The sequence below is a fragment of the Tinamus guttatus genome, unplaced genomic scaffold (genome assembly GCF_059628265.1).
Source record: "Tinamus guttatus ecotype Peru unplaced genomic scaffold, ASM5962826v1 Tinamus_guttatus_pri_ptg000038l, whole genome shotgun sequence".
NCBI lineage: Eukaryota > Metazoa > Chordata > Aves > Tinamiformes > Tinamidae > Tinamus > Tinamus guttatus.
Genome location: NW_028288572.1, coordinates 4,486,487 through 4,732,682, shown reverse-complemented (window position 1 = coordinate 4,732,682; position 246,196 = coordinate 4,486,487). Strand labels below are relative to the sequence as shown.

Here is a 246,196-nt window from a genome sequence, read left to right as displayed (position 1 = left end):
TCATTTCCTACTAGCAAATAAGCTAGGAGAAGGTAAGTAAACCATACTGTTGAGGTCCACCTCCCTAGTTTAAGATGTCATACAATGTTTTTGTTGCTTCCATTTCAAGGAGTTGTATGGCTAATATTTCTGAAGATCTGCATATAGGTTAGTGTTATCCAAACATTATGTCATCAGATAGGGCTGAGTATTGGTTTCTTGCCCCATTTTTTGATATGCACCACTATTTAAATGTTTTTAAAGTACAATCCTAACAAAAGAGGATTTTTTTTTCTGTTTTGAGAAAGATGGGACCTTCCATAGCTCAAATTGTGGCCTACTATACAGACGTTTATATCTTTTTTTTCTCTCTTGTCCCTCTATTCCAATTTTTTCTAGTTATTAAGAATGTGTATTTTTGGGTAGGGCCATCTTTCTCAATGACTTCTCTTGAATCTGAGAACCAGCTATCATAATGCATGGTCATCAACCTGTTTTGTTGTTTAGGTTGGTCAGAGTAACATTTTGGTGACTGACTCCCAGAATTGTCCAGGGAGAGAAAAGTAACCACACTTGGGAGTTGTGTGTATTTGGGTGTTTTGGGGTGTGTTTTTTTTTTTTTTTTTTTTTTTTTGTTCTCTTTTGTTTAAGAACATCCTTAAAGAAAAGGTAGAGGTAAATAAGAGATTGTGCCATTCTGCAGTATCAGATCAAATAAAGAGGGAGGAAATTCTAAGTAAGAGTAAACTTTTTGGAGTAGGAAGGCCAAACAGAGGTGACTGGGGACATTGAGTGAATGTCTGGCTCCCGAGGACCAGAGATTTCCTGCCTTAGTGTTAGCTTTATTTGAAAGTGATCATCTCAGTCACTGCTGCTGTTTTAGTGATTCCGTTGTAATCTAGATGACCAGGATGAAAGGCTTTTTTTCCAGAGTTCGTGACTTTCTATATCCTGTGACACTGTTGACATTGATTTCCCAGTTCTTTAACCCTTTATCAAATTACAGGCAGAAAATAATTGGTTAAATAGAATAAATAAGCATCTACTCAAGTGCTGAATTGTTTTAAGTGCACAATTAACTGTTTGCTGTAGGGACACAACTGTGCTTTAGGCAGCTGTGCCCCCCTATTGAAAGATAGGATGTGAGGCTACTGCAAAAATGGGGAAAGGAGGAGAAGGAAAAAAAAAAAAAAAGAAAAGAAAAATCTTGATATACTTCTCCTTCACCTGCTTCTGTGTTCCTCATGTAATTTGTTATTTTAGAGCTGATCTCAGATTGAAAAATACAGCTGATAATCAGACAGTGGCTAGATTATTATTTAAAGTTTCATTTATTATTTGTGTTGGAAATTACTTTGGCATTACTTTATTCAGAATAACTTCAATGCTAAATGCTTTCTGAAATAAGAGAAAATGGGGGGGAGGAGCACAAATGAAGTAGCTATGGCATAACTTGTACAGCAGGTTAGGGACAGCATATGGATAATGTAATCTCTCCATCTTGATAGATCATTTGAATCAAACCAATTTTAAAAAAAAAAGTAGATACTTTGACATCTGAATGAATATGGTTTTGATATTTCTGTAACCCTGAATGTCATACTATTTTTTAATAATTAGCAGAAATGGACTTTTGTCTCTTAAGCATGTGTTTCAAGTGCTGACTACAGAGAAGCACCAATATCATCAGTCAGAGAAGGGAGCTTGTGCTATTATGCACTTGTTTAAAGGCCAAATTTTTATGCTTCAACTAATTAGGTAGCTGACCTTTTTGTTATGATTTTTATTTATAAATGCTGTGAAATGCAAAACAGTTTTCCACCAGCATGATAAGACTGATAAATTTTGGGAGGTCCCATTTTAAAATGACTGAACATATCAGCATAATGCTAAATTCATCTTCAACAGTAGACAACTAACTGGTGTCCAACACTGGACTAATCCACCTCACTGTCCACTCATCTATCCCACACTTCCGGAGCTTGCCCAGGAGGATGTTGTGAGGGACGGTGTCAAAAGCCTTGGTGAAGTCGAGATAGACGACATCCACCGCTCTCCCCTCATCTATCCAGCCGGTCATTCCATCATAGAAGGCTATCAGGTTAGTCAAGCAAGATTTCCCCTTGGTGAATCCATGCTGACTACTCTTGAGCACCTTCTTGTCCTCCATGTGCCTGGAGACAACAGCCAGTATGAGCCATTTCATCACTTTTCCAGGGACAGAGGTGAGGCTGACTGGCCTGTAGTTGCCTGGGTCCTCCTTCCTGCCTTTTTTGAAGACCGGCACGACATTGGCCTTCTTCCAGTCTTCCGGCACCTCCCCTGTTCTCCAGGATCTTTCAAAGATGATGGAGAGCGGCTTAGCTATGGCATCTGCCAGCTCCCGCAGCACTCTGGGGTGCATCCCATCAGGGCCCATGGATTTGTGGGTATCCAGTTTCCTTAGGTGCTCTCTGACCCAATCTTCCTCTACCCAGGGTGAGTCTTCCTCTCCTCAGGCTTCTTCTCTTGTCCCTAGGGCCTGGGGCTCTAAAGGGCTGCCCTTGGTAAACACCGAAGCAAAGAAGGCATTGAGCAACTCTGCTTTTTCTGTGTTATTTGTAACCAGGGTGCCCATCCCGTGCGCCAGCAGACCCACGTTTTCCCTCATTTTCCTTTTGCTGTTAATATATTTGAAGAAGTTTTTCTTGTTATTTTTAACATCTCTTGCCAGATTGCGTTCCAGACGTGCCTTAGCTTTCCTTGTCGCATCTCTGCATTCCCTGACTACGTTCCTGTATTTCTCCCAGCGGACCTGTCCTTTTTTCCACATTCTGTATACCGCTACCTTCTGCTTGAGCATTGCCACAAGCTCCCTGCTCATCCATGCAGGTCTCCTGCCCCCTCTGCCTGACTTCTTACACACAAGCGATGCACTGTTCCTGGACGTGGAGGAAGTGCCGCTTGAAAACTAACCAGCTCTCTTGGGCCCCCCTTCCTTCTAGAGCACTAGCCCATGGGACTCTACCGAGGAGGTCTCTGAAGAGGTTAAAGTTGGCCCTTCTGAAGTCCATTGTTGCAAGGCTACTTACAGCCCTGCCACCTTCTCGTTGGATCCTGAACTCTACCAACTCATGGTCACTGCAGCCAAGGCTGCCCCCTACCTTCACATCTCTTACAAGTCCCTCCCTATTTGATAGCATAAGGTCCAGTAGCTCACCCCTCCTCATTGGCTCCTTCAAAACCTGCGTCAAAAAGTTATCATCGACACTCTGCAGGAACCTCCAGGACTGTTTGTGCCTGGCTGTGTTGTACTTCCAGTTGAAGTCAGGGTAGCTGAAGTCCCCCATGAGAACCAGGGCCTGTGACCGTGAGGCAACATCCAGCTGACTACGGAAGACCTCATCAACTTCCTCGTCCTGGTCACATGGCCTGTAGCAGACACCTGCCACAGTGTCTCCCACATTAGCCTGCCCTTTAACCCTTACACTTACATTAAATGTAAGCAAATTTTCTAAAGTAAACTAAAATGACCACTTTTTATAGAGCATACAGCATGAAAGAAAAGTCAGAATTAGGTAAAGTCTTATCTGCAAGTAGAATTCCTTCCTATCACATAGCCATCCTTCCTGCCTTTCACTGAAGGAAATGCTTTTATGTTTTATCACAGGTTCTAGTTTTGTGTTCGATGATAGTGCTAATGGTGTAGATGCTGTAGGATATGAGGTTACATGTTGTTGAATAACATTTGGATTTTTTAATGCACTACTCTAAATCTTTATAGATTTAAGGCAGGAAAAAATATCAAATGCTACTAAACAAACAGCTTTATGTATGTTATGTAACCTGCTCATTCAGGAACATTCAGTTTACTAACAATGTCAGCTTGCAAAAAGAGACCAGGCAATATGGTGCAAATTTACTATATCACTGGGAAGAATATGGACAGTTTTTCCTGTATTCAGAGTTATGGTAGTCATTGATCTGTAATAAATACTAAGAATTTAGTCCCTTTAAGACAGGATTATAAAGAAGAAATCTGGAGCGTTCAGAACAGTTAAAGCGCTAGATGGCTTGTAGCAATAATTATTTGTTTTAAGAAATTCTACCAGAAATACGTTGTTCTTAGCGAATGTCAAAATTGGGAAGATATGGCAACCTTTTGGCCTAATAAAAATATTTTGTGAATTGGTTAATTTCTATTTTACTCCTCTTTCATATCCTTACAGTTAATAGGTTTTGTTTTGTTTTGCTTTTGTTTTTAAAGTCTTAATCCTTTTTAGCTCCAGAAACAAAGTGCTGGGGCAGCTGTTGGTGAGATATTACTGCTTCCTGTGGAGGGAAAGATAGTAGAGACCAAGCATGCAGGTGAACAGAAGAAGAGGAAGGAGCACTAATCATATTCAAATGAAAAAAAAGTGTGAAACACTAATCTTTACCATAGTAAAGGTTGCCTCATCTCATGAGTGATGCATACAGAGCATACAGTCAGTTATGGCAGGTCAGTACTTGAAAGGCTAATCAAGTTCAGATAATGATTGCTTTTGATCAGGAACTCCAGTGTTCGATGCTTACAGAGGAGATATCCTATTGCCGTGGTTTGGATTTTGTTAATGCATGTTCAGAGAGTATGGAAATGTAAGTAATCCCATTGAAAAAAATGTTATGAGCTACTTTGGGCAGGTCATTCCCTCTGAGTTTAAGCTATGCATTTGCTCTCTTTTGTGCTATACTGTTGAAATCTGATGAGGAAAGCATATGAAGCTTTGTACTGTTGTGCACCTCTTTTTTATTCAAGTAACGAGCTTGCTAGTGACCTTGAGTGGAATTTTTTAAGCTTATTTTAATAGGCAAGTTTAGTTCATCCCTCATGTGATACTTACTTATGATCAAAGGAGCCTAAATTAACACCTTATTAAGTTTAAAGATATACATAACTCTTATACTGCTGTTGCCCAATAATTGGTGAATCTAATGCGTGGTGAATGTGAAAAGATTTCTGTGAAAAAGAATTAAGTCTTGGCTTAGCAGAAAGCAGGATTCTAGCTTTGCAGAATATGCCTCAGAATTCATTGGTTGTAAATGTTGTCAGGAAGTAGAGCCTTTAAATTTATTCCCCAGGCAGTCTGAAATTTCTCAAAACTGGAGATAATTGTGCATAATAGACAACTCCAGGGCAAGTGATATGCCTTTTTAGCAGATGTTCATCTTTTACTGCCATGACTTGAGTGATCAGCTGTAAAAAAAAAAAAAAAAAAAAAAAAAAAAAAAAAAAAAGGAAGAAGGGACACATTTTCATGTAATTGCCTTTGTTTTTCTTACGGATATATCCTGCTTTGCTCAGTAAAGGAACAACTCTTGCGAACGGAGTGTGCGTGGTTGTAGGTTGATTTAGTTAAGAACTCCAGATACTTAGCCAATATTAGCAAGGTCCAGTTTCAACCAAGTAGTTAGCATATTGTCGTTGATTAGAATTGTTTTTAACTAAGAATGGGATAATCATTTTGAGAACATCATTAATTTTATTTAAGATCAGATACCGTCTAAGTAGATGGTCCGTAGCGCAGACTTAACTATGGTAAGGAGTTATACAGCCTAACGTTTTATACAACCTAGTCTATGATTATGATGCTTCTTTGCTGGAAAATGTAGGATAGTGTAGAGTTGACAGAATAGAATAAGACTGAAATTTCCCGTGCTGTTTCTCAAAGAAATGGTCGTGGCTGTTTATCTGCCTTCATGTTGAAGAATTCTTATGCTTCCAAATGGACGGTGTGTCTCTCTTTACTCGTAGTGGACCTTCCTCTTCACTGCTTTCCTCAGAGCTAGAAATGCCAGCACCTAACTCTGTGCCACTTAAAGGCCGTTCGTATGCTCCACTTCGACACGAGACCTTTTCCTCCTGGCATCTTTCCCTATGGGCAAACTGAAGGCTCGCGTTGAAGAAGGCAGAAGCCATGCACTCGGCTGCTGTCTTGTCACAAGCACACAGGAGTTTCTCGCACAAGCTCCATCCAATACCTTAAAAAAGATGTTTTAAAAATAATATCAGAAAGCAGATACAGTCAATTTTTAGAGTAACACACAGTCAATGTGTTATTTGTTATGGATAGATGGGCTTTTACTCCCATTTTCAAATGTGCCTTGAATTTTTGACTCCCAATTCACATCTAGTCATCTAAATACAAGCCTGATGTGGAGGTGCTGGGCAGCTCGAGATCCAGCTGGCCTTTGCATATGGGAATTTTGGGACATCCAGAACTGACTTGTCTCCCCAGTCATGAAATATCTGAATATATAATACTTAGTTACTTTCCCATCAGAACATGTTAAATTACCTCTAAACTTACATTTTGGCTTGTGATCCAGACAGACAACTTCAGATCTTGAAATTCTTTCTGTGTGACATCCAAGTTTCTTAACTTGTTCCACACAACAGTGATGAGAGAAACAGCACCTGAAACAAACAACAGATGGAACTGGAAATTACTAAAACTGCATCAGAGAGTAACTGCAATTATTTACATTTCAATGGACATTAAAACTGAGATACAGAAGTTTTCAGGTCATGAGAAAAAACTTCTCCATTAAGAAAAAGGAAAGAAAAAATAGTGTTGTTCCTGCTATCACAGCCTTCTTCCTAATTCTTTTGGTATTCTTTCTTTAAAGGTGGTATGGCTTTTTCTGCTTGTTTATTTGGATATGTAATTACAACTGCAGGTGTGTGTCTAATGCACTATTGAATACTTGAAATAACTTCTAAATATTGTTTTCTGAGAATTTCTCAATGACAGCCAGAGCCTTGATTAGTCTTGATCTAGTCTACTTTATCATGCATAGGCTGTATACCCCACCTAAAGCCACACTGTTAGCAGTGCCAAATCTCTGCATTGCGGTTCAGGTAGTATTTCAGTCAAGCTGTTTATTCCCTTGTGAAAGGCAGCACAGATGTGTTCAACTCTGCAGTTCATAAATCACACTCCAAACCATGCCTTTGCCACGTGTCATTGCAACCCTCATCTTCATCTCATTTGATAGACTCTTCCTGTGCTTTATTGACCTTCTGTGATTGTTCCTTATTTCAATCTAGTTGATACGTCATCTCCAAAACACTGATGTTTACCCACAACACAACACAAATATTATCCACATTTCCATATTTCTGGAATAGCCACATTTCAGTGTCTCACCTTATATATTTAATGTGGTGGTGGTTGTTATTTTGTTTAAGCATGGCCTGACTACTGATCTTTCCCTCTACAAGGCCCAACAGAAAGGTATCCTGATCTTGGCCTATCTCTAGATCCTCCCATAACACCCGTAGCTAATGGCAGACTGTAGAAGAGCTCCTACCTGTCCAGCCCATCAGTGGGATAACCTCTTCCTTCTTGGCCACAGTAGCAACCATAAGATTCAAATTCCTGTGGGCATCGCTCAGTTAGGCAGAACAGCATTTCTCCTAGTTGAGGCAGCTCCCTCTTTGCTCTCCCATTTCCTCGCTCTTGCAGAAAGGTTAATCGTTCACATACTAGAAAGAGAAAAGTGTTGTTTCACACATGTTTTCAACAGTAGGGAACGTCGTGAGTTAGATAGAAGGATTTCCTGAGCCATAAAAACTTTTTAAGATAAGATTTTAGTATTTCTAAATCAGGTTTTTAGTCCGTGACCTATATCTCTTAGAATTTATTGAACAGGTCAGTAGGAGAAGTGAGAGAAAAATATAACTTAATGAAGAGAGATCCCTTAAATTTGCATTACAAAAGAGTCATTCGGATTTATATAATCCTTCCTAATATAATAAGATATTTCTTCTAGAATATCCGTATCTATCTGAGATGAAAATGAGAATTCAGTATATTCTAACTTAACCGATTGAGAAAATAGGCCTCATGTTCTTGAGTGATAACTAATGACTGCATTATACTGGAATTAACATTTGTTTGTTTGTTTGTTTGAACACTTAGCAGTAGTGATGCTCTTGGATTAAGCTATGCATGATTCCTTCATGTTCTGCTTACACATTTGTCCTAATAAGCCTTAGATACCATGACAAAAAAATCAAAAGTGATGTTTTTCGAAAAAGAAAATTAATAGTTAGGATTCTGAAATGACGCTTCAGAGATAATTGTTTCCTGATTTTCACAAACTAAAAAAGTAGTCATGAATTATCATGTTGATGCTTCTTAACTACTCATCTACTGAAGCTATGATGCCCTTATCTCAAATAATAGTGGCCTGTCGTGAGGGCTTCTGTGCTGCTAAGGTCTTGGTCTCTCTGAACACGCGTGCTTCTGTGGCTTCCACAAAACTGAAATTCCTCTTATCATGGAATTATCCTTAAATATTGGGATGAGAGTGTGTTTTATATCAAGAAAGAAGTTGACAGAAGGGAATCTGCTTTGGCCTTTGCAAGGGAGAGGATGTGGATAGGACTGAATGTTTGGATTGTGGGAAAGAAAGAATTCCACCTTGTATCCTCCTTGCTCCCATGCATGATCCATGGACAATTTACCTCTGCTGATAGAGAATTCTGCCTGTGTGCCTCTGTGGCTCTTTGCTTCCTCATGTTAATTCCCTAGCAAGGAGCGCCAAGGTGATGCAATGCTATGCATTATCTAGAAAGTGTTTTTTTTTCCAATTGCCCTTTGACAGAAGACTGGATTCTTCCTATCTATCTATCATCTGCTGTGTTTCTGTGGTCCTTATTTCCAGCTCTGGGATCACTTTCTGGGGAAGCCTAACAAGACAGATGAGACAGAGTTTAGATTTACAGCAGTGACAGCAGGTCTGAAGCTTCCTAGGGATCTCTGACCTCTCGGCAAGAGCTGAAAAAGCATCTGAAATTGTGAGGAGGAGGGTGATGCTGCCAAGCCTTCTGCCCCAGTCGGAAGGTCAGAGGGAGACACAGACTAGTTCCTTTTTGTGCTTCTGCTGCTTGTAAAATGAAGTATCTCAAAGATGTCAGTACATTATTGTTTAAAAACAAAATCAAGGAGAAACTTTCACTGAACCATTTCTGTCTTGCATTGCACTTTAACCTAATTATAAATAGTTCTTAAAACGCCAGAGTAGTAGTAATTTCTAGATAACTGATGACCTCTCTGGAAGAAACTCAAATGTTAAAATCCTTTGCAGATGTCTGTCTCCTATGGTTCTTATAACTACCAATATATTTTCATGTCTGTAACTGGTTTAGATTATCTATAATATCTACCTAGTGCTCTTTCATAAATATGCAGCTAAATTTTTAAAAATATTTTTCAGTTAAATATAATAAACTTTACCTTTTCCTGCAGATTCGTCAGGTCCTCTGTTGGACAGTATTGGTTGGAGAGCTGCTCCAGAGTAAGCTGTGCTCTGGCCATCTCTTGTGGGCCTTGTCTCTGTAGGTTACATTATGCATGAATTAGATGGGTAAGGATTACAAAGGTATTCTACATGTCTGTGAGAAATGCTGAATATTCAGATAGTCATGAGCAGACACACAAGGTGTACTGTAAGATAGAATTAAAATAGATATGATTAAAATAGCTATGATTCAGTTTTTACTTGCCTTTTTCTTTTGTCCTCACAGGTGTTCCTACAGGAATATTCTCAGTGGGGGCAAGTTTGTCTTTTGTTGAATTGGTATCTTCTGGGGATGAAATTAGAGAGGTGGTTCTCTTTTGCACTGGGACTGCAGCTTCTGTAAATCCATCTTTTTCTAAATAAACAAAAAGAGAAAAGCAAAAGAAGATATGAAGCAATAAACAGTAAGATTTCTCTTTTAGATAACAGGTCAAAGTAATAGCGTAGAAAGACAGAATTTGTGTGAACAGAAGGCCACAGATAAACATGTTCAAGATAAAGAGTGTAAAAACAATTTCTTCACATGTCTTTCTTAGCAGATTAAAAAAATAGTTAATTTGGACCAGGGCAACTGCTATTTTTTGTTGTCTTCAATCTTAAGTGTTGCATAGTGGAGAAAAGAGTTGTGTGAATTGCTGAAAGTAACTTCTTATTTTCAACTGCTGACTAGTCAGCCTCACTGAGAGAAAAAAGTGCAAGTATGATCTCATTTTCTGAGTAAATTGCTTTTCTGGGATTCTGACATCAAGAACATATCAAGGGAAATATTAGTTAATGGTGAATGGAAACATAATTTAAAGAAAGTCCTTTTGAATCAAAATGAAACGCGTGTTTATTTTTAGATGATCTCAAAATTTGTCTCTGATCAGGATTTTTTTTCTGAGTTTGGGGATTATTGAATCTTTTCTTTCTTTTTTTTTTCTTTAACATTTTTGTAAGCTAACTTTTAAACGAAAATACTGTTTTCAGATAAGTTAGTTGGTATTATTTTTTATAAGCGCCCATTTGAAGAATATGGTCTTTCAAAAAAAAATTTCATTTTAGAAATGACTAAGTTTCCATGTTTTTATTCTTTACTTTTTAATGTTGTCTACTTATTAATTAGATTCAAATCAATTTCATTATATTTATCCCTCTGAAGTTCTATTGTTAATTTGTGTTTAAAATAACCTGATTTAGGGTAAAATAATACATTAAAAGAATGAAATAATTTAAAACGCAAGGGACCCTGTGAAAGAATATAGAAAGAGATCAAGATAACATACTACTGTTAACAGACCAGTGAGTTGCACGTTTTTTGCCAGTTTGATAGTGATGACTTAAAAAGAAAGTAGCTACTGGTATATGTAAATATTATAACTGGAGTTTAGGATATTCTGCTATCTTGGCATATTCTGCCTAAGAACATTTATTACACATTATTTTCCTGTAGCCAGGCAGACCTCCAATGTGAGTCATAGATTTTCTGATATATTCAAGTTATCAGAGATCATAGCTTACTACAGCAGTACCATATTCTGTATTAGAGTAGAGGGCATGCCTGCTATCCAAACAGCATAATCTGAGTTAAAAAAGGTTACTTTCTACTCTCCATATTCAGTGTTAGACATTTTCTACTGCGTTTCAATCTGATACTTTAATAAGAAAAGGATCAACTGAAAAGTTCCAAAGCAGCATAATGTTGGCATCCACTTACTTTTAGCTGTGGCTGATGGTGTGACTGTGCTCGTAGTGGTAATAGCTGCAAAACATGACATAGATTTTAGAGTTGCATGAAATTGTATGTAATGTAGGAGAAGGTAAAATCAAAATGAATGTATTGCAGAGGACCATTACATATGCAAAATCTTATGTGAATTTTTCACATAACAACTTGCATAACGACTGCAAATGAGCAGCTGGGGATGAAAGACAATAAGTACTTCTTAGTCTGTTTTTGTTTTATGCGTAGCTGCTGTCTGATTCGAAATTAACTGTGAAGTCAACTTTGTTCTGAGTAGGGGGTAGACCTGATGGCTTCTAGCAGTCCCTTCTAACTGAGATTATCCTGAGATAGTGCCAGGAGTTTTAACTGTGATGCTTTCAGGTGATATGTTGCTAAGTCAGTCAAAGGAAAAGAAAAGTTAAGGGTTACTGGCCTTTTAATAAGGAGCCTGGGTGGGCTGTACTGCTGTGGTCTCTCACAATAACTGGAAAGAAAGAAAACAGAATCATGATGGTACTGAGACATGTATTTCTGTAATGTATTTCTGGAGAGATTTCTATTCTAAAGCTTAACTAACCATCTATGTTAGCCTTATTTTATATAGAAAGCAATTCAAAGGGAGAAACAATGGTTTGCTCAAGGGTGGGCTACATCCATAGAAGAACTAGATGTATTATGTAGAAATCCCGATCAGGAGATATTTATCTGTGTTATCACAGACCATAACAAAACAAATCCATTTCCCTCCTCAGTCAGAAATCCTTGTTTTTCTTTTTTGTTTGTTTGTTTGTTTTTCCATCAAAAGTGTCATCACAGACTCCTACCTCCTTCTTTGGAAGTTCCCAGGACCATCTCACTGGGCTCAGAAGAAATCACTGTTGAAAACAGAAAATATAAATTCAGAAAACAACTTGCCAGTATAGATTCTTATGAGAAGTCAAATTGCCCAGAAGCGCTTTTGCAGCGAAAGAGAAAAACACAAATATCTGAGGCAGTGTATTTCTACAGATATACAAATACACGTGCACACACTGCCTCAGGAGGTCTCAGTTTTATATTCTCAAAATCCCTAGTAGCAGCTAGAAAAACACGAACCCGAGCTGGAATTGTTGTCAGATGAAAAAGGCAAACAGCAACAAATATCCGATAAAAAACTTATTTGAAAAATGCAGGAAAGGTAGGTCAGCCCTTAGCAAAAAACGGTTTTCAGGTAGGTGTCATTGCGCCTGTCCAAAGTAGCTTTCAAGTCATAGGACCTAATTAAAGTCTAAAACATTATTCCTTAAAATAAATAAATAAATAAATATGTTGCAGCAAGTTGCAAGTTGCAGCGGTAGGAGAGTACAGCAAACACCATGGCCTTTTTCATTTTCAAGGGAAAAGGGCAGTACTGTGATAGCGTTAGCACAGCTCCACCACAGTGCAGGTCTGAGAAAAGAGGGAGCTAATAGTTCTGCCTTTTGTCCCACAGGCTTACCCAAGGAACACAGTACAGCTCAAAACCTGTTTTTCCTTTGAATGTAAAACATTCCTTCGCTCACCACTCCCATAAAATTACTTCTGAGTTTCTCTAAGGCGAGCAGTGGTTTTGGTCACACCAGTTCAGTATTTGCGGTTCCTGTAGGTATGGTCCCTGGTGCTCAGGCCATGGCCTGTCCAAGACTGGATTCCTGCTGTAGTGAAATAGTTTCCTTCCTAACCCACAATGAATCAAGCAACTGTAGTTGATGCTAAATTACATGATGCATATGCACATAGGAAACCTGCACCTTGTGGTCCAGGCTTGAACTGGATCACCAAAACACTCTATCTACTTTTCTATCAGTCCTTTTAGAAGGGCCTAAAGAAAACAATCAGCTTATTTCCTCTATTTTGTGATTTCAGCTGCTGGGAGCTGACAACAGTGCTTCTTCACTATGAAGCTGCAAACCTTCCACGGATGCAGTTGCTTGCTGTAATTCATCAGTCCCACGGTGAAGGATTTCTGCAAAAATAAAAGCATTCTTATTCCAGAAATCATGGCTTACAATGTTCATTAAATAGGAGGTTTCTCTAACATTCTTAGAATTATCAGAAGGGAACTTATTTCTTAATGTTTTTACTATTTTGTTTAGTATAAAATTCCTATTTTTATATGATATAAATATAGTAAATGTTACAACAATTGCCAGTAATAAGATTAACAATATTGTAATATTGCATCAGTTGCATTTATTGATTGCAAATACTGAACACAGTGATGTACAGTATAGTAAACTTAGTTTTTTTACAAAAATCTTTCAGTCTAAACAAGATAAATTGATCAACAATAATTATTCTTTAAATAATTATTTTTAAAATTTGAGCTGGTACTTAAATATATAGTCTATAGTAAAGATAAAAGGATAGGATTAGTACCACTTAGATGTTTAAACCTAGGCACTGGCCTGAGAGCATTGCTGAGGAAGGACCTTAAATGGGAATGCAAACAGAAAAGGACCCATTTGAGAAAGATTATACTAAATTTTTTTTTATGTTTCCTCTTTAATTATTTTGGAATGAGATTCTAGGTCCTTTTCTCAATTTCTTCTCTGAAAAAAAAAGAATGTTTTGTCTGAAAATTTCAAAAGCATGCATGTAAAGCTTGAGTCATAAGAATTCAGCTCTGGCTTACTAGGCTTTTTTCTATTCCTTTCATATTTTAATATCTTGCTAAAAATGTCTTGCTTCTTTGAAAGGAATTCATAGCTTCCAAAATGCTCATGATACTTTTTCAGAGTATAAATCAATCTTGATTTAATACATTCCAGTCAAATAATTAGAGATAAGGACATACCCTCCATGTGAAGTGTTGTCACCTCTTTCATGATAGTTGTTTCTGAAAAGGAGAAAGCTCTCTCATAAACTAAGATATAAGAATGTAACCATTTAATCTGAATATTACAGCAAACAAAGTGTTACTGGATTTATTCCCAGTTATTCCCATTGAAGCAAACGTTAAAACAAATTTTGGCATTCTATCATTCTATGATCATTTTCCTATGAATTGTCAGATAAAATTTTATATTTTCAAAGTCTGAAATGGACAGAACAGCTACTCAGAAATATAATAGCAACAAAATAAAAATATATCCTTCGAAGGATTTTATTCAAGTAAGAAATATAATCAGGAGGCTAAATTAGTAGAGGTATTCAATGAGCTAAAATTGAACCTGTCTTTACCAGCAGTGTTAAAAGCAGCATAATTTCCTTGTTAATGGCTAACAATTTCCTCTCTTTTTTTTTTGTACAGAGCTACTGCTAACATATTTTATATTAGAGACATCTGATTCCAGTGAGAGAATACTGGCTTATAAAAAACAATTTTCTGGAATTAATGAAAAATTTCCTGTGGCATTTGCTTTTCTCTTGATTGTTTGTGAGGAGATGCACAGTTCAGAGCTGTGTACATGAATATCTGGCCTTGACACTGAGATCTGGCAGTATTACCTCAGAAGAATTAGCATTGCTTTTTCATGCCTATATCAACTTGGAAGTTTGAAAACCTTCCCTCTGCCATGCTGATTGCTCCTTATGCAATAATTTTTTAATCCAATCCTGTTCCCACAGGGTGTATTCACACTAAATTTGTAATTTCAGCTACAGAGAACAGATCAATGTATGAAAATGGAGATAAATATCCCCTTGCACCTCCAAGAAGGGCCTAACTACATCATCTCTGTAAGCTGAAGATAGCAATAGGATCTCCCTAGAATCTTCTCCTCTTACACTGTGTTCTTCAGTCCCTTAACCTTCTTGGTAACTCCCTCTGGGCTTGCTCCAGTAAGTCAATTAATATACATTCTCCTTCTCTTTCAGCTCTTTTGAGTACCAGTAGTTGGAAAGGACACATGAAATGGAGACTAGGACAACTGCCAGATTCAGGACAGGAAGCCATCGTGCTGGTGCTTCATTCTCTTGGAATCTAATTTGATGCCAGAGGAAAAACTGACAGGAGAGAGCAATTGGTCAGATCCTGATTGTTACCTGTAACCAGAGATGGGCAAAAGGAGACATCCAGGCCATTCAGGGAAGAGTTAATATGTGCATTCAGAAAACATTCAATAGCATCTTTGTCGCAGTTGCAGAGGAGCTGTTCACAGGAATCTCCAGATTCTGGAAATAAAACACAAATCCAAACAAGGTGCCATTGAAATATCTTTTGCTCTCTGTTTTTCCTCCCTGTAAGGTTTCTGTCTATATTCATTAGTGCAGATAGGGAGGTTAAACACATTCAAGTTTTATAATCCCACATAGTTTATTTTTAAAACACTATTCAGTGTAAGCTGACACAGCCTAGCAATGGACTGCTAGAAGAGTAGCCTGTACTTGTTTTGTTCTCCAGAGTAACTAGCACTGCAGGGCAGTATGGCGCTGCCTCTAATTTTTCTGAGTGAAACCTAAGCCTGTTGATACTGAGTCTGACATTTCAGGGACCTCAAAAATATTTGCCCTAATCTCAAGAAGCCACAGTACACAAGTCAAGACTTTCACATAAGATGTTCCTTCATTAAATCTACAAAACACTTTCCCAGGAAATACTGTTTTCCTATACCAAAACCTTGTACCTTTCAGAGCTTCAAAACACATTTTCTTTTCAGGGCTACCTTTATACTCATGTTCACATTTTCAACATTTTAAAGTGTGAAAAATTTTAAGTATGGAAAGCATTAGAAAAATACTGTTCATGTTTAATTGCATTTGGATCTTTATTAAGATGACTAGCCTAAAAAGGAAAATAATTTTTGTTTTAAATAAGAAATCAAAATTTTCTCAGATGATTTTGACTTATGTGCCTACTGCTGGGGGAATTTTGTCACTACTTCTCTTTCCTGGTATTATTCAACCATTTTCTAGCATATGCTACTTTTTTTTTTTTCTGAGAGTTAGTAGTTTATGAAAAAATTAATTAAAATAGATAAGACAGTTAAGAGCTGCAGTCTACATATGCCAAGAGCTGTGCCAGTGTTGCACAGACTACCTCTTGTTCTAATCTCCTGGCCCCTCTGCCCTCACTCACTAGGGATTGCTGCTTGTTCTTTATTTTATGAATGCCTTCTGGCTGCTGTTGCTGCATTAGTGATGTTAAGCATGGAGGGTCCTACAAGGCCATATCACAGCTATTCAGGGTTTTGTCATCTTAGAAACCATGCCAGCATGAATTAAAATTACCTACTTGCCTTTTGGGCTGAGAATAGAAAATTATGGGTGGCAATTTTAATGAGATTAAAAAAAAAAAAAAAGGCAGTTGGGAGTAAAGTTATTTAGGAAAAAATGTTCATCCTGAAATTAGGGGCCTTAACATTCCACTGTTGTATCTCGGGTATGCACACAAACCCTCTGAAAAAGGAATTGAATATCTCAAAGTACATAAAAGTCACTCTCTATAGTTTCAAATGAACTGTTTTCAGATGATTATCTGTCATCATCTGCATTCCGGATCTACGGAGAAGATCCGAGCAAACCTCAATAATCCTGCAAATTGAACACTGCTAATTGAACACACTTGGGAACACCTCAGCCAAAGCCTGCCTGTAAGAGAGGGATGCTGGCAAGTTTCTAGTTACTGAACTTCTATTTTCGTGTTCAATTGGGCTTTGATTCCTCCATGTAGTCCAGTTCCAGATGCATCCAGAACTCAGCCTAACATTTACTTGCTCAAGAATGCAGATATGGCAGTGGTTTCAGATTAATTATGTCTTTTGTTAGATATATCAAAATGAATTTCACAGTCCTCAAAAGGCTCCAGTATTAGGCGGTTGCTGTCAATTCTTACCACAGATCAGCTTTTCAGTATGGCAGTTAACGTCCGTAGAAATCTTTGATGGGTCCCAGGTACACTCCATCTCCGCAGCTTCCTCGTAGCATTTGCGGTGTTGGAAACAGCAACTTAAAGAACAAAATGACACAAAGTTCAGACACATTAGTTTCTGTTGAGCGGAAGGTCGTATCGCTGTGTTCTGGCTGCCATTCCCATACAAGATTGCAAAAATGCCAAAGGAGAAGGGGTCCACATTGTGGGTGCCTTGCTATCCTCTGCTTCTTGTACCATTTAAATGCACCATTGAGCCCTGGGAAGGCTCTGAAATCCATTTCTCATCCCAGAATTAAAGCAGCTTTGTCCTACCACCAACCTGCAAGGGCTGTTACAGATCTTGTGTTTCCCTTACACTTGTGCTCCCATTAAAACCCCACATGCCCTCAAGGCCGTAGTTGCTGTGAACAGCAATGAAAAGTCAGATAAAAGAACAAACTCTGCATCAGTCCCCTCTTCAGCTACTTTTTTCCCCCACAAGCAAGCCAACTACTTCTATATTATGGCAACATCTGTGTGCACTGACATCAACTATAAATGAAATGCTAGTAGAACAGTCATAAATACCCAATATAAAACTCAATATAAAATTGTGGCATAAATCAAGCAAGAGCTTGCTGTTTGTTTTGGACTGAAATGCCCTCATTCAGTGAATGGGATTCAGAGGCTGGGCCAGGTCTAAAATTAGCAGTGGTCTTGTCCATGTCAAATACAAAGGAATAGCACCCCACCCCCAATAGCACCCACTATGAGGAATGATTAATTTGTAATAAACAATGTAAGGTGTTGACTAATTTAGCTCATGTGGTGATATTGATAAGTACTCAGTGAATATGTTATTAAATAGTTTACAGGACACAGGCAGTTAGCAACTTTACAGTAATAGGTTCAATTGAAGATGGTTTATTTTGTGTTTTTGTTTGATTGATTTGTTTTTCCTTTTTTGCTTTATACACAGAAAGCAAAAAAGGAAGCTGAGGAGGAAAGTGAATATTCTCATTAACATTCTGAATCTGGTTTCTTGGAACGCCAGCATTTCTGCTGTCTGTTAGACATCTTTTCCCCTGCTGTAATGTGATCTGGTGAAACTGTAGTAAGGTACCAAATGGATTTGAATAAAAATATCATCCATCAGAAAGGCCTTGATGGTTCTTCAGTGACCCAAACCCTTCTGAGGCTTGTTTTAGAGATCAGACATTGGAGATTAGCTTGTAAACTCCACCTGGAGCAGACTTGCAACCAAACAGCTCTGCTGAAATGTCACAGCTGCCACTCCACTCTGTGACTGGTATTTAGTGAGACTTAGGCATCTGGAAGCTTCTCTTACTGAATACTTATTCTAAAGTTACCTATAAGCTATATATCTTTAGATCATTGAAATTGCATCACACAGGGCTACATTTAATCAGACAATTCACATGCCCTTTTGCAGGAGATTCCAAGGTGCAAATTGTCCTCTGGACATATTTCTCATTCCCCATGGACTCTGAAGCTCCTGATTTAGATGTGTCAGTTAGCTACTCTTTTACATGGAATAAAGTCGTTTTTATCTTCAATAATCTCTAATGCCTTAAATGCCTACAGTGAGGTGCTCAACTTTTTTTTTTTTCCCCTGAAGTTTTGGCATTGCCATATCTGCAGAAGTTTAAAAAAAAAAAAAAAAAAAAAAAAAGTGAATAAAACCGTACCTGTGTGAACTGTCTCTCAAAGATATGTATTAGCTCCTTTTCTGTTTGGAAAATATTTAACCAAGGGCATATTGTTGTCAGTGACAAAACAATAACAAACAGTCTACACTCATTGCAAACTACAGTGGGTTTGCCTTGCTGCTAAGGAAACCTAACCGAGAGACTGCCAATCTCTGAATAGACAAAATGACTTTGTAGATATTTTCTCAGGACAAAACTGCTGATGGATTGCTCTGCTGCTGCTGTATTTATGCTGCTGTGCGTTAAATTGAAGCTGAATGAAGAGAAAGGCCAGGTGCTCAGCTCTTCAGGTACCAACTCATTGAACTGACTCAAGTTCCATTTCAGCATGTCATCATGTTTATTCAGAAAAAAAAAAGCCAGAAGAAGCCCCATGGCTTCCTTCCAGTAGCAGAGCTAAATCTGCATTTTCCCAGCCATCTCACAGTAGAAACCAGATGGATTCATTTTCACCCACTGGAGCCGTAAGGCCTTTCTAAGCCCTTGTTGCCCTCACTCAGGGATTCATTACTGAGCATTGCTGGAAAATGCTCAGTCTCAGTTTAGACAAGGATGGCTCTTGGTCCTCTTGATTTTTTTTTTTTTTTTCCCCCACCACCACACGGCATAAGTGAGCAGCCATTTGGTTTACTTTAGGCTTTACTAAAATTCTCCTAGGTGCCTATGTTTCCAGTAGAATCCATGAAGCGCTCACCTGTCTGCTGGTGAAACAATATTACACAGCTGCCAATATCAACAATCTAGCAAACCTGAAAACCTACTGAGATTAATATCCTTCTGCTTCTTTTATTAAGAAGGCTTCCGAGTTGTGGCATTGGAGTATGGTGTAAACATGAGACAAAGCACAGATAAATGATGAGGTTTTCTTCTTGAAGATATGTTCAGAGTTTTGAGACCTCTAGGTAATAGATGTCATAGAAATGGATGCAGTGCTTATTTTTTCTATTGCTTAATGCTTATTCTTTATAATCAGTTTAAATCAACTGTGCCACCAGGATTGCACTGGTGGATTTATATGCAGTTTTGTGAGCCACTACTTTTATTTCTAGGAAGGTAGTATTTCTCCATGTCTAACTATGAGAAAATAAAAGAGAAACCTTAAGCTATGCAAGGGAAAAGAGAAGAAAACAGATGGTCCTGTACTGTAGGTTATGACTGATGCTTGAGTTGTGGGGTCAAAAATATCTAGCATAAAATGAAATGTAAATGTCTGATTTGTGACATGGATATGGGAACCTTGACTTTATGTGATTCTACGACATGCTTTTCCAAGTCCATAACATGCTTTGCATGTCATACTTTTTTGAAAGAATGACATTCCATGGCAATGCTGGACTAACTGGAGCTGGAGTTATTTTGTAGGTCACATCAGACACTTCAGATTGTGAGTGAGTGATGACTAGATTAAACAGACCTGGGTGGTGTGCAAATTATCCTCTAAATAAAACTTCCTCTTTCTTAACTGTCCTTATATTGTTAGGGTGTGTTATGCTTCTGATCATCAGAGATGAAGGCATCGACAGCCAGCCAGGCCAAGAGAAGAATTCTTATGGAATGAGACTTACCTGTCTGCTTCATCCATGGGAAGCCCTTCCATCTCAAACCGGCAAGAACAACCATAGTCTTCAAAATCTCTGGGGCAAAGCCCAGTAATACACTTCATTTTGTTCACAAAATTGAGCAGGGCAGGGAAGTTGGTGAAGATGGACTGCAGCCAAGTGAAATGTGAACCCAGACAGTCTGAAAGGAGAAGTCATAAAGCCATGATCAAGAGAGGCGAGAGTGATGGGGGTGACATGGAGGCAGCTTCAATGCCTCCCTGCTAGTGTGAGAGCAGGGCCTTGAACAAGACTAAACAGGAGTGCTGAGCAGTAGCTCAGACTCACAGTAGTATTTAATATTAGAATAGTCTCTGGGGTAATATACAGCCTCAAAAGTCCCCTTTCCTTTTCAACATATATAGGTAGGCTCCCTAACATTTCTGTTCAGTGCACGAAAACAGCTGGAACACATACTTACCAAAAAACAGTGCAACACTTCCCACATTTTGAAAGGCTCCGTTGAAGAATGTGGCATTATCTAAATAAATAAATAAATAGAAGAACAAAATGCTTCTATGACAAGAGACTAGAACTGTCCCCCCCAGCTGCTCCCATCTTTCTTCCATTATAGAAGAATAAGAGGCATATAGTAGCTGCAAACTTTGCTGCAATGCAGCACTCAGTTTCTGGAGTATGAATGATTCCCCACTGCAATGCAAAAAGCTTATTCTAGGTAAAAGGAGGAATTTGGTTTGGAGACTTTCACTCATGATTCAGGGGACCCGGTTCTCCTGTGCTGGTATCCCTCAGTCATGTTGTGGCTGACTGAAACCACTGAAGTCAAGTGCAAGAGATGAATCAGGGATCAGAAGTTCCTTCTTTAATATTAACTTGTTTACCAATATCGAGCATAGGTTACTGTCCAAAACTGACAGTGACTGTTTCATGGTTTAGTAGCACACTGCCATCCTTTCATGGCCTACAATACCATAGAAAGCAAAGCTTAAATCATTCTTACTTAAGAGTCTTTCAGGTGTGTTAAGAAGTTCTGGTAGAAAAGCTGATGGCTCCAACTCATGGCCACCTACCTCTGCAAAAGATACGAATAAAGAAAGGTTTTAAATTTGGAAAAAAAAAAAAAAAGAAAATCATATGCTTCACTGCTACACATGAACTGCATATATTTTGAATACCTTCCTGCACTGGCAAGCTGATTTGACAAAGAAAAGAAACAGTTGCTTTGCTCCTCCTCCCCCAGGAAAGCCCAGAAAAGTACTGATAAATGACATTGGTTTTGAAGTTGAAGCCAGTCACCTGTTAAACAGTGGTATTACTGGGGAGGATGTGCTAATGCCCACATTTTTCTGTTCCACTGAACACTTGTGCTTACTGAGATTACTTATTACTGTATAAAATTGCTTTATTTGACCAGTTTCTTATATTGTCCCAAATACTCCTATTCTGTAAATCACTGTTTTTCAATTATGTGAAGTCAAAATGCTAGCACAAAAACTCTGCAACTGCTTGCTCTAACAGCAACATCCAACCTCATTTTGATAGTGAGATACCTTTAGTATTAAATCTATATTGTATTTCTTATTGTGAATTTTGCTTTGGTGTTTCACCAAGGTACATAAGGATTTACTGTCTAGGTATATGCATTTAAAATTTTTTCAAGCTTGCTGTTCACTTAAATAGTGAATGGTGTCCAAAAATCTACACAGATGAAATTATCGTGTTGTATGATACGCAATCTTAGAAAAGACATTTTGATCAAGAGCTGAAGTTCTCTGATTGGTTTCTTTGAGTTCTTATTGTCTATGCTCTCTTTCTACCTCTATTTCTTTCTCAAGATTTTTTTTCTTTTTTAAGATACTGCAATAGTTTTACTGTACTTCTATTTTTCCTATTTGCCATGTCCTGAATGAGAGTGAAAATCCAGTAGCTGGTCTCTCACTTTCAAGTTTTAACCTGTTCTTACCTTCTGCACAATTTTTGCGTATAGTGTTTTCCTTTGGATTTATTTACACTTGACATTTTATTGCAAAGAAAAAAGAAAAGAAAAAGTTGAAAACATTTAGTGGATCAAGGATCTAAAGCTCAAAGAAAAAATTAATGTTGAATTCATGGTGTAGTTTATCTCACAAAATAACTGGCTTTAGGAATACTGTCCATTTTGCCTATGAAAGAGACACATGAAAATACATTACTCAAATTCTAAGAAAGATCTGGTAGTTATTCTGCTAATCTGTTCCATATTCTTGCAATAAGTAGATGCATGAACAGAGAAGCAGTGTTTTTATTCTTGTTGCTTCTTTTAATATAAGGCTTAACTGGATGCTTAACAAAGGACCAGGGTGGGCTGGGCAGGGGAAACACCACTTTGAGTTGTAATATATGGAATTTCTAGGAATCTAGGAGTTTATTATAACTTCTGCAGAGTGAGGAGAATATTGCTGGTAAAGGTCAATACCAGCCAGCAGTTAATTTCTCAACTCTGTTGGCAAATTGAGAATGTGGATGGGGGAAGGTTCTCTGTAAGGCCTGGTCCCAAGGAGAAGCTTTTGTTTGGATAATAATCCATCAGAAATGTCCTTCATTGCAGTAGGTCCCTGTGGAACAGGCTGCTTTTCACAAAGCAGAAAAGAACTTCCTAAAAAGGAGCCTTTTCACAGAATTAGAACAACTCTGTTGAAAGTCTGACAGCCACAAGGAATTCCTATTCAATCAAAATAATTATATACCTAGCAAAGCAAATAGCATTAATGCTATATTTGCCATGCACGTATTAGATTATGCTTTAGAAAAGCAGTCTCTTATTTTCTGTTTTAAAGCCTGTCTTTCCCCTGTGAAAAGAAAAGCCTTTTCCCCAAGCCATATCCTGTCAATATTATCTAGAGAGATTTTTAAAATATCACACAGGCCAGCATAGCTCAACTCTATGTCTATTCAGCCATTGATCATTTAGTGCTCTGAGCAAAATTTGGGAAAAAAAAAGAAAATAATTGACTTGAAATGAAAGTGCACATGGAAGTAATTTCAAAAACTCTTGTCTTCACTCTTGAGACTGAAGATGAAAGAAAATACAAATGATAAAGACACATTATAAGGCTGCTGAAGAGACAAGGTTGTTCCAGCAGCCTTCATTTGCACTTACTTCTTCTCAGCAGTCTTCATTTGCAGTCACCCAATTAACATACAAATATCTGAAACTCCCTTGGAGCAAAATCTATTCTGCAGGGTCAGCTGTTTAGGAAGCCATTGGCACTTCTAATCCATTTATGGCTAAGAACAATATTTCTAATTGTCAGTGTGTCAAGATCAATGAACCAGTGTTTGTTAACAAGATTGCTTAATTTTGTTTAAATTGTGAGGGAAGGACAATGAGAAAATACTTTCTAGATAAATCATTCTCTCTCTTCTTCCCTTCTGCAGTTAAGTCTTTTGGGACTAATGTTCCTATTTTATACCCTCTCTAGCCAGTGAAATATTGCACTGCAAAAAAATAAATCCTTCAAATCTCAGTACACCCCTGCGAGATCAGCCTCTCTTGACTTTCCTTAAAAGTTGCTAAATGACTTAGCTCATGTCCTACAGAGACTTATATGATACACCAACTTGTAGGCTTCCCCATTATATATTTCTTTCATTACTATGCAGCCTGTACAAATCTCATCAAAAAGTCAGGGTACTTTCAGTTGTTTTCATAGTCATGGCCAATTAAATGTAATAATATAAGGTATGGATGGATGCAGCACTGTTTTTTGTCATTATAAACTTTGAAGAGCAGAAAACTTGATTGTCCTGAGGAAAATCAGGGGCCAGCAAACCAGACTTATTTCATTTATCCAAGCCAAATTAGATTAGCTTCCTGAAAAACTGCTGCTTGATGCACAGATATTTGCTTCAGTCTCGAAGTAAATATTAACAGAATGGATCCCACATTGATAAAAGTCAAGAATCTTCTCCAAATCCCTAACGCCAGTAGGGCAACATTTCAAATCTTTGGGCTTAAAGGGGGTCTCTAAAAGTGGGGCAAGAATCTATGGCATAGATTATTGAAGCTTTGGTGGTATATCCCTTTCAAATGCTCTAATGTCACAAAAAATTCTGAAAGCCCCTGTAGTAATCATTTTCAATATATAGTCCCCTTTACATCTGGGGACTAAATACATTACCTGACCCTTTTTTTCCCCCCCCACCCTGAATTTGAAGGAAGTAAATATTTCTGCATTTTCTTTCACTACAAATTGAAAATACTGTTATTCTTGCCAATCAGTAAACACTAATCTTGAGATCTTGATTTTGAGCTACCTAAACATAAACCTAAACAGGATTTTGTATATACCAAGTTGCCGAGCTTTCATTTCATTTCAGTAGCAATCCCCCAGAACAACCAGAAATGGGGTTTTAGACCTTTAAAGAAGCCCTCTTCACCTGCACACCATTTCTCATAATGACTTTCCTATGCAGTGCAAGGATTTCAGAAATTTCCCTCTTTGCTTATCCCTGTCACTGGGCCAGTTGGAAGCTTATTCTCCAATTGACAAAAAAACAAACAAACAAAAAAGCTAGATTTATAGGAAGAAATGCATATATTATTCAAAAAGTAAAACTTCAAGAAGGAGCTTTATATTATACATCACTTCTATTTCAGGATCTACTGAATGCTTTGGAGAATTTAGATAATACATGTTTATTTAATGCCTAGAATGTCTGCATGTGTCATTTGTGAGGATTTTATTTTTTCCACTTCAAAGGATTTATATTGTGATTGGATGCCAGCAGAAATCTCCAAATTTGTGTATATTTTAAGCCCACTTGATGTTTCTTGCTTCACTACAAGTCCTGAGAGAAATGTGTTTTATAACTGCCTGTGGGGACACTTAGTGAAGAACTTCTGGGTGTTGAACAAGCATGTCTGGAGAGGTGGAATGCTTGTTTAATGGTTTGTTTCCAAATGCACATACTTAAATAGCATTTAGGCATAAATGCCAAATAATCATAAAAATGCAGAGCCACTTACCATTGTACAACACCATTGTCATAGACATCAGCAGAATTATAATCATTTTTGGTTTAATCCAAAGGAAAGAAAAAGTCATGCAGCAAACTGGTGTGCCTGATGAGTTAAGTAAAATATTACACAAAATGTTATGTCTTAAATCTGAGAGCTGGAAGACATTAGTTCAGAAAGTCATTATTGTCCCCAGCCGTATTTCTGCTTATTTCAATGTCATTTTTACCCTTAGCGCACATATTACACCAAAGATGAACCTTATGTAAACATACACTTTTTTCAATACCCTCTATAAATACTGTTAGTTAGGTATTGATTTAGGTAAGTCAATAGGCTATTCCAAATTGCTGTAGACAGGGAAATTCTATTTAACTACTAATTTTCAGTGTACTTGAAGTTGCTTTTATTTTGCAGTCCTCATAGCTTGTATGATCTAACAGAACATTCAGTTAATTTTTTACACTCTTTATAATGCAGATATTGTGAAATCCTATAGCTTGCTTCACATCATTTAAAAATCTCTCCCATTTTCTAGCCAAGCATTCACTCCAATTTATGTAGAAATTATTCTAACATATAGTTTCCCAGTCATACACACAATATGGTTTGGGGATCTTCAAATTCTAGATACTTGTCCTTTCAGAAATGTGTATTGAGTACTCTTCTGAAGGCCAAAGATTTTCACTAATAATCATTAAATGATAAATAATAGATTTGTTTCAAACTACAGTCACTGTTTACCTGGAATTTAGAATTTTTTTTCTAAATCAAGCATTACATTTTTATAGACAAGCAAATGAGTATTTACTTATCAGTTTTCAAATATACATAGACTGTTGGTTATCTACTTCCCTAAGAATTAGATCTATTATTGCATTCATTTTTAGTAAGAAAACATTGTAATATTTCATCAGGAAGTGAGGCTATAAATATAACAGCTTTAACTATTTTATTTCACTCTGCTATCCCAAATCTCTTACCTGAACATTAGTCTACAGATTCACAATCTTAAATAACTTTATTCTAAATTTTTGCTTCCTGATTTCTGTATAATAGAGTTTCTTTCTTATAGAAAAGCTTACCTTGAGGAATATTATTCAAAGCAGTTGGATGGAAAACAAATGGATTTCAGCAAAGCCAGTACTAAGTGATTTATACCCACTTGGGTATATATCTCACCCATGTGATCACTTCCTTTACCAAACTCACTTCAACATTTATTAATTAATCCTTCCATGAGATTCCTAAGGCTCATTATGTCTACAGTGTATCTTAGTAATATAGCTCTAGCCATGTAAAGGATCTATACTGAGAGGTCTTTTCTGCAGGTGCTTTCACTTTATAGTAACTTTCCCTAATACTTTGCAGCTGTAATTAAGTAACAATCATTTCACTGTTACTAATCTCTCACAAAATCTCGAGGGCATGGCTTTAATAGCTTAGCAAGAGGTAGTGTTCAGTGATGACAGATGAGTGAAAAGCTATACAGCATTAAACATTGGCATTCCCCAGGGCTGAGAATTCTGCACTTGTCTATCCTCAGTGGCTCTCATCCAAAGCTGAAAGAAATCAAGGGCAGGTTGCTTCCATGAGCTTTGGGATAGGCCCTTCCTTGTCTGGAAGGAATTGCTTTCTCCCCATTCCAGACCCAGCTGCCCTTCAAAGACAGCATCAGCAAAGCTGCCTTGCTAGTTGCCTCAGAGAAGTGATCTTGGTGAAGGCCAGTTCATTCATCCTGAACTTCAGCAGGTGACAGAAGCTGATGACAAAACTCAGGTGCCAGTTGATGTGGATGGTGCTAGTGCGTCACTGCAGACGTCACATCGCATCATCGGTGGGCTGCACATCTTCTGCATGCTCCCCAGACCATCCCAAAGCCCTGTCAAAGACTCAGCCTACACAAAACAGTTCCAGACAGCCACAGAAGAAAGCAAGGTCAGTGGAGGTTCCCAAAAATGTCGGTGTGCATCATTTTGATCCACTCAGGGTACAACAGCCGTGGACCAAGTTACAGGGTAATATGGCCACATACTCTGCTGACTGAACTGCTAAGCTCACTTCATGGAGCTAAGACACTTCAGGCCAGCTGGGTTTTAGCATGGGAAAAGTGACAAAGGGAGTTTGTAAAAATACTTCCATGAGCAGAAGGATTGGCTCCACACAGCCCCTGTGAACTGCACTGTCTAAACTGCTTCGCAGGAAAAGGACAGCTGTTTTGGGGGGTCTAATTGTGCCAGTTCGGTGACCAACATTATTTGTGCTTCTCGGTGGAGTCTCCAGCTAGCTCAGCAGCTGCCAATATTTTTTTTTCTTTGCTGCCTTAATGTAATTATTCAGCCCAACAAATCAGCATGGGACACAGATTTGACCAGGAACAAGGGTAACCATGATTTCCCTGAGATGCTGATTAATTCATACATCCCATTCCTCATGGACTTCTGTTAAGGGTGTGCAGAGCCCTTGCAGGACTGAAGACCTCAGAATATGGAAAATACATGCTTTTGTGAAGGCAGCCAGTATGCTCATTTTATTCGGGGAGCATTTTGTATTCCTTCTCTCATCTGGTAGTTTTTTTTCCCATGGCAATAAGTCTTAGCTGAAATAAGAAGATTGTCATTCAGGTCACATAACATCAGTCAGGATCAGATTATTTCCCAAGATAGCCACAGCTATGTGACAACTTCCAGTTATCAGCCCATGAATACACCCAGATGGCAGTTCTCTACCGTTTCCAAGACCTCAGTATGGAGATAGACATGGTCTACCCCAGTGGCACCCAATACATGTGGTGAGTGCTCTGCCTCAGGGCTAATATTCCCAAGGGGAAAATACAGAAGCTGGGCATTTCTGAAAACCACAGAACTTTCCTTTAATATAGACACCAGTACTGTACTCAGTATATATAGTTTTTTTTTTTTTTTCCATTTTCTCCTCTCTTTATTTTCTTCTTATATCCTTCTTCACTTCCCAGAAAGCCAGTTTTTAAAAATGAATGTAATAAAGATAATATGGATTAAAGGAAAAGGAAGAAAAAAAAAGAAAAAAAGCCCACTTTTCAGGCTTTAAAATATTTCTGTGAGATTTAAAAGCAGCAGTTCCACCAAGGTGCTGGTCATTCATCTCTTCACAACAAAACTCAGCGTGGTGCGGGTGAGGAGAGGTGTCACAGGGTGAGATCTCTCCTAAGCACCACAGCTGCTTGGCCATGCTCTCCAAAATCGGACGCTCTCTAATTTATACCTTCACCATTTTAGGATTCTTACTCCTTTTACTGGCCTGACTTGCAATAACAACTGGAACTGATAGCACTCTAATTTATCTTACACTTTAACATGCTTAACATCGTTGCTTTCATGTCATGGAGCACAGTAGTATTTTGGAAGAAGATTGCTATGTCACATCCTTCCCTGGCAACAACACTTCTTACGGTGTCACCTTTCCTTTTGACTTTGTATTACTTTGAACACATATTTCTTCAATAAAACATCTGGATTCAGTGTGTACTAACGGTAGTGCAAATGCTCTTCTTTTATTGGTACTGTTAGTGGTTTGATGATATAACCGGTTTGATGAAGTTTGTATGTTGTATTATAAGGTAGCAAAATACAGGACTGTGCAATTTGTTGGGCTACTTCATCCTTTATTAGAGTTGGCTTTTAATTCATCAGAGGCACCTGTAAAAATGGACCTGAATTGTTTTTTGTTTCTTTGGTTGAGCTCTTACAAAGTGAGTGGCTAAACTCTTGACTTGGAATAATGAACAATCTACATGATTTAAGACCAGTAAAAACAAAATGAAAATAATAAAAAAACAGTGCTCAATATTTTAGGCTGCTTTTAAATTATTCTATATTTGCTCATTTTGGTTACTTTATTATAATTATAAATATATTTACATAAGACATGTAAATCATGAGGCATGAGAGAACCTCATAAATATCCTTTATTAAATACTATTTGAAAAATGCTTGCCATGCTTTTATTACAGTTATATTACTTGCATAAAATTTATCTGTTTTTACACATCATTTTTACAATGCCTTGGAGGAAAAAGCATTTCTAGGAAATATCTGTTTAATCACTTGTCATGTTACAAATATTTGCAAATAGCATATTGCCATTCGATTTTTTCTTACATTGAGAAATGAGGCTACTAAAACTGACACAAATCTTCTCATTTGCAGTAAAATTCCTCAGTGCTCTAGATAGATTTACAGATGTTTGCAAGACATTTTTGCTTTAATGCTGGAAGAATAAAAGAAAGCTGCACTCAGACAAGATTTTACAAGAAGAATATTAAAAACTGACAAGAAAGTGAAATAAGTTTCATTGTTTAACCCCTTAAAAATCACCATCAGATAAAATATCTATCAAATGAAACACAGCAGATACTCTGTGAATGTTTAAAACTTTGTGTTACACCTTCATAGGGGAGTATGTAGAAATATAAAGAAAAAATTATATACTCACTCTGGGAGTAAGCGACCCTTTTCACTTTTTCACAGACATAACTGGCATTTTTCAAGAACCAGGAATAGTATTCAACACAGTACCTAAAGATGTAGTTCAAGTTAGGGGATTAATATCTTGTCATCTTTCATAAACTTATCGATATCTATAGCATGCTGCCAACACTGTACATTGAAGACAGAAATTAAGAGCTGGATTATGACTTCACTTTAGGTATTTGGGGAAAAATAGGTAATATTTTGAAAAAAAATAACTGAGCTTTATTCATCCATAGCCTGAATAGCGGGAGTCAAATCAGATATTGTTCAGTGCACTGGGGACCCATTTAGGACTCAGCCAGTATCCTTAATCTCTCAGAAATAAGCAATGGTTGTCAAAAACTGTCATTTGAAAAGGCACTGTGGGGTATTTTAAGGTGGAGGAGAGTTAAACTAGTGCCAGATTTTACCTCATGGCTTCCTTCCTTGAATATCTTCTTCGACTCACACAGAGGCACAGCTGAAAAAATCTACACAGCTCCATGACACAAGGATTTATCTTTTGAGTTATAACAGTAACTGGCGGTGAAGTCCCCAGGGACTCTTTGAGGATTGCCTGTGGACACCCTAGAAAAAAATACAACTCTGAATTAGTTCTAATACTTGTCTCATAATATTTATTTCAGTGATTTTTCTGGGCTATGGGAAACATGCAGATTAATAAGCTAATGTAAATATCTTAAAGCAAAGCCTGAGTGAGGCAGATAATTGAAAAGAAAATAACACGCAGCCCGGGAGTTATATGAGAGAAAGCACACATATTTATCATCAGTTATTTAAATTCATGCTGCTTTTATTTAGCATAAATGTCAAAAACTCTTTAAAGATTTAATTTACTTATTGTTGCCTTTTTAGTTGCACACTTGAAAATCATTGGAATGTCCATTTTCCACAGTGCAATGCTGTGAGATGAACAACAGCACTGTACTCTTACTGTATTTGATATTGTGCATATATGCATGTGCCACTTTAATGCAAAATACATTTCCAGTCCCACCATTCTTCCCTACACCTACTCTCTAAATCTGAATTCTGGATTATATATGACAGGGCTAATAAAAAGACTCTTACCACTCTCTTCATTTCTTTTTCCTAGCCTCACTAACAAAAGAAACCTAATTTATGCAAAGGTTCAGGCTTTCTATTTGTCCATCTCACCATGTCCGTCTTTTCACTTTAGCGGCTTTTGAATAATCAGTTAATTTCAATCCAGTTTTTAGAGAATCATGAAGATAAGTGCATTCCTTGAGGTTTCATGAAAACTGTCAGGTAACCAGAGAAGAAAAGGTCAATTTTTGCCTGCCCTGCAAGGAAGGCAGGGATAATTTGTCCGTTTTCCTGTAAGTTTGATAACAGCCAGCTGGTCAATCAATACTTTTTTTCCTTCAAATGACCACAATTAAATTTCTCTAGACTAAGAAAAATGTAGAAAAATTGTGTCCCTGGGGGATGAAATCCATCTCCCCCCACTCTTTGGCAACTGAAAGGAAGTATCTAGTTTATGGTGTTCTTTGAACCTCCCTCTGTAGTCAGCATCCAGAGACCAACATCTGCACTTCAAATGCTTCATCCTACCCCAAAATGCAGCTGTGCCAGGCTGCAGATAGAGTAATACTACAGAATGGCTGATGGCAGGTTACAGCAAAATCCTGAACTCCCTTTTTGCCTCCTTTTCTGTCACAGAAAAGAGAAAAGAAGGCAAGGTGAAAATGGGGGGAAATGAGAAAGAATAAAGCAAAACCAGAGCAGTTTTCATTTTTGCTTTTTCTTTTCATCACGCCAACAGAAACCCTGGCATTAGTCCTGTCTTCTGCAGAGCCTGTCACACGTCATGCTGCTTCTTGTGCTTGCGCACTCAGGTAACAACTGCGTTATGCTACAGAAATGTCAGCAAAGAGTCAAAATACTTGCTGTGGGGAAAAAAAAAGAAAGATAAGATTAAAATTTAAGATGTGTTCACAGGATACTTGGGCATGGCTGAACGTATGTTGCCTTTTCACCTGTGCAGAGCAATGCTCCAAAGGGAGGTCTCACCTAGGCACTATTGCAGAAAGTGTCGGAAGTGGTAGGTAACACTGAAAAATGAGGGGCCTCCCTGCAAGTGCAGATTCAGAGGCTAAAAAAACATAATCAGGGACCATGCACCGAGAGGTCACATTTTCCCCCTCATCTGCCAGTCCCTCTCAGAGGCTGGAAGAGCAAACGCAGCAGCAACGTGCCAGCCTACTGGCTTCTCCATCCCTGTAACTAGCAACCGGATCCATCCCAGGACTCGACAAGCTGCCTCAGCTGCAGGATATAATCCCCTTAGACAGCATAATTGCATTTCCAGGTTCAGATGTCTCACACGCTTTACAGTTTTGGGCCATCTCATGTAACGTGATAGGAGAGGTTACGGAAGTTAAATTTGGACTAATGAAGTTCTGTTGAAATAAGGTTGAGTTACCTCCTGCTGACAAGAAGTTTAATATAAAATGGCATTTGTGGCCAGGAGGAAAATAAAGCCACTGCCAACTTGAAAGACATCTCTATGAAACTATTTCTTTTCTGCCAGGTATTTCCCCAGTATAGCAGAAATCATGGAGAAGCAAGGGATAGACACACACACATGCAGATGCACAGACACTGCTGAAAACTGGACACTGGTTGTGTCAAAGATACTGCAAAACTTTCAGGCTTACGTGGCGAGGGCCAGTGAGAGCCCCATTTCTCTTAATCTTAGCAACTTTGTGTGCATATCACTAATTTTTTTCCACTTAATTGCATTTAACATGCTTTGATTTTTTTCCATTTGATATCAATTAAAAATGACTGCTTTTTTTTTTTTTTGCTTTAATAAGCACTCTTCATATTAGTAACTGAACATCAGAGCATATTGGGGTTGAGGCTTTAATCCGTGAATGAAAAGGGATGTTAGACTTGCTGTGAAAATTAAGACTTACAGCACAAGCCTTAAAGCATCTCCAACTCTCCACCAAAGTGGGGGTGTTCATTCTGCTGCTTAACAGGTATTTACTAAGCTTTGTGTTTTATCAGCAGAAATCCAGCCTCATCTAAATGTAAATTTAATGACTGCAATTTCAGTTTTGATTCATTTATGTGGAAAGAGAAGTAAAATAAAGAAAGTTAAAACAAATTGCTTTGGTTTTTGTTTATGGCTATGATTTCATTTTAAATGAATGTTGTATTTAAATAATGCTGTATTTATGCAGTACTTAAATTCACTTTCAATTAATGTTGTATATAATTTTGTCTGGATTGGTATGTATGGTATAGTCACATCATATTGTGGAATTCAATTTGGACTAATGAAGTTCTGTTGAAATAAGATTGAGTTGCCTCCTGCTAACAAGAAGTCATGGTATTTTTTATTTCTGGTCTTTAACAAATTTCTACTGTGAAATTTCTTCTTCATATTCAATTCATGAATTCCTACACATCTGGATTGGAGCAAAAAAAAGAAAAGAAGTTTGAAAGCAGAAATTTAGTTCAGAATAGACTATTCTTTTTCATCTGAGTAAGTCAAAACAGGCAAGAGAACTCAGGAACTCAATTCCCTGTGCAGAGCTCCATTCTTGTCTATCTGAATTTACCACAGTACTGCTAAAGGCAGACAAGTGATTAGTTTCTGCTGCAGTAAAAAACCCTTTTCCATTAGTAACTGAATATCATGTTTTTCTGACACTGAGATTAAATTTTGCTGTTGGTGGAAAAGAACGCTAAAGATACTGTGAATAATTCAAACTTGCAGTATCGCTCCCCACATGGCATCATATGCACACTTGCATATTTTATCAGTTGCCATTGAAGAAAAGCCACTTTTGTGATTTAAGAAAGGACTTCCTGGATGTCACAAGGTATTGCCATGCCTAGACCCTCAGATGGGATCAGCAAACCAGATTTCCCATCAGTCTGGGCTGATAAAGACTGATATTTTTAACTCCAATAATACTATTGCCCTCTGAGAAGGGATACCCCACTGAGTCTTCTGTTCTCTCTTTTTTTTTTTTTCTGTTAGTATGATTTTATAAACTTCTAAAAGATAAATAACCTAACATCTGCTGATAGACTCAGCTGAACAGAACAGGAATGGTAGGTAAGAAAATTCTGATCAGAATCAGCAAAAGGTACAAAAAGTCAACAGCACGGAAGCCTCCCTCTAGTTTACTGCAATGGGCAATGACAACAACAACAGAACCAAAGAAAAAAGCAAACTCTACCAAGAAGTAAGTAAACTCTACCAAGAAGACTGTGAAGTGGCTTGAGGACTGACTGGATGGCAGAGCCCAGAGGGTGGTGATAAATGGGGCCAAGTCTGGTTGTGAGGCCTGTGGCCAATGGTGTCCCACAGGGGTCAGTACTGGGCCCGATGCTGTTCAACTTGTTCATCAATGACTTGGACTACAGCACCTCAGCAAGTTTGCAGGTGACACCAAACTGCGAGGAGTGGACAACACTCTCAAGGGCTGTGCTGCCATTCAGAGAGACCTGGACAGGCTGGAGAGTTGGGCAGACAGGAACCTTATGAGATTCAACAAGGCAAGGGCAGGGTCCTGCACTTGGGGAGGAATAACCCCAAACACCAGTACAGATCAGGTAGGTACAGCAGGTAGGACTGACCTGCTGGAAAGCAGCTCTGTAGAGACGGATTCAAGAGTCCTGGTTGACAACAGGTTAGCCATGAGTCAGGAATGTGCCCTCAGTAGCCAAGAAAGGCCAATGGAATCCTGGCTGCATCAGGAGGAGTGTTGCCAGCAGGTTGAGGAAGGTGATCCTGCCCCTCTACTCTACTCTGATGAGGCCACACCTGGAGCATTGGGTGCAGTTCTGGGCTCCCCAGTATAAGAAGCACGTTGAACTTCTAGAGAGGGTCCAGCAGAGGGCAACAAAGATGGTTAAGGGACTAGAGTGTTTGTCATATGAGGAAAGACTAAGTGAGCTTGGCCTGTTTAGTCTGGAGAAGAGAAGGCTGAGAGGAGATTTGATTAACATGTTCAAGTACCTGAGGGGTGATTGTAGGGAGGATGGGGCCAGGGTCTTGTCTGTGGTGGCCAGTGACAGGACGAGGGGTAATGGGTATAAGTTGAAACACAGCAAGTTCCACCTCCACATGAGGAAGAACTTCTTTACTATGAGGGTGACAGAGCCCTGGCACAGGCTGCCCAGAGAGGTTGTGGAGTCTCCTTCTCTGGAGATCTTCAAAACCCTCTTGGATGCAGTCCTGTGCCACATAACTCTAGGTGACCCTGCTGGAGCAGAGGGGTTGGACTAGATGATCTCTAGAGGTCCCTTCTAGCCTTAAGCATTCTGTGATTCTGTGAAAGTAGTGTTACTGCTCACTGACTCTGCAAGTATTCCCTGTAGAACAGTTCTAATGAGATGTTTATCTCTGAGACATACGTGCATATCTTCCCCCTAAAAAATCTTTAAGAACAGTGTGTTGAAACCCCTGTTCTACCACTGAGCAGGTAGAAGTTAGTATTAGTATAGAAAAGGTGACGTTAGCAAGGAATCTGGGTCAAAACTTGGGATTTAAGCATCAAAGTAATCCCAAAATGAAAATCTGAGGCTTGCCTGCATGGAGCTGGGAAGGACGTAGAGGGACCACAAGGCTGCAGTCTTGAACTTCATGGACAAAGCTGTTGATGACGCTCAGTTTTTCACATTACTTTTCCTATTTTGACAGCCTAATTATCAGGAGCAATTTTCTCTTAGATTTATTAGGAATCCATATCAAAGATTCATGGTATCCTTTGACAATATCAGAACAGTGCAGCTTTTTTTCTTCCACGTTTCTAAACAATCCATCAAAAAGCATATAATGAGTATTTCTCTTGCCATCCTAGCTTACCATCCTTCAGAATTTACAGGTCCTTGTTTCTTCATATTATTATATTTTTGTTCTGTTTCTTATATACACAAATGTATCATTTGAAAGTATCTTTGGCTGGCATTCTAGTTCTTTGAACAACTAGAGAGAAGCTCTCTTATTGTCTGCAATAACAAGACCAAATGATACTAAAAGACACCTGCAATTTAGCCAGATATATTGCAATTTAGCCAGATATATTGCCACTGTATTACCCAGCAGCTAGACTTTTTACATTACACAATTGCTGCACAACACAAACACCCAAGGGACAGATCTCCCCAAATTACCTTTGATAGACCTAACCACAAGCTAGAATTACTCTCTCACTTCTCTTTTTCCATTAACACTCACATTTCTCACTGCAGCAGCGTCAGCTCCAATGGTGGGACTGAGAACAGCCGCTTCTGACTGTATCGCATGAACTTGTAGCCAAAAGCACAGGCCTGAGCAGCCACACTGACAAATTTTGGATGAAGGGGCCTGAGAATATAATTTTTACACTAGGAAATACTGGAATTTAGTCACCCATTTATTCTAGAAAAGGTAAGGATCATTTCTTTTCTAGCCCTGCTTTCAAAGGACAAATATTGCCCTAACTTCTTGCCCTACAATGATTTTCAGATTGACCTCAACAATAGTCACTGTATTTCTCTTCCTAAAAAGTTCTGCTGTGGTGAGCACACATCTCCATGAAAACATTATCAGTTGTGTCCAACTATAAACTAAACTCCAGGCTGGAGTATAGGCACCTATACTTTGCCTGGATACAAATATGCTCAGTCTGGATTCTCTCCACAAATAGGGTAGGGAAAGTAACACAAAATCACAAAAATACTGAAGTGTTTATCCACACAAATAGCAAAAATGAAACATATACACCACACCTTTCCAAAGTTCATATTCATGGAGCTTATCGCCTTGTGATTTTCTACAAACTTCATGGCTCCACAGATACAAATGTGTTTTTTTTTCTTCCGCTTTCTTTTTTGACTGCCATGGACTTAACAAGAAGCATAACTTAATTAGGCATGACCACATACATGTAGCTTTCTTCAGCTTAGGCTCAGGTCTTTGCTTGCCGCACTGTGTTTGGTTTCCACATTGACCACCTACAGTGAGAACACCACTGCAGGTAGGTGGGCAGGGTGGACAGAAATGGAATTTATTCTGTGAACTAGAACTGAGCTAGCTAGCCCTGTTCAATCCCCAGGATAGCCAACAGCTGGTAGAGTCAGAGTTGTAAAAGTAATGACAGGTTTAATCTCAAATTAGACACCCACGTTTGGTCAGGAGTATCACGGAGCAGTTCTTGAGTAGACAAGAGCTCTGGAACCCTCAACTCTCTGCTGTGTGATTTATGATTCTGACTTGGGCTTGTTATCACAGTGTGCTAAGGCTGCAGGATGGCTGAGGATTCGCAGCTGAGATTTATTTTGATTATAATTCTGAACTTTCCGAGTGGGTATCTTGGCTTGACACACTCAAGTGCTTGGCATCTGAAATAAGGGGTGCACACTTTCTGAGTTCAGATGCTGTTTCTGGCATCTAATCAGGACCAGATTCTCAAAGCATATAACCTCTTGCTAAATATGTGAGTATTACCAAGTTTATTTCCAGCACACGAATAATAAGAGGACCCACAGAAAATCTAACTGATCTTTCTTTTTCTTTAGCTTAAGGGAAAGTTTGCATTTTTGAAATTCAGGACAATTCTGGAGATTTCATGTGGCAGGGATTGACATAATAATTTTATTCGTATCAGTAGGAAAATTTAAAGCATAATGTAATAAAGTGTAATGTATTTTAGGATTGAAATGTGGAATACATGTACTAATTCTATATTAATAGTATAATTTATCTGTTAAATGTGTGAATGTGCATGATACAAATATGAGCAACAGTTTAATATTTCAGGGTTTTCTTACATGCATATGGCATACTACATAAGGTACATTAAACATGTATGTTGTTTTATAATGGGAGAATATATGTTTTAGTGTACTTTCTTAAATAATGCTATTTTTGCATAATGAGGTGCAGATACTTACTGGTAGCAGAGTGAAGTTTCAGTACCACCCCAGGCCTGTAGAGTGGTGTAGAAAATACTGTGGAAGATAATTCTGAAAGAAGGAAAGGAATATAACTTGTCCTGACATCTTCTTAACAGGAACCAATGAACAAATAAAATGGCTCATTAAAAAGTAGCAGAAGAAAAAATGCCAAAGTCACAGAGCACTAGTAAATGCATATATCGACACTGATGCATCTGTGTCCTGTTTCTATGTGTGTACATATTATCTACAATGAGAGACAGTTTTATTATTTTCTATTTGAGAAGTGTGCCAACTGGCATGCTTTGTTATCACTCCTGATTTGTCTTACCTGGCTCTGTTTGCATCAATTTGGTTTTTTCTTGAGGAGGCGCTGACTGTGTCCAAACTGTAGAGACTTCAGCTGTGGGAACAGAAAGGCACACGCTTCAAGTAATTGAGGATATTTGTTATTTATCTGTCCATTGCCATGTCCCAACCCTCAACACAGTAGAGAGATTACCAGCCAAGGTTCCTCTCCCACTACTTCCAATGACATATAAAAATAGTAGGATGAAAAAGGAAGGATAAAACTGGTACTTTGTTAGATCTCAGAAAATCCATGGGCTCATGAAAGGCAATCAGGGATTTGAAGAGGATATGCTTAGTGGAGACCTAGAGAAGAAACTCTATATTGCTCTTTCTCAGGTCTGCTTGCTGGATTTGGAGTAAAATATGAGCAGAGACCTGGGTGGCTGAGTTGCATGTGTGGAAGAAGAGCTAGGCGATAGAGGCACCTTTCCATGAAGGAAAGAAAAATGACAGGAAAGCCATTATTTTATTTTAAGACTTTTGTAACAATGAAATCTCATCAGTTATGATGTGAGGTCCTTGAGGCACCCCTGAGGTACGTTTGGCTGATGGGGACACATTTGTGAAGATCTTGTTCCAGATTGGGTCTAGTGACTGATCCAACCCACATTTTGGGGCAGATTTGGAGGAATACCCCATCCTGGGGTGGGAAGTCCACGTCACCTGGTACAACACATCTCAGCTGTCTGCCAAGGGAGGCCTCCTTGTTGAGCAATGCCTGGTCCTTGTAGCACGTCCCTTGAACTGCCAATTACTAGGATTGGGTGGCAGATCATCATACAGGGATCCTTAGTACCCTGAGGGGCTCCCAGGCACCGCAGGTCAGAAATCACAGCAACAGGTTAACTTGTGGAAGAGGAACAAAGCCCTTTTCTGGATGATGGGACTTGGAATAAGAGGGTTTGTCAAGAAATCTCCTTCTCTATCTGCTGGGCCTTTGCAAGAAGAGGTCTTCTTGCAAAGGGGGGACCCAGTTTGACTGCACAAATTCAGGCACTTCTGTGGGTTGCTGAGTGGAGCGAAAAGCCCCTGACACTTCCAGGGTCTGTGAAGGACTGTGCAGGTGATAAACCATGTCTCCAACTGCACAACATGGCTTGGGGTGATCTCCTGCAGATGGTGGGAGCAATTAGAAGTGGAGAACTCTTCTCCCACTGCCCAGTAGCTTTGGAGCCCACTAATGTGTGGACAGCAGTGCAGAAATAATGCAGGAAGGGCTTGTCTGTGCAGTACTCACCGACTGGTACTGTGGCCGTGGCCTCCTTCACAGCTCCAGCCGTGCCCTGTGCTTTCCACACATCCCAGTTTTCCAGTGATTGAAACCCTGATCCTTTCACACCAGCTGTCTTGGGCCATGATGGGACTCTTGTAGGAGGGATTTCCTCCCCCTTAAGAGCAATTGGAATCCTCGTAGCTGTGGAGAAACAGAGGCACTGGCACTTGCAACATGCACTGAGTGCCAGTGTCCCATGGCTAAGTGGCAATGCATGGTCGCTCATGCTGTAGGACACAGAAATTCCTAAAATACACCCAGAGAATCCCCTCTGTTCCCTGGCTTTTTACAATAATTTTTCTAGCCTTCAATTATCCAGGGCATTAGCGGTCTCTTCTGCTCTTTTGGGCAAACTTTTATCTTAATCTCTGCTTGTAGCTCAACATTATAGTGTATGTGCAGTAAATCTAAGCGGTCACTTGTCACGTTGCCAGTCAAGGAGAATAAACATTTAGGTGTGAGAATACTTGCGCACTTTTAGGTCTCCACGTATGTTCTGCAGATGCATCCATGATTTTGTTTGGGTCTTCCTGTAATTTCATAGAACTTGAAAAAATTGAATCTAGATCTTTAAGATATGAGAAGATAAGGTTAGTATTCTCAGTATCCGTAGGATATTCAGTGTGATAAACCAGAAAGGAGTTGTATTTGGTAGCTGTTTCTTTTAAAAGTAACTAACTTGTCACCTTGGATTTGTTTTAAACAGGAGAGTAATGTTGAACATCTTTTGGCCTAGGTAAAATTGTTATTGATTTCACTGTTTTCCTGTTACAATCAAGCAATCAGAATGAGAAATATGGACCAGCTGCAATGAGATGTATTATTTGTAGCCTAGCTCAACCTGCCAAAGCAATTTAAGGTGGAAGAACCATGCAGCACACTGGATAACAATATTCAACCCCTTTCTGAATGTATCTTACATAAAAATAGGAAACTGTACCCACTGAGAGCTAAGGCATTTATTTTTTAAACGAAGAGCATTGTAACAGTCTCTCCTCCTCAGGTCTGAATTACATAAAAATTATGACCCCATTAGAGAAGATGTTGTGGTTTGAGGTTCATGATCCAAAGGAACAAAAGATGGCATCTTCAGCTTCCAATTTTTATGTAATTTGTGTATCATCTGTCTTATGTCTTAGTGGAGACATTGGAGGATTGGAGCTTCACTAGGGTACTAGCTGTTCATCCAGTCTGCCCTCTTATTTCCAGGGCTTTCTAAGAAAAAAGGTCAAAGTACTAAGACTGAATCACATTTTCTGAGATGCTAGATCACCAATATTTTCCAATAAAAGCAAAGGTTTCTGTCCATTTCCTCTAACATTTCCAACCCCCACATTTAATAACTCGAAGTTTGTGAACTTCACTTATTTTTCTGTGGTGAGTATGGAATAATACACGAAACACTGCATTAATTGAAAGTGTTGTCTGGACATGGTTTTCATTGTTGTTGCTATTTGCTTTTATTCATCAGGAGACACTTACCTATATCAGCAGATGTGTTGCTGGAAAATGTGTAATTAATAACAGGAAACTTGTCTAGCATCTCCCAAAAGTCAGACATATTTCTCCCTGTAAATACACATGCTTAAAAATATCACAGAGGTCTTTTATCTAATGTAAGGCATTAATGAGAACCATACGGCAATATTTTGGATGGATTTTTTTTACATTTACCTGTTTGGCCTGTCATCATGCAGATATAAATACAATCTGAATTGTTGCTCTGATTCGCTGTAAGGCAAACATATGTCAAACAGATGTTCGCTATCAGTTTTCATTATACAATATTATTTTAAGTAGAAGAAGACACAAACCCAAAATGATACAACTTCTACAACTGGCCAAAGACTTCCTTCAGGCATGATTTTGACGAAAACTTGATCCTTTGACAAAATTATGTCAAATAACTAACCAATGATACTTACAGAAATTTTAAATCTCTTGAACACAGAAATGTTTCTACATGTTTCTTCTGAACAGAAAAGATTGCATTGAGTAAAACCCACACTGTACTTTCTGAGAAACATTCTCATTTGTGAACAGGATGCCTGACCAGAGATTTCAAAATGCTGAAGGAAGGCTGCACTATTTCATGAGAAGTTGGCTAGAAACTAGAGCCTATGCAGAAGCAATACTTCATATAAGGTAGCATGAAGTCTGAATGCTAATATTTCAAAGGGAAATATTCCTATTTTATTAAAATTCTACAAATTCTACACCTGGACAGATTTGGCAGCTGGGCAGTGAGAAACCTTATGAAGTTCAACAAGAGCAAGTCCTGTACCTGGAGAGGAATAACCCCATGCATCAGTACAGGCTAGGGACTGATCTTCTGGGCTTCCCAGTTCAAGAGGGACATGGAACTACTGGAGAGAGTCCAGCACAGGTCTACGAGGTTGATCGGGGCTTGGAACATTTGCCCTATGAGGAGAGGCTAAGGGAGCTGGGCCTGTTCAGCCTGAAGAGAAGGCTGAGAGGGGATCTAATCAGTACCTCAAGGGAGGGAGTGAGGAGGATGGGGCCAGCCCCTTTTCAACAGTGGCCAGTTATAGGACAAGAGGAAATGGCCACAAACTAAAGCACCAAAAGTTCCATAGGAACTTTTAAGGAAAAAATACTTGACGTTGAGGGTGACAGAGCCCTGGCACAGGCTGTCCAGAGAGGTTGTGGAGTCTCCTTCTCTGGAGATCTTCAAAACCCGCTTGAACGCAGTCCTGTGCTACATATTCTAGGTGTCCCTGCTGGAGCAGGGGGGTTGGACTAGATGAACTCTAAAGGTCCCTTCCGACTTCAACCATTCTGTGATTCTATGAAATAATTTAGTAGGGAAAGGAAAAAAATATCAGAATTTATTGGCCAATATTAGTTTGGTGGCTTCATAATTTCAAAGAAGATCAGTATTCAAGAATAATTCATTAAACAAAACAAAGATGCTCATACAAACATGTATCCCTGACAAAAAAATATTCATTTTGTATAATATAAATGTTGATATATTCAGCTACGTATGTATGCATAATATGCATACTATATAGGTACTAATACATTGTATGTATGTATTCATGAATAGATTAGACAAACAAGATAAACGGCAAGGAGAAATACAAACCTGAGAGAATAGAAGTAGACCTGAAAATTTCTGTGAGATAACTGGTGGAGTTTCCAAGAATATCAACAAGTAAAGCTGTAAAGTCTAGAAAACAACAGAGAAAGTTTATGATCCAAAATACATATTCCACCATCTCTGCTAAGTCAAAAAATCGCTTTTTAATGAAATCATGTTTTGGATATATGTTTGTGCATGATATAGTGCAAAATATTTTAAAGTTAAGAATGTTTTTGCTGAACAGGAATGGACTTAGGAAGCTGCATGAACACTGAGGAAATATGAATGAAAGATAATATCCAAAAATTACTGATGTGCAATTTCCACTGATCTAATCACCAAGATATTCTGTATTTGTGTCAAAAAGATTAGGTTATCTCTATCATGCTCTTACTGGGTCATTTTGTAGTAGGGCTGATAAGATGACTGGTTCCAAGAGAAGCCACGAAAGTCACTGATGCTTTATGAGATGGTCATCACATGTAACTTAAAGAATATGGGGACTGTTCTCTAGCTGCTAAGCTGTTTATGATATCTTGCAAGAATCAATCATTAGTCTGAAGCACTCAGATTTATCCTGGCATTGCAAATACTATGAGATCAGAGTGTGAGTGGGTATTAGGTGAAGGATTTACCAGCACTGCATTAGACAGCTCTGTGTAGCTATTAATCTTTATTTTTCATTCCTGCTGGACTCACTGAAAATATTGGAGGCACTGGTGTAGAGAAACCTCTGTCTTTTTATGCTACCAGTAAGAATAAACTCTGCAGAACTGAGGCTACAGCTTTCAGCTCAACAGAAATAATTCAACTTAAGCACACGCAGTTGCCAACCTTTCTTTGGTACCCACCTGTCAAGTCATTTGTCATGTTGTTCAAGCAGTAGCACTGACGCATAGGGAACTTGCCAGGGTCAACATTTTTCAGGTTAGAAACTGTAGAAAGAGATGGAGGAAATGGGTATCTTGATGCATACTCTGTGCAGGAGAAAATGTTTCCATGCAGAGTAGAGTGATAAGGCACTCACTGTTATAAATGGTCACTGACACTTTGTGGAAGGCAAAAGAGCTGTAAGACGTAACACTCAGCAAAGAGAATAAATTTTTGGAACCTGCAGAAACACATGCTCACTGATATTAGTGATTAGAACAAATTATATGAAAAGAATGTTTTGACTCTGCTCATTTTATTTCTAAAAAAAAAAAAAAAAAAAAGCAGCTCTCCTGAGGGGCCCATATACAGCTGCTTGGGATTGTATTCTTTTTCATTTCCTCTGAGGGAAAGATCATTATAATTATTTTTTTAATTCCAGCAAGTTAACTTGTACTCATTACAAAGCACTTCTTAGAGACATCTCATAAATATTTATATTGTGTCTATATATAAACACACAATATTTTCGACAGTCTTTCAGGAAGAAAGCTTTCTGTATTGTAAGTGTGCAAGTGTAACTTGCACGGAGAGTTAATTTTCAAGGCTAACAGTGCTGTGTTTACAGCTTTTCCTGCAAACACCTTTAGTCCTTCAGCGAGGTCAGCTCACCCAGGGCTGCTTGGCTTTCCCATCATCAGCAACCTTACCCTTGAGAGTTGTGCCCAGCATGTTGTTCACCAGCTCGGTCAAGTTAAGAGCAGCCAGATCCACAGACTTCGCAGGCAGCTCTGGAAAAGAAGAGATGTCTCTGAGCAGCTGGCTGCGTGATGGGAGTGCTAGGAGAGAGCTATAAATCCTCCGCTTGTTTATGGCTTCAGGTGACAGAGGTGGATCTATCTGACAAAAAGCCTCCGGAATGGGAAAATGAAGTGATGAGGTTGTGTATCAGGTCGCACCAAAGGAAAAAACGTGGTGAGAAAATAAAATAGTCTGTGAATGCAGAGGGAAATCTGAAAAATAAGAAGTGGGCAGCATAAAGGTAGCCAACATTTAAGTACGGTCCTAAGTAGTCTGTCGCCTTTACCATGGCCAAGAGCAGGCTGCCAGAGAGCCTAATAAAGTCCTAACATTTGGTGCCCCCTCGTGCTGGACCATGTGTATTTACTTCAAAGAAAAGAATATTCAAGCTGTCTTTGAAGATCACAAGTAGATGTAGAGTCTGTCAATTCTCCTCCTACACCCAAGCTGTATAGAACTGGAGTTAAAATGGAGGTAATCCATGAAAATAATTTGCACCACCTTGATAGCCAGACTGCTACCAGAAAGAAGAATTAATCATAGTTGAATCACACTTTTATTTAAAAGATGCTTTCACAGCTTTCTTTTTATTACAGTTCCTTTTTGCTTTTCCCAAATCAAAATTTCCAAAGTTGCTCTTGCTTCCCTCCCACAAAGTAGTAAAAAAGTAGAGCACTGCGGTATTGGTGTGTGTAGGGAGGAAGGTCTGTATGTGCATGACACAGAGACACAGCACATTGCCACAAGGAAAGAAGCATAGAAAACCAAGATTGCAAAGAGCAAAGAGAGAGCTCCAAGAGAGCAAAATTGAATTGGGGGGAAAAATGCAGTTTTTCAGTGATGTCATTACTAATTTTAACCATTGATAAACAAAGCATGCTTTAAACTCCGTTCTGACAGGTAAAAAAGAAAATCATAGTCACCCTCATGAAGGTGCACAAAGCCAAGTACCCTGTAGCACATGCAGCCCTGCTCTCAGTGCTGCAGAAATCACCCAGGATTGGGAAGAATTTCTGGAAGGGGCCTGTACTTGTCACCAGCATGGAAAACAGGGAAGACAGGTAAAGGAAAACAGAAGGCCATGGAGAACTGGGAGGGAGTGCCAAGAAAGAGAGAAAACAACATTTTTGGTTTCCTGGGGGAATGGAGGTTATATTGAACAGGGATCTGGGCAATCCTGATGAGATGCCTATGTCTAGGTGAGGAACCACATGAAGAGGTGTCTGAGCTCACAGGCCCTGCTGGAGAAGATCCACCTCTGTGGCTGTCACAGCACCTCTTGTGAGCTCCCACAGACCTGGTAAAGGGGTTCCTGGCCTGCGGTTCTTACCTGCAGTCGCTAGCACTGCCGTGTGCTTTTCTTTCTTGTGTTCTCTTCCTATGCCTGAAGCTGTGAAGAAAAAGAAGATTGAGAAAGTTTCACCTGTTGAGCTAGCAAGTAATCCCATCTGAGCTACTTTGCTGGTGTCATTCATTAAAACATTATACTCATTATATTCATTGTCTCAGAAGCTGATGGACATCGTCACTGCAAAACAGACCACAGAGTATGTGAAACAGCAGCTGATCAAGTACCTAAGAATAAGGATGCCTCAAAGAACCTGGCAGCTAAGGGAAGAAAGCAGATTAAACATCAGGCCCTAACTCAATCAAGAATCAAAAAGAGAACGATGGTGGCAAGCTCTTAGAGATGTCTGAACTGGGCTTGCAAACACCACTGACCATAAGACACATACTATAAACAGGTTAAAGCTAAAGGAATCACCACCAGTTACATGTATATTTGTTGTTCAGGGCATGCTTTTGATATAGAGTTGCTTCCTAGAACTTTGTTCTTGGGATGGGACTGGAGAGGGATTCAGGGAATTGGACGCACTTCCTGGGATTCCCTCTTGTAAAGGCAAGATGTGGAGCAGCAGTTTGGACCTCACAGGATGAGCTGAAGTACAAGAGGCTCCCTGTCCTGTCAGTGGAACTGGAAGGCTCCAAAGAGTAATCCAAAAGGCCAGAAGGCTCCCTAAATGAGCCAGCTCTAGGAAATGCTAGAGTCCCATGCTTCTCTGATGCTTGAGCCTCTCAGTCCATCCATCCTGTCCTGAGAGCAGGAGGCAAGGAAGACTCACAGCCGTGGTGGCAATGCCATATCTATGTTATAATTTAATGGGCACTGTGGCTACGGAAGCAATTGCAAAATAAATGTTTCTGTTATTTCCAGAAGAGAACCAGACCCGAATATTCAGCCTTACCTATACTCCAAACCAGAGAGAGACACAAAAATCCCATGCATATCTTCACTGGCACATGCCAGCAGCACCACTGCATTATGGACTCTGACTTCCTGTGGATCGGCTGCTCTAGGAGAAAGAAATGTGGTCATGGGAGAAACGCTTACTCTCCGTGATGCCGAGATAAAACAGGTGATGTGAACACCAAAGAATAACATTTGCTTATGTTCAGTTTCAAGGGAATATCAACCCAGCTCCTTTATTTACAGAGCTGTTGCCAAGCCAGCCGTTTCTAGTCTTGTAATTATTCTCACTAAGTCATGTGCCTATTGCCTTACCTGGTTGCTTGGGAAATGTTAACAATGCTCTGCATTTCAGAGAAGGAGATGCTTTCCGTGTGCCAAAGATTTAATTGGAACAGGACAGAAAAAAAAAAGAGAAAAAAAAAAAAGTCCTTCCTATCTGAAGTGTTTCCTTCCATTTAGTTTGCAGTATCAGAAGATGCCAAATAGTTATGTAGCTGTCAGTTGAGGGAACAATATGAAAACTAGCAAAAGAGATCCACCTGTTTTCTACATGTCAATCATCTCCTCCCAGAATATATAATCATGTAAATGCACACAAAAAATATTATCTTGAAGATGATGCTGCTTTATTAATAAACTGTTATCTTCATACATAAAATCTTTCCTAAATTTAATTTAGTGGAGAATTAAGATATTCTGGACGTAGCTAATTTGTATTGAAGAGTTCCAAAGAGATTACTCTTTGAGATGACAAAATGATTCCAAGCATTTCTACATGGGAAATGTCTGTCTTTGTTCTGCCAATTCAGACACAGCTCTGAGAAGCTTTGTAAGTTCATCCTATCTACTCAGTACATCTGGCTACATCTGGCTAGGACTTTTAATAGCTTTTTCCATCAACCTGCATGCTCTCTAATTAGGGAGTGACTTTATGATGTTAAATGAGGCCTCCTAAGATACTAATATTATGGGAATAGGTATAAAAGTAATGCAGACTTCTGTGTTCATATAACTCTTTTCTTCTTTGGTTGAACTGTATGAAATGAGAGGGGCTAGTTAGAGACCCTCCCTAGCCATGCTAAATTTGAAGAATTGTCTTGGCTTTGCACAAGTGCCTATTGGCAGGGAGAGGGATCTCGTGTTTAGCTGGGAGTGTGGAACAGTGACTTGGGGAATAATATTAAGGATGAGTTTGCAACTGAGCAGGACGGTTACAGAGCAAGAGGCTGCAGGGCTTTGATGTATATAGTCAATGCAAGTGGGGAGCTGTTAGAATGTGGGACAGACTGGGGTCAACAGTGGGATGGCTTCCTCTATTTTTAATAGAGCTTCCTGAATTTTCTGAATTTTATTCTTGTACAATGAGAAGTGACTGTTGCCTTAGGTCTGCTAGATCTGCTTCAGAATCAGTTGTGCGTTGCAATGATCTTTCAACATTTCTGAGTGGCAGATCTCCTGAACATGGACTTATTCATCTGCACGCAGTGTGTATGACCAGGCTGCATTGCTGGCGCTGCATAAAGTAAACGACAGTCCCACAATAATGTTACTGCTGCAGAAGGTGGCCTTGGCTGGAGGTTCCCTGTTGCCCAGACTGGCAAAAGAGCCCATGTCTCTGCCCTCCATGAGAATTTAAGCTGTATTGTGAAAGACAGACACAGACCTAGAGAGTAAAGAGTAAACAGCTGAAGAAACAGCAGGAGAAGTGGAAGTCTTAAAAAAAGGTGACAGTAGAGAGATATTTGGAGGGAAGAGAATAAACCAGCAGGTGTGAGGAGTAAAAGTGGCTTGGAAGTGACTGCTGGGCTGGGAGATGGAAGATGCATGGGGAGCATGGGTGTCACTGGTTTCCTTTTGGAGGGGGAGAGTGTCTCTGTGAAGCAGCCACCAAAGGGAGACACTAGCACCACTGTCCTCAATATATTTGAGATAGTACTGTGGCAGCCTCTTGTTCTTTCTCTGCATCCTAGTGGGTGTCAGGAGAGACCTCACATTAAAACATGTTTGTTTAAAACAAATCAGTGGAGGAGCGGGAGTGGACCGGGACATTGAGGCTCCCCTGCCCACTTTCAGTCCACCTTTACAAACTAGTGCTCAGTTCATGTGAGAGAGTGAGGAGACCTGATTTCCAAGCCATGCTTCAAAGAGCACAAGCTCTCTGAGATCTCCAGCCCATCATGCTAGCCCCAACACAGAAATCCTTCACATTTGTAATAGGATTTCACAGACTGATAGGCAATTGCAGCTATTCAACAAATGTTCTCTCATAAAATAAATGATACACTCTAGATAGATAATTTCCTAACAAGGATTCTGTAGATAAATTCCTAACAAGGATTTAGCTTAATTGCTAACTTATTTAAGATGACACGGAGCTGCCCAAGGTTGTGGGACAGTGAAAATAGTCTGACAAAGGACTCAGTAAAGCATGTTGGAGTAGAGGGCAGAGAGAATGCATGTTCAAGAGATAAAATAGAGGTGATTGAGAGGAAGATTGAGCAACAGGAGAATTGTCTTTAAACACATTGAGAGAGAGAGAGAGAGAAATAGGGGAAAAAAAGGAGCTAACAAAATAACAATATAATTGAGAGGGGAGAAATACAAAGGTATGTTTGGAAGAATCCCATGGATGTGGAGAAGCATCTTCCTGCCCTCCTCAATTTGCACATTCCTGCCCTCCTGCACTGTCTGCTGACACACAGTTTTCATCCTCATTCCACATTGCTTTGAACATTTGCTTTTTAACACGCTTTGCTCTGAGTACCTGATTCATAGTACAGTCATTAATAGCATAGTCATAACATCCACTGTGGTCTGAGGAGTGATTAAACACTATGGAATCAATCAAGTGAAGCATCTAATGATTCTTACAACATGAAAACATAACCTGGTAAGATAAATCATAATAAGATAAATCCAATTGTATTTCCAGGAAAGAAATATTAGGTCATTTTGTATAGAATTAATGCAAGTTTCTACATTTATAGGAGCACATATTTTTCCTGAAACGCAAATTTAGCGCTGTTGCATCCTCTGGCCAATAAGAGATGCTTAAAAAGAAAGTATAGAGAAACTTTGATATTAATAGCACTGCTCTATCACATACTGCTCCTACCCTTCAAAGTTTAGCAACTGGCTTAAATTTGATGAATTGGCTTTTAGCTTCTTCTAAAATCTTTTTCTAGCTTTAACTTCTGGATGTTTCTGCAGTGCAGCTGAATTTTGAAGCTATCTGAAGATTATTCCTAGAGCCTGATATATCTTCTCTGTTAGAAATGTATGAGTACTAATTCCTACCATAAACACCAGGTTTGCTTCACACTGACCTAATTTCTATCTCTCAGGGACAAATCTTCATTACCTTGTAATTGTATCCTTTTTGTTTGCTAACACAAGTGACACTGTGCAAATATGAAACCCTCACTGTACTCAGACTTGAACTCATTAACAACTTCTATTTCAAAATATAAACAGATTCATAGATGCTAAAGGAACAGGTGCTGCACAACTGTGAACAGACAGGTAGATAAATCCTTCTTTTTTTTTTTTTTTTTTTTCAGTTTCAGCAAATATTTGCTTTCCAAACATTTTTCTAATACAGGTTACAGGTCAGACTTTTATTTACAAATACTGCTCATACATCTACTGGATATAGTAATCCCTCTCCTGTATTTATTTCAAAATGCTTGTTATTACTGATATTCATTTTACTTACAATTGTTGGACCAGAGGTCCCCTAAAGCATTGAACTGGAGGTTATCATCTAATTAGATAGCCTTTATATATTCACTAAGATTTTTTGTTAAATATCTATTTATTATTCTAGGTTAATAGTGATATTCAACCAACATGTTTATTAGCCCTGCTTCATTCCCACACATTTTAATGTGTTAGATAACCATGTAGATTTTTTTTCATTTCTGCAGTATAAAGGGAGTGCAATCAGACCCCATTCCTCCCTCCCTCCCCCCCCATCTTCATGCTATGTGAAGGAGAACACAGGTTAAGTGACTAAAGAAATTAAAAAAGGAAGTCCTTAAGCAGTGATTTCCTTATCTCTCTTCAGTTCCAAAATCTAAGAATCATCCCTCAGTCTTATGCACATCATAAAACACTAGGTATAAAGAAATATTCCAAGTAAGCATGAAAAGATGCCAGTGTTACTACTAGTCACTTGATTACTACTATCACTTTTAACTTTGTATTAATTTTCATGAGAATTTAAGCAATCATATATTAAAAATGTTGTTTGGCACATTCCCACCAAGCATTAATTGCACAGTCAAATGGTTTCCTTGAAGTACACTTGAATCTGCAAGATTTGCAATAGCAAGTAATCTGTTAATATGAATTTACCTGATTTCTGCTGATGGAGATTATTGTCTTCAGAGATGATATAAAAGTTGAGGCTATCACTGGGTCCTCATGATCACTTAGTGAAAGACTTTGAGAGGACAGGCTTGTTAATCTTGCTTTAAAAAGCTGGGGAAAACTGTTATCCTGATCCCAGAAGAAGCTAACTAAATGTAACACAATCATAAGCAAACAAAGTATCTGTTGAATCCCTAATAGAGTGGCTCTGTGGCTGCTCAGGTCAGAATAGGAAGCTACTTTTGGCAGTAATGACTTGATCTGACAAATAGAAAGCTCTTTTTTTTTTTTTTTTTCCCTTTTAAAGAGACAGCTTATTTTACTGTAATTATGCCAATGTCACCTTGGGTAGGAGAGATTAAGCCCCTTTGAAAACAATTTTCTCAGTCAGAGTTGAAACTTAAGTTTGAAACTTAAACATAGTTGAAAGAATGGATAAGAAACTTGACATATATCTTAGCTATAGAAAACTAGATGGAATGAAATAGCAGATATTATACAAAATTTCCTGGAACAGGGGTTAGGTGATAACAAAGCTGGAGAAAGCTGATGGTAACAATGACATAGGGCGATTTCAGTGATGCTGAGTGATGCTTGGCATTATATAAGAGATAATCGCTGTTTGAAGTAGTGGGCTAAATTCTGCCCCAGTATACGCTAGTGAGAGGCAAGTGATTCTTCTGAAATCAATGGATTTAGACCCAAGAAAATTTAAAGCAGATAATTATCTATTTGGTACTATAGCATAGGCCACCACAAACCTCCGAGTGAGTTAACGTGGTTGCTGTATTCAAACATTGTAGTGGACAGGGCAATATCTATTATTAAATTAAGCTTGCCCAGGACTCTTCTGTGATGTTCAGGCCCACTGTCATGCCATGAAGCCCTCCCACCATCCATCCCAGGATGGCTATTGGGGTCCTAGGTTTCTCCTGCAACAAGCTTGGGAGAGGTTGTGGAGAACATTTTTTGACCTGAATCAGGCAGATTTTTGTGAATTGTGAATAAATACTGCAGCTTGAGGGACACGGAAACACCTTTTCTTTGACAAACCTACCTTCCTTTCATCGATTTAATTACCACTTGCTTCAATGTCTCATCAACCAGAAGGGGATGAAAGTCTTCTCTGTAACAGCTGACAAAACCATGTTTAGACAGGAAAATGTGCATGCTGGGATCTTTTCCAACTGTTTGAAGTTTGGCTGTGAAGATAATGTGACTTTCAGCAGGTTCTACATCGTGCTGTGTTTCATCCTGGGACTCTGTAATTTTACCTTTGTCCTGCTGCGGAGTGATGCTCGGGTGGTCAGGGAAGGGATTTTGTTCAGCCCCAATGTTGAATCTTGGGGACAATGTGGTGTTCTCACTCAGAGCACCACTGAGCAAGCGGCTTTCTCAGGAGTATAGTCTTTAAGCACCTTCTTTTTCCCATGTGTCTTTGTTTGGACAGCAATGATATCGTTGCTATCATCACCACATCCATAACCTGAAAAAAACAACTTTTAGGATGTTCTCAGCAATATATTCATTAACGTCTGCAACATTAATCATATATATCAGCAAGTAAATGCATTCGTTTATTGAAGGTCTGCCACTAATGTACACACTCAGGCCAGACTCCTGTGAGCAGTAGGAGAGCAGAGGATGTGGTCTGAGGTTTGGCAAAGAAGGGAGAAAGAAAAATCTGAATGTCGGTGTTTTATTTTTCTGTGGACAGAGAATAAAAATGTGGGAGAAATGCACTATTTCTTATGCCTTTTTTTCTTATACAGCTTAAGCACAAGTTGCTATGGAGTAATTGCAATGTGTGTGTGACTGCCAGGGCTCCAGCAACATGTTCTGGTGACCCAGGCCAGGCGGGAAACCAGCATCCTCTTCCAGCCACCTCTGCTCCCACCCCATCCTCAGGGACATCTGCCACCACCTTCTGCGTCTATCCTTAAAGGGAACCTGTAACACACAGACTCCCCAATAATTTATTTAGAGAAATAGCAACATTGAAAATTAAACTTTTTTTCTAAGAAAGACGGATTATATTTGATTAATTCTCCTATGCATCTCTACCATTACAGCTTTTACAAGATATTTAGTTAACTCGCTTTCGAAATGCACTAGCACCTTTTTATTTGAAATTGCATTTCAAAGTTAGCATTACTTTTAAAATTCTAATTTATTTATATTTGCATAGTTTTCATTAATGACCGTTTCTCTAACTGAATTAATGTTTTTCCCTTATTTTAGAATAATAATAATAATAAAACTCATCTCTTAAAGGAATAATTAAGTATATATATATTAACATAACTTATTCATGTCCTTAAAACTCTTTCATATTTATTTAAAATTAAAAGTGTCCCTTTTTCTTTATAACAGTTTTTCACCAGTCTTCTTATTGAAGATTTTGTTAAGATTGGGGCTAACTGACAACAGAACACATGACATGGGAATGGGCCAAGAGTCATTTTTCCACATTCACGGATAGAAGCTCACTTCAGCTGGAAAACTAAAGAGAGGTTGCTTTTCAGAAGCACTTGTGGGTTTTTTTGTTTTTTTTTTTTCACTTTTATTTTTCATCTCCAAACTTCATCTTTTCAGGCCAAAGTTCCTGCACCAAGGGCACCAAAGAATTTAATCACCTCAAGACTGCTGCTGCTTGTCCCATGCATAAAACTCATTACAATCGAGTGCCTGGGTATTACTGCATTCCTCAACAATTTTGTTGGAATTTAGACAGATGGTCAGGTGGTGGGATGGGGTTGCTGGTGTCAAACATATCTGCTAAGATGTACTTACTGGCCAGTCCTGAAGGGAACAGAGCTGTTGCATTGACCTTTCTGCAGAGCCGTGTCACCATATTTTCACCTCTAGCACAAATGTTTCTCCAGAAAAGCAGTGAGTGTAATTCCTGTTTTGCAGATGACAGAGGTCCATTTTCCACAAAGCAAAGTGGGAAATGCAGAGAAAATACTGAGTCTCAAAACCCCTGATGTACTCCTGATGGTTGTGCTTTCTTCTCTGAGTGCTATATACACCCTGTGACATTTTTGCAGACCTATGCAATGCCTTGCATGGCTTCTTTGTAGCTTCCAAAGGCAATACTTAGTGACTGAGTAATCTGGATTTGTTAATCTAGGGAATACTAAAGTTTCAATTAGCTAGAAAGAGACTAAAAACAGCCTAGATTATAGTCAGAAAACATCGATCCAATGTTGTAATTTCCACAATATTAGTGTCAGACAGCCTGCCAAAGCAATGGTCTCTGTGAACTTGCCGCAACACTCACAGCATATCACTACAATTTCCTTCCTTCCTTCCTCCCTCCCTTCCTTTTCCTTCCTCCCTCCCTCCCCTGCTCTATGTTCTGCTGATCTTCTGCACCTGACATAAGGAATCAGGAGAGAAGGAATCAAGAGAGAGATGGCAGTGCTGTCTGGATCCCTGGGTCGCCAACCACCAGGGACATAGCCCTGAAGAAACTTCTTGGAGGATATCTTCTTTAATGGCAGCTCAGAGCTCACATTAGTCTGTGCCGTGGGGCTTGCTATTCCTGACTCCTTCCTTCTCCATGATTCAACGTGATGCTCAATGTTACTCAAGAGGTTGTTTTATTCAAGCCAATTTTCAAGACTCTGAAAAGAGTCTTGAGAAACAAAGTCCTGCTAAACACACCCAGAGAAGTAAGGGAAAGATACACTGAGAACCTCCACTTCTGATGCTGGTACTTGTGCAATACTGGAGGTATCAATATTTACTTTTTAAAAGTATCAATATTTACCCTTTTTAAACCACTGAGAAGTCTTGGCCTCATTCTGCTCAGGCAAGAACAATTTTATGCATGAGCATCAGGACTTCATACACGTAGGCAGAACCCGCAGGGGTGAAAATTCCCTGGATTCAAGCAGGGCTCTCCCTGAGGATGGTATCATATCTTGTTCTCAGTTCAGAACTTGTTTCTTAAAAGATCAAAAACAGTGACTTAATAAAGCTCAGTGATTTGGTATGCTTAGTCATTTGGGTGAAAGTCGAGGAAAAACTTTAATGCAATATATGATGAAATCAGATGAATAAATGATGAACGGTTTATCTATTGTGACTGTGAAATACCCATTGAAATGTCACTGCGGTGACTGCCTGCTTTTCTTTGTGACAGAAGTAGTTTCTTGCTCAGTTCAAACCGGAGCCTTCCCTAGTATGGTTGCTAAATAATGTTAATGCATGCTAATGTTGTATATAAAAGGATGTGTGTGTATTTAAAATTCCTTTGAACTTGCCTTGACAAATAAAGGGAATAAAGAAAATGCTAGTGCTGTACATAGTGTTTTGTGGAAAACAGAATCCAAGCTGTTCAAAATTCCATGCTCTGGTAGATTAATTTAAAAAATACATATTATTGATCTTTTTAAATTTTGCTGGAACTTGACTATCCTGCTTAAATTGCTTGGATGCTGTACTATTTCAGGATTTTGTTTTTTGAATCATTCCTGATTTGCAGTGACACAGAAATTGAATGAGAACATGGCCTCTAATCACTGCTGCATTTCACATTTTGAGCAGAACCGGTTTCTTGGTGGGAATCATGAAGCGGAAGTCATGGATATAATTTTCTGAAGAGTCACCGTACAAGTCACTGTACAGTTTTCTCACTGGATCCAACCATATCTTTGAAAATCGGTTGATCTTCTCTTTCTGTCTCTTGCAGGACAATTCACCATTCAGCCTCCTCTCTGAAATGATAGGATGTGACTCACCTCATCTCATTCAGCTTTCTGAAAGAGATGGGTTAGTCTGAGCCAGTCATCTTTAACGCCGTAGTTCAGAAAGGTGCTACGTAGAGACGGGCACTATCTGAAGAGCACTACTCTGAATGACTTGTAATAGGATGTGTTGAGCCTGTTGATCTTAGTGAGCCTGTTGATTTCCCTCCATTCATTATAGACAAAATATAACTAGAACAAAAACCGATATCTTACACATTATACTTTGAACTGTTATGTGACTGCTGCTATTGAGAGAATTCAAACCCTAATACATCTGATATTTCAGCCCTATATTGATGCATATGAAACTACAAATGGAACTGTTTCCAAGAGAGACGCTTGGGACATCAATAACACCCTCCCTTCCATGAAAGACATTTGAAAGAGCTATTCCAACCCCAAAGTCCTCCTCTGGGGTAGCATACTAAGCAGCTTTCCATAAGTTTTATAAATCAGGAGGAAGGAAACATGGGTGAAGGTGTGAGGCCAAGACCAAACAGAAATCTAGCAGCAGAACCAAGAGATGAATCCATGAAAACGAACGTCCCACCCAGCCCTTAAATTCCCTGCAAAACATATTCAGATCAGTTCTGCACTTGTTCTTTTTCTCAGCCAAAAGACAGTTATATTCTCTGTATATTTCACTTCCAATTTCTTCGTATTTTATCAGTTTAATGTTTCCTTTTTAAAAATGTATTTTCCTCCAGTTCCATTCTGCTACTTATGGTTGAAAAAAAACATAAGTTAAATGGCCACCAAGCAAACACAGTCACAAATAATGAGATTTACCATGCATTATATTATAATGTGACCAGCTTTAGGAGGAAGGAATGCAGAGTAACACATAGTATTCTCTTTGCCAGCAGGACATTTTCCCCATGTTCCTCAAATGTATCTGAACATATTGCGACTTAAATGAAAAGAAAATCCTCCACATCATAATTGAAATTTCTATTTATTAATAAGTGGTGCAGTTTTTAAAGACAGAACATAAAAAAATCAGTTAAGAAGAATTGTTTGCATAATATATTGAAATAAACATATTAAAGTTGTTCAAATATTGGACAGTGCCAGAATATAAATTACACATACAGTTTAAAAATTACAATAAATAATATTATAAAGAGCACTAAAGGCCACTTGTATAAAAGTTGTGTTCCCTTGTCAGCCAGAATCTGAAAAGCATCTTTGTAGCATGGAGAAAATTTCAGTGAGCAAGGCACAAATACTAGTAATAATAAGATGCCATAATTAGAAAACAAAATGCAGTTGTCTATGCAACCTTCAGGCTTACCATATTCTTGAGGATGGAAATAGGATCCCACTTCCACTGTTTTGCTTTGCTCAGCTTTAGCAAGAGGCTACTAAAAACGTATTTGGGAAAGCCTAAATAATCAGAAGCAATAGCGATATCCAAAGCCTTCATTTCTCAAGGTGCCCAACTAAAGACATTTGAAAATGACCCTTTTTTCTTCCTTGCCCCTGAAAATGGTGCAGAACACCCAAGTTCAGCTGGGCTTCAGAAAAAACAGAACCACTCCAAATTAACGTGGTGCTATGGAAAATTTCAGTATGTGGCTCTTGGGCTTCTAAAGCTTAGCAGAGAGGGTCGTGGTGTGTAGGGAATCAAGATCCAGCTCTTCCTCATGTGCTTGGCACTAAGTGGGGCAAATTCTGCTCTTGCATAAGCAGATGTGACACCCCTGCAACAGTTGAGCTCTCGGTGAGGCTGAATTTGCTCCTTAATCTGCATTTTCTGATTGATTTAGGCTCTGATGCTGTGAACTGATGAGACTACGTTACTCTCCTGAAGGCCACAAGTCAGCGGCCTCTCTATGCACAGGTTCAGGTGGGAACTAGTTTGTGATGTTGCTGGGCCACAATTTGAAGCACAAAGAATTGAAAATATTTCCACTCAGAACCTTAACAATGCAGCAAAGTTACAGATCAGAGCAGAGCAAATAATACACCCAAACTCCATTTAGGGACAGATTCCATCAACCTCTCCACATGCTCAAGTTCAGGAAAAAGCCAAGGCAAGGACAATAGTCATTATCTTTTCTGGTACACACACTCAAATTTGATTTCAGAGTAGATGTAGCAGTGTTAAAATCTCATATAGGGCGTTTTCATTCAATTTTCATATGAGGGTTAGATCTTGAGTTGCCACAGCCACGTATTCCTATATTATAGAAATTATATGTGCAATACAAAGCCCTGCTGCAGGTGCAATGCAGATATTTCCAAGAATCATTGACGACCAGATTTTTTTTTCCAACAGGCCAAATTATAATGAATTACATTTCTGACAGCTATTTTTGTTCTCTTTCCATTTTGACCTGAAGCTGCACCAAACCCAGACCGTCTTTCAGCTATTTTGTCAATTAAGTAATTACTGTCTTTGTACTTCATGTCATCATAGTCTCTGTTTCCGAACAGAACAGCCATATAGACTCAACCCAGTTTTCAAAGGGTGTAATTGACATGCCTTATTGACTCAAGGTACTGAAGCAATTTGTTCTTTCTCAAGATCTGTCACAGAAGATTGAATCATTACTTTAGGTAAAGAAGCAGCTGAAGTCTTATACTATGAATATCCTAAATTTTTAGATGGGTCTTTAAAATACAAATAAACAAAGAAGATGAAAGTAATGCCTGTGTCTGGAAAGGAATAGAAGCTCCCTGGAAGGAATAACTGCCATGAGATGTCAATGATGATTTAGAATCAACAGAAATAAAGTTTATTTTAGCGGGCAAAACCCCACTAGCCTCCCCGCTAGCAGCTGGATTTCATGGTTGCACCTTGGATGCATGGGTTGGGAATGGGAGCCCTCTCACTGACTGAGCATCTCCAACATGCCTATTTCTAAGAAAGTCACCCTCTGCTCCCTTTCTAGTCAGTAGCAATCTGGTCATTACAGGTAATGGAGTTAAAGGTGTGAATAGTCTCATCACAAAGCAGAAGCATGCTGTGGTTCAGCTGATTTGCACCCACTGCTCACCGACTGAGCTGACTAGTTTTCTGCCAGCTGTAATGAGTGCATAGCCACCTAGCTTAACATCACATAGACCCTTCGTGGACACCTAGACAGAGATCAGATGAATCCCACATATGGTATTTGTCAGGCTGGTTTCACTATATATAGAGATAACTCATTCCCAGTGCAATAGTGAGGTCTTAGCTCCATATTCCCCCCGTCCAGTGCGCTGGATTGCTTCCCTACATTCACTCAAAACAAAAGGCAATTCCAATGCAAGATGTTTGGCTGACACTTTGAGAGAATACTTATCCCTCTGTTGCTCAGGGACAGATTTTGTGAGCATGTAATTTATTTATTTGTACACTGATGTTAAATATGGCACTCATACATAGGTTTGGATCAGGCCATTTCCAAGTAGGCCAGACCCTGGCAGCATCCTGTGTTGTGTAACTACCAGTGAATAGAATCATAATACTTTGCACTGCTGAGGAGCTCAAAGTGTTTGGCAAATGTTAGTGAATTGAGCCTCATGACCTCCTTGTGAGGTAGGGAATTATAACTCCCAATTTACAGATTGGGAAACTGAGGCACGGTTAAATTATACAGCTCACTTAACACCACATGACTTAATAAAAGAGTTGGGAGTACAAACTTAGATTTCCCTTTCCCTAGACTTACCAATTTCATAACCGTTAGTGGAGCTTTTCAAAATAGTTTGGGGGATTTAGATTTAGATTTTGCAGTAGGGTAATACCCATGGCTAATTTCTGTGGGTAGCTTTGATCATTTTTAAATTATGCATGTGAGTCCACGTGAGAAACATTTAGCGTACAAAATCATTCCAGAATGGTCATTTATTTTGACTCAGCTTTTTCCTTGCTTAGAATGTAGGATGCGCTTGGCTAGTTTGGATAGAGGTTGATTTACTTACACTGGAATGTACACTCAGATTTATTTCCATAGAGGGATACGGCCCCTGAAACTATTTTGACTTTGCTGCTCTGTTTACAAAAAGTAGCAAGGGCCATCATATCTTGCCTGTTATCAATCCACCATTATTGTATTGAAGAGTATCAGATAGATATGTATCATAGAAGAATTCAGCTGTACCATTTATATAGGGTAAAGTCATGCAAACCATGCTCAAAACTAAGCTCCTTAGTTTTGGTAGCATGAAAAAAACTGCATCAGTAAATTGTATGAAATGGTGCAGAATGACTACCACTAATACCACATGCATCTTATGCAGCCATTGGTGTTTCGAACTAGTAAGCTTTGGGTGTACAGTAAGTGAGATATACAAAGTATGCTTACATTACATGGAGAAGTCATCCAGTGACTGCCCCACAAACACTTTTAAACTGGCTTATTTGACGGGGTCCATATTGAATCTGAAATCCCATCCCCTGTTGAAGACAAAGGCATGGAGCCACTTGGTGTAAAAGGATCAGTGTCTGTGTCCGTCTCACCCTCTGCTAGGTAACGTTTCTCTCTCATCCATGCGGATCCCCCGTTTGGGCCAAAAGGGAAGTCATCTCTGTCTTGGGAGATACTGAAGCCACTTGGGGAGCGCTCAAGTTCCTCGTGGTTGACAGAGAGAAGGGATAACGGAGTATCGCTGTCTCTTGTAAAGCTCCTCCTCTGCCTTGGAGACACCTTGTCTGAGTAAGGGCTCTGCAGGTCTCCTTGGGAGTGGTAGCTAACCTGGGAGTCCATTAACGTAAAAATAGGCAAAACTGTTGGCCTTTCTGCATATGAAGTTGAGGAAGGTGTGGCTTGCAGTTTGCCAGAGTTTTGCCCACCTATTGATAGAGGTTGTGAACGAGTCGTATGACCGTGTGCTGAGAAACCATAAGGACTGACTTTGTTGACTGGAACTTGCTGGAAATTATGAGGATTTTCGTGAGTACACTGCTCAGTGTATTTATATATTATTGTTTTTAATTCAGAGTATTTGTTTTCTTCTCTCTTCTCCTTTGCAGAAGAAACAGTATCTTTCAATGGACTTATCTCAGCAACTTGTATTTGCAGCTGTTCCATATGATGCATATGCATATCAACAAGAAAATCCAGTTTCTTCCCCATGTCATTAACCTGAAAAATACCAATGTTATGACTTGTCGTCAGTTACTCAATGAAAAAGTCAACACTTTAATAGGTGCACTGCCAGGAATCATGTGCTGCCACGGCTGTTGTTCATAAAGGCACCTGCAGGGTCATCCTGACTTTCTCTTGGAAGCTGGACCACAGTGGATGACAGTTTACACAGTCCAGGGATACTCCAAAGGGAGTCGAAAACATTATGGAGAGTTATCATAATATACTGCAGAAAGCTATTACCAAAGGATAACAGATAGAATTATCTTTGCACACTGACCTATACTCTTAACAGTCCCTGCATGTCAGGGCTGAACGTCAGGATTAATTTCCTTGTTCGTTGTGGTAGCTATTTGTGCCTGAATGCTTGCATTCATGAAAGAAACTGATGTCAATTAATGTCATTTGCTTCCATCTTATTTAATTATGTATTTAGAAGTAACAGTCACTTGATTAGTTGGATAACTGTTAGGATTGCATAAAGAGGGCTCAGAAATACCTGAGGATTGAACACTTCGGAGCGTTAGACCCTGCAAAAGGCACTGTCCTGCTCATTGTGAAACACCAGATGAGCATGAGTTTAAGGAAACTAAAAAAGGTCACACGTAGCATCATGTTTAGGGTCTTCCCACCATATGCAATATTACTTCAACAGATTTCAGTAAGCACACTTCCCAATTAAGTAGCACTCTCATGGCAAATTATTGACACAATTTTTTGTGATCATTAATTTAATGTCTCTGTGCCTCTTGATCACGTAGGAGTACCAATCTGACTGGGTCAAACAAAAAATCATACTGAATTTATGTCATCTCTAGCTTTTATACTGTTTTGGTTCTGGCTGATGGAGCCTTACTCTATCTGGTTCAACATAAAGATAGATGCATGGATAGACAATATTTGACTCAGTTTAAAACTGATAGTAGAAAGTCAATATTTGTTTTTCCAATCAAATTCAAGTGACTTTACACCAGAACAAAGCCTGATATGCAGTAACAGTATTTTGCATTTGGTGTAGGAATACAGAAAATCAGATGAATGCCTTAATTTCTTTATCAGGAAATGACATACCTGTCGTTCAACTTTAACAAACTTGCCCATCATACTTTGGTCTTCAGTATCTGCTGTAGATGCTTTGGCTACATATGGATCATTTCTATAAAGAATTAAAAACACTATTAGTGTTCTCATTTTCCTTTTATCATGACAAATAATATACATAAGAAACCAGAAGTAAAGGTTTGGAGCAATATTAGTATAGCACACAAGAGCCTCTTCTTAGACAAGATTGGACTTAATTATTTATGGCATGAATTGGATAAATAGCAAAACACTCTACATATTTCTAAAAAAAGTTACGAAAACTGCTGATTTTTAATTTAAAATTATTTTGTGTTTAAGACTAGCATAAAGCAACTAACACAAAGCAAGAGCAAACAAAAAGATCAAAATGAAAGTGAAATTAACCTTGGACTTCTTGGAATAATGCGAGGCTTATGAAAAAATTTGAGACAGCCCAAACCGTTAGACTACGGACAGATATGTATTTTAAAATCCAGTTCCTTTAAATTAGTCTTTCAAATTAGTGTTTTAATGCTATGTACAAAGGCTAGAAAACCTGTTTCTTAGCGCATGTTCCTAACAGGACATAGAACAAATACACCCCAAACCTTTTGTTTTGACAGCTCCAATTCATTCTCCTTCTGACAGAATGAAAATTCATAGCTGTGAATATATCTTACTAAAGCAGAAACTGTAACTGAAATCCTTCGCATTTTGTACACTGGGTTATCACTAACAGGGGTTTATGCAAATTTTGCAATCTGCTTCTTTTCCCCAATGATCATTGCCTCTTCCATATATATATAAAGCTCTGCTCTCATATTTACATGCTTTGAGATTTTTCACTGAGTAGGATGAACGAAAAAGAGCCCACATTTAATATATTTTCTGCAGGGTTAGAGCTGTTCTGAGCAACAGTAACAGCTTTGGCAACAGATTGCTGCTGGCTTTGTACCTGTGGTTCTTTAGAAGGTATTTATCGGCAGACTGATACTTGCAAGTAGGAGAAAAAATGCTATCTATTTTTGAAGTCTTGCTACTAACAATGCAGCAATAACATGCTGCCACTTTCACACCCAGAAACCTGTCGCCGTAGTTTATTTGCAGTAATTCTCATCAGTCATTGATTTAAAAACAATGTTATTAAAACTCAGTGCTTGCCATTTTGAGGAAGCTATAACGAAACTCTTTTATTTTTATTTTTTTTCCCTGTTCAGGAGTTAGTTCATGATTTAGATAGATTGAGTTTTTAATTTTTAGCAGCTGACTGTTCAAAAATTCAGCAAATCAGCAATCAAATATACATACTTCATATATAATCAGATTTGCAAATAGATGATTAAGACACCAATTACATTTAAATTTCCATCGTAGATTGTTCTTAGGGAAGGTAGTGTTATTCTGGTTCAACATTTACATCATTACTATAATATTGTACTGGCTGGTTGAATGAAAACTTATTTTGGGGTATGAAAGGACATTTTATTTTTGTTTCGGTCTGTGCAAAATACTAAGCAGAATAATTTCACCTGGGAGACTGTTGTGAAGGGTAAGAAAAAGCTCCTCCCTTTTGGGATTTCTTATGCTTGGGAGTAGATGGAGGTCCAGGTGTAAAAATCATATCTACTCTGAAAAAAAAAAAAAAAAAGAAAAGTGTAGAACGTGATGCAGGTGTTTAAGACCATCTCTAAATGCTAATACAGAACAGAGACTGTTACTTGTCTCTGCAGCAATCAATAGCAAAAATTGAAAATGCAAGCATGTTTAGGTTTTGGTAACATACTGAGGGTCACAACATGGTGGTTCTGGTCTAGCTCCACCACAAGTACATTGGATGATTATGGTCATCCAAGCAGCCTCCTGTTTTCTAACTTTGACTTTTAAAACACAAGACTTTATTTTCTGCAAAGGGACTTAAATTAGTGGGATGATCATTGATCCTAATGTGGTAGATCTCCAACAACAGTTACTCCTCACAATGTCAGGAGGGCCCCATCAGATTTTACGCTGGATAATGATGATCAGGATTTACCCCAAGGCTGCAAGTCCAGATACTATGTATCTCTATATATTATATCTAAACATAACAGCTACCCTTTTCTACGGCTAGCCCAAACCAACTATATATATTTCCCCCATTTTCTGGAGCACTCTTACCTTGTCTGAAGGTATTTTATTCTGGACAGCATATCAAGATGCCCTGCTGAGTATTGCTCTATCACATCCTTTACATCATAAGGCCTCAAAGTCTCCTTGAATTTTTTTTTATAGAGACGAAACTGTAGTATTCTGCATAATAAACAGAGTAATCGTTAACTCCTTGCATCAGTTCCACAGCAATTATTTGTGACTTTCTAGAACAACTGAAAAATATTCTGGCTTCTCGGAAATTGAATATGTTATCTCCATACAAAGTAATAAATTATAAGGAGTGAACCTCTAACATCAGTGAATCTGTAGCATCATACCATTTTTCTAAGCACTTTTTTTTTCCATAATTGATAGTCTATTTTTTTCTCAAAAATATAGGAATGTTACATCGCTTTCTCAGCTCTATCATCATAACCGGACATCATTCAAAGCTACAGTACAACACAATACAGCACAAATTACTGGCAGTGTTAAAGCAAAGCCACGATTTAGCCTTCTCTAATACTAATTTATAGCATATTTAATGCCAAAGTATTTCAGCCTCGTTTTCATTTTGAAGCTGGGGAAAGTTTTGAATAGTAAATGTTAATTACTTAGAAATGTGGATGTTAATAAATCAATCATTTAAGTTGCAGGGGCAAAGAAAAGTGTCCTTGAAAAAAAAAGCAAAATTGCATTATTAATTCATCCTAATAAATGATTATATAGTTCTCACAATAAAGTTCAGTGCATGGGAGAGCATTTGAAAACTGCTTTGTTTCTTGTTTTCATTCTTTTCTTTTTATATATTAGCTCACACTGTTATATGTTGGTGTATAAATAAATGCATCTAAAGAATGAAACATAAATATGTGTAAAGAATGAAAATTCTTTTATTTGTGTCTTAGGTTTGGGATTTGAGGATGTGCTTTATTTTCTTATGCTTTAATTGTGCAATTGTTGTGGACTGCTACATTTTGGCTTTTTTTATTCATAGTATATGTTGTTTTTTAAAAAAAAACTTTTAAAAATATATAGAAGCATTCATTTGACAAAGGCAATTCCCACGTTCTAACAGGTTTTCTGCTATTTAACTCTGTTGCTCATAAAACTTTTGGTATTCAAAATTTCAAAATGTAAGCTATGCCAATTCTTGACCAACTAGACAAAATAGGCCTATACTGAGAAAGGAAAAAAAAAAGAAAAAAAAAGAATGTGAATTCAAATGGCTCCTTGATCATGACCCTGAAAACTCATTAAGAGGTTTCATCTGAAAGAATTACTTTTTTTTTAGTGTCTGGGTTGACAAGAAAGAAAAATAGCTTAGCTCATGATTGAATTTACAGGGAAATTACATGAATCAATTTGATTTGCACAGGATGCGGGAGAGGATGTTTTGCAAGAGTGATAACAGTCTGCTTTGCTGAGGCGGGGCTGGAAAATGGGACAGATGTAAATTCTGTGTCAGAAACCAAGTGCGTATTGGGAAGAGAGGAAGCCAAGATTTATGTAGAGAGCCGGAAGGAAGAAAGCATTGGTGAGCAACAGGAGCAGAGCCCCTGGAACATTGTTTTCGGCATGCTTTAAAAGATTTATAATAACTGGTTCTCCTGAACGCAACTGGACAAAAAAACAGGAGAAAACCATTCCAAATTTTATTTTATTTACAAATGTCACTCAGGCAACTTAGTCTTGGATCGCTGATGAAAAGGATGAGATGAAGAGAAATAACATCACATTTATGCATTATATTATTATATATTATTCAGTGCCTTATTCAAACCACTCATCAGTTACGGGTCAATAAACTGCAAGCTCTGATGAGGGCAAAATGGTCTTAAAAATAACTGTATGCTTTGGAATAAAGACTATCTACACAGCATCTTCCTTTCTCAGCTATTGCCCAGTTAGTGCAAGGTAAGTTAATGCTGTAGGATAGAAGACCGACCTTTCCACATTTTCAGATTTAAACCACAAAGGAACTTTTTGGCATGATAGAGCAGCCATGAAAAAAATAAAGTTTAAAAGATATTTTCAAATCGCAAATTTCAAATTGTCTAGTTCAGACCTGGAAAAGTTATATTCTCTGGTAATACAAAACTTAATCTGTTATACCAGGAATTAAAAATGTTATAGATAGGAATAATGCACTCCTAAATGGGAAGGAGGGCAGTTTGCCTTTGCGGAGACGGCAAACATCATATGCAACCATAGCCAGGGATAATGGAGCATCGGTCCATATGTTTGTGGCTGATTTAAGGACATAGTTAAGTTAGCCAGGGTGCAGAATCAACTTCCCTGAGGCTCTTCCAAGACAAAGAAGAAAACTCTGTGAAGCCTGGTGCACTCCAGATTTGTGATCTTTTACTTGGAGACTGTAATTCCCTGGCAAAAACATAACAACTGCCAGATTTAATAACATTTGCGATGAAACAAGAACATTTTCTAGTGGGGGTAGTTTTGGGAAGAAGAGCGAAGAGAATTCTGAGTGGATGAATAAGTGTCAATAAACAAATTTCATGTGCTTGACATACTAAGTGCATTACTAAGCTTTATTAGGATTTTTTTAGCCGTAGGGAATATCCCTTGTGATACCAAACTAGAGGTGGCACATGTCACAGGCTGAAGACTGCCAAAATTAAGATCTCAGCATTTATTAAAATATGAAAGCTAAAAAATACATCACATATTCATACAGTTGTAAATAAAGGCTTGAGTCAGCTGAAAGTTTACTTCTAAGTGAAAATTCCTACCTTATATAAATGCTACAATCGGTAAGCTGGGCAAGATACTTTATTTACAGCATATTTTAATGATAAATTGTATACAATATTATTTCATATGAATATGTTTAGATATTTTCTTGTGCAAATTCATTACCACTGCTACGGAAAGACATCTTCCCTTCTGTATATTTTGTAATAGGACTTTAACCACATGTGATTCTCAACATATTTATAACAATCTAACCTCTTGTATTTAAAAGAAACATCAATAGTGACAAGAAATTGTGTAAAACTGTGTTAATGTGATTTCCTGAAACACCAGCTTTCAAAGACCAAGTGAGCAGAGAGGACATTTACCTGACAGCTCGGATGGCCGTCTTGAACGTGGGGATCATATCTTCCATGAGGAACTCATTGCTGTCACCTCTATCTTCTGCCATGGGTTCCCCCGTTCCCGCATCTGCAAAGCAGGCCAAAAAGAAGTGTGAACAACTGACCACAGGATCAGCAGAGGGAGATGTATTTTGCTAAAGTATTATGTAAACAAAATGTAATTTAGAAAGGGAGTATCTGTAGCAGTTTCCTCTTGCTCTAGTCAACTCTTGTATTCAAAATTCTGGGAGCATAGGTATAAGACACATTATCCAGGGGAATTCCTCTCGAATTCCAGGCGCTTTTGAAATACTGTGATCTTTCCTTCTTTTCAAATGTACTTAAAAGTTCCTGGTTTTAGGAGCTTTTACAAGTATTTACCAAAATGGTCTTATGAAAGGGAGAAAAAGTCAACTTGTTTTCCCACACTGCTTTGAGCTTTCTTAACTCCACGGGTGAAGACACCCACGGCCCCTGTGTGGACAGCCAGACCCTGTCCATGGTAGTACACCTAACACTCCTGAGGCTCTTCTCTGGCAGAGGCCAGCAGCACAATAAAGGAAAAATTGCTATTTAGATATTGTTGGACAAGAACAGGGAAATGGGTGTCCTGGGATGCTGAGAAGAAAAATGCCCTGCGACATTGCATGGACGCTCATGGGGCAGCTGCATCAGGGAGAGCAGGCGGGAAATCAGCCAGGGAAGCAAATAAGTTCAAATAAGTTGATTCCATCATAGGCTCTATATCATATTGATTGCTGTTTTTTGGAGGGCCACTGACTTATCTCAAGCCTTGTTTTGCCTGGAATCCAGTATTTGTTTTCTGGAACCTTCCCAATGTGCCACGTAAACCCAGGAACAATCCATTCTTGGCCAAGAAAGTTGCAAACTTTCAACAGAAGATGCAGAGGAATAAAGTACAATGAGGAGAAAAGGGAATGGATAGAAATAAATCAACACAGGGCTACCTTCTGAGCTTTGCCAAAAAGCATACGCTTTCATTCGGAATGCTGTGCGAAAACGCTCCTTATTATTCAAGCCAACATTCTTAGGCTCTTTTGAAGGACTTTCTTCAATGGCATCTACATTCAGAGGGGTAAATAGCTTTCCTTTAGTATTGGTACCACGAACCCGATCCAAGAGACCCAGCTTTTGGCTACAAAATAAGCAAAAGTAATCATTTTCCTCCTTTGTACAATTTTAACTTGTATTCATGAGTACACAAGTGGCTAAATAAATGTTTTGTGCATAAGGACACTGCTGGGGCTACCATAATACATCAATGTCTTTGTAAATACTAAGCTTCACAGATGATTAACTACTTTTTATGAGCATTTTTTATCAATGTTAAAAATGTTACCAGAGGGTCTTGCTATGTTCTCTACATAACACGTAAGTGCTTCTGCTCCTTTAGAATGTCAGAAGCATTACATTTATCATTAAGACAAGAAACAGCACTATTTAGGCACTTATATTGTCTAACGATAAGGATGCTTGGCCCTTTCAGTTCATTGCTTTATTTAACTATTGGGTTCATGGCAGGATATTAAATAAATAACTCATGTGCATAGCCAGGAGCAAAAAAAACTTAGATGTGCTATGGACCAAATAAATTACAAGCAAAACACTGGAAAGACATCACCAAGCAACTATTTGATACAAGATAGAACAGGTTGCTCAGTTCTTGCCACTCTTCAATTTCATACTTCTCTCACTATAGTAGCAATTGAGGTGAACCATGCAAATTGTGATATAGTGATGTACTTGTTCCTCTGATAATTCCTTGCACCGTCTTCTTACAGATTTAGTGATCAAAGACACTTGTCTTTCAGTGACAAAGCATATCTAAAATCGTATCTCCCTGCCTGTATCTACCTATCTCAGCAGCATCAGCAACTCTTCTTACAGCTTGATGACCACAACCATCTTAAAGGCAATTATGAATACCACTGAAAGCAGGAGCACAGAAGCTATTTGCTAGTGATTGAATCAGCTTAATTATGATCTGAAGACTTTGTAGGAGAAAGATGGTAGAAGTATTTGATTTACCTTCTCTTTTTATTACTTTAGTACTTGCTTACCGCACATTTGTTAAAAACTGTGGAGCTAAGGGATGGGAAAGAAGTCTGCCTTTTAAACCACTCCTAGATATTACAGTGTGGGACAGCCTTAGATAGAGATGAATTGAGTGCAAACAGCCTAGAGAAGCCTCTGAAGCAGAGAGAAGGACAAGCAGATTGTGGCCAGACAGAAGAAGCCAACACAGCTGGCAGATTTTTGAGCAGCACAGGAGACCTGCTGCAAAACTCGTTCCTGCTGCAAAAAGGAGGAAAATTCAGTGGTGACCAGAAGAAGGTTTTACCTGTATCTGAAAAATTATTTGCACAGTTTCTTCAGCTGAAGCCACTGAACTTGCTGTTGGGGAAAAGCAAAGTTGGAGCCCTTGCTAGTGAAGGGTCCAGCTCACAGAACTACCTGATCTCTATTTAAGGAGTTGTCTTGGTCAGGTGGATCATTTTTGTGTTTTAATGACATCTGTCTTTGGAAGCTTCCTATTACTGGTAAACTTCTTTGAAAGAAACAAGTATTTCCATCTCAGATCTCTGTCTGCTAGAGTACCCCACTGCAGTAGAAGTTTCTAAGATGTTCCTCTTATAATCATAGAATCATTAAGGTTTGAAGGGACCTCTAGAGGTCATCTAGTCCAACGCCCCTGCACACACACGGTCATCTAGAGCACGTGGCACAGGACCATGTCCAAGCAGGCTTCGAAGCAGGTCTCCCTCTAGAGAGGGAGACTCCACAACCTCTGTGGGCAGCCAGTTCCAGTGCTCCGTCGGCCTCACTGTGAAGAAATTTGTCCATAATGATAAACGTGAGATGGATTTAAAGACACATATGATGACTTTGCAACTTTCAAAGCAGGAGTGGTCCTAACAAGAATACCGCAATTTTACAGCATGCAAACTTCCCACTTGGCTTAAGAATTGCAGATCACAGCTGTTACAAGTCTTCTATATATAATTGCCAGGACTGAAGCTGGTGATCAAACTAATATGTGTATCAGTGAAGAATGATGCGTGAAGGGTCCCAACAAATAATTTTCTTTCTAACAAGATAGGGATGATCTTGTGACCTATTTTCAACATAACTATCACTTCCCTAAACTTTAAGAGATCTTGTTTCAGAGCAGTGGTGCTTTGTGAAGCAAAGAATTTGTTTTGACTCTATCTTACTTCTGAGAAATTAGTTTTTTTGTAAGATTCAGATACTATATGTAGGAAAAATACATGAAGAAGCTAAACTGTAAGCTTCCAAAGGGCATGAAATAATGGTGAAAACAACTAAAGTCATCTGAATGACTTATGCATGACTTTTTGTGCACAAAGCAGGGAAACCAAATGCTAATGCCTCACGAGTAATGAGAGCACACTTTGAAGAAGGAATTAATTTTGTTGAGGATTGCTGAGAAGCATATGACATCATGATAGGATTTTAATTTAAAGGAAGGCACAAAATATCTAGTTGAGTGACAACAGAGTCAGCCAAGCAATGTAAACTTCTGGGACCCCAAATGCCAGACAGAGTTAGCTTGTGAGGTTTTCAGTGTGAAAAAACAACAGAGCAATGAAGCATTCTTGCCAAGGGGGTAATCTCTGTAGACTGAAAGAGTCTGTAAAATAAGTTACAAAGTGGAATAAACTAAAATAATTTTAGGAAGAGAAAGTGTGTTCTGCTGTAATAAAATAAAACACATTTTCCTCCAGGTCTAAAACTTTGTATATGCAACAGGCTTGTTGCTTCAGCTTTTCCTAATGAGAGAATAAACCAGTCACTTGTGATAGGTGAATCTCAGATGTTTTTTTTTCAGAAGTGTATCTAATACCTCCTAGGTAAGGAGGATATATATTAGGATTTCAAGATCTTGATCCAAGAGTTTTCAGAAAGACTTTGGAGAATCAGAAGGAAGCTTCTATAAGGATGAAATCTAGCTTAAAACTTGAATTTCCTCAAATGTGGGACATGCTCACCCACAATCCATTGGTTTAGGATAATCCGTTAAATCTCACAAGATTTGGTTTAGTCACAGTATAGAAACGTGCTAATAGAAAGAATATGTTTAAGGCATAGAACCTGAAAGCTCAAGAAGTAGAAAAATAGTGACACAGAGGTTTCCTATTGCCTTTTTATAACTGTATATTACTATAATGGAAGGAGATAGTTGTCATTATACATGGCCTCTGACTCCAGCAACTTTCTGGAGCACATACCTTCAAATGAAATTAATGCACATTAGCCTGTGGAATTTTCTGTCAGTGGAGGCATAATGATTCTGGGGTGAGCTAACTAGCTGATGGAAGAAAACTGACTTAGGAAAATCCTGCAAGGAAAATAAGCTGGAATCAGAGGCTGTATCTGTTCAAATACGCCCCCTGAAATCCCTATAGGAAGTGCTTTCCTTACCAAAGGACAAGAAGGCAGTGCAAGGATCTATAAAGGCCAGACCAACAGCAAAAGTGATCTGTGGACAGCACAGAGAATCCAAAACATTCACCTCATCATTTATTTCAATGAAAGGCCAGGAATCTTTGCCACATAGCTATCTCAGAAAATGAATCATGAGATTTCATATGGTCCCAGATTTCATATGCTCTTTGAAAATCAAAATAGATTGAAATATTTCTCAGCATTCATCACAAAAGACCAGTTATCTGCTGTAGTGTTTCCTGTTGTATATATAGTCACAGCTTTTCTTGCTTTTTAAAAAATTTACTTACTTTTTTTTTAAGGTGATTAATATTAACCCCAAGCAAAACAAATTGTCTTTCAAGGGTAATTTTTTGCTTTGGTAAGTGTTAGTTCAGGAAAATAATTGGAACCAGTTGTTGCTCCAGCATTTTACGTTTAGAGGCTGGAATTTATACTGTCTTTCTTAAGCTGTCCAAAAAGTTAAATGTCATATCCAAGACTGTTCTCTAGATTTTTTTTTAAGTCAACGGGGAGTTGGCAACCTGCAGAGTGCATTTCAGACCTGTTTTTATTTGGGATGACTTGCCAGCTGGGAGAACTTGTCTCTCATTGTTGACTAGAAAGGGATCTAAATTTATAAAACAATAAAAAAGGCCTCTAACGAAGCTAAAATTACCTGAACTGAATCATATCTCATTAATTGAATGCTGATAATTAATCCCCAAAGTACCAGCTAGAGTCATAACAGTATGTTTATACAAGAAATATAGAAAATTTAGTTTGAATCCAGGCAGCCAGAGCAGTAGAATGATTAGGAAATCACTCATCAGCTTCATTTGAAAAATACAACAATGTACTGTATGCAAAACCAAAACCAAAAGTTTTTTTACAGACAAATGTCTAGCTTTCATCAGAGAAACAAAGGACTTTTTAGTTTCTCTTTGAAGGGATTAAGTCTGGGTCTGCTGGGGTTTTTGTTTTCTTCTCCCCCTTTTTTTTTCTTTTTCTTTTTTAAGAGTAAGGAAACATTTGTTTTCATGACACAGTCTCCTTCACTAAAACAGCATGCGCATGCCTCAGTCTCAGAGTATGAAGCATGCGCAGAGCACATCATCCTTCATGAAGAGTGGCTAGGACAGCGGTTCCCACCCATGGGCTCATGTGCTGCACTTGTCTTTCAGGATCCTCTTGTTAATATTAGTTATCCTCGCTCTCCTTGGGATGGTGATCCCTCTTCAGTCAGCTTTTTTTTTTTTTTTTTTACATTCAGAAAAGCCTAATTCCTGATTTCCAGTGCAACTCTAGAAACTGGAGGGAATTCATGTCTCCCCAAAATGCTGCTAAGAGTGTAGAGTTGTTTCTCTGGCCAATTTAGCTATATGATCACTGTTTGTCTCATGTTCCACTGCACCCTCTCTCTTGTGGTGGAACAAAATCTTCACCCAAACCTGTGTCTTTCAGGAGGAGTCCCTGGGGGATAACTCCGTAACTAAATAGGATGAACAGCCATAAAGGGAGGGAGGTGGATGCAGTGCAGACTCTGTGGCATGAAGCCTTGATGCTGAATTATTTGGGAATATCTGAGAGAAGAATTTGGTTGCTGGGTGTAGAATGAGTTGAGGAGATCCCTGGCATCTGCAGCAGACATTTTGCTCTTGCTCAGTATAAAGAGTGGGAACCACTGAACTAGAAAACTGGTCCAGAGACACTCATGCAAGGATATAATGCAGTTACATCCCATCATGCAAACCAGATACTCTCCTCTCTGTGCTTTGCCTACTGCTGAAGATTCATAAACATAGTACATGTATGAGAAGAAAAATAAAGAATTAATTCTAACAGAGAATCAAACACAGCTCCCTGCCACTTATTTAGCAGGTTTCACTCTCACAACCAGTAATAATAATCAGAAAATCCTTCAATGTTTTTATAATTGAGCTAACCATTAGATTTATTTCATTTTGGTCTTAAGTAACTGAAAGCAAAAGGCAGTCATGTTTACTTCAATATTTTACTATATTAGGAGCTACATTTATTTAAGTTAACTTAGTTTCAGGGAACAAACTTTTGAATGAGACTGTCAGAAATATTCTGCTTTGAATTGTTCGTCATGGAAATTAACACAAAACTGATGTTATGAGAGCAATGAGTCCTGCTGAATATTTAATCTGAAGTAAATACATCCATTCGATCTCAAACAGTCCATGTGTTTTCTTGATATAAGTCAGGGAGCATTTGGCTCTCCCAGAGTGCTTCCAGCCTTTTGCCAGTCCACCTTCCCTTGTAAGTAAATTAAATAACATTTAATTCTACAGGGGAACTCAGAAAATGTTTAACCTCAGAAAAATCGATTGCAACTTCTTGTCAAATAATGCCTTATTTCAAAGCTACTTTGCAGTCTGAATTTTGATGTCTCAGCTTGCAAGTTTCTAATGTCTGAGCTGAAGCAGTCCTATTTTAGCCAATAAAATTCCTTATTCTCTCGTGGTGCATGTTCTCATTGGTATGTAATCGTGGGCATAATTCTATGTCCAAACTCACCTACCATCCACATTATTTGCCCAGACATGGGAGGATCTTAAGCTGAACTTTGCTGCCCTCAGAAACAGAAAGCTCCGTCATCCACACTATATGCTTTTGTCAACCTCCCCCCCTACTTTTTTTTTTTTTTTTCAGATACACAGCCTAAAATGATTGGAAACAGGCAAGAACAAACAGTGTCACATCCAGTCCAACAGACTCAACAATCTCAGCTCATTTCTTTGTGAGTACAGCATAGATATTCTTTGCCAAATGAAGTAGCCAGTAATGTAAATAGAAAACATGTGGATTTTGACCTACTTTTGTCTTTTTTCGGTGAAAGTATATCTATATTAACCACTGGGAAGCAAAGCAATTGCAAAGTCAATGTCTCTCAACAATTTTGCATGTACCAGTCAGCCAGCAAAATATGGAACTTCTCCAGGTGCCCTTCAAAAGTTGAAGAGTTTTGCTAGAAAAGCTGAGCTGCCTGTAGATGATTTCATGCTGGAGGAATGAGGTAAGAATGAGAACAATGAGTTAAAGTTGAATGATATGAAGATGTTTGTATGGAATAAAATGAAATAAAATGCTTGACAATGTAGTCAGAGTATTAGTATTTCCAATTATGCGTCTTTCAGATTGCTCAAATGCTACTAATTATCTTCCTGAAGAGGAATGTAGAAATAAAGTTCCTGTCCCAGGTGATAATTCAGAAAGATATTTAAGCATGTTCCTAATATTAATATGATCAAAATTATCTGCTTGTTTTCCCTTTCTGACACACAGTCTTTAAATGAAATTGTAGGGGAGTTGCTCCACTGAACTCAAACACAAAATTACCTGTCTGTATTTCTATTGACAGGGTTGGGACTGTATAAAAAATGGTATTTAGATCTTATAGAATATTTTTCACCTATAGATTTTTAAATGCTTTGCAGAGTAGGTCAGTATCATTGCCATTGAACAGAAATAAAAGCACTTGTTTCTAAGAAGATCACTTGCAGAGCCAGACTAGACCCAGTGTTTTCTGAACAGCAGAACAATGAACTATCTGCAAGATCATGCAACTTCCTTTCTATGCTTAAGAAACTTCTCACTCTCATCTCGTTTTTTTTCTTGTGATTAGATGAAGTACTGTAGCAATAATAATAATAGTAATAATACAGGCAGAGAATGGCATGCAAGAAATATGAAAAGAGAAAAGCTCATTTGTTACTTGAACGTGTATACCTAAGTTTTCTTGTGAGGCTTGATCCAAAGAATGACTCCCTACTAAACATGACATTACTGTAAAGTGAAGAAAAGTTATTAAGATGAGGTATTAATGATTATTCATTAAAATCTCTATGAAAAAGAATGGGAACAGCCTTTCATTGTAGTTCATATAGTGTGTAAATCAGAGTGGCTTCCTGCTTTGGTCAGATGTATGAAGAAGAAATGCTCACAGTACCATTTTCCAGCTCTGCAAAACATGATTTTATATTAATTATGGTGCTATTACTGTTATCATACATAAATTCACTGCATTATATATATTATTTCACAAACATATAATAGAAGGACGAGTACGGGTTCTGCCTTTTAAAGATGCCAAAACATCTTTTTAAAGGCAGACAGATAATATTTATCTTGTGGGGATAGGACACAGGAATACATCCCTTTTCTACATTCATATAATAATAGATCTAGGACTGAACATGCTGTCCTGATATCTGTCTCTACAGCTAGACAATGCTCTGTGCAAAATTAAAAGTTTGATCAAGTGCAAGGCCCTAAGAGAAAGTTCAAAATCCCTGGCTAATTTGCCTGTACATGGAGATGGCTGAAAATTCATACACTAGTCAAAATTTAACACTAACAACAGTTACCTAAAAAATTAGGTCCACAATTCCTTCCTCAAATACAGATGTAAAAAGTTGAAAAAGTTGTTTCAAAATAAACAACATGTCCTTCAAGCAAAAACCCATCCTAAAGGAATCAGAAAATGCAAGTCAAGCAACAAATGTTTGCCAAATGTTGAAATCACTCCAATGAAAATTAATTTATCTTCTTCATAAATCTCATTTCTCGGGAGCTAACTTGATGAAAAGGCTTTGCAATGTTTGCAGATGAGCACTAGCACAAGGACCTTCAGATTAAGCGGAAAAAGGAAATCCTCCTTTCTCCCTGCAGGTGCAATTGCTATCGGCGGATTCAAATGCTGGAAGCATATGGCATTGATTAAGTAAGAAAAAGCTGGTGGCACCTCTGCCATGAAGTTGCTATATACCCCATCAGTGAGGAATGGAAAACACAGCCCCCTGGTCTGGGGACATGCACAGGTCATGTAGGTGTAGGGAAGACACCATCATGCGCACCACGTTTCTTCACTGTCTATATGATCCAGCCCACTGTCTGACACAAGATTAGTCTGATATGATCTTCATATCTCATGTCTTCACAGTTTTCATTTAAAGGAAAGGGAACTTCAGTAAAGGGTACTGTAAAGATTAAATCAACTTTCTACCACCGCTTTTTCCCATACAGCATTGTTTTTGGATATAGCTTCTTAAACAGTCTTTTCCAATCCATTGTCTCTCTTTCCTGTGTCTTCCCAAATAGTCTAAACACAAAGAGCTGAATCTGGCTGCTATTCTGTCCAATTTCTAGGTTTTGATTTCAAAGTTTGAAGGATCTATTGAGGTTTAATTCTAAAAAAATGGATATGCTATATAACTTTCTCACTACACTATTAAACCTTGATAACTGCCACTTAAAGCATTATCCATCCTCAAGTTTTCATACAGCCAGACTTAATTTTAATTTCTAGCTGACTATATTTCTCAGATCCTCTATGAGAGCTTTGGACCAATTCTTGACTCTCCTTATCAACCACTGTTCAGACAACACACTTTATTACTACAACTTTCCCATTAGGTACTTCATGGATTCGAAAGCCTGGACACTGAGGGTACTTATGTGCTGTTCTTTTCCATTAGGACAGCATTCCCTTATTGCTCATTTATTTCCATACACCCCTAAAGGAGAACTGCTGTGGAGTATGAGTAATGCTTTCCATATTAGACTACAGTAGGAAGAAGATTGATTTCTCTTTTCTTTCTTCTTCTTATTATTATTGTTATTGCGATTATCAGGTCTGTTTGTAAGAGCTTTATTGAAGATGGGAGGCAGGACAGTCAAAATAACCAGATTTTAAGGCTCAGTCCTGTGTCTACTGAAGTCAGTGGATGCTCCCACAAGTACCATAATTTGTCTGTTTACCTTGAGGGTTTCCAATCCTTTTACTGAATATTTATTATCATTTCCATAAACTCCTTTCTGCTGACAGGAAGACTCTAATGAAGGATTATGGATGATTTTGCTGAGGGTTATTACTTATGTGACAAAATAAAAGCAAAACACAGGCTGGTAGAATGAAAGGCTTTGGCATCATGTTTTCAAAGATTCTAGGCTCTGAGTCATATTTTTCAATTTTTAACATGATGCATCTGTGTAAAATGACTTCTTCAAGTTGGTTGAAAGTTACAGTAATTCAGAAGGTAGTCAATAAACTGTTCAGTCATTTCAGGTGTGGGATGACCTCTAGGAGAGCTGTAACATGGCAAATGGCAGTAACCATTCGATTGCCTGATTTTAATACATTGCCGTATCTGCAGCAGAATCCAATGACTCAAGTTATATACCCAAAGTATTTAAGTACTTCACTCTTACATGTCAAAGGCTAAAATTCAACTGCTACCAGCCCTGGAGATGCCTAAGATCTCCAGATCTCTACATGAATGCAGCTCATGACTGCTTAAGCCCAGGCCATGAATATGTAATGCTTAAGATTCATGAAGATCCACAAACCAAGTGGCTCCTATTCAGGTAGTTTCTGGAAAGGAAAAGGTTGATGATGATGACACAAGGAGGAGGAGTTGCCTTTTTCCCCAAAACTGCACTACAGCACTTGTCTGTATTGTGAGGAAACCAGCTACATTTTTTTATTTAAAAGACTTGAATCCACACAATTCATAGGAGAACATTTTACCCGTCAAACATGAGCCTTTTTTTCTTCCAGCTACCTTGTTGAAGCTCATGTCATATGTTGCATAAACTAGTTGAAAACAAATGAACAAAACCAACCTTTCTCCAGGCTAAGGAACAGAACCCAGGCCTGTCCCCTGAACAGCAGTTTTCTAAGCTATACTACAGTCTCTGCTCTCTTTTTGAGTCATAAATGCAGAAACAAATTGAAAAAGCTTCAGCAAGGGACTTTGTGGGTCTGTCTATGCTTTAGTCTCTTCTCTGGGTGATCCACTGACAGCAGTTTAGCTCTTCAGTGCTTCAGATTCTGGGCCTCAAGACCGAATTACTTTATGTGCTTTTGAATCTGTAACCTAGTTTAAGGTGAGTATGAATATATTCTAAATATACTTGAGATCTTTCAGGTTAAATGACAATGCCTGCTCTACTGTATTCTTCAGTGACTGATTAGTATTATTATCAGCGATTCCTTCACTCTCTGCTTGTAAATGCTCCATGGTTACTGGGAGCCTCCCTGCCTATTTCAGCAGTGTGAGACCATGGCTTTGACCTTTAAGTAACTTTTTTAGTACTGCCAGAGAGCTTAGCCACATGGACACAGACTTGATCCCTCACAGCACAACACTGCTCAGGGCAGGACTATTGAACAGCAGCATGGGATAGAATACTAAATCCACCCCGAAACAACCCGCCCGCTAAACTCTGTCTCTATCGCGTAGGCTAGGAGAAAGTTGTGTAGAGCATTATTAATCATAGCTAACAATAAGGATGTTTACAGACAATCAGCGAGCAACACCTTGCATTTGTACAATTAGCATTTTAGTTCTGTTGTTACATAGAGGAAAAGGCAAGCAATTAGGAAATGGATTGGTTAATCATTCTTAATGACTATCTTTGGTGTTAGTAGCATGTTTTGGTTAACAATTCATGACTTCACAATGAACCATTTAACCTGCATTCTTCAATAAGTGTGTTAGAAGAAGGCTGTAATGACAGTTACATACCTGGCAGTACCATCCAATTGCTCTTTCCTTTTATAGAAGAGAGGATGCATTGCAAGAAAGCAAGGAGAGAAGAATTACATAATAAATTCAAACAATTCTTTTAACTGAAATTGCTAATCCACTGCCTACAGTTCATATTTTTTCTGTTCTGTGACCATAACTGACAACAGAATAAAGTTTATGATCTTGCATTTTCAAATAGCCCTAAGGAAAAGAGGGTAGTAGAGGTTCCTGTAACCAAGCAATGCTATTTAGACCAGAAACCAGTCTTCAGTGAGAAGTTAACTTCCTTGCCCTCTCTCCTGGGACATTATTTGCAAAGCACCTACTAAATTTCAGTCTCATTTAAATCAGAGGTGACCCTACACACAATAAAAAAACTTGAATTCATAGTAATGCATCCAGACTCTGAGAAAGCCAAGAGTTATTCTCTGAATAAAGCCTGAGATAAAGAACACCTCTAGAAATTATTTTGAATGATAACATGGGAATAGATAGAGAATAAGGAAGGATGAAGAATAGGAGAGAAAAGGACTGAGCCTTAACTAAACATTTTTTGCATGGAAGATTTGCTTTGTGACCTAAGTGAGATTAGTCCTATAGAAATGTATTTGTGAATAAAAAAAATGAGTGATTTTGATCCATAATTTGCCCTTTGTTAAGGCAGGAGGCTGAAATGTATATAGTTCTTCAAAGTCTTTATAAGGAACAGCTGGAGCTGCATTATCAATACAGTGATCACAGCTCACACACGCTGAGCTCTCCTTCAGCTGAGTAGTCATTTGAGAGGAGTGTTTTCAGAATCAGGCATAACAGCAAAGGAAAAAAGGAACTTTAAAATATGTCCTTGGTTAACTAAAGCTCATTATTAGCATCTGAAATTCTATAGCTAAAAGCCTTGGCTTTCACAGGGTCTTTTTTTTCCAATGTAAAATCCTCAAGTTGAAGGTGTTTGAAGTGAGGCCTATTTGACAGGCAAAAACTGTGGGATCAGACTTATTTCCATAAACAAGCAACCATTAAGTCTCAGTGTCTTTACATTTTGAATGCTTTGTACTGAACTCAGGAGGATGCAAACTAAACAAGAGAAAAAAAAAAAAACACACGACCCTGACTCCCCAAAAAAGTTGTCTTGAGGAACTTCCGCTACTGTCTTCAGTGGGAGAAAGTTTTAAATATGATTTGACTGTTCTCCATTGAATTGCTCCTCTGTACAATTGGTATTGGTGTAAGGCTACCATTAATACAGTTACATTTCCTTAGGTTCTCATGCCATGGCCGCCTTTGTGACAAAGCAATTCTCATGTCAATCAAGCTGTAGAAGGTGAAGTAAGAATGCATCTTCTTTTAGGATAGCACAGATATCTTAAGATATAAAATAACATCATGAAGGGCATGAAAAATACAGGCACCTATGAAGTCCAGGGCTCAAAAATTCTTAGGGATAGATCATTCTTCTTCAAAGATTATTTTAAATAGATTTGAGACTTCAGGGGAATAATCTCCAATCTTAAAAAGGGAAGCTAACACTGAAAGAATCTGTTAACCTTCTCCTTTGTTCAAAGCAAAAATGACAGCCACCCTGTGCCCCAATACATCTCACCTAGGGGAAGGGAGAAGAAATAGAAACAAAAGCCAAAAGGATGTTTTTCACTTTCATCCTGGAAGAAGGGAGAAAAAGGAAGGAAAACTCATTCCACAGACAAATGAAAGAGGTGGGATGTGATACCAGAAAATACTTATCATGGGCTTGCAGGCAGACCCTTCACAAACCCTACCACATGAATTCACCTTACTATATCACATAACACGTTTTTATCTGAAGATGGATATTGGACTTGTGAGTCATTTTGGCCAACTGCCTTTGCTCTCAGTGCTCCTATCAGACCCTAAACAATATCTCTTCATTTTTTTGTTTCTTGTAGTTCTTTTTCTTCAAACTAGGCAGTCCATAACACTGGTTTGCATTTCTAGAGAAGAAGTCCTTTTAAAAAAGCATTTCTACATTGTTGCCAACAATGTTTTCTGCCAATTGCCCATAGCCTACAAAACCCTCATTCATATATGTGAGTTTCATATTTCCTGTCTTAATTTACACTTCATAGGAAATGATGAAGGAGAGATGGACAATGCACTTACCTGAAAAATGGAAATGATACAATTGACTCATAAAACCTCCAGGTAGCAACCAGATCAATCCTATTGGGGTTAGTAGCATAGTATCTCCAGGCAGCCTGAATCACAAAGAAGAGGGAATAATTAGTGCTAGATAAAGCAGGACTGAAAGAAGAGAGATTGTTTCAAAGAACGCAACCATGCCCATCTAGAAATGAGTTATTAATCAGTGTCACAACAGATGGTGAAATTGTTGACACTGAATTATAACCTAGGAGGGCTGCTAAAAGAGGTAGGTCATGACGCAGAACTACCAGCACTAACAGGAGGTTACATTTAACTAATCTGAGTTTATTTTCCTGTCTGTACATCTGAAAAAGCTTCAAAAACTACTTGACTTGTGTGATATTTTTGAAAGTGTTTGATCTAATTTACTGTGTAATGTGTCATCAGGGAAATTTTGCTGAACAATTTTATAGTTCCACATTTAGCTCCTCTCAGAATTTTCTAAGAACATAACTAATGACATTGTGGCAAATTAGCTACTTGTTAAGCAGAGATGCTTTAATTTAAAAGGTGGATTTCATTCACCACTCACTCCTGCAGCCCTTCTGATTGCCAGGGAGTACTTTCAATGAGCAGTGTAATGCGCTGCTTGACCTGTTGCACCAGGAGACTGGTTTGACCCTGAGCAGTGCCAAGCATCGGTGCTTCCATCTCAAGGCACAGAAAGTTTCTCTGTCCCCTGGGAAAACGCTGCCTTTGACTTAACTTCCCCACTCCATACCTACACAGAGTAAATCCTGTAAAGTTTAATAACCTCTCAGACTAGTGATTTTGTGCTTAATTCTCTAAATTAGTAACAAAGACCAGAACTAAAGTCCAAGTGAACTAATGACACTTCTGCTATTGCCTTCTATGAACTTCCAGTGAGCTTCTATGAACTTCCAATGAGATAACGGAAAATTCAGGGTTTCTTTCATTTTGACAGACCACATATATTTATGCATTATGCCTGGATTGAAACAGTCACTGTCTGCTGTGTTATTTCCATTGCTGTTTTCACATCACTAGCAACAGTTATTTGTTTGCATATAAAACACTTCCTCAAGCGAACTGGCAAAACCTGGATTTTGGAAAAAAGAATATGTTTCTGACAGCTTGTTTTCTGTGATTTTTGAGGCACTGATGCAGAATTTGGTTGATTTCCAGAAGCTAGTAAATGAATGGCTTTCTTCTAAAGTCATCTTTCTTCTAAAATATATTTTAGTAATGCAAAAATTCCTCAAAAAATGCAAGGACCTCTGGATTATCTAGCTTGACATGAACAAAACTGGCTCCTGTATAAGCACAGCTTCTCCCCTCCTGCAATGGAAATGTGAATTTGTGCAGGGAGGAGAGGTGATCCTTATTACATGATATAACAATTTAAATAGATGCTATAACAGTTTTAATAAATGGCACTTTTCAAAGAGTGGAGAAGTGGCTTCAAACCTGAATAAGTTCGGCTGCTGGCTTTCTTCTTTTCTCAAAATGTTTTTGGCGATGTTGCTCCTGGACCTTCAGTGCCAGCCCTGAACCCAAGATGCCCTGAAAGTGTAGAGAGATTCAAGATTTTAGGCGTATCTCACTTAGGAAAAGTAGAGAAATAAGGAGGAAGCTGTTCTGTAGAGGACACATGGAGATAGATATGGGATCTTTGTGCAATACCATCCATGCTCTTTCCAAATACACTGTCCTTTCCATCTAGCACTCTGCCAAACAACACACACAAGGTTCAGAGAACATCAGGGTGCCATATTATTCCCAATAGGCTCTATGCAAGGTTTGTCTGGGGAGAAGGGGGGCTGAAAGCAATATGCCATTTGCCTCCAGGGTACCGAATAAGGTTTATGTTTTTTCCTGGTATGGACAAACTGAATCTGAATTCCTTCTTAAAATGGTGATCCTATTGGGAGTTTCACCACTTCAATTTTTTTTTGAAAAAAATAATTCACGCACATCCACAAAATACTTGTAAAAGAACCTACAAGAATTCTCTCTTACCTTTGGTAGGCCTGAGTTAGCTCTTGGTAAAGGAAAGAGAAGGAAGATACTTACAGCAGGAAGGGCAAAGAACGACACTCCAATGAGTGAGAAAGTAGCTGCAATCAGCCGTCCCTCCCATGTCTTGGGAGTCTTGTCACCGTACCCAATCGTAGCCAGGGTGATCTGTAAACAAAATGATCAGGATTTCCCATAAGGAAAACAGAGCAAACAGATCCACTTTAAACATCACCATCACATTTGCATAACCCACTTAGATGTATGGTTGCTCATGCAGAACTCGTTAAAAAGTGATCTTGACAACAGGCCAGCTGCTTTTGTTTGTTTGTTTTGTTGTTGTTGTTTTAATATATATATATTTTAATAGCAACATGATCCACAGGTATCACACCCAGTAGAATGAACTTAGACTTAAATCACCTGCTTACTTAAGATGCATTTGTTGAAAAGGGACTGATGTGGCACATGGAGTACTTGTCCTGCCCACAGTCAATGCAGAGCTAGAAATGGGACCTGCCAATTAACTGCACAGCTTGAACCACCAGTCAGGCTACTTCTCCCAGAGGCTTAAGCAGCGATGGCTTTGTGAAAACTGTCTTTCTACAAAATGACTGACCCTTTCCTTAACCCTTTTTTTACTCCAGTGAGACTCCACATGACTTTCTTCCTATTCAACTCTTCTAGAAAAGAGTATAAACATATCTAATTCCTCTGTGCAGCACTCGGGCCTTTTAATTAATAATGGAAAAAGAAAACTTTACATTAATGAATGAACTGCACGACAAGAAAAGGCACTGCTGAACTGCAGCCACCTCACAATATAGACAATTTCCATAACTATTTGTTGTAAAGAACTTAGCGTAGCAATTGCCTGGAGTCTTTTATGATCGAGTGAACAGTGACACAACCAATACTCCTCTGTTCATCAGAAAAGACAAAAACAGATGTATCCAAGGTCCCTTTTTCTCAGTATCCTACCACCAAGGACAATTTCTGAAGGAATTTTTGTAATTCATGTCAGACCTAAGAAATCTGTGGGGTATGCTTCCCAAAAAACATCCTTCTACCTTCCTCATATGAATCCAGAGACCTCCTCAGTTTAAGAAGGGTCTTGCTACCTCCTTGTGCACCTTGTGAGCCAATCTATACTGGCAAAATCCTTGTTAGGCTCTCCGAGGCAGAAGACTCATGTGCCGAGAGCTAGGTCTGCACTAGCTCTGCCTGTGCAGTTATAATCACAGAGACACTCCTCTACAGGAGATGATACCCAGAAGTGAGGAGCCACAGTCTGGTTTCTGAAAGAAATGTAAGCACCTAAGAGTGAGTGAAAGTTAACGGGAACAGAAATTCTCAAAACTCAGTGTGGGAGCATCCCTGTTATTGACAACGTTAAACTAATAATATCCTCCTCACCCAAACTTATTAGCTCACTTATACTTCATTTCCTAACATTGATACTTTATGTGTTATTAGACATAACTTTTTCAAGAGGAGGATAGGACATTTCTGGAGTTACGTACCAGACCCCACCACAGTGCATCTGCATAGGTTTCAAACTCTTCTTTCATCTCCACCCCATTAGCATCCTTTTCAGGCACATCTTTTTCAACCAGATAAACAAGAAATGAGGAGAGGATGAGGGTCAGGAACCCAATGTACCAAGCAGTGATGAGTTCCTGGACAAGAAGCAGAAGGACAATGGATGGGTTGAAAACCACCTCATTAGCCACTGTGACAGAGTAAATCTCAAGAGCAGAGAAAAATGCTGAGGATAACAGCAGAGCTATCACTGCTGGCATGGTCACAGTCTATGAGCAGACCAACTCAGCACTTACTGAGAAATAATGCAGAGATACACAAGAGGAATCTAAAATTGTGGTTCTGCATAAAGCTGGGTTGAGGGATTAGCTGCACCATCACAGTGTCCTGCAGCACTTTGTTGCTGACCATGATTCTCCTGGTTGCTTCTAACAGTTGTTCTATCTGCCGCCAAACTGGGACAATCTTTGTAGGTGAATTAACAACTCTTCATACCCCTACCTCCAGAGATCCAAGGCTGTGGGATAGAGTTATTTCTCATTAGCCATATCAGATCAGCTTTTGAAGTAAGTTTTCACTATGCACTGATGAAATAAGACCTTGAAAAATAGCAGTATTAAAAAAAAAAATCTGAGCTCAAAACCTGATCTTCCTTGCTCGGAAGTGAGTGACTGCAGTAGAGCATATGGCTAATCCCATTGACATGGGAGATGTTTCGACCCATCTTAAAATCCCCACAGTGTTTCAATCGGAATAGAGATATTTTTGATGAAAGTAGGTTGTGAGACAATATTCCACTTCCTTTTTTTTTTTTTTTTTCTTCTCTGAGAAATACATTTGCTAGGTTGTAGTTGAGAATTTTATCATTGAACTTTGAGACAAGTCAATTTTCTTAGCTAATTTCTGGTATGCAGCCACCAAATGAAATTTCTTTGTTCTCTTTGTTATCAGAATTGTCTCCTTAGTGTTTCCCGGTGTAACAAGGTTCTAACAATACCTTCATATCTTTCTCAGCCAGCTGGGGTCCAAAATGTCATGGTGGGGAATCAAAGGAGGAAGATTTTAAAAAAAATCCAGGCTATGAAGTTTTAAACACTTTCTTACCAATTTCTTTGGCACATGTACTTCTTTCATGATCTCAGTTTCCTAAAGCATATTTTTGACATAAGTGTTTATGTGCCACCCGCCTTGTAGCAAGTCTGTATGGGGTAGGAGCAGAAGTTGGTATAAAATGAAGCAGAATGGGTATCCCTATCAGACACTACAAAGAAGCGAAGTCTAACTATACTGTGCCAGCTGGCATTTTAATTTATTTTTTAAAAAACAAATGTCAGGAATGTCATTCACGGATCAGAAAAAGCACTATGTAACACAGACTATATGTGATTTTCATACTTCCAGTGAAGATGAGAAATCTCATCTAGAATCTTTTTATGCACATAGCTTTTAACGTGTAATAATGTTTGGTGAAAATGCAAGAGCACAACATATCTGTCTGGTGTGAGACAAGATAGACCGAACAATTTTTGAAATTTTGTCTGTCTGGATCTCACACTGCATGCATCTTTGTATTGCCTGACCTATGCTTTCAAAGAGAAAATATTCTTGCAGCTCCCTCTGAAACAACACTTCTGCTCATCAGCCTCTTTCCATTCCTCCAGAGTCTTGCTCTATCAGTTGATCAGGACAGTTTGAGAAGCCACTACAAAAATGTTTCAATTATAGAGGTGTTCCTGTCAAAGGTTTAACGTACTTTACCTTTAGTAGCATGTTCTGTGGGAAGGTAATATTCCTGCTGAAATGAGTGTGGGGTTGAACATTGCTCTTTTCACTTCCCATTGAGCAGAGAGGTGTAAGCCAAGGGAGAGCATTGGCTGAGGGTATGGAAGAGACTCGAAAAGACTAAACTTTTCCTTGATCTCCAAATCTTAATACCAGTGGATTGCTGTACATTCCTTTTCTTCCCCTTCCACCTCTCCCCTTCCTGATCCCCAGCTCAGTCCCGCCACTTACTTTGCTATGTGCACAAATGGCAGATCCCAAAAGTTTCCACGTGCCGCCCCGCCTGTCCATTCGGAGCATCCGTAGGATCTGGAGGAAGCGGAGGCTTCTGAGAGACGTGGCCAGGACATTGCCTTGGTTCCCAACTGCTACCACTGGCACTGAAGCAATCAGCACAAAGATATCTGCAAGGCAAAAGGAAAAACAAAGCCTGACAGTAAAAGTGTCCTCATCACCTGCTTCTTAATTCCATCTGTTTGTGCTAAAAATTTCCCTAGGCAAATTTTAAAACTTCTTGAAAACGCCTTTGCTAGCCAATTAAACAGATATTGGCACCTGCAGCATGGTTGGAATCACGCACAGAATGCACCAGAGCCTGATGATCAATTTGCAGATCAATGCACTGGGCTTGAAACAGCAACTGAGCTAGCACAGGAATGCAAAGAAGCAATGCAGACAGAAAAACAACCCTAAATCCACATGTCCCACAGGCTGCCCACAGCACGCACAGCAGACAAGAAACTCCATGTTCAGTGAAGCATCTAGTATTTTCTCCTTTTGTCTGGCCTCTTGTCTGCTTCTTCTTGTTATTTACTTTCTCCCCTCTCTCTCCGGATTTTTTTTTCACCTCCCAACTCCCTTTTTATAAATACACATACAGTTAAAAGCAGCACCAAAAGGCTCCAAACATTCTCTCTCAGTCTTTAAGCTGTCTGTCTTTATATTGTGTTTCCAGCCAAAAAGGGTAGCACCAGATGGGTTTCAGATTTATTCAGTTTTCAATCACGCTCAAAATAAACTTGTGCCACTTACAAACCAAGACATAATGCTAATAAATCCAAAAGGGTCTTTTCCGTTCCTTATCCAGATATCAGAAAGACTTATTCTTAGAAGTGAGACGCTTTTAATGAAAAGGCAAGAGATAGTATAAGCCCCACTTGCTTACACATAGCTATACTGTCCTCACAATACCATTAGAAGTGTCAGAATACTTCTTTGACAGGATCCAAAGGACTTTACCAGCACAAAGGCACAAGGAAAATTTGTACCAGTTTAGTTTACCATCTATGCACATAAAGTGAATAAAAGGAGGAAGAGAGGGGAAGGTGCTGTGCATATCTGTAAGGGTTCCCATGGTGCTATACACTTTATAATGGACAAAATGTACTGTACTATAGCATGTACTATACACTGAACAAAAAAGCTAGTTGTTGGCCGTAGGAGCATTCGAACAAATGAGGAAGTCCTGGAAATATTGAATATATGCAGATGTGTGACAGGTACTCATGACCAACCAAGCTCCTAAATGTTGGCTAGTAGTTTTGGGGACATAAAGGGGAGCTTTAAGAGGTCATTCAAAGTTGTTTAATGGGTAGTTTGATGGATATATGCAGGCAGTGCTTTCCAAGGATAACATGGCAGAAATCATAAATTTATTGTTTGCAAATATACGCCAATATTACAGAAAGAAAACACATTTTAATATGAAAGAGGAAAGAAGTGAACCTAAGAAAAATGCAGAGGGTCTGAGGACAGCGAGACTGCCTGCTGGCTCAGAACAAAAAGGACATAAATTTGGAAAGCAGCAATGAAGAACGTGTGCCTACCCAACATGCACAATGGCTTCCTGGCAAACTTGAGTCTCCCCCTCCATCCTTTATAGCGACAGCAACAGCCAGCAGCCCAGATCCTTAAGGCAAACTCTGCTCCAAAGATGAAAATGGCAAAAGTTTCCTGCAGCAAAGACACAAACTAGATGGTTAGACATGTGCTGTGCTCACCCTGCCTTTATGGAAGGACAATTGCCCCACAAAAAGTCCTCCATTTCACACAAAATGAGAACATGCATCTGAGTGGCCTACATCACCTATTGGCAGCTTGTCTATGCTGCCATGTCTACAGAAACAGTGGAAGAAGACAGTGCATATTCATATGGTCATATTGAAGAGAATAATACACTTCAACGCTACCTCTCACTGTTTCTGGAGTAGGGAAGAGGATTTTCCACGGTGCTTAAGAGATTGTGATTTTTCAGCTCCCCCTAGTGTAGGGAGGATATGGGGTAGGGAGGGATTCTCAGAGGACATGGCCTGAGGGAAACATGGGACAGGCAGTTACTTTTCCTCTCTGTGCATGGTTGACCAGGAGAAAAGAGGTATTTCCCCTAATACTCATGCCAGCAGCTGCTCGGTGTTTGGGTGTTTCTGGGAAAAAAAAAGAAAAAAAAAAAAGAAAAAAAAAAAGAAAAACAAATATGTGAAAATAGGTATGGGAGAAGGAAAAAATAACCTTGGGCTTCCTCACATGGGTCTGTGCAGGGAAACTAGGACTGAAAGTCAGATTTGCATTCCCTAGAGATTGAATGTGTTTCCATACAGCTTCTTCCTGAGAGGGAACTTGCAAGGGGAAACCAACTTTCATGCCTCTTGGCATTTAATTCTTGCCTGGATCTGCATGTCCCTTGGGGTACAAGGAGTAATGGAAAGTGAGATCATAGAACTGCTGCTCCTGCAGTAATTTCCCTAGAGACGTTTTTTTTTTTCTACAAGGCCAGCTAAGTTAGAGGTAGTTCTCTCTACTGCATGATAGCTATGGGAGCAGAGGATGTACTTTATTAGGGCCACCTTCAAAAATTATTAATATGTTGATATTTAGTGATTTTTCCCCTGTTATTTTCCTTCTGTCATATGGGAGTCATACACAAATACAGTCTCAAGCACAGACATTCAGAAAATAAGCATGCTGGAAACATGGAGAAAGAAATATATTTTCTTCAAGCACTTTCAAAGGTGTTGGAGCCAGTGCCAGCAACAGTTACAAGCATTCTGCTATCAAACATGAGAGTAAGCCCCTGTGTCAACCCTTGTTATGTAATGAATTGTTGAGATACTCCCAAAAGTTCAGGCCTGGTCAGTGGCAGTTTTATTGATATTTCAACAGGAGAACCATAGGGAAAATGCTAAAAAGCAATTATGTAAAACTCTCCTGGTGTTTTTACCCTTTATTTTACTTCCTCTTTACTCAGTCTGTGCTGATAAAGACACAGGGAACTCACCAATATGTAAAGGTACTGTCATTGCCCCAGGACCAACAGAAGAAATCTTTCTACATGCAGACCTGGGAAAAAGTTTCCATCATTACAGGGATGGGACCAAGTAGGACTGATTTCAGTTTGAGGACCCTACCATGGTGGTAACAGCCTACTCACCAGCAAGAGGAGCCAGTCTCCTGAAACCGTTTCATACTCCTTGAAAGTTGTTAGGACAGCTAAGATCAAACACCCCAAGACAATCAGAAATCTGGAAAGAAACAAAAAGGACAAATCAGAGCATTGTCACCACTCGCTGTATTTGTGTTGGAGATACTGCCTAGGATAACAACCTTGGCAGAGGCCTTCAGGAGACAGCTGCTTACTGTAGGGATGAGATTCATCAAGATCAGGAGGGACTTTCAGGGTCACAAACAGATGTCAGGTGGTCAAGACTTGGAAGTCAAGAAATTGAGGCAAAACACCAACTCAGCATGGCCCCAGGACAGGCATTAAATAATTAACTTGATTGCACTCTTCAGGAAGGAAGCAGGTGATACTGCATTTTGGGAATGGATTATATGCTGTGGCAGAAGACTGCATTGCTCAGGAGGTCTCTGGCAGTCAGATGTTCTATGGTCCTGCAGTTACAGTGACATAACTCTGCTTGGCACATACCATAAACGCTTCAGTAAAACAGACAGTGCAGCACTGGGGCAAACCCTCCTTTGAAAATCACACTGCTTTTCTTTTTTCCTTCTTTTTGCTTCCTTTCTTTTGCAGCTGAAAAGATCAAAGGGTTTGAAAGAGAAGCAATAGGGAGGGCAAAGTTATGCTTTCCAGTAAACCCAGTCCTTGGTAAATCACTGCACCAGTACTATTGCTTCCGAGGCTCCAAAATACAGGAAATTGACAGAAAATTTAACTCTCACCCCTGGCAAATCAAAGTCAATCTAATCTAAAGTCATTCTGTCTGCCTTACAAATCTGCTCCCAGGTTCAAGCTATTCAAAATCCTTCCTACATAAAGATGAAAGAAAAATCAAAGGAGTCTTTTAAGTGATTACTGTGAAGCAGAATAGGAAAAACTCCTATTCTTGTACTTTTTATATCCACAAAATGGTCATTTTCTTGTGCTCTAGGACCAGCCCACAGGGCAGGTGGCTATGGAAATATTTCAGACCTTAGTAAATAAATTAGAAGGCTGACTCCATAAAAGCTCTCGATCTATGCTTTCATAGCTGGTATACATCAAAAAACTGATAGGCATTAGAAACTGAAATAATCTTAAATTGTTAAGAAAAGACCAAAAGTGTAGTTACTTTGTACTGCCTATTTTGAACTTCAATGTGATACCTACAGTATGGCTTCATAAATAAATCTTTAGGTTATTTCACTGGGGGAAGAAAGGAGGCCCGTGGACTCCAGCACAGAGGCAGCGAGAGCAAGGACTGTTGGAGAGGGAGGCTCAGCTCCAAGACAAGTGTCTTAAAACCCCTCTTGCAGACTTATTTCCTTCCTGCATGAGGAAATCTAGAGCTAAGTGGCTTGAGAACACACATTTTTGCAGCTGGGGTAAAAGGAAAAAGGAACATTCTGGATGTCTTGTACTGCCTTTTTTGGGGAGGTAGAGAAGGGAGAGGGTTCCTCCAAATGACTTTAGCCAGTGTTGTCTGTACAAGGAACAGATCACAGTGAAATAAGCTTGCAGCAAACCCTGAAGGATTATGTTGCTGGCCTTCCTAACATCAGTTGCTCAGATTGCCAGGAAAACCACCCGGAAAATTTCACCTCAGCCATTCTGAGGTGAATCAAAATCAAAACAAAAAGAAATGTTTCTTCGCATGCTAAGCAGTTCTAGCATTTCTTGGATGAGTATCACCTCTTCTCATGCACGAATCATGCTCTGGAATAAGGGTTGCATTGGAGCAAGGGTTACATAGCAGATAAGGGAAAGCCTTTGGGTCCAGAATTTGTCTTTTACCACTTCCCTGCAAATGGAGGGATTCTCCTGTGATGGAGACGTTCAGCAGGTAACCTAGCTGCTTGCAGCCCCTCTGCAATGTACCTCCAGCCACTCAAGTTTGCTCTGCCTCCCCATGCTTTACTGGCCCACCTTGTACCAGTGAAGCCAGTAGCTCACTGCTAAGCAACTCATAGTCTGTTTTGTGCCTATATTAGCAAATGGGTGAAAACTCCATGATATGATTCCTTCCATTAGCTATAAACCAGCCATGATCTCCTACATTACAGCCTGGGCTGGTCAAGTGATGCCATCTCTAAGTCCCCACATAAATGCTTGAGCTATTGCTACTTATGCCTTCCATTAGAGTCACTTCCTTACATCACCTGAAAATCTGGCCACCTGTCAGCTCACTAGTATCATTTAAATGACTTAATGAAAGATGAAACACACTGAAAACAGTCCAAGGAAATTATGTCATCAGCTACTTAAATGAAGGAGGTGAATTTAAAGTATCATTTAGCTGAACAGCACTGTCATGTAAAGGTGGTATGCAGATTTTTGTCCAAAAAGAAGACAGAATATAATTCAGTAGTGAAACTGTCATGTTTTGTCTAAAACCGACAATTTTTTTAACCACTAGAGGGTACCAGTGCTCCACAAACAAAGGGATCCTGCTCTCATTCGTGTTTTCCTTCCCCATCGAAAAAAAAAAAATCACTGCAGGTGCTGTTCAGGTGATCCCACCCATGCATCTGGTGTGCAAGAAAACGAGGACTACAGCAGTGAAAGGCCTTTCCCCGATCACTTACAGAACAAATGTCAGCACCAACACACAAGAGGTGCTGCCTTCTCAGGAGCTGTATGTGGCATAAGCTACACTGCAAAACTCACAGCTTGATGTGAGAGCCTGGCTGCAAAAAAAACAGATCGTGGAGGCCAAAACAGGAGAAAGAGGGTGGAAGGGAGAGAATGGAAATCACAAGTTACTGCAAATGATTTTGAGGGACAATCTAAGCCGAGGACATGGTCTGAGCCTCCTGTTGCAAGAAGGAACCTTGAGAGGTTCTAGCAAGCTGTTCTCCCGTGGTACCATCCCACAGGATAAGCAGCCACTGCATTATCACTGCATGTTTATCAAAGCCCATATCAGCACTCCTCCCTCAGTCTCTGAAATGACCACCACAGTCAGAGCACTTCAGGAATTCTTATCTTCCATCTGATCTACAAGTTTCACTGCAGCTCATTCTGTTTGGGAGCTCTGAGGTTAAGAATGCCAAAAGTCTTTTTGCCCCGTCCAACAGTGAGAGACTGCACAGATTTGTATTTGCTTTCACTATTTTAGTATCATTTCTTGCAACTGATTGGAATTTCTTCTGTCTCCAAATGCTTTTATAATCTGAGATTTTCTGCTTTGTTCCATTTGTTCCTTTCTTGTTTTTCCTTAAAACTTGAAATCTAAGTTCATTATGTTCTGCCACGTGGTAAATGCTAATAGATTTTTCTCAGATTATATTAGGAAATTCTGACAATGTTTTTTAGTACTTAGTCTGTGATTCCCAAAGCTATATGGTCCTAAAAGCCAGGTTCCCAAAACCTTTCCTGAATATCATGTTTGAACAACCTTCTCTTCTTCAAATATTAAAAACCTATTGACTGTGACCCATAAATATTAAAAATGCAATATTTTCACATTTCTTTGAGTCACATATGCATATATATATATATATATAAAAGAAATAGAAAAAGAAAAGAAAGGGAAGAAGGAAAAAAATAAGGAAAAAAAAAAGACAAGACATTACCAAACACTTGAGAATGATTATTTGGAGAGGAGAGAATGTATGGATGCCCAGAACCACAAAGCCCTGGTGCCTTCAGGGCAAGGGTGGAAATGCCACACTGCCAGCCTGCAAAGCTGCATCACACTCCTACTCCACAGCCTTGGCAGAGACAAGGCAAGATCCTCCACAGGATGCTTGAAGAAGCCCTGGGAAGTAAGAAGTGATCCCCACGTGATCCCTCTCTGCAGGCCAGCAGATCTGGTCCAGAACACTAGTCCATCTGGTGATGGAGGTATGGCCATTATTGCTCATACAATGGGAAATCAAGACAGAAAACACTAACTGCATTCTCATGTCTGGCCAGATTTTTGTGACTTTGGATTCTGCAGCAGCAGGAGTTTCTCTGAACTGGATTCACTGCTGTTTCCTTAAGTCTGGAAAGTTTTTAAAAAGCAAGATCTGAAAGAGGAAAGTTACACTGCAGTGCAAAAGCATTTAAGGTACATGAGCATAGTTTTTAAGCCAGGTATTTCTCCTCTCCACTGTATGCCAGTCAAGGTCCTGGTTAGCAAAGAGTCTTCCTCCTGCTTTTTCTTCAGGTCCACCCTTTAAAACTTTTTGCTTCAATGCAGCATGCAGTATCACGTAACGCAAAAAGCATTATCCAGGACTTTGTGCTCTAGGGGACCTTTCAGGAGAATGGCCTGATATATTTGCTTGGCTTGCTGAGATGTGAGTGCAAAACAGAAAGCACAGAGTGCTACAGTTCCCTAGCTCAGTCTTCTCCCCCAGAAGACACAGTTCTTCCAGGGACAGTCCATTCCCATTTTGTCCTTGAGGCAAGTTCTAAAAATGCTCTGAAAGTTCTAGCATAAATATAATACAAGGAGAGGCCTAGGTGACTTATCACATGGATGATTTGGGGGCAGATGGTGGAAATAAAGGGAAGACAAAGACAATGGTACCAAGGAGTTGCTTTGCTAATTTAAGTGCTTTTAAATTCTGTTTTTGTATTAAGTAAATGAGTGACATTGCACTGAAATATTGCCTGGGACATTTATCTGCCATGACTAGTATGCCTGTCCACGGGCTTATCTCCCTCTGGCAGCACGCAGCTAATTGACTTGAGACACATAAACTGTGAAAGACGGCGGACAACGGAGCACAGCAGAACAGGAACAGCACGTATCCACACAGCATCACCTGGCAGCCTCATCTGCTGTAGCAGCATATCAAAAAGCTGCAGAAAAGTTTCAGAAATATGACATTCTCCAAAGGACATTAACAAATTTGCGTTAAATTAAGGTAAGCTATTAAGAGTCATGTGTTAACTTCTGTTAAACTGTTTTGGTCAAGAAAAGTGTAGGACATTTGAAAATCAGCCCAGCCTTCAGCAAATCCTGCAATGAGAAGTGAATTTAGAGCACATAAAAAGTATAAGGTAGGAAAGTCCTTTCAAGTCCACAGTTAGAGGTCCTGAGAAGGAATTTCCAGGAAGGTTGCTTTCTAAATGTCACCAACAGTGCTGCAACGCTGTGAGTGACAAAATCTTCGGAACCAAGAATTAGGATCTCTCGTGCAAATGTGGTCTCCCCACAGACACTTCACATTCCTTTTTTAAAAATAAAGAGGAGAGGAATGCATTATGTATTCACAGTAATTTTATTTTAGAGAACTCCAAGCAATACAACAGAAGAAAAAGTTCTGAACCCAATGCCCTGTCTTTTGACTTAGCAGAACAGACTGTTTTTTTCTACCCTCCCACTTGAAATTACTGACTGAATCAGAAACCGAAGAAAGAAAAGAAGAAAAAAAGAACAGTCAACCAATCCACCCTTTCTTCCATCTGATCGAATTTCCTTTTCTCACAGACATTCATGTCAAAAATGTTAGGACCTTCCTGTCACTGAAAAGTAATATCGAACATCAGGAGTACAGCACAGATCAGAAATAGCATCTGTAGCCTGTGATGTAGGGTTTCTAGTTAGGAAAGTAATAACATTACTTTGATAGCTGTCTAGATCCTTACAGCTGCTCAACAACAGCATCTTTTTTAATTATTTTAATGCCTCAGCTGAAGACTGCAGTTATCACCATCATTTTTCCATCTTTCTCTGTCTGACAACACTGCATATGAGTGCAGTCTGCATTGCAGTGCAATGAACTGGTCTGAAGGCTATGACCCATTCACAGTTCTAGTGATATTGCACAAAAGAGCACATATCAATCAACTGGAAAAGGATATCTTACCATGCAGAATGCAAAGGGAGCTGCAATAAGCAGATGAACCATATTCACTTTATTCACAGGAATAGAAGAGAATGAGAAAGAAAGGAGAGGATGTGAGCAGGCTTTTTCATTTTCCTAGTTTCTGTGCTAAAAGATGTAAGGACTAGACTCACATTCCAACCACTGTTTAGCAAACTGTCAGTGGAATGCTTACTGGAGATATCTAAATAAATTCAGGTAAAATAAGAACCACAACGAAATTTCACTACTAATCAACCCAGATTTTGAGTCCAGCTTGAACTGACACTCTTTTTCTAAATTCTTCCTTCTTACTGCATCTTCTGTAGGTAATCAGGCTGTAGTTTTGCACTGATGGTCAGTCAGGCAGCAAGACTTCATCATTTGGCCCTTTGCCAGTACCCCATAAAATGTCATTCGCTGGAGGTCAGAGATCCAGCCAAAGGATGCTGAACACATCTTGAATACCTCATGCTATGAAGGGACTGGAGATGTCTCAGAGAACTTGGCTTATCTGAGATAATATGTGAAAATAGACATTTAGAAACATTTCTGTTTAGCTTTCTTTTCTCAAACAGAATCATATCCAAGATACGGGTTCTTATCATCTTTCAGTAGTCATGTTGGTGCATTTTCACTTTCAGATGCTGTTTCACTAGGGCACAGGTGCTCCATAGTTTGTCTTACATGTTTACCGGGCATATATGGACATCTAAGATGCCCTGTGGGGTCCCAAGTTGAAATAGGCATGTATGATTGCTCACTGTCCTTCTCTTCCTCACAGTCAGGAAATGAAATTACCCCCATCAATTTAGCTGGCAGTTGGCACACTAGTCCAATCCCTGCTGCAGGTTTTATGTTCTTTAATATCTGACATTTAAAAATACTTTGCTTGCATTTGAGGGCTTCTCTCCTAGTTCTGTAAGACAATGCAAAGATTTTTCAGCAATTTACTGGGAACAGTCATGCAATTCTAAAATAAGATTTAAAATGGAATTTAAGATTGCAATCCTTAAATTTGAGCTTCTGCGTGAATGGTTTAACATATGATAACGTACTGTGGTTTGGATAGAAATGTGAGGAGGATGTTGAGTTGCTTAGAGGCCTATCCCTTTATAATAGTGCTTTTTTTCCCAATGTGTGGTATTTAGATTAATGAGAATGTGTCAATAACTCTGAAGCAATTCAGTAAAGTTGCCTATAGAGGCCAAGTCACATGGAATTGCTACAGCATCTGGGCCTCTGCTGCAAGAAGCGTTAAAGGGTCTGCGAGTGTCAGTGGACTGAAAGCGCGTTGTGTTAACAGAGACACTAAGCCACACAAGAAGAGCTGAAGCATGTAGATTTGATAGGTTATATGTGTTCCATTTTCACTTCCAGATCACATTCATTAGTGAATTATGAGATGTGTTAGCATGGCAAATGAATAACATCCTCCTTGAAGGTGAACTTTGGATAAGCACTTCAGAGTTCAGTGTATCGTCAGAACTCTCATTTATACAACCGAACGATAGCACGTGGTATTGGTACCTATGTAAATTTGAGTGTGTTTTAAAGTATTTCTGCTGCTTTGTATTACCATAAGCAATTAATCACCATTCAGAATTCAGGAAGATCATCTGTGAGCATGTGATACTTTATTTGAAGTCTGAATGTGAAGTCTTTGGAGGAGGTTATCAGCCTTTTCCAGACCTGCCTGATTTTAGTCCTGAAATGTTTCACCTTTATCTGTAACAACATTGCTCAGTGTAATATATGGTGGTCCTTTTGCTCAACTGACTCATTAATATCTCAGATTACATTATCCTTGTCTAACCTGACAGTTTCAAATAAAGACAATTCTACCAAACCTTCAGGAAAAATTGGCCGTTTCAAGGAAGGTATTTTTATTTGTTCTTTCTTGAAGGAAGAGAGGTATTTAGTTAACAAGACATTTGATATAGTAGAGAATTCAGCATTGGTAAGTACATTTAGAAAAATAAAGCCCAATTTGCACTAATGAGAAGTTCTGCATTGGGAATATTATCTAGCAAAGCAGTTAAGTGTGTACTAAGCAGCACTACTGGGACTTGCATGTTTGTATCTCCAAAGAAAAGAGCTGTGGCTCAGTCCTATCTGGAATAGAAAGTTTTACTGAAGAAAGGTCCTCTGTAACAGAGGAGAACTGGGCACAATGGGACACTGACATGCCTTCTCCGTTCATGTTTAATATCCGTGGGAACAGGAATTCCTGTTCCTAATTCAGGCTTCCCCACCTTCTCCTGTGGCAGCATCAGAGCACAGAGAGGCTGGAATATGAATGGTATAAGGAATCCATAAGAGTGGGGAGTTAAATCTGCTTTTTAGGTATAGCAAGACTGAACTGACCTGCCAGTGCTTACTCAGGTGAGCTGAACTCCTCAACAAGCTCTGCTAACTGCACTGACCAGTGCTCCAATGTGTCTAAAGAGACCTTAGATACTCAGCTCACAAGTGCACAACACACACAGAGATACTTGGATGCCTGAATTTAATTTTTTAATCTTGAGCTGAATCTCATTTCATGGAGGTGAATAAGAGCAGAAAGGCTGGAGCAGAAAGTGACAGTGCTGATGCTGCTGTGATGCTCACAGCTTGCAGTGTCTCATCCATTCCTAAATGCTGTGGATGATGGGAATGGCTGGCATCAGACATATGGAGCTCTTCTCTTCGGCTTAGCCTGAGCAGCTGTTGGGGTAAAACTAAGCACTACAGATGCGTTTGTGTCAGATCTGGGCATTTTTGGTGACCTCCTAATGTCTGAGATTGTTGACATAGACATTAAAAGGCAAGTGAAGTCATTTTTTTCCTCCCTTCTCAATCCTATCAAAGCATCTCCAGGAGTGTGGTGGCAATTTATCACATGTCTGAGCAAAAATTAGCAAATGAGCCCTAGGCAGGGACTTTTCTCTCGGTGAGGGAAGTACTCAATGAGTCATTCAGTCTCTCTCTCAGTGCCTTCTTTATATGTGGATGTCTACAGTCCATGTGCATATCTAGCCTTGTCTGTTTACAGCAGTGTTCACACATTTATATTTGATATGACATAGCTTGAACTTGTTCTTAGCATGGATTAATTATTCAGATATAGGCTATAACTGCTCTGCTGATGTTGTATCGATTTATGAGTAGTCTTGGCTAAGATACCTGAAACTGATTGTACATTGATTGTCCATTTCTTACCAGCATTAATAGTACAAAAAGACCAGAAGTTTGATCTATACCCAAAGAAGTTCATATTTTGTTTAAATGGGAAATGAAGGCTTATGGGTGAGTGGAACAACACTGTTCCTCCACAACTTCCTCTTTTCTTTTTACAGAGCTAATTATTTTTTAGAGACTCATTCAAAGCACCTTTCAATTAATGAGAACATTTTCACTAGCTTCAATGAGTTTTGGAGCTCATCCTTAGCTTCTTGCCATTTAGGATTTCTGCCTGCATTTTGATAAAAATTAGGCCAAATGTCTGAGAAATGCAGGCTGGGATTCACCTCAAGTTATTTTAGCCCTTGCCAGTACAAGTGTCTGCATCTCAGCATCCCTGGATTCCTTTAAAGGCAGTGGAGAAAAAAATGGAGACTTTAAAAAGCATGATCCAACTGCTCCATTTTAGATATCCTCTTTAGGATGAGATGAACTGTGTATTAGAAGTACCTACTTCTCCACCTGGAGAAAAAAAAAAGGCTTCAGGTGATTACATCAGATGAATCCCACTCACAGTGTCAGATAACGAAACCTAGCAGTGTCTTGCATTGGTAAAAATGACCATAGAAAGGTAATAGGGAAGAATGATTTCTATTGGGTCCCTGGGTACAGACGTCTAAATAAAACCTTTAACATCAGGGAAGAAAGGGTGTTATTCTGATACTTTGTCTTGAGTAACTGCACATAACGTTTGACATTTAGACCTTTGTCAAGCTGAATATTGGAAAATCATTAGATCAAGCCAGAATTAATAATGAGATGTTCTTTAAAATACTTTAAAAATGTTACTATCTTTTTTTTTTTTTTTTTTTGTCCATTTGTTTTCTGCCTGTTGGGTACAAGCAGGGAACTATGGGAGCAATTCTTTATAAAGAATAAAATCAAAAGAAAAGGAGAAAAAAGAAGAAGCCACCAAATATGCAATCACCACCTTCCCAAGTAAAATTATAAAGCCTGGTAGCACTTAGTTTGTATGTCATTTGAATTCTGAGGTTGCTGTGGTGCATCTGGTGATAAACTTAATTACTCACAAGGACAAAACTTGAAAGATCTTAATGGTGACTACTTCACATTAAATCACTGGTACTGTTGAAGTTTTTGTGACATTTTGAAAATAAGCACATGTTTACGCTCAGATTTCCTGTAATGTTAGTAAGCATATCTCAAGGTGCCCACTTTAAGTGTACACTAAACAGCTGTAACGCAGATCTGGGTGTTGTTTATCTAAAAGCAAATGATTCAACATGCCCATAATAGAAAGCATGTAATTAAATCTGTATACACCATTATTTGAGTTATGGGGCATATTAAAAAACATCAGTCACTATATTCACTTGAGAGGACTTGTGTTTCTTTCTCCAGCATGAAACATTGTGTTCTTTCACTCATGGAAGGTTAGAAAAATGCAGAAGTGTGTGAAATCCTTCAAAAACATTTTTTCCCCATTAATTCTGAATCATGATCTTATAGAAAAGACAGCTCTTTCTCTGTCTTGTGCTGTACTATGCATAAAAGCAGTAACAACCCTTCCCTTGGACCTGGACAACTGAATGTGGCAATGTAGCAATCATTTTGTGCACTCAGATGGATCTTTCCACCTTTTTCCAGTGTTTAAACTCCCAACTTCAGCTTAATTTTCTCTGTCATTTTTTAATAAGTGAAAGTTTTTCATGCTGGAGGATACTATCATATATATATACTACTATATATATATAATGCTCAGTTCCTGAAAGTTTTTTTTCTGGAATTTCTGCTTCAGCTTTTATTAGTTTCCTAGTTTACAGAGCTGGGAGTACATTTTATATGCCCATCCATTCTCCTTTTATTACCGCCTTATCCTTTCCATTATCAGCTCAAAGGCAGGGTTTGCAGACAGCAGGTCCAGCAGTGTTTTCATAAGCTGATTAGTAACAACTCCTGTCAGTCAGCTGATGTCCCACAGACCCAAACTTCATGAGATAGATGATAAAAGAAGAAACAAGTGCAAGCTAAAACCAGATTGAATTCAAAATTTTTGGGTCCTGCCCAGCTGCTTTCCTGGTACAGCAATCGAAATACCTTGTGCTCACATTACTGTTCGCTTCAGCTACTGTTCCTAAATTATAAGGCTGAGAGGAGACCTGATCAGTGTCTATAAGTACCTCAAGGGAGGCAGTGAGGAGGATGGTGCTGGCCTGTTTTCAGTGGTGGCCACCAACAGAACTAGAGGTAATGGCCACAAACTGAAGCACCAAAAGTTCCACAGGAACTTAAGGAAAATTTTTTTAACAGTGAGGGTGACAGAGCTCACTGGAACAGGCTGCCCAGAGAGGTTGTGGAGTCTCCTTTTCTGGAGATCTTCCAAACCTGCTTGGACGCAGTCCTGTTCCACGTGCTCTAGGTGACCCTGTGTGTGGAGGGGGGTTGGACTAGATGACCTCTAGAGGTCCCTTCCAACCTTAAGCATTCTATGATTCTATGATAAGGTACCAGTGTTTCAGGTCAGACACCTTTTGCATGATGAATTTCTTCTACTCCAGATTGCCAGCTAGAAAGAATGCGTGGATGTATCCTACCTTGCATGATTGGTGTTGCCCCAGGTAAGCACTGATCCTCCTGGGAAAGTTTCAGCTGGCAAGAACAGAACCATCAAAGCCTTTAGAACGCATTCTCACTCGGAGGTGCCCAGTGCCAACTGAGAGGCCTGGAAATGTCAACCTGAATGTCTTGGACGTAGCCACATAACCTAAATTCTCTCCAATCCAATGCCCAGCTCCCATAGGCTGGCTCTTAGCCCTCTGGGAATAGAAAATAGAGGGACTTTGGTGGAATCCAGGTCATTTGAATCTGTTTCCTTGTCTTCACTAAGCACCATGAAGAGAGCAATTTCTAGTGCCATTTCACTAGAGGGTTTGTTTGTTTGCCCTGCAAAGGGATTTCAAACAATTTTTTAGGAAAATAAAAGACAAGATTATCTGCAGTCTTTGAGGACATATTTCCTTACAAACTTAACCTGACACTGGTTCTATGGTTTTCAAATAACAAACCACACTATTAGTGTTATGTGTTATTGTGCCTAACTTAACTGTACCTAACTTAACTGTTATAGGTTTTAAGGAGAAAACATTAGGATTAACCAAGCTATCTAGGGCATTAGAGAAAATGTAGCCAAAGTAGAATGGGTTAATTTTCATGATGAGAACAAATGAATTTATGCAAAGAATTAATTTGAGAAAGACACGTTCTGTCTCAGTTAATCTGCTTCCAACATCCATCCTAGTCTGCTTCAAGCTCACTCAGATATTTCTACATCCCACGGAAACTTGTCCTGTGTTTTTTTTTTTTTTTTGTATCTGTACGATGTTTAAGAATCAAAAAAAAAAAAGTCCACCATTTAAGAAAAACAATGACAACTTGAACAGAAGTGTCAGGAAATCCAGAAAATCACTGGTGCACAGAATTACACAGTCTATGTATCCTACTTGCACAGACTGGGTGTATCCAAGCACCCAATTTGGCATCTGGAAGGGCTATATCCCTACGTTACACTGTCAGTGGATGTTGGGTTAGGCCTGGGTATTTTCCTTTCCCTATCACACAACGCACTGCTCATTGCTTAGGCTTATCTGAGAATTATTCTGCTATAGCAGGAACTGATGACACCGATAAAGGCCTCACTCTTCCTGATGTATGTTATATTTGAGACTTCTGAGCTTTGGTATAGGTAAAAAGAAAATGCTGTAGGCTCATTATAGAGGTGGCTCTGCCATTGTACATTACAATGTAGCGTAGACAGATAATCTCTGATGTCGTTTCGATGAAGCACCTAATTTTCCGTGACTGCATGTGAGTGAACCTGTTAGTCCTCACAGCCTTTCCCAATGAATTGGAGGACCCATCGCCCTTGGCAGGAGCCCAGCATCTTGCACATATAGCTTCCAAGCTAATGCGCTGGACTGAGGACCCGCCAGTCTTTTTACCTTTTTTATGTCATTTACACATAAAAAACACATTGACCCAACTCTTTTCCGTGTTTCCCAGGATAATGGCAAGGAGCTGATGTGGGAACACACGGAGTCAAACTAAAAGTACTAAATAGAGGAAGCAGACATCAGTAGCATCACTTTTTTTTTTTCCCATCAGGATTAAAATATCTTTTGATGAATAGGGAGAACATCTCTTTATGTGAACCAAAAATATTACAGGAAATTGAGTAGGGCTGTGAAAAATGAGCATGTTAAATTGAGGAACTATATTCAGTCATTATAACTTCTTTTCAAGTGATTTTAATTCTGATTTAAGCTCAAAAGTAAGCTTAATTTTGGCACTCTTATAATATCTCTAGAGTCTATGTTGGTTGCTGTGTTTATGAACAGTTATGAGCAGAGGACTGCTCTTCCCTCTTTTTATGCAACCAGTCAGTAGATAGCATGCCAGAAGGTAGCACTCCAGAACACGCAGCTTGGTATACCAGCTGCATGGAGTCAAAGAGGTTTTATTTAGCAATTTTAACTGCTTGAGCTGTTCACAGAGCTTTGATGTGAGCAACTGGATATATATATTTTAACATGCATATCAATTATTTACAGGCAGGTATATACAGGTGAGTGTATGTGTCTAAATGTATAAATGTATTTTCTGGCAGCTAAACAGACTATAGGCAATGGTTTGCTACTCTGAGAGAGCTGTAGCATCTGAATTAACTTGATCATTGTCATTGATCACTTGATCATGGTCATTGTCACTTGATCATGCATTCCCAGAATACATGAAAGAATTGAGGGAATCCAATAAACCAAATTATTCACTGCTTTCACTGCTTTTCAGAAAGTGATTCTACATTTTAACCAAAAAAAAAAAGGGGGGGGGAGGAGGAGGAAAAAACATCTGTACATTGAGTAATGAGGCCCAGAAAGAAACGTTAGGGAAACTTAAGGAAGAGTATGAAAGGTAACTTAAATCTTGATTTTATGCTTACAGAATATAGTGGCAAAGCTCCCCTTGACTTGCATAGTGTAAGATCAGAGCTCAAAGCAGGAGCCCAGGAGGGGATGAAAAGAAGCAAGTCTGTGATGAAAAGAGAATAGGCACAGAGAAGCTTCAAGCTTCAATGACCTGCACACATCTGATACCTGATGAAATCCCTCTTCAGGGTAGATGTCCCCAAATGTAATATCACTATGCATCCAACTCCAGGCAGTCTAAGCTGATGATTATTTTTCTTCTCTCTTTCCTCTCTTTTCTTTTCCTCCTACTGCCAGCTCAAGACTTTTTTCCCCCACCAGTTCCTAATGCCCATGTCTCTGGTGAATGACAGAAGTCTTAAAAAGCAATTTAAAGTGAGATCTTACAATTGTAAGAAAACCTTTAAATTGTAATAGCTTGGAATACAGATGGCAAATTGAGATGCCCTTTAGCTAACACTTATTTTCCAGTGTCTTGCAACAGACACATACATACAGAATAGGAGAAACCTGCTACAGCAATAAAAGTCTTGGAAGCAGGCAAAATTTAGCTAAGGTTTTATTAGAAGATGGAATTAGTTATGAATTTTACCGTAGCAGTTGTGAAGCCCTGAGGCTTTAATCCTAGAAAGACTTCACCATGCAATCTGTGCTGGATATTATAGTTCCATACATCACTATTCACAACACAGTTCTTTTCTAATTGAGATTTTTGAGAATTGCTGAAAAAAAAAGACAGCTTATATTTCACCTCCCATTGATCATCTGAACCTCACTGGGCTGCAGAGCTTGTTAGGATATAATCCTTTGGGGAAGCAAACTTAAACAGACAGCTGAGTTATTTTTGGTTTGTCATGTGCAAACTGCCGGCAATCTCATTGGTACCCACTGGGGAGGCTGTGCTAGAACTGATGGTGAAAGGTTATTCTTAATTTTGATCTGGCAAGTGAGTTATCAGCCATCATGAATGACAAGGTTCCTTCTCCCACTCAGCTGCTATGAGCAGAGACTTTCAAACATACTGTCTTAAAATGGCCCAGTCACCAAACCATTTTATTCACAGTGCTAAAAACTCCAGAAGGTTCATTGCCTCTTGCTAGGAGAATGTTAAATCACATCCCTCTTCTTCCCCCCTGCCATTATTAACTGCTTGTGTTAAAAAAAAAATAAATCTGTAGTTGTTATAGGAAGCAATTGACAGCTATAGACTATGGAGAATGCTTTACCTCAAATTGGAGTGAGAATGTTGATAGGAAAACAGGTTTGTGGATGCTTTTGGCTAGGTCTAGGTCAAATTCTGCGTCAAATTGGCTGGCTACAGAATGAGGCTGGTTGCTGTGCCTTAAGAGTGAGCGAGCCCAGTGGCCTCTGAGAAAAGCTAGCTATAACTGAAAAAGGCTTTGGTTTGGTTTAGACTTTGGTAATGCAATAAATAAGAGAATTTGGGGTCATTTCATGCATCTGTGGGATGCCACTCCATGGAAAACTATGAAATAATGCTTTATATCAATATAATCATTGCTTCACAACAGTGACTGTTTCCAAAGATGAACCATTCTGAAGGGAAAAAAAAATATCTAATGATTTTCTAAGTAAACCCTTCCATTCTCCCTCAGGAAATGTTAGAGAGAAACATCTAAGAGGCTTGTTCGATCTAATTATACAATGTGAACAAATCTCTGCATAACAGCTGCAGCATGAAGAGGGCACCAATGTTAACTCTTCAGCAGGGCTATCAATGCCTGATGATTATCACTCGTTAAAAACACTTTGTTGCACATGTAAAACCCAGTTGCTAGGGGGACCTGAAAACTGTTTAATGCCAGAAAGTGGGAGGCATCTTTATGCCCGTTCTGTGCTACAGTGTCCTCTCAGTCGTCCCATTAACTTTAATGGGAAAATTTGTGGTGTGAGGTATCATCTGAGTAACAGCTCTACAGTATTGCACACACTAATAGAAGAAAGGAAGATACTATTGAGGAGACTGATGTTGGTTCAGCAGGCATATCTACATTCAGGGTAGTTCTTTCTATATAGCCTGATGCCAAAGAGAAGCAATCACATTCCTGCAGCATTTCCGAGCTCAAAGCAATTTGAACCCCATTGCTGATGAAGACCTACTAAATCCTGCATGGTGCAGGGCTTGCTGCTTTCCACTGGCAGGATAGAGGAGAACTAACTGGCCCAAGTTTATAGAGTTTGCCAACTGGTGACAAGAATATAGTTTATAGGAGGAACTCACATTTTAGGGAAGTATCATACGCACATACGCACATATTATAAACACAAGCCCCAAAGCCTTACAGCTAGACTTTGTCATCTGATGAATATGAGATACACATGACATAATTTAAGATAAGATCATTCAAATAATTTGTAACCCTGAGTTTTAATTTCATCCTCTGAGCTGTCTTTCTCTTCCTCTACAATTCCTAATCACTCGCTGTTTGTTTTCTCCAAAAGTCTCCTAACCTATTTCTGCTGGGCAGCTTTTCTAAATCCCTTCAGTGGGAGGGTTTGTCCAGAAGCTGCACAGCAGAAAATGTTACATCCAATTGCAACCATAACCCAGGACTGATGACAGCTCTAGAGAACATCTCAAGCTGTAAACTTATATCTAGTGTTCAGGGTTCATTTTATGTTATCTTTACACTGCAGACCCGGCAGTAATTTTAATACACGAGCAAACATGCAGATTTAACAGACCAAAAGAAAAAAACATTCTCCTGGGATATGTGCAAAAGGCAATTTAGTATTTTTTTTACCTCTCAGGCTTGCCAGTGCCAAAAGATTTTGAAATTCATCTTGTAACTGCCCACTGCCTTTTTCTTTAACCCATTTTGCCGCTTCCTCCATCTAACCTTGAGGACTGTGCTTTACACCACAGACATACAAGACTGCCTCAGGTAATAAATAAATGGTGTAAAAAGATAAAACCTAAGATGTCTCTCATAGCAACTATTTTTTCACCTTAGAGTGCTCTTTCTAAGGAAGAGGAAGAGTATTATCACTTTCAAAGCATCAAAATAAATCCTTCTTGGACTAATTTAAATAACTATCCATTTATCTTTCATTTTAAAAATACACCCAACTGGCTCTTAGATATTAAAAACTTGAAAAGATCAGTTCTACCCTCACGTACCAAGTATCTTGGGATGACTGCATTTCCGATCCTGCCAGGACAGATACACTATCAGCAGTTTCAAGCAGACTAAAATTCAGGCCATTTAACAGGCAACTCCTTTCCCTCCTTAGTTAACAGTGTTTTATTGACTCTCAGTCACTAGGCAAGTAGGTTGAATATCTATACGTCCCCTTCCAGGTGAAATCCAAGAATATATGATCCATAAAGACCAAATACATTAAGCAATAACAGCCATGTGGTAGAAGGTAAAAATCCAACACATTTGCTAAGTGCTTCCACAGTTACTTAGAGCACTGCCAGGGAGCCCAACATGAGCAGTTCAGAGACAAGGACCAAGGCACAGATTAGCCTTGACTAGTATTCCCTGATGAAGGAATTTCAGTCTTTTGTTAACAGCATTTTAGGGCTGAAACAGGTCATTTAAATTTTGATGCCCTGTGTTTCTTTCAGGGAAGTGCACAATTGTTTTAATGGTGAGACAGCAGGGGCCAAGTAAATGCTAAAGTGAAATCTTCTGCAGTTGTTGCTTATAGTGATGGATAGGCTCCAAGGGGTGATACAGCTGCATCTGACTTGGCTCCTACAGATAGTGCATGGTGATACAGGATCCTTGGCAAAATCCAGAGTCCCTGAAGCAGAGAAACCAAAATAGACTTGTGACTCACTTCTCACCTGAAATGCACTAACAATCCTTTCTAATCTAGCCCCCAAAATTGCAAAGGCCAAGAACCTTTAAACATAGACCTCATTTTCCTCATCTCACCTCTATTTTCTATTTCAGCCATCTGTTGCTCTCTTGGTTACCTTAGAGATGGTCTAGCTCTCCAGAGCTTCAGTTATCTACAGTGTGCCTCTCATACTTTCAGCTGTTGTATAACATCTAATGACAGAGATAGATAACACATTACATGTTGCTGAAGAGCTTTCGTTATGTTTTTTCTAAAAGCTTGGCCACCACAATGCAAATAACCAGGTTTTTCAAGTAGATGACGATCCTTATCCCCACTTTAGAGCTATCAGCACCCAAGTTATGAAATGAATGTATGAACGGTGACATATGAGCCAAACCAAACACACATACAGAGATCCTTAATTTCAGAGGCTAGAATCACTCTGGATAATTTCTAGGCACAATCTTGCACCAGTCAAAGAAGCAGGAAGGAAATAAATAACCCTTCAAGACTTTTCTGTTCATATTGGCTCCAATTTCAAATCCTAATTTTAAAATTTCAAGGCCAAAGAATGCACGGATGCTTGCAGTTACTGCTTTCACAAGGGTTTACTCTTGAAAACCTGAGGAATCCCTCATTGATGGCACCCATTGTCTTCAGCGGAATAAATGTCTGTGTACATATTTGGAATGTTTTCACTATTAATTATTTTTAACCATAATTGACCATTCCTAGCTTAACTATTAATTAAGAAGTTCGGTGTCCCTGCTTGAGCAGGGGGGTTGGACTACATGATCTCTAGAGGTCCCTTCCAAACTCAACTATTCTGTGATTCTGTGAAAACAAACAAATAATGATTATTGTGGTATCCATTCTAGATTTTTAGGATCTTGCTGAAGTTAATATAAATGATCTCTGCCTGCTTGATAGTCAAAAACCTGCCTGATCCTTGATGAACAATTAGTATTGTTCACTCTGCTGAACACTATAAATCAGACATGTTTTCATGCTCCCTGTCTTAAAAAATGCAAAAAAAAAAAAAAAAAAAAAAAAAGGATGATTTTATTTTATTTAGAGTTGTGGCTATAACCCAATCAAACCCCCATGTCAGAGGAGGACAAAAGCAAATGTGATTTTTGCTTCAAACCTGCCAGCATCACTCAGTGTTTCAGTGATTTAATTTCCCCTAAGTCAGCAATATTTAAATTTCTCTGTAAATTATTCCTGATACTTCATTCACATCTTAACAGCTGGGTTGTAGCACATTGTCCTACGCTGTATCTGTATAGGGCGAACAACGCAGACCCCAAGGGCCACAGAGATCACCTACTGATTTATGGCTGACTCAGGTAGTATTTATTTTGGGATGGCACTGAGCAGAAAATCCCTTCCTGTTGTCCATATGACAGCACAAGGAACACAATCACTGCCCAGTGGACATACAGGACATGCACAAACTCCTCTTAGAGTAAGAACAAAGGTAGCAGATGAAGGATACTTCAAAAGAGACAAAATTCAGGCCAGAGCAAGTCCTTATGCCAAAGCAAGCAGTGTATCATTGCATAATAGACCACTGACTATCAGCTGAGCATCGTACTGGACCATACATCCTTAGCCCACTATTACTATGAAATAAAGCAGATTAGCTTACAGCAGGAACTTTTGAACAGTACAACCACCAATGATCTTAGGCATGCCTTTGGCTTCAGTAATAGCTTTGGCTAGTTTGACAATTATGGCAATTCTGTTTATTGCACTGCTTTTTAGAAAATGACATTAGTTATGAAAACCCATTTATAGCTGCTTATAACCAGGAGAAGTGGCATCAGTGACTAGTGTTTCCTGAATGGATCTGTGAGGAACATTTCAACTTTTTATAACATACACTTATACAACTTCCCTGCAACCACGAAAGACAGGCTGTCCAGCACCAGTGGAGGATTTTCTGTTCTTAGTTCTGCAACACATGCACTTTCCTAGGCTCAGTTTATTCATCTGTGAAATGAGAAACTTATGATTTATCCACATTTCAGAGATTTTCCGGGTCAATGAAATGTTTGCAACTTAAGATAATATCAAGAAACATAAAAATATTATTGCTGATTCTACTGGTTTTGTTACCAGTGCAGGGTATCTCCAAAGAAATGCCATCGATATTGCAGTCTGGAAGGGCCACAGCAGCAGAGAATGTCTCCAAAGGGTCTGTTGGAAATGCAGAGAAGTCTAGTAGCTCTGTGATGGCTCCCTGTAGTCTTGAACTCACACACTAAAGCCTCTCTCTGCATTCATCAGACCAAAGCAATGCTCTCAACAGCTCTTACAAAAGCGCTCGGGTTGTTCCTGACACTTGAGCATATGGACTGAGCATGTGTTTGTGCTTCGTTTCCTGAGGGTGCAGTGCAGAGGGATAAGGGACCATCAAACTCGCCACCAGCTGTAGCGCACATCATTCAGCCAGGTCCCTGCTGTCTCTCTTTAGTCATATTTGTCAGAGGAAGAGGGAGCGTAACTCCTGGGTGCCACTTCCAGCACCCTTTCTGACAAGGGAGCTAACCTCCTTTTGCCATCAATGTTTGCCTCAATGTTAAAAAGGATGCAGCACTCATCCACCCTTCTGGGTGTTGTAAAGCTTTGGTAATTTATACTTGTCAACTGCTTTGGGATTTGTAGGTGAAAGGTGCTAAAGGATCATTATTAATATTTGTGAGAAAGTAAAATCTATAGTCCCATGCAAATTAGGCAGAGAGTTTTGCTGTGCTGGGCTTATTTCTCTTTTTTGAGATGAGCATGATTGCAGCATCATCCTTGAATGGCTGCATCACTTAACAAGGAGCACACTGAGTTGCATGTTTTATAGAAAGAACTAATGACCTTGATACCTGTGACAATCCAAACTGATCCACGCAACTGCTTGCAGAGGCACCTGGATATCTTGAACCTCAGTCCCTTCAGGGCCAGAAGAAAAGTGTCCACATATATAAAAAGCAGATCACACTATGGTGTGATAATTTAATAGGCTACATATGGTCAAACATTTTGGTCTTTATCTGCTCTATGACTCTCGTGCAAACCATCTTCGTCATATGGGGAATACTCCTTGTGTTACATAGCACCATTATATCTTCCACGCCATAAGGACACTCCAATCACTTGATTGCACTGTAGTTATGTGACAGAAGACAACTGGTCACCAGATTGACTCGTGGGTTAGATTCCAGTCATGTAGTCTGTCTGGCTCTTGAGAATCACAACATCAGAGAGCACCTTGTTAGGACAATTTGTATGGCCTGTGTTTTGCTCTCAGTACTCAGACCCTTGAAAATTGGGAAGGCAGGCAGGATCTGGATCACCCCTGCACCATGCAGTTCTTCAGCTTGTCTCTTATCCTTTGCAGTCAGTCACTTCTGCTTTGACCTGAAACACTGTTGTTCTATTTTACATCATGCTAAATGGAGTCCTGTTACCATACAATTTCATGCAGAAATCAGTTCTGCTTAACAGCTGGCTGCTTGGTCCCAACTCAGGTACCTACAGAGCTGAGTAACTGCTGTACATTTTGATTCCAACTTGTTTGATTCCAGCAAGTTATTATGTGGCTACAAGAAAACCATTTCACAGTGAGAGTCTGATTTGGTAGTTGGGACCAATGGAATAAGACGGGTGTTTTTTGTTGTTGTTGTTGTTTGTTTTTTTTTTTTTTCAGCCAATAAACAGATAGAGCTGTCAGTGAGAGCTGCTTGCCCAAGTCAGAAGGTAGAAATTCCTACTGACCCCTGGGAGCATCCAATACCTCAAAGAATTATTCTTCTGCCCTTGATACACAGGTTGCAGCACTAGGTATATGCCCTCTCTATAAACATCTAGCTATTTGCCTCTGTAGCTTTTCTTTATGCTTAGCCAACTTCCCTCAAGTATAGCAATAGCAATGAAGAAGGTGGACATTCAAAACAGGCTTTTCTAACTAGGAAAAAATAATAGATCAAAACAATAACAGCAAAAACTTGTGAATCCATTTGACTGAGAGACAGCTCCCTGTGTTTTTCACAGAGTCTGGTCACGTTCTTTAATTGCTCTGGTAATTTGTATTTAATCATGGCTATTCTCCTTTGCTGCCCATTCCCCTCCTCTGTCTGGCCCTGCGATGAAGTCACAGGCTAAATTTGTGATCATGACAATCACTGACACAGTCACATGAAGAGTTTTGGTAAAGTACAGATCTGTTTTTGTATTGCAGGGTCTCAGAGGAGAAAACAAGCAGGGTGGACAAGGAAAAAGCTGCATTATCTTTTAGGAAACTATCTACCTCCCAATGATATGACACCTGGAAACTACCTAAAATCAGGAAGGATTATTAGGAGGAGAGGTATTTCTCATAATCCCTTTAAGGGACTTGCAGAAACCTATAATCCATTCCCCTACTCCTTTTGGCACTCTCCACTAAGCTAATTAAGTATAAAGAAAATTGTATGCAACTTCAGGATGATGTAAGTGAGCAATGCACTGTCAAAGAGAAATGGCTGCAATGTCATGTATATTTGATGCAACATTTTCCACTATTAATTTGGTGGAACAATTTCCACTATTAATATTCACTCAGGCTTCCTAAAATTAACTGTAATTAGTGAGAGAAAGTGCCTAGCTATGACTGAGCACAACTCAAAACATCTGTTCAACGCTCAGCACTGGGCAAGGCCACAGTAATGAAGGTAGGCTACATTGGGAAAGTGCAAGGTAACAAAATATGAAAAGGGACAACTGAAAAAAAAAAGATGAAATAGTGAATTGCCTCTAAGTAAAATTCAGTTATAAATCATATTGATAACCTATGAGCCATGGAAGATCTCCAAGAAGTTCACCCAGAGCTATCTGCCTATGTAAATATAAGACTAGGAAAAAAAGTAAACCTTTATTTTATTATTATAGCTATTACTTTATTAAACTCAAATCTTCATTTTTCTTTCCCCAGAAAAGTTCACTGATATGGTAATAGGTGGGGAATGCATCTTCTGAACAAAGTGACATGCCTCTATACATCTGCAGCGTAAATCAGAGCCCTAAAAAGCAAACACTCGGCATGGAGGAGGAGAGTCAGGACCTGCAAGATGTCCTTTCAGTTATTACAAGTAGACAGACAGCAGAGCTTTTTTGATGAATTAACAGACTGAGGTCTCACAGAACCACTCACAGAAATGCTTGTTGTTTGTATCCTACAGGCTTGCAAAGTTCTCGTTGATTTTCATGAATGTTTCAGAATTTGATGTATTCATTTTTTTTTTAGCAAGTGGCTTCTGAAGAGGGTTCAAAATACGTATTTAACTAAGAAATACAATCGTATTTTTCTGTTACTGACACCATTATTTTCTTACCTTTAAATTCTTATCATGCATTGACCTGATGCAGGGATTAGTTTTTATATTACATTTGAACTATAGAATAGCTGTAGAGTCTTGATGCCTTCTGAGCAATTGGATGCTACAGCTATAAAAAGAAATGCAGGGAAGGAGGCTGGAAGGAGGCTGGAGCAATGTAGGCTACTATTTGTTTTCCTTCCTGCACCATCATTCCCTGGCCTGGGAGCCAGATATGATGGATCTGGCTGAATAGCTATTTTTTTTTTCAGGATTTTTGGAGGTATGAATGTGCAGTCGGCCTAGTAGGCTTGGGAGATCTCAGTTACACTGCATGTGACACCCACAAATATCCAAAGCATGGACTGGTATGGATTATTTATCTTTTCCTCTTTCTCTCCTGGTTATGAAATGGCCTCTCAGCAAAGTTTTGGGATATACATCTTACTGTAATCAACCATTTTGCTAAGGCATGAGACTCCTTATAGGCTGTGGTTAGTCAGTATCTGCAAAGAGCATTTTTACTTTTATTTTTTCATTATGACATTTTATCATGAATCTTATAATATTCAGCCTGCCTTAGCTAACTTCTGTCCTTCCAAACTGTGGTGCAGTACAGGGACAATTCATTCCTCACGCGCTTGCATTTTATGTGTCCATACGTAGGGTCTCTTCTGTTGAGAGCTCAGAACACATTTCCTCCTCTGTTTATCTCCCTCCTCTGTAAATCTAGTCCTGCAGTAAAACACAACTCATTATGTATGAATTTATCAGAATCTGGCCATACATTTTCAAAGCCATATGAAATCCTTCTCGATTTCACAATGACAGTAAGCCATTCTCACTTTATATACTAGCACCCAGCTAGCTGCATTGGTTGAACTGTACTCTCTCCTGGACCTCAAAGAAATGCAATGTTTTGCAGAGTTACAAATTTATCCTTTGAAGCCTGGTGTGAAACTTAAAAGGAATTTGTAAAGTCAAACACACATGGATCATTTTTATCCAGAAGCAGAGAAACATCTGCCTTAATCTTATTGGTAGTAGTCTCTGACAGGCAGTAGTTGAATCTGACAGGATATGGGATTAAGGACCTGGGATATGGGACACAGGACCAGTGTGCAGCTAGGCAGATCACACAAAGAGGAAACAACTGAGGAAAATCGGACCTCCTCCACTACCATAAGCAAAAACATCACATAATCCTGTGAAAAACATGTCAGGCTCCACTGTCGCTGCTGCGTTTGCTTCTCTCCCGGTGCTGCCAATACTAGTAACACAGATAGTAATAATGCTTCTTGCTTTCAGCCTAAAAGAATCCGAGAGAGCTATATTCACATTTGGTTTAGCCAACACTGTCCTGTATGCTTAATAATGTTTTGCCTCCCCAGTAATCATGCAATGATGTATTGACTGAAAGCATCTATCTTTGCTTTGCTTAAATTAAACAAGCTGATTCAGTTTGTCTCTCTCAATACTAATCTTTGTGGTTTCTTCACTTTCCTGTAGCCCATGCCTGCAACTGCCCTAGTGTGAACTTCACCGCTCTGAATGAGAACAGGGGAATCGTACATGGACATGGGGTTCTGCCTGCTCAGAAAGTTTTGAGTAGATTTGTAGGTCATTTCCAAGAAGCCTCTGGAAAACAAAGCTGCTTTTCTTGCTTGCCTCTGGTTTGACCCCTGTTAGTTGTCTACTGACCACAAATACAAACTGCAGATCTACAGTATTTTAGATGAGATCTTAACAACATGTTGCCTCAATATTTCTCTTCCTCTGTGGCAAAAAATTACTGCATCCTGCAAGTGCATCTGTTCCTTCACAGTCATATCACATTTTATATTTAATTATTTCTGCCGAAAGAAAAAAAATCTTTCAGCCCTGTATACTGCAGAGCAACCACTGCCAGGTGATATGAGCAAACATCACCCTCATTTCTTGAGTATAGGTAGCATGACAGCTATTGCTCGTGCACATAATATCACTGTGTTTTATAGATTTACTAAAAACACTCACAGGGCAATCAATGTGCTGTTTTGTTGATTATTCTGGGATGAAAACTGCGATGTTTTCCTACTCTAACAGCCTTGAGGTTTTTGTTTTCTCCATATTGATGTGATAAGTTTCTTTAATATTTATTTACTTCCACTTTTTTGACCATACCTAAATGCATTTTATTATTGACCTCATTTTCCCTGATGAAAGGAGTATTTTTGATCTTATCTCTTTTTAGCTTTACTGCTAGAGGATCATTTGTTTTTACTTTCCATCTCTATCATGAGGTTTAATTCAGTTGGTTTTGCAACTGGTATGCCATGTCTTCACTTCCTGACCTGTGAGATACTTACTCAGTTCCTTTTGTTTCTTAGTCTCAATAATGATTTCCAATGTGGCCAATTCAAATAGTTTTGAATATTTCTTTTTTGATTTTTCCTCACTTTCTTGTGGCCCAGGTTCTGCATAGATGTTTGTACTCTTGGCAAAAGAAACTTCACACCTATGCCACATTCAGCTCACTGAGGCCTCTTGACCCATGCCTGCTGTAAACAGATTCCTTCTTCAGGAATGCCCTTCTGACATCACACTCTGAAAGGTCTATTTTCATTTATTCTGAACTGAGTAATTGCAAGAACTGAATTTTTAATTTGCAAAAAGGTATTAAAAAAAAGCCTTTAATAATGCCCTCACTGCTTGCAAAATAAAAGCTGAAGTACTGACACATTTTTCCCATCACATCAGTAGTATCTTGTATGGTCATCCCTAACATGACTTTAGGCAAAGGCAGTTTTACCACTTATGTTTTTATGTTCAAAACAATAGGAGCTGCACTACAAAGAAGAATGTAAGGAATAGAACTCCCCAGGCAAGTGATTTTGTGAAACAGATGTCTATTTGCACCAGTTGAAGAATTATATTGAAGATTTCTTACTAGAAATAGACATGTAGCCAAATGGGATTAATCAGGGAACAGAGAGGTAAAGCGTTAATCAGAAGCATAAATCCGTTGCTTATAGAGTCATTACTGCATAAAAATACTCACTGCCTTTATTTCTATCTCTGTCTTCTGCGAACAGGTGATATTCAAAGTCAGTCACTATAGCAATTTCAGTATATTTTTATTCCTGTAATTGCTGATTTGCTGCTCTGGCATTCTTGGTGCCTACCTTCTACTGCCTAGATGATTTAATAGACAATCACCTCAGTGGCTTCTCACCATGTCTCGATTGGCTATCAATAAAACTTTTGCTTCATGAATTTATGTCCAAATTGAAATACCCATGAAATACCCATTTGCTTTCAGGCAAACAATCAAGCCTAAGCTATTACAACCTTCTTCAACAAGGTCCATACAATATATATCAGTGTTAGTAGTATTAGCTTTGTGCTCTGTACTGTGTGCTTTACCATCTTCTGGCAATTCATTTAACAAGTAACCAACTGCTAAGCTGCATCACTGATTTCTTTTCCAAATATCAGATATTTTCTTGGTTGCCATAGTCTGTAATTTGGTGTTCTTCAAAAATTCTTAACATAAAACTTCAAAGGCTATTCTGCCTCAGGTCTCTTTCTTTTTTTTTTTTTTTTAATTTACAGACATGTTTTTGAGCTTTGATCACCTTTAATTTTTAATAAGATTCAGTATGGATTAGCAGATTTTCTTTGGCAAATTCTGTTTTCTTTTTGAAGGATTGACTTTGGTTCTTCTGCTGAGTTCTGCACAGCAGATTAACATATCAATCCAATTTGGTCTGTCTGAAAAGTTTACTGTCTCCTGATCTTTCCCCACTACGCTAACTCAAATCTTCAGGCTTACAGAATTACGTTCTTCTATAGTTTCAGCTCTTTTTGTAAACTCTTCAAGACATACTTGCTCACATGCTTCATTTCCACCTACAGTGCAGATTTCTGTAACACCATTTCATATGTATCCCATTCCATAAGAGCACTAAGTGGAAACTAATTAAAATACCGATAGTTTCAGAGCTACATTTGTTCCTTTTTTTAACTTGTTCCCATGACTTTCAGAAGCTGTTTTTTAAAAACTTTTCAACTGTTAATCTGCATTTCCATGTGATTTCAGTTCTGGTATGTTTTTTAACTTATCCACTTGTACTTTCATCATGTTCCCTTATTTAATTACTCTCCTGGTAGAACTTCTTGTTCGGGATTAACTCAGGCCAAGCAGGTTTGCAGAGCTCTGAATCACTCTGTTGCCACTTTTAAAAAGAGTTAATACATTTGACTTAACTCTTCCAGATCCAAGCAAGAACTCTATCTAAAGGGCTTTGGAGTAAAATAATAATAATAATAATAATAAAATAATAAAAAAAAAAAAGAGAGAGATGTAGGGATAAGGAAACTTTCTGTGTTAAAGTAAAAGCAGGCCTGGTTTTATGTAAGAACCTATCTCCAGTCCAGCTGAGTTGCAAAGGCAAGTTGCATAAATGAGTTTCAAAGAAAAGACTATCTCTAGTCCATGGTTAAACAACCAATTCCCAAAACATGTCAGAAATCAGCCTTGTGATTTTTTTTATCTTGACTAAGTGATATGTTCTTCTACAGGGGGATGACCGGCTTTATTTTTGAGCACCTAACTTTCCTCATATATCCTTGTAGCTGACACCCAAGCTATGTGTGTAATCAGGCCAAACCTGGTGGATGCTGACAGGCTAAGCCTAAATTTCTTTGTTGCTGCCTCTCTGTGCCTACAAAATAGTTAAGTAAAAGCTAGATGAGGAATTCAGAATTTGGTCCAAAGGGATATTTTCAGAGAGATGGGACTAGAACCTCAGGGTGCCAGCCAATAACAATATTTGGAAAGAGAATTTGCTTGTAGCACCTCAAAGCTGGCAGATTATTTTGAGACTTGTTAGGAAACATAATTGTCATTTTGTCTCTGTTCCAAATTGGAACAGATCTCCAGTAACAATCCAGTGGCAAAGAGAGCCACAGGACTGTGGCCTTTAGAGTACATTAGAAATTAATTTTAATTTATGTCTTCCTAAGGGATGATTATAGTGCCCTAGGATTTAATATGAGGTTGAGAATAAGACTTGTGGATTCTTTTCCAATTTTTGATGGTGACTCAAGCATTATCCTCTGGCAAGTTACCAAGCCAAATTATCAATTAAGAAGCTAAATAAGTGATCTAAAGTTTTGAGATGGTGAACTCCATCTTGGTTATAAAGGATAGATGACTTTCTTTCCCACTTGTTGATTTTATACTGAGAGTAGTATGTTCGGTTTTCCTTTCAAAAATGTTGTAAAATTCAAAATCTGTGTCTTTATAAAAAGTGTCCTGGAGAAAGCAGAAGTAGTAGAACTATTTTTATGAATGGCAGAATGAAACTGTGGGACTTCCATCATATAGGGATTGATTATATTAGCTGGTCAGCAAGATCCTTTCTTTATCTAAAAACGGATTCACTCAAGTATGCATGAGTTTCCAACTGTAGACTAAACGACAAATTAAACATCCTATTTCTCTTTGGCATATTCAACAGCATTTTATGAAACCTCCTTCATTAAGGCCTAAACAGAACAAAATATGCTAAGCCTGAAACCTGTTTTTTACACACCTGCCCTAGCACATAAAGCAGGACCTCAGCTCTACTTCAGTTTAAGAATGAAATTACTGGCTGCTTAACCAAAGAGATTTTCCACTGATTCATATTTCTTAGACATGTGGTGTGGAAACTTTCCACATGCACATATATTTCATCAGGAAGTGCTTGAGATGTTCTGCCTCTCCTTTTTTTTTTTTTTTTTATAACATAGCTCTTCCCCCATCTCCTTTTTTTTTTTTTTTTTTAATGACAACAGTGTTCTGTGCTGATTTGGGGATTACGCCACAGGTCTGAACCTGTATTCTCAGTCACAGCCATGTTTATCCAGTTAATAAATACCTATTTCCCTCTTGGGGATGAAAGCTGAAAGGTGACAGATTGCCCAGGATAACTGGCACATCTTTTCTATTGCGGATCACTTCTTTGACAGAAGCAGGTTGGAAAATGTTCATGCCCCAACCTCTTCCACATGAGAGGATGGTGATTCCCAGGTCAAGGTGGGAGGTGAGAATTCAGCTGAGGTGAGTAAAAAGACAATATCCTCTTTTGCTGACATATTTTTTACAAGGTATGCTTGCCTATAATTTGAGAAGCTGAAACTTTCTCCCTTGACATTTTTCAGGTAAGCTGCATGGCCTACCTAATTATGTAGTAGTCCTGAAAAAAAATATTGAAGAATGTCCTACTGAGTCACACCAATGATCCATCTGATCATTCTGTTCCCAACAACAGCAGCAGGAAATGCTGGATAGGAACAGTACATGAGATGGGAATGCATTTTTCAGTCTACTTCCTGCACCCTCCCAATGTGCACAACTGCTGTATTACCGATGTTGGACCCCTCCACCGTGGTAGCATCCATTTAAAATTCAACTCTATTTTATCTTGCTGCTACCTGGCTCAGTCAAAAATTAATTTATTATATATATATTTAAAATGCAATCTGACCATGAAAACTGGAAGCCTGCTGAAACTGAAGAGTGAAAAGAAAATAGTGGCACAGCCACATGTTTGCTAAGAAGAGAATTTCACCAAGAAAAAGCCAGGGAGGATGAGGGTGATGTATTAAGGTCAGTGGAGCCCACAAGAGTCACCCTGCACTATTTACCTAGTTACTTTTCTGTTATCTCAGCTGTTATAAGAACCAAAAGTACCAAAACAAATGCTGTTTCTCTGAATTGATAACCGCAAATAAGGAGGGTGAGAGGAGGGTTATTTCTGAGATTAAGACTCTTAAATATATCTGTCTTGATATAGATATTATCGAAGGTGTTTACTCTACAGGTGATGTCTATGTCTAACATTCCCACTATCATTAGTGGAGATTTAGGGATTGATTTACACGTACAGACATGGGTGCCATCTGAGCTGCTATAAGGGATTCTCTTGAGGTCAGGTGTCCTATCTACCAGCCTGTGCCAATACCTTTGGGCACCTTAAATGGCATTATATGCCTCTATGTAGGCAATTGAACAGAGTCTAAAATGACAATGATCTTTTCCTCCCCTTCCCAAGCAAATGAAAGGAAAACAAAAAACTTAATTAACACATTCCTCATTCACAGATTGAAGATGGCATGTTGACATTTTACACCAATTTCTAATGTCAAGTTCAGCTAGACTAAGGTTTCTGGAAGGTGGTAAATACTGGGTGCAGTGCTGTTAACACAGGTCTACCTGCGAGTGATGCCCTGGCAGAAGAGATGCTCTCTTTCTGCCCAAGACCTGTCATCACATATGTGTGAATGTGTTGTTAACCAAGCTCTGGATCTGCATGTCCACTAGCCTTGTCTTCTCATCCAGGTTTTGACCTCTAATTGCTGATTGCAAAGGGTGTTCTAGACTCTGGTATTCTTTTCAAGAAAGCTTTTAAAATATCATCTCCCCAGAAGTGCCAGTCTTCTTTCTGTAAACAATAATTTAATTACATTATTTCTTGAGCTTGTCATAGCATGCCACTCTGCAAACCCTTCATGTTATTGTCCTGATATAAATACATCCTCAGCTCATTTGCTCAGAGCAGACTGTTGGCAAGCACAGCAGGAGCTGGGAATTAATGAATTTGATCATACGTTAAGGTAAAGAGGATATCTTAGCTTACAGAGAGACTTTCTAAGTACAGTGCTACCATTAACCCCCTAATGACATTCTTGAATGAACATTTTCAACCCCAAGCATAAATATAACAGCAGCACGCCTGTGCTTGCTGGAAATGGTCTTTCACATAGCTCAGTTAATGTCCCCCAGGCCTCGAGCCTGGGTGCTTTGCTCCGCTCACTGGCTTCCAAGACAGGCGAATGGAGGCATTAACTCCTCTGAGCCTGTGCCTAATTCAGTGAAACTTCTTAACTGGTTGGTACAGATCCCCTTTGGAGAAAAACAGATGCCTCCAGAGGAAAAGTCAGCAGATCTTAGATACCCTCTCGTGGCAAAATGATTTGCTGTATTGCAGCAATTTTAACTTGGAAATCTTGAATTAATTTAAACTTGCAACAGCCCCCTGGTGTGCAGCAAATGTTTCCTTTGAAAATAGAATAATAGAAAATAGAAAAAGGGAAGTTAACCTGCCTGTCTCAGGCATCTAGTGAATCAGCAGAAGCTGGCAGCTGAAGTGGCGAGTCCTGGCTGCACAATGCAGCCTCCAATCAGCTGATATGAGATCTCTTTGGAACTGAAATCCTGACCCTTCAGACACAAGGAAGGGCCTGTCAGGGAATTAAACAAGTATCTGGGGGCTTACAAAACTCCCCACTCTCACAGCAGTAACCTCTGCCCAAACGTCTGGTCGCCCCTGGGGAGCTGCATGGGGAGCTCTGCTGAGCCATGCAGAAAGGAACGGGGCTGCCAGTACATGAAGAACATGAAAACATGTTCTTGAAAACATGAAAACATGATTCTCTCTTGCTTGAAAGACACATCCTTCATCCATTGCTCTAGGTGACTGAAAGATAATTAAAAAGGAGCAGAAATGGTCCTGCATGATGTGCCTTGGCATGGAGTTCTGCAGCATTGGAGGTGGGGCTCCTATTTGCCACCCTGCAACTGCTCTTCCATTCCAAATTTAGGTCCTGGGTAACATACCGAGGGTACAGAAAACAGCCCAAGGTGTTGATCACTCTTTACACCTACTGAGAATCTGTTCCAGAAAGTGCAATGTTGGTTTTACTGCTCATGTGGGGAACCTAGCACATGGGAGGGGTAAAACTCAAATCGTGACTGGGGGGACTCCCTGTACGGCAATGAGCTGACTGCAAGAGAAAGGTTGTCTTTCCATAAAGGAGAAAAGGCAAAGAGAGAAAAATCCTGCTCTGCATTTCACCCCCAAAATACTCATGGAACAGTTCTTTTGTTGCTCAGTATAGGGAGAGGGATTTATTCTTTATGATCCTAGCAGAGCCCCCACCTAGATCTCATTGCTCAGAGAAGCAGTTGTCCTAACAAACTGCAACCATAAAATGTGTCAACAATTCTCATAATATTCAGCATTTTTTATTAAGCTCCATTTTCCTCAGTTATGTAACTGAAGAAATCTCTGGTTTTGGCAAAATAAAAGAAAAAAAAATCTGTTGATGTGACAGCTGCACAGAGAAGTTTGAGAATACCAGACATGAAAGCTGCAAATTCTGAAAGCTCATAACATTTGTTGTTTTTAAATTTGGGGATTTTAAACCCAAACTCAGAATTTTGGGGCCAGCCTTATTAACACCACTGGGATAATGTAGAAATAACAGCAGTAGTATAATCAGATGACAGCTGTTCACATTGCAGCATCCTTGAAAAATTGTCTCCTCTTATGCAGCAGCACTAACCAGGAGAAAAGCTATATATCAGGAATAAAGCAGAGCTCCATGCTGTATCCCAGAAAATGAAGACCAATCAATCTCTGTGCCACAAACTGCAATAGCGTAAAGAAAAGAACAAATCCAAAGGAGAGGAATCCACATTCACCTCTGTGACAGAGAGCACTGCACTAAGGCATGTCTTCAAGCCTGGAGCTCCTCCATGCTTCGCCTTTTGCTCATGAAAACAGTACACCTCAAAAGCCAAGGTCTATGCTATTGATACACAGTTAATGACTACTGCAGAAGGCATTAATAGGAATGCATTAAGGCAGATCATTCAGACAGTGTATTGGCACCAAAGAGCAGTCCCAGCTCATTCCTTCTGATGTCCCACAGAAAAGGGAATCCTCTGAAACAGGATTTAGACCCTGTATGTCTAGAGCTACCTAGCATTTAACTCCCTGCTGGAGGTCAGAGTAAGAAATGATTCTGCCATCACTTGATTTGGCCAAATGATAATCTTCTTTTTTTCCCTTTTTTAATAATCTTTTCTTTTTTTTTTTTTTTTTTGGCTTGGAAGAAATTAGTGGTCCCTCCAACCTATCTGTTCAAAGACCCTGAGAACTTTTCTCGAGAGCAGACACTGTTAATTGCAATGCCTTACACAAGTAACTCAGACATTTGTGGTCTGATCCAATAAGTTCTTGACACTGTTGCAAACACAAACATATAAGCATACTCTGGACTTGAACCTCTTTACATAATGCTTACGTGTTCAAATTTTAGTGTGTATCCTTGTAGCTTTATCTGATAAAGAATTCTTCACTCCAAAATCTGGCATAGTCACGACATTTTGTGGTGTTTTGTAAACAGATTTGTTTGTAAAGCTCTTCAGAAATTCATCATGGTTTTTTGCTAGGTTATTTATTGCTGTCCCAGATACAGTGGTAGGAAATGTGGCTTCTGAGGCCACATGCACCCTATCTCTAAACGGTTTTGAGATCCACTCCTATAAAAGCAAGGACATGGTGAGTTCAAGTTTAAAGCATTCTCCAGCTGGAATTTAAGCAATTTTTAAATGGTTATAGAAAAAATCTTGAAGAGGTTCAAAAGTTTAATTCCATTAACTGTCTACAGCTCAAGTATTCAGGTTCTTTGATGGGAATGCTGAACAGATTTCCTTCAGAGTATATTTCCCCAATATATTTACCCATTCCTAATCTTCAAAACCTCTTAATATTTTGAATTCTTGTTAAATTCCATCTTACTCCTTACCTTCAAAGTTCTGGATTTGTGGAGAATTCATGTATTTTTGTTCAGAAGGAGGAATTTGTCATACAGGGATGTAACATATAGATTTATTTTTCCTACTTACATTTATGGTCTTGGGAAGGGAAGGGAAGGGAAGGGAAGGGAAGGGAAGGGAAGGGAAGGGAAGGGAAGGGAAGGGAAGGGAAGGGAAGGGAAGGGAAGGGAAGGGAAGGGAAGGGAAGGGAAGGGAAGGGAAGGGAAGGGAAGGGGAGGGGAGGGAAGGGAAGGGAAGGGGAGGGGAGGGAAGGGGAGGGGAGGGAAGGGGAGGGGAGGGGAGGGGAGGGAGAGAGGGGGGAAGGAAGGGAGGAAGGGAGGAAGGGAGGAAGGGAAGGAAGGGAAGGAAGGGAAGGAAGGGAAGGAAGGGAAGGAAGGAAGGAAGGGAGGGAGGGAGGAAGGAAGGAAGGAAGGAAGGAAGGAAGGAAGGAAGGAAGGAAGGAAGGAAGGAAGGAAGGAAGGAAGGAAGGAAGGAAGGAAGGAAGGAAGGAAGGAAGGAAGGAAGGAAGGAAGGAAGGAAGGAAGGAAGGAAGGAAGGAAGGAAGGAAGGAAAAAGAAGAAAAAGGAAAGGAAAATCAAAGAGAATAATAGGGCTGCAGAAGAGGTCCTGTGAGGTACACATCTTTCATCAAAAAAAAAAAAATCATTTTTCCCTTTCTCTTGTCCAGCTGCTATTATCTTCTGGGAAACAAAGCTTTGCATATCTCGCATTTAATCAGGATTGCACCAAAAAAGTAGCTCACACTCTCCTCCAGCACAGCCCACAGGACTTGGAAAAGCGTCTGGACGTGTGGGCCAGAAAGAGGCAGCAACCTGTGAAGTTACTCTGAGTCTCTAGCACATTCGTAACATTTTCTTGCTGTGCCAGGCAATTAGGGTCTTTTGCAAATGAAAATTCACCCAGGCTACACAGATCTCCAGAGCAGTGGAGCAGCACTGCTTGTTTTCCTAACAGATTGTCTCATTTCATTAAGCATTATAATAAAATGAGTTGAGAAACATCTCTGGCCTTCAATCCCTATTATTAGAGAAACCCTCTTGGATGGTTTGACTGCATAACTAATGCCACAGTGACAACTTGTGTCATGTAGTGCAGGAGCAGCCTGTTTGGTGTTTGAATTTTACCTACCCAGTTTTCCACCCAGTTTTCCATCCAGGTCAAAAGGCTCTACCATTTAAAATTCTATAAGAATCCTTTATACAACATTTCATAAAGGACAATGACAGCAATGCTACATAGTAACATAAAACAAGAGACAAAGAATAACATTCTTTAGAAATGCAGGTTGATGATAGTTTGTCAAAGAATATATATGTTCAGTGAAAATTCTGAAAAAAAATGTATGTATCTTAGCTTGTTGGGGTATATTTATATATACGAATAAATCAGGAACACAGGGTTGGGTGAGACCATCTATTCAGTCTTTAAAGTGCAGGTACTACGGAGACACTTTGCATAGAAGTACCTACAAAATCTCTGCTTCATAGGTCATGTTTAGCCCCTCAACAACATAAATGAAGAAAGGATCACAAAGCACTAGAACTACACTGTATAGGAGAAGAGAACATGTGAGACAGAGAAGTTCCTTTTTTCTGCTGCAAAAAAATTCAGGGGAAAATTTTCCAGTGGGTTAGTGGACTAAATCCCATACAGAAAAAAGACATCCAAAATGGAGAGAATTCCCTCCAAAACATGCATCTTACGATTACTTTGATCTTAGTTGCATGAATAAAACTTTTCAATCAGGCATCTAGTAGTAGCTATATGGCCATCAGTGTATTATGGTCATTTTCCCATATCTTGTCATAGCCAAACTCTTGTTTCAAAAGAGGATAAGAATCACAGGTTTGGGAAAACAGGGGTCAAGGGAATCCTTACTACATCTTGCAAGCAAAGAGCTAGTGTAGAGGTTATACTACAGTGAATTAGAAATGATCAGAAAATGGTGAGTAAATGCCAAAACATAAATCCTTCTCCCATATATATATATATGTGTGTGTGTGTGTGTGTGTGTGTGTGTGTGTGTGTGTTTGTATTTATATGTATAGGACCTTCAACTGGTGAGGTGAATTGACCTTCATCATTATGATGATACAGGGTACGAGTGTGGCACACACCAACAATGTACCAGCTTCACTGAGCAATGTTAAGGGTGGAGGATGAAAAATCTCCTGTCCTCATTCCATGACTGTAATTTCCTATAAATTGTCAGGAAAGGGTACAGCTAGCAAGAACACAGTATAATCCAGGTTCTTATTCTGATATTATACAATACAACTCTGTTTTCACAAACAAATCTGTTTTGTTACAATTATTCTGATTTGATCTTGATGTGAGAGCTCTTCATTAGTAGGGAACTTGTTTATTACTGTAGATAAAGCCAACACTTCAGCTGAAGTGTTCTGCTGTATGAAAGAGAGGGAGCAAGAATACTGCCATGCTTCAGGACACAAGAGGATACTGAGCAGTTTTCACTGTTAACAATATGTGCTTTCTCCTGCAGAAACTGAGATACTCTGAGATGGAAAAAAGCCAATGCTACTGACCTCCACACACTTGAAAAGTGAACTCCAAAAGCCTGGGAAAAAGAGAGGAAACCATTCTCAGAGTGAAACTCAAGGCAGTCAAGTTCCACAAAATTCAGTGAAGAGAAACAGATCTCCAAAGATATTTCAAGTTTCTGCATTTCAAAATATCCTTTATCACAAAAATGAACAGTAATATGATGAGAACAATGTCCCCATATCAGACAGATGGAGAAAAATTACATCCACATAGTATAAGGGAAGAAGATGCTGAAGCTTACTTTTTCAGGAAAAGGTAGTTTTGTGATTATAGTATAAAGAAGAAATGTTGTTGCTGCTGTTCACTTGTTGGTTTTACCGGAGATACTGTGTGAACCTATTGACAAAATTAAATGCCCACTATGGAAGCACTTCCTTAATTTACCTGCTTTCAGACAAGTATAGGCTTTAACTTAAGTTAACTTCAAGTATATGCTTGGTATCGTACAAGAATTCAAGATCTGCTAATTAGGGATATACTGAGTTAAGTATTTTACTGCATCATTCTTAACATGCCCAAATCACCCTTCTGGAAAGCAGTTTTAGCAAAACTTTCCTTTCATGAGGAAAAGCCACACTTGATGTGTAAAGACTTGACATACAAGAGTAGTGGGGCATCCTGATAAGTGGTGTCCTGGTTTCATCATACCCAAGACTAAGTACCTCTCTCCTTAGTTTGCCTCAGAAATGACTAGTTTTCCTAAGTTCTTTGAACAGTGAATGAAGAAGGGTCTTGACAGGAATATTCTGATGACTTTTAGAGATACATGCCTACTTCCTATCCATTTTCATCAAAAAAGCCTGTGCCTCTTCTCTGACTGTACAAAGACCTTTAGCAACAGCTCCCAGTGTGCACACTTTGTATGCTGGATGAATTCTGGCAGAGCTGACAAGCTTAAAACCAAAGTTCATTACTAATTCACATTTTGTCCAATCTGATCTGCTTGTGTTCAGCAGATTTTCTATTCCTTCTTTTGTTTGACTACTCCTGTGAAATCAATAGTCAATTTAAATTCCTTGTTTCTCAATAGCACTTGATTATTCCCTAATTCTCATCCCTAAAAAAAAAAAAAGAAAAAAAAAACCTACTCTTCAGCCTTTGCAAAATTATGTATATTTTTGCCATACCTCTTCATTTACCTATAAATTCACCAGTCAGTGAGATAGGAACTCCTTTTCTGGCTAACTTCTGTGACATCTATATTCTCCAAAACACTTTGGATGTAAGTATTCTACTACAAAGGCCAAATAACCCCCCAAAATGGTGCATTATCAAAGTCTGTTTTTCTAAGTATGTGGATGGAACTCTGGAACTGAAATAGGTAACACCTGATTAAGAAAAGAAAACCTTTACTGTGTTTGTCTAAAGTGCCTATACTAGTTTTGGAGCACCTCATTTCACTTGCTTTCTCATAGGCACCCAGTCTGACAATCAACTTTTGTAGAAATAACCGAGAAAGGCAAAACTGCAAGCTCAAGGCTAGAGGCACAGAGGAAACATCTCCACTTTACTGCACTTTCAGTTTTCAGCAGAGATCATAACATGTCTCTAGGGAAATGAAAGCTTTTCTGAGACTTTTGAATGGGGAGGAATGATGAAACATTCAAAAGGACATCAAGTACATTAGGAACTGGAACAGAGGAAAGTCTGTAAAATAAGACTTATTTGAAAGCAAATATTTATTCCAGAATAAAATGGATAACTGAACACTTGCTCAGAAAATATCACTGTAGACAAACAAAACATGCACGCACACACACACTTGCAAATACAGGTCTCTGTGAATCACTGATCTCCTAACACTTGAATATTGCATAATCAGTAATTGATTTCAGCCTCTCTGGTAAAGTAGGTAAGAAGATATTAGCCATATTTTATTGGTGCAGAATGAAACTGGATTGAGTTACCCAAAAGTTACCATAAGAAATCTGCTACATGCTAGGCCCATTTGATGGATATCCCTCAAAAGAACTTGCAGCACTTGCACTGAGAATTAAGCTTGGATCCAATTTAACAGATTAAATTTTAGCAAAGTGTTACTGGGGCTTCAGGAGGGAGAGGTGCAGAAGTTCTATGCATTTCATTTATTACTGTATGAAGGAGGACTCAAGTTCAGTGCCATGCATTGGCAATGTAATATGGAGTACTGTCATCAGGAGTTGAACATGAGACCTGCCCAACTTGGTCCTGCTCTAAATTCTAGGCAGGAAACACTGTTAATCATTATAAGAATCCTAGCTACCATTTGTGGCACAGAAAGCTTTTTTCTTTTTTTTTTGCATAAAGGAAAGTTCTAATACCTTTGGACATGACCAGGAAAGCCAGGAAAACCGTCATCGGTATGTAATTAGCCTTAACACAAATGGAAACACAGGCAGAGCTGCCCTGTTACGTGATACTGGTGTTTCGGCCCTGATGCTGACCAAGTGTAACTTCCCAGGTTGGGAGCAATCCATCCCCAAATCCCTGGCTTTAATGGAAGAAAACAGCCAGATCATCTCCTGCCTTAGAACAAAAGCGGCCTTAGCAACTCCATAGCAACACTACTGCGGAGACAGGCAGGGAGATACCAGTTTGGGGAGAGGAACCCACAGGGATGAGCCAGGACACAGCAGTCCCTAACGCACATGCCAGGCTTCAGCCGTGTTTGTATCATCATGATTTGGGTTACTTTTTTCTGGTTATAGAAATGACTGGTGGGATGTGGAACGATCATCTCAAATTCCTTTGTGGAGCATCACACGTGTAAATCCAACCTTGCAGTTTATAACTTCTAGTTTATTTATTAACATTTATTAACATTGCTACAAAAGGAAAGTACAAATTGAGCAGAATACTGGTGCCCATTAGTGCTGCAGACTGGCTATTATACATTGTATTGTAATGCCTCTGATGTCACAGCCAAAATGGTTACAGGATGAATAGGATTATCAACTCTAGGGACAGCAATTTATATTTAAATGCAGCTCTACCTTTTAAAAAAAAAATCCTTTTGGGGACATTGAGCTTACAAACTCAAAGTTAGCACTTCTGAGTTGCAAAGCCATTTCTATGAAAGGCTGCTGAAAATAGAAGTAAACTGAGAAGACTAGGAAAAATGTTCACTTTGCGTGTCCACACAGTAGGTCTTTTCAGGTAACAGCAATTACTTGTAATAGTTTTGGAAAACTATATGCAATTATAAATAAACCAGTGAGATTATGACTAGCATTTCATCTTTTTTTAGCTAATATCTGCATTGGTATTTTAGTTACACAACTAATTTGGCAGGATGCCATTTCTGACAATGACTGCATTTAGATTGCAGATACAAGATTAAGATTTCACCTTAAATTTCCTACCTATTGAAATACATTTAGGAAATTGCATAGGAACTCCAGCATCCCTCTTTCTCTGCTTTTTTTCCTTCTGCATAATAAATATGCTTTAAAAAGAAAATGCTGTTCCTTCTAAATTTGCTGGAACTAATAGTATTTTTAAGCACAAATCACTCAGTCATCCTTCAAGTGGGAAACTCCAGAAACACTTACCAATAAAAAAGAATTGTAACATATCTTATAAAACTCTTCACATGAGAAGCTGTGATATCACTTTAAAAGACTGCTGTTTACACTAAGCCTCTGATTTCCATGTGGATCATTGTAGGTGCAAGGTCAATTTTTGTAGTTATTGCTGTGAAATTACATCTTGTATGTTCATTTGCACCCTACATCCCTCAAAAAGGCCATAAATGGCTAATTTAAATTGCACCTTTGCTTTAATTGCTCAGTGCTGGATATAAAATCAGTGGAAGTTACTCTGAGCACATCCTAGATATTTCTAGTTTTAGATGTACTCAAAATTGGTGATTCCTTACAGACATCTCTTGCAGAGGACTGAATATGATACAAGCCACCTTTCAACATAGCTCCAAGCACTGGAACGAACCAATTACACACCTCATTTTTAATCTAAGCTACATTATGTTTGAACTCAAGCTGTCAAGACCTGAAAGTGTTGTAACCTATTTAATAAACCTGAATACAAAACATTACAAATATTCTTCATATTTCATGGAAGACTTGGAATGGAGCACTGACATACATGATGTTTAGACCTACATTTCTCATCTCTCCAATACTGTGCAGATCTAACACTCATCACAGCTGATGCCACCAGGACTGCTCTGTAGTGCCAAGCTCTGTCAAGGTATCTTCGCTCAGAGAAAGGATGATGCAGGACCCAGAAATTCATTTACACTGTAACTCCTTGAGTGAGTGTACCTCAAAAAGAGCAAAGCAATGAAAAACTTAATACGACTGCAGGGAACAGATCTAGGATCCCCAAGCTTATCCTGACAACATCCTCCTTTTAAATACCAGTAGTATAGGTGCTTGCTATAAAATCAATTCTTGGACCGTTCTTCCTAAATGCTAAAATCCCAGTTGGTTTCTCCCAGAGTCTATTTTGGGTCAATAATGGGAATTAAACTAATCTTAGGCCATCTAAGGGGCATTAGAAATGCTGTGGATCCTGCTACATGTTCAAATAAGGAAGGAGCAAGGATGTTTACCTGAAAATCCTCCCAAAATGCTGAGGTCCCAGTCCGTCATTAATTGCTAAACGTAGTTGCTTATTTCTGAATCACAGTTAGCACCGTTAGATACACTACCATCAACGTCTAGACCAGAAGTTATAATAATTCTTGGCCCTATCAAGACTTTGCTATCTGTACAGGCTGCCTGTCCTTTTTCACTCCTCCTTGTGGGAAGAAGCAGGTGCATTATAGCACAGCTTAAGACCTGTAGATCCTCTCCTGATAGCCCTGCTCTAACAGTCCCCAGTCTTAATCCAAGGAAATGACTAAAGCTGTTGATAAGACTTATCGACATGATGACCCACAGCACTCTTTGCATGGAAACAGGACCAAGACTGGGCTGATTCCAGGGGTTCTTTTTGTTTGTTTGTTTGTTTTTGTTTTTTTTTTGCAGGGGGCAAGAGGGCCTATCTCAGTCATTTCACTGTGGATCAGCACAACTGAAAGAGGAAGAGGAGGATCACAGCTCACTTAGAAAGCACTTTCTTGGTCTCTTACCTCTGCTTGGGACAGTCAGTTGTGACAGAGGGTTAAATATCTGCAGAACAGATTGCCAGCTCTGCAGCAACCGGTCCTGCTCGTGGCTCTAGGTGCTAAAAGACAGTGTAAACCATGGCAGGATATAACTGCAAAACTGCAAAAATACCTCTGTATCTTTGTTGCATGTTAAAAGAAAGAGCACAGTGAGGGAATACCCACAGAACAGTACCTAGGAGATAACAAATACTTGATTAAAAATCAGGAAAAGGTCCAGAAACAAGATCTTCTGAGCTGTGAAGCAGTCTTGTGTCTAATCAGCCATGTTCAGAACAGACAAAGCTAGACTGGACTAGATAAAATACAACAAGGAATAAATTTGAAAAGGGCAAAGAAAAGGCTAAATGATATAGCATTTTGATTTCAACAAGCTTTTGATTTATGTCACAGGGAACTAGGAAAAACATGGCTACCAGATATACTGATTTCAAGTCTTGCTGCTTACAGAACTGCAGAGGGAACTAACGCCATCACAGTATTCTCAATGTATCACGGGAAGGAAATTGCTGCATTTTTTTAGGCCATCTGAGATGATTGTTGGTACACTATCTCTTAGAAACTCTCCGTTTTGGTAAATTGCTCTTAATAAAAGCAAAACAAATACCCGTCAAAACCGAACTTCTTCCTTTTTTTTTTTTTTCCTTTTTCTTTTATTTCCTTTCTTTATAATTAGGGCATCTTTTTTCAAGGCACAGAAGCTTACATGCTGACATGTAAATTTTACAGGTGAAACCAGAATCTCCCTGTTCTTCATTCAAACTCCAGAATCCGCATCAATAAATAGTATATTGTTACAATATTGTCTAAAGCTCCCACTAGGACTTCTGTACACATCTGTATCTTAATAATACATTATTTATCTTAATTTTAAAGACTTTTTCAATATTAATCTATTAAAAATTCATATTCTAACATTCAGGGGAAAAGTAATGTCACATACTGACACATAATTAGACATTATATAGTTTATATATTAGTATATAACTATATATTTTATATATAGTTATATTCATATAGCTATAACTATATTTTATATAGTTTATAAATGTATATATAAATACAGAATATATATAAATACAGAATATATATTAATACAGAAAAATAATTAAAACAAAAAGATGTTTAATAGTAAAAATACCAAAATCCATGTTAAATCTTTAAATAAGTATCTGCATAAAGGTTCGGGAGATCAGATTAGATATAGCTGTCCCAGTAACCTTCCAGTAGTAAAAAGAATGCACTCAGTCTACAGATAAGACATAACCTTACTCAGCTGCCATGTCTTTGGATCCATATGGGTGAGACTATAAATATAGGTGCAATTTCATGCAGGTTTATCTCATTAAGCTTATATCCACCTAGCTGACTTCTGCTAACTATAGAAAATTCTGTAGCTACCTACTTCCCATCTGCTTCACTTCAAAAGTAGAAATACCAGCCTCCCTGCTGCAAAATCATTCATGTAGATCCCTGCTGGAAAGAGTTTGAACTGGTATTTGGAAAAGCATATACTATTCATATTGGCCACTGAAGCTACTTTTAGTAAACTTGAGATGCTAAGTTCAGTACCTAAATATCAGTGTGAGTCAGCAACAGCAGAAGAGACTCAACTTTTTTAATCAGTGATAAGGAAGCATCAGTGTAGAGACAGCATTTCAAGTACTCCAGGCCCTTTTTTATCAATAAATCTCCATAAACTTGAATAGAGGTTAACAAAGGCAAAGGGATAATTTAGATCCAAAATGCACTCAGACTTCCATTTGTTCCAGGGAGTTTGGAATCTGACCCTACATCCATTTAAACATTGGCTTTTCTGCAGAACAATTCTAACATGCTGAGAGTTTGAGCCAACCACAGGTCTAGCTGGTGGCAAGGCACATTGCCAATACAAAGTGTTTGTCCTCATTTTCTGGCTAGAATAAAACAATACAGGAAAACCTTGCTGCTGCTGTGATTGCTAAAAAGGATTTCCCTGTACTCCGCTTGCTCTGCTGTGAGCTGTAAGGGCCACATCCTTATGCTTTTGTTCTCTTGGCTTCAGTTGTGTAAGTCTCATATGGTCTGACCCCACCAAGAGACTTAGTCAGAAATGAAGTAATGCCATGCTTTATTTCAGCCTCAGGCTAAAGTGCTGCCATGATTACTTGTTTGGAAAGCTGAAGCTATCCACAGAGATTAGCAATAAATCAAGGACTATGTTTTATTTCTAGATTTTCTGCAGTAGGCAGCAAGTAGCTGATCAAAACCAGGCATCCTGCAAATATAAGACATGGTTCAATTAAGGGAAGTAATATCCCCAGCAGAAAAAAAAAAAAAAAAAAGGAGAGCTATATTTGGCCTCTGGGGTCACTTCTGCCTTGACACTTCAAAATTCAACTCACTACCTTGTCAATGGGAATCCCCATCATGAGCAGACCTGTCCTTAATACCCAATCCACCCTCCAGCTCTGTAGTATTTTCTGCAGAATAGCCTGGCTCCTGCATCAGCACATGCAGCCCTCCAACTTCGCAGCTCCCTCTTCGCTAAAAGACCTTCACACAATTGCCAGGTCTCTCACTGCGCTTGCTAAACTGATCTTTAACACAGGAATATATTTCTCTTTCAGTGCTGAGAGCTCACGTCATTTCTCTTCTTCTGTGTTCAGCACTTAGACTTGGTCAATGGTTTCACTATTCCCTGTCATCCATGGGAATTCTCTAAAAGAATCAAACAAGTTTGGGTTTTGTGTGTGTTTGTTTTGCCTGTTCTCCTTCTGGTAAAGCTGTATTTGCTGCCTTTAATTACTCCATCTTACTCAATATAGTAGCAACACTGCAGTGTAGCCAGCAGTAGTTACTCATTTTTGGTGCTCCAGTTTCCTGGCATTTAAGTTAAAGCTTTTCTAGGTTGCCTCCAGATTCAAAGGAATGCAAATATGCCCACAAATAATGATATTTAGGGGAACAAAAAAAGACTAAAGGCAACGCTGATATAACAGTGTCCAGTGCTGTACACAATATGTGGTCTTGGTCAGCAGAAATGACATCAGGGATTGGGAAAGTTCAAAAGGAATTTCCTTTCCCACCTGGACTTGAAAGCGATAGGTAGAATGGGGCGTGAATGGCTTAGGAGATAAAGCATACCCATACGGGGTATTTAATGTAATGTAACGTTTCCCCTGCTGCCTTGCAAAGAAATGGAAATAAGAGAGGAAGAGTATACCATAAAGCTTATTTCGGACATTATTGTGAATAACCTCTGTGGAGCATCTACATAACACTACAGAAATAAAGGTTTCCTCTTCTGTTTTCCTGCCCAGCCTTGAAGTCTTGCAATAGACTTTTTTTTTTTCTTCTTCTCTAAATACGAAAAATGATTTAGGACTCTTAAAGAAGTATGTTCAGTTCTCTTTAAGAGAATAATTCTGACCATTTCAATGTCAAGACCTAGATTTTTTTACAGTGATTTGATCAGGAACATCCAGATGTTTATCTACTGTGTAAACACATTTCACTGAAAGAATAAGAAAGCTTTAAACAGACCTATAAATGAGAGTTCAGTCAAATTAAGTAGGTATTTCTCTCTGTGTATTTAAATAGTCCTTGCTCTTTCCTTGTCCCTTCTGTCCACCCACCATGGGGACAGAAAGCTTTCTGGCTGAAGGATGAATATCTTTGAGGAAAAATAGATCTGTGTAGTTTGGAATATCTTTGGGCACTGAATGTGAGGAGGCCTCAAAAAGGGCAAGTGAGGATGTATTTATAAAGACAAAGCTGACTGAAATGAACTCCACTGGCTTTTCTTCAAGCTCTTTGGGCAAATTTCTCATAGCATGGCTCTTCCAGGCCCTTAGAGAGCCCTGGAATTTGGCTCAGTATTGTTTTGCCACATGTCTATTTTGAGAACCTAAATGTTGGATCCAGACTAGTAGGATTGGTCCATTTGTCATTCACTATGGGATACTGTGGTGGTTCTCAGGTTTATAGATAGTAATGTAGCTACCCATACTTGTAAGGTACGCTCAGATAAATCAGCGTGTGTTCCCCCAGCCTTCTAGGAAGTAGAATGTAAATATCCCAGAGAGCTAATTTAAAGATATCTCAGGTATTTACAGTGTTATGTTATAGTCTTTTCTACCACTCACTGCAGATTTTCTCTCAAAGTTTGTGTATTTAACACAACCCATTCTCGTGATCATGAAATAACAAGCAACCTTGCATCTCTAGAGAACATGGCAGTATGAAAACTCATTTTTAATGCTCGAATTCCTAGAGAGTTTTTAAAGGCTTGAAGAAAGCTTCATTTTTAGGGATTCAGATTTTAAATCATTTCTGCTGCTATAAAAGTGATACATATTTAAGCTCCATACTGTTCATGCATTTTTAAATATTTCTATTTAATTATTTGCTTGCCTGCTTGAGCCAATTTCTCTTCTCTTAATAAGAGCAAAATGAAGTTAAAGTGTAGATATTATTAAATTTGATACAAAGTTACAATTGAATTATAAAGTAGTAGTCATTTTTTCTTATTTATTATGATGTACTGGTTTCTCTCATTTATTCAGAATGGCTTTGCTCTTTCTGTTTGGAAGATATGGGCAAGATAGTCTAATAAGCTATCTTTTACAGTTGAGATTTTCAGGGCATCTTCAGAGGCCTGGATGCCCTCATCCTATTTAATTTAATGAGAACTGAGAAACGAATCCCTTAAGCAACTACAAAATCTTCAAGAGGGAAGGAGGATGGTCCAGCAGTCAGAGCACTCCAAGCCTTTCCATGCCAAGACTCCCTGGTCGGTCAGGGACTCCCTTGATCTCGGACTTCACCTCACTTTCCCACCTGCAAAATGAGGATAATGCACTTTCTCACCTGGAATGGGCATCTGGAGCCTTGTGTGAGATGAAAGATGCTGAAGATGGTGAATATTTAGACTGCACAGAGACAGGAGTGTGTGCCTAATATGGAAGTACCCATCATTTTAGGACTATTTCCTTACAATGACACTGAAGACCTAGCATTTTATTCACCCTTTTCCTCCTTTAGGAAGCTGTAAGTATCAGCATGCCCAACCTTGTATTATCTGGCACAAGAAATCATCAAACCCCTAAACAAGAGAGATGAAAATCCTAACTCAGGTAAAAAATATTGAGAAGAGAAAGAAGTAGTTTAGTCTAAAGGAGCATTCTATCCCAAGGGAAAACAAACAAACAAACAAAAAAGAAACAACCAAACCGATAAAAAAATCAGGTAAATATTGACCAGTAAAGTCTAGGACATGGAATTTGAAATTGTCAGATGAAAGAGTCTTCCGACTCTTGACTTAATTAAATATTTTCTCTTGTCATCTCCAAGGAATACAGAGAGCATGAGTGATACTAGATTAGCGGAGGTAGCATTAATTGAATGGTGCCTCATGAGTTGAAAAGAAAAAAACAGAAAAGATTATGAGTGAACACTGTGAATTTGAAATGAAATTGTTTTTCTGCTGAACTTGAGAAAAATAACACAAGGCAAGAGAGCGGAAAGAAAGGGAGAGGAAAAGGTATTGTAGCTGTTACCTAATCCATAAGAACAAATAGAACAAGTAGAGGATGACACTGGGAACAAAATTAGCTTGTAAAATAGGCCAGACAGGACAGATTTCTGCTTTTACTAAGGTAAAAATGGCAAAGTTCAAACTTTGATAGTGCAGTCCACAGTGCTGGCTTGCTGTTTTGGAAAGCCCTGAGATCTGAATCATAAAGTTCTGCAGTATTCTGAATTTACCTGATATGCATAAATTATTCTTCCTGAAAGCCCTGAAAGTCTTTGCTCCTTCTCATAGAAAATTCATTGACTTCAGTGAGTACTCTCCTGGTCATAAAACTTTACTCTTCTGGATTTAATTGCAGGATTAAGGACTGTAAAATGATTTAGGAAATGTCTGGCTCAGATGTCAGCCATATAGATACTTTCCCATGTAGATCATTGGACTGGAACTGCTCCAGGTCAGTAGTGGCCAAAGGTAAACCTTATCTCATTATAAGCTTATAGTGGATCCCATTAAAAAATGAAAATGAACAATCACCTATTTTGCCTAATTTTTTATGGTAAGCCTTGCAAATGCCATGCCACAGAGGTTATCATTTTGAAGACAAACTTTCAATTATCCAGGATAACAGTGCATTCAGATGACTGGTTTAAGAGAAAAAAAAATCGTAATAGGGGCTATTGTTGAGGTTGTTGAGGGGATATTGTTGAGTATGTCCATCTGGCACTGTGTGTAGTCAACCTGGGTCCAGGTGGACTCACTAGCTCTCAACTCCAGTCCCGCAGGATTTAGGTAAGCTCCTCCAGAGCTAATAGGCACTCCTGCCTCCTCTCTTCCAATGCCACTAGTTTTCTAGGGAAAGCATTGGAAGAGCAGTGTAGTTTTGTATAGAGACAACCTATATGTAGGAAGACTGCTGCTGCTCAGTGCTTGCTAGGGCTTTCAGTTACAGACGCTCTGTAGAGAAATATCTGAACTGACTTTATACAGACAGAACTTGGCTCCAGCCCTGATTGTTGTCTTGCACTTCACCCCACACTCAGATGCCTCCCGTAGCCCTGCAAGTAGCATAGCTGTGTGACTACCAAACATAGCAAGCAGGTACTGGCATCTGCAGTGTGTTTAGCCAACGACCTGATCTTACCAAGGAATGGTGAGCTGGCTGTATCGTGGCAATGGAATAATATAGTTATTTATTTTAATTTAAAGCACATTTGCAAAAGGGAAACCACCACCCTCAGTGATAATTTTCTCCTCTTGGTTGGCCCATAGTAGGGGTAAGCATGACACAGAGACCTCCTCTTTTGCTAACAGTTGTTGAGCATCATATTAGTGAAAGCTGACAACCCTTCCAGCTTAAAAAAGGCAAAAGAGCAAGAGACTAGCAGCAAACTGTATATGGTTCAACACTCTCCTATTTTAATCCATAGCGTCTGACTACTGACAAGATCGACTATTACAGCTCCTCTAGGGCTCTTCTGTGTGCTTGTGCCAGTTCTTAATCTATGGATCATTGACATGATGGAACATAATGGCTGCTTCAGAGCCAATTATATTTTCAGTTGTCAGAGCGAACACAGGGAGACTTCATCAGCAGAAACTCTCTATAATGCTACATGCAGAAATGCTCATGAAACCATTAATCTTTTATATTACAAAGTTACAAAAACACCATTCCATATATGGTGGAATGTTAATTGCAAAGGCCAAATTACCAAGTATAATGAAGGAAATTGATTTCATTAGATTTTTTTCTCATTTCCAAGCTAAAACATTATAATTACAAGACCATCACATATTCAGAGCATTATTTCTCTTTCTTTGCCTGCTATTTGAATAGAAAATGTATTTTTAAAGGCTGCATAGAATTGCTATGCACCATTGCAACTTTCATGACAGATCTCATTCCCAAGATCATTACTATTTACAGCCAATGTGTTAAGAGCAGCAAAGTGAGATGCAGAAGCGCAACTTGATTGCATACTAATATGGAGCTTAAATGTGAAGTAGCCAAGCAGTAATTCATGAAACCATACCCACTTGCTTCCTAAAAGTTTTAGCAGTAAACTTCATATCATCTTTACATTGTCCTTCATATGAGTTACACTGGCATGGATAAAGGCCAGCAGCTCTACAATGAAATGAGTGGCTAGCACAGATGCAATTTATGAGCTAGCAGATAAAAAACAATAATAGAACAACCGAAAATATTAAATACAATTTTATTGTCAAAGGACCAATGGGGTTGATTTGTTTCTGATCAAATTAAAAAAAAATAATTTTTCCAACTCTCCCCAGTTTAAACAAGTTCAGAAGGGGGAGTTGCAATGGAGAACATGCACAGATGAGGATGAATATGCAAGCTCTGTGGAATGAAAAACTTTGATGGCAACATCTCAAGAGCCATTCAAAGGAAATTCCAAGCAGTGCTCAATTGGCTAAAAGTTCCCAGCTTGTAGAGAATTAGCAGCTGTATGACATCTGGCTCATCTAGCAGAATGATAGCTCTGTGAGCTTCTACAACTTCTCCTGCAGGCAAATATCGTACCCATTTGACCACAAAATTCATTAAGTGTCCACAGCAGCTGGGGCACAGCTAGTTCACTGCCTGGTTCTCCTCAGAGAAATCACAGCATTTCTCCAGGGATAAGCAGGCAGCACTGAATGCTACTGAGGTAAATGTCAGTGAGAAGTGCCAGACTGAGAGCTACCAGGGTACACAGGGAGCAATAGTAGTCACACCACAACTTTTTTCATTATAAACACAGTCCCTGTGTTAGAAATATCAGTGCTAATACAGAGCTTGATCAGGTTGCAAAGAGCTTTTCCAGATGTTCACTATGGCACAAGGCAACATTCAGATCCAAACACTCCAAACTTCACATCTGGAACTATGATTAAGACTTGTCTTTATCAACACCACCACCAGTTGTGCAGCATATTTAACCTTGGTATTTAGTATTTAGCCCCAGCTCAACATGCATCACTTAGGCCATTAGATGACAATAACCTTCAGCCATCACTGTCCTCAGGCTGGCTTGTGCTCCCAACTGGAGTTGACAGACACTCCTTGAGAGTCTTTCTTGGTGTTATTGGGAAAAACACCAGATACAGGAGATGTGTTTTGAAGTGATGCAAAATAGCCTGAATTTTTCAGGCCCCTACCTAATTTACCTTGGAAAATAGATTGTTTTGTTACTACTTAAAATTATTTATTCCCTCCCTCAAAGCTTCTGTTCAATATATACTTGTCTACTGATAATCCTTCCTCCATTCATGTACATTATGGTAATAAGTGTTTTAACAAGTTAACAGGCGATTGTATATTCATAAGTGAACAGATGACTCTTCTTACAAACAGAATGAAGAGAAGCAGTCTTAATGATCAAAGTACTAGATAGGCCTGGAAAACAAATCGCTACAAAAACCCACTCACTTGTTTAAGGCTGTATAAAACTCACAGCATAAAGTCTTGTTCCCTGTTCCTCTTCGTACGTTCTAATTAAGCCGCTTTTTACTTTTTGCTAATGTTCATCTGCAATATCTTACAAGCTCAAACAAGCCGTGAAGCAGAACACCTCCAAGCTCAGGAGGCCAAGCCTGCTGCATGTGCTAAATCTGACTCTCTGCCCAGTGGCCAGCCAAAGCAATGGGGGTCTGATTGCTGCCTCCAGCACAAACAAACTCATGATGACTGGATTTGCCTTACATGAAAAGCAAGCCCCAGATAGAGTCAACAACAAAACACAGCAGGTCCTTGTAAATACAGTTAAACCCAAGTCCCAGGCTTTGCTGAAGAGTATAAATGTAAGATAGGAGTAAGACAGATAATAGTAAGAGCTTTTTCTTGCACCTATTATGAAAATCAGAGGTACCAGGCAGGGTACCACGCAGACACAACGATGGGCAGCCAGCCCGAGTGACCCAGGTGCTCAGGCTGAAGAGGTGTCAGTGCTGCTCTGCATGGTCTGTCTGGCTCATGTCTACCGGGGTAAGGGATTGTGTTACAGTGATATTCAGCAGCAACAACACAGTCAGTTTGTGATGCAAAAATTGTCAATGCCCATGGCCCAGACACCCAGATCTGACATGACAGCACAGTTTATACCTCTGTCCTGTGATTCAAGGGTCAATCCAATGGTAGAGGAGCATTCTGAGTTAGAAAATGTCAGAGTAGAATAACAGCAAAGCTCCTCAGTTCTGCTGAATGAACTGTAATTACCATGTGGTCTAGAGAAGTGGCTTGATTAGCAGAGATGCATGCATGTGGATTTATTGTGGTAAAGAACACATTCATTTGAATGACTTTCTACAGGAATTTCAATGCAGAGAGGATTTTAAACATGTTAAATGCTGAATAAAGAGCACTGGAGATGTGGTATTGAATTTTGAAAATAGAGAACAATTTATATTACTCAAACATTTAGAAACAGTTCAGGCAGAAATACTAAGTGATTAATGATTCTATCAATAAATGGCTGGTCAGTGGTTTGATAGTGAAGAGTCTAATATGTCAACAAATTAGCCAATGTGGTGGGCTGGTAAACACATAGAAAATACTTTCTTATCCTCTTTGCAGTATGCTTTTGACAGCTTTTTGTTATTATTAATCCTTTTAAAAATATTATTTACTAACAACCAAACATTAATAGGAAAAAGAAGGAAGGGAGGGAGGGAGGGAGGAAGGGAGGGAGGGAGGGAGGGAGGGAGGGAGGGAGGAAGGAAGGAAGGAAGGAAGGAAGGAAGGAAGGAAGGAAGGAAGGAAGGAAGGAAGGAAGGAAGGAAGGAAGGAAGGAAGGAAGGAAGGAAGGAAGGAAGGAAGGAAGGAAGGAAGGAAGGAAGGAAGGAAGGAAGGAAGGAAGGAAGGAAGGAAGGAAGGAAGGAAGGAAGGAAGGAAGGGAAGGAAGGAAAAGAAAGAGGGAAAGAAAGAAAGAGGGAAAGAAAGAGGGAAAGAAAGAGGGAAAGAAAGAAAGAAAGAAAGAAAGAAAGAAAGAAAGAAAGAAAGAAAGAAAGAAAGAAAGAAAGAAAGAAAGAAAGAAAGAAAGAAAGAAAGAAAGAAAGAAAGAAAGAAAGAAAGAAAGAAAGAAAGAAAGAAAGAAAGAAAGGATGATTGGATCCTATTGGATCCAATAGTGCTAAAAAGATATAGCACTTTTGAACTTCATTTATTCATTCTTAGCCAAAGATGAAATTTGGAGCCAGGATCCAGCACCAGAAGCTCTGTTGCTCTGAGATGGCAGGAAGAAGGGTAGCCAAAGAAGGCATTTGGTGTTCATTCTCTAGGGACTTTGGTTTGTGTCCTGTTTATGTCTGAGGTCTCTCTTGGTAAATCCAAGGCAGATTTTTCTTAGCCCGCACAGCACTACAGACCCCTCAATATTCCATCTTTGCCCCCATCTTCTGCCCCAGCTTGTACAGCAACACTGGAGGACCCCTCAGCTATTGTGAAGACAGGCTCAGGATTTATCCCTATCAAAGCAAAATATCTAGCACGACTATCCTCCTTCATGGATGGAAAGCATCATCCTGTGGACCCTGTCAGCCGTTATTTGGCTATAAAAATGATTCACTCTTCTTGCTACATTGCTGACCTTTTCAGAATTACATCCACAGCTCGCCCTGAAGCCAATAAACCCTTAATGCGAAGGGAAATAAACCCACCCAAGCCCATTTGAGGATTTTCTAATTACATCTGAAATGTGCATATGCACTTCCATCATAAGCACATGGGGATCACTGAATGAAGAAGTTGACACACACCAAGACCCATTCCAGGAGAGCTACAAACTGTTCAAGAACAGTCTGGCAACGCTGGAATTATTTCTGAGGACAGGTAGATACAGGTGTTAGCTCTCTGCATAATATATACAAAGTACCTATTACTATGCTATTGAGTGATATTGATACAACTGACTTCTTAACTTAGGTGTCCAGGTTTTGTTGCATCTAAGCTGTTGCCCAGGCCATTACATGGCAACCCAACCTTCACTGACCCCACTGACCAACTCTTGCCTTGAATGTAAAGGGGACCCAGGAGCACTTACTCCATTTACGCAGTGGAAAACCACATTACCCAATTTCACTCTTGAGATTGCATGGAAAGGAAGAAAAGTAGAAATCCTACTGTAACTTCAGAGCCAGGTTAGAAAAGCTGAGTGGCTTCTGAGGTTAACCCAACCTGGAGGAATGGATTCATGCAGAAAGGTGTATTGTACTTGCACGGTCCTATGCTTCTCTAACTAATGACCCTAAGGTTTTTCACAGTAATTCTGCACCAGACTGCATGTTATAACAAACACTGTGAAAACTATTGCCAATAAATATTTTTAGACAGGAGGAAACATATTGATAGACATAAGTCAACGAGGTCAGCAGACAGTGAAGTGCTGACCATTTTCCTTAGATGCCTGAGAGGCTGGTGTGTTATTCTCTGCCCCGTTAGTCATTAATGTAGCCTTACATATTTTATGGAGTGCCTCTATATTTATTTTGGTAAATCCACTGTCAGTCAGTCCATGAAGCCTGGAACAGGAGGGGGGGAGTTGTTTATTTCTTCAACTCCTAGTTGAATTACCGGGTATGCAAATTTTATTACACACTGAGTCTGTTTCTTTGTCTCCAGCAGGACACAGACATGGGACAGGACTCCGACAAACAGAAGCAAGTGATCTATCTTGCTCTGTTAGAAGAATTGTTCTATTGCATTGGATTAAAAATTTTAGCAATGCTTGCCCATAAAGATAAAAACAAACAAACTCGCTCTCTAATGCATGTTTCTCCATACAAGAAACATTTTTGCCTACAAGAAATTCTGGTGTTACCTGCTGTGCCTAGGAAAGTCACAAGATAAAAATGAGAGTGAGAGAAAAATATATATAGTCAAACAGTGTTCACAGCCTAGTGCTATTCAATATTCAATAACTTCTTAATAATATTTGATATTCAATAAGAAATAACTTAATGTGATCCAGATAAGGACCTCTGGGACCTAGACAATGGAAACAACAGCTGGAATTAAACTAACCAAAGCTCTGTTACTAAAAAGCTCTATTACCGACCTGAGGTCAACATTATAGATGTATTATCCTTGCCAGCCAGGGGCTGTCTGCTCAGACCAGCTATAATTGAGGATATAGGTGATATGGGAAAATTACTCATTTGTTATTTCAGAATCAGGTACCTAGAACTAATTATTTGCTTTCTTCCAGCCTTTCTGTCTTATTATCTCATTAAAAAAATGAACCAAAAGCAGGTCCACGTACACAGTTTGTTATGAAATTGCTGGAGTGATGAGAGATAGCAAAATAAATTCCAAGCTGCACTTGAGATAAAACAGAAACTTTCTATATTTCTGAGGTTGTTAAGTCAGCCAATCCTCAACAGGGGTAAATTATAAAGGCACCTCAAAGTGTGCACAAGGTATTTCTCAATGGTCCTTATTCTATCTTTGATTTCAAAGAGCATATATTCCTTTAGGATTAGTCATGCTGCATTCAATCACTTTCGAAAAGACCACCGAGCTAGTGAGTGCTGCACACTGAATTGACAGGTCTTGGTTTCTGTTTAGTCCTTTATTTTGTTCTTCCATCAGATGTCAGCTTGTATACTTCATCTGCCAAATTATATTTCTTTATGCAAATTCTAAAATCAATAATAACAGTATCACATAAAATTCAATAACTAACAGGAGCTAAACAACAAAAAGCAACACCTAGCAGAAGAAGGTCTGCAGTGTTTACTCTAAAGCATAATGAATATTTTAGACTGAAGGGCTCTGTTGTCTATAGCGTCCAATTTTCTGTGCTTTGCTCTTTCCTATCTTTCAGCTCTCTCCTTCTGTAGTTATTCAGCCTTAGCTCTGTTCTTACATGTTCAAGTCTGTATTTGATTGTTTGGAATTTGCGCTAGTTAAAAAGTGTATCTTATTTAAAAATGGCATACAGTGGGGAGAATGAGATAAAATTTTAATATTTCAGAAGATTTTAAATAAGTACATCTCAAGATGTGAAGTTCTGTTTTTACTGGCATTCTATTGCTCCGAACTGACATAACAATACTGCTGCTACTTGTTGCTGCCATGCAATAGTTAATCATTGCTCCTTAGGAAAACACAGTGTTCATCATTACAAATCACACACATGCTTGTATATGCAGATAGGTAAGGCAGTCACCTCAAAAGACATAAAGAAAAGACCTGCAAACTGTCTGAATGAAAGAAGATGGCTTCAGCACGTCTAAGCCAGCCTTGTGCCCTGTTGAGCTTGACTGCAAAGTTTTCAACTTGCATGAAATATAGAGACAATCTCTGGACAGCTCTGTTCTAAGCTATAATCCAAGGCTGGTGATCCTCCTCACTGTTTTCCATTTTGAAGTAAAAGAGGAACGCACATGTGAAAGATGACATACAATTATCAGGCACTGGGCTGCTGGAAAAAAGTAGCTACAGAAACAAAAGGCGGCTAGTTAAAATAAGTCCAGCAAAGACACACACTGGTTTTCTCTGATATGTACCATCCTGATCGTCATGGTAGCCACAGGACACGAGACAGTCTTGGCTGCTGTAAGAAAACAGATCTTCCCTGCACAAGAGCAAGAAAAGCCATCCCAAAATTAAAGCCAAATAGTATACCAGCTCTAATCTTGTTCTCCAGAGGACAAGTCTGGAGCCTGCTACAGTTATCAGCTGTGTGAGGAAAGCAGATAACAATCTCAACACACACTGTCATGATGCAGGGTACTAGTCACAGAAAAAGACTACCTAGTCCTTAAATGAAGACTAATGCACATACTTCGCTGTCCTGCGCTTGCTGCTCAAATCATGTGTCATCGCGCACCGGAGAAAACCCTCAGAGAAATTCACCGTTCCATCCCCTGTGCAGACTGGGGAAAGAGTGTCCAGGGATTGTGTGCCTGGCTTCCTCCTCTACCCAACCTACTGTGAGGGCTAGCAGAACAGAGCCTGCAGGAAACAGACAAACAACAACAACAACAAAGCCTAAAAAAGACTAGCACATCCCTGCCCGGTACAGCCTCATTCAGTTCCTGCTTTGCTCCTGGATAACAAACTCCTTCACGCTCAAGGCAAATTACAGGCAGTCCCCAGAGTCATCTGTCTTCAGAACTCTTGGAAATGGTTGAGAACCTTCTAACCAAATAAGAGGGAATTCAGCAGTGGAAAAGCAGCTTCTGGGCCACAAAGGGAATTAGTCTGAGCTGTGCTTGCAAATAGATAAACCAAAACAAAATCTTAAAATAAAAATAGTTTTCAGGAAAACAAATACATATTTCTTAAAGTTTTCATTCTCTACAGAACTACCTACTGCATTTCCTATGCACTAAACAACCTGGAAAATAATTATAATACAGTAGCATTCAAACCCTTGGACAGCTTGGGCTGTCAAGTCCTCCTGATGTAATGCATCAAATCATTCTGCCATCCCTGTATCACAGCACTATTGAATCAGTTCTAAATGGGGCTCGAAGGGACAAGCAACTGGCAGTCACAGCCTGGTATCAACTATTTTGGACAAATCACTGTCAAATTCACAACCTCTTGGAAGAGAGATTTCTAGCCTTTCAGATTCTGCTTCCTTATTTAGCCATCCTCACTGCTTAAAATGTTCTCTTAGCCATTGTATTACATCCAAAATGTAACCTCCCACTTCTGCCTGTTTTCCCTATAGTCCAATATCTCTAATTAATTCTTACTCTTATCGAGACTTTTTCCAGCTAGTCCAAATTTTGTTGATATGTGGCACTCACAGCTGACGCTGAAGAGTGAGGGATGATTGCTATCCTCCTATGTTTGCCGTTGTAGGAGCAGGAGTATGTGTACTTATGCATGGTCACCTTCTGATCCACTACAATTTCCAGACCTACTCCTGAAGATCTATTTTCTCCCAGTTTCCAGACAGCTTTTGCCTTTTGAACATGACTCCCATCCACTGTGTGTTTGCTGTCTTGGTGAGTCCCCTTTTGGTGGCACCTGCAAACTGCCTTAGCAGGTTCTCCTCTCCATCATCCAGGGCGTAAATTAAGATAATGATAAGAAGGACGGTTCCCAGACCAAGTATCTCTTTAATCTGACTCAGTACATACTTTCATTCATAATGAAACTCTTTGAAAGACTTGTAATACTATTATGCACACACGTTCTAGCAGCTTCCCTCAAGCCATGTATCTCTAGATGGTTTATTATAATGTCAAAATAATAGGTTTAGTAAGGTGCTTTGCCTTGTCTTGAAAACCAAAAGTTTGACATTTCTTTCCTTCTAGGTCCATCTGAGGACCTTTGGCTTCTCCCTCACCTGCCTAGATCCTTCTTAAAATACTGCCTCTAGCTTTGTATTTTGACAGACTCTCACGCTAGCGCTGACTTTTCTTCCTCCTGTTCTTTGTCTTTAATATAAGCTGTAACGTCTTTTGACTGTTTTATTTTGTCTGTGCTTTTGTTTTTACTCAATCCAGCAGAAAGTCCCTATTCCTTGACTTGCATTTACAAAATGCAAGTTGCACCCAAATAAATTATTTTCATTCAAATCAAATGAGAATCTAGCGAAAAATGTTCTGGAGGGCTTTTTTTCCCTTTGTTTTTAGATATAGATTAAGGAAAATACAGTATAAACAACAGTTCTAACAAAAAAAAATAAGTTCTTTGCAGAGCTTAATTTTGAAATGGACTCATAGCTGAAATTCTGCCCATGATTTGAACTCAACCTGCTACTCCAGAGAGAGACAGTGCTGTATTAGGTGGGAATCAGTTCAAGAATCAGATATACATCCACACAGGTGTCTCCCTGTATGCCAAAACATGTTAAGCCCATATTATAGCCAAGGCTATAATGCAGCAATGCAATAGAGCCTGAAGAGCAATTCCCAGGTCCCAGACTCCTAAACTAGTAGTTTACCCACAAATCTACCTTCCTTCTTTGATGCATCCCTTCGAATTCTATCCTGCTTTGACCTATTCTACACTGCTACACAGTGGGGACGGAGGTATAGAATCATAGAATCATAGAATCATAGAATGCTTAGGGTTGGAAGGGACCTCTAGAGATCATCTAGTCCAACCCCCCTGCATACGCAGGGACACCTAAAGCACGTGGCACAGGACTGCATCCAAGCGGGTTTTGAAGATCTCCAGAGAAGGAGACTCCACAACCTCTCTGGGCAGCCTGTTCCAGTGCTCTGTCACCCTCACTGTTAAGAAATTTTTCCTTAAGTTCCTATGGAATTTTTGATGTTTCAGTTTCCGGCCATTTCCTCTAGTCCTATCAGTGGCCACCACTGAAAAGAGACCATGACCGTCCTCTGCACTCCCTCCCTTGAGGTATTTATATACACTGATTAGATCCCCTCTCAGCCTTCTCTTCTCCAGGCTGAACAGGCCCAGCTCCCTCAGCCTCTCCTCATAGGGCAGATGTTCCAGGCCCCTGATCATCCTTGTGGCCCTGCGCTGGACTCTCTCCAGCAGCTCCACATCCCTCTTGTACTGTGGAGCCCAGAACTGGACACAGTTCTCCAGATGCGGCCTCACCAGGGCTGAGTAGAGGGGCAGGATCACCTCCCTCGACCTGCTGGAGACGCTCTTCTTAATGCAGCCCAGGATCCCATTGGCCTTTTTGGCCACGAGGGCACACTGCTGCCTCATGGTCAACTTGTCGTCCACCATGACACCCAGGTCTTTCTCCGCAGAGCTGCTCTCCACAAGCTCGGTCCCCAGCCTGTACTGGTGTCTGGGGTTATTCCTCCCCAGGTGCAGGACCTTGCACTTGGCCTTGTTGAATTGCATGAGGTTTTTCACCGCCCAGTTGTCCAGTCTGTCCAGGTCCCTCTGGATGGCAGCGCAGCCCTCTGGGGTATCGGCTACTCCTCCCAGTTTGGTATCATCAGCAAACTTGCTGAGGGAGCACTCTGTGCCTTCATCCAGGTCATTGATGAATAAATTGAACAGGACTGGACCAAGGACTGACCCCTGGGGGACCCCACTAGCCACAGGCCTCCAACTAGACTCTGCACCGCTGATCACCACTCTCTGGGCCCTGCCATCCAGCCAGTTCCTAATCCATCTCACTGTCCACTCATCTATCCCACACTTCCGGAGCTTGCCCAGGAGGATGTTGTGAGGGACGGTGTCAAAAGCCTTGGTGAAGTCGAGATAGACGACATCCACCGCTCTCCCCTCGTCTATCCAGCCGGTCATTTCATCATAGAAGGCTATCAGGTTAGTCAGGCAAGATTTTCCCTTGGTGAATCCATGCTGACTACTCTTGAGCACCTTCTTGTCCTCCATGTGCCTGGAGACAACAGCCAGTATGAGCCGTTCCATCACTTTTCCGGGGACGGAGGTGAGGCTGACTGGCCTGTAGTTGCCTGGGTCCTCCTTCTTGCCTTTTTTGAAGACTGGCGTGACATTGGCCTTCTTCCAGTCTTCCGGCACCTCCCCCGTTCTCCAGGATCTTTCAAAGATGATGGAGAGCGGCTTAGCTATGGCATCTGCCAGCTCCCGCAGCACCCTGGGGTGCATCCCATCAGGGCCCATGGATTTGTGGGTATCGAGGTTCCTTAGGTGCTCTCTGACCCAATCTTCCTCTACCCAGGGCAAGTCTTCCTCTCCACCCGCTTCTTCTCTTGCCTCTAGGGCCTGGGGCTCTAAAGGGCTGCCCTTGGTAAACACCGAAGCAAAGAAGGCATTGAGCAACTCTGCTTTTTCTGTGTTATTTGTAACCAAGGTGCCCATCCCGTCCTCCAGCGGACCCACGTTCTCCCTGATCTTCCTTTTGCTGTTAATGTATTTGAAGAATTTTTTTTTGTTATTTTTAACGTCCCTTGCCAGCTTGCCTTCCAGACGTGCCTTAGCTATCCTTGTCGCATCTCTGCACTCCCTGACTACGTTCCTGTATTTCTCCCAGGGGGCCTGTCCTTTTTTCCACATTCTGTATACCGCTGCCTTCTGCTTGAGCATTGCCACAAGCTCCCGGCTCATCCACGCAGGTCGCCTGCCCCCTCTGCCTCCCTTCCTACACACAGGGATGCACTGTTGCTGGACGTGGAGGAAGTGCCGCTTGAAAACTAACCAGCTCTCTTGGGCCCCCCTGCCTTCTAGAGCACTAGCCCATGGGATTCTACCGAGGAGGTCTCTGAAGAGGCTAAAGTTGGCCCTCCTGAAGTCCATCGTCGCAAGGCTACTTACAGCCCTGCCTCCTCCTCGTTGAATCCTGAACTCCACCAACTCATGGTCACTGCAGCCGAGGCTACCCCCCACCTTAACATCTCCTACTAGGCCCTCCCTATTTGATAGCACGAGGTCCAGTAGCCCACCTCTCCTCGTCGGCTCCTCCACAACCTGCGTCAAAAAGTTATCGTCGACGCTCTGCAGGAACCTCCAGGACTGCTTATGCCTGGCTGTGTTGTCCTCCCAGTTGATGTCGGGATAGTTGAAGTCCCCCATGAGGACCAGGGCCTGTGACCGTGAGGCAACATCCAGCTGCCTATAGAAGGCCTCATCAACCTCCTCGTCCTGGTCAGGTGGCCGGTAGCAGACACCCACCACAGTGTCTCCCACATTAGCCTGCCCTCTAATCCTTACCCACAAGCTCTCAACTCGCTCATCCTCGACTCCCAGGTTGAGCTCCATGCATTCCAGTTGCTCTCTCACATAAAGAGCAACTCCACCACCTCGCCTTCCCAGCCTGTCCTTCCTAAAGAGCACATAGCCTTCCATGGCAGCGCTCCAGTCGTGCGAGCTATCCCACCAAGTCTCTGTGATTCCGATGAGATCATGACGCTGGGACCGCACACAGATCTCCAGTTCATCCTGCTTATTCCCCATGCTTCGCGCATTGGTATACAGGCATTTCAGGGAAGCAACAGAGGCCACAGGTTTCCCAGGAGGGGTGAAAGAGGACCCTCCGTGATCATTTCCTACCCTCACTTCCCCACTACCATACTCCCGCTGGCCGCCATCTGACCTGGGCTGTGCGGTACTGCTTGCCGCGTCAGTGTGCCACTCCCCTTCCCCCTTCTTGCCTAGTTTAAAGCCCTCCTAACCAGGTTGGCCAGCCTTTTTGCAAAGAGATGTGTGCCCCTCTTGCTAAGATGAGTACCATCGTTCCCCACTAGCTGTTGGTCATCAAACAGAGACCCATGGTCGTAGAAGCCGAAACCCTGTTGCCAGGTCCAGCGGCGCAGCCAGTTGTTTAGCTGCCATATTCGCCTTCTCCTCCTTGAGTCCATTCCCCTCGTTGGCAGAATGGAGGAGAACACCACCTGGGCACCTGTACAATAGAGAAGCCTTCCATATATGTCATGAATCAGCAGAGGTTTTAATAGGGACATGAGAAGCGTGTCAGATGTAGAGTCCCTTTCCTTCACTGTGTGACAAACTGCACTTGCTGAAAGTCACTGTTCTCAGCACAAGTTTTATAGGTATTAAGCTTGAGGAGCCCTGGGCCTAGGCTTCATCCAGTTGATCTGTTCTTTAGCCACCTGAATAATTTCCTGCAGGCTCAAAAAAAGAGGAATATATTTCTACAATAGCTTCCAGAAGTGCATGTGCTTTGTAGGTTTCTGACTAGGTTTGATCCAGGGAAGACTCTTTATTTGCCACCTTGTCTTGCTCTGCCCTTCTGTTCCTAAGATTTGATCTATGCTCAATGACAAACTCTGTACTTTTAATAGAGCAGTCAGCAATAGCAGCTAAGGACCCCTTTGATTGATATTGGCAGAAAGTTATGTGCCCAGCAATTTGTATATTACTTGAGAGAATGACTGCCTTTGGCAGTCATATGTTTTAACAATCATTTTTTGGGGGGCAAACAAATGGGATGATCCACAGTTTCTAAGAACAGTGTGGACTAAATAAACTTCCTAAATCTCTTAGGATTTTTGGAATGTAGGCTTAGATCCATAGAGGCTTTTCAATGGCTGGGTCTCACTGAAATTAGCGGGAGCCCAGAGGAAGAGCACTTCTGTGAATCTTGGCGAGTGTGCGTGAACTCCAGTCCAACTGCCAAGGGAGTCAGTGGCAATCTTCCCATGATCAGCAGAACAGGCTGCAGGGGACAATTTGCTAAAATTTAATTTTGAGGCATATCCACCAGCCACATGTCCCAGCCCTACAGAATTCAAACAATTGATACTAGCTGGGAATTGTCCCACTAAACTGGAGTAGTGCTAGCACAACATGATAGGGCATGGACTCCAGCTTAATAAGGTCATTGATCAGAGGAAACTCAATAGAAGCTCCTCTCTGTACACACTAAAGTCCTAAAGATACCACTGGAATTCATCCGCGTCCTTCTTTCATCATTTTGTTAGTTGACTCAGATATTTTTAACACCAGCCTGCTGGCCGAGGCCATAGGAGTTGACTATTGGACTACAGAAAGAGTGAGACAGACAGAACATGAAGATACAGTATTTGTACATCTTTCCCTATAGATGATATTTCCATGGAAGCAGAAGGATGGAGATACAGAGAGATCTGAGACAGCCTCATGTTTGATGAGGTCTCCAAGACATTGTTGGAATATTCTCACAGATAGTTTATGTAAGTGAATTATTAAAAGAGAAGCTAAGAAATCAGCTAAAATACAGTGCTGGATTATAGTGTGACACCCCATTGGTTTTCCTGAAGAACATTAGGTAATCAGCTTTTAAATATTTTATTGCTGTGAATTTCAAGCATTTCCCCAGTGTGATGAAATATGCCAACGACTGTGGCTTTTGATATGTAAGACAAAACCCAATAATCTGTTGACCTGTCAAATTAGATACTTCCAGTGTTTAATAATATATTTTTTAAATCCTATAAAAGTCATTTTACAAAATATTTCTGTTAAACAGACACTGGTAGGTACTTTCAATCCTTCTCTTAAAGCCTATGTGGAGCAAAGTAGTAGATAAGACCAAACACATCCTTTGAAGACTGTGATCAAAGTACATGACAGACATTTCAACAGAGCTGCTGTTGCTGTCCAAACGGTGCTCTTACCCTAATACTCTCGTAGCTGGCAACTGGAGAGACTACCATTGAAACACTATCTCTCTTTAAACCACCAGCTTCATATCGTGCAGTACCATGGTGAGATCTAAACCCCACAAATATCAGTGGATGTCTGACTTTTAGGGATCTTTGGATCAGTTTGATAAAAAGAATGACTTTCCTTTTCAGAAAGAGGTATCTGTCACTAGTCCCATTAGTAAAAATGGTTTAAGCACAGTCTTATCTATTTGGTGTGATTTTGTCTGTACTCTTTTGAAAGGACTGGCCTTAAAAAACAGTCCCTATCATTGCTGAAATCTCCAAAGTGATCATATCATCCTTCTGAAAAAACAATCAGAAAGGTAAACTGATAATATGCAATAGGAACCTTATTAATAGAAAGAGATTGGCCAGGTGTTACAGTTCAAACTCAGTTAACAAACAAATTAAAATGGCCTTCCTAGTAGGAAGCAAATGAGATCTTAAATTATTTCCACTTTAATTAAGGTGGTATTATTAGTAAAACTGGAGTCTTGTGGGATTAGCAGAGATTTAGTTATGTTTGTGCTGGGGAGATGCTTGTGATTTGCACTTTCCAAGTAAATAGGAAAAGAAGAGGTTCCTGAGGGATCCAATGACAGCTAAAAATTAATGTCTATGTACTAGAAATGCGAACCAAATTCTTAGCCAAGATTTTAGATCAGTGTGTTATTGTCTACTGCCAAATGCAATAAACTCTAGATGAAAAAAAATGCTAAAATTGCTCACATTTGAAATGGGGCTACTTTTGAGATGTCTACTGTGAGTACATGTGTCTGAGTTGAGGGAGAAAGACAAGCTAAGCTGAAGGAAATATATTCTTTATTATATTTGGTCTTCCTGCTTTTGTTGTGCACTATTTTATGCAGCCTCTCTGATGATTCCCTCTAGGCTGATTCAGACTCTCTGCCCAGATGGCATGGGATGTCACTTCCACAGCCCCCGACTTCCCAGAATAGACTTGCTACCAGAGCCACAGGTCAGAAGACAGCCACGTTGTCATCCACATGTCTTCAAAAAGAAGACAGGCATCAGTGTATTCAGATAATGTCTAAATAAATAAAAGTGTAAATAGCACCTTTCCCTAAAATAAGGTGACTACATATTTGTTTTCCTTCAGCACGTAAGAACTTTTGACATCAAGATGGGCATCGAAGAGTCAATAAATGGAAATAATAACACCTCTGCTCACATATCGTGTTGCAAATTACACTTCTGTGCACAGATGACAACATATGGTCAAATTGCCACCACTTCCCAAAAGGCACCCATTAGCAGAGGCATGGGACTCCATGAAGGAGCTTACTTCCAGCATAAAAACAGCAAATAAAAAATCATTATGGAGCAATTCAAAGAGACCTGAGGAAGTCTCTTGGCCCTGCTGAATTGCCTTCTCAGAGCAGCAGAAACACTGAATTTAGAGCAGGTTGCTCAAGGCTTTGTCCATCCGGAAACCTCCATGCACACAGGTCACACAAGCTCTCTGTGGGGTTGAAATATCTTGTTTCAGTTCTTAATTATCCTCATAACAGGAAAAAAAATCCTTTATCCAATCCAAACCTTGCCTGTTACAGTTTATGGCCACCATCTCTCATTCTTCCACCGCGCACCTCAGTAAAGCGCTTGGCTGTTTTCTTAATAACCCCCTTTCACATACTATCAGGCTGTTCTTAGCTCTCCTTGAAGCTGTCCCATCTTCAGGCAGAACAAGCCCATTTCCCTTAACTTCCCTCACTGGGGAAGTTCTGTAACCACTGATCAAAGGGGGGGATTCTCCATCGGATTTACTCCAGCATATTTCTTATGCACATAATCCAATGTGTGCCACATAAAGGGGACTGAATTATCATTTCCCTCAATCTACTGGTCGTGCTGCATAACTGCCAGGGCACACTGCTGACTCAGGTTTAGCCTACTGCCCACTAGAACTTCCAGGTCCAGGTGTGCCTTTTTTTTTTTTTTTTCCAATAAGAGTCCACTCTTACTGAAGCCACTGATTCAATAACATGCTATATTTAGCCGGTGATGTATCCACCATCTCTGATTTCACCACTCCAGGGAGCATGAGATTATCTCAAAGATTGCAGCTTGAAACATAATCAGCACTTCTAAAACTTTGGCAAGGAGTTGGGAGGGAGCAAAAAGGGGAGCAAAAGACAGACTGAGAGATCTACACTGCAAAATCTCCCATCACAAAGCTACTGCCTTAGACCAACACAAGTGATTTCATCCATAGACACAGTCAGAAATCTCCTAACAGAAAAACATTCCCTTGACTCTTGCTTCTGAGCAGTGACAGCTTGTTGTCCAGCACCTGGAACTCATCTGAACTCATTTCTCTATGGAGCAGCTCACTAAGGATGATCGGTCCAAGTGTAATCCAGGCAGCCAAGCGTCTACCACTGCAATGCCTATATTTGAAGTATCTCTCATTGACATGCTGCACGCTGATAGAAGCCACTCTTTCAAAGCAGTTGGCCTGCTTTGGCCTCTTGAGTCTTTTTTGAGTCTTTTTGTTAGCTCAAAGATGCAACTGCCATCGGACATTGGCTTTCTCCATACCGTTCCTGAGGATCTGCTGGCTACATCTACGCTAGTAAACAAAGGCTTATCAACTGCACCATGGCATGGCAAGGTTTGTGCCCATATCTTACCCCTGAAACACAGTGGCTACATCTATGCTCTCTAATGGGAATAGTCCCTGCCCATACTACCTCCTACGACATATCCTGGCAACATTGAGGAACTGGGTACAACCACAACACAGGCAGCACGCTAACATTTATATACTCTGCACAATTTTAGGATGGTTCATACACCTCTGCCTTAGTCCTGTTTACTTTAATAGTGTAGACACAATCATTGACTCCACCTTACACCATTAAGGGCAAAATTCCCAAGACTTACTGTTTAGCATAAGATTTAAACATTCTTTTACTTAAAAAAAATCTATGGAAAGTGGAGAAACTCTTAGGACACTGGACTTCAAATATGCCTAGCTATTCTTATATTTCTCACATAAAATGAAATTCTGCTTGGGGGGATTATGCACCAAATATAACATGTGAGACTTGCACATGTATATCCAGATAAAGATGCAATGCCTCCTTTTTTCTCCATTTTGCAATAATTTTTTTCCAAGGAGCTTTCTGGGGACTCTGCTGGTACATCAACATTTGAGAACTTCATCATGCGTGCAAGTAATATAGAGAAATTTATTTTCCTTTGCTCTGGAATAAAATTCTCAAGAACAGTACAATACTTCGCTAGATATTCCAAAAAGAAAATTACCAAACAGAATTTGGGAAGAGACGAGGAAGTTATGTACGAGAGTGACAGACAGAGCTCACAACCCCTAAAGGAACATTTCACAGAGCTACAATAGATCTTTTAGAAATGATTTACTCCTGAAAACACCCTTGCTGTAAGTGTTGCTGGTGCACTGGATGCTTCCAAAATAACAGCAATTTTCATGAAGGTCGACTGTCAAGCACATAAACGCAGACAGCTTCTGCCAGGCTGATGTTGCCAAGCAAGCTCTTAATTTAATATGTAATAAGAGACAAGCCATGCTGGCTCAGAGCATGTGGGTAAATACAAAACAAGAGTTTAATTTTGCACTTGTATTTGATAAGGGCAGAGGGAACATCAAATGCCCAGTTATGTGACTAATGCACATGCATGACTTGAGAACAATAAAGGAGAATGACTATGTCTGTATGAGGAGCTGAAGTCAATTTGCTAGGCTTTTGTTCATTTCATAAGATAAGGTTGCTTGCACTGTGTTGTGAAGAATGCTGAAGACAATCAAAATACATAATATGTCATAAAAAGATGAGAGAAGGCAAGAGCAAAGAGGTTCTTTTTACATCTTGAATAAGGCTGGCCAAAATGCTTTACTGAGGGGAATGTTCCATCCTCAGCTCTGATGTCAGACTAGGTTTTTATTCTCACTTTGAGTCAGAGGAAGAGTAAGCAGACAGGTGCTTCTGGCCCACAGTGCTCCCAGAGAACCACCGTGATTCACTACTCGGGAACAACCAACAAGTCATGCGTCTCAGATTTATGCAATAGGTAAATCTAACTTTTAACAACAACCCCATCAATGCACTTCATTTTTAGACGTCTTTGTGTCATTTCGTGGGTTTGTGCTTTATGGCTGTTGCTTCATTTTTATCTTCCCCAGAAGACATCAGCCAGATGGAGGCTGTGGATGTATGCAATGTCAAAACCCTTTACATCTGACCTGCATAGATCCTGATGCAAAGCACAGTGTCTTCACCAACAGGCTATTCCTTGCTTCCATGAGCACTTGATCAAATTTATTGAACTCAGACTTGCAGTGGGATGCAACAGTTTGGACAGGTGGTTACTATGGGATGCAAAATAGGTTGTTTTTACCTTTCTGTTTTTAGATGTAGCTGAAAACATTCTTTAAACCTGAAATTATGTTTAAGAATAGAGACATAATCACTCTTCTACAAAGTTCAAGTAGACATGGGCAGTGACACATTAGTCACAAATATTAATATCTCCATTGGCATGAACAAGCAGGGGAAAGCACAGTAAGTTTGAGAATTTGTTGCTTCTAACAGCAACAATCTTTCATAATTATGAATCACTATTGATAATGAATGCATCCTAACTTCTGCTTATGCCTTGTTTTCTTCTTTTCCCATGAGTCCTGGCAATCAAAGCTGGAAAATTCCAGGTTCTGGAAAGTCTAATTCAATGGATATGAGGGACAAGGGCATCAGTACGTGACACTAAAGAATTAAACTAGAACTGAGATGGTGACACTCCACCACTTAGTTCCAAAACTAAACTTTTCTATCTTTCAGATAAATTTATGACCTGTATGTCACTACCTCTCTTGTTCAGGAGACAGCAAGGGAGAGGAAACAGTTAGCACTACAGAGTCCAAATTTATCCATGCCGTAAGTAATCGGTAGGCCTCGACTGTGACTGGATGAATGATTTCCTTGAGCTGGTCAGCGGGATGAAAATCAATGCTTTGGGAGACTGGAAAAGAGGAGGAAAAAACAATCTGAACATTTGATAATAAAATATTGCATTATGTATTTATTTGGGAAATAACTTTTCCTATTTCTTTCTCATGCAGATGTTTCTTGCAAAGAGTCTTAACTGCCTGTGAAGAAGAAAGAGTAATACAAGAGGGGAATGAACTGTTTCACTTACTGGGATCCTAACAAATTTTATTGGATAGGGTAAGTATAACAACAGGATACTCATAGGGGAGAGAAAAGAATAGCGAAGAGAAAAAGTGCCATTTCTGATTTTGGTGCTAACTCTTGCAAAAATGCTCACGCTAAGAGAAAGACAGACACAACATACTCTGAGGCCACCTGGAGACCTGGCAAACTTATGTCATTTTGGTGCTCTTTAGAGGGACTGCTATTTAGCACAGCCAAATGTTCTCTAAGCAAGAGCCGTTTATGAGCACATGGCAAGAAGAAATGATAAAGAGAAAAAAATAAGCAGAGACAGGAAAGGGAAATAGAGAGAGTATAACCTTTGCTCCAAAAGGTGTTCAGGCTTTAGTAGAAGCCAGTGGCAGAAGAAAATGACCATTTCTCCACATCCAATTCACTCAGTCATCTCATTAAGGGAGAATATGAAACTCCAGCAAAATCAAGATGTTTACTGGGGTCCAGCAGATGGAAGAGGCAATGACTCTAATCCTTTCTGCACTTTCTGCCCCTTATCCAGTTAGCGCTCCTATAATTTCAACTAACAGCCAACAAGGCTGTACATCCCATTTGCTCATTATCTTTTCTATCAGTCCCACTTCCCAACCGACCGATTCTAGTCATTAATTTCTGACTCTATGCTTTTCTTGTTTAACAAACATGACCTCAGCATTGTTCCTGATGAGCATACATATATCCTTTATTTGGACAAAGCAAATCCATCTTTAGCTATTGTTGACTTTTAATAACAATCTTTGGTTTTTCAAGACCAAGCTGAATTGGTCTTGAATTATTTGGTTGACGTAGTCTAGACCTATACAGAAGCATTCTGTCACTCACTCTATCTTTCTCTGTGGTCTGTGAAACCATCTGAGCCCCATGGGTTTATTTCCTAGCTTAAAAATAGTGAGAAACACATAAAACTCTCCATGAACAGCTATGGCAGAAATTATATTAGTGATCAGGGAATTGACACCAAAAGCATTCTGGAATTTTGTTAGAAGAGTTTCTTCACATTGGTGATCGAGTGGTTCACAGTTAGATGGTGGCTTTAAGTATCACCTTGGGTTAGACTGATTTGTTATCTAATTAGGACACCACAGTGCTATGCTGAAAAAGCCCACCAGCAAAATATATTTGACTCAGGGAATTCAGCCTTCTTTCTTGTTTTTTGGTCCTCTGAGAAGAGCTCCAGCTATTACATAGCAAGGTCCTCTGATCAAAAAATGCAAGTCTGCTACAAGGGTTGTTAGATAGATAGGCATGGAGTCACGACTTCTGCACTCCTACCATCCTCCAGTGACCTGCAAGCAAAAGGACTTAAGCAAGACTTTTTTACAGCCTGCTGTTGGGCACTGTAGGTGATCTTCTTTAGGAAATTGTTTGCATATAAAACTGCGAATGAGGGGTACTCATATCCAAACAATACCTTAAACATAAGCTGGGCCCAGGCTGACCTTTAAATCTCTTCTTGTTCAATTGTCCGTTCTAACAGAAACTTGCCCTTCCTCAGGTTCCTGGATGGCAAAGTGGACTGGACCCCCTGTTTTGAAATGGTAAATGAAATACTAACCCCCTTTGGTCTGGAAGCTGCTTCCAAGGATCCCACAGATGATAGCCACCAGCTTATCCCATCCCAGCCCTTAGGAATGAGAAGAAAAGGTGGTTTAGAAAACAACCTAGTAAACAATAAAATCATTATGGTCACTGCACAAGATACTAGTATGGTTTCCTCTGTAACACTATCTCTCAGTGGGGTCACTGATGTTCAAAAAAAAGAGCTCAAGCTAGAGCAAACCAGAAAAGACTAAAGACCTAATGAAGACAATAACAGCTAATGAGGGTACACCTAAATAAAGGCTGTTGGATTGTTCAGGAGAGCAGGGAAAGAAGTATTCAAACCATAAGAAATACTGGCAAAAAGCCAATGGGAATGAATTGTTCATGAGTAAAAGAAAAAGGCTATTAACCATCCAAAAAGTAGGTTCCAATACCAACCTGCATTATGGAGTTCTCAGGGAAAAATAACTGAAAGCTTTTAAGACTGATATTTATATCATCGTGTGAGGGACTGTATGAGGCAGTTAACACTAATAATCCTTGGGAAAAGGTCTTGGATATCTCTGTTTGGCATATCAAATCTTGCATCCTTAAACATAGCCCTTATTCTGAGAACGTATGCAGGAGATATTAAACAAAAAGTGTGACAGAGGCAAAGGTAGGGAGAGACTGCAATAAATGCATTTAATTTGTAAGTGAAATGATCTCCACATACACACAGCAAGTGCCAGACTTGCAGATGTAATTGGAGATCTGAAAGCCAAATTCTGACCTTTCTGCCCCCTTCCCCCTCAGCAGAAATAAAGATATTTGTGATCAGAATTTAGCTGATTTGGAGTTTTTTTGGTAGTAACGCATGAGGCAGAATATCATCACCTCCCTTATCTAGAGACTGTTCTCTCTGTGAAAGTCAGATTTTGTGCAGCAGATAAGAAATGTGCCTGAATCACACAGAAAAGCCAGATCTAATGAGTCACTACATACTATTTTTACCCATATCCCTGGGTTCTTCTTTTATTTTTATAGACACTTTTTATACGATTTGTGTTGAAATCCACTCCATATTGCTCAGAAAGGCAATATGGGTCGACTTACAGACTCGGATGTTTTTTACCCTGTGCCTGATTGAAAACAGAAGCACATAGCAAAATGCAGAAGCTTCTGACTAGCCTTTCTCCTTTATGTGAAATTCACTGCTGAATGCACCAACATATCTTTTGATAAAAACACCTGCAGTGATGCCTCTACCTATTTCTATCCAGAAGCTTTAGTAATTACAGAAATTGTCCTAGATGACCTAATACTTATTTTTCAAATGCAGATGCTGTGAGTCTAAGATGAAATTACTAGTTAGAGACAGACAAAAATTTACTGAAACAAAAGGAAGGCCAAACAGGCCACAAGAAATAAATCAGAAAAAAAACATCACCCTGCTGCCTACAGCATATTCTAATAATTAGTTAATCAACTTTATGATAAAAATCTACAGGGAAAACTGTTAATATAAACTAGGCAAAACCTGACTTTGAATGCCTTTCATGAAGTTATTTCTCGGGTTAGTATGTAGGTCAACTGACATGCCAAAGCTCAGCATTCTCAAGAACAGCAGAATGAATCATATGGCAATTCTAGGCTATTTTAGTAGATAATCCATTAATGTAAAGAAGCCACACTTGATTTATGGCTACAGACTTAGTTTGGACACTGTGTTTCTGTCATTGGAGGCAGAGGATGAAGCTCCTGAGTATCTGAAGGAATCATAGAATCATAGAATCATAGAATGCTTAGGGTTGGAAGGGACCTCTAGAGATCATCTAGTCCAACCCCCCTGCATACGCAGGGACACCTAGAGCACGTGGCACAGGACTGCGTCCAAGCGGGTTTTGAAGATCTCCAGAGAAGGAGACTCCACAACCTCTCTGGGCAGCCTGTTCCAGTGCTCTGTCACCCTCACTGAAAATACAGACAATGTTGAGAAGGAAGGAAGAAGGCAGTGTAATTCCTCCTGCAATGGTAAATTGCACCACCGAGAAGACTTCTTAGCGCTTATTCATCAGCCAGAGAACTATGAAAGACTGAATTCTGAGAACTGGCAAATATGTGGCCTCTCAGTGTGGCTTGACAATAACATAATTCCCTAGAAAAAACATGCATTGCTTCTCAAAAGCAATGAACCATAAGATTTTGATGGAAGATAGCTAAGGATAGCCGGGTTGGTTGGCATAGACGGAAGGATAAAATATAATAAAATAACAGAAACAGAACAAAGAATTCCAAGCTGAAGATTGCCAAATAATAGTAGGTATAATTGCTGTCCACTCTTCAGTGAAATGCCATAGGCGTTTATGCAGCTAAACTGAACCTATACCCATTCCAGATCATGCACAGCTTTAGGGGAGTCTGGCTCTTGTCTCACTACAAATTACACATCTATGGATCTAGTCATGAAAATGAACATCAGAAAATTGAGTCTTTTATGAGAATCTTTAGTCAAACTACTTGCATACTTTCCAATTCATTCTACAGAAAAAAAAATCAAAAATAGGATTTGAGGGGTCCTTGAAGGGTCATCTAGTCTACACTCATGCACCAAAATCCAGCCTATCTAAATGTCTTCCAATTACAGTGTTCACCAGTGAAATATATTACTTGACTGTGTCAGCTTCTTGGCAAAATGTAAGCAAGTGAAAGAGGAGTAATCTTTCTTTTGCAGTTAGGGTTTTCAACTAAATCCTTTAATATTCTGCTCATGCTACACTATTTTATTTTTCTAATGCAATTTTCCCAAGGCCTTCACCTTCAGCTGAACTTTAAAATATAAAATCAACACATTTACTGAATTTAAGATTTCTTACTAAAGTATCTTTACATGTTCATTTCTCTTCATTTCAGAACCAAGGGCATTAACCTGATGTACTTATAGACAAACTGCACAGTCTCTAAACAATAGCAAGCTTTGCAAAGATCTCACAGAAATGAAAGCACATGGCATTATTGGCACTATTGACCATGAAAGATAAGGTAGAATAGAAAATAGTGTGTCGAGGCTTTATGCATTAATCCTTTCATTGCTCTCTTCATCTTCTCACTTAGAAGGAGAGAGAGATTTCTGGAATAATTCTCAATGTGATCTTGCAGATGAGATAATATATTCTGCAGGCATCAAAACTATAGGTATTTATTTGGGTTTGCAACTAAATAGTGCTTTTAATCTAAAATAGACACCAGCATGTACCAAAGAGAAAACTTGGGTATGCTTTCTTTAAAAAAAAAGAAAAAAAAGAAAAGAAAAAAAAACAACTTAAAGAATAAATCTTATTTTCAGTTCAGATTATCATAGTGTCCATGCTGTTTTGACCAGTGTCTATGGCTATGTTTTCCCTCAAATAAAATGGCTGGTGGCAGGTCATATGACTCCCTGCAGTAAGATTGCCCTACTTTTCAAACTACAAAATCTGCTGTATTTCGCTTGTCCTAGGGCAGCCAAAAATCTAGTTGTTAAATAGTCTTAGCTCCTACTGTGCCTGCCCTACTTTGTGATAATAGGACATGGTATTATCAACCTAATCTATTGTGATTTCAAAGGAATAATTTTATTAACCATCTTGCATGTCTAAATACCACACCAGTATCATCTCCTGAGACTGAGATTTCCTTAACAATATGAAATTAGTCTATATATTGCAGGCAATTCTTGGAACTGTACTTGAATTTTTTCTATATTGGATGATTTTATTTCAGTCGCAGGTCCTGATCTTGTGCTGATCCTTTTATTTTTATTTTTATTTTCTGCTTATCTACATCCCTGAGTAAACTTTATAGTCAGGCCAAAAGATAACTAATAGCTTTAAAATCAAGAGGTAATGCATATCACATCCATAATCACATTTTTCATCCTCAGGTCTGGATACTTGCATGCACAGTGTTAACGATGCTACCCATGAATAGGAACATGGTAATACAGTCTCTTTCCCTACAGGATGATCAATAGTTTGTTTGCTAAGGAACAGCTCACTGATTTTTGAGAAAAGATTAATTTTACTCCATGTGCACATTTGTAATTGTAGATGCCTGTATCTGAGTGAGTCGCCAACAGTTTCCCTGTAGTGAGAAGAATTTTAACCAGGATGTTCAGATGGACTTAGGGTGAGAGTCTTCTTAAATGAATCTTATTATTCATATAATCTATATTGCTATTGTTACATGCTGAGATGACCCCTAGAAGATACGAAATGAATGGCACACCATACCTCCATTGCAGGTTTTGACTATAAGGGAAGTCTTGGTGAAATCTGAGAAGCAGATACGCACATCATAGATACCTAAACGTTGATTATATGAGTATCACCTGAAGTATGTAAAAATCTAAGATAATCTCCTTGTGCTCCATTAATTGCAACTTATGGGAAAACGTACCTTCATAAGAAAATACATCCTAATGTGCTAGACACCTGTTATGTGAGTGCTACCCTGAAAAGTGTTCTTCTCTCCCCATGACTATAGAGAGAGCCTGGATGAGCAGTGTAGGTTAGGGACCCACCTATGGGGAAGCTAAAACTAGATGAGAAGAGTTCTGCATTTACGTTCTGTGGCTTAACGGGCAGAGACACCAAAGCAGATAAAAACAATGCTATTAACAAATAATTATGCGCAGTGGGTCAGACAGAGTGCATTTCTATTCCAGGAAAAGTTGTGAGGTGTTGTCTCCGAGTAAGCGATGCCATATGTTTTCTCATATCATTCCCTTTTTCTTCCTTGCAAGTCTAGTGGCCACCCCATTTTAAATGATAATTGAAGTGAACAGCTTCTGGTGTCAACAGTGTAATTTGATGTCTTCCATCTTAACAGAATGAGAGAGCCACGACCTGCCCGGAAATCTGGAAATACACTCAGTTGGCTCATGTCTTTGCAAAAAAAAAGAAAGACTTCACACTGTTCTCTCCTTGCCCAGCATGTATGCAGCTCTCTTCTTATGCTGCCTAATACTGTTGCTTGCTCTGAGTGTCTTGTCTGTCTGCCAATCTGCTCTGAATTTTAAACATGAGGCAACAAATCATAGCAACCTCAGTCCCATCAATGGCAAAAAAAAAGAGTGCGGGCACACCTGAGACATCGCTTCTAAAAGTTGTGGTTTCCCAGATCAAGCACTTAAAGGCTAAGTAATGACATCCTGTTGATCTATATGAAGGAATATGCTTAGCATGGTTTTGATAGCCACTGAGTACCACTCTCCAGTTCTCAAGACCATGCTCTGATTAGAGCAGCCAGCAGACTGCACATCCATAGAGAGCAGCAAGACTGCCCAACATCTGTGATAACTTCTCCCCACCATGGCCTGACAAGAGAATGACAAGAGGATGTCAGGTTGGCACAACACGTTTTGGGGAGTTTGGCAAGCTGCTCTGTTGAGCAGGCTGTGTCAGAGCATCTGCCTTGAAAGCAGGCGAGAAGAAACAAGAACAGGAGCACTCTTGGGCAGGCCAGCGGATCCTACTGATACCAACACAGGAATGAATAAAGGGTCATTCTGCTCCATCCCCTGTAATCCAATCAGCTAAATATCCCTTTTTAATTAGCTACAATTGAGTTAGCATAATGAGTGCTTTCTCTGTTTACAAGTTTCATCTGTCCTTTTCCATCCTTGCATTCAAATCTCCAGTGCAGCTACAGCTGTTTTTGGATGATATTTGCTAAGTAGCTTGTCTGAGGGTTGTCCCAACCTTCCCATTAACTTCAGGGGCACTGAGACTTATCCATACTATAACTGTTAGGCACTGAAGAGAATATCCTTCAACCCTAATTTCTAATGAATGCTCTATTATCCAAACAACAAATCTTCTGTCTCTGGAAGAACATTCATGTATTGTCAATAATCCAATCTAATGTGTCAGAGGTAAAAGAGCCTTGCACAGCCCTTCTACCTGTGAGCAAGAAGAGATATGGAAGACACTGAAGGAGCTTCTAGCCTACAGGCAGGGAGAGTAGCTGTCCTTGAAACCTAATGTGTCACCTCTGTTTATTTATACATGAAGGGCATTAAAAATATACAAGATCTTTCAAAGACTTAAAGGACATTTGTAGTGAAAAGATAGGACAAAGCCTGTTTTATAAGAATTTGCTATGGATGTCCCCATTAATGTGACAAAATAATTCTTTTAGTTCACAGCCTATAATTCTTTCTTAGATTGTTACACAGACTGCTTTTTTTCTCACTGCTCAGCGGCTTTTAATTGGTGTGCACTGTAGTAAAGGAAATATCAATGCAGGAACAACTTAGAAATGCAAAATAACTGGATTATTATCCTATTTTACAGTAAGACTTCTTTTAATAGCCACTCATTTCTGCTGTTCAAGCAGCCCCTGTAAAAAGGATTTTGTCCTTCAGCCAGAATAAAAGACATCTTGATGCTAAAAATAAAAGAAATGGGAATCACTTGCCGGAGCTGGAATCCTCCACTGCAAGAACGCTATGACAGCACTGAGGCTGGCAGAGGACAGCGATGATGGAACAAAGGCAACAGCAGCTTGAAAATATTTCCCCTGCCCAGCAGGAGGAAAATATTCATAACAGTCTATATTTCCTAGAAACCATCCGCTCACGCTGCACCTAGTCTATGGCTCGTTCAATAAGTTGGGTCTTTCCGCAGGCTTCACCAGGATTGCATCAGATCTGCAGTGAGCTGCTTACAAGCCAGGGCAGATAGAACCAGAAGCGGGTCCTGGGCATTTAATTGAGAATTAATTAAAGCTACAAAGTGCAACTGTTTTTCTTAGCTTGCACTTTCCCTATTATCCTTTTTTTTTTCCTGAGATATGAGGCTGTATTTGCTGCTGAGATAAATCAGAGCTGTTCATGGCTTCAGCTCGAGCAGTATTGATGTATAGTAGCTCAATATCTGTCAGATACAAAACTATATGTTTCTATTGTGAGAAGCATTTACCAAAAGACAGTCTGCACCTGCACACAAACAAAGACAATGATTAAAAGGGGATATTCCCCCATGTAAAGCATCAGCTCTTTTTTAAAAAAAAATCAAAACTAAGAAAGCTGCTTAATGTCACATACCAGCTCAGCCACCAAGTGCGCAGCAGCTAATTAAAATGCACAGCTCCAGCTAGGAAGCTTGTTCTGACTTCTTGCTGTAACTGGCAGCCTTCAGCCTGTTTAGATAAAGGATGATGGGGAAAAGAAATGTCAGACAGTTCTCTTGTTTTGGCTTTGTTCCGATGCTTGTATTCACTAGGAGCCCATCTGCAGAGAAAGAATGAAAGCTGCCCAGTCTCTCTCCTCCCATCCAGCATCCAGAACTCCCATTCCTCAGCATTCATTGCTACAAGCAAGCCTAGCTAAAACAAGTGCATTTGGTGATGTTTGAGAAACTTGAGGAACACAGTGCAATTTTGATAAATGGTTTTCTCAGGAGAAGAGAAAAAGGCCAAGGGTCACCTACCTGAGTCGAGGTGCTTATTTATGTTGATTGGTATTTCAGCACGGATCCTTGGGTATCCAGCACTCTTGACACACCACTCAAAAGAGCACCTCTATCATGCTGATTACACAGTCCTTTAAAGGCCAACCAGCCTGCCATCTCTGGAAGCCAAAAGGACCTCAGACAGACAGAGTGCAGCTGCTAGGTCTAAATGCAGTGGTGAAGCAAAGGCAGGGGCCAGCAAGCTGCCCAACCAGCTCGCTCACCCACTGCAACATTGGTGATGGGCAAAGAGCAACGCTCTCTCAAAGACAGGTAAGGACACATCGCCTGGAATCATTTCGGATATGTTTGATCTTCTTTACTTCCATCATGATCATCTTCTCTGGTGTGAACCAGGGTCAGAAGCAGGGTGAAGCATGACAGTATCTCCCTGAAATGTTCCTCACCTCTGCCCTCAGTGTTGCATGTGTAGGAGTGCACATTCCCCTTGGTCCTCTGTGCTTCATGTTCACTGTTGTTTTTAAATATCATCCACCATATGGCTCTGCTTCTGCTTGTGCAGAGCGTAATGAAATAACATAGATAGCATAATTACACAGCATTGATAATACATCCCTTCCTGTCTTTCAGGATTAATTGTTAAACACAGACGAGCTGTAACTCATCACTAATCCAGTGATACCTGTTAATACCTCAAAGTTAATCCTGAGCTGTGCAATGCTGTGATGCTCTTTAATATGCCTGGGACTTTTGTGTTTTCTAGCAGAGTGCTTTACAATAGACAGACCCTGGGCCTGATTCTTGCCTGCTAAGCTTGGATATTTCCAAGCATGGATATCCAACTTGGATATCTAAAATCAAAAGTGACATCAGGACCATTTTCTGGGGGTAGAAGTTTGGGCGGGGGTGGTTCTTGTTTATTTGGTGTTTTTTTTCTCTCAGTTTTTACAGAGATACCAGCTCAGGTAAAAGGCCACCAAAGCAACTCTGAAAGTATGGAGAAGACAGAATGGAAATGCAAGTCACACTGAATTAAGAAAGCTCAAAATGAGTTCAGAGAAAGCAAAGATCTGGATTCAAAAGAAAAAAAGATCTCATTTTTTCTGCCTGTTCAATTCTTCTCCGAGGTAGTTATGAAGTTCCCTAATTCCTTTCTTGGCAATTTTTCCACGTACTGGTATGCTGTTAGCACACTGCAGGGACACAAATTTCCATGATGCAACTTGCTTATTTTCCTTAGTCCTTCACTTTGTTTGTTTAACTTTGTCTATATGCTTCCCATGGCAATCTCAACTTTGATGACAGAATTATTAACAGTGGTGAGGGCTGATGGGGAATCTCAAACAGGGTAAACACAAACACATACTGGTGTATCACAGTGTTTGTTATTGCATGTGTCATGGTAAAGCCTTATGAAAAGAAAAAGAAATGTTCCACTTCTCATAAAGCAAGTCTCACGGGAAGCAAACTATTCCACCAAGAAGCTTTAAGGGGATACTGTAAATGATCTTTCTAACCCTAACAATTTGGTATTTATTACAGCTCATTAAGGCTGAGAAATCTATGTGAAACAATGACAAGTTTTAGAGTTAAAGTATTCAAAAGTCAAGAAACTGCCAAAAATGGAACATCCATTTGATCTACCCTTCCTTTTTCATTCTATCTTTCTTCTTCATGTGTACAGTGATATTCCTGAATTACATAATCACAGACCAGTTTTAGCATTGGACCTTTGTGTCATTCACTGCAAAAAAGACATGATGCTCATAAATGAGGTAGCTATTAGATACTCCACTTTAATATCATGCTTAGTGGTAACCTAACACCATTTTTGTGGTGAAGCATTCAGATTCTGCAGAATTTGAATCTACTATGTAAATGAAAAATGTTCATTCACTTTTCATATCTTTGATTTCACTATTTACTTCTTTTTCTCTGAGTGTATCATTATTGTACTCATATACTTCAAGAGGAAGTCATCTTCTTAAGACTTCAAGAATATTATTATCTCCATTTTCAATTGAAGGAACTAGGACTGACAAAGATACTTTTAACATTTGTTATGCCTATAGATGGATCTCTCTAAATACTTGACATTTTGGTAGCACTTCTGTCTGCAGTTTTTTGTACAGACAGAGCATTTATTAAAAAGAAAAACTAATTTATCATGAAGTTGGCACCTGTATGCCGAATCAAACCCCTCAAACAGGAAAAATTGATTTTGTCCAGTGATGACAGGGGTTCTTGCTGCAAACAGCCTTGAAGCAATATCTTCAGCTTGAGCAGTTCTGATGATTCAGCTGGTCAGTGGTCCTGCATGGCCACCTCAGCACATAGCATCATTGAATCGTAGAATGCTTAAGGTTGGAAGGGACCTCTAGATGTCATCTAGTCCAAACCTCCTGCACACGCAGGGTCACCTAGAGCACGTGGCACAAGACTACATTCAAGCAGGTTTTGAAGATCTCCAGAGAAGGAGACTCCACAACCTCTCTGGGCAGCCTGTTCCAGTGCTCTGTCACCCTCACTGTCTTAACTACATAAAAATATCTTTTGAACATCTTAAATACATATAAAAATGACTGTTCCAAATGACAAATTCTGTACCTGCAAGAAGAGTTTCTGTTGACTATTTACAAGTGTCATATTTACAAATATTTGATCGATTTTGTAGCAGAAACTGTCTGGGAATTTCCTGTCTAGTCCTTCCACCCAAACCCAACACATTTAAGCATACAAACAGAAGATGTTGCCTGGGGGGAATTTCTATACTGGTCCATAATTCCCACCTGAAGAGATGCTGTAATGATCATGAAAATTAATCATTCCATAATTAATCAAGAAAATGTAGACAATGCTGAATTTAGTCTTAAACTAGCTTGTTATGGCACACTTGCAAACAATTAGCAAAGAAGTTTGAGAAGTTCTTGGACTACCCAAGAAATTAATGATTCGGGGTACACTGATGTACACATCCAGGCACAGTCCAGCTATAGCACACTTATAACTAAAGAACGAACTTGATTTTCATTTGTATAACTCACTAATAACTTCAGTTCTATAGATCTTAGCACAAGCTTCTACTGATTTCAAGTTCAAGCTAACAGTGCTTGACCTTTCTTCAAATAAGCCCCCAAGCTTCAAGCATTTCAAACCCTGTGGAAAAAAAAAAAAGAGCACCTGGGATAAATATGACTTATAGCCCTCATCCAGCAAAAAATGGTGATGCTATGGCAGAGCAGAGGCAGTATCAAAATCCAGGGTGTGCTGTGACAGTCCATTGGTTAACCATATATTCTTGTTGCCACCTGTCTTATTCTTTTTATAATTTATGCCTTCAGACAGTCATTTTCACTTCCCTAATGCCCATTCCCTCTAGGAGAGACAGACTTCTTCCACATTGCTTTGATACCAAAAAGAGAGCATTACCAGCACTCATTCTGCTCTTGGGTGTTTATTAATACATCCTAGTGTCTAGGCTCAAGGACCAAGGGGACCAATCTTTCCAGACCTCTGCCTTGGAGCTGTTCAGTGTTAGGATGGACAGGATGAATGCAAGAACTCTAATACAGCAGAGAAAACAAGTTTTAGCATAACCAGAACTGTTGGACAACTAATCCCACAATCTCCTAGGGAACAACAAAAAATCGGACGTCAGAACTTTGCCCGGTTTAGGCAAATTTTCACAGAGACTATATGTACATCACAACTGAAACCTGGATTTCAAGGCAGGAGAGCTTTCTTTCATCTATTTCATTAGGAAATTCTCAGATTTAGAGGTAAAAAAGTACCACCTATTCTGAAGGGCTTACTCTTCACATCTACATTTGACAAGGGCAAAATTCTTCACACACTCACTCAGAAGAAAAGTAAATTTTGCACTTAGATAGCTATTTACCTTTACCTAGGCAAAACTGGATGCAGTGAAATGCTGGGAATATTACAGATTTGTCTAAGCATAGAGAAATTTATGCTGAATTCCCTGCTCATCCTCAGCATTTATTATTTGAATTTGACAAATCACCTAGGCTCAGGGCTTCAAAATTATTTAAGAATCTGCTTACAGTTTAAATATCTGACTTCCTCTGGCTCCCATTTCATCTAAATATCTTTGAAGATCAAGATCTTGCCCACATTCCGTTTCAGTTCCCTATCTGTAAGATAAGGTGGTATTCCCTGACCTCATGGCAAGATATGAAAAATAAATGAACCATGACTTGCAATGCACTTTACAATCAGTAACCAGCCAAAAAGAGTGAGGAGGCTCAGCTCAGAGATTGAGGGGTTTTGCTTGTTATCACTGTGGACACCTTGTCCTCATGTCTCATCAGTTGTTTTCTGACCCTCCATAAACTCTTCTCTCTAGTCTATGCCAAGAATCTCTCCTTGTCCTCATGCTACATTTTTTTAACCACATTCTTTCCTCTGTAATTCTATGCATTCCCCTTTTCAATTTGTCTCTTCTGTAAGTAATGCTTTATCCTGGTGACTTCAACTTCTACTATATGTAAATTTAAAACAAAACTTGAGATTAACGTGGCTTTTGATATCTGGCCTCCTCCTTTCATGTTAAATCCTTTCCCTTACTGATCTGATTTGTCCCTAGCCCTGATTTGTCAGGGCTGTTTTGAGTTATAGGAATGTACTTATCTCACAGTACGTGGTCCTGTCTAGTGTGGACTTGCCAACGACTACTTTAATAACAGCAGTGATAGCTGTGACTACCAAAATGACTCAGGGCCAGTTAAGGGCACTGTTTAACATAAAAATAAATTAGATCACAGGAAATCGGGCTACAACTACACAATGCTTTATGCACATACACTGCCAAGCAGACAGCGCTCCTGCCCTGAAGACCTTAATTTAATGTATGTATGGCACTCCCATTTTAAAGCACCACTCACACTAACACAGTGTTCCCTATTCTTTTGACTTTGTGCCAGAGTAAGAAAGAGGACAGCCAAGTTGCCAAGCTTTCAAAAAAATAGACCGTCAAATACACTATCACCAAATTTCTGCAGTAACATATTTTGTAGCAAGACTGGTAAGCCCGAAACCCATAAGACAATTTGCATTTTAATTCATGCAGCAAATGGCCTTGGGACAAGCTCAGTATTAACGTATTTATCATATTCTCTTTTTTTTTTTGCTCAACTCACCAGCTACAGTTTTATTTGTAACCTGAGCTATAGATACCTTGAGAGGCAGAATATGAAAAATGAACACACTTTAAAAACTTAACACCCTGTGTGGTGATCCTGTCAAGGTTTACAAAGTAAGTAGAACTGGGTCAGACCTGCACTGAAATGGGGGATGCCAGGAGGGTGAGGCAAGAGAAACCTCAGCTATATATTAGCCAGGACAGCAAATAAGTTCCCTGGTGTGGTGCTGGACAAACTGTGCTGCACATGCACACTGTACAACTGATGACAAAGTCATGGGATGGAGCGTGTTAATCCTGTTAATTTTATTTCTCAGGGCTTATCAAGGAGATTTTTTCACTGATACACTTCATGATTGCATTTTTCCCCCCATCTCCTTTGCGTTCTTCTTTTGCAGTATTTGCAAGTCAGACTTGCAGTTTCTGCCTGCTGAGGCAACCACATTTGTTTTTACAGCAAAGTCCCATGCTGTCCATCTCGGGCTGTTGTTTTTCTGCTTTATGTTAAAATAGCTGAGCAATGGAACTGTTGCAAAGCTGCAATATCATGAGCTTGGTCTACCTAGAAAGATAAATGAATAATACAAGAAAGATAAGGAATAAAACAAGAAAGAAAGTTAAGTATATAAAAAAAAATCTGTCGCCATTGGAAACACTGAAAATAAAGAATACTTTTAGATTCCACCCTTGTTCTTAGTTTATTTTTTTACTTATAAGTCTGATGGTGCCTTCAGACTGATTGTACTGCCAAAATCTACTGGTGAGAGCTCAGACCAGTAATTCTGAAGAGCTTGAAAAATATTTTGAAATATTTTTTAAAATAGTTTATCTGGTGTCTGTTTTCTTGTAACTGCTTGGATGTTCTCCACCAATTGGAGAAAATGTTGTTCATTTTCTCTTGAACTTTGTTCCCCTGTGCCATTAGAAAGCAAAACTATGGGATGCTTAAGTCTCATGTTAAGGATGTGCCTATTTGTGCTACTGTGTGAAAGCAGGCTTTGTGATCATTTTCTGATTTTTTTTTTAATATTAACTTCCTTTACTACTTGGCAAATAAAGAAAAAGAAAAACAACAAAACTTCACAAGAAGAGCATCCCAACAGTCCCAAATCTCTCGGGTCCCACATTTTCACTTGAAGCTAAATAACTTCCCAGAAGTCTGCTTTCTCTTTGCACAAAAGGCAAGAGGCATTTAAGTCAGCTATAGAAGCCTCTACCATTCCAGCTTCCTTGGCCTGCAAACTTCTAGAAAACAGGCTAAAACTGGGTCAAACAGGCAAAATAGGGGTGCTAATGGATTCTGTGAAGACAGGGTGTCTTGATGTGAAAAGGAGTGGGGAAGTCAGAGGCTGGGGAACAGGACTGCGCTCTCTCTGCAGCAACGAGCTGAGTCCAGCTGTGCACTTGAATTGTTTCCTCCGCATCAGCAAATTCATCCTTGGTAACTCACAGCTGCTGCTGAAGAAGTGTATATGAGCAGAAGGTTGCTGCCGAAATACTCTATATTTTACCTTGGCAGAAAGCCTAACTTCTGGAAGAGGTAAGCCCTTTGCCATCTTTACTTTAGGCCTGAGGCATAAGGAGAATCACCAGGCAGTTTCAGGCCAAGCAGGTGGCCAAGACTGGCTGCACACAAAAGCATCATACATCTAGTGAGGTCTCTTTTATAATGACTTATATCTGTTTTCTCCTGTTCTTATATAATCGTCAAATACTTCAGAACTACAGCTTCATAACTATGGCTACTTACTTACTACACAAGATATACATGGATACTTATCTTTTCAAAAAGAATAGCAGTTGTTTTTGGATGAGAGGAAATGATTGCTTTTAGTTTTACATATTGAAATATCTTTAAAAGAACTAAGTGAAATGAGAAATTTGGTTTATGAGTTACGGCTTGATGTTTGGACAAAAGAAGGGAAATCTGTGAAATGTTCAGTCCAGATAATATCCCTCTAATTAAGATACATTAAAATGAGTTTGTGAAAGTTACATCCAAAGTCTGTTTTTGGAGACTCAACTTTGGTTGAGTACCACTTGCATGTCCAGGTACACCTTTCAGTACTCAGCTAGATATGTTCCCACAAAAATCACCTAGCAAAACTTTGAAGTGCAGCAGTAAGCAAATGAAACTGTGGGAAAAATTTGTTCAATATTCCCATCAGTCCTTGATTAAAAACAAATAAACAAACAAAAAAACTCAACTGGTTCAGAAGGACATGTAGAAACCAGACCAAAACAATGGCTGGAGCTGTAGAGAAAAAAAAAATATCAGGAAAGCATTGTCTAAGCCAAGCATTCAATCAAATTTCTTCTATGAATGAAAACTGTTGGAACAAAAAGACAAACCTCTATTAAGAAACAGTATGAACCAACTTGTAAATACCAGGCATTTAATTCATCTCATTGATGGACTGCAAAGCATTTCACAGAACGCAGATGAAGCCTCATCACACCCAGAAAGGCAAATAGTCAATTTATAGAGAAAGAAACTATTGCAGAGATGAAGTTTCCTGACAATGGTCATATACTACCTTCTCCACTTACTCCCAGATCAGCCTCATCTCTCTTGCTATGTCCTGACTACCTTCTTGAAAAGCAGAAATTGCTTTTGGACCCAGGCTGCTATCCCTCTTATTAAAGTTTTCAGCACAAACTTTGACTTTCATACATGTATTACAGGCTCCTGTATTTGCTACACATCCATTATGGGCTCAAGCCTGGCAACTCAGACCAAGAGTATATCCCCAACAGCTACATAAGAGGTCATGCAACCTTCACAGATAAAAAGTCCCTATAGGAAAATGCTAAGCTATTATTTTTGTGTCTTAATCAATATGTCAAGAATATAAAAGACTGCTTAACCAAACAACATTTATAGCACTGCTTGGTACTAAAGAGGAATATGAAATAAACATGGTCTTCCCCAAAACAGAACTTAGACTCCAGTCCCTCAAAGGATGAAATAGTGTCTGTTTGCCTCCTCAGTTACTGTGACTGAAGTGTGTTATGAAGTCACTAATAATCAGGATGAATTTAAATATATTTCTGACAGCCACATTTTAAAATAAATGAATATTTTCATTATATATATATATATATATATTTCTTTTAACACAAAAGCTTAATAAGGTGTTGTTGGGCAGCTGTAGAGCACAAAACCTGCTCTTTGCTAGGATCAACCACTTACTGGAAGGGTGAACTCTTGTACGTCATGCTAGGGACAGCCCAAAGCTACAACATGGTCAACCATCATCAGATCCTGGTCAGCACCCATTGAATCGGGCTAATCAGTTCTCTGACTCTCCAGTGACCATGCCCCGAGCAAAGCTATGTGGTTACACCAATACCACCTGAAATTTTGTGGCAGAAAATCAAATGACTTGTGGGCTTCTCCAGCCTGGGAAAGCATTGTTGTCACTGGATCATCCTTGGTCTACAATTGTTTCAGAGGAAGCCCAGACAGATTCAAACCTGAGAATCCCAGTAGGTACAAAATCTTGTGGAGAGGGCACCAAGAGCTCCATTTTCTTCGCTCTTACATGGTCCCTATAAAACTGTGGTTTAGTACTCAAGTGCTTCCTTGGAATTCAAACTGGTAGCAAGAAAAGGATAGATACCAGAATATAAGTATACTTGTTCAAACTAATTCATCCTTTTTCTTTTGTGTCCTTGACACTGAGATGAGATAGACGGAAATCTGTCATTTGATGACACATTACTTTTACCCATCTCCATCCATCTTCTCCAATGCTTATTCAATAGCTACAAGACTTGAATTCATCACGTCAAGCATACACTAAAATTGAATTAAAACAGTTTGAGTCAGAAAGTATACAGATGCTCATATGTTTCCCATAGCTAAGAACATCCTGTTACAGTAGCACAGCTGCAAATTTTTAAACGTTTAAAAAGAAAATTGCTTTACGCGAGGGAAGGGAAGGGAGGGAGAGATGTTTGAAATTATGCAATTCATGTTCTGCATTATGCTGTCTGGTATATTTTTGAAGTTTTAGAAGAGGAAATGCTGGGTAGAAGGGAGGAAAATTCCATTAGTGTCTCCACAAAATGTTTTAGAGATGCTCTGCAAAGTATTTTAGCACTGAAGAACATTTTTCCAACTACTTTCTGCAGGGGTGAATTAGACACATTCTTTTCCATTGAGAATTTAAAATAGAATTAAAGAAAACGTGCCTACAGAGTTTTCAAGAAAGGAATTTCTAATCAAATCAAGGTGACAAAAAGTGATGGGTTCAGATTCTCAGCTGGTGAAAAAACTGGTGGTGTGATGTAGCTGAGAATCTGACCAAAGTCTGTGAATTTTTGATGAATTTCATTTGCTATTTTCTCCTGTGTTTGCCTGGGGCCAGGAGAAGGTTACTGGGGTATTGCTGTTCACATAACAGCATCAAGAGCTGACCCAGGGTAGAGCCAAGAAGAACAGGCTGAAAAGAATTATATCAGGGAAAAGAATCAGACAAGAAATATTTGCAATCGAGCCCTCCTCCACATAATCATACACACAGAAGTAGCAATTGTGATGCAAAATCCACGTTTATAGGCTCTCCCCTGAACTTTCCTCCTGTGAACCAGGGAACCCCACTTTTTTTCACATGTTCAGTTCTTTACCTCTGCATTGCATCTGTGAGTGAGAACATCCTTTATGGGATATATACAATAGCAGTCCTTTAATGCTGACATATTATAATAATCTATATACTGCTTTTTATTCATTTAGCATAGCATACATACAGACAAGATAGCATCAAGGCAATGTCAAGTTTCTTAGTTGTGCTACCAGCAATAGCTGTAAATAGCAGCTGAAAAAATGTTGGCTTCACGAAGAAAGAGGGGTGTTTTGTCTTTGTTTGCAGATGTAGCACTGGAGAGAAGGGTGGAGATTTCACTGCAGCTCTCTGGAAGAAAGCTACTGTGCCATTAGGCTCTCTTTTGCAGTGTTTATCAGTGTGTACCTTTTTCACGGGTTTCAAATGAAGGAACAGATCAAGAAACTGGAAAGGCTAGGAACCCGTGGGAGTCCCTAATCCTTTACCGCTCATGACTCATCCAGAAGTAAATGGATACTCAACCAGCCAAGTCGTTTGTCCACATCATTGTTCTTTTCAGTTAAATAGTAGTGACTGAGAGGACTGTTCATAAGGTTCACTCATCCATGGCAACAGAAAAACGAAAACCTCCACGTAACTGCTCCAAGTAGTTTCTCATTCCCACAACCACAAAACAGGACACAGGGTCTTCTGTAAGAAAATGGCATCTTCTGTTGCTTATCTAAAACCACCTTTCTCTAGGATAAAATTGTTTTATCACAGAGCTTTGGATATGGCCCCAGGAACCAACTGTAAAACCCTAGATAGGGTGTGGGGACATTTCAGCTGGAAAACACCACTTAACTGCCAAAAGATTTGGCTCCAGAAGTGAAGAATGCTAGCATGACGCAGATGTGATTGTAACTCAGCAGGTTATAAGGTCTTTGGAAATGGACCAGTACATGCAGACTGAAATCTCTTCTTTTGGAAAATGTATCACAAGATCTTTGCAGACTATATATCTCCAGGACAAGACTGTCCTGCACCACCTGACAAAAAGCAGTGCAACACTTAGCGGTCTTATACAGCTGAAACATATTAAATCATCAAACTGACTTGCCAACAGACCCAGGATTAATCCCTAAAGACATTTTTATCCAAGTTCTAACTTGGCCTGATACCAATTAATTTGGGAGATATAACAAGATCACAGTAGGAGATGAAATGTCTCTGTCTTTGCATGCCCCAGTTCTTAACTATTGAGTTTTCTAATTAAAAAAATGCATAAATAAAGAAGACATCCAAGAGTTTGTAAGTTCTTTTTAATTAGAACACACAAATAAAGCTACACTAGAACAGTCAGTGAAATGACAGTGATGTTAAACAAATGTAGATTCACTAAACAGTTGCTTACCACACAGACTGAAGCTCACTGTTTATTACTATAGTGATCATAGTGTAAATCACACTGACAGACTTCTTAAGCTTAAAAGTTTTTAGAGGTACCTAAAAGCTAGAACATAATTCCCCATATAGTTACTTAAAAAAGGACTAACTTTCAGTACTGTAGAGTACTTGTAATATTGATGATTCACAGGCTTTACAGTGAGTTACAAACAGTTCTGAATGGCTTTGGTTTTGTCCTTTAGGTTAGATATATGTATCAAACCCTAACATGTTGTGTTCAGAATTACTTTAAAATGTGTAGACTCCTGGGGACTAAGAAAAAAAAAAGATATTACTGCCTGCAATGCTTTAATAAACAAGGTATCTTTTTGTGACTTTAAAACTCAAGTAGATGAATTATGAAGAGAAACTATTTGAGCACTACAAAGCAAAATATCCAGAAGGTCATCATTAGCTCCAGAAATTTCTGCAGCAGAAATCTCAGGAAGCTGGAAAACTATCCTGGGAAATATCAGTATAAGTCTGATATTAGGTTGCCTAAATCTTTAACTTTTTCCCTTTTATCGAGTTTACGTAAGTATCAGGAAGAGGATCATGAGCTAGATGGTCTTTTCTAATAATAAACACTCTTATATAAGCAAAGTGTTCAAGTAATATATGCTGCAAGTGTACACTGAGAAAAGAGAAGTAGCACAGACAAAGATGATCCTAATGTATCCTGTTTTCCTTTCATCTTCATCATTCCAGAATAACTGGATTAACAATTAATCCAGATTATCATCATAGGTGTTTATCAGTAAGAATGCAACAGAAATAAGACATTTTAATGGAGGGAAATATTATCCAAGTCAAAATCTGCCCCTTTTATAGACATATCTTAGTCATAGACAAACCTCTCAATGTTTTTCTCTCCCCATAGGTGACAGCTCGTATGTTGTCTCCTTCCTAAGTAGGTGACAGTAGGATTATGGTGCAGAGCTGGGACTATGCATTTGCCAGGGACACCTGTGATATATCTTGACCAGTAAACATGCTACAGGGGCTCTTGGAGTGAAGAGGGAAGAACATGTCATTGAACTGCCAAGGCAGAGGAGAGATGGATGGTGCCAAGGCCTGAAGAAAAAATATATCAGAGTTTCCTGCCTGAGATGTGGAATGAGGCTGGGCTCCATAGAGTTCATGCTTCATTTTCATTTGAAAGCCTTTCTCTTCCAGCAAAACAAACAAATCCTATTCCTAAAAATAGGAGAGGGTCTGGAGAAAGTTACACCACCCAGATACAATGCTAGGCATTTCAGAGTCTCTGGTAGCACACAGAAGAAGCTCTAGAAAATTGCCATTCATCAGTTTCCCTTTTCCCTTCTGCAACAAGCAATTCTTGCAAGTAATCCAATCTCTTCACCCAGGAATTCTGGATAGTTTGATTTATGTGCCCATACTACTGCTTTGCTCACCCAATGTAGCTTCCACTTCTGCCCTTCCGTGTATAGTCCTAGCTCTACGTGAACCCTGAAATCATTTTCAACCCTGAAAATCTCTGATGCGCTGAATTCCCACAAGATCAAGTGAAAAAAGCTACCGGCATTAAGGCCATCAGGACTGGACTCTAATCCCCACAGAAAAAGGCTGCAGAGAATGGTGTTTAAACTGTGGCGTTTAAAATGTGTAGTCAAATACCTAATTTGGGCTTATGTAACACCCACCTTGCACAACAAGACTTCCCATTTCAGCTGATTCCTACATGCAGCACTGCAATAGAAATAAATAATAGTAAGCTTGACACCCTGATCTGGATGTTCCCTGCCAGTGTTTAATGAACTTTCATTATTATATTAAGGAAATCCAAGTGTGTTCTGTAATTAGTCTTCTATGTGCCACATACCTTAACTAGTCCTTACATTCTGCCTAATGGCACAGATCTTAGCATGAGGGCTTATAAATGAACTCCCCTTTCAAGACAGACTCTCCATGCTTCACTTCTTTTAATTATCCTCATTTTAAAACATGCGAAACAACAATACTTTCACATCTGTTCCTCCTGTAATTTTATCTAACAACTCCCCACACCCTCAGAAAGAAAATCTTTCATTTTAATTGCATATTAGGCTTTATTTTTGTAGGGGCAGACAGCTATTTATTCATTCAGCTAATTTCTTGAGGAAGCAAAGCAGTCCAGCATCCTCCTGAGTTAAGTGTAGGGTACCTGCTGCCACTGCCTGTGACAGCTTTGGGATTCCTGGGCATGGGAACTCCTCAGCAGCTCCTGCGTAAGCCTAAAGTCTCTCTGCTTACTTTAGTGGAGGAGACTGCAGATAGGATTAGAAGTACCAAATAAGCCTTTCTGGTCTCTGATTTCCGCTCTCTGGACTCTTGCACATAGGTCTATCATGACTGTGAATGAGATTTATGCCTATTTGCCAGTAAAGAAACAAAGAGAATCTGACAATATTGGAAAATCTGACATGGTATAAAAAATAGTATTGCAAAGCATGATTGTATCTATGCAATATCATATATATCTATACAAGCAATCCGTAAAAAACTATAGCTCTTAACAGATATGCATTATCCAGATTGAAAAAAAAAAAAAGCTTTTCCTCAAAACAATCATATCTACATTAAAGTAAATAAATGAATTTTAGCTGTTTTCTACTAAAGAGAAGGAGAGAAGGGAGGGAAAAGTGAACAGCAGATAGATACTAATGAAAAAGCCACTGCTGAGAAAAACAGGCTAATAGGCTTTGGGCCTCATCAGTAGGTATCCCAGTTTTATTGGTGGCTCTGATATGCCAGTTTTGAAAACCTCTGCCAGTAGATCTATAATACCTGTAAAGTTCTGTATATAACTGACTGATTTCCTTCGCAGATGGCACTAGCCAGCTCTGTAGCCCCACATGAAGTTATACTGTCCTGATGTGTTTCTCATATATGCTGATATGATGGGATCCACCACAGCCAGAAATGCTCATAACAAGAGGAAGATGCTCTGGACCATTTGCCAGGCAAAGCCAGGCTCTTTTGCAGTCAACAGGCATCTTTCTCTTTGAATCGTCCTCTTTCTTCCCCTGCATTTTCCTATGCTTCTGCATAGGTACTTGAGCAGGTTTTGCCACTGTGAGATATTTCCCTTGAGGAATCCAGATCTGCTCTGTTAACAGAAGCAAGCAGCTGATCTTCCATTAGCACTTGCCAGCAAACAAATGGATTTTCCAGCATTTCCCAGAAAAATGGCTTTTGGCAGAAATAATGAGAGTCATTCACAATGGAACCTTTTTTCTTAGGGATGACTGTACAATTTTGAACAGAAACAAAATATTTGATCAAAATGAAAAAGAGAGAGACTGCACAAAGACGTTTAGGCAGTAAGCGCCTCCATCAGTCAGGCTCTCACTGGCCTCTCCAGCCTTCTGTGGAAGTTGCTCCCCTTTACCTATATAATAATTTACTAACACAGAGAAGAAAGAAAGAGACCGTGCATTTATTACCATGACCTTGTCTGTTCCCTATTAGCAATAGCCACTGTTCCACCATCCCCCATTTAGATGAGGGTTATTATATCTACCTGCTGTCTTGTGGCTCTTTAACATTAATTAAGAGATTAAACACTGAATATCTAATTCATGATTTGAACTAGACTATGGAGGTAGGAATTCAGATCCCCTCTTCTATGTGCTCCACATTACCCCATTACTTGTGAAGGCAGCTTTCTGAAATAGTCTGTTTTAGTTCCGATGAGAGGCAGGAAAGCCTTGCTAAGCTCAGACTTTCCCAAGTGGGAAATTACTTCCATAACAGCTTTAATTTCTTGAATAGCTAGATTAGTAATTAGATGCTTGTATGGTCTGAATTTAGATTCAGAGTTTGGTGTTCTTCCCGGTGCCCTTCCAATGTCCTCCCAAGTATTTCTATAACTTCATATAAGCATTCACACTTGTTTTATTATAATAATAGTAATTATAATTTCTCTTTATTCAACTTATTTACATTAAATCCATATTATGTCTTTATTTGTTTGTTCCTTATGACAGTAACACATCTCTGGGAATAAGAAATTAAAAATCAGTATTAAACAATGATGTCCCATTTTTTTGGCTTGAAATGATGACTGTTCAAGTTCCAGTGATGTGAAAAAGCTATAAGACATAGTTCCTTCTCCAACCAATAACTTAGATCTACAGTATATGAACAGTGCTGTTAATCTATTAAAGTAAATGCAAGATTTCCTAGAATAGATGAATTTCCTGGTTATACAAGGGACCAGTGATTGTACATTCATTAGCAGTTCTGTTTGGTCCTCAGGAGCAAACATCTAGTCAGCCTTGTTCTTGAAAGTATCTTGGAGTGAGACAGAGAGTGCTAGATGAAACGACCTGTTCCAGAGGTGGTAACCAGCTTCTGAGCTCCATTTCTGTCAGGTTACTAGACACACACCTGCCACAATGGTGAAGGAAAGAAATATTTATGTACCCATAAAAAACCATTAAAAATGTGCCCATTCTATAAGCATATTCATCACCCTGTTACTGCACACCATTTTTCTTAAAAGACAGTTTCTGGAATTGCAACAACATTAGTCCAAGCAATCTCAAAAACGGATTCTATGTTTCATCATGTTAGTACTCAGAATCATTTCCTCACAACCTGCCTACATCTTCCCTCCACTAATTCTAGCCCATTACAGCTAATTATACCACCTTGTACCATCCTCTATAATTCCTCTTCCTCGCTGGTGTTTACACTCTTCAGAGATGTGTGGGCTGCCCACAGCAGGAGCTTCACTCTGGCTCATTAACATTTAAAACATTCAGCAAAATGTTTACAAGATTACTTTTCTTTTAAGTTAACCTAATGTATGAGTTTTTCTATGCAGTTTCATATTAAAATTCAAAAATACAGGCACTGAGAGGAAAATGGAGGAAACAAAGCAAAGGGAACAGAGTTTCCAGCATTGCAAAAATATAGCCTATGTTTTTTGTGTATGTATCTCTTAATTAGCTGGCTTGACTTCTACCTTTAAATCTTTTGTTTCTCCAGGAATAAAGAAGAGGACATCAGTCCCTTCTTTTCTGTGTTATAGGTCTTCTGTGATCAAGTTATACCCAGTCCAAACCACACTATATACCAAATATTTTGTAAAATGTTTCAAGACATCTCCGTCCTTTGTATTCTGTTGGTCTGAATGTTTCCTAATCAGGTGCAGTGAAAATCTCCTGTTGTTTTAATTATGAAGACAGTTTGTTATTAGAGGCCTTCTGGAAACAACTATCACTTTGAAAAACAGACAAAGAACCCTATATGAAACACAAAAATTCTTTCTCAACTTCTTCCACCAAAAATTAAAACTAACTTTCAGGAAGAATGAACCTGAAAACTAAGTGGCATTTTTTCCATACAACTATAACCCTGCTTTTCATAAATCCTTGGATGTCTCATGCCAAACAGGTGTTCAGCTGTGATATTAAAGTGTAATGTAGACACCTGCTCAGCAGAGAACTGTGCCAGCAGTTCTGCCTGGCAGATAAAAGTAGCTCATCAGATGTTGCTTGCTGGGGAAATAGTCAAAGGAAGAGGAGAGCTTTGGCATTTCTCACGGAACTCAGTCTGTGGAAAGCAAGCAGGTGGGATCAACAAAGGAATGACACAAGCACTTGGAGGTCAGCATAGTCCACGGGATTTTGAGATTGCCCGTGATGCCATACAAGAGCAAGCCCAGCTACAAATAGGTAAAGCACTTCTCTCAATGCCACTGATCTGCAATGATCCAATGATCCAATACAAGTTGGTAATCTGCCTTGACGATAAAAGAGAAAACAAATTTTTGTCTCAGACACCACAGTTCAGAAGTTCAGTTTTGACTTCTAACTTGTATTTGCGATAAGCTTTTATAAAAACAGTGACCTTCTTTCTTAAGGTTTTGATTTCTCTATTTTGGATTGAAAATCTGCAAGCTGTGAGAACAGCTACAAATGAATGACACCAAGGACTCCATTCACTTATCCCTATGTAGTTGTCTCCTGCCCCTGGAGATGTCCGAGGATCCTGAGATATATGTGAGCTGGCTGATAGGCATAGGACCGGAGACATCCAGAGGAGAGAGCTGGGGACTAGCCATGATGCCCTAGGACATCTCCAATGTACCAAATACTGGTGAACAAATGATACGAGACCTGATGCTAATGGATAAATTCACCTTGTTGACTTTGTTGACTGTAGCCGAGTAAATTGCCATCGCTTTTTTTTGCCTTTTTTCCCACCCAATTAAGAGAAATAGGTTCATTTAGTGCATAGCTTTCACAGGGAATGAGAGGTATCTTCTCATGCCTGCTTCTTCTCATTGATTAAAAAGGATGCTCAGATGTGTAACCAGAAGTACATTGTACATACTTTACATCGAAGCATTTTTTTGTCACTGATGGCTACAGATGGTTCCCTTAGCAGTTGATGAAAGGTTTGTCATTATAGCGAGTGAGTTTTGAGTGTAAATCATCTCAAAGTAGGTGCTTGCATTTGGTAAGATTAATCACATCTCTACGTTCACTCAGTTGAATGATTTGCCTAAGGCTTGGTCTAAGCCTGGGGCTGCCTCAAGAAGCAAGGAGCACCGAGAACAGTAAAGTTTGCAACCAGGGGAATATAAGAGCGACTAGAGCATCTGAGACTCAGCATTAAAAACTAAAGGAGTGTTCACCCTCTGTGACTCTGTGGTACATGAGCCCTTCTTCAGGGTGGGAATTCCAAAGAAAGTTTATAGTCAAGAAAAAAAAAAAAAGAACAAAAGGGGAAAAGCTGACCTCTGCCCCTTCCCTTTCCCGAAAAAAAAAAAAAAATCCAACTTGAAAATGAAAATCTGCTGCATTTGCATCTCCTGGTTCTCACCCTACCAAAATTTTTGGTCAAAGTTCAAGGTACATCAGCTTTCTGAATGAATCATTTAGTACTTACAAAATAGTAAAATATCCCACAGCATTAAGCTAGCGGTGATTAATACTCCATAAAGGATTTCTGCATGTACAGACATTTCATGAAATATTTATCACAGTCCTACAAGTGTCTGGGTCAGCACTTTCATGATGAACCTCTAGAGCCTCTAATCTCTCACCAGCATAAATCAGTAATAGTGTGGAAGGGGGGGGGGGGCTCAGAATTTATTCTTCTTCATTGTGGGAGGGTTACAGTGTTATTAAAATATTGTGTGTGCAGTATTTTACCAAAATTAGGAAAGTAGTTCTGAGATTTTTTTTATTCCCCTTCTTTATGATTTTAGTGGAGAATAAGGTTGGTTTCCATTTATTTTCACTCACTCAATATGGAAAATAAATGCACTTGCTCCTACAAAGGACTCCTATCCTTCTGAATTCTGCTCATCACAATTTTCTGCATTCTGCATCATCTGCATTTATTTACCTGGCCTAATGCTACAATCTTTTCTCCCAGCAAGATGCAAGAGCACAGATGTGCAGCCAGGATGGTCACCGGATCCAGGTTAAGGTATTTCAATGTCTGTGGTAGAGGTATGACAAGCAACTTGTGAAACTCCAGTGCAGTCAAGGGAGTTTAGGCAATGATCGAGCTCATTATGTGCCAGCCCTCAGAGTTGCCCCAGATATCCTAACGCATTTCAGATAACATTAGGTCCTCAAATGTAGGCAAATTGAGTCCTAGGTTCTACTCACTATGACACTGTAGATGCCTTGCATACGCTGTAGACCTCCAACTGTCTGAATTTGAAGCTCAATTGTGCCCCTTTGACTCAGTTCAGGTGCCTAAACATGGTTCGTTAGTACCATCTAGATGTCCTGAAGTGCCTGAAGAACTCTGGGTGTGCATCGTTCTAGAAAGAGAGAGAGAGACTGGGCTGGATACCCCAGGGCAGCCCTAATGTCTCCAGATGTTCAGAGACTGGAGGAGTGACCACACTGGTGTGGTGTGTGGAGTGAGCATGCAGGACACTTACACAGCCACCCCCAAGTCTCCTCTTTTGGGAGCATTGGGGTTTCTTCATCTTTAAATCTTAAAGACTGTGAGTTTAGTCATGCTTATTGGTATCATAAGGAGGTGCCTTAGCCTCACTTTTTTTTCTTTTCTCATAGGAAAAAAAAGTTGAAAACAATAATAGCTTGCTTTAAAAAATGAACTATTTCCTTGGAGTGTCAAAAAAGACCTGCATTAAAAATGAAAAGGTTTGCAACAAATAAAATAATAACATCTCGTCACATCCTTTCTTTTTGTCTCAGCCTTTCTTTTTCAGTAGTGAAATGAAACAAAAAATAAGAGGAAGCAGAAGACGGAGTCACAGAAACATGGAGCCCCAGGCAAAATGAGGAAGAAAACTGTGGAAAGCAAATCCTTTTCTAAATCTTTTAGAATCACAGCAACAAAAGTTTATTTCCAGAGTCCAGTGAATAGCAGTGATTTCAACTTGCTGCTTATTTTGTGAAAATATATTTTTTAACATTTTTTAGGCTATTTTCAAATTCCACTAAAATAACACTTAGGTCAGCTAACCTTCACCACCCACCCAAATGTGATTTCAGATGTCAAGGGCAGCTCCCCATTCTTATTTAAAAGTTACTACTATATATTATTTATGAACATTGCAATAAGCCAGTCAAAGATTTGGCCACTGAATTGGTATTTCCTAAACAGTGAGCTTCATAATTATGGCAGTGACGATGCCCTTCATCAGGGGTCTGTTGCTGGTCCACTCCTGTCCTCATAGGCCAATGAACCAACCAGCTATATTAGGCTAGCACCATAACTTCTCTCCCTCCTTTCAGTATCTGAAGGCTCAAACATATCTTTGGTTGCACCATAGATCTAGCGGCAAACTTTAGTTTTGTATAAAATGGTAGCAGCTGTGAAAAAAAAAAAATTTAAAATGATTATTTAAGCAGAAGGAATGAAATACACAACTCGAGACCCACAATTTCCAAAGTCATTTTATCTGCATTTAGACAGGAAACTAATCACTCTAATTTTCAGAAGCCTTTTCTACAAAATATATACCATATTATGTAGACAACATATCTACTTCTTCCAGTCATTTATGATTGACTCCTAAAAGTTAGTTCTTATGACCTATTTTGATGAATTGCTCTCTAACCTCACCTTAAATGTGTTGGCCTCCAGTTTTCTTGGGAATGGGTTGATTGATGGCTTATTAGTAATTACTGTTTAAGTTACATCCATAACACACAATATGTCTCAAACAGGTGAAAAGTTTGTGACTGACGTCTTTCTCCTGTTTTTTTTCAGTATTACATTACATGGTCAACAGATTTCTTTAAAACATTTAGGTGGTCTTGGAATTAAAAAAAACAGAATGAGGAACACAGCTGTGGAGACATTATTTTCATATTATCGAAAAAAAGCCTTTCCCAAAGAAATGCAATATCACAGAGAAGTAATTAATCTGAAGAAAAACATTGCTTAGAATTCTGCGCATTCAATAATGGATTTGTTCTTTGTTCAGAATTTCTCTGTCCTGCAGTGACTATAAGTCTCTGTGAGAGAGTTGAGTTTATCTTCTACTAAATTTTAAAGCTATAAAATCAGATGTTCCCTGATGTACTTCTGTATTTTATCCCAAATAAGATTATAGTGTCATTTAACATAGCTGTGTGACTAAACCTGTACTATATTATGGCACATTAATCCAGCTCTGAGAAAACATTCTTCTCACATTAAAATGGTTCTATATTCATAAAAGTAAAACAAACAAAAAACACTCTCAGCAATACATGCAACCTAAGAATTCCTTGAATTTATTAATTAAGTAGATGAAGAATAATAAAATCATCATGATACAAATGATACTTCAAAAGTGATTTGAGAACAATCTGATTTTTCATCTGAAAATTCAAGCCACCTAAAGAGTTTTTTCCTCTGAAATTTGGCAATGGTATTATCTTGTTTGTGCCACAACAACTACCATGAAGCTCCAAACTTCAGGGGTCCAGAAAGTTAATGCTCAATGTATGATACTTAGTAAGTCAATGAAAGACTTGATAACAGAAACCAGTTTCTTCATTCCATTTCAATGTCTTCTCTATAAATCCGGGATTATATAATTACATGTTTCCATACAGTCTGATGGGAAATTCCCAAATAAACACAGCATTGCTGTGAATGGATGGACACTTGAAGTTCCTGCTGTGTAATTGTTATTCAAATATAATCTCATGGTTGGAACATGAATATTTTTATGAGTTTTTTTTTAATAAGCTTTATCTGGAGAAAGCTCATTTGCATGATTTAGGAATAGAGTCTAATGAGTCTACCATCAACAGTTGTAGAGATGGAAATCTTGCTTCTGATATTGTGTTCTCTCAAGCTCCATAACCCAAATAACCCTAATAAATATGGTTTGTGTCCAGATCAGAAAATTGTTTTCCTGCATGATATTTCTTCTTCTTTTATTCTGGTATATCTACTTCATTGTGAACTGATTTTATTTTTTGGAGTTACTTTTGGATCAAAGGCCCAACATAAATAAATGACATGCAAGGCAATGTTCTCCTCTTATTAGATTTAGGACTTCTGGAACGCAAAAAGTACAATTACTGTACTATTACACTTCTTATCTTCCTACTGATTTATTATGCTAAGCTAAGGAATATTTTGGAACAAACTTATGACATTGTTTTGGCATGCACTGCATCTAAGAAAAAAATAGTAACAGTTTTTCAATATAACACAAGCCTCTAAAAAACCACCTTTACCGAACTGTCAGATTCTGCCGTGAGCTAGGATAGCAGTCAAACAGAAGTTCTGTTTTACTCAATTTGTGATATTTTTCCACCTTCTAGGTACCTGTTTTATCTATTGATCACGTTTGACTGGCGAGATCCCTGAGGCAGGGACTGTTTTATATATTATTGTTTGCAAAATGTCTGATTAACAAGGTATCTATCCTTGAGAGAGGTTATTAGGCACTATTGTAATGAATCTAAGCAACATTGCCAGGCGTATAAATGTTATTTTCCTCTTTGTCACATGCTATTCTTCCTGTCTTAAATTTGAGAATAGGAATAGAGGGTAATGCAACACAGCTGTCTTTATGAAGCATCTTACAAGGATGCTTCCTTCTTAAGGACTGACATAAAATGACCCCAATTTTCCACGTTCTTGAACAAAAAGAGAAAATGCAAGTCTGGTGGCCATACTGGGAAATTTAAGCCATCTGCATGGTGCACCAGAATTTGCTGGTATTACTGCTTTTACCTTGTAGTATTTTCTCGAGTTTCTGTCCCAGGTCCTTTGGAGAAGACTTTAAGAGTTAGATGTCAGAGGCTAAAAGCACAGTGGAAGGTTATCCGTGCTGGACTTAAGTTGTTGCAGGAGTAAAGAGAAATTCTTTTTATGTAGGGCTCAGAAATCTGCAACTCAAGGTCTGAAACAAGATGGGAATGGTGGTGTAGCCCAACAAGGTGGTGGTCTTACGGCATGGGTCATGAACTCAATCTCTCCTCATCTCCACAGCTCGGCTGTGTTTGGATGCAATTTATTGTTTAATTCATCTCAGGCATATCTCAGCATTATAGAGGTTTTGGTGCATAAAAAGTGGAGGGCAGGCACTGTTTTTGCATAATAGCACCAATCTCAGAAGACAGAGATAAGAATATATAGGTGAGGCTAAAAATATCTGTGCGAACCTTCTCAAGAGAATGAAGCATAATAGCAGACAAAGAAGTGATGTTTATAGCTAAATGCTCCTTACAACACGTAAGGCATAATTTCAATTTCATTTAAGGCTATGGAGAAATTAAATTCAAAGGTATCCAAGATTTCACCTCTGTTTCTTCCCTCCAATACTCAGTCTGTATGCATAAGTAAAAATTAAATCTAAATGATCCCCACTTGATATGCAGAAATATTTTCAACATCGCAGCTTTTTACAAAAGCGTAGTTCAGAAGGGGTTTATAAACCTGAAAAAAAAAGGATCTTAAAAATTTCCATAGGAAAAAAAAAGGACTTTTTGTTTAATTGTGATCATGCCTAATATGAATAAATTGTAGCATCAGGGTCTTTAAAAAGCACCCATATTCATATATATGTATGCGCATACCACCACACTGCACTCTGGATCTCAGAATATTTTTTTATTATGTTTGGTATGGTAAGAATAAAAGCCAAACAAGAATGGTCCCCCTGGTGTCAGGTAATGTAAAAATGCAAAGCAGCAGTCTCTGCCCTAAAAAAATAAAACTCTAAGATTTCCTATTCCCTTTTCTTTAATCCAGAACATATCTGACAAAATGAATATGCCAAGGCTTGGCAAAGAATAAGAAAAATATATTGCAGGAAGTAAGAATGCTTCAGCACAGAATGGTAATACAGACCTTTTCCATCACTCACTAAATTAGCCCAATCCTCTAGCTGCCTTCTAGATGCTGTAATTTAGAAAGTTATTCAATAATTGCACACACTTCATTTGCCTCCCCTGTGCTTATGCATTACAAATGAAGCCTTTAATTACATGAACATATATTATTATTTTTATAGGGTTTACAACTCATTCAGTGTACAGAAAGAGAGGAACACAGCAGATGATAAACCTCTATTTAGTACTTTCTTATCCAGATGTTATATCTGCACCATATATAACATTCCTTCGCTTGCCGCACACTTTAAAAATGCTGCTTAGGAAGCAAGATTATTAGTTTTCTCCTACCCAACGTTGTAAACTTCTGCAGGCTTCCCAGAAGTGTGGATTTCTTTTCCTAACTCCACTGTCACTTCAGAGGGGTCCCAGATTTATTTCGCTGAAGAGCAACTGAGTCTCAAAGGACTGGATCAAAAGGACAATTTAATTCTCAACATCTCAGAATAGGGACATGAAATAAAGAGTTTTGATTTTCTATTCTCAGAGTTTTTATCAGCCCACAGCACAACTCTCATTGACTTTGGCTGCAGCTAGAAGCGACCAGCACTTTTGCAAGCTGGATGCGCTGCCCAGTCTCCTCCCACACGCAGTGCTCCTCTCCGAGGCACTGTCAAGAGAAGAGATGGACCATGGACAGGTCAGCCCTCCCTCCTCCGCAAGCCTCGTGCCGCTGCTCAAGGAGAAACTGTCACTAGGGAAAAACAGCTGAGCCCCTGCAGCTCCAGCAAAATCAGTGCTGTCGCAGCCTGAAAGAATTTCGCTGCCAAATTCCAATGAGTTTTCTCATGGGAGACACCAGGATTTTCCAAAACTCACAATTTATCCATGTATAGACACACCACTAGGAGCAGCAAAAGTACCATCCCAGATATAAAGGAACTTTCCATAGCAACCTAAAACAATATTCATCAAGATGCTATAAGTTCTGATACAACATCCATTTTTTTTTACAATAGGAGGAACAAATTCCTCCTATAATTTCATTTTCTGAAATGGCTTGCTATTTTTTGCTGAAAAAGAAAAAGTTCTGTACTTGTCTTCCGGCATAGGAGTGTGACCCTAGAGGAATAGGAACATTCCTACTGCCAAGCCATATGTTTGTCTGAAATTACCATTACATCAGTATTAATGACAGGCATCAGTACCAGTCTTGTGTGTAGATGCTCAGAATATCTGGGCCTTCCCAGTTAAATTCACTTAGAAGATAGAGAATTTCAGTATTCTTGAGAAAAAAACAAACAAAAAACCCCCACAAAAAAACAGATCTATCCTCTAGTTCTGCTAATTCTCTTGCTATCCAATTTTTAAGAAGAAGAAGAACTGCTGAATTTTTAAAGCTCCTCAGTACTAATGACTTGCGGGCGGATTTTGCATCTCCAGGCTTTGCACGTGCCACGTTCGCAGGGCCTGCCGCAGCCCTGTCCCCTCACACCAACACTGCATGCTCTTACCACTTGTGCTGATGCAATCGCCCCAAATACGATGTGCGTCCTCAGGCTGTCAAGATTCAGTTCATTAATTAACACATGTGGCACCACTTTTGTCTGTCTCTTCATTCACGGGCAATTCTCGACTTTGCAAAGAAGTGGGTCAGGGAGAGCAAGCTCATAGCCACCTCCAAATCAACTGGAAAGGGGGTTCAGATTGGGCAATACACCTGGAAAGTATTATCATTACAACAGATTATGGGTCTGAGATACCCTGTGTGGAAGCTGTCTAAATTCTCCAGCTGAGAGTTTAGACAAATTTGATGGTTTGAGGGATTCAGCATATCTATAATATGTGAATCAAAGGCAACATGGAGTGGCTGGATGGGACCTTCCCATACGGCACTCATGCAGTGTGTCTGAAAGCATGCTAAAAAAGAGGGCTCAATACTCCCTCTATATTGGAGAAGGTAAGACACATTCTTGGCTACCTGTCAAGGAAACAGGAGAGCTGAAAAATAAAAGTTTTTCCAAGGTGAAATCCGGAGTTGAGGCTCTATAGCCATAGTGCTCAGCTGGCTTTATTTTCTTAATTGCAGAATTTTTCCTTATTTACCTCTACCCTTCTGCCTTTGCATCAGGAGTATTTTGCATGAGTACTTGAGCCCCAACACTTAATTTAACAAGATATTTGAATGAAGGGACTTAGCAGGCAGGCATGGACCTCCTTCAGAGACCCACTGTAGCAATAGGCTTTGCCTCCCCATATCTAGGGAGATGATGCACTCTAAAAGCATCACTGAGCCTGGAATTTAGTCATTTAGTCTGCTCAGGGACACAGCTTTGGACAGGGCTACGGAGCCAAGAGGCCACCTGCCATGGCGGCAGCTCTTCTTAAAGACAGGAGGGTGCTAAGTTAATGGCATTCCCTATATATAGGGGTGGGAGAAAAAAAAGATCAGAACAGATTAATCTGATATGGAGTGGTTTATTTTTCTTTTATTTCACTGTGCCCCCACTTCCACCTTCCAAGAAGAACGGGTCTTCAGGTCTTTGGAATACTGATAATAATAAGAAAAGGATTACTCTTCTCATTTCAGTGTGTGTTGAGATCTTCTGTTTCCATGGGCAGCAAAGGGAGCAGGGTACCTAAAGGGAAGAGGTGCTTATGTAACATCCCAGTCTTAATCCTCCATTTTGTCAAATAAGGTTTTTATCTCCATTACCTTTGAGCAAAGAATCAGTCATTGGGAAGAGGTGGGAAGAAAAGTCTAACTTGTTGACTTATTAAAATATGTTAATGCTTTCTACTGTAAACCTTCCAGGGGATGTGTGTGGGCAGCTGTTTGCATCTCCACAATGTCCTATTCATGGCAGAGCAGAGAGGGAAGGTGGGCACGGGAAGCAGGAGCCGTGAGTATCGGTTTCACCCAGCTGACAGAAAAACAGAGCTTGCACTTGCAGAAAATTCAGCTTTTTGTTCTGCTGGCCTCTTTGATGCATTTACCTCATCAGACCTCCTAGTATCCCAGGTCCCACCCGGGTGACCACTGCCTGAAGCAGCCATGTGGATGGAGTCCTTAAAGTTGGCTCAGCTGCAGTACCCAAGGAGGTTTGGGGGCTTTGCTTCTCCAGTGTGTGGTGTCTATGTCCTCTCTGTGGCCTCTTTCATCACTCAGGAAAAAAACATATATATATTCCGTACTGGTCTCTCAACTGCAGTCAGCTTGGGATGCCAAAATATGATATTGCATGCTGTATATTATATTTGTTGACACAGGCAATCGATATCACAGTGTATGTGAGGAAAAAGTCACAGACATAAACACAGTCAATCTACCCTACACATCTCTTTCAGGCACTCTCAGGCCATATGGAAATACTATAACATCAGTCATGACTGGTTCACATTGTGATGGTCCTCCCCTGCCAGTAAAATCCTGTCTGGGGGTTTTCAACTGTATTCTGTAAATTGGTTTTTTTTTCAGTCAAAGATTAGATTTCAGAGCTCTTGACTGCAGCTTGAAATCCAGTGACAATGATGATCAGTACACACCTCCAGCTACCGATCAGTTAGCATCAGTACATTTCAGCTGGGTATTGGTGGGAAACCTCATGACCTGTTTTTAAGGTCTGTACAGAAGATCTAAGATACAACCTTCGCTTTGGAAACACTGACACAAGCAAAGTAAGAAGGATTTTGCAGCAGTCTATTCTTTCTTCAAGTGCTTCTTCACTCAAATTATCAAGAGAATGATTAGAAATTTTAATTAGGGATTGTCAGTTGTGAATAAAAATCATTTTCAAAGCAGCATCTGAAATGCTCAGTGAGGAGTCAACTATCTTCAGTTTAGTCATAGAACTTTATACTTCATACTTACATGTTTCCAGTTCATTATGATCCCAAATATTTTCTAAGTTTACAAAAGTGAAAAGTTTATAATTTTGAGCTCCAATTATAGAGAAATACATGAAAATATTGAAACTCGTCATAGCAAAGAAGCTTTGCTATTCTTGCAGGTCAGCTGCTGACATCATCTTATGATGTAAGATCACGAAGGATTGTGCAATTTTTTTGCTCAGATAGATAAGCTTTTGTATAGATTGAAGAATGCTAAAACAACTTAGAAAAAAAATGACAAAGAGGACAACAGAATAGAGGATGATGGAAGGTTGAGCAATCTCAGAATACACAAAAACACTTCTGCTTTTCAAATTCTTTTTCCATAACATTAGCACTGATAGTTAGATGTGAATAAGGATGAACTTAACCCCAATCCCAGCACATGCCTTCTACAAAAGACTTAGTTCCTCGTCCTTTACTGGAAATCTTTCAAATAATGAAGAAAGTGGGGCCAGATGTTACCATAAGACTGTTTTATTTATACATGGAACCCCTTTGTGCAATTAACTTCCAGAAAGCTGCAGTTTTCAAATGCACTTGGAGAAACTTCAGTCAAACAGGTTTGATTCATGCAACGATGTCAGGCTTGAATACTGAGGTCTGTTCTCTTTGATATGAAGTGCTCCAGGAAGCATTTGTTCGGCTGTGTGAAATTGCTAATTTCTGAAATATCTCCTCCGGGTCTATTGGTATCACAAAACTTCTACAGAAAGTATTCAAGGTCAAACTGTAAATAAGGTACGAAATGGAAAAAATGTCTTTCCAACTTAAAATTGCAATTGAAGAGCCTGATTCAGCACAGATATTTTGTTACAAATGTCTATGAAGTAAGGTTTGGGCCTTCCTTTGTATTTTGTATTTTTGACTGCAATTTTAGACAAATCTCATCCTGGGATTAATCTGTCCTGCTAGTATCAGAGCTTCTGGAAAACAGGAAGTCAGTGCAGCTTTACAGCTCCAAAACTGGCAAAGAATGACCTTACATTTTATCTCCTGACCTATGGAAGTCTTGTGGCATTTATGCACCTAGGCCTCAACTTTCAAAAGCCTGAAAGGGCTCATTCTGAGCTCTTGTGACAGTCCATCAACCTCACTGTGCTGGGATTTTGTTTTGAGTGGAAAAAACCTGCTTGGAGCCCTTCAGATCCTGCAAAGCCTCCTCAGGAGAGTCAGTGGGACTATTTGAATAATAGTGTAATTTAGGATATTTGAATAATATTTTAACTTTTGCATAATATTTGAATAGGTATGACCAATGGATGAGGTTCAGCATGTGCTCTTCCTTCAGGGCCCCTGAGAAATCCTGGGGTTGCTAAGCAGAAGTTATAATAAACAAGTAGAATCCACATCCTTTTCATAGTGTGGACTTTTCTAATGATCACCGCCCCTGAAAGAGATGCTACAGTTTCCTGATTCCACCATTCCATCTTCATTTGGACTCACCAATCCTACATTTAAATCCCTCTTTCCCCTCATCTACACCAATATGAATTATGGGAACCCAAGAATCATGTAATCGTGCAGGGAACCTCAAACCCCAGCTGAACAAATCTCCTGCCCTTCCTGATGTCATCAGGTCTTTGTTGGGTGGCCAGCTCATTCCACTGACTACACTCTCTTCTACTCAGGTGTCTGCACTGAATCACCTGGTGACATTTGAACTGCCCAGACATCTCACCGGGCCTCTGGCTGCCAGTCCAGAAGTCTGTAGGTCCTCTAATGACCCCAAACTATCAGTCTCCATGTGGATGGAGGTATATTGAGATATATGAGAAGCCTACATACAAATGTGTGAATCAAGCCTGACCTCACCACTGACTAAACTGTTTAGACTAGCAGACATTTTCTTTTAGTGTCTTAGATTCAATCTCAGTCCCATCTTCATTTTTGAATAGTCAAAAACAAGCATGCCATGGAGAGTGTTCCTTTCCTCCATTGCATAATTTTTACATACATGGAGTGGAGATTTTTGCATAGTTGAAGTAGTGATATTGTAGTCCAAAAACTGCAGTTCACTCATGAAAATATAAAAGGAGGAAAAGAGGGAAGTTGCTGTTTCTACAGAGATTCTCTTGAGGGCAGAACAACTGAAAAGTCCTGGTTGCCTCTCTGTGAAGAATAGAAATATCTATTACATCTTATGTCCTGGGAGAAGCATTGATACACAGAATTTGCATGGCTGGAAGGAACTCTTATAGCAAGTGATGCAACATCCTGCAATCTCCTGGATCACATGGGACACAACTCCTCCCCACAGAGCTTGTTTCAAGCACACCACTTCTACTTGGAGTAGAAATTTTGCATATCATTGTGGAAGTCAGATACTTCCACCTTGAAAACAAGTACATTTAGTAAGTCCCCTAAGTAAGTAATCATAGTGGCAAATCACCATTTCTGTGTATTTTTTTAAAAGCAGTTGCCTCCATTCCTACCCGCTGGCTCTTAATTTGCTTTTTCTGCTAGAAAAATCTAGTTTCAGCAGTGTCTTCCCAGTACAGTTTTCCACAGACTCCTCTTGAGAGAACTTAAGAGTTTAAAAAAACATTTTCGTAGATAAATTAATATTTCCATCTTCTGAAGTCTCTTAAAGGAACATCCTGAAAATCTCAGATGTCTCCCTTTACATTTGTTCAATGCCTTTTCACCTTTTTCCATCAAACTTGCTTAAGATCAGACCACACTCAGTACAGTTAACTCCCTCCTCGATATTCTCCTCCTCCTACTCTTAGATTCATATTCTCTCTGTTAGCCACCAATCGACTAAGAACGCCCTGCAAATGACTTTGGAAACGATTCACTAGAGGAAGGCTTATAAGTATTTTCCTACATTCTGCACATGTAATTACCATTATCATATAGCTGAGAAGGGAAAAAGTCATCTCATAAATCCATCAACATTTACTAACCATCATCACCAAATGAAAATTAATCATGATGACAACACATTTAAATTTTTCCTTTTCTCTTTTTATTTTCTCTGTGTTTTAAGCTCACTAACAAAAAAGCAAACTGGCAGATATTTAGTGCTGCTTTAATTGGGCTCCCTGTGTCCCTACCACAGCCAAATACAACATTATTTACAGCCAGATGCTAAGAATTAATTGTATCTGAGGCTGAGTGGAAACCAGCAAGCAGCTTCAAACAGTAACAGATGAACTGAGCTCCAGAGGATATCCCTTTCATACGTCATATGACAACAGATTGGGCAATCTCCTGCATTTCCAACCAGCAAGCTAATTAAAATGGGAGGAAGGGTGTTTCTCAAAATATGTTGCTTGTTCATTTATATGAATAATGAGAGAGAACTACCCCCTGTGAACGCACTTGGGAGAATAGCAAAAAAAAAAGCTGCATATTCCCTTCTGGCTCCCCAGGCCCTAGATGCTCCATGCAAGGATTGCTACAGGCCTGGTTCTCTTTGCACTTTTACCCAAGCTTAATATCACCTGTTTCAATGGTGTCACTGCTGAATAAAAACTGGAGAAACAATCTAAGAGGCTTCTTTTGTGCCTGAATACCAAATATTGCATCATATTCCTGCGTGTAGGAAATGCTCATTATCAAGTGAACAGTGTTCACTGAGGTACAACAGGATGGAGCTGCACTCCATTCCTTTCAGCTCCCTCTATGATCCACATCTTCAATCAATAGGGCGTTTTACTGCCATCTGTGAGATGGTGCTGAGGCAATATCCACAATCCAGATTGTGGTCCCAGTAATACAGCAATGCTGTTATAAAAACATTGACCAAGAAAAAAGAAGAAAGTCAGCTTTATGCATAAAATAATGATGTATTATAATACTTGAGCTATTTTCTTGCAAATTATACTATTGAGCATATATCGATACATGGAAATCAACTTCCTCCATTTGCTTTTTTCATCCATATTGGTTAGCTACAGCCCTACAAAGCAAGAGATAAAAGCCTGGGAAACCTACAGAATATCTTAACAGAATGCCACAAACCCAAGTCACATATTATGATAGAAGCTCTCAAGCTTCATGGTAGGATGTAAAAACAAGGTGAAAAAGTAACCATAGAAATGGCAAAACTAAAAAAAAAAAACCCTTAAACATTGTTCCTGAGACAATAACCTAGTGGATAAGTTCAGGAAGGGATGAATCCTGGTGAATTTTGGAACTGTCTCTAGCAGCAGAAACTTAAATCCAGAGCAACAGAATTAGCAACAGAAACCAAATACCCATGACAAATCTCAAGCAGCAGTTGCATTTACCTGGCCCAGGTGACTGCATTGTGAGGGTGCTAGAACAGGACTCACTGCATCAGTTCATTTTATGCCTCAGGTCTGAGTGGCCAAGCAGAAAACAGAAAGCTGCCATCACTGAGCACCTCCAGACACATCACAGGTCACACGCGGCGCACAGGACTCGCACACTTCCTTCCTCCGCTCACTCTCTGCAATCAATGCTTGCACCACACTCACTTGCAATGCACGATCATGACTTCTCTTCTGCTTCAGACCCCGTGGGATGAATGAAAATGAGCTGCCAATTTTCTTGACCTCCGTGCCAGACATGTAAAGCAGAAGCGGTCAGGAGAAGCGGCACCTGCAGCAGGTGAGGAATGTAGCACTTAGCAGGAGCAGTGAGCATCAGGAGTGATTGCACAGAGGGGCACCCGCTATGGTCATCATTGAACATGGATGTTATCAATGCACAGCAGGTCTGAGACTACTCGTGACTGCAGGAATGACTCAGCAGCCCCACGGCAGAGACCGTGCAGCTGACATATCCTTTACAGAAAAGATAAAAGTCCAGAGAAAAAGCCTATAAAATCCAATGGCAAAGGCAAAATCTAACAAAGTGACAGACTGCAAGAGCAGAAAATATTCAGAGGAAATTTTGAAGTTTAATGGAAGCAAATTATGAGAAATCTTTGCACATTTTAGAGACATCTTAAGACTTTGGGGAAAAGAAAAGAGAAAAGAAAAGAAAAGAAAAGAAAAGAAAAGAAAAGAAAAGAAAAGAAAAGAAAAGAAAAGAAAAGAAAAGAAAAGAAAAGAAAAGAAAAGAAAAGAAAAGAAAAGAAAAGAAAAGAAAAGAAAAGAAAAGAAAAGAAGAGAAAAGAGAAAAGAGGGGAGGAGAGGAGAGGAGAGGAGAGGAGAGGAGAGGAGAGGAGAGGAGAGGAGAAAGGAAAAGTAGCCAGAATATATAACCAAGACTGATAATTAGATAATACCTGTAAAACTTTAAACCCTTGGGGAAGAGTGGAGACTTGGGACTAGCTCAGTTTGTTCTGAAAAGAAAGGTGTATTTTGATGTGGACAGAAATGTTTCAACCATGCCTGAAAAAGACAACTCAGACTACCTGCACTATAGGGATTTTTTTCATGGTGAATCAAATCTCAAAATTAGGGAGCTGCAGCCTTCCATGGACAAAAGAGTAGCAGGAAGTGTTAGAAAACAATAACATCAGTGACAATTCTCAGTTGTGTTAGCAGATGAGCCTTGAAAATAAGAGGTACCAACAAAAGCCCTTACAGAGGTGAATGCAGCAGATCACAGTTTGAAACAGCATCAGCACTTGAAACCTGCCCTCAACTTCCATCTAATTCCTACCCAAAAGTCTTTGATCCAACCTAGCTTAAACACAATGGTTTAAAAAGGGTGCTTAAGTACAAGTTTAAAAATTTAAACATTAAAGTGCATGTATCAAAAAACATGCATTGATAATGCTGACTCGTTAACTATTTCCATGTTCATGGTAGTTAATATACATTGTTCAAAGTGATAACCTGTTGACTGAAAAAAGGGAAAATCAGAATCACTAAGAATTGAATTTAGATGTTCTTTTCAAAACGTACCCAGGATAAGGTCCCCCTAAAGAAATTTCAGAACCTTAGCCCACGTATGGGGAATTCAATCCCTTTTCTTTTCAGCAATTTATTTCCCCAAGAGCCTAAGCCTCTGCTCTACTTCTGTTCCTGTCCAGAATGTCCTTATTTCTCTCCAGCCATCAGTCCACATGTCCCTGCTTTGGGGCTCTAAACACTAGAGTGTGGTAAAAGCCCATCTTAGGTGGGCCTATGTTTCAGGACCTCTCCTTAGTCTTGCCCATATGTCCCATCTCTGACTACGCTCGCTGTCACTCTTCTCACCAAGATCCTGTTACCCATACCAGGAAGTTCACTCAATTTCATCTCAAGTGATCCATCAGGCCATGATGAATGATAGACCATTATCCTCCTCCCCAACAAGACTTATGCTTTCCCTATTTTTTTTAAATCAAAAATGGGGTGCATTTTGACAGCTCACAGTCGGCCTTCAAGCGAGGCAGCTTCTCCAGGCACAATGTAGGGAACCTCAAAACCTCACTCCATGTTGTGGTTTCAAGGCTCCCAATCGGTTTGTGCTACTGCAAAGTTCATTTTTGGACCTCAAACAGTGACTTCTTTCACTTAGGGTATCTGCTTTGAAGGTGCCTCAAATAAAGGTTTTGCTCTGGGTCTGGGGCTCATTCTGCCTCTGCTATTCTCTTGTTCTAGTCTGTTTCTGAAACCTACTGCCTGTTCTGCTATCTAGCGTTGTCCTTGCACAACTGGCCAACTGATCTCATAATCAATCCTGCTTAAGACTAACTTTGACTGAGAATATATCATTTCCCCCAAAGAAGAGATCATTTCCTAACACGCAGTATCAAACTGACTCAGGCATCAGTCATTACTACTCTCCCTAATGCCTCCCACTGGGATGTTAATGACTCAAGCTGCGGAAGCACCCGTGTCGCAGAGGAGGAAACTGGGGCGTGGAGAGGCCGAGATGAGCAAAGGGCTCCAGCAAATATGCTGCTTTGTTCCCCAAGCCCCTCTCAATGAAAGGAAGGCAGCCGCGATCCTGTTCTCTTCTTACCACCCCCTTAAATACAAGTTACCTAAACCCCCTGTATGTGCAGAGCTGAGAAATACAGTCTGGACAGCTTGTTTCTAGTTCTGGAGTTAAACTACATTATGCGCTGTCCTGAGAGGCAGTGCCTGCCAAGGCAGAGACCTCTAAAATCTCATTTCTACTCCAATCAGTATTGCATGAATTTGGACTCGGGGACTCGGGGAAAATCAGGTTTTCTCTCTGTTGCACAAAACCACATCTGGAAAGTGTTTTGGGAAACCTTGCAAAGGAGGGTTATATAAGAGCTATAAATTATAGTTACTACTAGACATACTCCAGGCAGGCTTGATAGCACCGCACAATACAGGAGTGAGCAGCCAAAAGAGATTCTGCACCAAACAGTATCTTTAAAATAAGCTCAGTGTTGCAACACCTACCCTATATACTTTGCTTTATTGTTGCATGGTGCACATTAAGTATTAATTAAGCCTCACACCAGCAGGAGGGGAAGAACTGCCAGTTCCGATCAGGTCTCCGTAGTGATGGCAGCTCATCTCCACAAAAGAGTTCAGAGGAAGCTTGTAAGAAATCTCACAGTGACTCAGAATAGTGAAATCTAACCCCAAGGAAATTTCCTTCCCATCCTTACATTATTTGGAAGCTAGTGCTAAAAGGATCAGGCGCTGCTACTCATAGAAGGCAGAGAGCTAGTACTGTGTCAGCCTGACAGCTAACGGAGACAGGGATGCTAAAATGATTTGCCTACAGCATTTAGGTTGTGTTTACACCGAGGAAACTCCCTCCAGTGTGACTGCAGCAGTCGAAATTCTGTAATGCAGCTGCCTGCACCAGCTCAGCGCAGGGCTTACACTGCCACAGAGCAGGCCCCCCTAGGATCTATTTTTAGATGAAAGATTTTTAGATAAAAGACACCATCTCTACATGCAGATTACCATAGCAGCCACACAACTGACATGTACCTGCACCAGCACCTTTGTCCGAGACCCACATCCCATCCAGTCCTGTGTTTGAACAGCCAGAGTTTCAGCAACCTCCTGGTCTAATTGGGTGAGATTTTGATCCAGATGAAGTTTGTGCTATAATCCCTATCTATAACAGGGTCATCAAAAGCAAATCACTAGGATAGGGAGAGTGTTTTCTTTCTTTCTTTCCTCTAATTCCCGCTGCAGACACTGCAGCAGCAGCAGGCTGGGCTGTGTCACAGGGAAACCCCTCCGCTCTCGTCACAGATGCGTGGCCATCCATGAGAAGCAGATGAGGCTTTAGCTTTGGCTAGAAGGCTAGAGGCTGCCTTAATAATTCATCTTTAAGTGCTCGTGTCAGCCTTTCCAAGGCCATGCTCCAGCGGGAGCTGCCTCCAGCAGCTAACAGCCAGCGGTCCCTATAGCACATCCCGCAGCCTCCGGCTCATATGGAAAACACATAGTGAGAGCGAGGCGGCTCATCGTAGGATGATGCAAACACGAGGCATGATGAATAATTTCAAATGCCTCAGAGAGACCCTTGTCTCATTTTTCTCTTGCTGCTGCCTTGCTATTTGCACAACAAATAAAGCCCTGATGCGCTCGATGCCGCCGGAATCGATATTGCCGCTTGGCAAGCTGCACAATTGCGCACAACAATGGGAACTTAAGGAAGATAACCGGGGCTTCCCGGGGAAAGAGAGAACTTCTGTCGTCATTAGGACCCCTTCAGTAAAGGATTGTCAACAGTATGCTAGTAATTCCTGTATCCAGGCCATAAATTGAGCTACAATAGACCTTTCATGAAGACACCAGCCTGGATGTAAAGATTTCAATTGACTGAAAATCTCCCACGCTCTTTACTAAACCCCAAACATTTCTAACCAGGTGCATTGCACCCATTTCACAAATGGCTAAGGTAAGATTTAAGATGAAATGACTTCTGAAAGTCACAAGGACAGCACGATGGCAGAGAACAAGGATCTTCCCCACTCCACCCCTGGTTCTAATCAGGCATTCCCACCTGGCTAGTGATTCAGTATGGGTCATTCCAGCATCTGCCCTCTGAGTGTCCTCAGTCCTTGCCAAAGTGCGTGGCAAAGCTTTTACCAGCAGATACCAGGGGAAAAATAATCACAAAACCCAAACACACATAAATATTCAAAATAAGAAGAAAAGAATGGGTTAATTAAAGCAGATATTATTTCCTGGCTAACTGAAACCTAGACTAGATTAGTAGGAGAACTAAGGCCCCAGCAACAAGCCCACGTGTGTGATTTAGAAGCAAAATTTAGCTGCAGTCCATTTTCATGCATGCAGAGCCTGCACAGCGCCATGTCAGGGAAACCCCCATCTGCTCCCTTGGATTTACACTCAGCTGTGACAAATGACTTTATCTTCAACTCTCTGCTAGAAGATGCATATAGAAAATGAGGTCAGAAAGGCTCCCTTTAAATTATTCACTGTGAAAAAATCACTCTGGCTTCTCTAAGGCTGTGCAGCCAGGAAGGAACCTTGGGTTCCTTGGAGCCCGCAGAGCCAGTCTGTGATCCACGCAGAAGTCTCACTGAAAAGACTTTTGCTGGCAAACAGCATTTGGATGAACTCCCCAGCTCTTGGTTAATCTGCCCTAAAAGTTAAGCACTTGCACTGTTAAATGTACTTTTTTTTTTTTCAGTTTAAACTTGGTTGACATGACTTTGCCTGTCCCTGCACACAAGGGACTTTCTCCCAGCTAGCTTTACACCAGCACACTGCAGGTCCACCTTACTGGTAGAGATGTGTTGAAAGAAAGAGACAAAACTTCAAGCAAACAAAATGATTAGGACAAATAAAAATGAAAGAATAAAACAAAATGAGACCAACAAAAAGCATGGATGGAAGCCAAAAAGCTTGATGGTTAAACAGGGTTAAAGGCAGAAGGAATCCTTGCAAAAAGAGGTGTTGGGCTGGGAATCTCTGTCTGTGGTTACATCCAGGTGTGCAATCCACATCTGAGATATCAGTGCTGAAATGTATTTATTTGTTTTGCAGGTTATTTGTGTAATCTCTGTCCAACTGCCTTCCTCTTTCCAGAGAGATTGAAAGTATCACCCATTTTCCTCCAACTCAACGTACTTTTTTTACAAGCACTTTGCATGACAGAATAGCCTAATTTCAACTTATTTGCCCAAGATAAGGCACATCTTTTGTTTACTACTGAGCAGTCCTAACCCAGGAAACTGCTTTGGTATAAGCTCAAAAGTTATTGATCTCCATAACAATTACAAAGGGACATTTAAAAGTGCAGGCAACTGCCAGGGTGCCATTAGCTCCACATACACTCAGCATCTCAGCGTCAAGCTTTTGCATGTGCTCATACAAGTCAAAAGCAATAATATTTTAGTGAATTTGACGATGCTTTTTAATTCTACTTGTATAATTTTGAGTACCAAGGCATATTAAATCCTAAATAATAGTTTTTTGGGTTTTTTTAATCCAAGCAGAAAGGCAGTTTTTGCATGGGAATCACCGTTTGCTCACTTTATGCCTTGAACAGCTTCTGGGAGACCCAAACCTGTAAGACACTGGTTACAGGGATGGGCTAAATTTTAAGTCTGAAGAGGACCATTTGGGTACCTTAAATAATTAAAATGGAATAAAATCATAGCACAAGTGTTGTTCTCTTTATAGAGCTGGCATTCAAAGAGTAGTATCAAAAATACATAGACTTCTTCTGTGGGTTACAGCAGTGTATAGTTGTCACTTTCAATGACTTCCAACCATGTATTTCCTCTAGGGGCTGTTTTGTAAATGAGACGCAGAGTGAAAAAATAGAATCACAGAAGTTATTCTAAGCATAAGGGTTAGATGAAAAAAAAAAAAAATGGAATCTCAACTTTACCCAGGATACCTAACTGCTCCCGTACTGAGCTTATATATTAATTTATGAATCACATAATGAGCTTTGTCCATACAGTTGACAAAATTGGCTGGGCTTTCAAAGTTAGTATCAGTCGTGCACTAAATGCCATCAGTAGCAGTGGGAACAAATCCCAGAAATAGCCCCACAACTTTTCAGCCTTATGCTTTGGGGACTGGAGCCCTGGTATAGAAGGCAGGCGATGTCCTCAGTGCCATTCACTTCACTGGTAGCTGGAGAAATTTAATATCCTCTGGGTGCCTCCTCTCCGTTCACGAGGTTGGGCTTTTGCATCGAATTGAGAGCAAAGGGAGGAGAGGGAGAAACTAATGCTCTAATGACAGCTGCCGAACAGGCATTATTTACTCTCCTGCAAATACATAAATACCAATCTGCAGCCAGAAAAAATGCCCTGCCTGCTCAAACGTTTTTATAAGCATGGAATTTACTCAGCTGTGCCCATACTTTAATAGGCCAATAAGAAAAGATAGGAAAACACCGACTGTGCCAGGATTAAGAGCTAAACACAAGATTTCTTAAAACACGCACCGACAAATTAAGAAGCTCTGTGGTTGTTACTGTTATTAATAGCAGTATGAGGGCAATGCCTAGGGACATTCGCAGAGATCAGAAGCAAGTCTACCAGGTGCTGCATAAATAAAGAACAGGGCACGATACACCATCAAGTGCTGAGAATATCGGAAGATGCAGTTAAATGTGGGGGTGGGAGACAGCGCATGTAGCCAGAGAGGGCAAGTGTCAGGCAAAATGCCATGAATTCTCTATTCACTGGCTTCTATAGGAATGGTTAAGTAGGTAGAGGGAATGAGCGCAGTGTGGACACTACTGGGAAGGCTACAGGAAGCCCATCCGCAGGCTGGAAGTCCTGGAAGGTCTGCACTGATTCATTTGTTTTGAAACCTTGCAGGTTCCCTATTCCCATTTTTAAGTGCTCCAGATCCCTGAGCCTAGTAGCGTTTCTGCTTTGCAGTTGCTTTTCCTCCCTCCGCTGTCTCCCCCTTCTCTGTGCTTTCTCCAGAGTCCTTTCCTCAGCTCTCCTTGTGTCCTTTCTGTTCTGTTCAATCCTAAATCTTGCCATGGTAGTTGCTTCTCTTATCACGTAGAGGTGAGATGTTCATCACAAGCTACTCACACTGCCCACTGCTCCTGGTAGGGGCAGGGTGCTTGAACTACAGGATGAGCAGCACCTCTGCTCAGGTCTGCACAGCAAACTCCCTCCCATCACTAGCATTTCCAGCTCCAAATGGATGTCAGCTTGGGATGAAAATTAAGAATTCACCTCAAACAATGTGTGGAAGTTTATAAGCTCTAATGACTGCTGCAGGGAGCTGAAAAGGGGGGTCTGGAATCTAAACTTGGTGCTGCTGACCTGTATCAGGCCACTTATTTTTTCCATCTTTGCTGACATTTTTCTCCATTGGCAACTCTTCTGCCTGCCCACACATTGCACACTTTTAGGGGTGATCCACCTGCTATTCCTTTTGTGCATTTTTTGGCACAAGAATGTGTATAACTATGTGCATGACTAGCTCCAGATCATCTCCTCCACTGTATATATGCCAGAACCAGATGTCCTATATCAGGATAACTTACCACGAGATCTCTTGGCTCACGACTCCTTTTATCTCACATTTGGGTACAAATACCAATCTCAAATGGCTTTCAGGGGCCATAAATAAAGAAGGCTGTCACTGTAAGGGTATATAAGGCACCAGGCACATAATTATTCATGCAGTTCAGCATGCATTGTATGAAATCAATTATTTTAATTATTCATTTGCATATGCATTAATCCACGTTATGTATGAAGAAGTGGTGCTCGCAGAGAAAAAATCAAGCATGCAATGCAAAGTCTAAACTGTTTAAATAACATGAATGTTTATCATTCAGTTCCCTGTGTGCAATACTGGGCTGTTAATAATTAGTTTCTTACCTCCAAAAGAGCATGCATGTTAATTAATTAATAGTTGCAAAGTACTTTGAAGATGTAAAGCACCATAAGAAAGCTATTCGTTATTATGTATAGCAAATGTACTTCTAAATGAAATAATTTGACTATTTAAAGTCATTTCCCCTCTCCAAACCCTTGGAATCCTTTATATGTAATATTAATTATCATCTAATAAAAAATAGTATGCTTAAATATTAATTTGTAGTTTCAGAAGGAGAGTTGTTTTTTTCCAAATACCATTTACCATGAATAATAGAGTGGCAGATACAAATATATATACAAATATAGCCATATGAGCCAGTTCCATACTCAGGGCAAAAAAAAAGGTATATGAGAGAGAGAGGGAGATCTCAGACTTAGGCTGTTTTAGCCAAGACAAAGATAGTCAGGTTTAACTAGCAGGTGACTTTCTGTATGACCTTGAACACATCTCATGACTTGCAGTTTGGGATGCACTACTCATCTCATCTATCTGCTGTCACATATAAGCAGAGAGCTGGTATGGGCAAGTCAGCTCGGGTCCTTTGGTTGTCAAAACAGAGACTGACCCTTCAGCAGAATAATCCAGGCACCATCCCTGCATGTGATGAATTGCTCTTGGAAGGTGCCACTCTCTCCACAGACTGCAGGAAAAATCCAGGTTGATAACTTAGACTAGGTGCTCTTTGACATTGAGCAGTTCCTCTGTAGTCTATTTTTCCTCCCATTTTTCCCTTATTCATTTTTTTTAATCTCCCTAGTTCTCCGAGGAATAAGAAACCTCATACTTATGAAATTTGGCCCCCATGCTCCCATATAAAATATATTACCCCAAGAGATGTGACTGCCTGACTTTCCTAAACTGCTGGTGCTGTCAATGTGAAGCCCATCTTTCCTGTTTTCCTAAGACACCATCTCAAGATGTATCCTGGAACTTCACCTCATGTCATCTCTCTGCTTTTATCACAGTATACTGACTTTCCTTTATCTTTGGACTTAAGCCTTCAGCAGCTGGAGTACAATACTTTTGATTTTGCTGCTGGCTCACCAGTAAGGGTGCCTTCTAAATCACACCCTGAGTGAATATTTACCTAACATCTGATAAATCAAATAAAATGTGAAGGAGTCACCCAGGTTACCAAGATTGAAATGTCTCAGCAGGCCCTGAAGTGCCTGCAGGTGGCTGAAATTTGCTGCTGCAGGAGCTCCCTGTAAGTAAAACAAGCACCCTGCACACTTATGCAGTGCTGGAAAGGGCTGTTTGCAGTTTGGGAAGCTGGAAAAATGACTTTCAATAGAAAGGAGGACTTTCAGTACGGAGCCTTCTTAGGTTCACCTTCCAAGGATGCCCTGTGCCTTCCAGGGATGAGAAAGCAACAATGAATTTGGCTTTCATTGGGTGCAGCAACGAAACAGAGGCACCTAAAACCTTCTGAAACCTGAGATGAAGTCTGTCATCTCTGTTCATGAGCATGGTGAGGGCTGCCCAATGGCAAAAAAAAAAAAAAAAAAGGCTTGACACGTCACTTTCCAAAGCCTCTTTGTACAGGTAGCATGGTAATAGAGTAGGAGAAATCTCTCCTCCAAAATCCACCACCAACTTGCAAAGTAACTACGAACAAGCCATTTCTACATGAAGAAGGAGAACTGGTTCCAATTTGTTGCCAGTTCCTAGCTCTCCCTAGAGAATTAAGTGATCTGAGCATATGCATCAGATCACTGCATACAGAAAAATTCATTATAGGTGACCTTGTTTGAGAGTCCTTTTTTGGACAACCTAGTGCAATCAGTAATAAAGCTTCCCTAGATACTCTAAAAATAGCAGGTAATTTCTTGAAAGAGGAAATCTTTCACCCAGTATAGTGTAACTTAATACTAGACCTCATTTTGACGGGCAAAGAAAAGTCAAGTGATGATGTAAAAATGAGTGGTTGCTTAGTTACTAATGATTATGGTGATGATCTGATTACATTTATTTTGTACAAACAGAACATGCCAGTGACCAGCAATATAAGAATTTGTAAAAGGGCTAATTTTTGCCAATTTAGTGAGATTGTCAGCATGACTAGCAGGGACACAGATTTCAAGCAAGAAATCCTATTCGATGTGTATAGTTGAAATTGTTCTCAAATTTCCTACAGGGGGCTCCTAAAGTCTCAGTTTCATAGCCAAGACAATGCTCTGCTGGGAAAAAGAAAAAAAATACACATACATATACCCCTTCTTAAATATTAAAAGGGGATGTGGAAGTGGCAGTAAGGCATTAATCTTTTATATATTTATAAAATCAGCCAAAAAAAAAATGGAAAGGAAATGGCAATTAATATACATTACAGAACACATGACTGATAAAAGGGAAGTGAAAGGAGTAATGAAATAATTATAACACATTTTTCAATACCGATTATTGTTAGAGGCACACAGCAAAATTGTACTTAGGCAAATAGAAAACGCAAAATGTTCAAAACAGATATTTCTGTCTGTATTTCAAATCAAGCAGGAATTTTATAGTGAGGGTGGAACAGAAAATTTGCCATCTGTGATGAAAAGAGGATGTGAGGTAGCAATTGCTAAAATTAAACATTTTTTAAAAAACAACAGACACAGATATCTTGTACCAAGAGCCTTGAAGGGATGAAAAACTCTCAGTAAAGTTCATGTTAAATCTTGGGAAACAAGGAAAATTTCAAACCACTCCAGGACTGCCAACATCTTCTGAATATTTAAAAGTACAAAAAGGATGAACGAGGGAGTTACAAACGAAGCAAGCTGATGACAGACCTGGGCAAATAATATAAAGCCGAATTTTATATGGTATCAGTAACAAATCTGAGGCAAACAATGCAATTAAGCCCTTCACCTACTTTTGTGGTAAGTAACTTTTGTAAAATTATTCCTTTTTTGATTAAATGTCCTATTAACGAATTACCTATACTGCTTGTATTTAAGGGCATGTGAGTTAGTACCACATAGCATCTTGATTTAAAATAACTTGCAGTAACATGGCATGCAATAAATAACTTAAAAATTGGCTTACTAGAAAGATCTCAAAATATAGATGTTAACAAAGAGATAACAAGTAAATTAAGAATGTTATTTTTTTAACAGAAATTCCCAAGAACTGCTGTTGGCCTAGCACTATTTTTACTTTTCTTACTATGAGTACTGATGGACTGCCTTTATCAGTAAAGTCTGATGCACATCGGTCAATAGGTAGTAAATTATGAGAAAAAGGCACAATTACAAAATGAGTCAGTCACTATGACTACAAAAATCAATCGTGATTCAAAGATGATCCAGATGGAAACTCTTCATAGATTACAGTGACTTGGTGCCCTTATTTATAAAAAGAAACAGGAGGAGTCTCTGATTTATAAGAGGGCTTTCAAATAGCAATGAGTATAAAGAGAAAGGTGAGAAGAAACGAGTTTAAATTATGGCAAATCCAATTAGGCATAGAGAAATACTGTTCAACAGGAAATAAAATGAAATGGAAATCAGTGGCCTAAGGCATCATTTATCCAGCACCCTTTAAGGTTTTTAAGAACAGGTTGGGCAAACACCTTACATGAATGATAGTGGTATCGTTGGTCTGTTTGGGTTCAGGGAATGATTGAGATAACCAGCTAAGGTCTCCTTCAACATTACATCGTGGGCTCGCACTGAGTACTGGTGAGACTCTCTACCAGAAAACATCTAGTCCTGGTGTTTAGAAGAACGGAATGATTGGAGGGCGTTCAACGATATGATCTAAAAGGATTATGCACTCAGGGGTTTCACACAGTCTTCCCCTCAAAGCTCATATCCTTCCAAAGTGGAAAATTTACCCTTCAAGATGGTTTAACAAAATTGAACTCCAGAGGAGAGAAAAGGTTACTTTTGTAAGTTAACCTCAGCCCCTCACCAATAGGATGCCCTTTAATGTATTTAAACTCCACAGGATATCTAGTGAGGCTTGTTAATAACAAGATAATCATCCACTGGGTTTACATGAAATTTCAGAAGTTATTAAAAATAGATTAAAATATCCCGGTATCTACTAGTTCCTTGGGGCATCTTCCTCCTTGTTCTCCATCACATCATGGGCCCCAAACTTAACACAAAGGGGATAGTCAATCACAGACATTTTTATGTGATCTCTTTGTCATCATTTATCTGCACAGCTCTAAAAACAAAAGCTGTACATATCGGCGTCAGATGCTTCCCCTTCGTGCATTGCTCTCATCACCTGTCCCAGTTCTCGTTTAATCTCTTTGATGGGAATCTTTAGCACTCCTGCAAAATAATTTATGCATTTTCCCCACCTCTGCAACTACCTTGTGACAAGAACAAGAGGAAATCAAGGAGGAGGCTGTAATTAATGCATTTCCACTCTCTGAAACGAATGCCATAAAATCAATGCCCAACCCTGTCACAAACATACAGCAACTTCATCTTTACTGATGGGCTACTGCAGCTACAAACGTGGATTGTTATGACCATGAATCATGAGTGAAGCTCAATCACACCTTAGCTGATGTCTGGGATTAATTCTGCAATTTATGGTAAAGGGAGACTATAAATCTGACATCTGTACAAAGATAATCTATTTGACTGATCCCTTCCTAAACCTCAGGCTTAGCTTCACTGAACAACCTCAAGCTTTAGATCCTCCAGACATAATGTTAAATACCAGGAGAAACCAAAAAATAATATGAATTTGTGCCACTGAGGTTATCAAATAGAAGACAGAGGAATTACTGATCTCTTCCCCGTAATATGGAGAAGTGGAAATCAAGAATAGAGGTGTCAAAAGAGGAGGTGTTGGAAGAGACTGATTGACTCTAGAGCAAAGCATCACAGAAAATATATACATGCAACATTTCCAAACAGCCTAGAAGAGTTCCTAAGGGAGATGACTGAACTGCTAACCAGACAGACCAGTTCTCATGAACATTGGAACACCGGGCTGGTAGGTAATGAACACCATAGCCTGCTCTTCAAAAGCAGGTGAACTAACGCCTGTAGGCTTAGTGGGTACCCAAGTGGGTCACCAGGCATCAAGGATGTCCTCAGCACTGCTGCCTCTACTGTCCAGCACTCAGAGACAAGGGAGGTGAACAGAGACCTTGAGCTTTTAGAGCAGCTGATCACCAACATATGCCAGGACCTCCTTGAGAGTCATAAAGCAAGATCAGCTTTGACATTTCCAGTAGTCTAAGGTATATTCTAAGTAATGGGGAAAAAGAAGCAATCTGTATATTTTCCTGTCTATATTACTTTTCCTCTAATAAATCATAAAGGAACAAAAAGAACCTAAGTTCAATTTCAGCTAATCATTTTCAAGCAACCTTTAAGACGATAAAGCACATCCATTAACTAGGTCTCTCATGCTCCATATTCTGTAATCTTTTCTCATTTATTCTAATCATAAGCCAGGCAGGTGGGAGGAGAACTCTTAGGTTGTTTGCCTAGGCAGAGCCTAGGAAAATTAGGAGCCTGATGTTGACTGAGGATGTAAAAGTACCAATGCCAATAAACCGTAAGACATAAAGAGTCTTTCCTAGTCAACTTTTGGTTCATATATCACAGTAGCTTGCAGAAATAATTCTAGAGAGGTCCAAAAAAATCACAAGGTTGCTTTTTTGATCTTTTTATCTTAGACGCACAAATGTTATCTGTTCAGTAAACTGTTAAGATAGGAGATGAGCGCTCGCTTTAATTATCCTTGGAAAGTGAGGAAAAGGGGAAACAGAAGATCTGTTTGAACTGAAAAGCCATATTGGCAGAAGACAAAAATGAACATACACAGGCTGTGCCTAAATATATACATATATAGGAAACTGAAAGGTTTTGAGCCACTAAAATAGCAAAAGTTTTGAACAACTTTCAAATAGCCACAGTGGGAGCAAACCAGTGGGATCCGTGTACCTGGCAGGGATGTGCAGATGTGCCCAAGTGCCCTGCACACTCGTGGTACTTGGGAACTGTCTGGCTACAGAAGCTCAGCTCTCGACTTGGGTTAATTTGCTCAGTTCCTCAGGCTCTTTGACTCCTTCTCAGTCTCCTCCACAACCCCTGTTGAGCTCCATTCTGACGCCGCTATTGATACCTGAACAAATTGTTTAAAACTAGTGCTAGTTCTGTACTGCACTGCAGTCCTCTTCTCAGCCTGGTATGGACAGGCTCCAATTAGCTCCCACAAAGAGTTTATTCATTTAAGAGAAAGATCATATTATGTGCTTGCCCATGATGGTACAGGAAAGAACTCGTTTCCCACAAAGATTTCCTTCTTGCCCTGGATTTTTATGTTGCTCACTGCTTTTTTTTCAGAAAAAAAAAACGAAAAAATCCTCCTCCAGATGTTAATAGCCTGCCAAAGGAGTCAGAGAAGTAGAAAGTGCTGCCTGTCTCTCCTGATGTCCAAATGAAGGCATAGCTTTCTGAGCACTTTCGGCAAAGATCCAATTTCAGCCTCTCACTGTATGCCCAAAACAGTCCTCATTCATGAGGGCAGTTCCCAGGTGCTCCTATAATAACATAAAACTAAATGAGATGTTGTTTCGCACAGTATCTGCCCACCATACTTGGGAGTCACTTTTTCCATTTAACTGCATTGGCTATTTCTCTGCCTGCCCTCCAAATCTCACCCACTGCAGCTTTTTTTAGACTATGAACCTGTGATGTTTCAAAGAACTCCTGCCTATTTTGCTCCTCTGAAAAAATACAAAAGCATCATCCCTTAGCAGACAAAATCAGAAATGGGTCCCTGGAAGAAATGAAAAGATTATTCTTTTTCATCAAAGATTAAAAAAAAAAAAAAAGAAAAAAAAAGTGTAGTTGAGAGAGCTGGAAGTATTCACTTTCCAGTTTTGTATCTTGGAAGACTTATATACATATATGTCTCTGTGACTGCTTGGAAATGTAAGCTTTTCAAATGCAAAAGGAAATAAATAAAAGAGGATTAGCATATATGTAAAAAGCTCCTATAATTATCCCAAAAGGACTCTTGTGGTTAGGACTGCAAGAAGTACTGAAAATATCTTGGGATCTGTACTGAAACTGAGTGTTGGCACTATGTAGAGAGATTTTAAAAAGATGGCCAGATAAACTGCCATTCAAAATTCAATAAGAGAATGTGTTCAGGTTTCCTGTGTTTTTACCTAATGATGATGAAATAAAGACACTGCAGGTCTAAAGGCTCTTTAAAAAATCAGGAGCACATACAAAAGATGGATTTATTTGGAAATGTCTTTGCATTTTAATTCCTAAGTAGGTGTTAGCAACAACAGCCATGAAACATCTTTTTTAGAAGGATCCCTGTGCTCTCAGCAAACACTAAGATTCAGATATTGCCAGCAAAATATAGATATGTGTTAAAGACTGTGCCTTTCTGTTTCAACAAAGAGCATCTCAAAGTCATAGAGGAAAACAGCAATATTTGACTGTTTTTTATAATCGGCTTATTTTCAATAGTTTTCTCAGCTCTAAGCAGTCCTCACTCACTAGACACAGCATGGCCCCATGCCTTCACTTGTAGCTATTCCAAGGAGGAGCACTGATTGCCCCGATGTGCCTTTTCCCCTCCAGGGACAGAAAAAAAAATCAGATGAGGCATTTGCCCCAGAAAGGGGAAGATAATTCACTGCTAGACCTGGCAGTGGCTGCTTGAGGTCTCCTATCCATGGGGGATCCGCTCCAAACAGCTCAGCACACTGCACCAGTATCACCTGCTGGAAAAGCAGCTTTTCATAGTACCATAATTAACCATTAAAGCAGCAGTTGCAGTTATGTCCCTCCTTGCAAAAGATGTCCAAATCTGCTTTCAATAAAGGCGTTTTAATTGCTTTAAAGGTTTTATTAAAATCCCAACAGACCAATTATAGCCAATTGCTTCCAGCCTCTCCCTACCTAGAAATCACTCAGTTCACAACAGTGGAAGATATGGGCTCCATTACACACTCTCCTCTCCCTCGCTCTCGTAATCACATTTTTCACTCAGAATCATTCGTCAAGATAGTCTAGAAAATGTGGGTCATCCTCCTTTTTCACTAAAATTATTCTGTTTAACACTGGATTTAGGTGCTTGTGCATTACAGGATTTGTTCTGCTAAAAACAAATAAGGAAAGTTCCCCTCCAAACCAAACCCCATCGTGTCCCATAAATACTCCAAAACCAATCAATCTGTAGAAAACATTTTATTTTTAAAAAATTAGTGGCAACTTGAAGCAGAGGATTAAAAAATCTGGGTAAAATGCTCTTTGCATTCAAGACTTGGGTCACTTAAGTTGGGGAGAAGCTTTCAGATGTTCCTCATACACACAATGACTCATTCAGCTGTTCATGTCATGTCAACACTGCCACTAAATAAAGGCCTACCAAGAATTTTCCTGCACTCACAGGAACCACAGGGCAACCGCAGTTGAAGGAGAGGTCCAGTTGGCCTGAATGTCATCACTTAGCACTTTCGTCACGATGGATCTCATGGGCCGTGTAAGACTCATCCAATCCCCAGCTGCCAGTGTGCAACAGGTCAGACCAGAACAGCTCCAGACTGGGATATGAGTCCACACATCGAGTCTGTTTGGGGGACTCATTCACAAGGCCTCAGAGCCCTGCTAAAAATATGAAGATTAAGGCATCCGTGTCTGCCTTTTCTGTTTGCATAGTGTTTAGTAAAAAGGGGCCCCAGATGCATACACTAATACAAATACCTAGAAGTCGTTAAAAGAAGTTAATAATAGGAGAGGACAGACTAGAAACACCCCTTCCTTCAGAAATTTGAGGGATTGATTCTGTATTTTACACGTCTTTAATCTTATATGGCTGATCCTATTTATATCAGTGCCACTGCTTGTATAAGTACCTTATAAGTTTGATAATAAGTACAATTAGTACTATATCTGATAGATGCTCTTCATGGTGAGATGTTAACATTGTACTCTTGTCCTGAAAACTCTTTCCTCCATCATACTTCTTAGTGGGAGATAATAGCCTTTTAAATGAAACTGTTTTAACACATTAATAAATAAATACATAAATAAATAAGAAAAAGAAGAAGGAAAAATCAGTGCAAAATTACTTCAGAGGTTTTTCTAGTGTCCTAGTGTCTAATATGTATTTTACCCAACCACACCAACACCAACAAAGCCATTCATGAAAATCAAAGTAATTCTTAAAATGGTCATAGTTCAAAGTTAAAGTTGTATTCAGATAACACTGAGAAGTTTTATCCAGGTTATACATATTGTTGTTCAACTGCTTCCTCCAGAGCACACTCTTTATTCATCCCTCTGCAATCGATGTTTTTCTTGCCAGTGATTTAAATGAACCAGCATGTGCTGCACTAGCATTTCTAAAATTAGTTCCACACTGATAATCCTGATTTCCAGCCTCTGCTCCTCTCTCAGCGTGGCAGCCCGATTACAGAGCCAAACAACAAGACTCTGAAACACTCCCATAGGCACAGGTAGGATCCCTCCTAGCTTTGCCAGAAACAATTTTTTTATTGTTATTTTCATGCAGTACAGGCTTCTGTTTTCAGCAAGTTTAGCTCCTACTCCATCTTCATCAGAAGGTTCCATTAACTTCCAGCAGCTTCTGCTACACAGAAGTGCCAGGATTCACTATATAAAAGCCCTCCGGGATGCTGATCATTCACCTTCCATAGTTTTTGACAGCTCAAGGCAAGGCTGCTACCAGAAAAAAAAAAAAAAAAAGGTACATCTGAAGAGAGAGTAGTATTGGGGCTCACAGTTTTTCCCAGGACACAACAGACATTTTACAACAGAAAAACTCAATTTGGGTGCTGTTGCATTCTGCTCTCAGAGCCTGCCAAGATTGACCAAGGATTGTCCCATATTTCCCAGGTGAGACTGAGCAACAGACACAGAGCATCGGTGCCCTGTTAGAAGCTCTTCGTTATTTTTGGTGAAACGCAGTACGAAGTCCTTAGAGAAGCACTGTCATTAAGGGCCAACCTTTGATGCAGTTCCAATGCCAGAGAGCAGCCGCAGCATGAGGAGGCCGTTTCGCTTGAGAAACCCACTACTCCTCCTGTACCTTCTCCTGCATCTTGCTGGGTATAGCAGTTTGTCCCAGATCTGTGTCAGACCTTACGGCTCAAGTGTGCCAGACCGTTATTGTGCATTCCCCAAAACATGTTTGTTGCGCTAGAGTGCAAGGGAGATAGAAGCATCCACGCAGCTATCTCACTGACCTCTGCAGTAGCCTTTCTTCAAATGATCCTTTCCTGTGATACTACAGACAGACTCGTGGAAGTACTGCTGATGTGTTTCACCTCTCTTCCCCTGGATACACGTTAATTCCTCTCTTACATGAAAATTGTAAGATCTTTAGGGCAGAGGTGAGTTGTTTATTCTAAGTTTGAGCAGCACTTACCCCAGTGAGATCACAGATTGAAACTGGATTCAAACGGCCATACAAGCACATAGTATTAAAGTTAGAAGGGATACCCAGCAATGAGACCTGCCTGGCAGAGAAGATGCAAATTGCTGCTTGAGAGAGCTGGACAGGCAGGTGTCATTGAGCACCTGTGTAAATGATGCTCACATTGAGCACTCCATGTGAGTCTGACCTATGCAAAACAGGCTTTGCTTTCCAGAGTTTCTAGAAGCAAAGCCAATTGCACCTAACTGGTAAATCAGCAATGTAAGTGACATATATGAGTTGAGCACTTGCCATCAGAAGGATTGCAACCCACCCTGAAATTTCTACATGAAAACTCAGCACACTACAGTCCTTCCAGTCTCCCCTTGCAACAGGCTCACCTCTGCGCCATGCATACAAAACACTGATACAGCCTACATCCCCGAAGCACTGAGACTAGTGCTTATTAGAGTAATCATAACTATTTTCTTGCTAAATTATGCCTGCCCTGCTGGTAATCATCTTTGTAGTATCCTGTTATATAGTAATTTGGAAGCACCTTGGGGCCAGGATCCTCTTTGCTATGCACTGGCAGTGCACAGTACAACAGACACAGCCAAGGCAGTGTAGAGAGCACCTCTCTGTGGAGGTCTGGCATTTCTGAGCTTCACCAGCTTCTGGGAAGAAGGTTTGATTTATGGAAGCAATGGGAAGGAACCTAAAAATGCTGGAAGGAGCTTGGTGTACTCCGGGAGATGCAAAGATGTCTCATGCTAGCTTTGCATAGCCCAAAGAGTATTCATCTGACCTGATCCCTGAAGGTACTTTTACAGCATGCATAAATGCATTATAAATAATAATATCTGGGTTAATAAAAAGTCACTCACTTCATCCAAATAGGAATATGAGCTGCAGTGACTGAGTGATCCTATGTCTTTTCGAACAAGCATTCATAGTTATGTCAAACATCACCTTTGCCATCACATTCACCTCCTATTCATTTCAGCTTATTAAATGACTGCCCAGTGTTAATAATTTTCTTATTATCACTTTAAATGATTCAGGGGATTTCAGAAGGTGCTATGACATGACAATTAATCTCCACCTAAAAGCCTATTTCCTAATATGGCCATTTACTTTCCTCTATCTAATTTAGAAAAAAACAAACCAACAACCTGCAGTGAACTTCCTGTAGATGATACCTAAACCAGAAACAGAATTGGAAAAGGTCTTGCATCATAATATCCTGCTTCACAGGAATGTGTCACAGAAGCAAAAAACTTAGTCAAGAGAGGCAATATAAAGCCATCAGAACAGAGAACATACTCTAACTAAAGTCATCACCCCAGTTAGTTATGTTCCTTTTCTAGTGTTGCAAGGTCTTAAGGTTATTGCTCTTTCTCCTAATTCCCCAGCTTGTGGAGTCAGAATAAGTTACAGAAGTCACTCCTTTTGTTAAAAAAAAGAGACAGAGAAAAAAAAAGAGAAAAAGAAAGAAAGAAACTAGAATCTTTACTTCATTGTTACTGGGAAAAGCTGTGACCACATGAAGAGATGACATGATCCCACCTTAAAGAGCTACAGCCCAAGTGGAACAGAACCCCCCTCTCAAATGTCATTCAACCCAATGTCTAAAGCAGAATCTTTCTGACCTGATTCAGCATGGGACTGGTGAGGTGGCTATTTTCCCCACACAAGCTTGTAAGAACTATCACAGGTATCATCTCTCCAGGGTTGTGCTCCCAAAGCCCAAGGCTGTATCTGCAGTGACCCTGTCCATCAAAGGAGAGCAGAACATGCTAGAAAGAAAGGAGGGGAACTAGCAATTTCCTGCTAGTCTTTTCTAAACCATCATACTCCTGTGTGATAAGGGCACTGCCATACTTGGTTTACTTCTGGGCCAAGAGGCTGAAGCTCTAACCTAGCTTTAATATCTTTATAGATATTCTTGCATGGCTGTTATTTGAGGTAACAGGGGCACTGCTCTTGGGAATATTAAAGCACAAGTGTAAGCACTTGTGTCTCATTGGCTTCCTTTTATAGCTCAAGAATATTCCTCCTTTTTCCCTCTGAAGTTACATTTAAGATTCCTTGAATATGTCATTCCTGTAAGCTCCTATTTTATTTTATTTTATTTTATTTTATTTTATTTTATTTTATTTTATTTTATACTTTTTCAGAATTAGTAGCTCAGCCATGAGCCTGTGGGGAAGAGGAAGGATTAGTGCCCCTTCCAATGTGGACAGGATCAAGCCAGAATCCATAAAGAAAACTCTTTTTCCTTAAGGACATAAACCCTGCGTGGTGCTTTGAAAATAGACTCCTGTTGCACTGTAGATCAGACTTGTTGGTGACAGAAATCAGTGTGGTCCCGATGTAGCGAGGTTGACTGTAGCAGCTGAAGCTCTATTCTTTCATTTTCTCTCTTAGAGACTTTGCTGGAACATTCTGAGGTTTTGAATCAGGTCTTTCTAGTCTAAAAGCATCTCTAGCTGGCTCCCTGGATGTGAATTTCTTCTTTGAGGATTAAAATGGCAAAAGAAGTATGACTGTCCTCTTCCGCTCTTTGGGGACTTGCCTGTAGCTCATAGCTGCATACTACTAAGCCAAGTGAAGACCATCAACCTGACACACAGGGACAAACCAGACACACTGCAGAAATCACAGTCCTCCCATGGCCCACCCAGCAGGAATAGCACATGCAAAGAGCAGAGCTATTGGATAATTTGCTTTTTGCCCAGATAATGACCTGGCCAAGATGTCCCACTACTCACTGAGTCTTAGGTTTATCTTACTCCATTCAGAGCACAGAAAAGCTCTCCCGTCTCGACCAACAACAACAGCAGGTTTTAAACCAAAGACACCTCAAGATTAGAGGGAGATGAGCCACTTGCCTGAAACAGGCCCCAAGACATGCCTTAGGGCAGTAGTTTTCTCCAGGTATTGCAAGCAGCATTTTCTTTAAGGAGCTTCTAGTTCAGCTACTAGTACCAGAGTAACTTTACTCCTATCCCCCTTTTCCTTACATTTCACCTCTCACAATCCAGCTCCTCCTCTTCTGCCTTCTTTCTCCCTCTTGCAGCTCTAGTACCAAACCTGTCTTCCTTGTTTGTTTGTTTGTTTTTGCTTACCTTTATTCCTTGCTATTTTCTTCCTCTTTCCCCAGCCCAGCTGCTGTGTTATTATCATTACTGGCATTGCTTTCTCAGCTGACAGCTTCTTCCTTGAACCATTAATGCTCTTGAGTCACTTTTTAATAAAGGACTGGTTTTATTGCATATTTTTTCTTTACTAAGTGGTCTGAAAAACATTCTTTTTTTCCCCTCTGGATGAGGCAAAAACCAGACAAGTCCATCTGTTCTACACGTGGGATCAGTGGCAAAGACACTGAGCGGACACCCAAAAATTATCTTTTGCATTACATCCCACTCTTCAGCAGAACTGACAGCTCTGAGAGAATGTCCATACTGTAATTACTTTTTAAATAACTCAGAATTAAAGCTAGATATTTATGCTCTGGAGAAGATAACATTGACTACAGAACATATCCAAATTAAAAAAAAAAAAAACATTTTGGCAATTATTATTTGGTTATTAGTAGGGACTACATTGCACAAAGGGACCAAGGGTAATTTTAATTCCAGTCCTGAAAAGCTATGGCTATAGAAGCTTGGATTTCTGCAAGCACGTGAAGCTTGGTAGACATCAGCAGAGTCCTACAGGAATATGAGGTGAACCTAAGAGACACAACAACAAGATTTAGGTACAAGATGATATCAGAATCCAACACTGCAGAAGTCTAGTCATCTTGGCTCATGTATTTACCTGCTCTGAGAGGGCAAACTTGAGACTACATATGATTTGAATGTTTGGAACGCACCTTAAGGCTAAAAGCATGTCTCTCAACTTCCTGATCTCACTGAGAGAGGTTTTGTAGTGTTAATAACTTTACCCTGTTCTCTAGACAAGATAATGTGATTAGGATGAGATTCATCTCACCTAAATTTTAATGTCTATAGTGTAGACTCTACATTTTATCTGGCAGATATTTAAGTCCCATTATAGTCAAGGAGGTTCAACTTGTGATTTATCAAAGTCAGCATTTATTTTAAGGTGACTTGAACAAGGACCGATAATGTACCCTCTATGCTGAGAAAAAGAGAGATTGAAATGACTTGGCCACATACGGACACTTACACAGAAGATATCCACATTTTTTTCGTATGCATCCCAGTCTTATTACTATTATTGTTATCCTATTGAGAGACAAGTTGATTTCTTATTCCCGAGTTACTTCATCACTCTCTCAGGTATTTGTTGCTAAATTAAAAATTAAAAAAGCAATTCCTGGTTATAACTCAAAGTCCTGGTTAATCACCAGCAAAGGACACACAGAATTCTTGATTGAAACCCATATTTTGCAACTGAGTACAGCCAACATGTGCCTTTTGGAAAGTTCTCCAAATTTGGTTTAAAAATGGTCAGAGATAATTAATCTTTCCTTGAGAAAATTCTTGCAACAGCTGCCTGCTCTTCTGTTAGAATGTGGACCTTTCCTAGACTGGATTTATCTTGCATTGTCTTCCATCTATTGAAGTATCATTGTACATGCAATTTAAAGGCCTCATACAAACACATATGGAACACTCAAATTAATGCTTATAAGCACATGATCCACTTCAAGGTGCCTGGAGATAAATTCATGGTAGATAAATGAAGACAAACATTGCCAATGAAGATGAGCACTGACACATTTCCATCTCTTTTCTTCACCTCACTCCAATGATGTTTTCTTTAGCATTAGCTCTCCCTTAAAACTGTCAGACATAATAACAAAAGAGATATTTTCTGGACTCCAATTCCATGTTGCTTTTGAGGCATTCTGCACTGGTGTCTGAAGAGCAATTATGTGTTTTTATCCTATTTGCTGTGTAATATGGGTAATTACTCAGGCAGTAAGATAAAGTATTCAGTCCTAGGTAAATGTTCATTTGCTAGAGAAAGCTGATGTCTGTTGATTATATTGATTATATCAGGATTTCCCATCCTTTATTTATCTTGACTATCACTACTGGCTGCAAATACAGCTGTAAATCAGGACCCTGAATCATCATCTGGACTCTGAGAGAAATGGCTACAAGTGTGGTTCAGGCTGTGCGTGAAGCAGCATGAAAATCTCAGATTAGTCTCTCAGTCATGCTCTTAACCCCCTTCCTCCTACTAATGAGACCAGTGATGTGTGGCATACTCAAAGCACAGGTATTAGCTTTATTTCTGCCCTTCCTAGGAAGAGAGATGGGCTCCATCTACACTTCAAGCTCCCTCTTTCTAGGGAGAACAGCTGAGTCACGGCAAGAAATCTCTTATCTACACAGGTCGCCAATAAATCACTTTTTCCTACCACCACCACTACCCCTAGAGTAGAGTGATCAGCAACAGTGACTCAGAGATGCGTTGGTCTGAATCACGCTTGTTACTCTTACAATGATGCTGTTTGTGTAGTGGCCCTTTCTTAGGGTTGAGCCCAAAGTCACAGCGCAGCGGGAGCACCATACCCACTGCAGGCTGAATTCAGCATCAAGGAGCTATGCTTTCCAAAAAGATATGCTAGTGATGATGAAGCACAAGGTGATTCAGAGTTAATTCCTGCACCTAAACTAACTTGAACTGCATGGACAAAGTAATTTTCTATTTAGTCCATATTCTGAGGGAATTAGGAGCACCATCTTTAAGCTGACATAAGTCTCCTTAGTGCAAGTAAGTTGCAGAACCAAGTGCTTGGTATCCAAAGTAGACTCAATGCTGAAGTTCAGTAAGTTAAGAAAAGTATAAAAAAAGAACAAAAAGCAAATACAGCTATGTCCATAGAGAAGACAAGTTGCATGTGTAACTGAAAATACCAGCACTGTCCACCTGTTACCAGCACTTAGGCCACCCAGAATTTAAGTTAGACATTTACAACCGAACTCTGCTATTGTAATGACAGAAAACACAAAAGGAAGAGAGTCCGACAAAAAACACAGCAGGATGCTTCCTTTGAGCAAAAACCTAGTGAACAGTTTTTGGTACTGCACTTCAGTCATGAAGCAGCAAGTACCACCAAAGGAGGGAGAAAAGTTGGGATTGAACAAGCAAGGGACAAGGAGCAAAAAAGAGACAGGAAAGTTGGCAGGCATCAGTGGCATCAAGATGAATTCCTGAAGACTGCATGATTCTTCTTCCTTTGGAAAGTTTGATGAAAAACTGGTAGAAATGTCAAAATACAACATCAGCAGTAAAAAAATCAGTATGTTTCCTATTTTCAAAGAACTCTACTGATTGCACTAAGGATTATCCCTAGGGTTTGTGCAGTGTCAGTACTCCAAACATAGAGAGCTTGATGCTGATAGTAAGCTTGCCTAGCTGCCATTAACTTTGCCTGTGGTTAATAGGACTGTTACCTCCACAGTGGGCTGACATGTCCACCATCTCCATCCAGATGTCACAGGAATTTTCAGGAATGAATGGAGGGAAAAGGAAAGAAAATTCTATGACTCTGGGCCTAAAAGTCTGTCCAATATGAGAAATGCATAAAGCATATTCTGTAAAGGAAAAAGAAATGTCACTCTTCACAGTATAAAGCTATTCAAGTCTTGGAGATGCTTAGAACTTTGCTGGACATGGCCCTGAGCAAAGCAACCTGACTTTGAAGCTAGCTCTGCTCTGATCAGGAGTTTGGACTAGGAACCTCCAAAGGTCCCTTCCAAACAAAACAGCTTTATGGTTGTCATAGTTGGCTACTCCCTTGGTACCACCCACCATCAGACAAGACCTGAACCCAGAAATGGGCAGAAAGCTGATGCTTTTCTTGCTTGAGTTCTCTTCTGCAAATGGAGGATAAAACTTCTCTAGCTTACCTACAGCATATTTGTTAATTAAGTAGCAACAGTTACAAGAGGGGAAAGAAAGAAAAAGGAAGATGTTATGTCTTTACAAGCCACCTCCTGAAGCAAACCTGCAGAAAACAAGGTGTGAAAACCATGGTATGAGTGCAGCTGAGTCTATGGCAACTCTGGAATGAGTTGGTCCTCATCACCTGGCCAGGGGAGTTTCATATCTTCTATTTCTCCCATTCCTTGAGCTGTTGTATCTTACATAGAATGCAAGCATTTTGTGGTAGAGACAGCTCCTCACTGGAGGTGCAGGACCTGTATCCTGGCCTCAGACACTAAAAGAGTATCAGTGAACAGCAAACTTTTTTTTTTCCCGGAAGGGCCAAGACTGCTGCATTACAGCAGTCAAATCCAATTGCTCTCCTAGCTTTAACAGATTTACTCTATATTTGCACTGACATGACTCAAAGCAGTTGTTGACTAAGCATTTCTACAAGAACAAGGGTCAAAAGAGAAGGTGGAAAGGCAAACTCAAGATTTCTAAGTAGGGAAAGCTCTTAAAGTTACTGAAATCAGCATCATGAGAAGGACAATGAGTCTGATGGCATCAAATACACCATTATATTGCATCGACTGTAGGCCTGGCAGGGCCTGAGACACTAAGCAGCCCATAGATATATTGACTGATGATAAAAAGAATTGTGTATGTATGAAGAAGAGGAATAACTTGAGATAATCCTGCTAAATCCTCTCTTGAAGAAAGGAAATGAGAATTTTACATAGATTCATGAAGGTCTAAGTAACATCAAGGCCCAAATTCATCTTGCCTTTAGAGGAAGAGGCACCTGCTGAAGGTGGCTGCAGACATTTACTAGAGGTCAAGTTTCCTGTTTTAGACAATGCATAGCTGGTCAGTGGAGTTAAGGTCTGTGATTTATTTTTACCTAAAATAGCTCCCTCCATTTGCTTGGATGAATTGCACAATAAAATCTATTGACTGTATTGATTAGCTCTCTATTGACTTTGAATAGAAATTAGATACCTGTTGCACACACGCAGCCATCAAAATTTAGTTACCTTAATGTGGCTCTGAGTCCCACCTCAATGATGAGGTAAAAGTGTCCCCTCGAGTGTTTGCAGTATAGACATCTAAATTCAAGTCATCCACCTGAGGTCTCCTTTGGTCAGTGAAAACTTTCAGGCATTGTAAGCAGCAATTAATCCAACCTATTTTAGAACCTCCTTTCAGATTAGATGAATTGCATGCTAAAATTTCTAACTCCTGTTTCTCTTCAGTGGTTATAAAAAGAGCCTAGACAGCTATCTCAGATAAAGCACTAGGCAGATGAATCCCAATGCAAATATTGAGAGGCAACCTCTCAAACTCTGAGGAAAAGCAGGAGAATCCAGTTGCCCTAAGTAATTTAGCACTGAACAAAGCAGACTTTTTGAGAATGTACAATGTGATAATATCATATGCTGAGAACAGAAATTGTCATGAGCACACAATTGCCAAACTCCGCTTCTGTGCAGTGTCACTGCACATAGGACCAGACAAGACGATCAGTGTTACAGATGGGGCTCTTCTTCTTAGACTTGGTAAGACACAGAAAAGTATCATTTTTTGTTAATTTGCCAAGATGAGAAGATGACAAAAATCTGACAATATTCCATGAACTGGTAGTGGAAATGATATAGAAAATAAATCAAGTTATAGGATATACCCATAGAAACCTAAATTATTTTAGTAAAGTAGGATTTCACCTGTGAAACTGGTATAACAGCATGTGAGTTGGTATCCTCAAGTACAGCTCTTAAGTCTTTAACTAAGGGAAGAGTTTTATTCCAAGGCAAAGTGACTTTCTGCATAGGCCTAAGAAAACCCAGAAAAAATATTTTCAAAATAGTAAGGTTTCACATCTAATGATTGTCTATTCTAGTAAACAAAACATGTTCAGTACCATTCTCTGTCCATGAGACCAGCTTGTCCAACCAGCCTATGTCCACACTACTGACCTCATTTGCCTCCAGCACAGGGAAGTCAAATGCAGACTCCCATTGGGAATGGTCCTGGCCTGTGGCAGGACACGATCTGTTCTAAATCAGACTTCAACCATGACACGAGTCATTGACCACTGTGTGCCACTGCTTGGAAACATCCCCTGGTATTTCACTACTAACTAGCCTGAACAGAGCTATTGACCACCAAACCCTACACATGAGAGAAGGCAACTGTCATAGCTATTTCCTACTTAATACAGCAAGGTCTGGAAGGAGACAAACTTTCTGATTTTCTGTTCCCAAGCTGTTTCCCTTCCTCTCCTGCTGCTTTTTTTCATATAGTCCATGGCTGGCAAACATTGGACTGCAGCTCTCTGGGAGCCAAATGTTAATACAAACAGTTCTGAAGCGCCTATGCACAAACGTTGCATGGAGATTATTCTGCCTGTCAATCAATGCCAGGTCTGCCCTGAACTGTGGTCCTACAGGGCAGCTTGTAGGACCATGTACATGGTGTCTGAGGTCTGATCAGCATTGTGGCCAGTTGTGTTTATTGAGATTCCTCCAGTATGTCTCAAAAGAGCAGCAGTCGTAGCAAAGGTAGAATAGCAAATGCCATTCCTGTAATTACCTTCCTAAATTAATTTCCCTGTAATTTCAATCAGCTGCTCTTGATATTCCGTCCTCAGAATGTAATCCCTCCTCAGCAAAGACTCCGAGCAGTGCACACACACGCAGGAGGTGAGCAAAGATAAGCAGAACCAGCAATGTGCGGCGGAGAGCCTGGGGGCAGATCCCCACCAGGCACTTCGGGGATTTTACTATCAGTCCCTCAACAGCTGTACTTGTTTCTCCTAAATCCTCACTGAAACCATGGAATTTGAGACTCTGGCCATTTACACTCGGAGGGAATGCCCCATATAGAGTCCTTTGTTTCAGGATCAACACCTCTGTCCTCCTTAAGTTAGGTACAGCCCTAAGGTAATGGCTCCTATAAAACATGCAAGGACAAGGTCTTGCAAGCATTAGGGCATTTAAGTTTTCTGCAAAGATTTAACTGGTTTGGTAGTGGATGGTATTAGGAACAATAATTTATTTAATTATGCAAGTTACTCAAAATGACAAAAGTATGAAAACTCTGAGTTAAATGCATATTACTGAATTGAATAGATAAATTTAGCCCAACAATCAGAAATGGACAAAAGGAAATGAGGAAATGTTTGCTATTTGAACATAGCTGCAGTGTCTCATGAAATCTTAGTTCTAGTGCTAATTCAGGAAAATGGGAGAGGTCACATGAAATTAAAAATTGGCTTCAGAACTATAAAAAAAAAGCCAAAGTAAATGATACCGTATGAACCAGAAGAGGGAAAAGCTGATATTTAGAGAAATGCTGAATGGATTTTCTTCTTTCTGGTTTTATTAAATGTTCCTTTAATGATCTATAAAAAGGATTAAATTGAATGTTAATGAAATTACCAGACACTAATCTGAAAGGTGATCAAAACACTGGTTAGGACAGAACACAGGAAATATGCAAAGCCTCTGAGATTAGAAAATAACACTGGAGAGTCAACATGACAATGATAAACTTACACGGCTGGGAAAGGGAATGCAAAACACATCTATACAGCTCCCGGCAACAACTCGGAAAACAGAGATGACAAAAGGAATGCAGGTACCCAGCAAATGAGATAAAGTCATAAATTTGAAGGGACAGCAAGAGATGACAGCCAACATGGGCAGAATTAAGATTCTTCCTTAGTAGCTGCAATGTAATGGACCTGTAATACTCCACCAGCATGCACAGGCAACCCAGAAGAAGGAAAATAAGAATGATTTTGGGAAGACTGGTGTGTGTAGGAGAAAGGAGTGAGAGCACATATGTCCTTAAAAAACAGGATGATTTTGAAATACAATGTCTCAGCACCCCTCAGAACTGAGATTTAGCAGTGGTTTCCAGAGTCTATCTACAAATCCGCATTGGGAGCAACACCACGGAAAGCAAGGTGTTCACCTGGTGGCTGTAACTAGAGGTGACCGTGAGGGACTGTGATGGATCCTGCGGAGAGCTGTACCTTAGAAGTTCTCACCAGACCCAAGTAGAATAGCAGATTTGTTGCACAGAGGAATGAGAGGCCTTCCATAAAACTTCTGTCACACTCCTTTACTTTGGAGGCGTGTATAGTGTCACCTTGGATAGGTTCCTCCTGATTTCAGTGGAACCTTTCACTAGCTTCAAGTTAAACATACCCTAAAGTCATTTGCTCACTTACTTAAGACAATTAGCAAAATCCCAGCCTGAAAGTTCTCCCAAAGCACTTTGTGTCTGATGTAGGTTACTGTGAATCTAAATATCCCTGAGCATGTCCCTCCCTCCACAGAAAATGCTAAGTTTCTTGGTTATCATCCTAAGGCAGAAGGCAGCACATACTTAACAGCTCCTGTAGACCATATTCCTTATAAAGCTATTAATATTTAAGTTATCCCCTTTAATACAGTATCTGCCAGAAGCAATAGTAAAAGCAATGTCTCCATGGCTCCATTCTTTCTGTAAAGTTCCATGTGCAAGAAGGGAATATAGCAATATTAAATACAAGAACAAACATTATTATTTATTTATATCACGGAAGGTTGGTAACTGTAGTATCCAACCAGCCATCTGCCTGGCTATATCTAAGGTCACAGATCTATTATGTTTCAAACCAGGACATAACAAATCTTAACATGCACTTAACTGATTTGGTTTGGGAAGGTTTTTAGAGATGTTAAATAAGAACCAAATTACCTAAGTCCGGACTTGGTCCTTAGATGTGCGTGACATCGCCTAGCCCTGTATACATCACATCACAATCCTGAAAACGACTTTTTGCTGCACATGAAGTACACGAAGCTACATAATGTTATTCAAAGCAATCAGGAATGACTTGTATGAAAAGAAACAGCTTTATTTTGATCAGCCATGAATTTCTGGTTGAAACTAGGCAGACTTGTGCTCCGCACACATGCACAGGTTTATTTCGTGGCTAAACCATAATAAAAAGCATTCAGGTAATGTTTGAAGAGAGGAAGCCTCAGAGAAAGAATAGACGGATTCTAAGTGTGTAGCCCATTGTGTGATGCTTGGAAGAGGCAGGAATTGCTTGGGCACTTGTATATTCACTGAAACATCCTCAACTACACAGTGTGTAAAGAGTGTTATATTCATGTGAGATTTTTAAATCTAGATCTTAATAAAAGTTACAAATTGCTCGTAATGCATAATCTTATGGTACTATTTTTTCCATTATATTGGCTTCAAATGTCTCTCTGTTCTGCACCAACACCAGCAAAATGCATGCAGAAAGTATCACCCTCTTCACTTTTGAACCATGTCTCTTACACGCATCTCAAATTAAAATAAAGAATAAAACCCATGGGACTCCTTTGCCATGCATTTGATCTGGAATTGCCAAGACCTTTTTGCTGTGGTTGGTCTCACGACCTGTCCAAATAAAGCTGTCCCAAGACTTTGCATCTCCTGAGGTCAGTAAAGGGGGGGGGGGGCTGGATTTTCGAAAGGGCACTCGGAAGACCCACGTCGCCAGGATTTCTAGGGGCCGCAGGAGTGGGCCGGTGCCACCAGCCAAAGAGCAACTGCAGCCCTTACGAGTCTTCCCCGCGCAAGCGTTAGCAGTACCGAAACGAGACAAGTTAGCAGCGTAGCCATGGCAACGCCGCCCTCGGCGCAGCCCAACCAGCGCCGCGTGCACCTGCTTCCGGAGCGCTCCAAAGAGCCACCGGGGAGCTGCGAGGCGGTGGGGAGCAGCGAGCTGACGATGGACCGTTTCTCCTCCAAAGACCACATAGGCCATTTCCAAGACAGTCTGTGTTCCTAAATGAGCATTAGGCACCGAAAAGCTGCCTCGATCTTGCTCTAAAGCTGGGATGTTGGATCCCTCAACCACTCAGACTGCACAGGTAGACTGTGACTTGCATAGGTTTGGCCTCCTCTTTGCATTTGTATGAGCAACATGGCCGGTGACCGGAGCGTGCAGAGCCACAGCCGTCAAGACCCGGCAAAGCTCATCGCACCACACGCGAACCCGGGCTTGTGCCACAGGTCTTGGTGGAGACTCAACAGCAGAGGTGTGTGGTGAAGTCTCCAATGACTAAGACTTCATTATTTTTTACAAAGTAGACGGAATATTTATCAGTGCATTACGATGAATTAGCATAAATAATTAACACAGAACAAGAATTGTCAAATACATAAGCAAAGGACACTTGCTAATGGACCAGGCTTACTCTGCTGCTCCATGGATTCACTTAGAGATAAACCCATGCCAAGCAGGCCAAGTCAGGAGCAGAGGGGGGAATCATAATTATCCTTTTCCTTACCCCGGGCCATTTCCCGTCTTGTGCCAAGCAGCTGACTGTAGCCTGAGCCTTGCAACTCAGCATGTCTTATGCAGCATCTCCCAAAGGACACAGAGAAAATAATGGAAAGATCCCAGACCTCCACCTGCTCCCTGGTTCCTGCAACACCCTTCTCGGCAAACAACCCATGCGTGATCCATCGTGCAGGAAAGAATCATTGGTATTTCCCAGTGATGAGCTGACAGATTGCATAATTCCTTCTCCTTCGGCATTCAAGATACTAAGCAGTGCTGAAAGATAATTGCATGGCAAATTGGATAAGGTTTTCATGTGTTTTCCCTCACTCTTACTCTTCCCTGAAAGAAAAGGTTGAAGTTGTTACAGGGGGTGATATAAAAATAAGAATATCCCGCAGGCACCTCTTCTTCGATCTCTCTTTTACCTAAGACAGGCTGAAAATTTTCCACACGCTGCACCGTAATGTTGATGTGGATTTGTTACCTCTTTGGAGCCCATCCATTTTACACAAAATATTATGTCTTTACAGTTAAACTGAAAAAAAAAAAAAGAAAAAAAAAAAGAAATTGTATTTATTTTCAATTTGTCATTCAGATTCCATTGCACTTCAATGCATAAGAAAAGTATTTGGACAGCTTGTGGAGGAGAATGGGTCTCAAGCGCATCTCCCTGGCCAAATTACACCTCCCACGAGCCACAACAGCAGGGGATTCCTATAATGCACTGCACTGCTCAACATGAAGGAATATATAATGCATCATGGGGAATGCAGTTAGGACTGCAGGGAGACAAGCTCAGAAAAGAGCAGGGATGGATTGTAGCCTGCCCTACAAGGCTCAGAAAATATTTCCAATTTAAGAAAAAAAAAGGGGGGGAGGAAGGAAAGAAAAAGAAAAATCATTATATGCAACTGTTCAGGAGTCTAGCATTTCATATCTGAAATCTTTCATGGGATAGTCACTTTTCTCTGGCCAACAACCCCATTAAACTATTGCTATATTGCAAAAAAGTCTACAGACCTTGGTGTTCTAGTGGAGCAAAAGTTTACAGGTGTTTTTGTCTAGCAATGTGTTAAAAGATGAGACATTTTCAGAAGGTGAAAGAAATGGAGGTAGCTTCTTTGGGATACAATACCCGCTCTCTCTTTGGTATGAGTTTGGACAGGCTCACACGTGCGGAACAAGGAAGGAGGAAGGATCACGGGAAAATATCTAACACCTTTTTCTGTGAATCACTGCCAATGCAAGCTGACCGGTTCTGGCATCCAAAATTTTTGCAGAGACCTTTTACCCTGCCCACACACAGCACCCTGATATGTTCTGAACATTGCAGCCCTATCGGCTTCTCACTTCCTAAGCCCTGGGATAGGCAACACTAGGCTCCTTTCCATGGGCTATTCCTAAAAAACCTATGCGTTCCTGGGTCTCTAAGGGATTAATTACATCCACCCATACTGCCCCTCAAGCCAAATCTTCTCTCAATTTTCCATACATGAGTCACTGTCTTGCTCTTTATTTGATTGTACAATATTTATTGCAAGCTACTCTGAAGACTGAGACAACATGTAGTGCTTCATTAGGGTAAACAGGACATTTATTTAAAAGTAAAATAGCAAATCTGTGCATTTTATGGAATGCCTGGGAATCTATCACCAGCCCAGGAGAAACTGTAAACTGTGCTAGCGTGGAAAGCAGTGCTGCCTGCGCAGCATAATGCAGCACCACAGCAGCATCTCCAACATGAGAGACTCATTTTCAGAAAGAAAAGAGTTGAAAGACCACTCATTTCAAAGGAAAAAAGAACTTCAGATTTCAACTGAGAGCACTGCTACTCTGCTGTATTGCTCCTGCTCTCAAGTGGGTCATCTTTCTCCCATGACAGGAACAAGCTCTAGGTGCTGGCAATAGCATTTCAACTTTACTCCTCTATCACTTCGGGCAGATCTGTTTCATAGGGTTTGATCTAGCCAGTATGGCTGGATGGATTGCAGCAGTCTGCATCTTCCACTGAGTTCAGGACGAGCTGAGATATGTTAGGAATATATCTACTAGCCACAAGAGAAGAGAAATGCAAGTGGCCTGGGACTGCTGAGATGCACTGGGTGCACTAGGAGGAGGTGGCTGTCTCCCCAGGCTGGAGTGAGCTGCTGCTGGAAGGAGACCTTGCTCATGGGGTCAGGATGGGGACACCCAGATGAGTGGGTTTTGTGCCCTTCTCTGTTGCTCTTGCGGGCCCTCTGAGGAAGAACACTCTGCACTTCCATCAGGAGTAAGGAGTGTGGTAAAGCCTGTTTTCCCCAAACACCAAGCATGGAGACTTTGCCCAGCAGCACTCCCCCATCCTCATGGAGTGCACTAGGGCTCAAGGAGGATCTGGCCCAGAAACACATTTGAGTTCCTAGCTATCAGAGGGCCTTTGATATTAATGGAGCAAAACCTTACTAAAGAAACCACAGGATGTGTATTTTGCTTCTTTTAAGGACAAGGAGTCCTAAAGGTGCTCTTTTGTTAATGCTGAATGTGTCACAACTGTCTGAACAGGCGCTGGCTGGCACGTGTAACAGCAAGTCGAGCTCCTGGCACAGAGGTCAACAGGACTGACTGTCCACCAAAGTCATATATGGAAGGCCACATACCATTTCCATGGAAAATACCAGGTCCAGTCCTGAGAAGGATCAAACCTTACAAACAAATTAAAATTTTGTCACTTCTACAACCCATGTGACACAAAGATCTGACCCTAACAGCCACATCAGAGAAGCTATCTAAAATTAATGTTGTAATCTGGAAATTTTTATAATTTTATTTATAAATGGGAGTCTCGGCTTTTGAACCTGTCCAGATGTACCCATCATCCTATTGCTTATATCCAGACACGAGCCCTGGTGCAGCTTGGACGTGGAGCTCTCATATGAGCTGGCCCCAATGAAGCCTCTTTCACATGGTCTGCCTGGAGAGGGACATTCAGTGACAGGGATTCACCTCTCTCAAGCATGGGCAATGTTACATAATGCCAAGCACTTATGTTATGTATTGCATATAACACAGAATTCTTCCCCAACCTAACACACCCCAAACCCACCCTCTCCCCATCTGCTCTCGTAAGTTTTCCTAAGGCGAAAGGACTGGGAAAAATCCTGCTGTATCTCGTGTATAAATTTTCACAGAAAACCACCTGGAAGACAGCAAGCTTTATCCCAAGATAGGCTTCCAAAAATACCCAAAAGAAAGTAACGGCAGTAAGCGAATAGTCCACAGCAGCACTTCAGTTGTGAGCCCTGCATTTTATTCTTTGCCCAAGGCAAAAACCCTGCAAGTATGAATGAGGAATTCATGTAAAAGTAAAATTGCAGTCCTAAACTCAAGGTCTGTATTTGCAAATCTGAAGACTACACCTGTGCTCAGGACTTCCCAAGCTGCAGGTTTGCAGCCTCTACAGCCTTCGGTAAATAAACCTGATCAGAAATTGCTGCTTAAATCCAGTATTGGATTTTTGCTCAGTATATGCTACAGAATAAATAAATAAAATAACACCACGATTACTGAAAAAAAAAGTTCTTCACACGTTAATGAAACTGAAAAACACATTTTCAAAGATCCTGCAGTGTAGGCTGCAAACATTTATTTTCCTGTATTCCTTACCAAAACTTAAAAGCTCAGAAATTACAGGGAGGCAAAGCAGCTGCCACTGTGTTGGCTTGATGCCTCTGGGCCACAGGACGAGTCCGTTCAGACTCGCTTTGCTTGTGGGCAGTTTAACGTTCTGCTTCTGCAATGCTTGGGCTTCACGCACTGCAGGGCGATGCTTATCAGACCAAATCCCAAGGGGTTTCATTTGACATTTTCAGCTATTGCAAGAGTCTGCTCACTCGGGCTTTCTTGCTTAAGCACATGCAGTGCTCCAGGCTGGAGCGGCAGGGTCCCTTTAAGCTCCCTGAACGTAACACTGCCCAGAGCTCGGAGCATCCCTTTTCCAGGGTCCGCGAGATGCAACTTTGGACGTGTCAGTCCAAGGCACCGCACGCATACGTGTAAGAAGATAAAAACCTAAAAGGAGCTGCTGACAGAAAGAAAAAACAAAACCACCCCAAAGCGCATGCTATAATGAGATCCTTGCTTTTTTCCTCCTCATCTTTCCCCCCGCTTCCTTAGGAGCCGCACGCGGGGAATGATGAAGCAAAACGGCGTCGCGGGGCGCGCGCCCTCGGTACTCACACGAAAGCGTGATAGAGCAGCGCCCACCCGCGGGGCCGCTCCAGGGCGTCGTAGAGCAAAGTTTGGACGCGGCGGCACTTGGCGTTGTTCCTCTTCACCGGGCGGCTCAGGGGGGTCTTGGCGAGCAGCCCCAGCCCCGGCGGGCTCCGCTTGCCGCCCTCCTCTTTGCCGGCGCCCTCCAGCAGCAGCGTCCCGTCGCGGTCGGTGCCCAGGGCCAGCGAGCCCTGCTCGGGGTCGCCGCCGCCCGTGGACGCCCGTGGCCGCTGCCCCGCGGCCGCGGCCGCCCCGCCGGGCGCGCTACCGCCCTGCGCGCCGCGCCGCGACTTCAGCCCCATGGTGGCCGCGGGGACCCGAGCTGCGGATCGGCGGCGGCAGCGCCGGCAGCCCCAATGCCATGATCCGAGCTCCCCGCCCCGCACGGGGAAAGGAAAAATATATATATATATATATATAAATAATAAATCACATAGAGGTGCAGGAGAATAGATAAAGATTTACAACAAAAATAAAAATAAATAATTTAAAAAATGAAAGCGGGGGGCTGTGGGGCGGCGGGGGCAGGCGGTCACATCGCCCGCGGGTCACCGCGGCCGCGGGGCAGCGCGCGGGCAGCGGCGCGGCGGGCAGCGGCGCGGCGCAGCGAGAGCATCGCGGAGTTTATTTACCAGCCCGCTGCCCGAGCCCCCTTCCTCCACCCCCTCTTCCTCCTCTTCCTCTCCTCCCAGCTCCTGCCTTCCTCCCCCTCCTCCTCCTCCCCAGCGCTCACGTTAGGGAGTGGCCCATTGTATGAGAGCAGCAAATAGCCGGGCGCCCGCCCCCCCCCCCCCCGCTGTCTAGTCATCCCCCCGGCCCGGGTCCCCCGCCAAAGGGGCTGCTCCCCCCGCTCCCCCTCCTCGCACACATGGAGCGGGCTGCGAGCGAGCGAGGGAGATCCCCGGCGGCGGGAGGGGAGGGGAGACCCCGCTCGGCACCCGGGATCCCCCGGCTGCATCACAGCCCCCTCCCCGGCTCGGCGCGGGGAAGGGGAGGGAGGGCATCCCCGGCCCCCGGCTCGCGCTGCCTCCCGCCGCGCGAGCAGGAAGGAGCGGAGGATGGGGAGGAAGGTGCCGCGGAGGCGGCGCGGGGGTGGTTGGGGCAGCCCATGTGCCCCCCCCCCGCACACCCCGCAGCGCTCCCGCCTTGCGGGAGATGCTGCTCCTGCCCCAGTGCGGGATGCGCTGTCACCCCCTGCACCTCATGTGTCCCCCCCGCCGCCATCCCATCCCCGGGGCTGAGCCCGGGTGCACCCCGGGGTGTCTCTGCAGCCCCATCGGACCCAGAACTAGGAGTGAGCCTCCCGTCACCCCCTCCTGCCATGTGCAGCCTCAGAGCTGAATCTGGAAGGGATGCGGTTGGCAGCTTCACCCTCCGCAGCCTTTCCCCTCCCTCTCCAGTGTCTCCATCACCAGGAGTGGGAAGAGGAGGCGGCTGCAGTGAGCGCTGCACCCTCCATCCCCGGGGATTTCTGCCACACCAGGCGGGAAGGGTCCCCTCTACTCCCGCAGTGCATCTGGGAGGGCACCTGCCTGCAGGGCTGAGCACTCGTATGTGCTCGGGGTGGGCACCAAGGCTCCCATCCATCCCCGTTCCTTCTAGATAATAAAAATACAGAGCCATACAGATGGCTGCTTGTTTTCACAAATCGTCATCTTCTTCCAGAGAGCATCTCCTGGAATCTCCTGCAGAAATGCCAAGACCCCCCAAAAGCCCAAACTCAAAAGGGAGGCAGAGGTAGCAGCCAGAGTAGCTGCTCATTCCCCAGGGAATTTGCCATCTGTGCAGTCCATCTCCTGTTTCACGCACCAGGGAGGGCAGCAAGCAGAAAGGGAGCTCCTGGAAGTGATTTGTGGATGCACCACAGTGTTGCAGGGACCACACTATAGACCAGACCACACGTCTGTGATGGAGAGGTCCCAAGCGCCATCGCTCAGAAAGATTGCTCCCATCATTGTAGATCATGAACTGAAAAAGGACTTTTCCACTCTCATGTCTGAGTCCTCTAAAAATTGAGCCCTTTTATTTTTTTGATCAAAAAAAAAAGGGGGGGGGGGAAAGGGCTTGCACAGCCTGACTTCTCCTTTACTCCCATTCCCTTTCCAGCCTCCAGCTAAAGCTTCTGCCTCCCGCTCGCCCTGCCTGCTTGGCTCTGCAAGTTCCAGCTCTAATGTTGCTTTAGTCACCATCCAATTTTGAACCTTTGCAACCCCAAGGGATTTGTCTGCGAACGAGTCATTAGTGGATGTGAGCAGACTACGCCGAGCCTCACCTGAATGACTATAGCAGTGGGAACCACCTTTAGGTTAGATGCCCATGCCACCATCAGCAGGAGGGTGCTGGACCCAGCAGCGCTCTGGGAAGATGCGCGTTCTGCTCCCCACTGTGCTGCCATCCATCAGCATGATATGAATGTCATTTATAGCTCTATTCCCAATGAGGGCTGTGGGAGGCTAGGAAGTTTTGATAACTAGGCCATTTATCTCTCTCCAGCTCCTGCTCTACCTCAGTACAATAGCGATGGTACTTCCCAATACCACAGGGGAGCTATAAGCATTAGCGAGGATGTATGGGGCATTGAGAATAGAGCACTTAACTTTAGATAACACCTAGTGCCTTAACCTTCATCCCAGCTTTACACTGGAAGCGGGGGGAGGAGGGAGGAAAGAAAATTTATAGCCCACCAATTCATCACAGGTTTGAACCACAACAGCGAATGTTCAGTCTGAAATGGGTATGGTAAATTATTTTCATGGAGGGCAGTAAATTATTGCCATTAGCAAAGGGTTGTACCAGTGTCAAATAGCAATAGATGATTGATAAGTAGGTACAGCAGCTTGTTTGGCTTTTATAGCCCTTGCACCACGGTCAGAATATTTTCAGTTATCAATATATTTTTTTGGTTGCATCCTCCAAAAGGTGGACTCCAAGAAAATCATTTTTAAGTTCCAAATTACTCCCACGTAAACACTTTTTAAGACCCAGCAGAGAAGAACTTCCATCTCCTCTCCAGATTTAAAATCCCATTGCTTAGTGTTAGGAATCCTCCTCCTCCGTGCTCCATCTGCAATAACTATTGTGCAGATGTATTCTGACTGGCAGGGAAGCAGTTTAACACAAGAAGGGTTAGCTAGAGCTTTCTGAATCTCTACAAAGACACCCATCAGTTTCAAAGGACCCTGAACAGGCCCTAGGATTTATGTCACAGCTATCTCATTGCCGGTACCACTGTTTGGGTCCCAATCTCATCGCGCACCTGCTGGCAAAGCTCCCACTGACGTCAGTGAGCTTGGCCAGATGGAGCCCTCCAGGCTATGATTTGGCCTGATAAGCAATTACACTCCATTACTATTATTTATGATGTGCTGCTGGCAGCACCCAATGCACACAAGTTTCATATCCACCTCCTTGGCTGGCACTGGAAATCTCAGTGATGAAAAGCAAGTACTTTTGCTGAGCTCAATGTTGCAGCCAGGAGGCTGTAACAGAATCTGTTAGGAGAGTACGTGAGGACAGGTGACAAGTATTTCCTAGTGGGTTTTGCTGGCCCTTGTCACACAGAAACATGGTTCAATTATAAAGCTTATAGTTTAGCATCAGAGGAAAAGAGGAAAAAAGGATATATGCCTTGGTCAAGACAATATGGCTTCATCTTGGCCTAGACATCAATCAGCTGGGTTCTTGTGAATGGCAAATCACAGAAGCTGTTGGTAAACCACACACAAACACACCCAGTGTGTTTTAATACAGGCAGATTCATATGCAGCTGGAACATCTGGGTAATGTTTACAAGGAGGAAAACTGCAAATAGGAAATCAGTAATTCTGCAAAAGTCTTAGAGGACGGAATGGATGAAGAGCTGCTGATGAACTTTGGTGATGGAGGGACAGAAGTTTGGCACTTGAATGGGGAGAATATCTAGGAGTCTGGAAGAGAAAGCAACACTGTCTCTAGCACAGGTGAAACTGTCATTAAGATGCCACGTCCTATTTTTATACCTGCCTTTTGAGAAAGGATGCTGAAGAGCAGAACCAAAGGGATCATTTCCTGTGATGAAAAATTTGAATCCTGAGGACCTCTTGACCTAGCACTCCTAGATATTACAAGACCCAGCATGTAGCAGGTGAAGCTGTATACCTTCAGATACAAGTGGGATCTCAGCTGCAGTGTAAGCACAGAGGACATTATTTTTCTGTCCTGTGGGCTTCTCTGCTATTCCTCTTTAGCTTCAAAGTGCTTTGGGGCTTCTTATTCCTCACTGAGTGTGACAAAGTCTAATCCCATTTCTGACTGGTCCCTAACACAGCAACTTCCGTTCACCCTTGGGTAGATGCTCCATCAAGGACCCTAAAGCTCTCTCTTCTGAAGCTCCAAAGGCTTCAAGAAGGTCTCCATCCATACACAACCCTACCTCATGATCCATTTCAACCATTTTGTTAAAAATCACTACAAAGAGATGCCTACAAAATTAGCTGCCATGCCTTCCCACAGCATGGAAGCACCTACTGCACAGGGAGACTATGAGCTGTAACTTTCCCTCTCTCCACTATACTAACACAAAAGGAAGCCTAACAGTCAGTCAGTGGGACAGCCTACAGATTCATGCACTAAACACTCTCACACTTGGTCTTAAGTCAGAGTTGAAGATTTGATCTTTATTTTAAAAAGTTACAACCTACTTCAACTAAAAGTTACAGCCTGTGATTTACAGATGGTCAAAGTGATCAAAATGGCACCTTCTGGCTGCCAGATCTTTGCATGAACTCCACAAAGCCAGGCCAGGCAGAAGGAAGCACAAAATTCTTATTGAGGAGACTGAAATCAACATTAACTCCTTGAAACTTTCAATGGAAGAAGGAGGAAAATGTCCAGGAAACCCAAAGCTGTGTAGAAAAATAAAAGACAGTTATGGCAGCCTGCTCCCCCTTCCAGACTGCAGATGGACCTGAAGTAAAGTGCCTCAAGCTGCTTGGCTATCCAGGCCTCTGCAGACACAAGGGGCAGGAGACCAGAAGCTGTATTAGTTTCTGTGTAGGGTCAATGGAACTGTCTGTCCTTCCTGGTCTCAAAGTGACCATGCCATTTCTACATCCTATTCCTTTCTTTTCATGAATTTTCTAGGGTGATTTCACCAAGTCTTTTAGAAATTTCTCAGCTGGCAGGAGACCAGCCTTGAGAGGTTTATTCTGTGAAGCAGCAAGGAATAGGAAAACTTAGTTAAGAATACATGTATATGTATATATGTATATCAGCAAATACCTCCAAAGAAAATGTTCTCACTTGAAAGACTTACCAAGCCAGCCTCACCCCTAGCCTGAAAGCAAAGGCAGGTCAGATATTCCCACGTTCCCTGGATTTCAACCCACAGCATCCTTGACCTGAGAGGCAAAATGAGTCTATAGCCTCGAGACTGCCCATACCACCTAACCCCATCTTAGTCTGATCCGCAGTCAAGGATCATCCAAGCACAAGGGACAGCAGCCTGTGCCATCAGAGACACTGACTGCCAGATGCCATTGGTCTTGCTGCCTACTAGCTCCATGGAAAAGCATGCCAAGGAAAATAAATCTTCACCTCTACAAATCATCGCATGGAGAAAAGAAAATCAATAAACTGTAACTTCCCACAGTCTTAGTGCCATTAAAATACCATCACAAAGCAATCAAAGGTGCACCCATGCTCACCTTTCTGGTTCCACAGAGATCCTGGCGTAGAACAGAAAGCATGTGTGCATCTATAATCTTCTCCCATCATTCTGCATAGTCTTTGTCTACAAGACGGGGAGAGGGATTTCAGCCAGCAAGGTTCATGCATTGCATGGACCTCATACATCAGCATACCTGATGTATGTAATAATAAGAATGGTAATGGAGCATGATTGCTCATCAAGCCAGATCAAATCAACACACCAACCTTGGGCTCTGGGATTCTTCCTAGCTCTTCCTAGCTTTAACAGTCCTAGTTTGTGACTTTATTGAAAAAAAAAAAAAAGAAAGAAAAGAAAAATGAAACTTTGGATCGAACTCTTTTTTCCTCTAAAAACAGGGAACAGAGCATGTGTAACTGTTTCAAGACCTTAGCACTTATCACAGTGTGTTTTCAGTCGTGACACTTCAGCATAAAAGGCAGTACTGTAACATTAAAAGTCAAAGGGCTGCCTGAAGAAATAATGAGGTTCTTTAGGAAAATAAATATTTGTACTCACGGATTTTTCTTTTTTTTTTCTTTTTTCTTTTTTTTTTCTAATCTAGTGTCATTTTTCCCTACTTTCCCTGAGCAGTTTGGAATATCTCACTTTTTCTCCTGACTGCAACTGAAAGTGATGAGCCTCACTCCCAGCTGTTGGGGCATCACAGGATCAACCCAAAATCCTGATGTTTGAAGTTTCATCACAACAGCCTGTGACTCAGGGGACCCTGTAGTGGGGTCATTACTGACTGAAATTATTTTCCCATTTCTTTTCAGATAGTTTTTAGGCTTCCGGATAGTGCTTAATAAAATACAGTCTGTCTCTGTTAAAGCAAGTCTATCAATTAGATACATACTTAAAATCAGAATAATGAATTAAAATGCCAGTGCTGGAAATCTGATCACTGTATGGATCCAGCAACAAATGAGGTCACTCTAGAGTTACTAGGAGATGCTGCCTGTGACTGCCTCAGCAAAGAGCTCCATGAAATCCCCCCTTTGCCTTCAGGCCTGAAGAAGCCACGTTTGCAAGGATGTGCCTCAAAGGGAACCCACACATTTGGTTCTCTTAGACTTCTTTCTACTTTTAAATGAGGAAGCAAATAGCCTGACTTAGTATTCAGATATTTCTTTGGGGTATTTTGGGGATTTTTTTTTTATCCAATACTTCTAAATTTATGCAGAATAGGTTGGTCTGGAATGGTTACATGGGATGATTCAAAATAGAGGGAAGGGGAAAGGATGGGTGCGTAGGGGAGAGACCCTTGAACATCATTTTATAAATTCTATAAACTACTCATTGCAAATTTTTCAGGCAAGTAGAGGTGGGTGAAAGGAATATTTGCTTTGAGCATCTTGGAAGGCAGCATCACATTTCCTCTGGGCATGAAGAAAAGGCCCTTTGCTTCTTCATGCCTTTTGCTCTCCATGTGGTGGCTTCCATCACCACTGCTAAATTATAAGGATGACTGAATATCTACCCCAGTTCGTTCTACACAGTTTCATGCAGACTGAATGTCTGCTTGTGAGGATATCACTCAACAGTCTGCTTTACAATATAGTCCTAATTTCAATAGAGACCTAATAACTTTAGTGGGAGCTTTCTCTGAGGGATAGGAAATAGTTTTCAGAGACTACCTGAAGGCTGCATCTGAATTCTGAATTCAGCTACAGACAACATTGACTAAAGTATTTGATTTATATTTTCATTTCCTAGAACGTAACCCAAAAGGGCAGTATGATTTATGGCTGGTCAGACCCACAGATATAGGTCTTAAGTATTGTTTACAAGGATCTCCTATCCTTAGTTCACATTCAGGCCTTGGGAAAACATTCCTTGAAAGAGACTCTGGGCTGGCAATGAAACTGTTGGCAAAGTTTCTATCCATCATCTTTGGTAACAGCAGGAATTCAATCCACACTTCCAGAGATGACACTTGCTACCTTCCCAGTCACAAGAAGAAACTGCTCTACTTTAAGACATCTTCCATCTTCACAAATATAAAAAGTCAAAATCCCTTTCCAGCAGATCGCTGCAGCAGATCGCTGCAAGGTGCCCTTGCTCTTGGGATATGAGGTTTGTTCTGACATGGCAGAAAATACATCACCAGCTTCTTCAGCTCAAGAGAGGCCACCTCTGGCATGCAGTTTCTCTTGGGCTTTCCAAACACTGTAGCTCTGAAGGCCCAACAATACCTTCAAATCAACATCTCTCCACCTCCTGAGTTTTCAAATGGCATCTCTCAGGGTGGACACTCTTCTGCACTAGCAGACACTGCTCTCATGCCTATGTGGTCTCTAGATGTTGAAAACAGTTGTTTTTCTCCGCTCCTTATCATTCAGTCCCACGATCCATTTTCTTCCAAGGTGAAGGCACAGAGCTCCCTGGAGCATTGGAGCTCTAATGCTTTGAGACTACCGTGTCTCACTACACAGGGCCTACCATGATGAACAGGGTTCCTTAGAATAGAATAGAAATGCTACATTATTAATAAGCAGGTGAACAGGCAGTGGTACACTCGTACAGTTCTTAAGCATGTAGATTAAGATACTGACAGTGAAAGCACATCTGTTTGTTAGCCTCATCTCCTCCAGATGGTTCCCTTCAGAGCCTGAAGTTACTGTAATTAATTTCATCAGTAACTTTGGTCAGGTGTTGTTGAGAAGTGGACACATCCAGGCTAGCGGAGTAGTGGTCTGATATCTGAAAAAGTTGCCATGCCAGTGGAAATTCTTCAGCAATAAGTTAAAGCAACACTTAGAATTTTCACCCTTTTGAACTGTAAGAATTGACAAAAAAAAAAAAAAAAGAAAAAAAGGGAAAAAAAGTCTTTTTGATCAATATGTGATTTTTTAATTAAACTTTTTACTATTTTTTTAATTCTCTACTGCAAACAAGTCTTGTTGAAAAAGACAAATTCATTTTTGGTCACTAAAAATAGTATGAAATCTGATTCTTTTTCATTTTTACAAAAAAAAAAATCCTGTAGAATGGGAAAGTTTAGCAAGTTGTTAAAATTTAGGGCTGAAAATGAATAATTCAAAGTTACAATATCAGAGCAGCTCCTAATGCTCAGTATTTAAACCAGGGCACTGTCTCCCTTTGGGGTAGACACCAAACACCTGCATGGCCAGACAGGACAGGTTTCTTGAGCAGCTGCCACCTCCTAGGATGTTATGTGTCACTTAAATGTCTGTTTGCTGGCCTATGGACCCTGCAAACTACGAAGACTTGTTGCATTTTTAACTGTAGTTCAGTAGCAAGGCCACCCATCCGTATCTCTGGCTGAATCTGCAGAAAACCTGAAATCCCTCTCAATGTTGTGAAGTTTTACCTTTTAAAGAGCATGACAGACTGCTGAGCCCAGAAAGAGCCAGCTCCCATCCCAAGACTTTGGTACTGACTTCAGGCTGAATATGGGGCACCCTCCAGTTCAGCAGACTCCTGTACCCCTGTTTTTGAACCCTATCACATTAATTTGTGTTAAAATGTCTTTCTGGGCATCTTCTTGGTCCTCTGACTCCAGCTGGCATTTCTGAATGCAGTTGTGTTCAGCACAGGTGCCATTTAGTGAATGGATTTTCTACAGGAAAAATGGCTGAGGGGCAGAGCTGAAGACGAGAAGCCATCCTGTTGGACCCTACATTCTTTAACGCCAGACTACAACTGCTCTGCTCATACCCTGGCCCCATCAATCTGCCCTTAAGAGAATGAGCTATCAAAGAAAGCCTAAATATATCCAGTCTTGAAAATAGCCAGCAATTCATCATGGAGTCAAGCAACTGAGCAGTTTAAAGATATTCCCAGTGCAGCTTCTTCACCTGTAGCCGACCTTTCTGCTTAAAAAAAGATGTAATTCTTTTCCACTGTCAAGACTTCATTCCTTAGAAACATCAGTATTTGCTAAAAGAGAAAGTGCCTGCACCACAAGATATTTTTGTTCTTACCAGGAAACTACAAAGAGCATTAATTTAAATGCATTAGTGGGACATGTTGTATATTTGTGCATATCCGAGAGTCTCTTTTCCTCCTGTCTACCTCAGCTGCCTTTGGCTTTCCCATCTGTGGTATAGCTGTGCAGGATGAAGAGTGTGCCTTGCTCTTTTTGGAGCTGAAAGCTGGAAAGAAAAGAAACCTGGGAGATTGAATCTGAAATTTCCAGTTCTCATCCCTCCACCATTATCGCGAGAAAGCCACTTGGGTGACACTTTCCAATTTTTGCCCCCAAATCATTTAAGCATAACCACCAGAAATTCTACTCTAACAGAAATGATCAAGGCAAGGATGATTTGGCCAAACCAAAATGCTTCATTAGGGTCTTCTGAGCACCCTTCTCCAACAGGTTCCCAGCGCGCCTAAGAGAAGCAAAATGGCCACTGGGCTCTTGTCCAATTAGCTGGATATTTCAGTATGGATTTCAGTGTCTAGACTGGGAGCTGCAGTGTTTGAAATCCCTCATGCTTACTGACCCATGCCTTGCCTCCATTTCCCTACCTTCGAATAGGAATGATTGTCTTGTGGCAATAATTAGTATCTGGAAAGCACTTCAGAAGCTTATGAAGCGCATTCCCTAGAGAAAGCTACAAACAATCAGTGGGATATAATGGCCTCACATTATCACAATAATTAAATACCTCCAACTCTTCACTTAACCAATATTTACAGTGCACTAGTGAGACAGAGAAAGCCTTATCTTTATCTGATTGAAAGAAAACAAGGAAAAATAAGAGTCATATTAACAACACCTCTATAATGTGTAAAAACTGTGCACCTTGAAATTCAAAAGTGCTATTGAGTTGCTCAGACCGCTTAATTGTAAAACTAAAAGAGTCCACCTTGAAGTACATCCAAGTACTATGAGTTCTACACTTGGAATCTGTTCATCAAAATTATGCAGAATATGATTCGAGTACACTCCAGTGTACCTCTTGAAGACATTCACTATTGATGTTTCTAAATAGAGACCTTCAATAAATTACTGCAGGGGCAGAAGGAGAAATATTTGTTCTCTGAAGCATTTATTTTAATCACCCATTTTTTGTAAGGCATCAGTACTGCACTTCTCTAATAGGCAGATAGGCTAAACAATTTGCAAATTATGTTTGCCCTCATTGGATGGATATGATATTAAATGTAAAAGTTTGCACTGATGTGCTTAAAGACATTTTACAAAAAAAAATGCATCTGGGTTTTTATGAAAAAAAAATCTAGTAGTTTTTATCTGAATGTTTGAGTCTAAGTCTGCCTTCCCATTCCTTCCTCCTTCAGCTTAGAAGGAAAAGGATAAACATGGGGTAGGTGGGCTTGTAGAGTAGCTGGGGGGCTTATATATATGTACTTGTAGTAACGCTGTACATTGGTGTAGTAATATAAAGATATATCAGTAAATCATATTACGTAAGCAAATATACAGGATAGAACCACAGTCACAAATGCTGTCTCACCAAAACTTGAACTTTTGCTGACCTACACTTGAGATTTTTGTACTTGAAAAAAAAAAAAAAAAAAAACAGACGCTAAAAAGATGGATCTAGATACGAAAACATGTTCTGTGGATAACACGGTACAAAGTGCATCTCCAATGTGATTACCAGTAACCAAGTGGGACTGCGTTATTTCAAAGTGATTCTGAGTCATATAATATATCCCCCTGAGAATCTATTGCAACATAAGTAATAGCAGATGGACCATCCTGTGTTTGGAAAACATACTCTACTTGATGCATCTTCAGAGTAATACTAAATAATAGAAGATATTGTGTAGCACCTTAATTTTTTTATGATAAAGCACCAC

At 40.0% G+C, this 246,196-nt stretch overlaps 3 protein-coding genes across 4 annotated transcripts; all 3 read right to left on the bottom strand.

The window, feature by feature from the left end:
* Positions 1 to 5,695: 5,695 nt before the first annotated feature.
* On the bottom strand, positions 5,696 to 25,166 carry OC90 (otoconin 90). The gene is made up of 15 exons (XM_088534834.1): positions 25,132 to 25,166; positions 23,748 to 23,755; positions 21,113 to 21,184; positions 20,573 to 20,632; positions 20,119 to 20,293; positions 16,806 to 16,918; positions 15,017 to 15,145; positions 13,827 to 13,868; positions 12,942 to 12,995; positions 11,836 to 11,886; positions 9,512 to 9,661; positions 9,243 to 9,341; positions 7,312 to 7,486; positions 6,309 to 6,415; positions 5,696 to 5,979 (listed from the first exon to the last, which is right to left on the bottom strand). Exons 1-15 carry the CDS (start codon positions 25,164 to 25,166, stop codon positions 5,696 to 5,698), a joined length of 1,554 nt encoding a protein of 517 aa, XP_088390960.1.
* A 4,149-nt stretch (positions 25,167 to 29,315) lies between these two features.
* HHLA1 (HHLA1 neighbor of OC90) lies at positions 29,316 to 43,877 on the bottom strand. The gene is made up of 14 exons (XM_088535195.1): positions 43,856 to 43,877; positions 43,303 to 43,386; positions 43,127 to 43,210; positions 42,279 to 42,362; positions 40,844 to 40,900; positions 40,652 to 40,738; positions 39,645 to 39,737; positions 39,165 to 39,310; positions 38,231 to 38,279; positions 37,877 to 37,954; positions 37,543 to 37,614; positions 30,033 to 30,189; positions 29,585 to 29,667; positions 29,316 to 29,359 (listed from the first exon to the last, which is right to left on the bottom strand). The coding sequence occupies exons 1-14, from the start codon at positions 43,875 to 43,877 to the stop codon at positions 29,316 to 29,318; spliced, it is 1,140 nt and encodes a 379-aa protein (XP_088391321.1).
* Positions 43,878 to 59,326: 15,449 nt separating this feature from the next.
* On the bottom strand, positions 59,327 to 235,105 carry KCNQ3 (potassium voltage-gated channel subfamily Q member 3). 2 transcript variants are annotated; one of them, XM_088535042.1, is made up of 16 exons: positions 234,682 to 235,105; positions 89,626 to 89,716; positions 88,025 to 88,151; positions 86,430 to 86,602; positions 84,398 to 84,553; positions 82,932 to 83,042; positions 82,326 to 82,421; positions 80,856 to 80,950; positions 78,717 to 78,743; positions 74,917 to 74,973; positions 67,662 to 67,849; positions 66,679 to 66,781; positions 63,623 to 63,754; positions 62,995 to 63,093; positions 61,475 to 61,559; positions 59,327 to 60,400 (listed from the first exon to the last, which is right to left on the bottom strand). In XM_088535042.1, the coding sequence occupies exons 1-16, from the start codon at positions 235,014 to 235,016 to the stop codon at positions 59,663 to 59,665; spliced, it is 2,613 nt and encodes an 870-aa protein (XP_088391168.1). In that variant the 5' UTR covers positions 235,017 to 235,105; the 3' UTR covers positions 59,327 to 59,662. The 2 variants fall into 2 exon arrangements, with proteins under 2 accessions (XP_088391168.1, XP_088391175.1); XM_088535049.1 differs by lacking the exon at positions 74,917 to 74,973.
* Between the last annotated feature and the right edge of the window lie 11,091 nt (positions 235,106 to 246,196).

Coding starts and splice junctions, on each gene's coding strand:
- KCNQ3 (XM_088535042.1), bottom strand. CDS start 235,016: ATGGGGCTGAAGTCGCGGCGCGGCGCGCAGGGCGGTAGCGCGCCCGGC. Junction 88,152..89,625: donor GAGACTGGCTCCTCTTGCTG/GTGAGTAGGCTG, acceptor TCTTTGCTGCAG/GAAACTTTTGCCATTTTCAT. Junction 74,974..78,716: donor CAATTGGATGGTACTGCCAG/GTATGTAACTGT, acceptor TTCACTTTACAG/TAATGTCATGTTTAGTAGGG.
- OC90 (XM_088534834.1), bottom strand. CDS start 25,166: ATGATTATAATTCTGCTGATGTCTATGACAATGGT. Junction 15,146..16,805: donor TACTGAAAAGCTGATCTGTG/GTAAGAATTGAC, acceptor TTTTATTTCCAG/AATCTGGAGATTCCTGTGAA. Junction 13,869..15,016: donor TTGCCCATCTCTGGTTACAG/GTAACAATCAGG, acceptor TCTCCTTTTCAG/AAACAACTATCATGAAAGAG.
- HHLA1 (XM_088535195.1), bottom strand. CDS start 43,877: ATGCTGGGCACAACTCTCAAGG. Junction 40,739..40,843: donor CATGATGACAGGCCAAACAG/GTAAATGTAAAA, acceptor GTGTATTTACAG/GGAGAAATATGTCTGACTTT. Junction 29,668..30,032: donor TCAAGGAAGGAAGCCATGAG/GTAAAATCTGGC, acceptor CTACATCTTTAG/GTACTGTGTTGAATACTATT.